Here is a 288358-nt window from a genome sequence, read left to right on the forward strand (position 1 = left end):
GATAATGCAATGAGCATTACGATAAGGCATGGAATTCCCCTTGCTAATCCTCCATCCTGGTGACAGAGCCTCAGCTCTCTCACTACTATAAGGCCACAGCTTGTTTGTCCTCCCTGATTATTACTGTGATTTCTCCATCTGTCTCTTAGATACTCCTCAGCCTGCGGGTACAAGACTGGGCGGGGTCTGGATATACCATCACTAAAACTAGATCCACCTTTAACGTGGGAGTGTTTCCTGATTGAGGTGGGATGTGATAAGAGCTTTAAAGCAGGAAATGAATTACCTCTGATGAAACCAAGGAAGCGACTCGACTACAGAGGCAGGCATGACCTAAAGGAACAGCCGAGCTGCCCTGCCTCCTCTGGTCCAGGGCTCCAGCACTCCTCTGAGATCCAGTTCTCTGCCAATGAGACAGTCCAAAAGTAAAGGCAGGAGAAGCGTGGTTAACGAGAAATGAGGTGGGGAGCTGATCAGGGGTATACTAAAGGATTTCCAAGTGACTCAGAGGGTCTGGTTGGGTTTGGAAACCATGACTGTATTGTGGTGCCCTTCTCAACACAGTTGTGTGACTTTTTTCAACTGAACCCAGCAGCCCCAATAAAACAATACTGAATCAATTAAAAAAAAAAATTGATTCAAGGCCCAAGTTTTGCAGGGCAGGTGTAATGGAAAGACTAGGGGAGGGGCAAGTTAAGGGGAATAGTGAGAGTGATTGAAGCAAAGGTAGGTGAAGCCAGGAGGGGAGAGATGCTGTGGGAGAGAAAGGAAGGGTGTGGGACTCCAAGGAAGTGGGAGTGAAGGAGTGCAAGCTGGGAGAGCATGAGGTCGTTGTCAGATGTTGGAAGAGGGAAACTTTAGACTTCATAATTGAAGCAGTTCTAGATGACGATAAGGTTCAAGGTAGCCCTGAAAGTGGATTGCTGGTGGGTGACTGCTCCATAATTTCTCAGTTGGCTTTCTTAGAGCACCTACATGGTGGGGAAGCCTTTTAGCTTTTTTGATTGAATCAATTATCATCCTCAAGGACAGAGGCAGGATTTATTGCTACCTTTAGAAGGTAGAGAGAAACATGCCTTGCCCTACCTCCTGGTCATAGTCCCAAGACTTTCACTATTTCAATAACATTATAATGATTTCAATAACATTATTGTTAGGGTTTTTATAATTAATTAATTAATTGAGTTAAAATTGCTAAATACTGAAGAGCAAAATACTTGCGCTCCAATAGAGTAAAATTTAAAATACTAAGATTTGCTAGTCATTATTTTGCACAATGTTTGTGTACTTTATTGATATAAAATATACTTACAAAGAAGTTCCAAAAGGTTTATTAGAGAGTGTAGATTAAATATAAATGGAGAAAAACAAAACAGTAAGGACTTTAAGTGTAACTTTGAGTCTGAGAAGATCAAGCTTTTTCATTGTTGTTTGCTTGTCTTACTACCCTAACCTCTTATTTTTAAAGCCACCAGTTAATTTTAAAATGCAAAAAAGAGGGCCCCAATAAAGAGGTTATATGTATTGTTTGCTATACCTACCAAAAAGACGGAATATCTTGCAAAAAAAAATGTTAAAATTATCATAAACCACAATGATAATCATATGTAAACAATATTTTTTTTAACTATCTTTAGCATGAATTTAGAAAAACTGACAGAGGCAAATGATTATTTGAAAGCCTTGTCAAAGTGCAGTTTTCATACCAATAAAACCTAGATAGGTACCTCATGGAAACTATTGGAACATATTCTAGTAGGAGGAAAAACATTTCAGAGCATTTCCAGGTAAAAGAGTTCTTGGCTTCAATTACAGAGCATCTGTTTGGGGTTAGGTGTAGTGAGGCAATAAAGAAGATTGTTTTTCTTATGGAACACATTGATCTGAGGTGTTTTAAGTGTCCCTTGCCTAAAGGCAACAAGTTAAAGAGCCCATTATTTTTTTCTTTATAGCCTTTGATTCTTGAAACTAAGGCCTAGACCACATAGTTTATACTTTGGCCATGGTGGTACTGTCTTGGGTCTACCCTAGTGTTTCAGTGCTCAAAAGAATATAATTAGAGTAATCATATGTGGTATTTCGAGTCTAGGTTTCACTTTTACACTTGAGTTAATCCATGTGCTCTTGGAAGTAGCACCTCCAGCATTTGACCCTGTCCTGCCAATTTTACCTCAAATCCGTACTCTTGAACTCCACTGCTACCACCCCAGCCCAAGGTATTATCCTCTCTTGCTTGGATGCTCCAATAATCTCCTATCTGGTCATATTGATTCCACTACTATCTCTCTAGGAGTAGTTTTTCACACAGCAGCTAGAATGATCTTCAGAAAAAATAAATCATGTAAGTACCAAGGTGACCAACCACCTTGGTTTGCCCGGGGCTGTCGCATTTTTAGCACTGAAGGTCCCACATCCCTCAGCTCCAGACCAACCCAGGTGGTTGTTCATTCTAGGATTCTGCTCAAAGTCTTCCAGCAGCTTCCAAGCGTCCTTGGAATAAAACCCTTTACCACAGTCTGCAAGGCCCTATATGGCCTGTATTTTCCTGTCTCTTCAACTCATCTCATACCAGCCTCCCCTTTGGGTTCGTCACTCCAGGTACACTGATTTTATCTTAATTATGGGAACTTATCATGCTCTTTTCCACCTCAAGAACTTTGCCTTTTATTTCTCTGGCTGGAATTACTTTCTGCCTCCCTTCACTCAGTTAACTTAGGCCACTATTTTAGGTCCCTCTGATACAAGTTCTCAGAACATTCTGTTCCATTCCTCCATAGCACTTACCATAGTTTATATAATTACTCATTGTTAGTTTAATATCTGACCCCAATACTAGGCTGTAAAACACTATAAGTGTAAACACCGTGTATGTCTTATTTATCACTCTGGCTTTAACTCCTAGAATATACCTGGCATATAAAAAGGGCTCAATATATATTCCCTTGAATTCTGCTAATGCCACAGACTTGAGGTTTTTTTTTTTAAAGATTTCTAGTTTAATCATATTCCAAACCATGTGGTCTACTACTGCCATGCTAATCTTCTAGTAGTGGATACCCTCTGAATTTCCAAATATCAGTATATTCCATTTGGTGCTGCTGCTATGCCCTGTATATAATGAGAAAAGGGTACATTTATTGAGAGTGCACTGCACACCAGTACTGTACTAGAAATTGTATATACTTCCTGTAATGTGCTCCTCTCAACCACTGCTGGGGAGGGGTAGATGCTGTCTCTGTTTTACATGCAAGAAGAGAAAGGCTTAGCGATATTGGGTAACTAATCTATTAGGGTCATAAGGCTAATAAGAGATGGAACCAGGATGGTGTCTCATGCCTAAACCCTTGCATTTTTGACTTCCAATTATATGTTTTATTAGCTAGAATTAATACAGTTCTCTCATTTTAAAGTATGGGTTAGAATGACATTCTTTGAGTATCAGGGACTCAGACTCCTCCTGTGTTACTACTTACTCACCCCTAGCATGTGACTTTCACCTTCTGGTCCAAAATACCTACTTGAACTCCAGGTATCCTAAAGCCTATTAAGTTGACGGCAAAGAGGAGGAAGATGTAAAGAAGGCTGTGCCCACCTCCCTTAAGAATACTTTAAAGAATTCACAGCTGACACACTTCTGTTTACATCCCATTGGCCAGAATATAGTCCTACCATCACACCTCACTGCAAAGGAGGCTAGAAAATATAGTCTATGTTTTGATCAGCTATGGACCCAGCTTTTAAAAAAACATCGGGAGGCGGGGCAAGATGGCAGACTGGTGAGCTGTATGTTTTAGTTACTCCTCCAGGAAAGTAGGTAAAAAGCCAGGAACTGCGTGGACTGGACACCACAGAGCAATCTGTCTTTGGGCATACTTCATACAACACTCATGAAAACGTGGAACTGCTGAGATCACCGAAATCTGTAAGTTTTTGCGGCCAGGGGACCCGCGCCCCTCCCTGCCAGGCTCAGTCCCGGGGGAGGAGGGGCTGTCAGCTCCAGGAAGGAGAAGGGAGAATTGCAGTGGCTGCTCTCATCGGAAACTCATTCTACTGATTCAAACTCCAACCATAGATAGACTGAGGCCAGACACCAGAGACTCTGAGAGCAGCCAGCCCAGCAGAGAGGAGACGGGCATAGAAGGAAAACAACACGAGAAGCTCCAAAGTAAAAGCAGAGGATTTTTGGAGTTCTGGTGAACACAGAAAGGGGAAGGGCGGAGATCAGGCCTTGAGGCGCATATGCAAATCCCGAAGCAAGGCTGATCTCTCCGCCCAGGGCACCTTTCCTTAATGGCCCTGGTTGCTTTGTCTATTAGCATTTCAATAACCCATTAGATCTCTGAGGAGGGCCGTTTTTTTTTTTTTTTTTTTAAATCCTTTTTGCTTTTTCTAAAACAATTACTCTAAGAAGCTCAATACAGAAAGCTTCAAAGAATTGAAATTTGGGCACGTCAAGTCAAGAGCAGAAATAAGAGAGCTCTGAGACAAAAGGCAATAATCCAGTGGCTGAGAAAATTCACTAAACAACACAACTTCCCAAGAACAGGGGGGTGTCCGCTCACAGCCACCATCCTGGTGGACAGGAAACACTCCTGCCCATCGCCAGCCCCATAGCCCAGAGCTGCCCCAGACAACCCAGTGTGACGGAAGTGCTTCAAATAACAGGCACACACCACAAAACTGGGCGTGGACATTAGCCTTCCCTGCAACCTCAGCTGAATGTCCCAGAGCTGGGAAGGGGGAGCAGTGTGAATTAACAGAGCCCCATTCAGCCATCATTTGAGCAGACTGGGAGCCTCCCAACACAGCCCAGCAGCCCAGAACTGCCCTGGGGGGACGGCACTCACCTGTGACATAGCACAGTCATCCCTCAACAGAGGACCCGGGGTGCACAGCCTGGAAGAGGGGCCCACTTGCAAGTCTCAGGAGCCATACGCCAATACCAAAGACTTGTGGGTCAGTGGCAGAGACAAACTGTGGCAGGACTGAACTGAAGGATTAGACTATTGCAGTAGCTTTAAAACTCTAGGATCATCAGGGAGATTTGATTGTTAGGGCCACCCCCCCTCCCCGACTGCCCAGAAACACGCCCCACATACAGGGCAGGCAACACCAACTACACACGCAAGCTTGGGACACCAATTGGGCCCCACAAGACTCACTCCCCCACTCACCAAAAAGGCTAAGCAGGGGAGATCTGGCTTGTGGAGAACAGGTGGCTCGTGGACGCCACCTGCTGGTTAGTTAGAGAAAGTGTACTCCACGAAGCTGTAGATCTGATAAATTAGAGATAAGGACTTCAACTGGTCTACAAACCCTAAAAGAACCCTATCAAGGACAGCAAATGCCACGAGGCCAAAAACAACAGAAAATTATAAAGCATATGAAAAAACCAGACGATATGGATAACCCAAGCCCAAGCACCCAAATCAAAAGACCAGAAGAGACACACCTAGAGCAGCTACTCAAAGAACTAAAGATGAACAATGAGACCCTAGTACGGGATATGAAGGAAATCAAGAAGACCCTAGAAGAGCATAAAGAAGACATTGCAAGACTAAATAAAAAAATGGATGATCTTATGGAAATTAAAGAAACTGTTGACCAAATTAAAAAGATTCTGGACACTCATAGTACAAGACTAGAGGAAGTTGAACAACGAATCAGTGACCTGGAAGATGACAGAATGGAAAATGAAAGCATAAAAGAAAGAATGGGGAAAAAAATTGAAAAACTCGAAATGGACCTCAGGGATATGATAGATAATATGAAGCGTCCGAATATAAGACTCATTGGTGTCCCAGAAGGGGAAGAAAAGGGTAAAGGTCTAGGAAGAGTATTCAAAGAAATTGTTGGGGAAAACTTCCCAAATCTTCTAAACAACATAAATACACAAATCATAAATGCTCAGCGAACTCCAAATAGAATAAATCCAAAAAAACCCACTCCGAGACATATACTGATCACACTGTCAAACATAGAAGAGAAGGAGCAAGTTCTGAAAGCAGCAAGAGAAAAGCAATTCACCACATACAAAGGAAACAGCATAAGACTAAGTAGTGACTACTCAGCAGCCACCATGGAGGCGAGAAGGCAATGGCACGATATATTTAAAATTCTGAGAGAGAGGAATTTCCAGCCAAGAATACTTTATCCAGCAAAGCTCTCCTTCAAATTTGAGGGAGAGCTTAAATTTTTCACAGACAAAGAAATGCTGAGAGAATTTGCTAACAAGAGACCTGCCCTACTGGAGATACTAAAGGGAGCCCTACAGACAGAGAAACAAAGACAGGACAGAGAGACTTGGAGAAAGGTTCAGTACTAAAGAGATTCGGTATGGGTACAATAAAGGATATTAATAGAGAGAGGGAAAAATATGGCAAACATAATCCAAAGGATAAGATGGCCGATTCAAGAAATGCCTTCACGGTTTTAACGTTGAATGTAAATGGATTAAACTCCCCAATTAAAAGATATAGATTCGCAGAATGGATCAAAAAAAATGAACCATCAATATGTTGCATACAAGAGACTCATCTTAGACACAGGGACACAAAGAAACTGAAAGTGAAAGGATAGAAAAAAATATTTCATGCAAGCTACAGCCAAAAGAAAGCAGGTGTAGCAATATTAATCTCAGATAAAATAGACTTCAAATGCAGGGATGTTTTGAGAGACAAAGAAGGCCACTACATACTAATAAAAGGGGCAATTCAGCAAGAAGAAATAACAATCGTAAATGTCTATGCACCCAATCAAGGTGCCACAAAATACATGAGAGAAACATTGGCAAAACTAAAGGAAGCAATCGATGTTTCCACAATAATTGTGGGAGACTTCAACACATCACTCTCTCCTATAGATAGATCAACCAGACAGAAGACCAATAAGGAAATTGAAAACCTAAACAATCTGATAAATGAATTAGATTTAACAGACATCTACAGGACATTACATCCCAAATCACCAGGATACACATACTTTTCTAGTGCTCACGGAACTTTCTCCAGAATAGATCATATGCTGGGACATAAAACAAGCCTCAATAAATTTAAAAAGATTGAAATCATTCAAAGCACATTCTCTGACCACAATGGAATACAATTAGAAGTCAATAACCATCAGAGACTTAGAAAATTCACAAATACCTGGAGGTTAAACAACACACTCCTAAACAATCAGTGGGTTAAAGAAGAAATAGCAAGAGAAATTGCTAAATATATAGAGACGAATGAAAATGAGAACACAACATACCAAAACCTATGGGATGCAGCAAAAGCAGTGCTAAGGGGGAAATTTATAGCACTAAACGCATATATTAAAAAGGAAGAAAGAGCCAAAATCAAAGAACTAATGGATCAACTGAAGAAGCTAGAAAATGAACAGCAAACCAATCCTAAACCAAGTAGAAGAAAAGAAATAACAAGGATTAAAGCAGAAATAAATGACATAGAGAACAAAAAAACAATAGAAAGGATAAATATCACCAAAAGTTGGTTCTTTGAGAAGATCAACAAGATTGACAAGCCCCTAGCTAGACTGACAAAATCAAAAAGAGAGAAGACCCATATAAACAAAATAATGAATGAAAAAGGTGACATAACTGCAGATCCTGAAGAAATTAAAAAAATTATAAGAGGATATTATGAACAACTGTATGGCAACAAACTGGATAATGTAGAAGAAATGGACAATTTCCTGGAAACATATGAACAACCTAGACTGACCAGAGAAGAAATAGAAGACCTCAACCAACCCATCACAAGCAAAGAGATCCAATCAGTCATCAAAAATCTTCCCACAAATAAATGCCCAGGGCCAGATGGCTTCACAGGGGAATTCTACCAAACTTTCCAGAAAGAACTGACACCAATCTTACTCAAACTCTTTCAAAACATTGAAAAAAATGGAACACTACCTAACTCATTTTATGAAGCTAACATCAATCTAATACCAAAACCAGGCAAAGATGCTACAAAAAAGGAAAACTACCGGCCAATCTCCCTAATGAATATAGATGCAAAAATCCTCAACAAAATACTTGCAAATCGAATCCAAAGACACATTAAAAAAATCATACACCATGACCAAGTGGGGTTCATTCCAGGCATGCAAGGATGGTTCAACATCAGAAAAACAATCAATGTATTACAACACATTAAAAACTCGAAAGGGAAAAATCAATTGATCATCTCAATAGATGCTGAAAAAGCATTTGACAAAATCCAACATCCCTTTTTGATAAAAACACTTCAAAAGGTAGGAATTGAAGGAAACTTCCTCAACATGATAAAGAGCATATATGAAAAACCCACAGCCAGCATAGTACTCAATGGTGAGAGACTGAAAGCCTTCCCTCTAAGATCAGGAACAAGACAAGGATGCCCGCTGTCACCACTGTTATTCAACATTGTGCTGGAAGTGCTAGCCAGGGCAATCCGGCAAGACAAAGAAATAAAAGGCATCCAAATTGGAAAAGAAGAAGTAAAACTGTCATTGTTTGCAGATGATATGATCTTATATCTAGAAAACCCTGAGAAATCAACGATACACCTACTAGAGCTAATAAACAAATTTAGCAAAGTAGCGGGATACAAGATTAATGCACATAAGTCAGTAATGTTTCTATATGCTAGAAATGAACAAACTGAAGAGACACTCAAGAAAAAGATACCATTTTCAATAGCAACTAAAAAAATCAAGTACCTAGGAATCAACTTAACCAAAGATGTAAAAGACCTATACAAAGAAAACTACATAACTCTACTAAAAGAAATAGAAGGGGACCTTAAAAGATGGAAAAATATTCCATGTTCATGGATAGGAAGGCTAAATGTCATTAAGATGTCAATTCTACCCAAACTCATCTACAGATTCAATGCAATCCCAATCAAAATTCCAACAACCTACTTTGCAGACTTGGAAAAGCTAGTTATCAAATTTATTTGGAAAGGGAAGATGCCTCGAATTGCTAAAGACACTCTAAAAAAGAAAAACGAAGTGGGAGGACTTACACTCCCTGACTTTGAAGCTTATTATAAAGCCACAGTTGCCAAGACAGCATGGTACTGGCACAAAGATAGACATATAGATCAATGGAATCGAATTGAGAATTCAGAGATAGACCCTCAGATCTATGGCCGACTGATCTTTGATAAGGCCCCCAAAGTCACCGAACTGAGCCATAATGGTCTTTTCAACAAATGGGGCTGGGAGAGTTGGATATCCATATCCAAAAGAATGAAAGAGGACCCCTACCTCACCCCCTACACAAAAATTAACTCAAAATGGACCAAAGATCTCAATATAAAAGAAAGTACCATAAAACTCCTAGAAGATAATGTAGGAAAACATCTTCAAGACCTTGTATTAGGAGGCCACTTCCTAGACTTTACACCCAAAGCACAAGCAACAAAAGAGAAAATAGATAAATGGGAACTCCTCAAGCTTAGAAGTTTCTGCACCTCAAAGGAATTTCTCAAAAAGGTAAAGAGGCAGCCAACTCAATGGGAAAAAATTTTTGGAAACCATGTATCTGACAAAAGACTGATATCTTGCATATACAAAGAAATCCTACAACTCAATGACAATAGTACAGACAGCCCAATTATAAAATGGGCAAAAGATATGAAAAGACAGTTCTCTGAAGAGGAAATACAAATGACCAAGAAACACATGAAAAAATGTTCAGCTTCACTAGCTATTAGAGAGATGCAAATTAAGACCACAATGAGATACCATCTAACACCGGTTAGAATGGCTGCCATTAAACAAACAGGAAACTACAAATGCTGGAGGGGATGTGGAGAAATTGGAACTCTTATTCATTGTTGGTGGGACTGTATAATGGTTCAGCCACTCTGGAAGTCAGTCTGGCAGTTCCTTAGAAAACTAGATATAGAGCTACCATTCGATCCAGCGATTGCACTCCTCGGTATATACCCGGAAGATCGGAAAGCAGTGACACGAACAGATATCTGCACGCCAATGTTCATAGCAGCATTATTCACAATTGCCAAGAGATGGAAACAACCCAAATGTCCTTCAACAGATGAGTGGATAAATAAAATGTGGTATATACACACGATGGAATACTACGCGGCAGTAAGAAGGAACGATCTGGTGAAACATATGACAACATGGATGAACCTTGAAGACATAATGCTGAGCGAAATAAGCCAGGCACAAAAAGAGAAATATTATATGCTACCACTAATGTGAACTTTGAAAAATGTAAAACAAATGGTTTATAATGTAGAATGTAGGGGAACTAGCAGTAGAGAGCAATTAAGGAAGGGGGAACAATAATCCAGGAAGAACAGATAAGCTATTTAACGTTCTGGGGATGCCCAGAAATGACTATGGTCTGTTAATTTCTGATGGTTGTAGTAGGAACAAGTTCACTGAAATGTTGCTATATTATGTAACTTTCTTGGGGTAAAGTAGGAACATGTTGGAAGTTAAGCAGTTATCTTAGGTTAGTTGTCTTTTTCTTACTCCCTTGCTATGGTCTCTTTGAAATGCTCTTTTATTGTATGTTTGTTTTCTTTTTAACTTTTTTTTTCATACAGGTGATTTGAAAAAAGAAGGGAAAGTTAAAAAAAAAAAAAAAAAAAAAAAAAAAAGACAAACAAGGGTAAAAAAAAAAAAAAAAAAAGATGTAGAGCCCCCTTGAGGAGCCTGTGGAGAATGCAGGGGTATTCGCCTACCCCACCTCCATGGTTGCTAACATGACCACAGACATAGGGGACTGGTGGTTTGATGGGTTGAGCCCTCTACCATAAGTTTTACCCTTGGGAAGACGGTTGCTGCAAAGGAGAGGCTAGGCCTCCCTGTATTTGTGCCTAAGAGTCTCCTCCTGAATGCCTCTTTGTTGCTCAGATGTGGCCCTCTCTCTCTGGCTAAGCCAACTTGAAAGGTGAAATCACTGCCCTCCCCCCTACGTGGGATCAGACACCCAGGGAAGTGAATCTCCCTGGCAACGTGGAATATGACTCCCAGGGAGGAATGTAGACCTGGCACCGTGGGACGGAGAACATCTTCTTGACCAAAAGGGGGATGTGAAAGGAAATGAAATAAGCTTCAGTGGCAGAGAGATTCCAAAAGGAGCCGAGAGGTCACTCTGGTGGGCACTCTTATGCACACTTTAGACAACCCTTTTTAGGTTCTAAAGAATTGGGGTAGCTGGTGGTGGATACCTGAAACTATCAAACTACAACCCAGAACCCATGAATCTCGAAGACAGTTGTATAAAAATGTAGCTTATGAGGGGTGACAATGGGATTGGGAAAGCCATAAGGACCAAACACCACTTTGTCTAGTTTATGGATGGATGTGTAGAAAAGTAGGGGAGGGAAACAGACAGACAAAGGTACCCAGTGTTCTTTTTTACTTCAATTGCTCTTTTTCACTCTAATTATTATTCTTGTTATTTTTGTGTGTGTGCTAATGAAGGTGTCAGGGATTGATTTAGGTGATGAATGTACAACTATGTAATGGTACTGTAAACAATCGAAAGTACAATTTGTTTTGTATGACTGCGTGGTATGTGAATATATCTCAATAAAATGATGATTTAAAAAAAAAAAAAAAAAAAAAAAAAAAAAAACATCGGGGTGCTCTTACAAGGTAAAAGGAAAGGATAGATATGTGTCTGCCACACACATGCTATGTAGCAAGTTCCACCACTGAATTCCAAAACTATTTACAATTTAGTCTCATCCTACACACCCTTCTTACTTTCCACTCCCTCACCATAAACCTTGCCACAATGGGACCATTCACTTCTCTATCTCCCAGACAAATCAAGTTCATTTTCTGTTTTACTCTCCTTGTTCTCACCCCTTCTTGGGAAGGCCTCCTGTCAGCCTCCTGAAACCCTACCTTCACTTTATTGACCAAATCACATCCCTCCTTCCCCACAGAAAGTCCTCTGACTATTCCAGTCAGTCTACTTTACCCTTCTTTGAACTCCAATTGCAAATATCAAATGTCCCCAGTAGCCTATGGGAATTTCATTATTCTCAAAATGTCCTCATTGCATTTGCTTTCTTTCGCCCAAATAGAATGAGAGAAGCAAAGTTCTGGGCACTTAGCAAACACCTAATAAATATATTGATCAATATATAAAACAGCCTTATTTATCTACTCTAACACTTATCCATACCACTGATTTATTCAGGATGTTTGTCAATGAAAGTTTGTTTTCACGAGACTCCTCCAGTCTCTCTCCCATGTAAGTATATCTTCATACGACAAACATTTACTGAGTACACGCTGAAAGTCCCCGTGCAAGAGGGCTTGCTCTAGGTTATCCATTTATAGCTCTCACTGGATTTCAGTTTTTTAATTGATGTAAGGTTGTTTGGTGTATTGTAGTGAACTACTTTTCAAACTTTAATGGGCATACAAATCACCTGGGGACTTGTTAAAATGCAGGCCCTGGTTCAGGAGGGCTTGGTGGAGCCTGAGCTTCTGCATTTCTAATGAGCTCCCGGGAGGAGTTGATGTTGGCAGACCATACTTTAAATAGCAAGGCTGTAGAGCTCCTCAGCTTATCTGCATCGGATCACCTGAAGATCCTCATTTTAAAGCCAAAAATCCCTGGGTCCCACTCAGACACACTGAATCAGAATCTCTGGGATGGGGCCCACGAATTTGCATTTTAAAAAGATCCCTGGAAGATTCTTTATACACTAAAGAAGAACCTCAGATAATTCTTATGATTAGGCATGCTTAAGAAGCTTTGAAATAGGGTAGGTAGCTTTTTGGAGCAATGCCATTAAATACAGTGAAACAGAGAGTTACTGAAACGGAACTAAAAACTGATATAGGAACTTCAACTACGCAATTAATTTGACATCAATGGTTCTAAACTTTAACTATTCCATGCTTTAAGAGGCAGCATTTTGGCATCACTCTTTTTGCCCATCACTTTGATTAATGCATAGCACTTAGCAGGAGCATATATCTAGAAGACTATAGAATAGAAAACCAAGGATGAGGTATTCTTTATTGACAGTTCTCAGTTTACAATCAGGTTATATTACATGAGAGTGTTTGTAAATTTGCATGTCCCCATAGAAACAACGTCCTGAGAGGAGGTAGAGAGGGGTGACAGGGGGAGGGTGCCTCACTCCCTGCCTTATGTGGCTGTGTTGGGAGGGAGGGTCTGGTCCAGGATCCCCCCATCCCCACTCCAGAGTTTATCAAGGCTATGTGGTTGCCAGCGGCTGACTCCAAATAATTTAGATCTCCACTACAGTTAATGCTTTGAAGGCAAAGTTTAAGAGAAACAAAGGATTTGAAAGTATGTTTTGTAAAATGTTTCTTAAAACATTTCAAGAGAAAACCACATACAAAGAAATTCTCCTTACCCTTCTTCTTACTTCTTTCCATTAATAAGTATCTGCCTACATCAGAGAGTACATTTTAGTATTCAATAAGCTACACATGTATGTGAAAGAAGCACTAGAGAAATGCAAGGTGGCATGATTTTCATTACAACAGAGCCTTAGCCAACAGGCTCAATCCCCAAAATGACAAATTAACCTTAAGCATACAGTTGGAGTAGGAGTAGCATGAGAGGTTCTGCTAAAACCACATATGATTTAAGCTGAGAGGAACCACTGGGAAAGAGGCAAGCTGTGCTGCAGGACGCTTGGATAAGACAGGGAAATTTGACACAGGTAAGGAGGGTAAATAATATGCTTTAGAAGAAACATTAAACACCACTATCAGCCCTGAATGGTTTGTTTAACCTCTGATCATCAGATCATCAGGGAACAGGTATAGCTGGGCAGAGGAAAAGGAAGTTGAACCTCTGCTGTCTCGCTAAGTGGCTGAATGGGGACCCAGGAATTAGGAAACCACATAGGGTCACCAAACATCCTGGCTTGCCAGGACTGAGGGGTTTCCTGGGACAAGGGATTCTCAATTCTAAAACTGTGAAAGTCCTAGGCAAAACCAAGATGAGTTGTTCAACTTAAGACCACTCTAGATCTATTTCTGATAGCCTCTATGTCAAATAAGCCACCCAAACTTTCCAAACATTATTTCCTCCATTCATAGATGGAATTAACCTGTGCTTTTATTCCAGAGGGAGTGGTGGTGGTGGGGAATTCCTCTCTTTGTCAGACATCACTAAATTCCACTATCTCAACACCAGAACAAAAATGTTTCAGTGGTTCTTTAGAATCTATGGGAAAACCCAGAAACATAGGGTACTTCTTGTGAGATAAAAGGTTCGAGAACAAGTTTTGAGGTAATTGTCAATGCTAGGAGATGGAGTTGTAAATGAAAGCTTGAGATGTGAGATTTAATGGGGTCTCCTGGGGCTGGAGGTGAGGACAGAGGAAAGAGGGAAGAAACTAGTTCAAAGCAGCTGGTCAGGGTGCTGTGTTTCCAAAGAGAGGTCAGTGCTGGGAAATTCTGTGGACAGAGTACAGGGACATTGCCAAGATGGAATTCAGGTGACTGTGAGGAGAACAGTTTTTACCAGAAACTAAGGGAAATCCAGGACCTTGAGAAGACCTAGCTCTTTTGAGGGGCTAGAGAAGCTGAAGAAAATGGGTTTGGCTTTAAACTGGAGAATGGAGAGCGGAAGGGCAGAATAACTGAAAGGATCAAGATACTGAAGGACCAGCAGATTAGGACAGGGGAGCTGGAACTTGTAGGCAGTCTGAATGGGGTAACATGAAACTGTGTACCTGAAACTTCTCAAATGTGTGTAGTTTGTACCCCGAGTTCTTCTTGAACTGCAGATAAATAATTGGGCAGTTTATTGTGGGTTATATACTACAACAAACATGGAGAAGGCATGTGTGAAAGACAAGAATTAAGTCAAAATGGCGTGGTTCTTTCTAAAAATGCAGTACAAATTGAGAAAAGGGATTCTAGAGTCCTTGACAAAGAGGTAGGCTTCACCTGGTTTTGAAAGGCTGGTTAGAAAGAAAAAGCAGCCATTCTAGGTGGTGGTGGTGGTGGTGGGGCACCTAAATGAAGCTATGGGAGGGTGCTCAAAGTAGAGGAGGCTGGTTGGGAAATAATGGAAATTGAAGTAGAATACAATGCTTCCCAACCTTTCACTTCATGGAGCTCACTGAAAATGGAAATAATAGTATGGGGTAAATGGAAGTCCAGCAGACCCAGGCTTGTACTTGGATCATATCAAGGCACACCAGTGTGCGTGGCCCTTTGGTCAATAAACTCTAGAAAACAAGGTCTAGGTATAGAAGTCCTGGGGGTAAACTAGGTGGGGCATTCAACCTTGATGTGGAACATGGAAAACAAAAAGAACATGGAAAACAAAGTGAACTTGAAGAGGAAAATGAAATGTGAGAAATGGTGTTTTAAGAAAAAATGCTTCAATCTCATTATAATGGGTTGGGGGTAGGGGATAGATTGTGAATGGAGGAAGATATTTTAATCATAAATCATTAATTGTACAGGGATTCAGCTGAGGTACTCCTAGTCACTGAATATTATTGTAATAATCATCTTTAAAAGGCTGAAATAAATTTTTTAACTTTATCAAAAACTTAAAAAACAAACAATAAAAAACATTTCAAGCGAAACCAAAACGAAGGAATAAGAAGAACAAATAACCTAAAATAACTACATTGCTTCCAATATGTTCCTACTATGAAATAAATTTTACGTGAAGATTAGCAACTTTATTCCTTCTGGTTACAATTCAGATGATGATGATAATGATGTCACCATTCCAGGTACCCTATTTGTTAACTTAAAAAAATATTTAGTTCAGGCATATTCAACAAACATTGAATGAAAAAAATGTGTTTCCTATCACATATAAGGCACTAAGCTACATGCTAGGAAAATAATGAAAAAGACATGTGATATAGAACTTCCCCCAATTTTAGCAGAGATCCTGAAATAAAAAACATCCAGGCTGGTTACAATTTAGTAAGCATTGTTATAAAGGCATATATCCAGAATAAGACGCAATGAATTCTAAAGTGGGGCTGGAAGTGGGGGTGTGGATCCTTTGCTATCTTAGCTGGATCACCAGGGATGAATATGGTCAAATAGACACAGAGAAGGGTCTTCTGGGTGGATGGAAAAGCTGTGCAAAAAAAAAAAAAAAAAAAAAAAGGCTTATGTGTGTGAAGTTGGACAAAGCTTTGTTTCAAGATAGTGAGTATCTTAGTGCAGCTTGTTCAATGGGGCTGGGGTGAGAGGCAGGAAGGGAATAATAAAAGGTAAGGCTAGAAATATTAGGAACTTCTGAAACTTCCTATGTGTCTTAGTGGAGAATAGCTTTTCAAGCAGTCATTCCTAGAGGGCACCATACTCTGTGGTCAATAGCATGGGCTCTGGAGTCAGAGAATTGGACATTGAGTCCCAGTTCCCTCCCTCACTAGCTGAGTGAACCAGGACAAATTGTGTAATCTCTCAATCTGTAAAATATGGGGAAGGATATGGTTCTTATAAGGTTGTCATGAAGATTAAATGAGTTGATACATGTAAAGCACTTAGAACAGGGCCTGAATGTTGAAAATGTTCAATAAGTGTCAGCTATTATTATTTTTAAAAACATAATCAATAACATGTCTTTATTTTGGTGCTTACATTAGGAAAATACTTTGCAATTTTAAATCTGAATTCATCTTATTCATGGGTGCACTACATGATTTCACAGGTTCTGCTAGAAGAGGAACATGGTGAAATAGCCTTCTCCAAAATGTTTTACAATACTCATCCAAAAGAAATGCATTAAGGCTTTGGGTGTTTTAGGATTTCCTTTACAAAATGTTAATACTTCAGGAAGAGGAATACAGTCTTTTAGCCATAAGCACCTCGGCATGGGTTGGTTTGCCACAGGAGACAGGGCTGAGCGTAACGAAATGCAAGGCTGGGTAGATGAGAAAGATGGCTGTTGTCTCTTCAGAGATCTTAGGAGGGGTTCTACTGAGCCCTTTGGCAACTAGGGATCATTTTAACCTTAAGAGGGAAAGGGACATCAGTGGCAGAAGAGAGAGACACAGAAGAAAACAGGATTGTTCACTTCATAATATTGTTTAGGGTCAACCCTGTTAATAAAGAGTTGCTGAAATGGCTTAAAGTCTCAGTCACGTCTTGATTTCACCCCACCTTGCCTAAAAATTTCCAAGATTTTAAGTTCTATTACACTTTATATAAAATGATAACTGATACTAATCTAGAAAAAAAAATCCATATATTTACTTCCCTCTTCGTTTGCAGTTAAAGCCTATAGCAGAATGCATGACTCTCTTAGGATGCTAATTTTCTAGATTGCAACTGTTTCCTAGTAATGGGAGCAGGGGCTGTGCCATGTCATTGTACATTTATAAAATTGCTCATAGGTTTTCCCCCTAGAGAGGAAATAGTTCATTGGAGCTTTAATGTAGAAACCAGCACAGGTAGGTGAAATGTTTTTATAATTGCCACTAGGAAAAAGAGAGGGCCCAGGAGGATTCTTCTACCCAAGGGAGCCCCTCCCTGGTTATAACCTAATTTGTTGTATGTATGCGGACCAGATGGGTGAAATTAAACTTTCTAAGGCATTTGTGGTTAGATTGTTTTCAAATGTCTGGAGACTCCAGGAAATGTGAGAAGTCATATTTCTCTCTCAAAAGACCATCCTTTTGTGGTTCAAATATGGGCTTTTGAAACTGAAACTGTAACGCCTATGGCTCTAGGGTGGGGTTTGTTTGTTTTCTCTTCCCCCTCACTGGGATGTATGTTTTCTCTTTACCTGCACTGGGGTGCATAGAAGGCTCTGAAATTCTTGACTTAATGTTTTATTTTTTTGATAAGCATTGCTCTGAAGTAGGAGGACAGTGGATGGGAAGATACTTAGTCACTGAAGAATGTCCTTGCTTGCTAAACATCTGGTCACACTGAAGAACTGGCCACCCGTCTTTCCACTACAGTCATTCAAAGCATTTATTCATCTGTCTGTTGTGGAGCTTTGATAAGTTAAAAAAAAAAAAAAAAAATCTAAGGAGGCTGCCTAAGTGGGTTGAATAGTGGAAGGGCAAAAAAGTTTTAGTGTAGGCAAGAGGCAGGAATTATACATCAGGTGAAAGAATACAAATTGTATATGTAAGATGACCTCTGAAATATGAGAAATAAATAATAAGCATCATTTGAAATTGTTCCTTGAAGAAATCAGCCCAGGGGTTCTTGTCCATTGAAGGTGCTGAAGTGCCTTGAAACTAAATGTGTTGCTGTGGTCAAGGAACTTAGGAAGGTAAACCCCAAACCCCCTCCACCTTGAGCACAAAAATAGGACATATCTACACCTGGAATGCTACCAGCCATTCTGTTTAGTGCTCCAAAAAAAAAAGTCTAATGAGTTTGGAGTGTGTCAAGAGGAGGAGGCTGAAATAATCAAGGAAATATGAGGAGTTACTGAAATGGCAGAATTCTGCAATGTTAAAAACTAGAACAATGAGAACAGACACGATCTAATAATTTAGAATCATTAATGGTCTAGGAACCATAAAAAGGATGTCCAGTTCATGTGCTCTCAGCATACTTCTAGGTCAGGGTTTCTTAAAGCAAAGTTTGCCTACAACCTGTATCAGAATCACCTGTGATACTTTAAAAGGAAGGTTCCTAGACCCACTGGACCTAAAAGTAAAGAAATCTTCTGGTATGAAGCTCCCAAATATGTTTGGTAGACATTCCAAGTGGTGTTTTTACACATGAAAGAGCCACTGTGGGAGGTGCTGCCGGACCTCTGGCCCTTTTCTGGGCCTAGCTGCCTGGTACTAATTACATCTTATGAAGTGCGGGTGTGTCTAGTCCTTTGGCAGATGCTCTGTGATTTAGGTGTAGGGTGTAAATCCCAGAGTAGGTTATCTTTCTTGGATGTCAGTCAGTATTTACCCAGCACATGGGGAACATTGAAAGGGACAGACCACTAACGTGGCCCAGAACAGAATCCTTAGGGAGTTTACTCTTGATTCTCAAAAGAAATATGTGCCTCATCTATCTTACTTAAGAATATAATGACATATTTCTAACAATCTCCAGTACATATGTGATTTTTCTCATGAGATTTATTTAAAGATCCTATCACCTTGGCACCTAAATTTTCAGAGGGACTACAAGGAACAGAATTGAAATATCTAACTCTCCTATTACTATGCGTCAGTTAAACTTATACGTGAAGTTCCCAGACAGGGCCTGTGTCCTTTTATGCCCTGTACAGTTAAAGTATGTTAGTGAAATATATAAATAAAAAATAATAAATGGAAAGGACTCTAATAAACACTTTCAGCCAGGCTCTGTGCTTTCATTTATTACCTTATGCCATAGTGAATGGAAATAGAAAATATTCTTTCACATTGCGTAAGGTGAATTTTCTTTCCTTCACCTTATAACATCCTGTGAACCAATGAAGAACTGAAGTTAAAAAAGATAAAGTTGAGGGTCCAAAGCAAACACAGTCAGGAACATTTTCAAAGCAGGCAGAACAGATGGCATTCTGGCATAAATACGTTAGTTGACTGGGGACATGTAAAAACTGTCTCCCCCTTCTTCGTTTACAAATATGATTACAGGACATAAGGTTTTATACTTTTTTTTTTAGCTGAACTTTGGGCAGGCCATTTGAGAATGTACAGGTGGGGATGTCATTGGGCTGTTTTCTCTAGTCTCCAAAGGGTGGTCCAGACTTTGAAACAACATGGCTACAGTACTCCAGGAGGGAAGAGGTCGGTCTAGGGGTACCTATGGCCACTATTTTTTGAGCACTTACTCAAGGCCAACCACTTGATTAAGTATTTTTCCCTCCTTGACTAAATTTCAGTCTCTGTGTAGACCACCATTCCCACTGGATTTCTTTGGGGGTGGGAGAGTGGGGGGGAAGGAGGGATGGATGGGGAATAGAATTGTCATTAAGTTCCAGGTGTTTCCCAGAAAGAAAAATTGTGGCGCTTAAAATCAATTGATTTTAAACTCTAGACCTTAATACTCTGGAAAGGTTCTGAAGAAAAGCCATGAGGGCAACTGGATTTCATTAGGAAAGAGAAGAGATTCAGTCTTCAAGGAGATGGCTCCCAGTTTGGGCAGTGGCGGGCCTGTCAAGAGAGCCCCAACAACGAAAAGCGGTTTTGGCTGAAAAGAGGTCTCTCAATTTGGACCAAAGCACCCCTCCTGTGGTGTAAGGGTTCGAGCTCATCCCTAGACCTTCCCGAGCGGTCCTTTCCTCGGTCCAGAGCTCGGCGTAGTCCCGGCCTAGCAGCCAGGCAGCCCCGAGGGCCTTGACCCTTGACCAGCTGGGTTTGGAGCGAGGCGGCAGCGGTGGCCGCCGCGTCTTCCTTAGAGGGCGCTCTGGGGGCGGCTCCGCCGCAGTCTCTGCTCCCGCCGCTTCCTCCCCGCCGCCCCTCCCTGCCAGCCTGGGCGAACGCGGCCAGGCCCTGGGGACCAAGTCTCCGCGCTGCCGAAGACGGGGCGCGAGTCGCGCCGCAGCCGAAGCGGGGCTGGGCCCCGCCGCCGCCTTTCTGCTGGCCATGCATTCTTCTAGCTGCTCCGGCTCCTGCAGCCCGGGCCGGGGCCCGGCCAGCCCGAGGTAACCCCCGGCTCGGCGGGCGCAGGCCCCGGGGCGGCTGCGGAACCCGGCCCGGGGAGGCGCTGGGGGGCGGGGAAGGGGTGTCGTCGTCGCGCGGCCCAGGGAGGAGGTGGCGGCGGCGGAGGTAGCTTGAGGGGCGAGGCGGAGGGGACAAGGGCGCGGTAGGCCTGGGGGAGGAGGCGGGGGCGCGGGGCATCCGCTCGCCTCCCCGGGACCCGCCCCGGTGACAGGTCCGGCCTCTGAGTCCCCGCCGTCCCTCTGTCCGTAGGCAGCCGCGAGGGGAGTAGGGCGCCCGCGCGCGGGCTCGTGCAGCGACTCGCGCCTCCTCGGCCGCCGCCGCGTCCATGACCGCGACCCCTTGGCCGGGGACACCCGCCGCCGCCGCGCAGTACCGCGTCCCGGGCTGCCGGCTCACCGTCCACGCCCGCCGAGGTGAGCCCCGCGCGCGGGCCCTGCCCGCCGCCCCGACCCCTTCCGCGTCCGAGTAAACCGCCGCGAGCTCCACCCGCCCCTTTAGCGCTGTTATGTCCTCTTCCCAGCTTCTTTCATCACCGTTGGCTTCCCTGTTCTCTGGTCGGAGATTGTATTCGCTTCATCCCTGGCGCTTGCCTTCTCCCTCCTTTTGGCTTTTGCTCCCTTCCCCCTTCTGCTGTCCTTTCTCTTTTTCGTCGTATTACTCCCACTTTCTTCCTCTCACCTTTATGTTCTCTCTTTTCCAGCCCCCTCTCCTGTTTTCCTTAAAAAAGGGAAACAAAGCCCCATTTGCTGTAAATGAAAATTTGTAGCGTAACTGTTTTTGCTAAGGCGAGAACCTTTTTAAGGCATGAATCAATGTGCAGGAATGATAATGGTGAGGATAGTGAGGTTCTCAGTATCTGGGAATCTGATCGAGAGGTCCATATTTCAGTCTTTTCACGCTTGTCGTCAGTTTGGAAATACTGAGGGTGCCTGAAGCATGTGGGTTTATTTTTCTTCCTTAAAATCCAAATAGACGACTGCAGTGAGACGCGGGTATGGGGAGGGCCAACGAGCGGTTAGTGTGAATTGTATTACCATTTGCTAAATATATTATGACATACCCTGTGTCTCTGTGAACAGCTCCCTTGACCTTGTACGGCTCCTCCTTCCTCGCTCTCTGTCCCCCTCTGGAATTTCCCAGAGAGATCACTGAGGTACTACACCGGGAAAGCTTAGACCCTCGCCTTTTCTTTATTTTTATGCTGGAGGCAATTTCTTTGCTGGTGACTCTTTTGATGTGTTTAATCCATTTTTCTTTTTAAATAAATTTTCCTTTCACACCAGAAAGCCTGGACGGACTCCAATGTGAGAATGGCTGTGACTTTGGAAGAAGCTCCCTGGCTGGGCTGGATCTTGGTGAAAGCCTTGATGAGGTTTGCCTTCATGGTTGCCAACAACCTGGTGGCTCTTCCATCCTACATCTGCTATGTAATCATACTTCAGCCTCTTCGAGTCCTGGACAGTAAGCGGTTCTGGTACATTGAAGGAATCATGTATAAATGGCTTTTAGGAATGGTGGCTTCTTGGGGATGGTATGCTGGATATACAGGTAAGAATGAGCACTTTTGCCTAATGTATAATGTTATACTTAACTCAGGGCTGTGGTTAAATAGATATTACACTTTGGATTGCAGATGCCTTTATATTTTAATTATTGAAAAAATTAAGAGAAAATTCTGTTAGGAAGCATGATATTTAAAGAAGTATAGTTTTGTAATTGTATATTGCTCAATTCCTTAAATAATGCTCTTAATGTGATTGAGATTCATTTATTAAAATTGTTGTACAAAAGGTTTCTTAAAGAAATAGGAGTTTTAATATAGGACTTGAGGGCTTATAAAAATGAAAGTTAAGATATTTAGCTCATAAACATTAGAAATTTAGAAAAATGAGCCATATTGTGCTAACATGGTTTAATAAGTTTTTCATTTAATGTGGCATTATACTGTGTTAACAACAGCATAAGCCAAGCAAAAATGGTCTTCTTTTCTGTTACGTATGTTTCGTTTACTGTAATCTATATTTTATCTCATATGTCTGTCTTAGAATATTAAATATGGAAAGTTGAGTTTTACGTTAAACTAATTTATCTTTAGAGTGTCTTTAAGTATATTTTTATTTCTGCTTTTAAATTGGGTTTTGGAAAACAGGAGTAACACTGTTTTGAAGCAGACTTTTGTAGAACTAAATGAGAAGTTGTGTTTTTATTTTCTGATTATAAACTTTATGGGCTTTCAGAACTTGTACCTTTACTGTGAAAGTTCTGTATTGTATATTATATTTACTTGACTTTTTTTCTTTTTCCTAAGAATTTGGACAATGAAAAAGGCAATGAGGTTCCTAGCACTTGTCTTAGATGTGGAGAGTTTTATAATAGAGTTTTTTTAACAGGTAGGCTCCTTAGGGATCATGCTGCAGATGCACAGTCAATAGGGTCTGTAGTTCATAGCTTGGAAGAGTGAGGAGGATACTCTCTTGAATAGCACAGCAGTTCCGCATTTTAAATTCTCTGTCTCCCTCTTTCCTGCCCAGGCTGCATCTGCAGATGTTATCCGTACACATGAGAAAAGGACTGACAGCACACAGCTCTTTTGGGGTCTGACAGACTCTTGCTGTGTTTGAGTGCTCTCAGTTGCCCTGCTGAAGCCTTTTCTCCTTCTGGCAATGCCATTTATTATTCTGCAAGAGCCAAAGCTCCTGGGATAGTGTATGCTTTGCTTCCTTGTCACGCGTCTGCTTGAAATCCCAATTCTCTTTGGATATTGTAGGTGAGCTTTTAGTCCTTCGTTAGGACATGGTGGTAGCAGTAGCAGTGGTAGAGATAAGATGAAATTCTGGTCTATGGTGCTGGATTCTTACCTGAATGGCACTATTGTCTTAGAATTGCTTTGCTGGGTATAGTTTGATTTTCACCAAATATCTTGTTATGCGGTACTAGTGTCTTTATTCTGGTATAGTACGCTTGGCTTTGCTTGTTTTAAATGAACTCATAGTATTTTTGGATTCTGCTTCTACAAGTCCAGTTTACTTAAACACAATGAAATTACTGAGATGTTTGTCCTTGTAGATGTGATACATTTATGTACAGATTTTAGCATGATGGGAAGTTGAATTAATTTGGCATTGATCTTGAAATTATAAGAAGTGCGGTGGTTCTGCTTGAAGTTCAGGTTAGTTGTGCTATGTCCACAGCATGGCTGCAATGTATTCTTAAGCATTTTCTTGGGATATTTCTTCCTTGCTGACTATGGAATTGTGTAGTTTCTTTTGCCACCTGCTTGGAATATGGTCTTGGCGTGTTCTGCATGTTTTAGTTTCTTTGAAGCATCTGCTCTTCTTCAGGCTACTGCATTTTGCCAGTTTAATGGGTTTGTTTCATTTAAATATAGAATACTTTAGTGTGTATGTTTTTTTTTTATCTTCATTTTATTGAGATATATTCACATACCACGCAGTCATACAAAACAAATCGTACATTCGCTTGTTCACAGTACCATTACATAGTTGTACATTCATCACCTAAATCAATCCCTGACAACTTCATTAGCACACACACAAAAATAACAAGAATAATAACTAAAGTGAAAAAGAGCAATTGAAGTAAAAAAGAACACTGGGTACCTTTGTCTGTTTGTTTCCTTCTCCTATTTTTCTACTCATCCATCCATAAACTAGACAAAGTGGAGTGTGGTCCTTATGGCTTTCCCAATCCCATTGTCACCCCTCATAAGCTACATTTTTATGCAATTGTCTTCGAGATTCATGGGTTCTGGGTTGTAGTTTGATAGTTTCAGGTATCTACCACCAGCTACCCCAATTCTTTAGAACCTAAAAAGGGTTGTCTAAAGTGTGCGTAAGAGTGCCCACCAGAGTGACCTCTCGGCTCCTTTTGGAATCTCTCCGCCACTGAAGCTTATTTCATTTCCTTTCACATCCCCCTTTTGGTCAAGAAGATGTTCTCCGTCCCACGATGCAGGTCTACATTCCTCTCCGGGAGTCATATTCCACATTGCCAGGGAGATTCACTCCCCTGGGTGTCTGATCCCACGTAGGGGGGAGGGCAGTGATTTCACCTTTCAAGTTGGCTTAGCTAGAGAGAGAGGGCCACATCTGAGCAACAAAGAGGCATTCGGGAGGGGCTCTTAGGCACAGTTATAGGGAGGCCTAGCCTCTCCTTTGCAGCAACCGTCTTCCCAAGGGTAAAACCTATGGTAGAGGGCTCAACCCATCAAACTAGTGTGTATGTTTTAAGTGGTTTTCCTATAGGTACCATACTTGATTTTAGTGGATCTGGTCATGAGTTGAGCATTACAGAACACAAAGAAGCCAAACAAATGTAGGAACGAGTTACGTTGAAAGCTGCAACTGGCTTGAAAAGCAAACATAAATAGGGGTCCATGAGCACATGTAACAATCTAGGGGTGGGTTATGTTACTTTTCTATGGATTATGTGTTTCATTTCTTCCATTGGTGTTAAGAGGACAGTGGGCCTCCTAAGCTGTTTTTTTTTCCCCCTCCCCTTTCCTTTTTCCTAAGTTTCACAGATGGAAAATTGAATGTTGCCTAAGGAATTCTCTGTAGGCCTAGTAGGGTCCTGTTTTAGAATAAAAATTGCCAAAACGTTGTTGAAAAACAACTTCTAAGGAAGCCTAATTACCCTGAGATATTAATTAAGGAGATGATAATGAAATGTTGGTTCAAAATGTCAGTTTTCAAATTGTGACATTCAGTGTAACACAAGTCAATTTCTCAGCTTTGGTGCTCAGGATTTATGTTGATTATCTGAGCTACACTACCCCATATGGTAGTCACTACTTAAATATAAATTAATTAAAATGAAATAAAATTTAAAATTCAGTTCCTTAGTCACACCAACCATTTCCACATGGCTATATGTGGCTAGTGGTGACTATATTGGACAACACCAACATACAGAACATTTATATCATCACAGAAAGTTCTATATTGGACAGAGCTGATAAATACTAAGTATGACTTTCTCCCTTTTCTTAGGAAAGATGCAGTTTATAAAAAGAACATCTTTCCTGTTCCACACAGATTTTTTTTTTAAGACACAATTTGTTAAAGTTTTATAAAACTGTCTCTTAATTTGAGGCAGATTTCACAAATGCGAGTCGTTTAATGGATTAAGAATATTCATGTAAACCAAATATGAACATCCTTCTTGGATGAGGAATGGTGAGGCTAGTGAGCCCACCAGCTTAGATGAAAATTCTTGTACTTGGTTTACATTCTCAGAGTTGACGTTACTGTCTGTGGACAGAAGATGAAACAGGATTTTTTGGTCTTTCTTCGTGTTTCTGACTTTACATCTCATCAGGGGAGCACATTTCTTGAAAGAACTCTGATGGCAACGGGGTTTGTTCATCCCTAGATTGCTACTGGGTAGTGATGATTGTTGTTATCACATTTCCAGCCAAATATTTCATGGTGAGGAAAAGCTGTATACCGCCTTTGACCCAGTATTTCAAAGGCAAACAAGAAGAGGTATTGGTTTAAATAATGACCCCCTTCTGCCTGCTTTATTCAGATCTGGGATAAAACAGTTTTTCCCCCCAATTTAGAGGATGATTGGCAAAATTTAGAGAGGGATTTTTTTTTAATGTGTTTATTTTGATTTTCATTCCCTTATTTTGATAAATTCATTGTTCCCCATCCAAACACACTTAAAGTCTCTGTATATAAAATAGTTTTAAAATATTCATTATAAGTGAAAACTCCAGAATTTCTATATAGGATAAGCATCTTATGGGACACGGTCTGGCTGGAGTACAAGGGGAGTTGCCACCAAGCTTTTTTTTGCTTAGCAAATGCTGTTTTCCTTAGATTGGGATGGCTTTAGGGAAAGCTGATGGAGATTAGGTTTAGCTCCTGCCCCTCCCCCACCACCAAGTAATAGCTGCCACAGCTGTATGTCAGTTTTTGTGGGTTATTTGATAGTTTGATAGTGTGAGGGTTTTGTTTCTGTTTTTGTTTTTGTTTTGGTGTGAAACAAATTCAGTGTGTGAGAAAAATTAATTATTAGGAATTATATATGACCTTGAAATTCAAGGGAAGGTTTTAAAAATGTATTTTCTAGAACAATTGTTTTTCAACCTTTAAGTCATAAATCAATTTACCATGTCAATATGAACATTTTTTTGAAGTGAAATAGAATAGCGTTAAATATAAAAGATCAGAAACGTGTATCTATATAGTGGACAGTGCTAAGAATGTATTTTTTACTACGAGCTCTGCCAACAATATTTGAAAGGCATTGTTCTAGTGGAAAGAGCACTGTAGTTTAGGGGGACTCTGGGAGTCGATTGTCTCGAGCTTTCATGTTTCTACTCGCTGATGAGGAGGAGATCCTTACCTGCTGGGTGCTCACCAGGCTTGGAGCTCTTTAAAGATACAGATGTGGTCTTTATGACCCAGGAGCCCAGCTCCTTGCCTGACATGCTCAGTGTTTCTTGAATGATCCCCCTTTCTTTCCTGGTCCCAGCTGAGGAGACTTAGCTGCCTACTTTCCTGTAAGGTCTCAAAGCAAGATTATTGCAATCCACAAAATACAAACCCTGAAACAAATCATGTTTTTCATGTGTATGTATACATGTATTTCCTACAACACCATATTTATTAATTTAACACACCTATTAATGTGTGAGAACAGGTGCCCTGGAGGCGCTGAAGTGCACGACAATCACTGACTTTAAGGTGCTCACAGCAGTCTTGGTGGGGAGATGAGTACACCAACAGTGAATATATGCTAGTGTGATGCTATACTAGAGCTGTACCAAGGGATTAAAGAGGAGGGGCTCCTGATCTAGCATCAGTGGTGGTTGTGGCAGGGAATAGGAAATTTAGGGAAGGAGGGGCTTCAAACTCCTTTTTCTTTGCCTTTTAGGCAAATATTTCTCTGTGGATTGCTTATCTAGCTCTCATCAGTAATTATAGTAGATTTAAAAGACTTAAATAATATGTCAGTTTGAAATTTGTGTCTTTGTGGTGATTATTAATTATTAGCTAAAATTTATTGAAATATAAACCAAACAGTGTTGTAAGTGCTTCACCTATTTAATCTTCACAACAGTCTTATCAGGTTGGTACAATTATTATTCCTTTGCCCTTTTTTTTGATGTTGAAACTGGAGCACAGAAATTTCAGTTCCCTTAAGTATTAACTGGATGTTGCCACAAGTTTATTTTTGTTTTAAAGAGCCAATCTTGATCTTTTATGTAGTATTTCTAGAGTGTTTCTTAATTTTTACTACCCATATGTCTTTTATTTCTGAGGCATGAATTCTCTTTCTGAAGCTGCAACTCTTGTACACTTGAAATCAATATCATAGTTTGGATGTCTGCAAGAGGGCAAAAAAAAATTGTTGCTTCAATGGAAATACTTGTAGTATACTGTAAATTTCATAAAATCCCACTTCCTTAAGTCTCCACCCTATGGAAAACAACAACTCAACTGGAATTTTAGTTTTTGAGTGCTTGACAGTAAATTGTCATCAGACTGAGGAGTTTTACTGCATGATGTTAGGTTGACAACTGATATCGATATAAGTCTAGAAGGGGAGTTTTCAGTACAGTGTTTTGATTTTTTTTTTTTTGGCTTTTATAAAGGGGGTTTATTTGGTTACACAGTTATAGTCTTAAGGCCATAAAGTGTCCAAGGTAACGCATCAGCAATTGGGTACCTTCAGTGGAGGATGGCCAATGGTGTCCAGAAAACCTCTGTTAGCTGGGAAGGCACGTGGCTGGTGTCTGCTCCAGAGTTCTGGTTTCAAAATGGCTTTCTCCCAGAATGTTCCTCTCTAGGCTGCAGTTCCTCAAAAATGTCACTCTCAGTTGCTCTTGGGGCATTTTTCCTCTCTTAGCTTCTCCAAAGTAAAAGTCTGCTTCCAACGGCCATCTTCAAACTGTCTCTCATCTGTAGCTCCTCTCTTCCTAGCTCCTGTGTGTTCTTTCAAGTGTCCCTCTTGGCTGTAGGTCCTCTTCAAAATGTCACTCTCAGCTGCACTGAGTTCATTCTGTTTTGTCAGCTCATTTATATGGCTCCAGTGATTTAATTTAGACCCATCCTGAATGGGTGGGATAACACCTCCGGGGAAATTATCCGATCAGAGTCATCACCCACGGTTGGGTGGGGCGCATCTCCACAGAAACACTCAAAGAATTACAGTCTAATCAAAGTGTTTTGATTTTTATATGGAAAATATACCATTAAATGTAGATATTACTAACTGCTTTAAACTCAGTCATCTGGAGGTAGTACAAATTTGGTATCCGATCTTACTCAAAGAAGTTTATAATAATTTATTTTAGTTATTTTTAAAAATCTAAAAAAATTCATGCATGCACACATACCCACATACAGTATTACATAAGCATGTGAGGCAGTGTGTGTAGTATTTTGTAGTGGTTAAAATCTCAAGATCTGGAATCAGAAAGACCTGGGTAAAAGAAATCCTGCTTTCTTTTTGTTTACATTTCCCTGGTATATCTTTGCCCATCCTTTTGTATTCAGATTTTTTTAATTTGATCTAGATGCATCTCTAGTATATAGCATGGGGTTAGATTTTGCATTATGAGTCAATTTGAAAGTCTTCTAATATGAGTTGAATGCATTTACGTTTATCGATATGTCAGATTGTCTTGACTGTCATTGATTTTATGTTTTCTGAATATATATGCAGATATTTAAGTCGTTCACTATGTAGTCTGTTATTCTTTGCTTTTGGTTGTTTTTTGATATTTAGGAAGATTTGTGTATTTGTCTTAACTAGTTACTTTATATAATATTTTTAGTTTCCTATTGACAGTAACTATTAGTTCCCGTCTATGAATGATGGCAAAATTCTTTTGAAACCCTTCCTCTCTTACCATTTTACCATTTTCTGATATCATCTCTTTGTCAATGCTGTGCCAGTTACCTTTTTATTCTTTGTGATTTAATGATTAGGAATTTCCTCAAATATTTGCAGCATGTGTGTGGATGGGGACAGGATATATTTCAAGATTGTATGTATTTATGTGTTGCTACAAATCTCCTTCTGCAAACTAGACTGGGTCTAGAAGGCCTCTTGCTGCCAATTCTAGATTTCCCACTTAAGTACATGTAATTTTTACCATTCCTGTCTGATATCTACCATTTCTGGACCCTCCTCATTACATGCTATACCTTCTGTTTTTACACCCCATCTACATCTACAACATAGATTCTGTCTGACGTCAGCCTTGTTTGATCTTAGCACTGCTCTCATGTATTCTGGAGTTTTTAGATATTTCCCCCCACCTAGGCTTGCCGAAAAGGGGGTTTTGTGGTTTTTTCCCCTTTTATCTTATTGTACACACATATTTTCCAGGAAGAGTCCTGCTTACAACTCTTACCATGTTCCTACCAGAAAGTACAACACAAGATTTTTATTCAACCATGTAATTATAATTCAGATAGCTCTATAGCCATTTTACTGTCCTCTAGTTGATTGTTATAAAATGAAGACCAAATTTACCATCTAATAAACTTTCTTTGGGGTCTTTCCAGAAGCAAGAAGGAGCCTACAAAATGTATTTTTTTCCTTTCAGTAGTATCCAGACTATTTTGATTCTTGGATTACTTACCAGTGCAGGAAGTTAAGACATCCATTATATTTCCACTTGGCTCGAGTTAAGAAGACATCACCAAAGTGAATGGAAGAATTGTTACCTATGGCACATCAGTGAGGAATATGATTGAAGTGTGACATTAATACTACTTTTCTCGAATTTTGGTCTGTGGGGCACCTTGAAAACTTTTAAGGATCACCAGTGTTCCCCAAACTTTGCTAAATATTATTAAAACCAATTTCTGTGTTTACCATTCCTGATCTAAAAATCAATGTTTACTGAGTATTTGCCTATGTTTCAAGAGTTTTCAGTTTGCAAACTAGTGGCCATATTCAGTAGCTGATGTGTTTTAACTTGGCCTTAGCAGTATTTTTAAAGTTTTTTTAATTAATTGCCAACATTTCAAAATTAGAGAGATTTCATAAAACATGATAAAAATCAAGATGTCCGGCTACTCTTGAGAAATTAGAAATCTGGCAACGCTGAGTCTTTATTCCTGCTCGACGGCAATTTGCTGGAGCTGAGTACTGACGACCCCTTATAGATGGGGTCTGTGCTCTCCATCCACTCCTTTCTTGTCTTACTTTGGGCTGCTTTGCTTATTTATATTATCTACCTGGACCCTATAGGCCCCTGGATGATGTGTTAATTTAAGAAATTCAAATTGCAATTACTAGTCTGTTTCTGTTAGGCATGTAATAGTTTTACATTTATACACATTAGGAATGTTTATAAACTAATGAATTCTACCATTAGACTAAAAGATGGTTAGTGACCTGAACTGCTGATTTCATGAAGCAGAGGCATGTGGTAGGAACTGAAAAATGAAGTGCCATTAGCAAGTGAGAACTGTGGTCACAAGGTTTTTCCAAGTTTCATGTGTACCGTATTACTAACCAGGTGAAATGTTTCCTGCTGTGTGTGTACTCATTGGTTACTGAATGTCCCAATTCTACTTATGAATATAATTATGTAGTGTCTAGATTATTAAGATGAGTTGCTTCTCTTTGATATTTCAAATTTTAAAATATGAAAAATAAAACAAGCCTAGTTGATTTCTGTTTATTATTTTAAATTATAGTACAATTAAGTATATTTGTATTTTTATTGAGATATAATTCACATACCATAAAATTCACCCTTTTAAAGTATACAATTCAATATTTTTTAGTGTGTTTACAAGATTGTACCATTATCACCACTATCTAATCTAGAAAATTTTTATTACCCCAAAAAGAAAACCCTGAACCCATTAGCAGTCACTCCCTACTCCCCTCTTCCTAACCCCCAAACCACTAATGTGCATTCTGTCTCTATAGATTTGCCTATAATGGACATTTCATATAAATGGAATCATATAGTATGTGACCTTTTGTATCTGGCTTTTACTCAGTAACGAGTGTTCAGGGTTCACCCATGTTGTAGTATGTATCAGTACTCCATTTCTTTTTATGCCAAGTAATATTCCATTTATGGGTAAACCACATTTTGTTTATCTATTGATGAATAGATACCAATATCCATTGATAATTATTGATCAACAAATAAACTCATCAATTTCTATTCATAAACAAATATTGATGGACAAATATTAATGGACTTTTTGGCTATCATGAATAATGCTGCTATGAGATTCATGTACAAGTTTTTGTGTGAACATATGTTTTCAGTTCACTTGGGTATATATATATATATACCTAGGAACGGAATTTCTGGATCATCTTGCAGCTCTATGTTTAACTTTTTGAGGAACAACTAAAACTATTTTGCATAGCTGCTGCATCATTTTACATTTCTACCAGTATGAGGGTTCCAGTTTATCCACATCCTTGCCAATACTTATTTTCTATTTTTTTTAAATTTTTATGCAATTTTATTGAGCTATATTCACATAACATACAATCATTCAAAGTGTGCAAGTAGTTGTTCACAGTATCGTCATATAATTGTGCATTCATCACCACAATCTTTGAACATTTTCATTACTCCAAAAAATAAAATAAAAATTAAAATAAAAAAGAACATTCAAAACATTCCATTCCCCTCCTCCCCCTCATTGTTCATTTACTTTTTTAAATACAGTTTTAAGATATATTCACACACCCTACAGTCATCCACAGTGTACAGTTATTCATAGCACCATCATACATTTGTGTGTTCATCATCAGAATCAATTTTTGAACCTTTTCCTTACTCCAAAATAAAAATAAAAGCAAAAAAAAAAACTCCTAAATCTTTCTATCCCCTCCATCCCACCCTATTCTTCATCCAATTTTTGTCCCCATTTTTCCATTCATCTGTCCATGCACTGGATAAAGGGAGTGCGAGCCACAAGGTTTTCACAATCACACAGTCACACTGTGCAAGCTACGTAGTTATATAATCATCTTCAAGAATCAAGGTCACTGGGTTGCAGTTTAACAGCTTCAGGTATTTCTCTCTAGCCATTTCAATACACTAAAAATGAAAAGGTGATATCTATATAGTGCATAAGAATACCCTCTAGAGTTACCTCTCAACTCCGTTTGAAATCTCTCAGCCACTGGAACCTTATTTTGCTTCATCTCTCCTCTCCATTTTGGTCAAGAAGATCCTCTCAATCCCACAGTGCTGGGTCCAGGCTCATCCCCAGGAGTCGTTTCCCATGTTGCCAGGGGAGTTTACACCCCTGGGTTTCATGTCCCATGTAGAGGGGAGGATAGTGAGTTCACCTGCCAAGTGGGCTTAGAGAGAGAGGCCACATCTATTTTCCATTTTTAAAAATTATAGTTATCCTAGTGGGTATGAAGTGGTATCTCATTGTGGATTTGGTTTGCATTTCCCTGATGATTAATGATGTTGAGCATCTTTTCATGTGCTTTCTTGGCCATTTGTGTATCTTTTTTAGAGAGATGTCTGTTCAGATACTTTGCACATTTTTTAATTGGGTTGTTTGTCTTTTTATTGTTGAGTTGTTAGGATCTGGTATCCAACGAATATATAAAGAGCATTATCTATTTCCTTTGGTTGCTTGTACTTTTACTGTTATATCTAAGATCGTGATTTACCCCCTATGTTTTCTTTTAAGAGTTCTATGGTTTAGATCTTACATTTAAGTCTTTGGTACATTTTGAGTTAATTTTTTTTATATGGTCTGACATAGGGGTCCAAATTCATTCTTTGCAGGTGGATAGCCACTTGTCCCAGTATCAATTGTTGAAAGACTATTTTTTCCCCATTGGCACCCTACTGAAAATCAATTGACCATAGATTTATGGGTTTATTTCTGGGTTCTCAATTCTGTTCCATTATATGTCTTTCCTTATGCCAGTACCACACTGTCTTGATTACTGTAGTTTTGTATTAAATTTTGAGTGTTAAGTATATTTTGTTGTATTTTAATCCTTTAAAAATTCATGATCGTCTTTGCTATGTATTATGACTTTGATAATGAGACTCGTTCACTAATGAAAAATCTTGATTTCAAGCCATTTTGGATATAAAAGTATTTACTGAGTTACAACAGTGTTTCAAGGGTTAATATGTATAACTGGGTTAAATGTCTCCTTTCTTCATGTCGAAGAAATGCTTACTAGTTATGTATTTTATTAGAAGTTGTCCTATAAATATTGTTTTAGACATAATGATATTTCCTGTTTATTCTCCCAAGAAAACAGGGCAGTTGTAGAAGCATCTTGTTGGGTGATTGATCAAATGCTTATTGAGTACCTGCTGCCAGTTAGCAAAGCTATTGATTTGTGAAACACTGTGCTAGATAGTGTGATTTAGAGTAATACCTGCTGAAATGATTTTTGGAATAGTGTTTGTTCTGATAGACAATTTGGGGAATGATTCATTTTGGTATGAACTGTTTACAAAATGCACCTGTAAAACATTTTCTGGAAAATGGAGATCACTGTACACATTTTCCCTGTAGTGATGGTTCTGTTTTTTAAAGTTAATTGAGGTCCCTGCAGAGAATATAACTGGAGGCTGAATTTATTTTGTTGAATAAATAAAAAAAATCAATGGATAAGGAACAATGGTGTTATTTGGAATAAGAGTCCCAGGCTGTTTTTTGTGGATAGGATAGAATTGTATTTTGTATGTGAGAGCCTCAATTGAGCAGGTCATTTTGAAGCTTAAACGATTGTGTTAAGTTGTTTTAAGCCTCATTACAGATATTGTATTTATGCAGATACTATATTTTCAACCAATAATAGATATTGCTAAGTAATTGTGATATTGGAGATAGCATAATGTATTGAAAACAAAACAAAACACAACATTAACTTGAGCTAGTCTGAGTTTGGATCCTGTCACCACCACTTGCTAGTTGTATAACTTTCGGCTAGTTGCTTAACTTCTCTGGTCTCAGTTTCATCATCTGTAAAAATAGAGGCTATAATATTTATCTTCTTGTGAAGTTTAAAGGGAATGGCATGGTGGGTGGCTGATAACATTATTGTTATTATTAATGTTATTATAAATGTTATATTAACAACTGTATTAATCATTTTGGGGAAAGGCATGTATGACTGAATAAGAGCTAATTTATGGCATAGTTTTGGAAATATCTGCTTTTATGTATTTGAGCATATTCAAGCTTGGCAAATAGTATACCTCAGTAGAGTTCTTGCTTTAATCAGTAGGTAAAAGTTATTTAATCATAGTCTAAGTAAAATATTAACTAAGCAAATTGTATCTTTATAAGTTCTGAAATGCTTCAAAGCAACTTAGGTTTAAGTGTCCTCTAATTAGTAATTCAGTCATTTATTCAAATAAAGCATATTTACATTGTGTGCCTACTCTGTACCAGGCATTGTGCTGATGGCTGGGGGGTGCAGGGCCAACAAAACAATATAGCTCCTGTTCTTATGGAGTTTTTTGTTTTAATGTGGGAGACAGATGTTAAACAAGAGTCAAATAAATGTGTAATTACAGTTGTGAAATGTGCTGTGAAGAACTATGGATAGGGGCTATAAAAGTATGTGTTAGAAACAGGAAGATCATTGAAGGGCAAGGAGGATGAGAGATGGGGGTGGGGGTGGGGCATTGACCAACTTAGTTTAGAGCTCCCCTTCTCACATAGCAGGGACAAGGAACCTCCAGGCTACAGGACTCAGCACAGTATTGCTGCAGTTACCACAGTTTTAGCCTGGAAGGTCATCTTTCTTGACTCTTACTGTGAGGCAGAGCATCTGAAGTTTTAATGTGAATGACCAGTTGAAAATGGTATAGCTCCTTTGGAAAACAGTTTGCAGTTTTCTTATAAAGTTATAACACAGACTTACCATGTGACCCAGCCATCCCATTCTCTACCCAAGAGAAAGGAAAATATCTGCACCCACAAAGATTGTATATGAACGTTCCTAGCAGCTTTATCCTATAGCCCCAAACTGGAAACAACCCCAAATGTCCTCAACTGGTACATGAATTAAGCAGACTGTGGTTGATCCATCAATGACCACTACTCAGCAATAGAAAAGACTAAACTCTTGATACACACAGCAACATGAATGAATCTCAAACGCATCATACTAAGTGAAAAGATCCAGACACCAAAAGTTACATTATAATTCCATTTATCATATATTCAAGAAAAGGCAAAACAATGACAGATAGAATATCTGTTGATTGCCAAGGGGCATAAGGGCAGTTTTTGAGGTGATGGAACTATTCTGTATTATAACTATGGTGGTAGTTACATGAGGAATATACATTTGGTCAAAGCTCATCAAATTGTACCCAAAAAATGGTGAATTTCATTGTATGAAAATTATACCTCAGTAAAGATAATTTTTTAAAAACAAAAAACAACAAACAAAAAAAAAAGTATGTGTTAGAGGGCTTGATCTGGAGACTCATGGTGTCAGGGAGGAATGGTCTCCTGGAGAAAGGGTTGTTGAGACTGAGACCTAAGGACATAAGTAAGAGTTGGCCTGGAGAAGCTGGGGGGGAGGAGCAGCACGTAAAAAAGGCAAAAAGAGTGGGGCATGTTTGAGGATAAAGGGAAGGTCAAATTGGCTGCGCGTGGGGTGAGTAAGAGTGATACCAGGGGGTTGGAGGGCAGGTGTTTTGGTTTGCTAAAGCTGATGAAATGCAATATACCAGAAATGGGTTGGCTTTTATAATGGGGATTTATTAGCTTACAATTTACATTTCTTATGCCATAAAAATATCCAACTCAGGGTATCAACAGGATGATATCTGGACTCTGAAGACAGGCTCCTGGCATCCAGGATACCTCTGTCACATGGGAAGGCACATGGCCAGCATCTGCTGGTCCTTCACTCCGGGGTTCCATTGCTTTCAGCTTCTGCCTTCAGTGGCTTCCTCTTTGACCTCCTGTGTGTCCTCTCTTGGCTTCTCCAGGGCTTTTCTCCATGAGCTTCTCTTGATTTTATCTCTTGGCTTCTGTATGTGTTTTATGCTTTCCTAAAGGATTAAGACCCACCTTGGATGAAGTGGGTCACATCTCAGTTGGAATAACCTAATCAAAATGTTCCCACCTGTAATAGGTCTGCGCCAACGGGAATGGATTAAAAGAACATGGCTTTTTCTGGGATACATAACAGCTTCCAAACTACCTGGGAAAGCTGTTCAGGCCAAATCCTTTGAGACCTTGTAGTGCAAATTAAGGATTTTGAAATTTATTCTAAAAGGAAACTATTGAAAAATTTTAAGCAAGTAAATGATGAGGTCGTATTCATATTTGTAATTCTGTGCTCCACCTGCTTTATGGAAATGGACTAGAGAGAAGTGAGATTCTTACCTTATCAGGTACAGATGACAGTTGCTTGCTCTAAGGGTGATAGCAGTGAAGATGATAAACGTGAACAGATTGAAGAGTTATACAGGAAGTAAAATCATCAGGACTCACTGAGGGATTGGACATGGAGGGGACAGTAGAGGGGCAAGTGACAGGGATGACCATGAGGCTTCTGGTATGAGCAGCTAGGTGGATGGAGGAAGCCCATAGAAGGAGCAACGTTGAGAGGAAAGGTAAAAAAAATGTAGTGTAGGAGTTGCAAAACATCCAGGTGGTACTCTGAAATAGACATATGGATATTCAGTCTCGAACTCAAAAGGGAAGCCTGAATTAGAAAGGTAACTTGGGAAATTATCAATGGCATTTAGAACTGTAGAGAAGGATGAGGGACCTGTTGAATATTACTGGGAGTTTAAGTATTCTAATCCTTCAGCTGATTTATTTTTTATTGCATATGATAACACCAGCTTTGTTGGGGTGGTAGAAGTAGAAACTAGATTGCAGTGGATTGGAGATGAATCGTGAAGGGGAGGGGATAAAATGGAGATATGAATATATGACTCCCTAGAAGTTTGGCTATGAAGAACTAAAGGGGATAACTGCAGGAGGGGTATGAGATCAAAGGATGGCTTTTTTTTTTTTTTTAAATAATCAGAAATTGGCTTTATTAGAGCAATTGTAGGTATACAGAAAAATCATGCAGAAAGTACAGAGTTCCCATAAACCCCCCATATGTTCAGTTTTCCCTATTAACAGTTATTTGCATTAGTGTGGCATTTTTATAATTGATGAACAATATTATAGTTTATATTATTAACTTAGGCAATAGTTTACATTAGGGTTCATTCTCTTTGTGTTTACAGTTTTCTGGTTTCTTTTTTTGTAACATTTTTATTGTGGTAACATATATACAATTAAAATTTCCCATTTTATAAACCACTTTCAAAGTATACATTCAGTGGGGTTGATTACATTTAACAATGATGTGCTATGCTGATGAAACCAGTGTTTATTTACTTACAAGGTTAATGAATTTAAGAAACTGTTTTTAGTGAGAATTGAATGAGAGAATGCATCTCAGGGCTTGATACACATAGAAAGCATTTAAATTTCGTCTCTGGTGGCAGAGGCAAGCAGAGTGCTCCAGAGCCTCCATAATCTGGTTGTGGTCCAAAACTCTTTACTAAGGCTGTTTTCCTGCTTCCCCATTGCATTTTCTCTCTTTATGTGCTTTCTCTCCCCCAATCTTTGACTTTCTTTGAAATTAGTTTCTTTGAAAATCTCTACCTACCTATCTAACCCCATGAATCCTTCTTCTACCACTTGAGTTTCCACTATTTCTTTCTTTCTGACTGCTTTGGCATTTCTCTTTGTGTTTCCTAACCATTGGGCTGAGATTTTCTGCAGTGCTTTAGCATTATCTCAAGAGTCATGGAATCCATAGGCATATTAAGTGCCACATCTGTGGATGAATAAATAATGCGTCTAGTAAATATGTGCTACTGTTTTTCGAATACGTGTAGCTGCTGTTTTGATTCATAAGAATCCTTTAAAGGCATTGCTTTTGTTAAAGGTATTTTCAGTCAGTGCTAAAAGAACTATCACAGAGGTCTGCCGTGTATTTTGACATTAAAAAAGAATGTTCATACTGGAAAAGTTGTAGAAATCACTGCTGTACAACATGTACATTTAGAATGCTGCTTCATGTTCTTCACTATTGTTTTATCTTGCTATTTCTGTCTCTTTAACTTGTAAATTGCTTAAGAGCGGGGTTGTGGCTCTTTTTTTTCTCTTTACCTTACTGCACTGGTAGCAAGCTACAGCCCTTGGGCCACATCCAGCACACTACTTGTTTATGAGGGCTCTCCAGGTAAGGTTTTCACAGGATGAGCAATTGCAATTGATTCGATGATAGGGAACACAAACTCTGAACCCCAATTAAGCAAAATTTTTATTCCCCCAATAAGGAATTTTTTCTCATTAGTAGACCTGAATTACGAAAAGTTGGATTTGATTATGATTTCTTTATTTTTACTTTTGTTTATAAAAAAAAAATCTGTAGAATTTGTTCAGAAACAAGTTTTGTTGTATAAGTAACTGCATAACATCTTCCATTTTGTCTCTTGGCCTGCATAGCCCAAAATATTTACTCTCTGGCTCTTATAAGAAAAGTTTTGCCTTGTGTTATGGTAGTAGTTCTCAAACTTAACTGCTCATCTGAATTACCATAGAGAGAGAGGAGAGAGAGGGAGAGAGCAAGCAGAGTTGAGGGGTCGACTGAAACTCTTCTACCCTAGAGATACTTATTTAGTACATCATGGGTAGAGCCTGGGAACCTGTATTTTTACAAGCAATTGAGTTGTTTGGGAGTTACTCCCTTTTAGAGCATTTATAGGGTTGAACCTCAAACGAGAATGAAATGAATATTGAATTAGATGTCAGGGAATAGCTTATTCTCTTCAACATTTACTAGCTTTGGGACCTTATCCAATAACTACTTGTTCTGCAGGTTTTTTAATTTCCAGTTCCTTTATTTGTAGAGTTTTGCTTTACCTTTTATAGCAATCTGATGAAAGTTATGGGTCCTCCCCTGAGAAAAGTGAACCTGTATTAATTTCCTGTGGCTGCCATAACAAATTACCACAAAACCGAGTGGCTTAAAACAATGGAACTTTATTCTGGAGGCCAGCTGCATTCCCTCCAGAGGGTCTAGGGAAGGATCCATTCCTGGGCTTGTGACTACATCACTCCAATATCTGCCTCTAGGGTCACAGTGCCATCTTCTCTTCTCTGTGTCTTTCCTCTTTGTGTCTCTTATAAGGACACTTGACACTGGATTTAGGGCCTACCCCGGTAATCCAGGATAAGCTCCTATTCTCAAGATCCTTAACTTCATCACTTTTTTTTTGGCCATGTAAGGAAGCACTCACAGCTTCATGGGTGACTTAACAAGGGTATCTTTTGGGTAGACATATTTTGATCTTTCACAGCACCTTTGCGGTGCTCACAATTTTACAAACAATTTCAAGGTGTTCAGACTCTACAATTCATGGACCCCAGGGACTCTAGGTTTAGACCCCTTGCTCAGTGAGAAGTACCTATAGTATGGTTCTAGATATGCAGTCTCTTCTCTCATATCGGTGTCATGTTCTTACCTACATCATCCTGTTAATACCAGTCTTGAAATGATGCTGTTTTCCTCTTGTGATCTTAGATTCTTAAATGTATAATTGCCTTTTTGAGTTAATTTCTCTGATTCCTTTAGGAACTATATCCTCTGATAAGGCTTATAAAGTAAAAAAGAAAAAAAAAAATCTTTCTCAAGCCTTTTTACCTCATTTTGCAGCAGGAAACTAACTTCTTTGTAACCATAAATTTATGCAAATCAGAACTGGAAATAACTCCAGTGAGAAGAGAAAGGTAAACAGACTTACCTTGATTAAGTAGCTGGTATGCCAGTTCTTTTAGCAAGTGCTTACACATGGCTTCTTATTTAATACTGAAAACAATCCTGAGAGGGAGGTAATATCAACCCCATTATACAGATGAGGAAATGAAGACTGGTAGAAGTTAAGTAACTTCTCAAGTTGGGTGATAGAGCTAGCAAGGGGCAATGCTGGTCTTTGAATAAAGATCTTTTACTCTAAAGTCCATGTCCTTCTCATTTTGCCATGAAAGCATGCCATGCTTCAATTTCAGTTGAATGGTAAGTTATCTCATTGGACAGGAGCTATCTGTACTTTGGTTTCAAGGGTCAACAGACTTGGATTTTAGTCATATTTATAGCACTTACTTACCATATTACCTTACACAAGTATCTTTTCTGATCCTTAGGTTTAAAATAGAACTAATAGCTGATGTATGCCTTCTAGGGCTGTTACAGAAATTGAGTGAGAGGATGTATACTAATTTTCCTAATATGTAGTATAATCATTTTCTTATTTGATTGTATTCTTTTTAAAGTTTAAAAAAATTATGTTCTTAATACCTTTTTCTTTTACTTTCTTAGATTTGAAACTGAATTTGTTTGCTTAAAACCTTTGGGCATTTGGCTGGTGTGAATGCTTACATTCTGCTTTCTGCTCTTTAATTTTAAGGGCATCCCCAATTTTGTATAGCACTTAGTACATCTATGTTCGTGATAACTTTCTGAGCTGTTCTCGTTCCTAGGTTGGTTTTTAACTTCTTCCCCCATTACCGTCTTTGCCGTGGTTTTGTTTGGTGCCCTGGGACTGTGCTATGCAGACTCTTCCCCTTTTTTCTACTTCCCCCACCCCTAATTTATTCACCTCCTCTTTCATCACTACATAGTCTCTTATATAAGGCTAGTATCTCATCTCTCTTTCTTCACCTCACTAATTACCATCCCCTTCTATCTTTGCTCTTATCTTCCAGGACATAAAGATTCTTAAAAAACAAAAACAAAAAATATTCAACAATCAACTACCCTCCCTCATCCCCACCCTTCCATCCTTTCCCTCCACCCTACATATTATCACTTACTTTTGTTTGCTGCCTAATACTCAGAATTCTGGTTCTCTAAAAACCTGGTCCAAAAATTAACCTCTTCAGTCTTTCGTTACTCCTTTCCTTCATTCTTCCTGTTACAGTATAGATGTGCCCCTTCTCTCAAAAACCAGTCCTTTTGTTTGGATTCTGTATTTGTCCCTACTTGGTCAAGAACCTTTCTCCATTGCCTTATATTCCTTTAAAGAACTGGAGGATATGATAACCTGGGTCCACATTCCCAGATCAGTAGGAGACTGGAGCTAAGTAGTGGCTGCCTTTCTTGGATGGGGCATGTGCTTTCTGTTTAAACACTGTCTCACCACTCCTCACCATCATATAGGAAGCCCACTTCTCTCACTTTTTTCACCTGCTTGGCCTAAATTCTAGTGTCTGACTTTTAAAAGCACCTCTATAATCTGACCTCATTTATAGATACAACTTTAATTTCTCTTCCTTCACAGAACTGTCTATTCCAGACGTTCTCTACACAGGCCTATTCCCCTGTGTCTTTAATATTTCTTCTTTTTATTTTCAGCTGATGTCTTCTTTTGTCATACATATTTTCATGTATATCATATTATTCTCCAGTTTGTCTTTTACTCCCAATAAGTGAGGAAACTTTGAAAGGGCGGGGATCATGTCACATCAATTAAAGTTGATTTAGGTTTTGTATGGAAGTAAGCAGGTCTTTAAAAAACTAAAATCATACAGCTCAGTGAGATATTGGCATGATGATAAGTCCATGAGAGCGGAAAATGATGGGGAAGAATGGATTCACAATTCTAGTTTCTGTTGACTGGAAGGGCAAGCAAAGTTGCCTGTACTATTTTAAATGTTCTCTGTACTTCTTTTCCTCTTGTTCTTCTCTCCCACCCTCTTTCTTCCCTCATCTTCTACTTTTTCTTTCTCTCTTTTTCTTTTTGCTAAGCTCATAGTTGAATTGCAGAAGTTAAGTGCTTCATGATGGAATTCCAGTGTACTTTTATGTCCCTCACAGTAGTGGACCCTGTGGCTTTATGAAGATAAAACCAGAAGAATGAATGAATAGATCACTAAAAGCTTTGGGGGATAGTGAGCAGGAGGTAATGTAAATTAATTATACCTTAGCATCTGTGTGTTTTTCTTTGCAGCTAATTCAGTCAGGCAAGGAGCAGGCATAGAGTTCTGTTTTTTGTATATGATTTAAAATATCAGTGAGTGAGGGGTTTGGAATCAAATGTTTCTAAATTCTTTTCTAGCTATAAATGTATTTAAAATCAATGTATTTATTTATAGTAGCAAAGCAGAGACATTCCTACATTGCTCAGTTATTTCCTGAGATTTTGGTATAATTCTTTACCTTTAAAGGAAGTTAGAATTAACCTTCTTCCAGGTTCAAGGAACCTGAGGCAGATACTAACTACTTAATTCAATTGTTTAGTTAAACTTTTCTCAGTGGAATTGTATGAAAGTATCTTTGAATGAAATTCTGATCATTATTTAATTTAGTATCATGTTGTGTCATTGACCAGCTTACAGGTGAATAAAGGGAACTGTTTAAAAGGTTTGAAAAACAAAACTTTCAGCAAGTTAATGATTTTTGCACAGGGTGAAGTAGTTTTCTTGAGAAATACTATAGAAAGAAACTTAAGACGTAAGATCTTAGCTATTTGCTACTTCAGCTCTTAGTAGTTAATAAAATAAAATTTGAACCTGGTTCTTAAAAATGAACATTTAAGAAATGAGTAAGAAGAATTCAGTCCATTTAGTAAAACCTTCTAATATTACTTTGATTTGGGGAAAAAAAAAAATCCCTGAATTACAGAAGAAATAAGTCAGCTGTTAAAAATTTGGAGAAAACAGAAAAGTCTAAAGAAAGGGGGAAAAAGAACAAAAAAATAAAAACAAAGTAAAAATCACCTATAGTTCTGTCATGCTACTATTAACATTTTGGGATATATCCTTCCAGTCATTTATATGTATTTTTTGTTGTTGTTGTTCACAAATATGTGTTTGTATTCTAAAATGTAAGGACTTGTTTATTTTTATTTTTGAAAGTAAGAGAGTAAAAAAAAAAAAATAGTAATTTTTTTGGTTCACATTACTGTCAATTTTAACACGTGTAGATTTGTGCAAATATCACCACAATCAAGATACAGAACACTTCCATCACCTCAAAAAACTTCCTTGTGCTATCCCTTGGTAATTACAGCCTTTCCCCACCTCTTCACCCTGGAAACCACTGATCTGTTCTCCTTCACAGTAATTTTATCGTTTCAAGAATGTCATATAAATGGAATCATGCTGTATGTAACCTTTTGAGACTGACTTCTTTCACTTGGCATAATGCTTTTATACAAAAAATTTGCTGACCCCCTTTGGCTATAGGGTAAATACCCAGGAGTGGGTTTTCTGGGTCATATGGTAAGTATTATATAACTTTATAAGAAAATGCCAAAATTGTTTTCCAGAATAGCTGTACCATTTTGCATTGCCATCAGCAATGTATTGGTATTGTCAGTATTTTTTATTTTAGTCATTCTAGTAAGTGTGTAGTGGTAGCTCATCATGGTTTTAATTTATATTTCTCTAATGGCTAATGATGTTGAACGTCTTTTCATATGCTCATTTTCCATCCTTATATCCTTTTTGAAGTTTACAAGCCTTTTGTCCATTTTTTAATTGGGTGGTTTGTTATCTTAACACTGAGTTTTATTTTTAATTACCGAAACTTTTATTCAGTAAAAGAGAAAAATCAAATGTGAAAAATTCTATTACAGTCATACTAAGTTAGTATTTTAATTATCTCTATTTGAATGGAAATACTAGGACTAATTGTATTGTACCCCACTCCATGCGAGCTGGTAATGACAAATTGCACAGTATATATCTTATATAAATATGGAAAGAAGATTTACCGTAATATCACCATTTGTCATATGTTCTGTGGCTGAAATACAATTCAATGACATAGCCCAGAAAAATTTTCACACTTAGTAGCCAAAAGGATGGTGGATATATTAAGAATCTGTTAAAAAAAAAAAAAAAAGTGACATTTTAGGTAAAATGGAAGAGGTTTTCATTCCCTAAACAGACCTTATTTTGTCTTTTTTTTAAAAAATCAAAGAATCCTTTAGGCCACCTAGCGATGATTTCCCTTGTATCTTACCATGATCCAAATCTTCTTTAAAAGGATCATAACCTTGTTCCTTTACACAACTCAGTGCCTAGAAAAGCTAGTAAAGTAGAGGACATTCATCCCAGGGAACCCACTTCCAACTTTCATTTTTTTCAGGCACTATATTCTTTGGTTCTGAACCATAGTCAAGTCCACCTCTCTTTTCATTAATTGAGTGACATAATGGTAATTCCCTTTCTCAACGAAAGAACTCACAACCAAGGCAAAGCAGACATTTTTCAGGTAAAGAGCTGCTTCTTCCCAGGTTTCCCTTTGAGCACATTATTCTCAGCTTTCACCAAACTCCCAGTGACTCCCAGGAAGTTGGAAACTGCCTGCTCCAAACAACCCTTTCTTCTTCCCCAGGAGGATGCAATGAGGATACTTGCAGCTAGTCATCACTACTCCTGCCCCGACCCCAGGCCTTGCCCCCAAGGCTCCAGGCTAGTGGTCATAGGGTGGGAAAAGCCACCCTTTACCGTTGAGTTTTCAGTTCTTAGTATATTCTGGGTATAAATGCTTCATTGCTTATGTGATTGTACATATTTTCTCCCAGTCTTTTTATTCTTTTCAAGATGTCTTTTGTCAAGCAAGAGTTTTAAATTTTGTTGAAGTCAAGTTTATGGATATTGTTTCTCTTTTGTGGACCTTGCTTTTGGTGTCATGTCTAAGAACACTTTACCTCATAGCCCTAGGTCATGAAGATTTTCTCCTATATAGGTCACTGCGGAAGTCCAGGCAAGAGTTGTTAGTGGCTTGGAGACCAGAAGTAAAGGAGGAAAGGCATAGATGCATATGGGACGTGGTTTGGAGGTGAAGTCCACAGGGCTTAGAGATGAATTGAATGTGGAGGATTAAGGAAAGGGAGAAATCAAATGTGGTTCTTAGGCTTTGTCTTGAGTTGACCTTGTAAACGATGGTGTCCTTTGCCAAGATGGAGAAAACTGGGGAAAAGAGCCCATTCTGTATTGAGCATATTAAATTTGAGATGCCAACATCTGGGCCTATAGAGAGTGTTGAATTTTTTCTTAGATACCCATGGCCTCTTTTAGACTGGAAAAAGGTATCTTCAGATATAGTCTAGTTTTAATTAGGGTGAGATCAATCAAAAGATTAAAAATATAAGGAGGCTTAGTTACATTGGAATAATGGTGATGATAATAAACAGAACAAATATTTAATGAACTTTTTATGTCAGGCAGTATTCTAAGTGTTTTGTTTGTGTTGCCTCATAATTTTCATGGCCCACTCTAAGACATAGGCAGTACTATTATCTACATATAGTTGAGGAAACTGAGGTATAGAGATGTTAAGAAATCTTCCCAAGGTCATACAGCTAGTAAGTGGTGGATACAGAATTGAAAATCGGATATTAGGTAGGAAAGGGGTGGTAGTATTTGATAGCAAAGTTTACTAAAGGGGATAACATTTTGGCCAAGGGCTGAGGAGATAAACATATAAGATACGTATTGCTTGTCCTCTTTCTAGGTTATAACTGGGTAGACAATGAGGTCCTACTGGTGTGAGAGGAAGGGTGGCAGACATACTTTGCTCATCATTCAAACTTTGTGCTGCTGAGCAGATCTCATGATGTTACTGCTGAAATGTATAAAGATGTCTTAAGAAGAGAATTCCTCCTATGGAAGCCAGGGTAAAGAATTACCTGGCTCCACTCATAACTGAATCAAGGAAGCCAGGAGGCTTTGAGTAGGCTAAGGCAAGAGATTATAGGTAATAGAGTGATTTCTCTCCTCTGTTTTCTCAAACTTACTATAGTAGGGCTTTGTTACATCAGAAATTTTAAAGTTTTAAAGTAGAGAAAGTTTTTCCATGATATAGCTTTGTATGAAACTGTTAAGAGCAGCGATAACTGATTCTATGGGTAGTGACAGTTAAGGGACCACTCTGTAGTTTTGCCGTTGTCAATTTATTGTCTCTGTGCCCCAAATCCACCCTTCTTTGCTCTGTTTTGTGATACTGGAACTGGACCTTGTAAGCATTTCTCCTTTGCCAGCTGTCTTGATATTAGGCTCTATCAGTTCAGAGCACTGGAGGAGACATAGCAGTAGAAAGGGTCTTCCCTTCTTAATTTTGGTGTGCTCTTTATGTTGGTGGGACTGCAAGCAGATCAGCGTGTGGGGGGCTTGGTTGTGCTCATCTCAGCGGTCCTCATGACCAGCTGTGACCCGCAGTCTTCTGCAGGTTTTTCCACTCCTTAGCAAGCAGCCCCTGTAGACCATTTCCAGCTCTGCACACATATGCCAGTAAGATCTTGGCCACCCACTGGGCCATGGCTACAGACCAGCTCTACACTGCCTGTACTCTCCAGCAGATTTCTTGCCACTGGCTGATTCTTGTGATAGCCATGCTGTCTCGAGTGAAGTCAGAATCCTAGTCTTAGGAGGAGGTTTTAAAAACTCTTCTAGGTTTTAAATCTTTCCTTGTTCACTCTCACTCGGGCTCAGGGGTAGTAGCAGCTTTTTGTGTGTGCTATTTCTGTATTATTAGAGTACTCTTTACCCCTTTTAATGTTAACCAGCCTTTTTATTTTAAATTTTCCTTGTTCAAAATATTGCTATGGTTTCTGCCTCCTGATTGGACACTGACTGATACAGCAGAAAACCCAAATAGTGACATAGCTGTTTGAGTAGGCACTTAGGGTGACTTAAATTTTAGCTTGTCGAGAAACCAGCAACAGGGAGAAATAATAATGAAAATACTACGCCCCCTGCCACAACAGATCTGCTCTGCATTTTCTATCTACATTGCTTTTCTAGGTAAGTCCATTCAGGCTTTAAATGCTATCTATGCACCTTTGACCGAATTTATATTTCCAGCTCCATTGTCCCTCCTGAAATCCAGACTTGTATATCTGCCTACCTACTTGACATCTCCACTCTGAGGTCTAATAGACGTCTCAAATTTAATGTGCTGAATACAGAGCAGGATCTTTCCCCCAGTCTTCTCCATCTCAGCAAAGGGCACTGTCATCCACCCAATACAACTTAAGAGAATACTCAAGAGACACCCTTATCCTCTCTTTTATTGATCTTCCACATTCAATTCATATCTAAGTCCTGTGGACTTTACCTCTAAAACATGTCCCATACCCATCTGTGTCTTTCCTTCTTTACTACTGGTCTCCAAGCCACTAACAACTTTTGCCTGGACTTCTGCAGTGACCTCCTAACTAGTATTCTTGCTTCCACTATTGCCACCTGCTTTTCCTGGGCCTAAAGATGGTGCTGAGTTTTTCTTAGATCTCCATTATCTGTTTTAGACTTAGTTAGTTTTTAACTATTGTGCAAAAAAAAACTTGTTGTTTTTTTTTTTTTTTTTTGTGCCCCTTGATACCCGTCCATATTGCTGTCCACCCACCAACATTATTTGAAGTCAAGGACTTGGGACTTGCCTTGGTCCGCCACTACTTCTTACCATAATCACAGGCAACTTCAGGGCCTCTGTGGGCAGCTTTCCAAGTTCCTGTCCTCAGGTTCTTATTGACCTGTAGCATGTCAGCAGGGACACTATGATATAAGATGGATTTGAATCCCAGTTTCCTTACTTTCTGTGTAACTTTGAAAACATTGCTTACCTTTTTGTCTCTTTTTCCTCATTTGTAAAATGGAGATAATAGTATGGGGGTTTTTTTGTAAAGATTAGATAAGAAATAATGCATAATTAACCAATGCCATGGCCAGATAGTAAACATTCCACAAATGCTAGCTATTAATTATTATTTAATCATAGATCTACTTAATAATATATGCTATTGTTAGTTTTTTCAATTAAGCAACTCCTCTAAAAGCTACACCTTTATTTAATAGTCTTGCCCCCTGAAAACTTTAACTTAAATATTAAGTGCCAAAAAAGGGGCACTGACCATGATTTCCTAGTGTGTTCAGTATACTTTAAAAAACAAAACAAAACATCAAAACTTCACTCCAGTGGTTCTTAGTAGTAGTATACATCAGATTTCACCCCCAGGTTGCTTTTTAAAATGTCTGGGACTAACTTCTGGAAGTTTGAATAAAAGGGATGAGAGTGAGTTACTGTAAAGGAGAGGCTAAACCTGCTTATAATTGTGCCTAAGAGCCTCCCCCTGAGTACCTCTTTGTTGCTCAGATGTTGTCCCTCTCTCTAGCTAAGGCCACCTGGCAGTGAACTCACTGCCCTCCCCTCTACTACTGCCTCCCCTCTAAGTGGAACCTGACTCCCAGGGGTGTAATGCTCCCTGGCAACGTGGGATATGACTCCTGGGGATGAATCTGGACCTGACATCGTGGGATTGAGAACATCTTCTTGACCAAAAAGGGTGATGCAGAATGAAAACAAAATAGTTTCAGTGGCTGAGAGATTCTAAACAGAGTTGAGAGGTTCTTCGTTTACAAATATGATTACGGGACATAAGGTTTTATACTTTTTTTTTAGCTGAACTTTGGGCAGGCCATTTGAGAATGTACAGGTGGGGATGTCATTGGGCTTTTCTCTAGTCTCCAAAGGGTGGTCCAGACTTTGAAACAACATGGCTACAGTACTCCAGGAGGGAAGAGGTCTGTCTAGGGGTACCTATGGCCACTATTTTTTGAGCACTTACTCAAGGCCAACCACTTGATTAAGTATTTTTCCCTCCTTGACTAAATTTCAGTCTCTGTGTAGACCACCATTCCCACTGGATTTCTTTGGGGGTGGGAGAGTGGGGCGGAAGGAGGGATGGATGGGGAATAGAATTGTCATTAAGTTCCAGGTGTTTCCCAGAAAGAAAAATTGTGGCGCTTAAAATCAATTGATTTTAAACTCTAGACCTTAATACTCTGGAAAGGTTCTGAAGAAAAGCCATGAGGGCAACTGGATTTCATTAGGAAAGAGAAGAGATTGAGTCTTCAAGGAGATGGCTCCCAGTTTGGGCAGTGGCGGGCCTGTCAAGAGAGCCCCAACAACGAAAAGCGGTTTTGGCTGAAAAGAGGTCTCTCAATTTGGACCAAAGCACCCCTCCTGTGGTGTAAGGGTTCGAGCTCATCCCTAGACCTTCCCGAGCGGTCCTTTCCTCGGTCCAGAGCTCGGCGTAGTCCCGGCCTAGCAGCCAGGCAGCCCCGAGGGCCTTGACCCTTGACCAGCTGGGTTTGGAGCGAGGCGGCAGCGGTGGCCGCCGCGTCTTCCTTAGAGGGCGCTCTGGGGGCGGCTCCGCCGCAGTCCTGCTCCCGCCGCTTCCTCCCCGCCGCCCCTCCCTGCCAGCCTGGGCGAACGCGGCCAGGCCCTGGGGACCAAGTCTCCGCGCTGCCGAAGACGGGGCGCGAGTCGCGCCGCAGCCGAAGCGGGGCTGGGCCCGCCGCCGCCTTTCTGCTGGCCATGCATTCTTCTAGCTGCTCCGGCTCCTGCAGCCCGGGCCGGGGCCCGGCCAGCCCGAGGTAACCCCCGGCTCGGCGGGCGCAGGCCCGGGGCGGCTGCGGAACCCGGCCCGGGGAGGCGCTGGGGGGCGGGGAAGGGGTGTCGTCGTCGCGCGGCCCAGGGAGGAGGTGGCGGCGGCGGAGGTAGCTTGAGGGGCGAGGCGGAGGGGACAAGGGCGCGGTAGGCCTGGGGGAGGAGGCGGGGGCGCGGGGCATCCGCTCGCCTCCCCGGGACCGCCCCGGTGACAGGTCCGGCCTCTGAGTCCCCGCCGTCCTCTGTCCGTAGGCAGCCGCGAGGGGAGTAGGGCGCCCGCGCGCGGGCTCGTGCGGCGACTCGCGCCTCCTCGGCCGCCGCCGCGTCCATGACCGCGACCCCTTGGCCGGGGACCCGCCGCCGCCGCGCAGTACCGCGTCCCGGGCTGCCGGCCCACCGTCCACGCCCGCCGAGGTGAGCCCCGCGCGCGGGCCCTGCCCGCCGCCCCGACCCCTTCCGCGTCCGAGTAAACCGCCGCGAGCTCCACCCGCCCCTTTAGCGCTGTTATGTCTCTTCCCAGCTTCTTTCATCACCGTTGGCTTCCCTGTTCTCTGGTCGGAGATTGTATTCGCTTCATCCCTGGCGCTTGCCTTCTCCCTCCTTTTGGCTTTTGCTCCCTTCCCCCTTCTGCTGTCCTTTCTCTTTTTCGTCGTATTACTCCCACTTTCTTCCTCTCACCTTTATGTTCTCTCTTTCCAGCCCCCTCTCCTGTTTTCCTTAAAAAAGGGAAACAAAGCCCCATTTGCTGTAAATGAAAATTTGTAGCGTAACTGTTTTTGCTAAGGCGAGAACCTTTTTAAGGCATGAATCAATGTGCAGGAATGATAATGGTGAGGATAGTGAGGTTCTCAGTATCTGGGAATCTGATCGAGAGGTCCATGTTTCAGTCTTTTCACGCTTGTCGTCAGTTTGGAAATACTGAGGGTGCCTGAAGCATGTGGGTTTTTTTTCTTCCTTAAAATCCAAATAGACGACTGCAGTGAGACGCGGGTATGGGGAGGGCCAACGAGCGGTTAGTGTGAATTGTATTACCATTTGCTAAATATATTATGACATACCCTGTGTCTCTGTGAACAGCTCCCTTGACCTTGTACGGCTCCTCCTTCCTCGCTCTCTGTCCCCCTCTGGAATTTCCCAGAGAGATCACTGAGGTACTACACCGGGAAAGCTTAGACCCTCGCCTTTTCTTTATTTTTATGCTGGAGGCAATTTCTTTGCTGGTGACTCTTTTGATGTGTTTAATCCATTTTTCTTTTTAAATAAATTTTCCTTTCACACCAGAAAGCCTGGACGGACTCCAATGTGAGAATGGCTGTGACTTTGGAAGAAGCTCCCTGGCTGGGCTGGATCTTGGTGAAAGCCTTGATGAGGTTTGCCTTCATGGTTGCCAACAACCTGGTGGCTCTTCCATCCTACATCTGCTATGTAATCATACTTCAGCCTCTTCGAGTCCTGGACAGTAAGCGGTTCTGGTACATTGAAGGAATCATGTATAAATGGCTTTTAGGAATGGTGGCTTCTTGGGGATGGTATGCTGGATATACAGGTAAGAATGAGCACTTTTGCCTAATGTATAATGTTATACTTAACTCAGGGCTGTGGTTAAATAGATATTACACTTTGGATTGCAGATGCCTTTATATTTTAATTATTGAAAAAATTAAGAGAAAATTCTGTTAGGAAGCATGATATTTAAAGAAGTATAGTTTTGTAATTGTATTGCTCAATTCTTAAATAATGCTCTTAATGTGATTGAGATTCATTTATTAAAATTGTTGTACAAAAGGTTTCTTAAAGAAATAGGAGTTTTAATATAGGACTTGAGGGCTTATAAAAATGAAAGTTAAGATATTTAGCTCATAAACATTAGAAATTTAGAAAAATGAGCCATATTGTGCTAACATGGTTTAATAAGTTTTTCATTTAATGTGGCATTATAGTGTGTTAACAACAGCATAAGCCAAGCAAAAATGGTTCTTTTCTGTTACGTATGTTTCGTTTACTGTAATCTATATTTTATCTCATATGTCTGTCTTAGAATATTAAATATGGAAAGTTGAGTTTTACGTTAAACTTTATCTTTAGAGTGTCTTTAAGTATATTTTTATTTCTCCTTTTAAATTGGGTTTTGGAAAACAGGAGTAACACTGTTTTGAAGCAGACTTTTGTAGAACTAAATGAGAAGTTGTGTTTTTATTTTCTGATTATAAACTTTATGGGCTTTCAGAACTTGTGCCTTTACTTTGAAAGTTCTGTATTGTATATTATATTTACTTGACTTTTTTTCTTTTTCCTAAGAATTTGGACAATGAAAAAGGCAATGAGGTTCCTAGCACTTGTCTTAGATGTGGAGAGTTTTATCATAGAGTTTTTTTAACAGGTAGGCTCCTTAGGGATCATGCTGCAGATGCACAGTCAATAGGGTCTGTAGTTCATAGCTTGGAAGAGTGAGGAGGATACTCTCTTGAATAGCACAGCAGTTCCCATTTTAAATTCTCTGTCTCCCTCTTTCCTGCCCAGGCTGCATCTGCAGATGTTATCCGTACAATGAGAAAAGGACTGACAGCACACAGCTCTTTGGGGTCTGACAGACTCTTGCTGTGTTTGAGTGCTCTCAGTTGCCCTGCTGAAGCCTTTTCTCCTTCTGGCAATGCCATTTATTATTCTGCAAGAGCCGAAGCTCCTGGGATAGTGTATGCTTTGCTTCCTTGTCACGCGTCTGTTGAAATCCCAATTCTCTTTGGATATTGTAGGTGAGCTTTAGTCCTTCGTTAGGACATGGTGGTAGCAGTAGCAGTGGTAGAGATAAGATGAAATTCTGGTCTATGGTGCTGGATTCTTACCTGAATGGCACTATTGTCTTAGAATTGCTTTGCTGGTATAGTTTGATTTTCACCAAATATCTTGTTATGCGGTACTAGTGTCTTTATTCTGGTATAGTACGCTTGGCTTTGCTTGTTTAAATGAACTCATAGTATTTTTGGATTACTGCTTCTACAGTCCAGTTTACTTAAACACAATGAAATTACTGAGATGTTTGTCCTTGTAGATGTGATACATTTATGTACAGATTTTAGCATGATGGGAAGTTGAATTAATTTGGCATTGATCTTGAAATTATAAGAAGTGCGGTGGTTCTGCTTGAAGTTCAAGTTAGTTGTGCTATGTCCACAGCATGGCTGCAATGTATTCTTAAGCATTTTCTTGGGATGTTTCTTCCTTGCTGACTATGGAATTGTGTAGTTTCTTTTGCCACCCTGCTTGGAATATGGTCTTGGCGTGTTCTGCATGTTTTAGTTTCTTTGAAGCATCTGCTCTTCTTCAGGCTACTGCATTTTGCCAGTTTAATGGGTTTGTTTCATTTAAATATAGAATACTTTAGTGTGTATGTTTTTTTTTTAATCTTCATTTTATTGAGATATATTCACATACCACACAGTCATGCAAAACAAATCGTACATTCGCTTGTTCACAGTACCATTACATAGTTGTACATTCATCACCTAAATCAATCCCTGACACCTTCATTAGCACACACACAAAAATAACAAGAATGATAACTAAGTGAAAAAGAGCAATTGAAGTAAAAAAGAACACTGGGTACCTTTGTCTGTTTGTTTCCTTCTCCTATTTTTCTACTCATCCATCCATAAACTAGACAATGTAGAGTGTGGTCCTTTGGCTTTCCCAATCCCATTGTCACCCCTCATAAGCTACATTTTTATACAATTGTCTTCGAGATTCATGGGTTCTGGGTTGTAGTTTGATAGTTTCAGGTATCTACCACCAGCTACCCCAATTCTTTAGAACCTAAAAAGGGTTGTCTAAAGTGTGCGTAAGAGTGCCCACCAGAGTGACCTCTCGGCTCCTTTTGGAATCTCTCCGCCACTGAAGCTTATTTCATTTCCTTTCACATCCCCCTTTTGGTCAAGAAGATGTTCTCCGTCCCACGATGCAGGTCTACGTTCCTCTCGGGAGTCATATTCCACGTTGCCAGGGAGATTCACTCCCCTGGGTATCTGATCCCACGTATGGGGGGAGGGCAGTGATTTCACCTTTCAAGTTGGCTTAGCTAGAGAGAGAGGGCCACATCTGAGCAACAAAGAGGCATTCGGGAGGGGCTCCTTAGGCACAATTATAGGGAGGCCTAGCCTCTCCTTTGCAGGCAACCGTCTTCCAAGGGTAAAACCTATGGTAGAGGGCTCAACCCATCAAACTAGTTGTGTATGTTTTAAGTGGTTTCCTATAGGTACCATACTTGATTTTAGTGGATCTGGTCATGAGTTGAGCATTACAGAACACAAAGAAGCCAAACAAATGTAGGAACGAGTTACGTTGAAAGCTGCAACTGGCTTGAAAAGCAAACATAAATAGGGGTCCATGAGTACATGTAACAATCTAGGGTGGGGTTATGTTACTTTTCTATGGATTATGTGTTTCATTTCTTCCATTGGTGTTAAGAGGACAGTGGGCCTCCTAAGCTGTTTTTTTTCCCCCTCCCCTTTCCTTTTTCCTAAGTTTCACAGATGGAAAATTGAATGTTGCCTAAGGAATTCTCTGTAGGCCTAGTAGGGTCCTGTTTTAGAATAAAAATTGCCAAAACGTTGTTGAAAAACAACTTCTAAGGAAGCCTAATTACCCTGAGATATTAATTAAGGAGATGATAATGAAATGTTGGTTCAAAATGTCAGTTTTCAAATTGTGACATTCAGTGTAAACACAAGTCAATTTCTCAGCTTTGGTGCTCAGGATTTATGTTGATTATCTGAGCTACCACTACCCCATATGGTAGTCACTCTTAAATATAAATTAATTAAAATGAAATAAAATTTAAAATTCAGTTCCTTAGTCACACCAACCATTTCCACATGGCTATATGTGGCTAGTGGTGACTATATTGGACAACACCAACATACAGAACATTTATATCATCACAGAAAGTTCTATATTGGACAGAGCTGATAAATACTAAGTATGACTTTCTCCCTTTTCTTAGGAAAGATGCAGTTTATAAAAAGAACATCTTTCCTGTTCCACACAGATTTTTTTTTTTAAGACACAATTTGTTAAAGTTTTATAAACTGTCTCTTAATTTGAGGCAGATTTCACAAATGCGAGTCGTTTAATGGATTAAGAATATTCATGTAAACCAAATATGAACATCCTTCTTGGATGAGGAATGGTGAGGCTAGTGAGCCCACCAGCTTAGATGAAAATTCTTGTACTTGGTTACATTCTCAGAGTTGACGTTACTGTCTGTGGACAGAAGATGAACAGGATTTTTTGGTCCTTTCTTCGTGTTTCTGACTTTACATCTCATCAGGGGAGCACATTTCTTGAAAGAACTCTGATGGCAATGGGGTTTGTTCATCCCTAGATTGCTACTGGGTAGTGATGATTGTTGTTATCACATTTCCAGCCAAATATTTCATGGTGAGGAAAAGCTGTATACCGCCTTTGACCCAGTATTTCAAAGGCAAACAAGAAGAGGTATTGGTTTAAATAATGACCCCCTTCTGCCATGCTTTATTCAGATCTGGGATAAAACAGTTTTTCCCCCCAATTTAGAGGATGATTGGCAAATTTTAGAGAGGGATTTTTTTTTTAATGTGTTTATTTTGATTTTCATTCCCTTATTTTGATAAATTCAATGTTCCCCATCCAAACACACTTAAAGTCTCTGTATATAAAATAGTTTTAAAATATTCATTATAAGTGAAACTCCAGAATTTCTATATAGGATAAGCGTCTTATGGGACACGGTCTGGCTGGAGTACAAGGGAGTTGCCACCAAGCTTTTTTTGCTTAGCAAATGCTGTTTTCCTTAGATTGGGATGGCTTTAGGGAAAGCTGATGGAGATTAGGTTTAGCTCCTGCCCCTCCCCCACCACAAGTAATAGCTGCCACAGCTGTATGTCAGTTTTTTGTGGGTTATTTGATAGTTTGATAGTGTGAGGGTTTTGTTTTTGTTTTTGTTTTGTTTGGTGTGAAACAAATTCAGTGTGTGAGAAACATTAATTATTAGGAATTATATAGGACCTTGAAATTCAAGGGAAGGTTTTTAAAAATGTATTTTCTAGAACAATTGTTTTTTCAACTTTTAAGTCATAAATCCAATTTACCATGTCAATATGAACATTTTTTTGAAGTTGAATAGAATAGCGTTAAATATAAAAGATCAGAAACGTTGTATCTATATAGTGGACAGTGCTAAGAATGTATTTTTTACTACGAGCTCTGCCAACAATATTTGAAGGCATTGTTCTAGTGGAAAGAGAACTGTAGTTTAGGGGGACTCTGGAGTCGATTGTCTCAAGCTTTCATGTTTCTACTCGCTGAATGAGGAGGAGATCCTTACCTGCGGGGTGCTCACCAGGCTGGAGCTCTTTTAAAGATACAGATGTGGTTCTTTATGACCCAGGAGCCCAGCTCCTTGCCTGACATGCTCAGTGTTTCTTGAATGATCCCCCTTTCTTTCCTGGTCCCAGCTGAGGAGACTTAGCTGCCTACTTTCCTGTAAGGTCTCAAAGCAAGATTATTGCCAATCCACAAAATACAAACCCTGAACAGATCATGTTTTTCATGTGTATGTATACATGTATTTCCTACAACACCGTATTTATTAATTTAACACCTATTAATGTGTGAGAACAGGTGCCCTGGAGGCGCTGAAGTGCACGACAATCACTGACTTTAGGTGCTCACAGCAGTCTTGGTGGGGAGATGAGTACACCAACAGTGAATATATGCTAGTGTGATGCTATACTAGAGCTTGTACCAAGGGATTAAAGAGGAGGGGCTCCTGATCTAGCATCAGTGGTGGTTGTGGCAGGAGACAATAGGAAATTTAGGGAAGGAGGGCTTCAAACTCCTTTTTCTTTGCCTTTTAGGCAAATATTTCTCTGTGGATTGCTTATCTAGCTCTCATCAGTAATTATAGTAGATTTAAAAGACTTAAATAATATGTCAGTTTGAAATTTGTGTCTTTGTGGTGATTATTAATTATTAGCTAAAATTTATTGAAATATAAACCAAACAGTGTTGTAAGTGCTTCACCTATTTAATCTTCACAACAGTCTTATCAGGTTGGTACAATTATTATTCCTTTGCCCTTTTTTTTGATGTTGAAACTGGAGCACAGAAATTTCAGTTGCCTTAAGTATTAACTGGATGTTGCCACAAGTTTATTTTTGTTTTAAAGAGCCAATCTTGATCTTTTATGTAGTATTTCTAGAGTGTTTCTTAATTTTACTACCCATATGTCTTTTATTTCTGAGGCATGATTCTCTTTCTGAAGCTGCAACTCTTGTACACTTGAAATCAATATCATAGTTTGGATGTCTGCAAGAGGGCAAAAAAAATTGTTGCTTCAATGGAAATACTTGTAGTATACTGTAAATTTCATAAAATCCCACTTCCTTAAGTCTCCACCCTATGGAAAACAACAACTCAACTGGAATTTTAGTTTTTGAGTGCTTGACAGTAAATTGTCATCAGACTGAGGAGTTTTACTGCATGATGTTAGGTTGACAACTGATATCGATATAAGTCTAGAAGGGGAGTTTTCAGTACAGTGTTTTGATTTTTTTTTTTTTTTTTGGCTTTTATAAAGGGGGTTTATTTGGTTACACAGTTATAGTCTTAAGGCCATAAAGTGTCCAAGGTAACGCATCAGCAATTGGGTACCTTCAGTGGAGGAATGGCCAATGGTGTCCAGAAAACCTCTGTTATCTGGGAAGACACAGTGGCTGGTGTCTGCTCCAGAGTTCTGGTTTCAAAATGGCTTTCTCCCAGAATGTTCCTCTCTAGGCTGCAGTTCCTCAGAAATGTCACTCTCAGTTGCTCTTGGGGCATTTTTCCTCTCTTAGCTTCTCCAAAGTAAAAGTCTGCTTCCAACGGCCATCTTCAAACTGTCTCTCATCTGTAGCTCCTCTCTTCCTAGCTCCTGTGTGTTCTTTCAAGTGTCCCTCTTGGCTGTAGGTCCTCTTCAAAATGTCACTCTCAGCTGCACTGAGTTCATTCTGTTTTGTCAGCTCATTTATATGGCTCCAGTGATTTAATTTAGACCCATCCTGAATGGGTGGGATAACACCTCCGGGGAAATTATCCGATCAGAGTCATCACCCACAGGTTGGGTGGGCGCATCTCCACAGAAACACTCAAAGAATTACAGTCTAATCAAAGTGTTTTGATTTTTATATGGAAAATATACCATTAAATGTAGATATTACTAACTGCTTTAAACTCAGTCATCTGGAGGTAGTACAAATTTGGTATCCGATCTTACTCAAAGAAGTTTATAATAATTTATTTTAGTTATTTTTAAAAATCTAAAAAAATTCATGCATGCACACATACCCACATACAGTATTACATAAGCATGTGAGGCAGTGTGTGTAGTATTTTGTAGTGGTTAAAATCTCAAGATCTGGAATCAGAAAGACCTGGGTAAAAGAAATCCTGCTTTCTTTTTGTTTACATTTCCCTGGTATATCTTTGCCCATCCTTTTGTATTCAGATTTTTTTAATTTGATCTAGATGCATCTCTAGTATATAGCATGGGGTTAGATTTTGCATTATGAGTCAATTTGAAAGTCTTCTAATATGAGTTGAATGCATTTACGTTTATCGATATGTCAGATTGTCTTGACTGTCATTGATTTTATGTTTTCTGAATATATATGCAATATTTAAGTCGTTCACTATGTAGTCTGTTATTCTTTGCTTTTGGTTGTTTTTTGATATTTAGGAAGATTTGTGTATTTGTCTTAACTAGTTACTTTATATAATATTTTTAGTTTCCTATTGACAGTAACTATTAGTTCCCGTCTATGAATGATGGCAAAATTCTTTGAAACCCTTCCTCTCTTACCATTTTACCATTTTCTGATATCATCTCTTTGTCAATGCTGTGCCAGTTACCTTTTTATTCTTTGTGATTTAATGATTAGGAATTTCCTCAAATATTTGCAGCATGTGTGTGGATGGGGACAGGATATATTTCAAGATTGTATGTATTTATGTGTTGCTACAAATCTCCTTCTGCAAACTAGACTGGGTCTAGAAGGCCTCTTGCTGCCAATTCTAGATTTCCCACTTAAGTACATGTAATTTTTACCATTCCTGTCTGATATCTACCATTTCTGGACCCTCCTCATTACATGCTATACCTTCTGTTTTTACACCCCATCTACATCTACAACATAGATTCTGTCTGACGTCAGCCTTGTTTGATCTTAGCACTGCTCTCATGTATTCTGGAGTTTTTAGATATTTCCCCCCACCTAGGCTTGCCGAAAAGGGGGTTTTGTGGTTTTTTCCCCTTTTATCTTATTGTACACACATATTTTCCAGGAAGAGTCCTGCTTACAACTCTTACCATGTTCCTACCAGAAAGTACAACACAAGATTTTTATTCAACCATGTAATTATAATTCAGATAGCTCTATAGCCATTTTACTGTCCTCTAGTTGATTGTTATAAAATGAAGACCAAATTTACCATCTAATAAACTTTCTTTGGGGTCTTTCCAGAAGCAAGAAGGAGCCTACAAAATGTATTTTTTTCCTTTCAGTAGTATCCAGACTATTTTGATTCTTGGATTACTTACCAGTGCAGGAAGTTAAGACATCCATTATATTTCCACTTGGCTCGAGTTAAGAAGACATCACCAAAGTGAATGGAAGAATTGTTACCTATGACACATCAGTGAGGAATATGATTGAAGTGTGACATTAATACTACTTTTCTCGAATTTTGGTCTGTGGGGCACCTTGAAAACTTTTAAGGATCACCAGTGTTCCCCAAACTTTGCTAAATATTATTAAAACCATTTCTGTGTTTACCATTCCTGATCTAAAAATCAATGTTTACTGAGTATTTGCCTATGTTTCAAGAGTTTTCAGTTTGCAAACTAGTGGCCATATTCAGTAGCTGATGTGTTTTAACTTGGCCTTAGCAGTATTTTTAAAGTTTTTTTAATTAATTGCCAACATTTCAAAATTAGAGAGATTTCATAAACATGATAAAAATCAAGATGTCCGGCTACTCTTGAGAAATTAGAAATCTGGCAACGCTGAGTCTTTATTCCTGCTCGACGGCAATTTGCTGGAGCTGAGTACTGACGACCCCTTATAGATGGGGTCTGTGCTCTCCATCCACTCCTTTCTTGTCTTACTTTGGGCTGCTTTGCTTATTTATATTATCTACCTGGACCCTATAGGCCCCTGGATGATATGTTAATTTAAGAAATTCAAATTGCAATTACTAGTCTGTTTCTGTTAGGCATGTAATAGTTTTACATTATACACATTAGGAATGTTATAAAACTAATGAATTCTACCATTAGACTAAAAGATGGTTAGTGACCTGAACTGCTGATTTCATGAAGCAGAGGACATGTGGTAGGAACTGAAAAATGAAGTGCCATTAGCAAGTGAGAACTGTGGTCACAAGGTTTTTCCAAGTTTCATGTGTACCGTATTACTAACCAGGTGAAATGTTTCCTGCTGTGTGTGTACTCATTGGTTACTGAATGTCCCAATTCTACTTATGAATATAATTATGTAGTGTCTAGATTATTAAGATGAGTTGCTTCTCTTTGATATTTCAAATTTTAAATATGAAAAATAAAACAAGCCTAGTTGATTCTGTTTATTATTTTAAATTATAGTACAATTAAGTATATTTGTATTTTTATTGAGATATAATTCACATACCATAAAATTCACCCTTTTAAAGTATACAATTCAATATTTTTTAGTGTGTTTACAAGATTGTACCATTATCACCACTATCTAATCTAGAAAATTTTTATTACCCCAAAAAGAAAACCCTGAACCCATTAGCAGTCACTCCCTACTCCCCTCTTCCTAACCCCCAAACCACTAATGTGCATTCTGTCTCTATAGATTTGCCTATAATGGACATTTCATATAAATGGAATCATATAGTATGTGACCTTTTGTATCTGGCTTTTACTCAGTAACGAGTGTTCAGGTTCACCCATGTTGTAGTATGTATCAGTACCTCCATTTCTTTTTATGCCAAAGTAATATTCCATTTATGGGATAAACCACATTTTGTTTATCTATTGATGAATAGATACCAATATCCATTGATAATTATTGATCAAACAAATAAACTCATCAATTTCTATTCATAAACAAATATTGATGGACAAATATTAATGGACTTTTTGGCTATCATGAATAATGCTGCTATGAGATTCATGTACAAGTTTTTGTGTGAACATATGTTTTCAGTTCACTTGGGTATATATATATATATACCTAGGAACGGAATTTCTGGATCATCTTGCAGCTCTATGTTTAACTTTTTGAGGAACAACTAAAACTATTTTGCATAGCTGCTGCATCATTTTACATTTCTACCAGTATGAGGGTTCCAGTTTATCCACATCCTTGCCAATACTTATTTTCTATTTTTTTAAATTTTTATGCAATTTTATTGAGCTATATTCACATAACATACAATCATTCAAAGTGTGCAAGTAGTTGTTCACAGTATCGTCATATAATTGTGCATTCATCACCACAATCTTTGAACATTTTCATTACTCCAAAAAATAAAATAAAAATTAAAATAAAAAAGAACATTCAAAACATTCCATTCCCCTCCTCCCCCTCATTGTTCATTTACTTTTTTAAATACAGTTTTAAGATATATTCACACACCCTACAGTCATCCACAGTGTACAGTTATTCATAGCACCATCATACATTTGTGTGTTCATCATCAGAATCAATTTTTGAACCTTTTCCTTACTCCAAAATAAAAATAAAAGCAAAAAAAAAACTCCTAAATCTTTCTATCCCCTCCATCCCACCCTATTCTTCATCCAATTTTTGTCCCCATTTTTCCATTCATCTGTCCATGCACTGGATAAAGGGAGTGCGAGCCACAAGGTTTTCACAATCACACAGTCACACTGTGCAAGCTACGTAGTTATATAATCATCTTCAAGAATCAAGGTCACTGGGTTGCAGTTTAACAGCTTCAGGTATTTCTCTCTAGCCATTTCAATACACTAAAAATGAAAAGGTGATATCTATATAGTGCATAAGAATACCCTCTAGAGTTACCTCTCAACTCCGTTTGAAATCTCTCAGCCACTGGAACCTTATTTTGCTTCATCTCTCCTCTCCATTTTGGTCAAGAAGATCCTCTCAATCCCACAGTGCTGGGTCCAGGCTCATCCCCAGGAGTCGTTTCCCATGTTGCCAGGGGAGTTTACACCCCTGGGTTTCATGTCCCATGTAGAGGGGAGGATAGTGAGTTCACCTGCCAAGTGGGCTTAGAGAGAGAGGCCACATCTATTTTCCATTTTTAAAAATTATAGTTATCCTAGTGGGTATGAAGTGGTATCTCATTGTGGATTTGGTTTGCATTTCCCTGATGATTAATGATGTTGAGCATCTTTTCATGTGCTTTCTTGGCCATTTGTGTATCTTTTTTAGAGAGATGTCTGTTCAGATACTTTGCACATTTTTTAATTGGGTTGTTTGTCTTTTTATTGTTGAGTTGTTAGGATCTGGTATCCAACGAATATATAAAGAGCATTATCTATTTTCCTTTGGTTGCTTGTACTTTTACTGTTATATCTAAGATCGTGATTTACCCCTATGTTTTCTTTTAAGAGTTCTATGGTTTAGATCTTACATTTAAGTCTTTGGTACATTTTGAGTTAATTTTTTTTATATGGTCTGACATAGGGGTCCAAATTCATTCTTTTGCAGGTGGATAGCCACTTGTCCCAGTATCAATTGTTGAAAGACTATTTTTTCCCCATTGGCACCCTACTGAAAATCAATTGACCATAGATTTATGGGTTTATTTCTGGGTTCTCAATTCTGTTCCATTATATGTCTTTCCTTATGCCAGTACCACACTGTCTTGATTACTGTAGTTTTGTATTAAATTTTGAGTGTTAAGTATATTTTGTTGTATTTTAATCCTTTAAAAATTCATGATCGTCTTTGCTATGTATTATGACTTTGATAATGAGACTCGTTCACTAATGAAAAATCTTGATTTCAAGCCATTTTGGATATAAAAGTATTTACTGAGTTACAACAGTGTTTCAAGGGTTAATATGTATAACTGGGTTAAATGTCTCCTTTCTTCATGTCGAAGAAATGCTTACTAGTTATGTATTTTATTAGAAGTTGTCCTATAAATATTGTTTTTAGACATAATGATATTTCCTGTTTATTCTCCCAAGAAAACAGGGCAGTTGTAGAAGCATCTTGTTGGGTGATTGATCAAATGCTTATTGAGTACCTGCTGCCAGTTAGCAAAGCTATTGATTTGTGAAACACTGTGCTAGATAGTGTGATTTAGAGTAATACCTGCTGAAATGATTTTTGGAATAGTGTTTGTTCTGATAGACAATTTGGGGAATGATTCATTTTGGTATGAACTGTTTACAAAATGCACCTGTAAAACATTTTCTGGAAAATGGAGATCACTGTACACATTTTTCCCTGTAGTGATGGTTCTGTTTTTTAAAGTTAATTGAGGTCCCTGCAGAGAATATAACTGGAGGCTGAATTTATTTTGTTGAATAAAATAAAAAAATCAATGGATAAGGAACAATGGTGTTATTTGGAATAAGAGTCCCAGGCTGTTTTTTGTGGATAGGATAGAATTGTATTTTGTATGTGAGAGCCTCAATTGAGCAGTCATTTTGAAGCTTAAACGATTGTGTTAAGTTGTTTTAAGCCTCATTACAGATATTGTATTTATGCAGATACTATATTTTCAACCAATAATAGATATTGCTAAGTAATTGTGATATTGGAGATAGCATAATGTATTGAAAACAAAACAAAACACAACATTAACTTGAGCTAGTCTGAGTTTGGATCCTGTCACCACCACTTGCTAGTTGTATAACTTTCGGCTAGTTGCTTAACTTCTCTGAGTCTCAGTTTCATCATCTGTAAAAATAGAGGCTATAATATTTATCTTCTTGTGAAGTTTAAAGGGAATGGCATGGTGGGTGGCTGATAACATTATTGTTATTATTAATGTTATTATAAATGTTATATTAACAACTGTATTAATCATTTTGGGGAAAGGCATGTATGACTGAATAAGAGCTAATTTATGGCATAGTTTTGGAAATATCTGCTTTTATGTATTTGAGCATATTCAAGCTTGGCAAATAGTATACCTCAGTAGAGTTCTTGCTTTAATCAGTAGGTAAAAGTTATTTAAATCATAGTCTAAGTAAAATATTAACTAAGCAAATTGTATCTTTATAAGTTCTGAAATGCTTCAAAGCAACTTAGGTTTAAGTGTCCTCTAATTAGTAATTCAGTCATTTATTCAAATAAAGCATATTTACATTGTGTGCCTACTCTGTACCAGGCATTGTGCTGATGGCTGGGGGGTGCAGGGCCAACAAAACAATATAGCTCCTGTTCTTATGGAGTTTTTTGTTTTAATGTGGGAGACAGATGTTAAACAAGAGTCAAATAAATGTGTAATTACAGTTGTGAAATGTGCTGTGAAGAACTATGGATAGGGGCTATAAAAGTATGTGTTAGAAACAGGAAGATCATTGAAGGGCAAGGAGGATGAGAGATGGGGGTGGGGGTGGGGCATTGACCAACTTAGTTTAGAGCTCCCCTTCTCACATAGCAGGGACAAGGAACCTCCAGGCTACAGGACTCAGCACAGTATTGCTGCAGTTACCACTGTTTTAGCCTGGAAGGTCATCTTTCTTGACTCTTACTGTGAGGCAGAGCATCTGAAGTTTTTAATGTGAATGACCAGTTGAAATGGTATAGCTACTTTGGAAAACAGTTTGCAGTTTCTTATAAAGTTATAACACAGACTTACCATGTGACCCAGCCATCCCATTCTCTACCCAAGAGAAAGGAAAATATCTGCACCCACAAAGATTGTATATGAACGTTCCTAGCAGCTTTATCCATATAGCCCCAAACTGGAAACAACCCAAATGTCCTCAACTGGTACATGAATTAAGCAGACTGTGGTTGATCCATCAATGACCACTACTCAGCAATAGAAAAGACTAAACTCTTGATACACACAGCAACATGAATGAATCTCAAACGCATCATACTAAGTGAAAGAATCCAGACACCAAAAGTTACATTATAATTCCATTTATCATATATTCAAGAAAAGGCAAAACAATGACAGATAGAATATCTGTGATTGCCAAGGGGCATAAGGGCAGTTTTTGAGGTGATGGAACTATTCTGTATTATAACTATGGTGGTAGTTACATGAGAATATACATTTGTCAAAGCTCATCAAATTGTACCCAAAAAATGGTGAATTTCATTGTATGAAAATTATACCTCAGTAAAGATAATTTTTTAAAAACAAAAAACAAACAAACAAAAAAAAAAGTATGTGTTAGAGGGCTTGATCTGGAGACTCATGGTGTCAGGGAGGAATGGTCTCCTGGAGAAAGGGTTGTTGAGACTGAGACCTAAGGACATAAGTAAGAGTTGGCCTGGAGAAGCTGGGGGGAGGAGCAGCACGTAAAAAGGCAAAAAGAGTGGGGCATGTTTGAGGAATAAAGGGAAGGTCAAATTGGCTGCAGCGTGGGGTGAGTAAGAGTGATACCAGGGGTTGGAGGGCAGGTGTTTTGGTTTGCTAAAGCTGATGAAATGCAATATACCAGAAATGGGTTGGCTTTTATAATGGGGATTTATTAGCTTACAATTTACATTTCTTATGCCATAAAAATATCCAACTCAGGGTATCAACAGGATGATATCTGGACTCTGAAGACAGGCTCCTGGCATCCAGGATACCTCTGTCACATGGGAAGGCACATGGCCAGCATCTGCTGGTCCTTCACTCCGGGGTTCCATTGCTTTCAGCTTCTGCCTTCAGTGGCTTCCTCTTTGACCTCCTGTGTGTCCTCTCTTGGCTTCTCCAGGGCTTTTCTCCATGAGCTTCTCTTGATTTTATCTCTTGGCTTCTGTATGTGTTTTATGCTTTCCTAAAGGATTAAGACCCACCTTGGATGAAGTGGGTCACATCTCAGTTGGAATAACCTAATCAAAATGTTCCCACCTGTAATAGGTCTGCGCCAACGGGAATGGATTAAAAGAACATGGCTTTTTCTGGGATACATAACAGCTTCCAAACTACCATGGTGGGAAAGCTGTTCAGGCCAAATCCTTTGAGACCTTGTAGTGCAAATTAAGGATTTTGAAATTTATTCTAAAAGGAAACTATTGAAAAATTTTAAGCAAGTAAATGATGAGGTCGTATTCATATTTGTAATTCTGTGCTCCACCTGCTTTATGGAAATGGACTAGAGAGAAGTGAGATTCTTACCTTATCAGGTACAGATGACAGTTGCTTGCTCTAAGGGTGATAGCAGTGAAGATGATAAACGTGAACAGATTGAAGAGTTATACAGGAAGTAAAATCATCAGGACTCACTGAGGGATTGGACATGGAGGGGACAGTAGAGGGGCAAGTGACAGGGATGACCATGAGGCTTCTGGTATGAGCAGCTAGGTGGATGGAGGAAGCCCGTAGAAGGAGCAACGTTGAGAGGAAAGGTAAAAAAAATGTAGTGTAGGAGTTGCAAAACATCCAGGTGGTACTCTGAAATAGACATATGGATATTCAGTCTCGAACTCAAAAGGGAAGCCTGAATTAGAAAGGTAACTTGGGAAATTATCAATGGCATTTAGAACTGTAGAGAAGGATGAGGGACCTGTTGAATATTACTGGGAGTTTAAGTATTCTAATCCTTCAGCTGATTTATTTTTTATTGCATATGATAACACCAGCTTTGTTGGGGTGGTAGAAGTAGAAACTAGATTGCAGTGGATTGGAGATGAATCGTGAAGGGGAGGGGATAAAATGGAGATATGAATATATGACTCCCTAGAAGTTTGGCTATGAAGAACTAAAGGGGATAACTGCAGGAGGGGTATGAGATCAAAGGATGGCTTTTTTTTTTTTTTTTAAATAATCAGAAATTGGCTTTATTAGAGCAATTGTAGGTATACAGAAAAATCATGCAGAAAGTACAGAGTTCCCATAAACCCCCCTCACATGTTCAGTTTTCCCTATTAACAGTTATTTTGCATTAGTGTGGCATTTTTATAATTGATGAACAATATTATAGTTATATTATTAACTATAGGCAATAGTTTACATTAGGGTTCATTCTCTTTGTGTTTTACAGTTTTCTGGTTTCTTTTTTTTGTAACATTTTTATTGTGGTAACATATATACAATATAAAATTTCCCATTTTAACCACTTTCAAGTATACAATTCAGTGGTGTTGATTACATTTACAATGATGTGCTATGCCTGATGAAACCAGTGTTATTTACTTACAAGGTTAATGAATTTAAGAAACTGTTTTTAGTGAGAATTGAATGAGAGAATGCATCTCAGGGCTTGATACACATAGAAAGCATTTAAATGTCGTCTCTGGTGGCAGAGGCAAGCAGAGTGCTCCAGAGCCTCCATAATCTGGTTGTGGTCCAAACTCTTTACTAAGGCTGTTTTCCTGCTTCCCCATTGCATTTTCTCGTTTATGTGCTTTCTCTCCCCAAATCTTTGACTTTCTTTGAAATTAGTTTCTTTGAAAATCTCTACCTACCTATCTAACCCCATGAATCCTTCTCTACCACTTGAGTTTCCACTATTTCTTTCTTTCTGAACTGCTTTGGCATTTTCTCTTTGTGTTTCCTAACCATTGGGCTGAGATTTTCTGCAGTGCTTTAGCATTATCTCAAGAAGTCAGGAATCCATATGCATATTAAGTGCCATCTGTGGATGAATAAATAATGCGTCTAGTAAATATGTGCTACTGTTTTTCTAATACGTGTAGCTGCTGTTTTGATTCATAAGAAATCCTTTAAAGGCATTGCTTTTGTTAAAGGTATTTTCAGTCAGTGCTAAAAGAACTATCACAGAGGTCTGCCGTGTATTTTGACATTAAAAAAGAATGTTCATACTTGAAAAGTTTAGAAATCACTGCTGTACAACATGTAACATTTAGAATGCTGCTTCATGTTCTTCACTATTGTTTTATCTTTGCTATTTCTGTCTCTTTAACTTGTAAATTGCTTAAGAGCGGGGTTGTGGCTCTTTATTTTTCTCTTTACCTTACTGCACTGGTAGCAAGCTACAGCCCTTGGGCCACATCCAGCACACTACTTGTTTTATGAGGGCTCTCCAGGTAAGGTTTTCACAGGATGAGCAATTGCAATTGATTCGATGATAGGGAACACAAACTCTGAACCCCAATTAAGCAAAATTTTTATTCCCCCAATAAGGAATTTTTTCTCATTAGTAGACCTGAATTACGAAAAGTTGGATTTGATTATGATTTCTTTATTTTTACTTTTGTTTATAAAAAAAAAATCTGTAGAATTTGTTCAGAAACAAGTTTTGTTGTATAAGTAACTGCATAACATCTTCCATTTTGTCTCTTGGCCTGCATAGCCCAAAATATTTACTCTCTGGCTCTTCATAAGAAAAGTTTTGCCTTGTGTTATGGTAGTAGTTCTCAAACTTAACTGCTCATCTGAATTACCATAGAGAGAGAGAGAGAGAGAGGGAGAGAGCAAGCAGAGTTGAGGGGTCGACTGAAACTCTTCTACCCTAGAGATACTTATTTAGTACATCATGGGTAGAGCCTGGGAACCTGTATTTTTACAAGCAATTGAGTTGTTTGGGAGTTACTCCCTTTTAGAGCATTTATAGGGTTGAACCTCAAACGAGAATGAAATGAATATTGAATTAGATGTCAGGGAATAGCTTATTCTCTTCAACATTTACTAGCTTTGGGACCTTATCCAATAACTACTTGTTCTGCAGGTTTTTTAATTTCCAGTTCCTTTATTTGTAGAGTTTTGCTTTACCTTTTATAGCAATCTGATGAAAGTTATGGGTCCTCCCCTGAGAAAAGTGAACCTGTATTAATTTCCTGTGGCTGCCATAACAAATTACCACAAAACCGAGTGGCTTAAAACAATGGAACTTTATTCTGGAGGCCAGCTGCATTCCCTCCAGAGGGTCTAGGGAAGGATCCATTCCTGGGCTTGTGACTACATCACTCCAATATCTGCCTCTAGGGTCACAGTGCCATCTTCTCTTCTCTGTGTCTTTCCTCTTTGTGTCTCTTATAAGGACACTTGACACTGGATTTAGGGCCTACCCCGGTAATCCAGGATAAGCTCCTATTCTCAAGATCCTTAACTTCATCACTTTTTTTTTGGCCATGTAAGGAAGCACTCACAGCTTCATGGTGACTTAACAAGGGTATCTTTTGGGTAGACATATTTTGATCTTTCACAGCACCTTTGCGGTGCTCACAATTTTACAAACAATTTCAAGGTGTTCAGACTCTACAATTCATGGACCCCAGGGACTCTAGGTTTAGACCCCTTGCTCAGTGAGAAGTACCTATAGTATGGTTCTAGATATGCAGTCTCTTCTCTCATATCGGTGTCATGTTCTTACCTACATCATCCTGTTAATACCAGTCTTGAAATGATGCTGTTTTCCTCTTGTGATCTTAGATTCTTAAATGTATAATTGCCTTTTTGAGTTAATTTCTCTGATTCCTTTAGGAACTATATCCTCTGATAAGGCTTATAAAGTAAAAAAGAAAAAAAAAATCTTTCTCAAGCCTTTTTACCTCATTTTGCAGCAGGAAACTAACTTCTTTGTAACCATAAATTTATGCAAATCAGAACTGGAAATAACTCCAGTGAGAAGAGAAAGGTAAACAGACTTACCTTGATTAAGTAGCTGGTATGCCAGTTCTTTTAGCAAGTGCTTACACATGGCTTCTTATTTAATACTGAAAACAATCCTGAGAGGGAGGTAATATCAACCCCATTATACAGATGAGGAAATGAAGACTGGTAGAAGTTAAGTAACTTCTCAAGTTGGGTGATAGAGCTAGCAAGGGGCAATGCTGGTCTTTGAATAAAGATCTTTTACTCTAAAGTCCATGTCCTTCTCATTTTGCCATGAAAGCATGCCATGCTTCAGTTTCAGTTGAATGGTAAGTTATCTCATTGGACAGGAGCTATCTGTACTTTGGTTTCAAGGGTCAACAGACTTGGATTTTAGTCATATTTATAGCACTTACTTACCATACTACCTTACACAAGTATCTTTTCTGATCCTTAGGTTTAAAATAGAACTAATAGCTGATGTATGCCTTCTAGGGCTGTTACAGAAATTGAGTGAGAGGATGTATACTAATTTTCCTAATATGTAGTATAATCATTTTCTTATTTGATTGTATTCTTTTTAAAGTTTAAAAAAATTATGTTCTTAATACCTTTTTCTTTTACTTTCTTAGATTTGAAACTGAATTTGTTTGCTTAAAACCTTTGGGCATTTGGCTGGTGTGAATGCTTACATTCTGCTTTCTGCTCTTTAATTTTAAGGGGCATCCCCAATTTTGTATAGCACTTAGTACATCTATGTTCGTGATAACTTTCTGAGCTGTTCTCGTTCCTAGGTTGGTTTTTAACTTCTTCCCCCATTACCGTCTTTGCCGTGGTTTTGTTTGGTGCCCTGGGACTGTGCTATGCAGACTCTTCCCCTTTTTTCTACTTCCCCCACCCCTAATTTATTCACCTCCTCTTTCATCACTACATAGTCTCTTATATAAGGCTAGTATCTCATCTCTCTTTCTTCACCTCACTAATTACCATCCCCTTCTATCTTTGCTCTTATCTTCCAGGACATAAAGATTCTTAAAAAACAAAAACAAAAAATATTCAACAATCAACTACCCTCCCTCATCCCCACCCTTCCATCCTTTCCCTCCACCCTACATATTATCACTTACTTTTGTTTGCTGCCTAATACTCAGAATTCTGGTTCTCTAAAAACCTGGTCCAAAAATTAACCTCTTCAGTCTTTCGTTACTTCTTTCCTTCATTCTTCCTGTTACAGTATAGATGTACCCCTTCTCTCAAAAACCAGTCCTTTTGTTTGGATTCTGTATTTGTCCCTACTTGGTCAAGAACCTTTCTCCATTGCCTTATATTCCTTTAAAGAACTGGAGGATATGATAACCTGGGTCCACATTCCCAGATCAGTAGGAGACTGGAGCTAAGTAGTGGCTGCCTTTCTTGGATGGGGCATGTGCTTTCTGTTTAAACACTGTCTCACCACTCCTCACCATCATATAGGAAGCCCACTTCTCTCACTTTTTTCACCTGCTTGGCCTAAATTCTAGTGTCTGACTTTTAAAAGCACCTCTATAATCTGACCTCATTTATAGATACAACTTTAATTTCTCTTCCTTCACAGAACTGTCTATTCCAGACGTTCTCTACACAGGCCTATTCCCCTGTGTCTTTAATATTTCTTCTTTTTATTTTCAGCTGATGTCTTCTTTTGTCATACATATTTTCATGTATATCATATTATTCTCCAGTTTGTCTTTTACTCCCAATAAGTGAGGAAACTTTGAAAGGGCGGGGATCATGTCACATCAATTAAAGTTGATTTAGGTTTTGTATGGAAGTAAGCAGGTCTTTAAAAAACTAAAATCATACAGCTCAGTGAGATATTGGCATGATGATAAGTCCATGAGAGCGGAAAATGATGGGGAAGAATGGATTCACAATTCTAGTTTCTGTTGACTGGAAGGGCAAGCAAAGTTGCCTGTACTATTTTAAATGTTCTCTGTACTTCTTTTTCCTCTTGTTCTTCTCTCCCACCCTCTTTCTTCCCTCATCTTCTACTTTTTCTTTCTCTCTTTTTCTTTTTGCTAAGCTCATAGTTGAATTGCAGAAGTTAAGTGCTTCATGATGGAATTCCAGTGTACTTTTATGTCCCTCACAGTAGTGGACCCTGTGGCTTTATGAAGATAAAACCAGAAGAATGAATGAATAGATCACTAAAAGCTTTGGGGGATAGTGAGCAGGAGGTAATGTAAATTAATTATACCTTAGCATCTGTGTGTTTTTCTTTGCAGCTAATTCAGTCAGGCAAGGAGCAGGCATAGAGTTCTGTTTTTTGTATATGATTTAAAATATCAGTGAGTGAGGGGTTTGGAATCAAATGTTTCTAAATTCTTTTCTAGCTATAAATGTATTTAAAATCAATGTATTTATTTATAGTAGCAAAGCAGAGACATTCCTACATTGCTCAGTTATTTCCTGAGATTTTGGTATAATTCTTTACCTTTAAAGGAAGTTAGAATTAACCTTCTTCCAGGTTCAAGGAACCTGAGGCAGATACTAACTACTTAATTCAATTGTTTAGTTAAACTTTTCTCAGTGGAATTGTATGAAAGTATCTTTGAATGAAATTCTGATCATTATTTAATTTAGTATCATGTTGTGTCATTGACCAGCTTACAGGTAAATAAAGGGAACTGTTTAAAAGGTTTGAAAAACAAAACTTTCAGCAAGTTAAGGATTTTTGCACAGGGTGAAGTAGTTTTCTTGAGAAATACTATAGAAAGAAACTTAAGACGTAAGATCTTAGCTATTTGCTACTTCAGCTCTTAGTAGTTAATAAAATAAAATTTGAACCTGGTTCTCAAAAATGAACATTTAAGAAATGAGTAAGAAGAATTCAGTCCATTTAGTAAAACCTTCTAATATTACTTTGATTTGGGAAAAAAAAAAAAAATCCCTGAATTACAGAAGAAATAAGTCAGCTGTTAAAAATTTGGAGAAAACAGAAAAGTCTAAAGAAAGGGGGAAAAAGAAACAAAAAAATAAAAACAAAGTAAAAAATCACCTATAGTTCTGTCATGCTACTATTAACATTTTGGGATATATCCTTCCAGTCATTTATATGTATTTTTTGTTGTTGTTGTTCACAAATATGTGTTTGTATTCTAAAATGTAAGGACTTGTTTATTTTTATTTTTGAAATTAAGAGAGTAAAAAAAAAAAAAAAAAGTAATTTTTTTGGTTCACATTACTGTCAATTTTAACACGTGTAGATTTGTGCAAATATCACCACAATCAAGATACAGAACACTTCCATCACCTCAAAAAACTTCCTTGTGCTATCCCTTGGTAATTACAGCCTTTCCCCACCTCTTCACCCTGGAAACCACTGATCTGTTCTCCTTCACAGTAATTTTATCGTTTCAAGAATGTCATATAAATGGAATCATGCTGTATGTAACCTTTTGAGACTGACTTCTTTCACTTGGCATAATGCTTTTATACAAAAAATTTGCTGACCCCCCTTGGCTATAGGGTAAATACCCAGGAGTGGGTTTTCTGGGTCATATGGTAAGTATTATATAACTTTATAAGAAAATGCCAAAATTGTTTTCCAGAATAGCTGTACCATTTTGCATTGCCATCAGCAATGTATTGGTATTGTCAGTATTTTTTATTTTAGTCATTCTAGTAAGTGTGTAGTGGTAGCTCATCATGGTTTTAATTTATATTTCTCTAATGGCTAATGATGTTGAATGTCTTTTCATATGCTCATTTTCCATCCTTATATCCTTTTTGAAGTTTACAAGCCTTTTGTCCATTTTTTAATTGGGTGGTTTGTTATCTTAACACTGAGTTTTATTTTTAATTACCGAAACTTTTATTCAGTAAAAGAGAAAAATCAAATGTGAAAAATTCTATTACAGTCATACTAAGTTAGTATTTTAATTATCTCTATTTGAATGGAAATACTAGGACTAATTGTATTGTACCCCACTCCATGCGAGCTGGTAATGACAAATTGCACAGTATATATCTTATATAAATATGGAAAGAAGATTTACCATAATATCACCATTTGTCATATGTTCTGTGGCTGAAATACAATTCAATGACATAGCCCAGAAAAATTTTCACACTTAGTAGCCAAAAGGATGGTGGATATATTAAGAATCTGTTAAAAAAAAAAAAAAAAAGTGACATTTTAGGTAAAATGGAAGAGGTTTTCATTCCCTAAACAGACCTTATTTTGTCTTTTTTTTAAAAAATCAAAGAATCCTTTAGGCCACCTAGCGATGATTTCCCTTGTATCTTACCATGATCCAAATCTTCTTTAAAAGGATCATAACCTTGTTCCTTTACACAACTCAGTGCCTAGAAAAGCTAGTAAAGTAGAGGACATTCATCCCAGGGAACCCACTTCCAACTTTCATTTTTTTCAGGCACTATATTCTTTGGTTCTGAACCATAGTCAAGTCCACCTCTCTTTTCATTAATTGAGTGACATAATGGTAATTCCCTTTCTCAACGAAAGAACTCACAACCAAGGCAAAGCAGACATTTTTCAGGTAAAGAGCTGCTTCTTCCCAGGTTTCCCTTTGAGCACATTATTCTCAGCTTTCACCAAACTCCCAGTGACTCCCAGGAAGTTGGAAACTGCCTGCTCCAAACAACCCTTTCTTCTTCCCCAGGAGGATGCAATGAGGATACTTGCAGCTAGTCATCACTACTCCTGCCCCGACCCCAGGCCTTGCCCCCAAGGCTCCAGGCTAGTGGTCATAGGGTGGGAAAAGCCACCCTTTACTGTTGAGTTTTCAGTTCTTAGTATATTCTGGGTATAAATGCTTCATTGCTTATGTGATTGTACATATTTTCTCCCAGTCTTTTTATTCTTTTCAAGATGTCTTTTGTCAAGCAAGAGTTTTATATTTTGTTGAAGTCAAGTTTATGGATATTGTTTCTCTTTTGTGGACCTTGCTTTTGGTGTCATGTCTAAGAACACTTTACCTCATAGCCCTAGGTCATGAAGATTTTCTCCTATATAGGTCACTGCAGAAGTCCAGGCAAGAGTTGTTAGTGGCTTGGAGACCAGAAGTAAAGGAGGAAAGGCATAGATGCATATGGGACATGGTTTGAAGGTGAAGTCCACAGGGCTTAGAGATGAATTGAATGTGGAGGATTAAGGAAAGGGAGAAATCAAATGTGGTTCTTAGGCTTTGTCTTGAGTTGACCTTGTAAACGATGGTGTCCTTTGCCAAGATGGAGAAAACTGGGGAAAAGAGCCCATTCTGTATTGAGCATATTAAATTTGAGATGCCAACATCTGGGCCTATAGAGAGTGTTGAATTTTTTCTTAGATACCCATGGCCTCTTTTAGACTGGAAAAAGGTATCTTCAGATATAGTCTAGTTTTAATTAGGGTGAGATCAATCAAAAGATTAAAAATATAAGGAGGCTTAGTTACATTGGAATAACGGTGATGATAATAAACAGAACAAATATTTAATGAACTTTTTATGTCAGGCAGTATTCTAAGTGTTTTGTTTGTGTTGCCTCATAATTTTCATGGCCCACTCTAAGACATAGGCAGTACTATTATCTACATATAGTTGAGGAAACTGAGGTATAGAGATGTTAAGAAATGTTCCCAAGGTCATACAGCTAGTAAGTGGTGGATACAGAATTGAAAATCGGATATTAGGTAGGAAAGGGGTGGTAGTATTTGATAGCAAAGTTTACTAAAGGGGATAACATTTTGGCCAAGGGCTGAGGAGATAAACATATAAGATACATATTGCTTGTCCTCTTTCTAGGTTATAACTGGGTAGACAATGAGGTCCTACTGGTGTGAGAGGAAGGGTGGCAGACATACTTTGCTCATCATTCAAACTTTGTGCTGCTGAGCAGATCTCATGATGTTACTGCTGAAATGTATAAAGATGTCTTAAGAAGAGAATTCCTCCTATGGAAGCCAGGGTAAAGAATTACCTGGCTCCACTCATAACTGAATCAAGGAAGCCAGGAGGCTTTGAGTAGGCTAAGGCAAGAGATTATAGGTAATAGAGTGATTTCTCTCCTCTGTTTTCTCAAACTTACTATAGTAGGGCTTTGTTACATCAGAAATTTTAAAGTTTTAAAGTAGAGAAAGTTTTTCCATGATATAGCTTTGTATGAAACTGTTAAGAGCAGCGATAACTGATTCTATGGGTAGTGACAGTTAAGGGACCACTCTGTAGTTTTGCCGGTTGTCAATTTATTGTCTCTGTGCCCCAAATCCACCCTTCTTTGCTCTGTTTTGTGATACTGGAACTGGACCTTGTAAGCATTTCTCCTTTGCCAGCTGTCTTGATATTAGGCTCTATCAGTTCAGAGCACTGGAGGAGACATAGCAGTAGAAAGGGTCTTCCCTTCTTAATTTTGGTGTGCTCTTTATGTTGGTGGGACTGCAAGCAGATCAGCGTGTGGGGGGCTTGGTTGTGCTCATCTCAGCGGTCCTCATGACCAGCTGTGACCCGCAGTCTTCTGCAGGTTTTTCCACTCCTTAGCAAGCAGCCCCTGTAGACCATTTCCAGCTCTGCACACATATGCCAGTAAGATCTTGGCCACCCACTGGGCCATGGCTACAGACCAGCTCTACACTGCCTGTACTCTCCAGCAGATTTCTTTGCCACTGGCTGATTCTTGTGATAGCCATGCTGTCTCGAGTGAAGTCAGAATCCTAGTCTTAGGAGGAGGTTTTAAAAACTCTTCTAGGTTTTTAAATCTTTCCTTGTTCACTCTCACTCGGGCTCAGGGGTAGTAGCAGCTTTTTGTGTGTGCTATTTCTGTATTATTTAGAGTACTCTTTACCCCTTTTAATGTTAACCAGCCTTTTTATTTTAAATTTTCCTTGTTCAAAATATTGCTATGGTTTCTGCCTCCTGATTGGACACTGACTGATACAGCAGAAAACACCAAATAGTGACATAGCTGTTTGAGTAGGCACTTAGGGTGACTTAAATTTTAGCTTGTCGAGAAACCAGCAACAGGGAGAAATAATAATGAAAATACTACGCCCCCTGCCACAACAGATCTGCTCTGCATTTTCTATCTACATTGCTTTTCTAGGTAAGTCCATTCAGGCTTTAAATGCTATCTATGCACCTTTGACCGAATTTATATTTCCAGCTCCATTGTCCCTCCTGAAATCCAGACTTGTATATCTGCCTACCTACTTGACATCTCCACTCTGAGGTCTAATAGACGTCTCAAATTTAATGTGCTGAATACAGAGCAGGATCTTTCCCCCAGTCTTCTCCATCTCAGCAAAGGGCACTGTCATCCACCCAATACAACTTAAGAGAATACTCAAGAGACACCCTTATCCTCTCTTTTATTGATCTTCCACATTCAATTCATATCTAAGTCCTGTGGACTTTACCTCTAAAACATGTCCCATACCCATCTGTGTCTTTCCTTCTTTACTACTGGTCTCCAAGCCACTAACAACTTTTGCCTGGACTTCTGCAGTGACCTCCTAACTAGTATTCTTGCTTCCACTATTGCCACCTGCTTTTCCTGGGCCTAAAGATGGTGCTGAGTTTTTCTTAGATCTCCATTATCTGTTTTAGACTTAGTTAGTTTTTAACTATTGTGCAAAAAAAACTTGTTGTTTTTTTTTTTTTTTTTGTGCCCCTTGATACCCTTCCATATTGCTGCCACCCACCAACATTATTTGAAGTCAAGGACTTTGGGACTTGCCTTGTCCGCACTACTTCTTACCATAATCACAGGCAACTTCAGGGCCTCTGTGGGCAGCTTTTCCAAGTTCCTGTCCTCAAGGTTCTTATTGACCTGTAGCATGTCAGCAGGGACACTATGATATAGTGGATTTGAATCCCAGTTTCCTTACTTTCTGTGTAACTTTGAAAACATTGCTTAACCTTTTTGTCTCTTTTTCCTCATTTGTAAAATGGAGATAATAGTATGGGGTTTTGTAAAGATTAGATAAGAAATAATGCATAATTACCAATGCCTGGCAGATAGTAAACATTCCACAAATGCTAGCTATTAATTATTATTTAATCATAGATCTACTTAATAATATATGCTATTGTTAGTTTTTTCAATTAAGCAACTCCTCTAAAAGCTACACCTTTATTTAATAGTCTTGCCCCCTGAAACTTTAACTTAAATATTAAGTGCCAAAAAAGGGGCACTGACCATGATTTCCTAGTGTGTTCAGTATACTTTAAAAAAACAAAACAAAACATCAAAACTTCAACTCCAGTGGTTCTTAGTAGTAGTATACATCAGATTCACCCCCAGGTTGCTTTTTAAAATGTCTGGGACTAACTTCTGGAAGTTTGAATAAAAGGGATGAGAGTGAGTTACTGTAAAGGAGAGGCTAAACCTGCTTATAATTGTGCCTAAGAGCCTCCCCCTGAGTACCTCTTTGTTGCTCAGATGTGTCCCTCTCTCTAGCTAAGCCAACCTGGCAGGTGAACTCACTGCCCTCCCCTCTACTGCCCTCCCCTCTAAGTGGAACCTGACTCCCAGGGGTGTAAATCTCCCTGGCAACGTGGGATATGACTCCTGGGGATGAATCTGGACCTGACATCGTGGGATTGAGAACATCTTCTTGACCAAAAGGGGGATGCAGAATGAAACAAAATAGTTTCAGTGGCTGAGAGATTCTAAACAGAGTTGAGAGGTCACTCTGATGGGCACTCATACACACTATATAGATAGCCTTTTTTAGGTTTTAAGGTATTGGAGTAGCTAGAAGTAAATACCTGAAACTATCAAACTGCCACCCAGTAGCCCTGACTCTTGAAAATGATTGTATAACAATTTAGCTTACAAGGGGTGACAGTGTGATTGTGAAAGCCTTGTGGATCACATTCACTTTATCCAGTGTTTGGATGGATGAGTAAAAAAATGGGGACAAAAACTAAATGAAAAATAGGGTGGGCGGGGGATGATTTGGGTGTTCTTTTTAACTTTTATTTCTTATTTTTACTTTTTCTGGTATAAGGAAAATGTTCAAAAAATAGATGGGGTGATGAATGCACAACTATATGATGATACTGTGAAGAGTTGATTGTATACCATGGATGATTATATGATATGTGAATATATCTCAATAAAACTGAATTTTTTTTTAAAAAAAGGGATGAAGGTGGGGATGGGGGATGGCACCAAGTATCTCTGTTCTGATCACCTTCACTCTCTCCCTTTTCTTCAAGTTAATCATCACCTTGCTTTCACTGCCTTTCCTCACCAGAGCCTCCCTCATTAAGCAGTACCTTAGGCATTTTCTCAGGACCACCCTTAATTAAATATCCTCACTCCCTTTCTATCTTGCTTCATTGGCTCTGCTAACCCTAACCTAAGATGAATCCAGTCCAGTCTACCTTCAGCCTGGTCTTCTGAAAGCCACATCTCTTTAGCTATGTGACATTCTTTCATGTGATAATTTGGCTCTTTAGTCTTTGTCATTCATATTAGAATATCTGACCCTTACACGTCACAGGAGGCATTTGAGTATTTTAGTTACTAGTGATTCCAAAAGTGACTTCATTGTCAGGTAATTGCAGTTATACATGATCTCTGTGGTACTATCAATTATATCTGATTCATTTTTACACATGTGGTATTAATGGTATTATTAATGTCTCATAAATGAGAAAACTGAGGCACAGAATGTTAAATAATTAGTGACATCAGCTTGCAGGCATAATTCTTTTTGAACTTTGAAAGGCAAGCTATTTTTCTCTGTATTAATTCTGTTTTGTGAATTGGTGTATGGCTTAGCATCACAGTTTTTAAAGAATTTGTGTTGGGGATTGTTTTTATTTTCGTTTTGAGATGTGAGCTGTCCTGACCAATACTAAGCTATAATTTTCATGGGGGGATTTATTAGTATGTTAGAGAGTATGTGAGTGTGTATGTGTGTGTGTTTGTGTAGTAGGTAATAATCTTTGGCTTTGGTTTTTAATAAGAATTTTAAAAATTCAGTTACAACTGGAATTTTTTTCCCAGTTTTTATTCAGTTGTCCTTCCTTCCCTTTGGGAATAGAGGATCTGCCCCAATTCTTTTTTGAGAATTCATTTCACAGAACAGTGTGTTAAAATATTTTTGTTCTTCTAATCAGACGCAGTGTAAGAACTGGCAGACATCTGTAGCTTCTGTTCTTTAACATGCTGCTAATCCTATTCCTTGGTTAAGATAATTAGCTCCCTTATTATATTTACTGGTCCTGGAATAGCAGGTTATGATCAAGATAGTTACTTTATAAATAAAATAAGTGAATTTTTCTCTACAAACATTTATCCTGATTTTGTTACTCATTTAAATTTTCCACAGTGATCTTTGAAGTATGTTGTAGAAGAAGAATACCATAGATACTAGAAATTAAATTTATTGTTGAATAACATTTGGATTATTACAAAATTCAGCATGACTTCATTGCTATCTCAGGGTAATTTGATTAAAAAGGTTTACCCAGCTACCTTCACTTTTTTGATTTAGTATACCATGTGACTCTTGGTAATTGACATTTAGTTTGAAAATTAATTTTGGCTAAGTTCTGATTGAGAGATAAGACATGTACTGGATTAATGCTTAATGTTTGCACCTTCAAAGTATTTAGAAATGGATAATTGGAACCATTTGTAAACATTATATGAGATGTCTATTAAAATATACTCAATGTTTAAAGTACAGTACATATGTGATTTTCCTATACTTGATAAAGAAGAAAACCACAATATTGGAAGGATAGTGTAGAAAGGGGAGAGAAAGGAAAAGTTGGGAAATTCTGAATATGTGATAACAAATACAATATAACATTTCCCATTTTAACCCCTTCCTAGTATACAATTCATGGGTGTTAATTACATTCACGATGCTGTGCTACCTTCACCACCATCCATTACCAAAACTTTTGCATTACCAAACAGAAACTCTGTACCAATTAAGTATTAGCTCCCCTTTCTTCACCCTCACCCCTGGTACTCTGTAATCTAATTTCGGTTTCTATGTCAGTGTATATTTTGATAATTTAAACCAATCATATTTACTAGATTAATTTACTTTACATAAAGCAGACAAGTAAGGTACATTTTATATAAACAACTTATTTTTATTTGCAAGTGTATTAACATTTATGCTTTCCCACTGCATAGGCTTACATATCTAGTATTTTCCATTTATGTGGCAGAGATGACATTACAGGAATTTGAAACATCCTGTTCTGGTTTGCTAATGCTGCTGTTATGCAAAAGACCAGAAATGGATTGGCTTTTATAAAGGGGATTTATTATGTTACAAAATCACAGTTCTAAGGCTATAGAAGAGTCCAAACTAGGGCATCAGCAAGAGGATACCTTCACTGAAGAATGGCCAATGGCGTCTGGAACACCTCTGTCAGCTGGGAAGGCACATGGCTGACATCTGCAGTTCCTTTGCTCCCGGGTTGCATTTCAAAATGGCTTTCTCCAAAATGTCTCTGGGTTCCTCTTAGCTTAGCATCTCCAAACGTCTTTCTTTCTGCATCTCCAAGCATCTCTAAGCATCAGCAAGCATCTCGGTTGGCTCCTAGCTTAGTATATCCTGGGTGTTTTGTCCTCTTTTAGCGTCTCTGGAGCAAACCCTAGGCCAGCATCTCAAAGCTTCAGCAAGCAGCTGAGTCTGCTCCTTTTAAAGGACTCCAGTAAACTAATCAAGACCTATGCTGAGTGGGTGGGGCCATTCCTCCATGGAAATACTCTTATCAAAAGTATCACCTACAGCTGGGTGAGTCACATCTCCATGGAAACAACCTTATCCAAATATCCCGCAAGATTGGATTAGAACATGGCTTTTGGTGGTGTGTGCGCATCATATATCCAAACCAGCACACGTCCATTTATGCAGTTGTGGAGCCTGAAGACTTCCCATATTACCTCTTTTTTTTTTTTTTTTAATCTTCATTTTATTGAGATATATTCACATACCACGCAGTCATACAAAACAAATCGTACTTTCGATTGTTCACAGTACCATTACATAGTTGTACATTCATCACCTAAATCAATCCCTGACACCTTCATTAGCACACACACAAAAATAACAAGAATAATAACTAAAGTGAAAAAGAGCAATTGAAGTAAAAAAGAACACTGGGTACCTTTGTCTGTTGTTGTTTCCTTCCCCTATTTTTCTACTCATCCATCCATAAACTAGACAAAGTGGAGTGTGGTCCTTATGGCTTTCCCAATCACATTGTCACCCCTCATAAGCTACATTTTTATACAATTGTCTTCGAGATTCATGGGTTCTGGGTTGTAGTTTGATAGTTTCAGGCATCCACCACCAGCTACCCCAATTCTTTAGAACCTAAAAAGGGTTGTCTAAAGTGTGCGTAAGAGTGCCCACCAGAGTGACCTCTCGGCTCCTTTTGGAAACTCTCTGCTACTGAAGCTTATTTCATTTCCTTTCACATCCCCCTTTTAGTCAAGAAGATGTTCTCCATCCCACGATGCTGGGTCTACATTCCTCCCCGGGAGTCATATTCCACGTTGCCAGGGAGATTCACTCCCCTGGGTGTCTGATCCCACGTAGGGGGGAGGGCAGTGATTTCACCTTTCAAGTTGGCTTAGCTAGAGAGAGAGGGCCACATCTGAGCAAGAAAGAGGCATTCAGGAGAAGGCTCTTAGGCACAATTATAGGGAGGCCTAGCCTCTCCTTTTTGTTTTCTTGTTTATTTAAAATTGTTTTATAGGCTAACATATGGTGTATCCTAGAGAATGTTCTATGTGCATCTGAGACAAAGGTGTGGTATATTGTTGATGAGTGGAGTGTTCTGAATATATCTGTTATGTCAAGTTGGTTTATAGTGTCATTCAAGTCCTCTGTTTCCTTATTGACCTATTGAGATGCTCTATCAATTATTAAAAGTGGTGTATTCCTGAAACTCAGAGCTAGAGCTCGGCAGCTACGAATGTCAGCATGGCCTCATACAGCAACTGTTAAAAAATGCTGAAAAAGAGTTCAGACTTCAATTAGAATTATAAATGAACAGGATCTGGTAAAGAGTAAGGCAAATCAGGCCAAAGGGTAAAGAACAATACTGACTGTTTTAAAACTTCAATTTCTACATGAGACCAAGGGGAGAGAGGTTTATTTGGGGTAGGATCTATATTTTCTGCACCATACTAAATAATTTAACTTGCATGGTCAGTTTATTCAAATACCACAATTACATGGAACTTTGAATAGGAAGTGAAATCTGATAGGCTGTACAGGTTAGTGTAAAATCCTGATACATCCCAAAGTAATTTTGGCAGAGAATAAAAATATATTTGTAGGGCCCCCCTGAGGAACTGGGGAAAAATGCAGAAATGTGGACTTCCCCACCTGGGTTATTACTGATATTCTCACAAACTTTGAGGACTAACAATTTAGTAGGATGAGCCCTTAATCTTGGGGCTTGCCCTTATGAAGCTTGTTACTGCAAAGGAGAGGCTAAGCCTACTTATACTAAGCCTAAGGTCTCCCCCAGAGAACCTCTTTGTTGCTCACATATGGTCCTTTCTCTCTCTCTAAGCCTATGCAGCAGGTGAACTCACTGCCCCCCCACCACATGGGACATGACTCCCAGGGGTGGAGATCTCCCTGGCAACATGGGACATGACTCCTGGGGATGAGCCCAGACCCAGCATCGTGGGATTGAGAACATCTTCTTGACCAAAAGGGGGAAGCAAAATGAAACCAAATAAAGTTTCAGTGGCTGAGAAATTTCAAATGGAGTCGAGATGTCACTCTGGAGGGCATTCTTATGCGCTATATAGATATCTGTCTTTAGTTTTTTGTGTATTGTAATAGCTAGAAGGAAATATCTGAAACTGTCAAACTGCATCCCAGTAACCTTGATTCTTGAAAGTGATTGCATAACTATGTAGCTTATATGGTATGACTGTGTGATTGTGAAAACGTTGGGGCTCACACTCCCTTTATTTAGTGTATGGACAGATGAGTAGAAAAATAGGAACAAAAAATAAATGAAAAATAGGGTGGGATGGGGGATGGAATGTTTTAGGTGTTCTTTTTTACTTTCATTTTTATTTCTTTTGGAATAAGGAAAATGTTCAAAAATTGATCTGGTGAATGCACAGCTATATGACGGTACTGTGAATAATTGATTGTACACTGTGGATGATTGTAGGGTATGTGAATATACTTCAATAAAACCGTATTTGAAAAAAGTGGTGTATTGAGGTCTCCAACTATTATTATTATTTTTTTTAAACTTTGTTTTTCAAACTTTATTATAGTTTGTAGGTGTATTTTTTAAATTTTATTTTGAAATAAATTCATAGTTACATGAATAGTTGCAAAAACAGTACTAGCCCCATACACAGAATTCCATCTTACCCTGACCCCCCTTCCCCGATAGCTCAATCCACCAACTTTAACATGCTGTCACATCACTATTTCTTTCCCTCCCTCCCTCCCTGTCATCCATCATATATTTCTCTGTCTTCTGAACATATGAGTTAGCTGCACACATCCTTGAACATACACTGTAATTCACGTATGTACTTCCCATGAACAAGAACATTGTTTTATGTAATTCCATTAAGCACAGCTAAGAAGTACAAGAGATTCAACAATGATACAATGCTTACATTCTATATTTCCTTTTCCTTATGTCTCAACTGTGTCCCTCCACCCTCCAATCCCATCCAAGTTCATCCTTAGCATTCAATTGTCATCTAGTTAGACTGTATTTTTTTTTTCCTTTTTTCAATTGTGGAGACATATATACAGCCTAAATCTTCCCATTCCACCCTCTCCCTAGCCTTCCATTAGTGGGATTAATCACATTTAGAATGATATTATGCTCTTTCCCACCATCCATTGCTAGAAATTTCCCTGCACCTCAAACAGCAACCCTACACTCCTTTCTTAACTTCCCATTGCCCCTTCCCCCATTTCTCTTAACCCAAACTCTAATTTCATCTCTATGGTTATATTCTCTGATAATTTCTTTGTGTTTACTGTGGGGCTTAAAATTAACCTCTTAAATCCCTATCAATCTTGTTTTTCTTTGATACCACCTTCACTTCAATAGGACACATAAACTATGTTCCTATACTCCTTCATTTCCCCACCTTTATATAGTTGTCTAAAATTACATATTTTACATTGAGTTCGAAACCACTGATTTGTCCTTAGAGTTTGTGTATTTTTTATCATGTAGGAAGTAAATAGTGGAGTTATAGTTCAAAAATTATTGACTTCTATTTGTATTCCATTGTGTTTGGAGAATGTTCTTTGAGTATATTCAGTTTTGTTTTTTTTGATTTCTTGAGGCTTGTTTCATGTCCCAGCTTATGATCCCTTCTGGAGAAAGATCTGTGATCACTAGAGAAAAATGATGTCCTGGTGATTTGGGATGTAAGGTACTATATATGTCTGTTAAAATTCTCTATATCTCTATCTCCTTTCTGTTGTTTCTCTGTTGGTAGGGCTTCCTTTAGAATCTGAAGTAGGGCAGGTCTTTTATTGGCAAAGTCTCTCAGCATTTGTTTGTCTGTAAAAAATTTAAGCTCTCCCTCAAATTTGAAGGAGAGTTTTGCTGGATAAAGTATTCTTGGCTGGAAATTTTTCTCTCTCAGAATTTTAAATATGTCATGCCACTGCCTTCTTGCCTCCATGGTGGCCTCTGAGTAGTCACTACTTAGTCTTATGCTGTTTCCTTTGTATGAGGTGAATTCCTTTTCTCTTGCTGCTTTCAGAACTTGCTCCTTCTCTTCAGTATTTGAGAGTCTGATCAGAATATGTCTTGGGGTGGGTTTATTTGGATTTATTCTATTTGGAGTTTGCTGGGCATTTATGCTTTGTGTGTTTATATTGTGTAGAAGGTTTGAGAAGTTTTCCCCAACAATTTCTTTGAGTACACTTTCTAGACCTTTACCCTTCTCTTCCCCTTCTGGGACACCAATGAATCTTAAGTTTGGATGTTTTATCTATCGTATCCCTGAGATCCATTGCGATTTTTTCAATTTTTTTCTCCATTCTTTGTTTTGTTCTTTCATTTTCTGTTCTGTGGATTTCTAGGACACTGAGATGTTGTTCAGCTTCCTCTGGTCTTGTATTGTGAATATCCAGAGTCTTTTTAATTTGGCCAACAGTTTCTTTTATTTCCGTAAGATCTTCTATTTTTTTATTTACTCTTGCAGTGTCTTCTTTATGCTCTTCTAGGGTCTTTTTTATAGCACTTATATCCTGGGCCATGGTCCTCTTGATGTCCTTTAAATCTGTTGCCATGTTTTCGTTCTTTGATTGTAGTTCTTTAATTAAATTTGCGAAGTATAACGTTTCTTCCGAAATCTTGAGTTGTGTGTTTGGAGCTGGATTCTCCATATCATCTGGTTTTATCATGTGCATTAAGATTTTCTGTTGTTTTTGGCCTCTTGGCATTTGTTTTGCTTGATAGGGTTCTTTCAAGTTGTATCAAAAAAAAGGGATATCGATCTAATTTTTCAGAGACACAGTTTGGTGACGTACACTTTCTCTAAGTAACCAGCAGATGGTGTCTGTGAGCCACCTATATCCCTCCAGTCAGTTCTCGCGTAGTGAGGTGAAATGATTCTTGTGTGTTCAGTTGGAGAGCTCAGCCTGGGCGCGCCGCTGGAGTCGCCTGCCCTGAATGTGGGGCGTGCGCACGGGTGGCCAGGGAGGAAGGGCAGCTCTCTCTCGGTGTCCCATAAGTCACCGGACTTGGCGTAGCGCCCCTGGGTTCTCCTAGCGGATCCCCTCTCCCAGCCACGATCTTCCCTCAGCCGAGAGAAAATGCCGTGCTACGTCATCAGTGTGTGCCGTCCCTCTAGGGAAGCCCTGGGCCGCTTGGCTGTACCTCGGGGCTCTCAGCTCGTTTCAGAATGCAGAATGTGTGAGGCTGTCTTTACTGCAACGCCTTGTGGGCTGAGAGCAGCTGAGGTTTTCTCCACAGAGAGAGAGCGAGAGACAGACTATTTCCCCCGATTCTTCCAAGGTCAGTTGTCACCAAAAGCCTCTGTCTGCTTGTTGAGGCTTCGCTGTCTGTATTGAGCAGTTATTATTAAAACCTCACTTGGAGCTGGGCTGAGAGAGTGCACGGCGCGGCTTCCGTGAGGGAGGGGCTCCCAGCTCTAGGTTCTCGGCTCTCAGCACGGGTCCGCAATTTTACTTACAGATTTTATGCTGTGATCTCGGGCATTCCTCCCAATTCATGACGGTGGAAGTTGAGTGTACTGTCACGTTTGTCTCCCCGCTACCATTCCAGGTTATTTACTGGTTTTTTGTTCATTTATGAATTGTTCTGGGGGAGACTAAGTCTTCCACTTCTTTCTGTGCTGCCATCTTCCCAGAATCTCCCAACTATTATTTTAGAACTGTCTCTCTCTCTTCAATTCTATGTTTTCTTCATATATTTGGGGACTTGTCATATATATGTTTATAATTGTCATATGTTCTTGATGAATTGACTGTTTTATCAATATATCATATCCTTCTTGTAAAAATATTTGACTTAAAATCTGTTTTGTCTGATATTAATATAGCTGCCTCAGCTCTCTTTAGATTGCTGTTTGCATGGAATATCTTTTTCCATCCATTTCAACCTATTTTTGTCTTGGGTCTAATATGAGTCTCTTGTAAGCAATATATAGCTGGGTCGTGTTTGTTTATGTAATCCATTCTGCCAGTCTCTGTTTTGTATTTGGTGAGTTTAATCCATTTACATTTAGAGTGATTACTGATAATGCAGACTACTTCTGCTATTTTGCCACTTGTGGTCTATATGTCTTTTATCCTTTTTTTCCCTCTATTCCTCCAATTTTGCCTTCTTTTTTTAATGCATATTTTATTGAGTTATATTCACGCACTATTTAATCCATCCAAAGTATACAGTCAGTGGCTCACAGTATCATCACATAGTTATGCAATCATCAGCACAGTCGATCTTAGAACGTTTTCATTACTCCAAAAAGACAAATGACACATAGACATAAAAAGGTAAACCCAAACACTCCATACCCCTTATCCCCACCTATTGTTGACCCCTAGTATTGGTGTGGTACGTTTGTTACTGTTGATGAAAGAATATTAATATATTGCTGTTGATTATAGTCCATAGTTTGCAATAGGTATACATTTTTCCCATATACCACTCTATTATTGACTCTTAGTACAAGTGTCATAAGTTTGTTCTGTTTCATGAAAGAACTTACTTACATTTTTTTTAAATTAAATTCAGTTTTATTGAAATACATTAACACACACCATACAATCATCCATGGTATACAATCCACTGTTTACTTACATTTTAGTGTTAATCATAAACATCATCCACTACAAGATTCTCTGTATTATGCCTTCCCATATTTAAACCTCTAATTTTCCTTCTGGTGACATACATGACTCTAAACAACCCCTTTTAATCACATTCACAGGCGATTCAGCACTGTCACTTCTAATCCCAATAATGTGCTACTGTCACCTCTATCCATTTCCAAACATTTAAGTTCAACCTATTTAGAAGTACTTATTAGGCAACCACTCCCCATTCTCTAGCCTCATTATATTTCTTGGTAACCTATATTCTAAATTTTATGAGTTTATATATTATAATTAGTTCATATTAGTGAAATCATACAATATTTGTCCCTTTGTTTTCACTTAACTTCACTCAGCATTATATCCTCGAGGTTCATCCAGGTTGTCATGTGCTTCAGAATTTTATTCCTTTTTAATGCTGGGTAATATTCCATTGTGTATATATATACACACATTTTGTTTATGTTTTCATCAGTAGATGGACATTTGGATTGTTCCCATCTTTTGTCAATTGTGTATAATGCTGCTATGAACATCGGTGTGCAAGTATCTGTTTGCGTCCCTGTTTTCAGATCTCCTGGGTATAGACTGAGTAGTGGGATTGCTGGGTTGTAGGGCAACTCTATATTAAGTTTTCTGAGGAACCATCAAACCGTCTTCCACAGTGGCTGTACCATTTCACCTTCCCACCAGCAGTGAAAAAGTGTTCCTATTTCTCCACATCCTCCCCAACACTTGTAGTTTCCTTTTTGTTTAATAGCAGCCATTTTAATGGCTGTAAGATGATACCTCATTGTGGCTTTGATTTGCATTTTCCTAATAGCTAGTAAAGATGAGTATCTTTTCATGTGCTTTTTAGCCATTTGTATTTCCTCTTCGGAGAAATATCTGTTCATGTCTTTTGCCCATTTTATAATTGGGTTGTTTGTCTTTTTTATTGTTGAGTTGTAGGATTTCTGTTTATATTCTGGATATCAAACCCTTATCAGATATGTAGTTTCCAAATATTTTCTCCCATTGAGTTGGCTGCCTCCTCACCCTTTCGATGAAGTCCTTTGAATCACAGAAGTATTCCATTTTGAGGAGGTCCTATTTATTTATGTTTACTTTCATTTCTTATGCTTTGGGTGTAAGGTCTAAGAAGCCACCTCCTTTCACTAGTTCTTTTTTTTAAAAAGCAGTTTTATTGAGATATTCGCATACCATACAATCCATCCAACGTGTACAATCACTGGCTTTCAGTACCATCACAAAGCTGTGCATTCATCACCACAGTCAACCTTAGAACATTTTCATTACTCCAAAAAGAAAAATCCCAGCCACCCCAGCAGTCACCCCTCAATCCCTCCAACCCTCCCCAGCCCTATGTATACACCCACCCGACTCTGTCTCTATAAACCTATTTAAAATTACATTTTATATAAATAGTAATCATATAATATGTTGTACTTTGGTTTCTTTCACTTAGCATAATTTTTTTTTCAATTTTGTTATTTTTTAAATAGTTTTATTGAGGTATATTTACATACCCTACAATCATCCAAGTGTACAGTCACCTGTTCGCAGTACCATCATATAGTTGTGCGTTCATCACCAGAATCCACTTTTGAACATTTTCCTTACTCCAAAATCAATCAATAAATAAATAAAAGTTAAAAAGAACACCCAAAACATTCCATCTCCTCCATCCCACCCTATTTTTCATTTAGTTCTTGTCCCCATTTTTCTGCTCATCTGTCCATACACTAGAGAAGTGGAGTGTATCAGTAATTCTTGAAGATGTTTTCCTTTATTTTCTTCTAGGATCTTTGTGGTACTGACTCTTATATTTAAGTCTTTGATCTATTTTGAGTTAATTTTTGTATAAGGTATGAGGGGTAGGGATCTTCTTTCATTCTTTTGGATATGTTTCCTTTTTTTTTTTCTTTTTTTTCTTTTTTTTTTTAGTATACTATTTTGTTTCCCTCTTCATTTCATTTTGTAAAATTTTTTTAGTTATTTTCTTAGTGGTTACCATGAAGATTACACTTAGCATCCTAAATTTGTACCAAAGTAGTTGTAATTGATAAAACTTAGCTTCAATAGCAAACATTAACTCTGCTCCTGTCCTGTTCTATAGCCTGCCATGCTTTATGTTGTCACTGCCTCAAATTGCGTCTTCATACACTGTCTGTCCATTAACGTAGATTTGTAATTACTGTTTTATGCATTTGTCTTTTAAATTATATAGGAAATAAAAAGAGTTACAAATTCAAAATACAATAATATTACCTTTTATATTTACTTATGTACTTACTATTACCAGAGAGCTTTATTTCTTTTCTTGGCTTCAAGTTACCATCTCGAGTTCTTTTGTTTCAACCCAAAGGATTCCTTTTAACATTTTTTTTAGGGCAGATTTACTAGTGACAAATTCCCTAAGCCTATGTTTATCTGAATATGTCTTAGTTTCTCCTTCATTTTTTTAAATTCAATTTTATTGAGATATATTGACATACCATACAATCACCCAAAGTGTACAATCAGTTGTTCACAGTACCATTATATAGTTGTGCATTCATCACAATTAATATTTCAACATTTTCATTACTGCAAAAATAATAAGAATAAAAATTAAAGTAAAAAAGAAGACCCAAAACATTCCATCCCCCCATCCTTCCCTATTATTCATTCACTTTTTGTCCCCGTTTATGTACTCATCTGTCCATACAGTGGATAAAGGGACTGTGAGCCACAAGGTTTTCACAGTCACACAGTCACACAGTGAAAGCTATATAGTTATACAATCATCTTCAAGAATCAAGGCTACTGGGTTGCAGTTTGATAGTTTCAGGTATTTCCTTCTAGCTATTCCATTACACTGAAAACTAAAAAGGGATATCTATATAATGCATGAGAATAACCTCCAGAATGTCCTCTCGACTCCATTTGAAATCTCTTGGCCACTGAAACTGTATTTTGTTTCGTTTCTCTTCCCCCTTTTGGTCAAGAAGGCTTTCTCAATCCCTCGATGCTGGGTCCAGGTTCATCACTGGGAGTCATGTCCCATGTTGCCAGGGAGATTTACACCCCTGGGAGTCATGTCCCACTGTGCCAGTTTGAATGTAGTATGTCCCCCAGAAAAAGCCATATTCTTTGATGCAGTCTTGTGGGGCAGACATAATAGTGGGGATTAAGTTTGGATTAGGTTGTTTGCATGGAGATGTGCCCCACCCAACTGTAGATAACTGATGGGTTATTTCCATGGAGGCGTGGCCCCACCCATTCAGGGTGGACCTTGATCAGTGGAGCCATAGAAACGTGCTGACTCAAAGAGAAGAAACTCAGTGCAGCTGTGAGTGATGTTTTGAAGAGGCGCAAGCTTGCCAGAGAGGAACGTCCTGGGAGAAAGCCAGTTTGAAACCAGAACTTTGGAGCAGACACCAGCCACATGCCTTCCCAGCTAACACAGGTTTTCCAGATGCCATTGGCCATCCTCTGGTGAAGGTACCCGATTACTGATGTGTTACCTTGGACACTTTATGGCCTTAAGACTACGACTGTGTAGCCAAATAAACCCCCTTTTTATAAAAGCCAGTCCATCTCTGGTGTTTTGTGTTCCGCAGCATTAGCAAACTAAAACACCCACGTAGTGGGGAGGGCAGTGAGTTGACCTGCAAAGTTGACTTAGAGAGAAAGAGGCCACATCTGAGCAACAAAAGATGTTCTCTGGGGGTGCCTCTTAGGTTCAATTATAAGTGGGCTTAGCTTCTCCTCTGTAGCAACAAGCCTCATAAGGGCAAGCCCCAAGATTGAGGGCTTGGCCTTCTAAATTGGTAGTCCCCAGTGCTTGTGAGAATATTGGTAATTCCCCAGGTGGGGAAGTTTATTATTTCCACATTTTTCCCCAGATGCTCAAGGAGGCTTTGCAAATACATTTTTATTGTCTGCTCAGATTACTCTGGGATGTATCAGGGTTTCACATTAACCTGTAGTACAAGCCATCCAGATCTCACTCCCTATTCAAAGTTCCATGTAATTATAATGTTTGCATGAACTGACCATAACAAGTTCAATCATAAAGTGTGCTACAGAAAATATAGACTTTGCATCAAACAAACACCTCTTCCTTTGGTCTCGCACAAAAGTTGATATTTCAAAATGCCATTACTGGTATAATCACATAGTTTTACATTCACCACCACAAAACGTATGAGGACATTTCTGTTTCTTCCACAAATAGAGAGGAAGAGGAGAAAAAAGAAAAAAGAAAAAAAAATGACTAAAAGAAAAAATAAAAATAAAAATAAGATACAATAAAAAGTTCAGACAATACTACTAATGCTGAGAGTCCCCTACCTCTACCCTATATCCCCCTCTCATAGACACTCAGCTTTGTATATATTGCCTCTGTTACAGTTAATGGAAGCATACAACAATGTCACTGTTAACTATAGACTCTGGTTTGCATTGATTATATTTTCCCCCCAATACCATCCCATTTTCAACACATTACAAAGTTGGCATTCATTTGTTCTCCCCCATGTGAAAACATTCTCACATTTATACATCTAATCACAATCATTGACCACTCTAGGTTTCACTAAGTCACACATTTCCAGTCATCATCCTCCATCTGTCCTTCCAGTGTCATACCTACCCTTAACCTTCCTCTGTCAACCATACTCACGGTCATCTTTCTTCAGTGTACTTAAATATTGTGCTACCATTACACAGTATTGTGCTATCCGTTTCTGGATTTATACAGTCAGTCCTCTTGAGCAGTCTATTCTCCTTCAGCATCAAATGCCTGATCACTACCCTCTTTTATCTCCTTGTATCTTCATTTCTACACTCTTCTCCAAACCTCTCTCTCCTGTCTTTTCCTATCCGTCTGTAGCACTCCCTTTAGTATTTCTTGTAGAGGAGAGTTCACAACTCTCTGTGTCTGTTTATCTGTTAATATTTTAAACTCTCCCTCATTTTTGAAGGACAGTTTTGCCAGACATAGGTTTCTTGGTTGGCAGTTTTTCTTTTTCAGTATCTTGAATATGTCATACCACTGCCTTCTCACCTCCATGGTTTCTGCTGAGAGATCCGCACTTAGTCTTATCGCGCTTCCGTTGTATGTGATATATTGCTTTTCTCTTTCTGCTTTCAGAATTCTCTTTTTATCTTTGACATTTGAAAATCTGATTAGTAAGTGTCTTGGAGTAGGTCTGTTTGGGTCAGTTCTGTTTGGGGTACGCTGCACTTCTTGGACTTGTAATTTTATGTCTTTCATAAGAGTTGGGAAATTTTCATTTATTAATTCCTCTATTATTATTTCTGCCCCTTTTCCCCCCTCTTCTCCTTCTGGGACACCTATAACATATATTTTGTGCTTCATGTTGTCATTCAGTTCCAAGACCCTACTCATATTTTTCTTTTCTTTTTCCTATCTGTTCTTTTGTGTGTACGATTTCAGATGTTCTGTCTTCTAGTTCACTGATCCTTTCTTCTGCCTCTCTAAGTCTGTTTTATGTCTCCATTGTGTTTTTTTTATTTTGAAATAAATTCAAAGTTATAGGAACAGTTGCAAAAACAATACTAACCCCATACAAAGAATTCCATCATACCCTGACCCCCCTCCCCCGATAGCTCCATCCACCAACCTTAACATGCTGTCACATTGTTATTTCTTTCCCTCCCTCCCTCCCTATCATCCATCATCTATTGCTCCGTCTTCTGAACATATGAGAGCTAGCTGTACACATCCTTGAACATACACTGTAATTCGTGTATACACTTCCCATGAACAAGAACATTCTTTTATGCAATCCCATTAAGCGCAGCTACGAAGTACAAGAGATTCAACAATGATACAAAGCTTACATTCTATATTTGCTTTACCTTATGTCTCAGCTGTGTCCCTTTGGGCCGCCTGTCCTCTATCCTCCAATCCCATCCAAGTTCATCTTTGGCATTCAATCATCATCTATTTAGACTGTCTTTTTTTTATTTTTGTTTTTATTTTTTTCAGTTGTGGAAACATATATACAGCCTAAATCTTCCCATTCCACCCCCTCCCTAGCCTTCCATTAGTGGGATTAATCACATTTAGAATGATGTTATGCTCTTTCCCACCATTCATTGCTAGAAATTTCCCTTCACCTCAAACAGCAACTCCACCCTCATTTCTTAACTCCCCATTGCCCCTTCCCCCATTTCTCTTAACCCAAACTCTACATTTCATCTCTATGGTTATATTCTCTGATAATTTCTTTGTGTTTGCTGTGGGGGTTAAAATTAACCTCTTAAATCCATATCAATCTTGTTTTTCTTTGATACCACCTTCACTTCAACAGGACACATAAACTATGTTCCTATACTCCTCCATTCCCTCCCCCTTTATATAGTTGTCTAAAATTACATATTTTACATTGAGTTCGAAACCACTGATTTGTCATTAGAGTTTGTGTAATTTATATCTCATAGGAAGTAAATAGTGGAGTTATAGTTCAAAAATTATTGACTTCTATTTGTATTCCATTGTGTTTGGAGAATGTTCTTTGAGTATATTCAATTTTTTTTTTTTAATTTCTTGAGGCTTGTTTTATGTCCCAGCTTATGGTCCCTTCTGGAGAAAGATCCGTGACCACTAGAGAAAAATGAGTGTCCTGGTGCTTTGGGATGTAAGGTACTATATATTTCTGTTAAAATTCTCTATATCTCTTTCTCCTTTCTGTTGTTTCTCTATTGGTAGGGCTCCCTTTAAAATCTGAAGTAGAGCAGGTCTTTTATTGGCAAAGTCTCTCAGCATTTGTTTGTCTGTGAAAAATTTAAGCTCTCCCTCGAATTTGAAGGAGAGTTTTGCTGGATAAAGTATTCTTGGTTGGAAATTTTCTCTCTCAGAATTTTAAATATGTCATGCCACTGCCTTCTCGCCTCCATGGTGGCTGCTGGGTAGTCACAACTTAGTCTTATGTTGTTTCCTTTGTATGTGGTGAATTGCTTTTCTCTTGCTGCTTTCAGAACTTGCTCCTTCTCTTCAGTATTTGAGAGTATGATGAGAATATGTCTTGGAGTGGGTTTATTTGGATTTATTCTATTTGGAGTTTGCTGGGCATTTATGCTTTGTGTATTTATATTGTGCAGAAGGTTGGAGACGTTTTCCCCAACAATTTCTTTGAATACTCTTTCTAGACCTTTACCCTTCTCTTCCCCTTCTGGGACACCAATGAGTCTTAAGTTTGGACGTTTTATTTTATCTATCATATCCCTGAGATCCATTTCAATTTTTTCGATTTTTTCCTCCATTCTTTGTTTTGTTCTTTCATTTTCTGTTCTGTGGACTTCTAGGACACTGAGATGTTGTTCAGCTTCCTCTAGTCTTGTATTGTGAATATCCAGAGTCTTTTTAATTTGGCCAACAGTTTCTTTTATTTCCATAAGATCTTCTATTTTTTTATTTACTCTTGCAATGTCTTCTTTATGCTCTTCTAGGGTCTTCTTTATGTCACTTATATCCTTAGCCATGGTCCTCTTGATGTCCTTTAAATCCTTTGCCATGTTCTCATTCCTCGATTGTATTTCTTTGATTAATTCTGCGAGGAACTTTGTTTCTTCTGATAACTTGATTTGTGTGTTTGGAGTTGGATTCTCCGTATCGTCTGGTTTTATCATATGCATTGAGATTTTCTGTTGTTTTTGGCCTCTTGGCCTTTAGCTCTGCTCGACAGGGTTCTTTCAATTTGTAAAAAAATAAATCTATCTAATTTTTCAGAAACAGTTTGGTGACGTACATTTTCTCTAACTAACCAGCAGATGGTGTCTATGAGTCACCTATACCTCTCAAGTCAGTTCTCCACCTTGTCCCCACGGTGTGTGGGGAAATGATTCTTGTGGGGTCCAGCCAGAGAACTCAGCCTGGGTGTGTTGCTGGAGCCGTCCGCCCTGAATGCGGGGCGCTTGTACGGGTGGCCAGGGAGGAAGGACAGCCTCAATATTCAAATCCCCCTGGTTTCCGGAGATTCAAGGCCACCACAAGAGTCCAAGCCTTCATTTCATTTCAGCCCCAGCCCCTCTCTCTCGCTGTCCACAAACCACCGGACTTGGCGTAGTGTCCCTGGCTTCTCCGAGCGGGTCCCCCCGCCCAGCCGCAATCCTCCAGGACCTCTGCCGAGGGAATGCCGTGCTATGTCACCAGTGCGCGCTGTCCCTCAAGGGAAGCCCCGGGCTGCTGGGCTGTGCTGGCTCACTTTCAGCCTGATGCAAGAATGGCCGAACGGGGCATCTCCACACCCCTCTCCTCGCACAGTTCCTCCTTCCCAGCTCTGGGAGAACTGGCGGGGCTCTGGGCTGTGGGCGCAGCCCCGGGCAGGAGTTTATCCAGCCCTCCCGGGAGTGAGCTGCTAGCCGCGGGGTTTCTTTCAGCTTCTGGCTCTCCCCTCTGTTCCCCCAGCCCCAGGGATATCTGCAGCAGGCTATCTTCCAGGCCAAACACCGAGAGGCCGGCCCAGCCTCCTCTTGCTGTGTTTTACTGCATGGTTCCCACAATTGCAGCTGCAGCCGCTCCTGGGTTTTTCCCTTTTATTATTTTTTTTTATTAAAAGAGCCCCTCAGTCTCCAGACGCCAAACCCTGGCCTCCCCAGATCGCTGCACTGCTGCAGGACTTCCAGCCAGCTTACTCACTCGTTTCAGAATGGGGACTCCCAGTTTCACCAAGTATACAGCCCCTGGGAACTAGCAGATCTCGTCCAGCTGGCGCATCGCTGTAACCGGTATTCTGGGTCACTCTCTGGTCCTTATCTAGTGTTTTTCATGTCGGTGTTCCTTCACCCTGTCTCACCTAGCCACCATCTTAGTTTCTCCCCCTCCATTGTGTTTTTCATCTCTTCTATTGTGTCTTTCATTCCCATAAATTCTGCCTTTTGTTTTTTCAAGTTTATGAATTCTTCCTTATGGTCACCCAGTATCTTTTTTATATTCTTCATCTCTTTTGTCACATTTTCTTTCAACTTGTTTATTTGATTTAGAAGATTTGTTTGTATATCTTTAATGAGTTGTTTCAACTCCTGAATCCCAATTGAGGTGTTAGTTTGTTCCTTTGACTGGGCCCTGTCTTCGTTTTTCCTGGTGTGGCTCATGATTTTTTTGCTCTCTAGGCATCTGATTTTCTTAATTAGTTTATTCTGGAGGTTGTTTTCTCTCTTTTTCTAATGTTTTCTTGTTGGTTGTCTTTGATCTCTATCTTTTCTTTGTTTCTTTCACTGCCCACTTGTCAGATTGGCTCTGCCCCTCAGTCTTCCCCCCAAAATCAGGCGCCCACCATGGCCTGCCACAGAGATGGGTGGTAGGATCTGGGCACACCAGCAGATTCACTATGTGTGGTAATACAGATCTGCTGGCCAGCAAGACTTGGGTTTGTTTTAAAGCCCTGCTTTAACAGTTGGGTCTTCCATATTTCTCAGCCAAAGTAGGGCCGGGTTTCCTTATAGGGCGTGTAGCGAGCTCCTGCCATCTTAAGAAAGGGTCTGGAGCATCTTTTTAAAAGTTTTTCAATTCCCTTGCAACTTCTGGACTGTCTAGCATATGGTGCTGTTTGGTAACTTAATTGTCCTCAAAGGCTGCTTTGCCTCCGAGCACAGGCGCATCTACACAGGTGAGCTGAAACTGCTGAAACTGCAGGATTCCTATGCCCTCTCTTTGCCAGCCAAAATCTGGCTCAATGTGGGGCTCTACTTGTGGCAGAATACTCCCTCAGCTGGCCCAGTACTCCAGGCATCCCTCAGGCAAGGAAATGGCCACTGGCTGCTGTTTCCCTCAAGGGTAGGGGAAGGGCTTTCAAACCCAGGGCTGCAAACACAGTCTGTCCACATTTTCTCATTCTCTTTGTCCCTCACTGACCTTGTCCTCCGGGTCTTCAAATGATGAGGATATGTCTCACTTCTGTGAGAGATTTTGTAGTCTGTGTCCATGGTGGGAGGGGTCCCGTCTACTGATTCTTTGGCTTTCCCACATGAGACCAGGTGAGGGGGAGGAGAGAGGACCGGCTGGTCTGGGACAGAAGATTCCTACCTGATATTCTTCTCTTTCTTCAGTTCGTCATTTGCAGTCTATATCCTCTTCCCGAGTTTCAGACAATTCAGAGTTGTCCTTTTTGTCATTGAATCTCTGGCGAGGAGTTTGCAGTAGCTGTTTATGTTGCCATGTTGCTGACATCACCCTCTCCCTCATTTTTGAATGATAGTTTTGCTAGATATAGTACTCTTGGTTGACACTTTTTTTTCCAGCTTTTAAATATATCATCTCACTGCCTTCTGACCTCCTTGGCTTCTTATGAAAAATCAGCTGTTATTCTTTTTTTTTTTCCCAAGAGACAAAAAAAATTCATTTTTATTGAGATATATTCACATACCATGCAGTCATACAAAGCTTAATTCAGTTGTTCACAGTACCATTATATAGTTGTGCATTCATCCCCCAAATTAATTTTTCAACATTTTCATTACCCCATACATAAAAATAATAAGAATAAAAATTAAAGTGGAAAAGAACAATTAAAGTAAAAAAGAGCACTGGGTGCCCCCCCCCCCCATTTTTCTACTCATCCATCCATACATTGGACAAAGGGGAATGGTCCATATGGCTTTCCCAATCACATTGTCACCCCTCATAAGCTACAGTTTTGTACAATTGTCTTTAAGATTCAAGGGTTCTGGGTTGTAGTTTGATAGTTTCAGGTATTTACTGCTATTGGCTGTTATTCTTATCGAGGAATCCTTATATGTGACGAATTGCCTCTTTCTTTGCTATTTTCAAGATTCTGTCTTTGGTTTTCAACAATTTGATTATAGCATATCTCCATGTAGATTTCTATGATTTTATCTTGCTTGGAGATTTTTGAGCCTCTGTAATTTGAAGGTTCATGTCTTCATCAAATTATGGAAGTTTTTTGGCCATTAATTCTTCAAATGTTCTTTTTATCCCTTTCTTTCTTTTCCTTCTTTGACACCCATAGTGAATATTTTGGTGTGCTCAGTGGTTCCATAGGTCCCTTAGATTCTATTCATTTTTCTTTTTGCTCCTCAGCCTGGATAATTTCAATTGCCCTGTCTTCAAGTTTGATTAGTCTTTCTTCTGCCTGCTTAAATGTGCTGTTGAACTTCTCTAGTGAGTTTTCATTTCAGATGTTGTAGGTTTGAGCTCTGGTATTTCTATGTGGTTCCTTTTTACAATTCCTGTCTCTTTACTGATATGCCATACTTGTTCTTGCATCATTCTAATTGCCTTTAGTTCTTTGTCTGTGGTTTCTTTCAGCTCTTTGAGTGTTCTTAAGGCATTTAATTTAAAGACTGTCTAGTAAAGTCAATGTCTAGGCTTGTTCAGGGAGGCTTTCTGTCATTTTTTTTTTCCTATCAGAGGGTTATATTCTGCTGTTTCTTTGTATGCTTTGTATTTTTTGTTGAGAACTGGGCATTTTGAATATTGTAATGTGATAACTGGAAATCAGATTCTTACCCTGCCTCAGAGATTGCTGTTGAGGATTGCAGTTTCCATTTAGATCAGTGATTTTTTCAAACTATTTTGGCAATGACTTGTTATGTGTGGTCACTGAAATGTCTGTTGGGTTATCTCTTTGGTCAGCTATTGACCTGACAGAGACTTTCTTGATTACCTGAATCCAATAAGAAAAGAACAAAAAAGAAAAGCTGTTCTGTTTCTTTGACAGATGTAGTCCGGGAAGCCTCATTGAAGCAATGGGCAGCTTCTATACCAGTCCATCAGTGACCTGCCAGGCAAATCAAATCACACAACCCCAATTTTTGGAGGACAATTTCCTTATTGCTCACCCGGGCACCAGCAAGCCACACCGGGAATGTGTGCTAACTGTACCCATGGCCGCAGGGCTGGAGGATAGGGAATGGTAGCTGCTACATGAAAGGCCAAAATCTACCAGCCTCTTCATCAAGCAGTCCCCTGGATGTGCAACTGTTCAGCTAGACTTTGGAGTTCTGAAACAGTTGATTCTAATAGTTCTTGCTAGCTCAGTAGTTTTAATGGAAGGATCAATTCCTGGAACTTCGTACTCCACTATCTTCTTTGATACTACATTGTCCACATTATCACTTAATAGCCCTGTAGTTATAGAACCAAGTTAGACTTTTCTTGAGAGTTTTAGCTGCTATTCACATTAGAGTAATACTTGAAATATCCATGTTTATTTTATATCCTAACCCTAAACAATGCTTGGCGATGACTTACTCAATGAAGAGTGGATGATTGGGGCATATGTCTGTGTATGTGTCTCTGTTAAAGGCTTGTTAAAAGGGTCATGATATGGGGAGTTTGCATTTAGTATATATATTCTCCTCCATCCTGTTTTTTAAACCCAGCTGGTGGCATCTTTTACACACTATCCAACACATTGATTTTATTACTTGTAGTATGTCATTCCATATATATTATAATTTTTTTAGTTAATCCTCTTCTTTAGTTGTTTTCATCTTTGCTGTTACAAACAATGCTGCAGTGAATAGCTTTGCGTATGTTATTTTGGACCCTAAATGAGTATATCTGTAGGATGAATTCTTAGAAGTAGAATTTCTTGGTAAAAAGGTTTTTTGCATTTTAAAATTTTGATATGTATTGCCAAATTGGCTTCAGAAAGATTGTACTAATTTATACTTCCTTCAGCAATGTATGAGATAGATAATATTTTTAGGTATGTTTCAGTAAAGTTGGCTTGTCATCTGAACTGAATTGGGAACTTGGGAAAGGAAAGGTCACTCTGAAGAATAGTTGGCGCTGCTACATTTTTTAAGTGGCTGGGCTCTCTTGGTGTTCTCTGTCTCTTCCGAAGAATCACCTGACATCATATTTAAAGTTCCCTTACTGTACTCTTCATTCTGCATTCATTTTTAAATAATAAAGTGCTTTTTGCACCTATATTGTAAACTTGTTGAGTATTCATAATGAATATTTCACTTTGCAAGTAGGTGCCACAACTTAATATATGTTCTACTGAGCTGAAACATTGCTTAATACAAAATTTCAGGATTTGAAAATGAATGAATAGATGCCCTGCTTAAATGGGTGTTAATAGAAAGAAAAAAATAAGCAGAACTCTTTTTCTCAAATGAACTCTTATGAGGAGCTCCACTATATTATGAGGAGCTCTTCTATCTTGGAGTGATGGGTGAGGGTAAGAGGAAGGAGGGAGGGTGGAGGAGGTGAAGGCAGGAGGCCCTATTTCGTGCAGCACTGTTACACACAGGTGGTTTGACTTCCTTCCTAGTAGCAGTGAGTAAGATGAAGATGGAGTAAAAATGAATACTAATTTATAATCAATCTCTGGTAATTCAAGTCACACATGAACTCTGGAAGCTGCTTTGTAGTATCCTGATGTTTGAAAACTTAGGCTTAATTTTATTTTTCCTGAGAAGTAAATTTACTATAAAATGTGGATAACTGCATTGAATTATGACTCATTTCCTTAGACTGTATTGTACATATAGGTTTTTGTGCAATGACTTTTCATCAGAAGATTTTTTTTTAATTTAGCATTTTTATTAGTTTTCTAATTTTAAAACCAATACATGCTTATGTATTTTTGTAGTGTTTGCATATTTTATTATAAGGTAGAATTTGAATGAGTCTGGGAACTACCTCCCAGTAATGATCAGTATTAATAGTTTGGAATTCCTTTACCCAGACTTTTTAATGCATAAACTAACGTAAATTTTATTCCTCTTTAAGGAGATGCTATCATATTATATGTAGTGTTTTGTGATTTTCTTTGTTCGCTTGAATAATATGCTAGGTAAGCATATATAGATAGTTGCTGGGTTGGCATGTATAGAGTCCCGCCATTATTTTAATGGCTTTATGCTGTCCCATTATTGCATGATTTTCTTATCCATTTCCCTTTTGGTGAACATTTAAATTGCAGTAAACATCCTTTATACATGTATCTTTGCCTTTGTGGATAAACTCTTTAGAAATAGTATTTCTAAGTCAAAGTTTTGACGTTTTTTACATTTTGATCAATATTTTGAGGCTCTAAAAAATGCTGTCTTATCCTGATTTTTATAGGGAATAAACTTAGTTCGAAACTTTCAGAAGTTTTAACATCATCATTAATGTACACCAGTTTTTCTAATATAAGGTTTATGATAATGTAAAAATCTTTAAAATGACAGCTTTGAAATTTTTTATTCTTACAGTGATGGAATGGGGGGAAGATGTTAAAGTGATTTCAAAGGATGAAGCAGTAATGTTGGTGAATCATCAGGCAACGGGAGATGTGTGCACTCTGATGATGTGCCTGCAGGACAAAGGACTGGTAAGCTATCCTGAAGGCAATTGGTGGATACCCAGAAAAGGAAGGAAACTTTTTCTTCTGTATTATTATGGATAAACTTATTTGTTCCTTTGTATTTTTTTTTTTTCTTTAAAAAGAATCCATTCAAGTGTCCTACTGTGGTTTGAAACATATACTTAGGCTTTAATGTCTATACTTTTCTTAAAAATTTGGAAAATATTAAAAAAAAAAATAAGACATCATTCTAAGTCACTCCAGCTAGGGAATTTAGAGACTTTTTTTAAAAAAAGTTACTGAAATGAAAGCAAAGTTACTATGGGTCAAATTGGGGACTGTCTTGTGGTGAAATGGTAGATTGCCAGTTTGAGAAATACAAACACAAAAAAGTAGTACTGCTTTAGACAGAAGAGAAAAATTGGTTAGTGAATTAGGTGATCTTGGGTTTTTTAGCCAGAGGAATATAAGGTAATTGTTATTTTGGATTTCATTGGCAGAGTGAAGTGAAAGGGAAGATATTAGGACTATTTTATCTGTTGTTACTAAGGCTTTATTTAAACTGTTGACTTTACATTGCTCATTTTGATAACTAAAACATAGCTATAAACTGTATGAATTTTAAAATAAATTCAGTCCTTAGCATTGAAAGAATTATCACTTTAGCAGAAATTAAAGAAGTTATGTTCATAGAACCAAATAAATAAGTAGTATATAAAATTAATGGAGTTAATATTTTGCCTGACAGTAAAGACACAAATCAATAGATGTTAAGTGCTTAATATTCATGGTCAGTGAATATAAAAAGTATAAGACATCATCATTCTTATCAAGAAGTTTATAGTCCAGTAGTGGGTGGAGGGAGAGTGTCACAAACAATACTTAATTGTAAAATGAGAGGTATTCAGTGGAGGGTGAGTTCACCATGGGCCTGATCAAAATAGAAAACTTTGTGGCCGGGGAGTGGACATAAACTTGGCCTTGAAGAATGAGTAGAATTTTGTTAGGCAGAGTGGTGAAGCAGAGGCCATCTTCCTAAGTCAAATGATCTTAGCAAAAACTGAGAGGCAGGAATAAGCCTGCTGTGTTTAGGCTCTAAAAATTTTAATTCAGAAAATGAGGTGAGATGAAAGGAAAATGTTTATTTGATTATTGAGGAACTTGTTTTCCTTGCTTATCTTAAAAGCGGGGACATAGCCTTGCTGAAGTCTGATTCCATACAAAGTCCCTCACCCATTTCCTAGAGTCACTAAAAGATCTCAGGTGATCTCATTATCATTTCTTCCATTGCCTTCCAGTGTTGCAATCCTTTATAATCAGAATCTTAAATTGTTGAAATAAAAGAATAACATTATGTTGATATATTTGCATTTATAATATTTTGTCTGTTCCCTAAATTCATGATGTCAAAATTTTGTAAAAACTAGTTTACAGCAAGAAACTCCAATTAGCTAACACTTTATTTTTGTTGATATAATAATTACATTTATAGTGATTATTCTGAGGGCCTACAATGTCCTAAAGTGGTTTTTAAATCTCAAAGAATGATTAAAATGGTTTGTATGACTGTCTAACTATATTTTAACTCCCATTTGGCATAGATAATAACTGTATTAACAAGAATGTTATGCTATCTACATTCACCAAACATGAACAAAAGAAAGCTTTGTTTGTTTACTTTTGTAAAAAGATTTGCATTTCTTTGTCTAGACTTTTTTTCTATTCAGAATAATTTTGCTTTTATTTGCAGATTAATTAATACTGAACATTTTTATAATGCTCTTATATTATTGAATAATTTGAAATCTAGAATTTATTATCTTGTCATAAAGGGGTAAATGAGAAATATAGGTTGGAAGCATCGTAATCTTTATCTCCTATCTATTAAGTACAGAGCAGTATTAATTTATATTTACAAGTTTGAATGTTATTGTAAACTCCATGGGTACATTCAAAGAAGGAAAGCTAATGCTACATTGTGGGCCAGTTTTTTTAGAAATTAGTGATTGTTTTTTGAATTCAGGAGACTTCTTGGAACACCCTGCCAGCATTTTTCGGTGGGGGTACTGTTGGCATTTTGGTAGGGCGACACTGTTGTTCTGAACTGTCCTTGGCATTGTTGGATATTTTGTAGTCCCAGCCACTACTTCAAATATTAGTAGTATTCCTTAGTCATTGTGACAATCAAAAATGTCCTATAAATTTCCAAACTCACCCAATGGAGAATCATTGACCTTACTAAAAAAAGGACATAAAGAAAAAAAAAAACATGTAAGCTTCTCTAGATGTCTTAAAATGCAGAAAATCTATGCTTCCTGATAAAGAATAATTGATGTAGACCAATTTTGTCTTTTGGAAATACTTAACAAAGTTCTGAGGGATAGGCCTGTTAAACATTGACAGCTGATTCAGGCAACTTGTGTTTACAAGATCCTCTATTTTAAAGAATATGAAAGAAAGGATTGATTGTATTTTCTGAATGAGCTGCTACCTTTTAAATAAGTTTCTGTGAAATGAGGAGTCTTGCTCTTTTATGGCAATTTAATATAAAACTAAGAATTTTTATTTCTGTCTAAAGAACTTTATTAGATGTTTAAACATTTATTATTTTGTACATGACTTCCATAAAATAAGTTAGAGAGAGCAGAATTATCTATACAAATCTCAGAATATACTGTGTTCCATAATATAGCAATATAGCATAGTCTTTATTTAAGAGAATGACAATGCTGTTTCCTCAGCGGGGAAGAACAATTATCCAGTTCATTAACTAGACCCCAGTTTATACTTTTTATTTTGAAATTTGCATGAAATAAAGTCTTCTGCTCTCGTTATGGGTATTAGCTTTTATCAGCAATGGATAATATTTTTGTAGTTAAGGATTGAGGTGCTATGAAAGTTTTTATGCTGGCAGAGTTGACCTTGCATTAACTAATAGATATTCTTCATACTGTAATAAAACTTGTAACTCATTCTCTTAACTGAATTTTTAAATGTTCTTTTTTTTTTGGACTTTAGCCAAATTTATTTAGCCATTAAGGTAAATTAAAACTCATATTTTATAGAGCCTAAGTACTTATTAAACATGGCCCTCATTTGATAACTTTAACAATGTTGTTGTATTGTTTCAAAATAATTTTATAAGTTACATAAGAATTACCAGAAACTTTGTTTAGGGTACAATAAATTTGGAATCGTTCAGTCGAAGTTTAAGAAGTTAGTTCAGCTTCATTTGGTACACTGTGATGCAACTGTGGCATCAAGACTTGTAATTTTTCATGTAGACACTATTAGTAACTGTACTTTATTTGTAGAAATAACATTAGATTTAAGATAGTAAGATTAATTAAGAATATGCTTAGATGATTATATTTAAAACTTGGAGACTTGGCTTGACAATAGTCAGGTTTCATCTATCCAATATTTAATTATTTCTGGCTTTTAAATATTTTAGGTTGTTGCTCAAATGATGTGGTTGATGGATCATATTTTTAAGTATACAAACTTTGGAATTGTTTCTCTAATTCATGGAGACTTCTTTATAAGACAGGTAAGTAGTGAGCATTTTTTCCTCAGTGATAGCTGATTATTTATTATAAAAAGAGGCATAACAAAACCAATCATAATAAGTAGAACCAGTTCTTGTATCTCAGGGAACACTTCCCCTGAATTTTTTGTTACCCAAAACATTTATTTCAATCTGATTTTGAGTTTGCATGAGTATTGAAAGGCCAATAATGCAAATATTCTAATCTCCACCCTTCTCCTATCTGGAGGATGTAATTCAGTTTACTAAACATTTATCAAGTACCTGTCATATATCCTTGTTCTTCTGCTTCTTAGTTATGTGAATTGGGCAAGTTACTTAATCTCTCAAAGTTTCCCCATTTTTCAAATGAGAATAATAACTAGTAACCCCCTCATCATAGTGATGATCCTAAGGCCTCATGAAGAGGCTAAATTATACTAATTACTACTGTGCTTTGAAGGGCTAAAAGTAGAAAATTATGTTCCCTCAAATATTTCCCTTTTATTACATTTTGTTGAATACTTAAAGTCTACATTTAAAAGTATATGGAATCTGCTTATTGTTTGCCAGATTTTCAATTCACCATTTAGTTAATACCTAGTCTAGGCAATTTAGGAAATTAAAAAAAAAAATTTGGTCCCAGTCATATAGTTCCATATTTCATGTATTTTTGTGTATTTGTCTATACGTAATATTCAAATTTTCTTAAGTAGATAAGTTACATAATTTCCTTTTCCTCAAATAGTTTGAAAGTTGTATATGTAACAATGTGGCAACAAGGGCAAATTTACTATAAAAACACACCCTATGAAATTGAGGCTAGAAATAAAATAAAAATCTGAATACCGAAAACAGAAAAGCAAAATACGGTTTAAAGAAACCAAAATTGAATAAAAATAAAATTTGTCATTTGTGTAAAAAAAACAAAACAAAACAGAACATATATGGGAGATTTAAAGATTTTTTCTCTTAAAGAGCAACATTTTCACCCCTGATAGATTTGTAATAAAAATCTATACTGTGGAGGGGGTTAAGGGGAGAAAAATTATTAAAGTGAAAAAAAAAGTCTCTTCCTTCTACCAACCATTTTGACAAGATATTCCCAAGAATAATAAAAATATTTTACATGTAGTCTTGGGAACTTAATATCTAGCTTAATTGTAATTCAATTCAGTAAACTAGCTAAGAAAATGTCTTACTAGTTTTGCATTTGGAATACATTTAATCTAAAGACTGAAAGTATGCTAATTATTTTTGGAAGCATCTGTAATTGGCTGGAAAATATATTTACTTGTGGATTTTGGGCCTTCCTTCAAATTTTCTGGATTCCTCTTTTCAGTCTCCAAGTAATCCACTTTCCTTTCTTTCCCTCACAACTAAGATCCAGTCCATCAGTGCATCCTGTTAGCTTTACCTTCAATTTTTTTTCCTGAATGTAGCCACGTCTCACTACATGTCATTAAACTCCCTCGTCTGGACTACTGCATTTTCTCCTAATTTATCTCCTGTAGTCTTTTTGTCATAGTAGCAGAAGATTTTTTTTAAGTGTCAGTAGGATCATGCCATCTCTGTTCAGAATTTCAGTGACTTCCCATCCTAAATTACTTATCCTGCACAAGGCCCTTCTTATCTAGTCTCCACCTCCCTCTCCAATTTCATATCCTACCTCCATCTTCCTCATTCATTACTCTTCAGTCATTCTGGCCTTTGTACAGGTTTTTCAATATGCCAAACCTCAGGGCTTTTGACCATTTTGTTCTTATCACCTGGGATACCCTCATCTTCACATGGCTTGTTCCCTTACGTTATCAGCGCTTTGCTCAAATGTCACCAATTTAGAGCTGCTTTCCCTGACCTTTTTGACCCTCTCTATCCTTTCACTCTGCTTTTCTTCCTAATACAGATCGCTAATTGAATTTACACTCCTTATTTACTATCTTCTCCACTAGAACATAAAACAAAAAAATGGTGTCTTATTTACTCCTCTTATCTCCCATGTCTAGGACAGAGCCTGCCAAATGGTAGGCACTCAGTAAATAGTCAATGAGTTGATAAATGAATGAATTTTCAGCACAGAGCAGTTTGCTTATCCTTCACAAAAAAAAGATTTAAGACTAATAATTTCTCTATTTTTACCATTGGTCAAAAAGGGAAGTAAGTGGTGAAAATTACTATTCTATGATTGGGTTTTAATTTAGAAGCTGTTATTTCCATTTAATTTTATGGTATTTTAATTTCAGATGTACTTATTGTATTTGTGTATTCCTTCTAGGGAAGATTGCATCGTGACCAGCAGCTACTTCTTTTAAAAAAGCACCTAGAAAATAATTATAGAAGCAGAGATCGAAAATGGATTGTTTTGTTTCCAGAAGGAGGCTTCCTCAGGAAAAGACGAGAAACAAGTCAGGCATTTGCAAAGAAAAATAACTTGCCATTTCTTACACATGTCACCCTGCCAAGGATTGGAGCAACAAAAATTATTTTGAGTGCACTTGTAGCACGACAGGAAAATGGAATTCCAGCAGGAGGAGATGCTAGAGAATTAGGTATGATGATTTTTAGCATTTTCCCCCTTATTGGAATTAAAGGATATCAGGAGTTCTAGAAGATGGCTTCTTTGTTCTTTTTTATATTTATAATTTTTTGTCAAATAAAATACTCAGGGAGAAGATGTAAACATAAATATATTTTAATATTTCTATTTACAAAAGTAGTCCGTGCTTACAATAATTTATTCAAATAATTCAGAAATGCATAAAGGCAAAGGTATCTTTCCCTTGTTTACCTACTCTTACTCCTGGCCATTCTTACTGCTTCAATAAACATTCTTGTAAATATATCTTTACATATTTGTGAAATTATTTCTGTAGTATAGATTCCTGGAAGTGCAATTACTAGGTTGAAAGATAAAGATGTAGACATGACTAATAAACTTGAAAAACTAATCATAGATGTGCAAATTTAAATGGTAATAATATATGTTTATTTTTCACTTATCAAATTGAGGAAGCATTTTTCTTTGTTTGTTTGTTTTTAATACTGATAATGAACTTAATCCAGTTTGGTAGTGTTTGTTAGGAGCCTTAATATTGTTGATTAATGACCCAGTATTTCCCTTGCTAATAATACTTATTGGAAGGAAATAAACTGAAATATAGGCAAAGTTTATCACAGCATTATTTACAATAGCAAAAAAATTGGAAATAGCTTTAGTAGCCAGAAGGTAGAATGGAAAAAAATATATTAATTATCTATACAATGGAATATAACACAGCCATTAAAAGATATTCGTGGAGAGTTTTTACTGACTTTGAAAAATGCATATGCTATAATGTTAATGGGGTGGGGCGAACATGTAGCTGTTGTGAAAAACAGTAAGCAATAGGGCAGTAGGAAATGAGTGAAAGGAAAGATACCAAAATGTTAGTGGATTGCTTCTCTGAGTTGTAACATTATGGGTGATTTTTCCCCATTTCTTAATTCCTAAACTTTTCAGTTTTTTAATAATGAGTATATATTACTTTTATGATCAGGAAAAAGCAAATCACTCTCAGAGAAGCAACTATCTTGGAAATAGCCTGATGAATTGTGAAGTTTGGGAGAAGATATTTGTGTCAACAGCATGAAGATAGTGTTGAGCAAGTTTATCTAATACAGTATTAGTTTGATGATAATAAACAGCTGAAAGAAACTCATAGGCCTGTTTTCTTAGTAGCATTTTGCTATTTCTTTTTTATTTTATTTTTATTGTTGCTATTTCTTTTTATATCCTTTAGTTAAACTAAAAATTGAATTGATTGGCCTTCAGAAATGTATTTTTAAATGGCATTAAGGACCAGATGTAGGAATAATGCCCATGAGATTGCACTGAGTTTTCCTTTCTCTAGTTTTTCCAAGCAGATGCTTTTGGCAGTCAGCACAATTAAACTTTCACTGTATCTTAAAAAGAGAAATTAAATGAGTCTTTTAATATAAAATGAAAGTTCAGAATAGCTTCACTGCTGGAGCCAAACCAAAGCTTTAGGGCTAAGGTTTTCCAAATAGGTTTAGCTGTACCAATGAATGTTGTCTTTTAAGTAGTTCCCCTCAGCCAAAACCCTGTGGTATTCTAAATCTCAAAGGTAGGGGCAGTTGTCATACTGATTGCACAATAGTGAAGAAAAATTTTTTTTTCTTTGGAGAGAAACAATTTCTGGTTATAACCAAAGCAAAATAGTTTATCACTTGTTTTACTTCAAACATTTTTGTTATAGCTATTTAGAAAAATCATAAGAAATTCTAAAAAGTTGTATACCAGAAAACTAGTTTTATATGTTTTTTACCATTTTCTTTTCTATGTCTGGTATTTTGCATTTTATTTTCCTTTAGCATTTATATTAACTATGTAGTGTTTTATTCCATGTAAGTACAAACCATGCCTTTGGGTTTGTTTTTAATATGTGGTCCATAAACATATGGCAAAATTAAACTGTGGCAGATTAACTTTGAAAGGGTTACTACTCTTTGTTTATTGTGCGGTTTAACAAATTTGGGACTGAACTCTGGTCATTTTTTCCTATAGTTTTATTATAAAATTTTCAAACATATGTAAAAGTTGAAAAAAATTTACAGTGAACATCCATGAACTGGCCAATTATAGTTAATATTTTACTATATTTTCTTTATCATATCTCTCTCCATCCATCTGTCTATCCATTAAGCCATTTTGGGTTTTTGGATGCATTTCACAGTAAATATTTAGGGATAAATATACTGATATTTATCCCTAAATATTTCGGCATGATTATCACTGGTAACTTTTTTTTTAATTCAGTTTTATTTAGGTATATTCACATACTGTACAGTCATCCAAAGTGTACAATCAGTTCTTCACAGTACCATCATATAGTTGTGTGTTCTTCACCCCAATCTATTTTTTGAACATTTTCCTTGTACCAGAAAAAGTGAAAATAAGAATAAAAAACAAAAGTAAAGAAGAACACCCAAAACACCCCCCCACCCTATTTTTCATTTAGTTTTTGTCCTCATTTTTCTACTCATCCATCCATACACTGGATAAAGGGAGTGTGATCTACAAGGCTTTCACAATCACACTGCCACTCCTTGTAAGCTGCATTGCTATACAATTGTCTTCAAGAGTCAAGACTACTGGGTTGCAGTTTGATAGTTTCAGGTATTTACTTCTAGCTGTTCCAATGCATTAAAACCTAAAAAGGGAAAAGTGGGGCAAGATGGCAGACTGGTGAGCTGTATGTTTTAGTTACTCCTCCAGGAAAGTAGGTAAAAAGCCAGGAACTGCGTGGACTGGACACCACAGAGCAATCTGTCTTTGGGCATACTTCATACAACACTCATGAAAACGTGGAACTGCTGAGATCAGCGAAATCTGTAAGTTTTTGCGGCCAGGGGACCCGCGCCCCTCCCTGCCAGGCTCAGTCCCGTGGGAGGAGGGGCTGTCAGCTCCAGGAAGGAGAAGGGAGAATTGCAGTGGCTGCTCTTATCGGAAACTCATTCTACTGATTCAAACTCCAACCATAGATAGACTGAGACCAGACACCAGAGACTCTGAGAGCAGCCAGCCCAGCAGAGAGGAGACAGGCATAGAAAAAAAACAACACGAAAAACTTCAAAATAAAAACAGAGGATTTTTGGAGTTCTGGTGAACACAGAAAGGGGAAGGGCGGAGATCAGGCCTTGAGGCGCATATGCAAATCCCGAAGCAAAGCTGATCTCTCTGCCCTGTGCACCTTCCCTTAATGGCCCTGGTTGCTTTGTCTATTAGCATTTCAATAACCCATTAGATCTCTGAGGAGGGCCGTTTTTTTTTTTTTTTTTTTTTTAAATCCTTTTTGCTTTTTCTAAAACAATTACTCTAAGAAGCTCAATACAGAAAGCTTCAAAGAATTGAAATTTGGGCACGTCAAGTCAAGAGCAGAACTAAGAGAGCTCTGAGACAAAAGGCAATAATCCAGTGGCTGAGAAAATTCACTAAACAACACAACTTCCTAAGAAAAGGGGGGTGTCCGCTCACAGCCACCATCCTGGTGGACAGGAAACACTCCTGCCCATCGCCAGCCCCATAGCCCAGAGCTGCCCCAGACAACCCAGTGTGACGGAAGTGCTTCAAATAACAGGCACACACCACAAAACTGGGCGTGGACATTAGCCTTCCCTGCAACCTCAGCTGATTGTCCCAGAGCTGGGAAGGGGGAGCAGTGTGAATTAACAGAGCCCCATTCAGCCATCATTTGAGCAGACTGGGAGCCTCCCAACACAGCCCAGCAGCCCAGAACTGCCCTGGGGGGACGGCACTCACCTGTGACATAGCACAGTCATCCCTCAACAGAGGACCCGGGGTGCACAGCCTGGAAGAGGGGCCCACTTGCAAGTCTCAGGAGCCATACGCCAATACCAAAGACTTGTGGGTCAGTGGCAGAGACAAACTGTGGCAGGACTGAACTGAAGGATTAGACTATTGCAGTAGCTTTAAAACTCTAGGATCATCAGGGAGATTTGATTGTTAGGGCCACCCCCCCTCCCCGACTGCCCAGAAACACGCCCCACATACAGGGCAGGCAACACCAACTACACACGCAAGTTTGGTACACCAATTGGGCCCCACAAGACTCACTCCCCCACTCACCAAAAAGGCTAAGCAGGGGAGATCTGGCTTGTGGAGAACAGGTGGCTCGTGGATGCCACCTGCTGGTTAGTTAGAGAAAGTGTACTCCACGAAGCTGTAGATCTGATAAATTAGAGATAAGGACTTCAACTGGTCTACAAACCCTAAAAGAACCCTATCAAGTTCAGCAAATGCCACGAGGCCAAAAACAACAGAAAATTATAAAGCATATGAAAAAACCAGACGATATGGATAACCCAAGCCCAAGCACCCAAATCAAAAGACCAGAAGAGACACACCTAGAGCAGCTACTCAAAGAACTAAAGATGAACAATGAGACCATAGTACGGGATATGAAGGAAATCAAGAAGACCCTAGAAGAGCATAAAGAAGACATTGCAAGACTAAATAAAAAAATGGATGATCTTATGGAAATTAAAGAAACTGTTGACCAAATTAAAAAGATTCTGGACACTCATAGTACAAGACTAGAGGAAGTTGAACAACGAATCAGTGACCTGGAAGATGACAGAATGGAAAATGAAAGCATAAAAGAAAGAATGGGGAAAAAAATTGAAAAACTCGAAATGGACCTCAGGGATATGATAGATAATATGAAACGTCCGAATATAAGACTCATTGGTGTCCCAGAAGGGGAAGAAAAGGGTAAAGGTCTAGGAAGAGTATTCAAAGAAATTGTTGGGGAAAACTTCCCAAATCTTCTAAACAACATAAATACACAAATCATAAATGCTCAGCGAACTCCAAATAGAATAAATCCAAAAAAACCCACTCCGAGACATATACTGATCACACTGTCAAACACAGAAGAGAAGGAGCAAGTTCTGAAAGCAGCAAGAGAAAAGCAATTCACCACATACAAAGGAAACAGCATAAGACTAAGTAGTGACTACTCAGCAGCCACCATGGAGGCGAGAAGGCAGTGGCACGATATATTTAAAATTCTGAGTGAGAGGAATTTCCAGCCAAGAATACTTTATCCAGCAAAGCTCTCCTTCAAATTTGAGGGAGAGCTTAAATTTTTCACAGACAAAGAAATGCTGAGAGAATTTGCTAACAAGAGACCTGCCCTACTGGAGATACTAAAGGGAGCCCTACAGACAGAGAAACAAAGACAGGACAGAGAGACTTGGAGAAAGGTTCAGTACTAAAGAGATTCGGTATGGGTACAATAAAGGATATTAATAGAGAGAGGGAAAAATATGGCAAACATAATCCAAAGGATAAGATGGCCGATTCAAGAAATGCCTTCACGGTTTTAACGTTGAATGTAAATGGATTAAACTCCCCAATTAAAAGATATAGATTCGCAGAATGGATCAAAAAAAATGAACCATCAATATGTTGCATACAAGAGACTCATCTTAGACACAGGGACACAAAGAAACTGAAAGTGAAAGGATAGAAAAAAATATTTCATGCAAGCTACAGCCAAAAGAAAGCAGGTGTAGCAATATTAATCTCAGATAAAATAGACTTCAAATGCAGGGATGTTTTGAGAGACAAAGAAGGCCACTACATACTAATAAAAGGGGCAATTCAGCAAGAAGAAATAACAATCGTAAATGTCTATGCACCCAATCAAGGTGCCACAAAATACATGAGAGAAACATTGGCAAAACTAAAGGAAGCAATTGATGTTTCCACAATAATTGTGGGAGACTTCAACACATCACTCTCTCCTATAGATAGATCAACCAGACAGAAGACCAATAAGGAAATTGAAAACCTAAACAATCTGATAAATGAATTAGATTTAACAGACATCTACAGGACATTACATCCCAAATCACCAGGATACACATACTTTTCTAGTGCTCACGGAACTTTCTCCAGAATAGATCATATGCTGGGACATAAAACAAGCCTCAATAAATTTAAAAAGATTGAAATTATTCAAAGCACATTCTCTGACCACAATGGAATACAATTAGAAGTCAATAACCATCAGAGACTTAGAAAATTCACAACTACCTGGAGGTTAAACAACACACTCCTAAACAATCAGTGGGTTAAAGAAGAAATAGCAAGAGAAATTGCTAAATATATAGAGACGAATGAAAATGAGAACACAACATACCAAAACCTATGGGATGCAGCAAAAGCAGTGCTAAGGGGGAAATTTATAGCACTAAACGCATATATTAAAAAGGAAGAAAGAGCCAAAATCAAAGAACTAATGGATCAACTGAAGAAGCTAGAAAATGAACAGCAAACCAATCCTAAACCAAGTACAAGAAAAGAAATAACAAGGATTAAAGCAGAAATAAATGACATCGAGAACAAAAAAAACAATAGAAAGGATAAATATCACCAAAAGTTGGTTCTTTGAGAAGATCAACAAGATTGACAAGCCCCTAGCTAGACTGACAAAATCAAAAAGAGAGAAGACCCATATAAACAAAATAATGAATGAAAAAGGTGACATAACTGCAGATCCTGAAGAAATTAAAAAAATTATAAGAGGATATTATGAACAACTGTATGGCAACAAACTGGATAATGTAGAAGAAATGGACAATTTCCTGGAAACATATGAACAACCTAGACTGACCAGAGAAGAAATAGAAGACCTCAACCAACCCATCACAAGCAAAGAGATCCAATCAGTCATCAAAAATCTTCCCACAAATAAATGCCCAGGGCCAGATGGCTTCACAGGGGAATTCTACCAAACTTTCCAGAAAGAACTGACACTAATCTTACTCAAACTCTTTCAAAACATTGAAAAAAATGGAACACTACCTAACTCATTTTATGAAGCTAACATCAATCTAATACCAAAACCAGGCAAAGATGCTACAAAAAAGGAAAACTACCGGCCAATCTCCCTAATGAATATAGATGCAAAAATCCTCAACAAAATACTTGCAAATCGAATCCAAAGACACATTAAAAAAATCATACACCATGACCAAGTGGGGTTCATTCCAGGCATGCAAGGATGGTTCAACATAAGAAAAACAATCAATGTATTACAACACATTAAAAACTCGAAAGGGAAAAATCAATTGATCATCTCAATAGATGCTGAAAAAGCATTTGACAAAATCCAACATCCCTTTTTGATAAAAACACTTCAAAAGGTAGGAATTGAAGGAAACTTCCTCAATATGATAAAGAGCATATATGAAAAACCCACAGCCAGCATAGTACTCAATGGTGAGAGACTGAAAGCCTTCCCTCTAAGATCAGGAACAAGACAAGGATGCCCGCTGTCACCACTGTTATTCAACATTGTGCTGGAAGTGCTAGCCAGGGCAATCCGGCAAGACAAAGAAATAAAAGGCATCCAAATTGGAAAAGAAGAAGTAAAACTGTCATTGTTTGCAGATGATATGATCTTATATCTAGAAAACCCTGAGAAATCAACGATACACCTACTAGAGCTAATAAACAAATTTAGCAAAGTAGCGGGATACAAGATTAATGCACATAAGTCAGTAATGTTTCTATATGCTAGAAATGAACAAACTGAAGAGACACTCAAGAAACAGATACCATTTTCAATAGCAACTAAAAAAATCAAGTACCTAGGAATAAACTTAACCAAAGATGTAAAAGACCTATACAAAGAAAACTACATAACTCTACTAAAAGAAATAGAAGGGGACCTTAAAAGATGGAAAAATATTCCATGTCCATGGATAGGAAGGCTAAATGTCATTAAGATGTCAATTCTACCCAAACTCATCTACAGATTCAATGCAATCCCAATCAAAATTCCAACAACCTACTTTGCAGACTTGGAAAAGCTAGTTATCAAATTTATTTGGAAAGGGAAGATGCCTCGAATTGCTAAAGACACTCTAAAAAAGAAAAACGAAGTGGGAGGACTTACACTCCCTGACTTTGAAGCTTATTATAAAGCCACAGTTGCCAAAACAGCATGGTACTGGCACAAAGATAGACATATAGATCAATGGAATCGAATTGAGAATTCAGAGATAGACCCTCAGATCTATGGCCGACTGATCTTTGATAAGGCCCCTAAAGTCACCGAACTGAGCCATAATGGTCTTTTCAACAAATGGGGCTGGGAGAGTTGGATATCCATATCCAAAAGAATGAAAGAGGACCCCTACCTCACCCCCTACACAAAAATTAACTCAAAATGGACCAAAGATCTCAATATAAAAGAAAGTACCATAAAACTCCTAGAAGATAATGTAGGGAAACATCTTCAAGACCTTGTATTAGGAGGCCACTTCCTAGACTTTACACCCAAAGCACAAGCAACAAAAGAGAAAATAGATAAATGGGAACTCCTCAAGCTTAGAAGTTTCTGCACCTCAAAGGAATTTCTCAAAAAGGTAAAGAGGCAGCCAACTCAATGGGAAAAAATTTTTGGAAACCATGTATCTGACAAAAGACTGATATCTTGCATATACAAAGAAATCCTACAACTCAATGACAATAGTACAGACAGCCCAATTATAAAATGGGCAAAAGATATGAAAAGACAGTTCTCTGAAGAGGAAATACAAATGGCCAAGAAACACATGAAAAAATGTTCAGCTTCACTAGCTATTAGAGAGATGCAAATTAAGACCACAATGAGATACCATCTAACACCGGTTAGAATGGCTGCCATTAAACAAACAGGAAACTACAAATGCTGGAGGGGATGTGGAGAAATTGGAACTCTTATTCATTGTTGGTGGGACTGTATAATGGTTCAGCCACTCTGGAAGTCAGTCTGGCAGTTCCTTAGAAAACTAGATATAGAGCTACCATTCGATCCAGCGATTGCACTTCTCGGTATATACCTGGAAGATCGGAAAGCAGTGACACGAACAGATATCTGCACGCCAATGTTCATAGCAGCATTATTCACAATTGCCAAGAGATGGAAACAACCCAAATGTCCTTCAACAGATGAGTGGATAAATAAAATGTGGTATATACACACGATGGAATACTACGCGGCAGTAAGAAGGAACGATCTGGTGAAACATATGACAACATGGATGAACCTTGAAGACATAATGCTGAGTGAAATAAGCCAGGCACAAAAAGAGAAATATTATATGCTACCACTAATGTGAACTTTCAAAAATGTAAAACAAATGGTTTATAATGTAGAATGTAGGGGAACTAGCAGTAGAGAGCAATTAAGGAAGGGGGAACAATAATCCAAGAAGAACAGATAAGCTATTTAACGTTCTGGGGATGCCCAGAAATGACTATGGTGTTAATTTCTGATGGATGTAGTAGGAACAAGTTCACTGAAATGTTGCTATATTATGTAACTTTCTTGGGGTAAAGTAAGAACATGTTGGAAGTTAAGCAGTTATCTTAGGTTAGTTGTCTTTTTCTTACTCCCTTGCTATGGTCTCTTTGAAATGTTTTTTTATTGTATGTTTGTTTTCTTTTTAACTTTTTTTTTCATACAGTTGATTTGAAAAAAGAAGGGAAAGTTAAAAAAAAAAAAAAAAAAAGAAAAAAGACAAACAAGGAAAAAAAAAAAAAAAGATGTAGTGCCCCCTTGAGGAGCCTGTGGAGAATGCAGGGGTATTCGCCTACCCCACCTCCATGGTTGCTAACATGACCACAGACATAGGGGACTGGTGGTTTGATGGGTTGAGCCCTCTACCATAAGTTTTACCCTTGGGAAGACGGTTGCTGCAAAGGAGAGGCTAGGCCTCCCTGTATTTGTGCCTAAGAGTCTCCTCCTGAATGCCTCTTTGTTGCTCAGATGTGGCCCTCTCTCTCTGGCTAAGCCAACTTGAAAGGTGAAATCACTGCCCTCCCCGCTACGTGGGATCAGACACCCAGGGAAGTGAATCTCCCTGGCAACGTGGAATATGACTCCCGGGGAGGAATGTAGACCCGGCATCGTGGGATGGAGAACATCTTCTTGACCAAAAGGGGGATGTGAAAGGAAATGAAATAAGCTTCAGTGGCAGAGAGATTCCAAAACGAGCCGAGAGATCACTCTGGTGGGCACTCTTACGCACACTTTAGACAACCTTTTTTAGGTTCTAAAGAATTGGGGTAGCTGGTGGTGGATACCTGAAACTATTAAACTACAACCCAGAACCCATGAATCTCGAAGACAGTTGTATAAAAATGTAGCTTATGAGGGGTGACAGTGGGATTGGGAATGCCATAAGGACCAAACTCCACTTTGTCTAGTTTATGGATGGATGTGTAGAAAAGTAGGGGAAGCAAACAAACAGACAAAGGTACCCAGTGTTCTTTTTTACTTCAATTGCTCTTTTTCACTCTAATTATTATTCTTGTTATTTTTGTGTGTGTGCTAATGAAGGTGTCAGGGATTGATTTAGGTGATGAATGTACAACTATGTAATGGTACTGTAAACAATCGAAAGTACAATTTGTTTTGTATGACTGCGTGGTATGTGAATATATCTCAATAAAATGATGATTAAAAAAAAATAAAAAAAAACTAAAAGTAAAAAAAATAAAAAAAATAAAAAAATAAAAAAAAATAAAAAAAAAAAAAAAAAACCTAAAAAGGATTTTCTATATAGTGCATCCCCCTTTTGGTCAAGAAGAAGTTCTCAATCCGACGATGTTGGGTCCAGATTCATCCCCAGGAGTCATATCCCGCGTTGCCAGGGAGATTTACACCCCTGAGCGTCAGATCCCATGTAGCGGGGAGGGCAATCACTAGTGACTTTTAAAAATGTTTCCTTATATAAACTCTGTTCCTTTAGCAATGTTATCTAAAAATTAAAATTTCCTTTTCTTATTTCTTTTACAGATATTTTTTCCTTCAGAATGTTGTTCTAAAATCTTTAAAGTATTTAAACCCAGTTTTTAATTATTTGAACATATAAAATAGTATATTATTGATTCTTAGTGCATTTTGAGCCCTATGCTTGAAAATGGTTTTTTTTTTTTAGGGATCACTGAGCTACTTCAAACAAAGGATAGACAATTACACTTTAGAGTCTGGCTGTCAGCATTCTGTGAGGATTCCCCTCTCAGTTTTTGATCAACTTTGTACCCCATGCTGGGAAAAAAAAAACAGTATGCAAAGGACCAAAGTAAACAGAACTTCCCTATACCCTCTTCCCATGGGTGTAGTTAGTTACCTGTTGTACCTTTCAAAGGACAGGATGCTGTATTGCTCTATTTGAATATACCTCTTGCAAAAATTGGGGGACATTTTTTGTTTTGTTTTGAACAAGAGCTGCAGCTGACAATTCTATGTGTCAATAAAATGCTTAATGTTGTTGCCTTATTCCAATATTTATTAATGTCTCCAAAGTAACACAGATCTTGGTTTTTGTATTATAATATATTTAATGAATGGATTTGTTTTGTTTTATTTTGAAGGTTGTTTTTCACTTTTGTGATCTCATACTTTAGCTTGACTTTTTCATAGGCCACTTTTTCTATGCATGATGAAGTATAAATTAGGCCTGATGTTGCATAATTGTATTGCATACTTGAATGTTGCAGAGCCAGTAAATAATAGCCCTCTGTTATTTGTTAGGTTTTTTTTTTTCTTTTGAGAATCATCCATCCTATAATTTAATAGGAAATGCTTAATTTCATCATCCTGAGTGCAGTTTGTGAATCATCCATTCTGTAACATAATAGGAAATGCTTAATTTCATCCTGAGTGTATCAGATAGAACAGAGGCACCAAAGTTATCTGGTTTTCTTAAAAGTTATATTGGTATGCTTTAAACTTTTCAAGTAATCTATGTTATGTTATTTGCTGCAAATAATGTAAAAATTGATCCAATTTTAAGTCTTTTTTTTTTTTCTTAGACAGCAAATCAAAAGGCCTCCAATGGGTTATAGATACAACCATAGCTTATCCCAAAGCTGAACCCATAGATATTCAAACCTGGATCCTTGGATACAGAAAACCAACAGTCACACATGTACATTACAGGTAGGAATTCTATGTTAGTACTAAGTGTGTATCCATTATAAAGTACTACCTCATGATATGTTAACATTTAATTTTTAATGAGACTGTGGAAATAGTTGGCTCAAAATCATTCTAACCCTGAATTTTTTATATGAAAACATCATTTGAAGTAATTATTTTCACTGAGTGATAAAGTCTCTAAAATGGCATTCTAGAGTCATTGTGGTTATTCAATTACTTGACCCTCTTGAGTAAAAGTAACTAAAGGGCAAACATCAAGGATAAATTTGTACTCACTTGGGTTAAGTAGATATGTATTAATAGTAATATTTATCTTTAAGTCATTAAGCCACATAACATTTTCTAAGTGATTAAATTGATAATTTAAATATGACATACTTTAAAATTTTAATATTTCAATATGGTCACTTACATAAATATTAGAAAAATTATTTATTGAATATCTACTCTGTGCTAGCTTCTTAAGATTTTTTAATGTAGGTTTCTTTTTTCAAAAAGTGTTTTCTATGAATGTTTATGGGTATTTATATCAAAGTATGGTTCTGATAAGGCTTGGATAGATTTGATCACTTTTTTTTTTTTTTTTAAAGAAATTGACTTTTCTTACTGATTAATTTCCAATTCTTAGAGACAACCTTTATATACATGGAACATGAAGCAATGTTAATACTGTGAAGAAATGAATTAAATAAACACACTTCCGACGTGTTGGTTTCCTTCCTTATGGAGGCACTGGGTCAGATCATGGTGCCGGGATCACGGGTGGCCGAGTCCCAGGCGCCGCCTGACCGCTCCCTCCAGGGCGGACAGTCCGGGCCGTTTCCCTGGAGCCGGCTGTGTCCCGGGTCCTGTGTTACGTCTTCCCCGCGGGCCTGTCCTCGCGGCCTCGCTCTTCCCAACTCCATGCCGCCTCACCATTCTCCTTGCCCGAGGCCCCGTGTCTGCTCGTAGGGCACCGATGTCAGCCTTAAGGCGTGGGCGTCACTTCCCGGCCTGTCGCTGCTGGCGGTGAGGATCCCGGCGACGTTCCCCACGGGACGGGCGGCCCCGTGCGTGCCCCTGTGTGGGGGGAGCGGCTGACATTGGGGACTCGAGCAAGTCGGCGCCGACCTCTGGGTTTCCCTGCCGGGAGGGTGTTGTAGGGAGGCAGAGGCCGGCCGGTGTCCCAGGCCTCGTGGGGCCGGCCTCGGGCAATCGGTGCCCCGGGCGGTGAGGCCCGTGGATTTGATCACTTTTAAGCTATTTAGATTTATTCTATTTCCTTGTCAAAAGATCTAAATCCTTGCCAACTAACTTACAAATGTGAGGGACTGTTCCGAAGGATGATCACAAGTGCCACAAAAGCCCCAGTTCAAGAGAAAAACTACCCAAAGTATGTGCCCATCGACAATAGATAAGTAGCATGTTTTCATAAATGAAAACCATCCAAGTTTTACAAATTTAAGACACAGTCGGAAGAATTTGAAACTTAAATATTGCAGCTTGGGTTTTTGAAGTTTGAGGGATGACTGTAAGTTGAGAAGCTAAAATAAGTCACACAGACATTCTAGCATATGACTTATGTGGCTGCATTATACAGTTTATGCATAAGGTAAAGTAATTTTTGATGACTCTTCTCTTACTCAATTCCATATGATTTGTCCATTTTACTTAATTTATTGAGCCCTTACTTTGTATAAGGTGATGTGCTGGGCCCCAGAAGAATTTCTTTAGGAACAGTTATAATTTCATATAAATGAAACACATCTAGCCTTCAATAAGATTTTAAGTTCTAAGCTATAAATGAAGCTAAATTCTAATGCCTCAGCTAGGAATACGTGGCTGTTGGGTATACATATGTATTGGATATATGTAAAGCCTGGTAGAGTATAACCAAAGAGAACTGGGACAAGAAAGAACATTCTATTATATAGGCATTAATGTTATTATACTTGACCCTGCTTTTCTTTTTTAACCAATAGATAGAGGAAATTTTAGTTTAGAGATCCTCAGAATAAAAGGAATGAAATCATAAGGAATCTTTAATTGAAAATTGGAGAAATCATCCTTTTTTAGCAAATTACTTTAACAGGAACAAGTACAAGTGTTTTAAATTCATGGATGGACCTCAAAGAATTTTTTAACTGAATCTCTATGCAAAATTTTGTTTATATTTGCAATTTTCTGCATAGAAGGCTCATAATTTGCACTACTCTCAAAGGGATCTGTGAACTGAAAAAAGATTAGGGACTCCTGGTTTAAAGATCAAAACCAAATATTAGATAGAAGATGGTTAGTTTGATTAAAAAAAAAAACTTCTCTTAATAAAAAAGCTTCTCAGAAATATATTTATTTATAGAAAATTTATTACCAGACATGGAAGTAATGAAAAAAATTCTGATTAGCAGAGATTAAATTATGATCTGGAATATATCTCAAAATATTAAAGTACAAATAATGCCTGAGTATTTATTTATACAAATATACACAAACATACATACATACTCAAGGAGTCTTAGAACAAGTGAAGAGATATACTTTCCTTTTCTTCCCAGAAATTTAATAGATAACAATTGCCTAACCAATCATAGGAAAGGGGAAGAACCTGTGTTCAGATAAGAAAGGTGAGACAAATGAAAGGGGTAAGAGGGAACAGAGGTGTCCAGTTGTTACCTGACTTATGTCAGGATGGTTTTGAGGTTTTGCAAGAAGCTTGTGAGAAAGGAGATGGGCCTTGTCTGTAGCAGCTCCCAGGAAATCTTAGTTGGATTGTTAGAGGCCGTCAGGACATCATGGGGGATAGGGAAGGAAAGATTGGTTTGAGTTCAGACTCTAGTTTTTGGGTAATATTTAAAAATTTAAAACCAGAATCAGATGTTTCCAACTAGAATAAGAGGAATTTAAAATGTCATGTATATACAAAGGTTTATAATATAAATAACTTTTAATGGGAGGTTGGTGACAAAAATTGAATAGAACTGACTGCTTATAGGGGACAATAGGTGCCCAGAGGATAGGGAAAGGTGGTCTGGAAACTATAAAGTTCACTGGAAAACAATTGTTTTTCTTAGAATCAGCTTACTTATCTACACCCATAGGCAGATTTAAAGAACTATTCATGGAAGGTTTTTTTTTTTTTTCATGCTGGTAAATATAATTTATCTAGAACAACTCAATTGATACAACCCTGTTTTGCTTCACATGATATGAAAGGATTTCTTTTCAAGTCCAGCTGACATTTTTTTTTTTTAATAAAGCAGTTGTTCTTGAGAATTTAATTGAAGTGATCATTTAGTGTTATCGTGTAACTGGGCAAGTTAGCTCTGCTACTGGTTTTCTCAGTATAATCTTGGGGAATGACACTGAGAATCAGAAAGTAATTATCCCATTATGTTCAGCATTTATCAGACCCGCTTAGAATATTTCATGTATTTTAATTTCTCCATTTTAAAAGAAATAGATAGTAGAAGGTTTTGAAAAGAGCTAATATAGAACACTAACACTAAAGGCAGTCATTTTACATCAAATCAAAACCAATTTGGAGATATAATAAGTGAAATTTACAATTCTGAGAGAAACGTTACATTGAAAGTGTAAACAGATTGAGAAGCTGTTTAAGAATTCTTAAGTACTGAATTTGTAAGTTTCTATATATTTGAGGTACTTTTCTTATAGTTGAGGTAAATTTCATAGAGGGCCATAACTGTCCTGTCCTCTGCAGCACCGCCTGATGCATGCTGAGAGCACCCGTCATACTGTGCCGGTAATATTAAGTGCTTAAAAAGCATTTGCTCTTTAATTAAATAGGAAAAGGATATCTGGATTACCAGAATGTGTAGCAGAATGTTCCTCTAGATTCTCAGTTTCTATGTCGACTCTTAGGAAAACATCATGAGAATGCAATAGCTTACTTTAAGAGCTCTAAAATAAACTTTACTTTTTTTCCAGCAGTTTTCTACTTGTTAATTCACTCCTTACTTCTTAGGCCTATATTGATTTTTAGGATTGCTGGAAGAGATGAACCCAACATATGCATGTTATTACATACCTTTGAGTGCTGTGAAATACCTTTCTAAAATATCACATAAATGAGAAAATTTAAATCTGAGGTAGAGTTAAATACTAAATTCTATCTTAAAAATAGGTAGTTTTGTGGTTTTTCAAAAGTTGAACTTTTAGGGCAGGTATTTGGAACTTCTTCCTTAGAAACCGTGTGGCAAAGAGTGATTAAGGTGCCCAAGCCACTTTGCTTATTAAACCCAATGCATATGTGCAACTCCTAGTGGCCAGAAGTTGCCCCTGGCTTCAGTGAATGCATTGTTGCAAACACCAAATGCTAAAATAGTGAAAAAGTGTTATAAAAACTAAAAAGCACCTTACAAATATAAAGTACTATTATTAAGGTATATAAATTATTTATGGATTATTGATAAGTCCAGTATTCATAAATCAGCATTCCCATATGTTGGATCTAAGCCACTTATTACTCTAAGAGAAAAGATGTCTTGTCTTGTTCCTTCCTTCCCAGTATTATATATTGTTTAACTAGGAAAACATTTTTATTAGTTTGCATACAACGACATTATTGATCTTTTTCCAAAGTAAAGCTTGATTTAAAAGGGAACTAAAGCTTAACCATGAGAAGCATTTGAGAGGGGAAAAAGCTTTCTTCTTCCCCTCTCCTGTTTTTATTACTATCAAACTAGAAGACAGCTTATTCCTGTTGAATAAGTAACGGTCACAGTATTCTGCTAACAGTGGTTAACAGGCAAACGTAATTAGATTTTAATTACTGGGATGGGATGTGTATAGGGATGAAAGCAAAAGTAGCCCCTGTCAGTATAAATGTCTGCTTCACTCTGAATTGGGGCACTGAGTTAGAGAAAGGATCCTCTTGTGCAGAAGTAGCTTGTTATGTTTTCATTTTTAAAATCTTAAAAAAAGATGTAATCGTGAGTGTAATGGCATAGATTACGAAAAGCAAAGGTGATGCTTTCAGGTCTCATTTAATTGGGACTCTGGGGACTTTGCATACAATTGGGATCTTTCAGCAATAATTTATTTTCAATTTGGGTGGTAGGGAGGATTGAGAAAAGGAATATTTAACTAACCTTTTAAAAAACATATGCTCACTAGGAAGAGTGGACAAATATTATTTTTACATAGCTGCTTCATTTTTTAATAAATAAAAAAATCATTGCTAGTAAAGTTGAAGTTTCCATTGTTCCCCTTCCCAGTTCCATACCCCTTTTCTCCCACCCACAAGGCCACTGCCATCGTAAATTTGGTTTGCATCCTTACTATCTCTGTTCTTCTATTACGTGCACACACACACAATATTTTGTGTTTTTAAAAATTGACATAACTGTATGTTGTATTCCATTTTGCAACATGTATTTTTCTATTCTGTATTAGTTTCTAGATCTTTTTATTTTTACATCTGTAGCTCCATTTCATTCAAACTATTTGTATAGTGTTCCATCATATGATTATTACATATTATTTATTAATTTTCTTGTTGGATTATTTATTGTCTCAGTCTTTTTTGCTGTTACAGTGTTGCAGTGAACATTCTGATACTTTTTTCATTGACCGTGTATGTAAGAGTGAGAGTATAATGTGAGAATAAGAATTTAAAGTAGGGATGTATGTGCCTCTGGCAGTGGAATTGCTAGGTCACAGGATATGTGCATTTTCACCTTTACCTGGATGTAGTGAAATAGTTCTCAAAATGGCTATATCAGATTACAATCCAATTAGCTGTATGTAAGAGATCACCTTTTCTTATATCTTTGTCAGACATCATCTTTGATTTTGGTAAATCTGGTTGGTTTGAAAGGGTAAATCTTTATTTAGGCCTTAAGTTTCACATTTATATAATAATTATGATCTTGCAACCTGTAGTAAAATGCACTGCTATGAAACATGAGATTAGGGTGCAGGTGGCATCTTTATCTAGAAATTGAAGCAATTGCTATTGGAAATCTTAATGGTTTACTCATATATGTCTGTCTTCTCTGTCTAGAACATAAGCTTCATGAGAGCAGGTACTTTGTCTTGTTCATAGTTGTTTTCCTAGAACAATACTTGGCACATATTAGAAATTCAATACTAATTGAATGTATGAATGCTAAAGTTCATGTTGCCTAGACGTTCGCTGTCAGTATAGTAGTGATTAGCCATATGTGGCATTTGAGCGATTAAAAATATGGCTAGTCCAAATTGAGATATGATGTAAGAATAAAATACACACTGGATTTCAAAGACTTAGTATGAAAAAAAAGAATATCTCATTAATTTTATATTGATTACATGTTATTGAAGGTAGTATTTTAGATATTTGGGGTTGAAGGATTAAGCTTCTTTAATGTTATTAGATATTCCCTCTTGTGGACTTTGTAAAATTATCAAATTTATTTTTATTATAAAAGAATGTAATTATGAAAAATATTTGAATAGAGGAAAAATATTTCCCAGCATGCTCACATAAAATTCCTTGTTAATATTTACTTCTAATATTCTTATGTGTATTTTTAGTGTAGCTAGTTGTAATATGCAGAAATGTTATTTGTTTTCTACTTTTTTTGACATAACATTTCAATGAACGTTAAGCCTGTATTATACATATGTTAGATGTCAAGATTATAAATTTTATAAGCATTTTAAGATTTGTTATGAAGTCTTTATGTTTTTAATAGCTTTCTGAAATTCCATTTATTTGGATATATGTGATTACCCATCTCCCTATTGGTGATAGACTTCAGATTTTATTCTTGGTTTTAAATAACACTATGCTGAATATCTTAGTACATATAATTTTTCTCCCATGCTTTAGATTATTTCCTGTATAATACATATATTTACCCTGTTAATTCTGATGTTAGTTTGGAGAGTTTTATTAAAATTACATCTGCATTTATGAGAGTGATTGTCAAAGAAATGAGGAAAAACTTATTTAGGAGGGAAATCACCAACACTTTAAAACAGGGTATAATATTTTAGTAATTTTATTCACATAACTGTATATATTTATGATCAATATGCCATTTTGGTCTTCCTTTCTGTTTTTATCCTTACTCCCTAAAACAATAAAACAGAAAAGTCACAAGTTTTTACTAAGTTTTGGAGGCTATAATTTCAGAAAAAATTATTCCCTCAAAACTTTGTAAAAAAGAAATAAATAACCATATTCTTGTTATCATACCTAAAATTATTAACAATTCATTAATATCATCAAATATCTAGTTAGTTATCAAATTTCCTGGATCGTCTCATAAACGATTTTTTTAACAGTTTGAATTCATTTAGATTGCAATTGGTTGATGTATCTCTTGCCTCTTTTTATCTGTAGATTCCCTCTCTTTTTCTTTTTTCTTTTCCTTGTTGCTTATTTTTTGAGCATATGAGATATTTGCCCCATAGAGTTTTCTACAATTTGGATTTTGCTGATTGTATTCCTGTGTATTCCTCTGTCCCCTATATTTCCTGTAAATCAGTAGATAGATATCAAAGTTTCATTGGTTTGAGGTTTGAATTGTTTGACAATGAATACTTCATAGGTGGTAATATTTACGTCCATCAGGAGACATACAATGTCTAGTTGTCTCTCAGAGATAGTTTTTCAATACTGTAACTAGCTTGAAGTTTTAGTACAAATATATCCAGTGCTTTGAGGAAAAAAATGGTACCTTCTTACTCCATCTCTTTCATACCACTGTAAAAAAAAAAATTCTTTCTAATGGGGGAAAAATAAGGTATTAAACTGAACAATATGTGTGCCAGTTTGTATATATTATGTCCCCCAGAAAAAGGCATATTCTTTAATGCATTCTTGTGGGGGCTGACATATTAGTGTGGATGGGGTTGGAACCTATTGGTTCAGTGTCCATGGAGATGTGACCCACCCAAAAAAACTCTGATTGGGTAATTTCCATGGAGGCATGGCCCCGCCCATTCAGTGTGGGCCTTGTTTAGTTTACTGGAGCACTATATAAGCCAGATAGAAGGAGCTCGTAGCGAGCTGGAGCTGAGACAGACATTTTGAAGATGGCCATTGGAAGCTGATACAGACATTTTGGAGAATGCCGTTGTGAAACAGAACCTGGGAGCAAGCAGACACCAGCCACGTGCCTTCCCAGCTAACAGAGGTTTTCCGGATGCCAGTGGCCTTTCTCCAGTGAAGGTATTCTTTGTTGATGCCTTACCCTGGGCACTTTATGACCTTAAGACTGTAACTATGTAACCAAATAAACCCCCTTTTATAAAAGTCAATCTATTTCTGGTGTTTTGCATCCCAGCAGCATTAGCAAACTAGAACAATATGGAAAACTGAAATTTTTTATAAATTCCAAATAATGTTGTCAAGAATTTCAATTCAGTATTGAGCCCATTTGTGGTGTGTAACACATAAAGAAGTTCAGCTTTGCTTAGATATCCTCATAGTAATGGTATAAAAACGTCTGTACTCTTACATTCATTGAGCCATTAAAATAAATTTTTTATTTTCTGTATCCCAAGCTACAAATGTATTAGAAGTATTTAAGCTTAATTGAAAAAGGAACTGTAAATAATCCACTAGGGTTATTCATAATCTACATAAAAAAATCAAAGAAACTGAATGGACCATCTATTTATAGAGTTCAGCATCTTAATACCAAATCATTACAGAAAAACCAATGGTGTCCTTTATTAAAAATCTTTTATTTTATTGAAGTGTAAGGTTCATATAACATAATATTCACCATTTTAACTGTTTTAAAGTGTACAATTCAGTGACTTCCAGTACATTCCCAAAGTTTTACAACCATCACCACTAATTCCAGAACATTTTCATCACCCCGTTAACTAGTCATGCCGTATTGCCCCTTTCCCCAGCCCCTAGCATGCTTTCTTTGTCTCTGGATTGCCTATTATAGACAGTTCATATAAATAGAATCATACAATACGGGGCTTTTATATCTAGTTTCCTTCACATAACAATGTTTTCAAGGTTCCATGTTATAGCATGTATCAGTACATTATTGCTATTTGTAGCTGAACAATATTCCATTGTATAGATACACCATATTTTGTTTATTCATTATTTGAAGAACATTTGGATTATTTTCACTTTTTGACTATTGTGAAAGATACTTCTATGAACTTTTTTGTATGACTTTATGTTTGAACTCCTGTTTTCAATTTTCTGTAGACTTTGGGTTGGAATTACTTTGTCATGGTATATAATCCTTTTAATATTTTACTGGATTCAATTTCCTGGCATTTTTTTTGAGGATTTTTACATGTATACTCATTAGGATATTGGTCTGTAGTTTTCCTTTCTTGTGCTATCTTTGCTATCAAGGTAATATGGGCCTTATAGAATGAGTTGGAAGTATTTCCTCCTGTATTTTTTTGGCAGGGTTTGAGAAGGATTGCTTTTGCTTTATAATCGTTTGATAGAGTCATCAGTGAAGCTCTGATTCTGGACTTATTTGTTGTTGGAAGTTTTTTGATTACTGATTCAATCTCTTCGTTACAGGCCTATACAGATTTTCTGTTTATTCTTGAGTCAGTTTTGGCAGTTAGTTTGTTGGAATTTATCCATTCCATCTAGGTTATCTAATTTGTTGGCATATGGTCATTCATACTATTCTCTTATAATCCTTTTTATTTCTGTGAGGTTGGTAGTAATAGCCCCACTTTATTGCTGATTTTAGTCATTTGAATTTTCTTTTTTTCATGATCAAATTTTCTTTATATCAATTTTGTTTATATTTTCAAAGAACTAATTTTTGGCTTCATCGATTCTATTGTTTTTTTTTTATGCTCTATTTCACTTATCTTCACTCTAAACTTGATTTCCTTCCTTCTGCTTGGATTTGCTCTTCTTTTCCTGGTTAAGATAGAAGGTTAGGTTATTGATTTGCCATCTTTTTTTAATGTAGGCATAGGTATAAATTTCACTCTGAGCACTGCTTTTGCATCATCCCATACGTTTTGGAATGTTGTGTTTTCATTGATTTACCTTCAAGTGTTTACTAATTTCACTTGTGGTTTCTTCTTTGACCCTTTGGTTAAATATTTGGAAATTTTAAAAACGTACTCTTAACCAGAAGGAAAATTCACAAATATTTGGAAATTTAAAAAACATACTCTTGTGAATTTTCCTTCTGTTGACTTCTAATTTCATTCCGTTGTGGTCAGAGAAGATACTTTGTATAATTTCAGTCTTTTAAAATGTATTGACACGTTTTGTGGCCTAACATATGGTCTATCCAGAAGAATGTTCCCTGTGCACTTGAAAAGAATATGTATTCTGCTGTTGTTGTGGGCAGTGTTCTGTCTGTAAGGTCTAGTTGGGCCTATATGTTTTTCAAGTCTTCTATTTCCTGGTTTATCTTTTGTCCAATTATTCTATCTATCAGAAAGGTGGAGTGTTCAAGTCTCCCAAAATTGTTAAGCTGTTTTTCCCTTCAGTTCTATCACTTCTGTTTCATGTATGTTGGGACCCTGTTGATAGGGTCATATAATGTTTATAATTGTTATGTCTTCTTGATGGATTGACCCTTTTATCAATGTATAATGTCCTTTATCTATTGTAACAGTTTTTGTCTTATGGTCAATCTTGTCCAATGTTAGTATGGCCACTCCAACTCTCTTTTGCTTAGTATTTTTATGGATTATCTTTTTTTCAGTCTTTCACTTTCATCCCATTTGTGTTTTTGGTTAAAGTGAGTCTCTTGAAAATAGCAATAGCTGGAATGAATATATATATCCATTTCTGCTAGTATCTGCCTTTTAATTGGAAGGTTTATTCCATTTACTTTCAATGTAGTTACTGCTAAGGAAGGACTTACTTTGCCATTTGCTATTTGTTTTCTGTCACATAGTTCTGTTGCTCAGTTCCTCCATTGCTGCTTTATTGTTAGACAAAAACTTTGTTCCTGTAAGGCTCCATTCTCCACCCCACCCTGTGTTATTGTTACAGATTGTATCTGTATTAGTTAGGGATCTCTAGGGAAACAGAACCAACAAGAGATATCTGTAAATATAAGATTTCATAAAAGTGTCTCACACAACTGTGGGGATGCACAAGTCCAAATTCTGCAGGGCGGAATATACGGGTCCATATTCTGTAGTGCAGCAAACTGGCAACTCCAATGAAGGTGTTCAATGAACTCCTCTGGAAATGCTTCACTGACTAGCCGATGAGGAAGTGAAGATCCTCTCTCTTTCTCCCTTAAAAGTCTTCACTGATTGGATTAAATCCAGCTGATTGAATTCTCTCATTGTGGAAGACATGCCCTTTGTTGATGTGATCAGTCACAGGTGCAGTCAATTGACTAATGATTTAATAAACCAGCCTCCTGTTTTATTAACCAGCCACAAATGTTCTTGCAGTAATGGTTAGGCCAGTGCGTTCTTGACCAGACACCTGGAAACTATCACCTGGCCAAGTTGACACATAAACCTAACCATCATAACATGTTTATGTTTTCTGTGACATAGATTTATAAATATTTTATGTAGGTGTCTTTTAAATTGTATAGAAAAAAAGCTACTGACCAAATACATTAATACTGACTTTTATATTTACTTATGTAGTTACCTTTCCCAGTGTATTTTATTTTGTTGTTTAGATTTGAGTTACTCTCAAGTATACTTTCATATCAGGCTGAAGTACTTCCTTTAGTATTTCTTGGAGGGCAAGTCTATAGCAATGAACTCCCAGTTTTTATTTATTGGGGAATATCTTAATTTCTCTTCCTTTTTGAAGGATAGTTTTGCTGGATACAGAATTCTTGATTAACAGTTGTTTTCTTTCAGTGCTTTGAATATGCCTTCTGGCCTCCATGGTTTTTTGTGAGAAATCAGCTGATAATCTTATTGAGGATCCCTTGTATGTATTGAGACTCTTCTCTCTTGCAGCTTTCAGAATTTCTCTTTGTCTTTTGGCAGTTCGATTATAATACATCTTGTGGGTCATTGAGCTTCTTGGATGTGTAGATTCATGTTTTTATCAAATTTGGGAAATTTTTAATGATTGTTTCTTTAGATACTCTTTTGGCCCCTTTCTCTCTCTCTTCTCCTTCTGGGTCTCTGATTATACATAATTATTAAGCCTGATACCATCCCACAAGTTTCCTAGGCTCTGTTCATTTTTCTTCATTCTTTTTTCTTTCTCAGATTGGGTAATCTCAATGGATCTATGTGCAAGTTTGTTCTTTCATTTTTCTGTCAGCTTAGATTTATTGATCCTTGCTACTAAATTTTTAATTTCCATTATTGTACCTTCATCTCCAGCATTTCTATTTTGCTCTTTTTTACGATTTTGAAATCTTTGATATTCTCATTTATTATTTCACTAGTTTATTTTAATGCCTTGTCCATGGTTTCCTTTAACTCTTTGAGCATACTTATGACACTGGATTTGAAGTTGTCAAATGCCTGGGGTTTTTCAGGGCTAGTTTCTATTTTGTTCCCCCAACCCCTAACCCCACCACCCCCACCCCTGTATATAGCCTAAACTTTCTCTTTTCTTTGCCTGCCTTTTCATTCTTTGTGAAAACTGGACCTTCTAAATTTTATAATGTGTCAACTCTGAAAATCAGATTCTTCCTACTCCTCAATTTGTTATTGCTGCCAATTGGGGTTGCTGTTGTTTGTTTAGTGACTTTTCTGAACTAATATCTTAAAGTCTATGTTTTGGTTTGCTAAAGCTGCTGAAATGCAATATATCAGAAATGGACTTGCTTTTTTTTTTTTTTTTTTTTTTAATTGGGATTGTTTGGATACCATATACAATCATGCAAAGATCCAAAGTGCACAGTCGTTAGCCCCTGGAACCCTCACACAGCTGTGCATCCATCACCACACTTAATTTTTGTTCAATTTTTAGAAGCTTTTCATTACTCCAGACAAGAATAGAGTGAAAGATGAAAAAAGAAAAAAAGAAAAGGAAACTCGAATCCTCCCATATCTCTAACCAACCCTCCTCAATTGTTGACTGGTAGTGTTGGTATAGTACATTTGTTACCGTTTATGAAAGAACGTTGAAGTACTACTAACTGTAGTATATAGTTTGCAATAGGTATAGATTTCTTCCCTATATGCCCCTCTATTATTAACTTCTAATTGTATTCTCATACATTTGTTCTGGTTCATGGAAGAGATTTCTAATATTTGTACAGTTAATCATGGACATTGCCCACCATAGGATTCAGTTTTATACATTCCCATCTTTTGACCTCCAACTTTCCTTCTGGTGACATATATGACTCTGAGCTTCCCCTTTCCACCTCATTCACATACCATTCGGCACTGTTAGTTATTCTCACATCTTGCTACCAACACCTCTGTTCATTTCCAAACATTTAAGTTCATCCTAGTTGAACATTCTGCTCGTTCTAAGCAACTGCTCCCCATTCCTGAGCATCGTTCTATATCTTGATACCTTATATTTCATGTCTGTGAGTTTACATATTATAATTAGTTCCTATCAGTGACACCCTGCAATATTTGTCCTTATGTGTCTGGCTTATTTCACTCAGTATATTGCCCTTGGGGTTTTGTCATCAACCCATTTTTTTTTTTTTTTTAAGATGGTTTTGTTCACACACCATACATTCCATCCTAAGTGAATAATCGATGGTTCTCTGTATGGTCACATATTTATGTGTTCACCACCTTCACCACTATCTACATAAGGGCACCTACATTTCTTCCACAAGGCAGGAGGGAGAGTGAAAGAAGGTAGAGAGGCAAAAGAAAAAGGGAAAAAAAAATGACAGCTAGGAAGCAGCAAAAGGAAAAATAACCTTAAATCAAAGTAGAGTAAAGAGTCAGACAACACCACCAATGTCAAGTGTCTAACATGCCTCCCCTATCCCCCCTCATCTGCATTTACCTTGGTTTATCGCCTTTGTTACATTAAAGGAAGCATAATACAATGATTCTGTTAGTTACAGTCTCTAGTTTACTTTGATTGCATCCCTCCCCCAATGCCTCCCCATTTTTAACACCTTGCAAGGTTGACATTTGCTTGTTCTCCCTCGTAAAAGAACATATTTGTACTTTTTATCACAGTTGTTGAACACTCTAGATTTCACTAAGTTACACAGTCCCAGTCTTTATCTTTCCTCCTTTCTTGTGGTGTCTCACATGCTCCCCACCTTCCTCTCTCAACCATATTCATAGTTATCTTTATTCGGTGTACTTACCTTGCTGTGCTACCATCTCCCAAAACTGTGCTCCAAACCACGCACTCCTGTCTTCTCCTATCACTCTGTAGTGCTCCCTTTAGTATTTCCTGTAGGGTGGGTGTCTTGTTCACAAAGTCCCTCATTGTCTGTTGGAAAATATTTTGAGCTGTGAAGGACAGCTTTGGTGGATATAGGATTCTTGGTTAGCAGTTTTTCTCTTTCAGTATCTTAAATATATCACACCACTTCCTTCTTGCCTCCATGGTTTCTGCTGAGAGATCCGCACATAGTCTTTTAAGCTTCCTTTGTATGTGATGGATTGCTTTTCTCTTGCTGCTTTCAGGATTCTCTCTTTGTCTTTGACGTTTGATAATCTGATTATTAAGTGTCTTGGCATAGGCCTATTCAAATCTCTTCTGTTTGGAGTACGCTGCGCTTCTTGAATCTGTAATTTTATGTCTTTCATAAAAGATGGGAAATTTTCATTGGTAATTTCCTCTATTATTGCTTCTGCCCCTTTTTCCTTCTCTTCTCCTTCTGGGACACCAGTGATATGTACATTCTTGTACTTTGTTTCATCCTTAAGTTCCTGGAGACGTTGCTCATATTTTTTCATTCTTTTCTCCATCTGCTCCTTTGCATGTAGGCTTTCAGGTGTTTTGTTCTCTAATTCCTGAGTGTTTTCTTCTGCCTCTTGAGATCTGCTGTTGTATGTTTCCACTGTGTCTTTCGTCTCTTGTGTTGTACCTTTCATTTCCATAGATTCTACTAGTTGTTTTTTTGAACTTTTGATTTCTGCCTTATGTATGCCCAGTGTTTTCTTTACAGCCTCTATCTCTTTTGCAAAATCTTCTCTAAGCTTTTTTAATTGATTTAGCATTAGTTTAAATTCCTGTATTTCAGTTGAAATGTACGTATGTTCCTTTGACTGGGCCATAACTTCGTTTTTCTTGGTGTAGGTTGTAGTTTTCTGTTGTTTAGGCATCTGACCTCCTAGGCCACCCCATTTGGGTTTTCCCAGACGAGAACAGGCTCAGGTCACAGAAGGAGGAAATATTCAGTATTCGGTTTCCCTGATGGTTTTTCTTAGAGGACTGACACATCTGTGCTTTTCTGCCCGGCAGGTGTACCTGTCAGCCTGTCACTGGGTGGTGTAAGAGGGTGTGGCCTGTGGCTCTCCTCCCCCAGGCTTTGGGGTCTAGTTCTGGAAAGGCAGGCAGTAGAGCTGGGCCCCTCCCTTTCCTCTTGGGAAGCTATGCCCCCTCTAGAGAGGTCACTGCATATCAATAAGTTCTTTGTTTCTCTGACTCTGCTGATCAAAGTCTTTTGATTTTAAAATGGCTGAGGCTTTCTTTACTGCAGAGCACTGGGGGCTGAAAACGGCTGAGGTTTTCTCCACAGAGAGATCCTCTAGGCTCCCCGATGGACTGGCTTTTAACAATGGGGATTTATTAGCTTACAAGTTGGTTCTAAGGCCATGAAAATGTCCAAATTAAGGCATCAATAGGAGGCTGCTGTTTTTGAAGAAAGGCTGCCGGCCTCTGGGACACTCTGTCACATGGGAAGGCACATGGCTGGCATCTGCCAGTCCTTCTCTCCTAGGTTTTGTTGCTTTCAGCTTCTGGATTCTGTGGCAATCTCTGCTTCCATGGGTCTGTCCTTGTCTCTCAGTTCTCTGGGGCTTTTTCTCATTAAGCTCTCTCTGGCTTTTTCTGTCCTTCATCCTCTCATAAAGGACTCCAGGGAATAAGATCCAGCTTAAATGAGGTGGGTCATATCTCAATTGAAATAACCTATCCAAAAGTTTACACCCACAGGAATGGATTTAAAGAACATGGCCTTTTCTGGGGTACATACAGCATCCAAACCAACACAGTCTGTATTCTTTGTGTGTGGCCACTGAAGTGTCTGGTTAGTTTTGTAGTCAACTAGTGATTTTACAATTTCCATAAACACCTGGAACTCAATAACGACAACAGAACCTCCCAGTCTTTTCCAGTGGGCTGTTTACAACTCTGCCTTAGCCTTTCTTACTACTTATACAGAGCCTAAATATCAGCCAAAGGTGAGGATGTAGGGCCTTCTCTAGTCCTTTCTGAACATATGCCCCACTCTGGGCATACACATGACCTCTTACATCCCTGGAATAAGTGGGAGCTTTTAAGATCCGAATTCTTCAGTTTCTTAATCCTCAGCATTTCCTCCCGGACGTTTTGGTATGTCTATTGTTTGCCCCAACTGTTCTTCCTTGCCCTAGGTGGCAGTGGCTAATACATTTGCCTTTATATGTTTTTGACAAATGCCTCTCATATAGTCACCTCTATCTTGGGAGAGTTCCAGGTTTGGTGAAATAAAGGCAACTTTTTTGTACCAGTCCTTCAGGGAGCCACCACACAGGCCAAAACACCCAGTCAGTTCTTTGAGAAGAAAGTCTGCTCTGCTTCCTCTGGCACCAGGAATCCACACTGGGAATGTGGGTTGCTGTCTTTAGGACTGCTGCTGAGCTTATTTATGACAGCACAACAGGATTTATAACTCTATTGTTCTTTTAGAAAGCAAGCAGAAATAGAATCATATGCCTTTTCCTCTGGAGATTTCCAACATTTTTCTGTATTCTATAGATATGTTTTTGTAGGCAAATATCCATTCATTCAACAAATATTTATCTGATATCTCATGTGAGGCTTTTATTTTCTAAAATGCTGACAGGCATGCTCGTAGAAGCCCTGCCCTATTGAGGGCTGGTTGTATGTTCTGCGTCAGTTGTGAGGCAGACACCCAGGCTCAGGTTCCAGCTTCATAGGGGGAGCTCCTCACTTCCCCATGGGCCTAGAGGCTCTGCAACTGTCAAGCAGGCCCCTGAGCAAAACTAGACTGAAATTGGAATTCTGGCAGCCAGACACGCATGTGAAAAAAAGGAATGAACTAATGGCACCCTTTTATTTTGGCAATAAATAGTTAGAAAATGTAATTTAAAATTTAAAAAAAGGGGGGGATTGTTTCAGATACAAAAAAGACTATAAAGTACCTAGGAATAAAACTTTAAAAATGTATAAGACTTTTATGAAGAGAAATATGAAACTTCATTGAAGAACATAAATGACGTCAATAAGTAGAAAGAGATACTGTGTTCATAGAAAGACAGACTTCAAGTTTATAAAATTGATCTAGTAATCTCCCAAATTGACCTATAAATTTAATGCAATCCCTATCTAAATACAGAAGAGTTTTCCAGGAAACATGAAATTACTGTAAAATTCATTTGAAAGAAGTAAGAAAAATGAACAGTGTGCCAGTTTGGATGTATTATGTCCCCTCAAACACCATTATCTTTGATGCAGTTTTGTGGGGGCAGATGTATTAATGTTGATTAGGTTGGAATCTTTGATTGAGTGTTTCCATGGAGATGTGACTCAGTCAACTGGGCGAGATCTTTGATTGGATAATTTCCGTGGAGCTGTTACCCCACCCATTCAGTGTGGGTCTTTATTAAATTATTGGAGTCCTATAAATAGAGTTCACAGACAGAAGGAGCAGAGCAACTGAGAGTGACATTTTGAAGAGGAGCTGCAGCTAAGAGAGAACAAAACTCCCCAAGAGCAACATTTTGGAGAATGCCATTTTGAAACGCAACCTGGGAGCAAGCAGACGCCAGCCACGTGCCTTCTCAGCTAACAGAGGTTTTCTAGATGCCAATGGCCATCCTTCAGTGAAGGTACCCTATTGTTGATGCCTTACCTTGGACACTTTATGGCCTTAAGACTGTAACTTTGTAACCAAATAAACCCCCTTTATAAAAGCCCATCTGTTTCTGGTGTTTTGCAAAACAGCAGCATTAGCAAACGAGAACAAATAGTTTTGAAGAAGGACTAACAAAACAAAGAAATTCTTCGTACCAGATATGAAGACTTAGTGTAATTAAAACAATGTAGTATGGGGACAGAGCCAGAGCAATGAAAAGATTAGAGAATCCAGATCCAGATTTATTGGAGAAGTTGTATATGATTGAATAGGTATCACATACCAGTGAAGAAAGGATGAACTTTCAGTAAATGGTATTGGGGCCATTGATTCTACATATGGGGAAAATAAAATCAGACCTGTACCATACTGTAAGATAAATTCCAGATGGCTATTATTTCAACATCAGTAATAAGACTCTAAAGTATTGGAGACTCTTAATCTACTTGCAATAAGGCAGGCTTTCCTTATAAGGCACAAAAATCATAAATCATGAAGGAAAAATACAAATTTCCATCAAAATTAGAAACTGAAGTATGCAAAAAAATACCATAAACAAAAGTAAGATGTTTAGAGTGTACATAACAAGGATTAAATTAAGTATGTGTGTATATATATATATACACACATATATATGTATATATATATATATGAAGAGTTTCTACAGATCAGTAATAAAAAAACTAAATAGAAAAATGGACAAAAGATGTAAAAAGACTTCATAGAATTCAAAATATTTGAAAGGGTCAGGGAAATGCAAAACAAAACAATACTATTTTTCTCTCATCACTATCAAGTGTTGGTGAAATTGTAGGGAAAATGACACACAAGTTGGCACAATCAATTTATAAGAGTGGTTTGGCAGTATCTTAAGTTCTCTAAGACACAGCAGTTCTATTTGGAGCTGTATATCCTAGAGAAAGACAGGGACATTAGTGCAGCATTATTTGTAAGAGTAAAAAAATTGGAGTGTGTACTGACTGGCCTCGAGTGCCCCAGCAGTATATACAGAATGGGAGCTCAGAGAGGACACCCCATGTTGGGACCAAGGGCCTTGGCTTTCCCTCCAATTCAGCACTCTTTCCACAAGCCAGGCACATGGCGAAGAACTCAAGGAAATCGGGCGCCCCCAACATACCCAAACTAGGCTGGTGGAAGATTTTTCTACATGAGTGAAGACAATTTTTATGAGTAGATATGTCACAGCATCTTTTTAGGATGTCTGAAGATGAAAAAAAAGTGAAATTACATTGCCTTGAACCAGCTATCCAGAAATTGTTAAGGTAATAATCCCTACAGACATGGAGAGGCTAAGAAAGCACCAGATAAATATTGAGAAGAATCAAAGGTGCAGAATCTGGAACAAGTTGCCTGAAGAGCGTATCAGTGTAAGGCTGGATACAGTTCAGCAACTTCACTCCAATATCTGAGAAATGGAGAAGCTTTGAAAGTCTGAAAGGATAACCTAGGACTTCTGAAGAGAAATGATAGTTCCTGTTAAAGAGGAAGCATCAGCAGCAGCTGCAGAATTTCTCCAACTCCATTTGGAATACCTAGACGAACTTAAGAAACAGTTTAATGATGAAGAAACTTTATTGCAGCCTTCTTTGACCAGATGCATAATTGTTAGTGGAACATTTCTCACTACTGACACTGAAACAAGTCCTCAGAGTTTGACTCAGATATGTGTTGCCTGAAATTCCTTGAGATCAAAATGCTGCAGAATCATGGAAAACCTTATAAGCGGACTTATTTGAACTTAGCCAACTGGTCACTGATTTCTCTCTCCTAGTGAATACTCAGCAGGAGAAGGTTGACAGCATTGAAGACCATGTCAACAATGCTGCTGTGAATGTTGAAGAGGGAATCAAAAACTTGGGGAAGGCTGCAAAATGCAAGCTGGCAGCTCTGCCTGTGGCAGGTGCACTCATCAGAGGAGTGGTGGGGGGTCCCATTGGCCTCCTTGCAGGTTTCAAAGTGTCAGGAATTGCAGCTGCACTTGGTGGTGTGGTGTTGGGCTTTACAGGTGGAAAATTGATACAAAGAAGGAAACAAGAAAATGATGGAGAAGCTCACTTCCAGCCAAAGTGACAAAAAATGCAGCTAAAAATCAAACTTTCAATGTTATTGATGACGTTCGCTGCTGTTGGACTTCAGTCAGCTTTTGGAACCCAACTATCTCGAGGTAGTGGCCGTATATACTTGAGTGGCTTTCAGCTGTGATAAGTGGGCACATTTTGTTGTTTGCTGGGATATTAATGGAGAAGTTAAGAGACTGAGGAGCCAGGGCTGAGGGTGTAGGATGTATCAGGTCAAGTTTAGACTGCCAAGAAGCAAATTTTCTGCCAGGACATGTGAAAACTGAACCCCTATCTCTAACAAGGACTTGGGCTGTGAGGAAATATTGGGTTATGGAAGAGGAATTTCTTTTATAACCCTGACTTGCAGACCCTCAGGCTAAGCATATACATAGGAGATTATTTCAGCCTGTTAAAAGGAGAAGAAAGGGAGTTTAGGAGCCTTTCTTATCAAATAGGGAAATGAGAGGCTAGCAAGGGAAAGTGAACTACATGATGGGGTGCATTTGGTGAGTCCTATTTATTTGGTCCAACTATATTTTCTGGTAAAGGAAATTAGTGTAAGAAAATGGAAAGTGAGAACCAACTTCTCTTCTGGAAAGCTTCATTTGTGACAATGGCTTCTTTTCTGAACTCTTTCTCTGCTTCTCTTCAAATAAAGAACACAGAATCGCCAAAGAGGGGTGTGGGGGTGGAGAAGGTAATAAACTACATATCCATCAGTAGAGGAATGGCTAAAGAAAATGTGTATTCCTCAAAGGAATATATTTAACAGAATTTTATATCTGTCTGTTTGATTTCACTAGGGTATCTAATAATCATCTCTGAAACTGAACTGTGGCATTTTTTAAAAAATATATCCTAAAAAAAAAAAAAAAATATATATATATATATATATATATATATATATATATATATATATCCTTCCCACATTTCATTTGATAACTTCCATTCTTCTGGTTAATCAGATCACAAACCTTGGAGTTATCTTTGGCTTTTCTCTTTCTCTCAAACCCCACATCCACTCAATCAGGAAATCCTTTTGGTTCTATATTCAAATATTCTGGATCTGACCACTTCTTTCTACCCTTTTCCAAGTTGCCATCATCTCTGTCCCATTCTTAGATTATTGTGTAACCTACTAATTGGTCCCCCTGTTTTAACCTTTGTCCCCATGGAGTGTATTCTTAACAACTATCCAGAGTGATGTTTTTAAAATCTAAGTCAGATCATGTCAATCTTAGACTCAGAATCCCATAATGGATTCCCATATAAAAAGCCATAGTCCTTACAATGGTGTCTAATGCTGTTTGACCTGCTTCTTCCCCTTACATCTCTGACATCATCTCCTTCTACTCCCCTTGCTCCACCTCATTTCAACTATTTCTAACTGCCTTTGAACATACCAAGCATGTTCCTACCTGAAGGCTGTTTCCTCCTGCTCAGATTCTTTCCTAGGGTACTTGTATAATTTCCTCACTGCCTTCTAAGTTTTTACTCAAATATCACCATTTCACCCTATTTAAAATTACAGTAGTTCTTCCCGTCCCCCCTCCCCCCCAGCCTGGTAGCATGACAGTAGATCTGAGATGATTTTCTAATATGTTTCTTATATTTGAGAGTTACAAAGGTGAAATCCAAAGCCCATCTGTTCCGGTTTGCTAATGCTGCCATTGTGCAAAACACCAGAAATGGATTAGCTTTTACAAAGGGAGGTTATTTGGTTACACGGTTACAGTCTTAAGGCCATAAAGTGTCCAAGGTAACACATCAACAATCGGGTACCTTCACTGGAGGATGGCCAGTGGTGTCCGGAAAACCTCTGTCAGCAGGGAAGGCACGTGGCTGGCGTCTGCTTGCTCCTAGGTTGTGTTTCAAAATAGCATTCTCTAAAATGTTGCTCTTGGGGCATTTTATCCTCTCTTAGCTGCAGCTGCTCTGAAATGTCACTCTCAGTTGCTCTCAGGTTATTTCAAAATGGCATTCTCCAAAATGCCTCTGTGTCAGCTTCTTAGGCAAAGTCTGGGCTGGTACCTCCAAAGCATTAGCAAAATTTTGCTTTCAACGGCCGTCTTCAAAATGTCTCTGTAAGTTGCAGCTCTGAGGTTCTTCTGTTTGTGAGCCCTTTTATAAGACTCCAGTGAACTAATCAAGGCCCACGTTGAATGGGCAGGGGCCACACCGCCATGGAAACATTCAATCAGAGGTCACACCCTAACCAAAGGTGTCACTCACAGTTGGGTGGGTCACTTCTCCATGGAAACAACCCAATCCAAAGGTTCCAACTTAATCAACACTTAAATATTTGTCTCCACAAGATTGCATCAAAGAACATGGCTTTTTCTGGGGGACCTAATGTATACAAACTGGTATACCATCCCACAGAGGTAAAGTGGTATCATATCTTAGCTATCAGAATTAAGTTTTGAAGACTTTACAACAAGCCAGAAATTATATACTATATTTTATCAAGGTGTACATTTTTTCACTTATTAACGTCTTGAAATCAAGGGCATCTTAAAATCAATATAAGAAAGCACCAATCATTATTTAATTGGATATCTGTCAGGCAGCACTTCAAACAAAAAATTAAAGTCCAAAACCTAATTGCCTTCCTTCAATAAAAACAAAAACAAAAAACAGGCAGGACATTGATTGTCATATACAGGCATACCTCATTTTATTGTGTTTCACAGATACAGCATTTTTAAAATCTGAAGGTTAGTAGCAACCCTGTGTCAAACAAGTCTGTTGGCACCACTTTTCTAACAGCATGTGGTCACTTCATGTCTCTGTGTCACATTTTGGTAATTCTTGCAATATTTCAGACTTTTTCATTATTATATGTTATGATGATCTGTGATCAGTGATCTTTGATGCTACTATTGTAATGGTTTTGGGGCACCACAAACTGCACCCATATAAGATGGTGAACTTAATAAATGTGTGTGTTCTGACTGCTCCACCAACCAGTCGTTCCCCATGTCTCTCCCTCTCCTTGGGCCTTGCTATTCCTTGACACAAAAAAATTTTGAAATTAGGCCAATTAATAACCCTACAGTGGCCTCTAAGTGTTCAAGTGAAGGAGAGTCACACGTCTCTCACTTTAAATCAAAAGCTAGAAATGATTACGCATAGTGAGGAAGGCATGTCAAAAGCCAAGATAAACTGAAAGCTAAATCTCTTGTGCCAAACAGCCAAATTGTGAATGTAAAGGAACAGTTCTTGTAGGAAATGAAAAGGGCTACTGCACTTTTTAAAAGACTGACTCTCTTCTTAAGGGTTAATGCAGCTGGTGACTCTTAAATTGAAGCCAATGCTCATTTAACATTCTGAAAATTCTGGGGCCCTTAAGAATCATGCTAAATCTACTCTGCCTGTGCTTTATAAGTGGAACACAAAGCCTGAATGACAGCACATCTGTTTACAACATGGTTTACTAAATATTTTAAGCCAATTATTGAGACCTGCTGCTCAGAAAATAAAGATCCCTCTCAAAAAATTACTGCCTATTGTCAGTGCACCTGGTAACCCAAGAGCTCTGATGGATGTGTAACAAGAGACTAATGTAGTTTTCATGCCTGCCAACACAACATCCATTCTGCAGCCCATGGATCAAGGAGCAATTTGGCTTTCAAATCTTATTATTTAAGAAATACATTTCATAAGGCTGTAGCTGCTATAGATAGTGATTCCTCTGATTATCTGGGCAAAGTCAATTGAAAACATTCTGGAAATGATTCACCATTCTAGATGCCATTAAGAACATTCATGATTCATGGGAGGAAGTCAAAATATCAACGTGAACAGGACTTTGGAAGAAGTTGATTCCAGCCCTCATTGATGACTTTGAGGGGTTCAAGACGTCAATGTTGCGGTGGTGGAAATCACAAGAGAAGTAGAATTAGAAGTGGAGCCTGAAAATGTGACTGATTTGCTGCCATCTCATGATAAAACTTGAACAGATGAGAAGTTAGTTCTTACAGATTAGCAAACAAAGTGATTTCTTGAGATGGCAACTACTCCTGGTGAAGATGCTGTGAACATTATTGAAATGACAATAAAGGATTTTGAATATTACATAAACTTCATTGATAAAGCAGTAGCAAGGTTTGGGAGGATTGACTCCACTTTTGAAAGAAGTTATAGGGGTAAAATGCTATCAGGCAGTATCACATGCTACAGAGAAACCTTTGATGAAAGGAAGAGTCAATTGAGGTGGCAAACTTCATTATTGTCTTATTTTAAAAAATTGCCACAGCCACCCCCATCTTCAGCAGCCACCACTCTGATCAGTCAGCAGCTATCACCATCGAGGCAAGACCCTCCACCAGCAAAAAGATTACAACTTGCTAAAGGCTCAGATGATTGTTAGCATTTTTTAGCAGTAAAGTATTTCTTAATTAAAGTATGTACATTGGTTTTTTTTTTAGACACAATGCTATTGCATACTTAATCAACTACAATCTAGTGTAAGCATAGCTTTTTTTTTTTTTTTTTTTTTTTTTTTTTTTTTTTTTGAAGCTTAAACATAAAGTTTATTAGACCAAACAAGAACAATTCATGAAATACAGGGAGTTTGCCTCTCCCAGCTGCATTATTCTTAATTTCTCCTTCAAGGGCAACATTGATGTTTTTTTTTTTTTTTTTTTTTTTTTAATGTAATTTTATTGAAATATATTCACATACCATACAGTCATTTAAAGTGTACAATTGTTCACAGTTTCATCATATAGTTGTACATTCAACACCACAATTTTTGAACATTTTCATTACTCCAAAAAATAAAAATGAAAATAAGAATAAAAATAAAAGTAAAAGAGAACACTCAAAACATCCTATATCCTCCCTCATTTACTTTTTTTTTTTTTTTTTTTTTCAACTTTTTAAAAAAATTTTATTCTAATAACATATAAACAACCTAAAATTTCCCCTTTTAGCCACTTTCACATATATAATTCAGTGCTATTAATTACATTCACAATGTGGCACTACCATCACCACCATTCATTACCAAAACTTTACAATCAACCCAAACAGAAATTCTGTACAATTTAAGTATTAACTCCCCATTCTCTGCTCCCAACCCTTCCCTGTAACCTATATTCTAGATTCTGACTCTATGAGTTTTTTTTTTTGTTTTTTTTTTTTTTTTAAATCATCATTTTATTGAGATATATTCACATACCACGCAGTCATACAAAACAAATTGTACTTTCGATTGTTTACAGTACCATTACATAGTTGTACATTCATCACCTAAATCAATCCCTGACACCTTCATTAGCACACACACAAAAATAACAAGAATAATAATTAGAGTGAAAAAGAGCAATTGAAGTAAAAAAGAACACTGGGTACCTTTGTCTGTTTGTTTCCTTCCCCTACTTTTCTACACATCCATCCATAAACTAGACAAAGTGGTGTTTGGTCCTTATGGCTTTCCCAATCCCATTGTCACCCCTCATAAGCTACATTTTTATACAACTGTCTTCGAGATTCATGGGTTCTGGGTTGTAGTTTGATAGTTTCAGGTATCCACCACCAGCTACCCCAATTCTTTAGAACCTAAAAAGGGTTGTCTAAAGTGTGCATAAGAGTGCCCACCAGAGTGACCTCTCGGCTCCTTTTGGAATCTCTCTGCCACTGAAGCTTATTTCATTTCCTTTCACATCCCCCTTTTGGTCAAGAAGATGTTCTCCGTCCCACGGTGCCAGGTCTACATTCCTCCCTGGGAGTCATATTCCACGTTGCCAGGGAGATTCACTTCCCTGGGTGTCTGATCCCACGTAGGGGGGAGGGCAGTGATTTCACCTTTCAAGTTGGCTTAGCCAGAGAGAGAGGGCCACATCTGAGCAACAAAGAGGCATTCAGGAGGAGACTCTTAGGCACAAATACAGGGAGGCCTAGCCTCTCCTTTGCAGCAACCGTCTTCCCAAGGGTAAAATTTATGGTAGAGGGCTCAACCCATCAAACCACCAGTCCCCTATGTCTGTGGTCATGTTAGCAACCATGGAGGTGGGGTAGGCGAATACCCCTGCATTCTCCACAGGCTCCTCAAGGGGGCACTACATCTTTTTTTTTTTTTTTTTTCCCTTGTTTTTCTTTTTTCTTTTTTTTTTTTTTTTTTTTTTTTTTTAACTTTCCCTTCTTTTTTTCCAAATCACCTGTATGAAAAAAAAAGTTCAAAAGAAAACAAACATACAATAAAAGAGCATTTCATTTCAAAGAGACCATAGCAAGGGAGTAAGAAAAAGACAACTAACCTAAGATAACTGCTTAACTTCCAACATGTTCCTACTTTACCCCAAGAAAGTTACATAATATAGCAACATTTCAGTGAACTTGTTCCTACTACAACCATCAGAAATTAACAGACCATAGTCATTTCTGGGCATCCCCAGAACGTTAAATAGCTTATCTGTTCTTCCTGGATTATTGTTCCCCCTTCCTTAATTGCTCTCTACTGCTAGTTCCCCTACATTCTACATTATAAACCATTTGTTTTACATTTTTCAAAGTTCACATTAGTGGTAGCATATAATATTTCTCTTTTTGTGCCTGGCTTATTTCGCTCAGCATTATGTCTTCAAGGTTCATCCATGTTGTCATATGTTTCACCAGATCGTTCCTTCTTACTGCCGCGTAGTATTCCATCGTGTGTATATACCACATTTTATTTATCCACTCATCTGTTGAAGGACATTTGGGTTGTTTCCATCTCTTGGCAATTGTGAATAATGCTGCTATGAACATTGGCGTGCAGATATCTGTTCGTGTCACTGCTTTCCGATCTTCCGGGTATATACCGAGGAGTGCAATCGCTGGATCGAATGGTAGCTCTATATCTAGTTTTCTAAGGAACTGCCAGACTGACTTCCAGAGTGGCTGAACCATTATACAGTCCCACCAACAATGAATAAGAGTTCCAATTTCTCCACATCCCCTCCAGCATTTGTAGTTTCCTGTTTGTTTAATGGCAGCCATTCTAACCGGTGTTAGATGGTATCTCATTGTGGTCTTAATTTGCATCTCTCTAATAGCTAGTGAAGCTGAACATTTTTTCATGTGTTTCTTGGTCATTTGTATTTCCTCTTCAGAGAACTGTCTTTTCATATCTTTTGCCATTTTATAATTGGGCTGTCTGTACTATTGTCATTGAGTTGTAGGATTTCTTTGTATATGCAAGATATCAGTCTTTTGTCAGATACATGGTTTCCAAAAATTTTTTCCCATTGAGTTGGCTGCCTCTTTACCTTTTTGAGAAATTCCTTTGAGGTGCAGAAACTTCTAAGCTTGAGGAGTTCCCATTTATCTATTTTCTCTTTTGTTGCTTGTGCTTTGGGTGTAAAGTCTAGGAAGTGGCCTCCTAATACAAGGTCTTGAAGATGTTTTCCTACATTATCTTCTAGGAGTTTTATGGTACTTTCTTTTATATTGAGATCTTTGGTCCATTTTGAGTTAATTTTTGTGTAGGGGGTGAGGTAGGGGTCCTCTTTCATTCTTTTGGATATGGATATCCAACTCTCCCAGCCCCATTTGTTGAAAAGACCATTATGGCTCAGTTCGGTGACTTTGGGGGCCTTATCAAAGATCAGTCGGCCATAGATCTGAGGGTCTATCTCTGAATTCTCAATTCGATTCCATTGATCTATATGTCTATCTTTGTGCCAGTACCATGCTGTCTTGGCAACTGTGGCTTTATAATAAGCTTCAAAGTCAGGGAGTGTAAGTCCTCCCACTTCGTTTTTCTTTTTTAGAGTGTCTTTAGCAATTCGAGGCATCTTCCCTTTCCAAATAAATTTGATAACTAGCTTTTCCAAGTCTGCAAAGTAGGTTGTTGGAATTTTGATTGGGATTGCATTGAATCTGTAGATGAGTTTGGGTAGAATTGACATCTTAATGACATTTAGCCTTCCTATCCATGAACATGGAATATTTTTCCATCTTTTAAGGTCCCCTTCTATTTCTTTTAGTAGAGTTATGTAGTTTTCTTTGTATAGGTCTTTTACATCTTTGGTTAAGTTGATTCCTAGGTACTTGATTTTTTTAGTTGCTATTGAAAATGGTATCTTTTTCTTGAGTGTCTCTTCAGTTTGTTCATTTCTAGCATATAGAAACATTACTGACTTATGTGCATTAATCTTGTATCCCGCTACTTTGCTAAATTTGTTTATTAGCTCTAGTAGGTGTATCGTTGATTTCTCAGGGTTTTCTAGATATAAGATCATATCATCTGCAAACAATGACAGTTTTACTTCTTCTTTTCCAATTTGGATGCCTTTTATTTCTTTGTCTTGCCGGATTGCCCTGGCTAGCACTTCCAGCACAATGTTGAATAACAGTGGTGACAGTGGGCATCCTTGTCTTGTTCCTGATCTTAGAGGGAAGGCTTTCAGTCTCTCACCATTGAGTACTATGCTGGCTGTGGGTTTTTCATATATGCTCTTTATCATGTTGAGGAAGTTTCCTTCAATTCCTACCTTTTGAAGTGTTTTTATCAAAAAGGGATGTTGGATTTTGTCAAATGCTTTTTCAGCATCTATTGAGATGATCAATTGATTTTTCCCTTTCGAGTTTTTAATGTGTTGTAATACATTGATTGTTTTTCTGATGTTGAACCATCCTTGCATGCCTGGAATGAACCCCACTTGGTCATGGTGTATGATTTTTTAATGTGTCTTTGGATTCGATTTGCAAGTATTTTGTTGAGGATTTTTGCATCTATATTCATTAGGGAGATTGGCCGGTAGTTTTCCTTTTTTGTAGCGTCTTTGCCTGGTTTTGGTATTAGATTGATGTTAGCTTCATAAAATGAGTTAGGTAGTGTTCCATTTTTTTCAATGTTTTGAAAGAGTTTGAGTAAGATTGGTGTCAGTTCTTTCTGGAAAGTTTGGTAGAATTCCCCTGTGAAGCCATCTGGCCCTGGGCATTTATTTGTGGGAAGATTTTGATGACTGATTGGATCTCTTTGCTTGTGATGGGTTGGTTGAGGTCTTCTATTTCTTCTCTGGTCAGTCTAGGTTGTTCATATGTTTCCAGGAAATTGTCCATTTCTTCTACATTATCCAGTTTGTTGCCATACAATTGTTCATAATATCCTCTTATAATTTTTTAATTTCTTCAGGATCTGCAGTTATGTCACCTTTTTCATTCATTATTTTGTTTATATGGGTCTTCTCTCTTTTTGATTTTGTCAGTCTAGCTAGGGGCTTGTCAATCTTGTTGATCTTCTCAAAGAACCAACTTTTGGTGATATTTATCCTTTCTATTGTTTTTTTGTTCTCTATGTCATTTATTTCTGCTTTAATCCTTGTTATTTCTTTTCTTCTACTTGGTTTAGGATTGGTTTGCTGTTCATTTTCTAGCTTCTTCAGTTGATCCATTAGTTCTTTGATTTTGGCTCTTTCTTCCTTTTTAATATATGCGTTTAGTGCTATAAATTTCCCCCTTAGCACTGCTTTTGCTGCATCCCATAGGTTTTGGTATGTTGTGTTCTCATTTTCATTCGTCTCTATATATTTAGCAATTTCTCTTGCTATTTCTTCTTTAACCCACTGATTGTTTAGGAGTGTGTTGTTTAACCTCCAGGTATTTGTGAATTTTCTAAGTCTCTGATGGTTATTGACTTCTAATTGTATTCCATTGTGGTCAGAGAATGTGCTTTGAATAATTTCAATCTTTTTAAATTTATTGAGGCTTGTTTTATGTCCCAGCATATGATCTATTCTGGAGAAAGTTCCGTGAGCACTAGAAAAGTATGTGTATCCTGGTGATTTGGGATGTAATGTCCTGTAGATGTCTGTTAAATCTAATTCATTTATCAGATTGTTTAGGTTTTCAATTTCCTTATTGGTCTTCTGTCTGGTTGATCTATCTATAGGAGAGAGTGATGTGTTGAAGTCTCCCACAATTATTGTGGAAACATCAATTGCTTCCTTTAGTTTTGCCAATGTTTCTCTCATGTATTTTGTGGCACCTTGATTGGGTGCATAGACATTTACGATTGTTATTTCTTCTTGCTGAATTGCCCCTTTTATTAGTATGTAGTGGCCTTCTTTGTCTCTCAAAACATCCCTGCATTTGAAGTTTATTTTATCTGAGATTAATATTGCTACACCTGCTTTCTTTTGGCTGTAGCTTGCATGAAATATTTTTTTCCATCCTTTCACTTTCAATTTCTTTGTGTCCCTGTGTCTAAGATGAGTCTCTTGTATGCAACATATTGATGGTTCATTTTTTTGATCCATTCTGCGAATCTATATCTTTTAATTGGGGAGTTTAATCCATTTACATTCAACGTTAAAACCGTGAAGGCATTTCTTGAATCAGCCATCTTATCCTTTGGATTATGTTTGCCATATTTTTCCCTCTCTCTATTAATATCCTTTATTGTACCCATACCGAATCTCTTTAGTACTGAACCTTTCTCCAAGTCTCTCTGTCCTGTCTTTGTTTCTCTGTCTGTAGGGCTCCCTTTAGTATCTCCAGTAGGGCAGGTCTCTTGTTAGCAAATTCTCTCAGCATTTCTTTGTCTGTGAAAAATTTAAGCTCTCCCTCAAATTTGAAGGAGAGCTTTGCTGGATAAAGTATTCTTGGCTGGAAATTCCTCTCTCTCAGAATTTTAAATATATCGTGCCATTGCCTTCTCGCCTCCATGGTGGCTGCTGAGTAGTCACTACTTAGTCTTATGCTGTTTCCTTTGTATGTGGTGAATTGCTTTTCTCTTGCTGCTTTCAGAACTTGCTCCTTCTCTTCTATGTTGACAGTGTGATCAGTATATGTCTCGGAGTGGGTTTTTTTTGGATTTATTCTATTTGGAGTTCGCTGAGCATTTATGATTTGTGTATTTATGTTGTTTAGAAGATTTGGGAAGTTTTCCCCAACAATTTCTTTGAATACTCTTCCTAGACCTTTACCCTTTTCTTCCCCTTCTGGGACACCAATGAGTCTTATATTCGGACGCTTCATATTATCTATCATATCCCTGAGGTCCATTTCGAGTTTTTCAATTTTTTTCCCCATTCTTTCTTTTATGCTTTCATTTTCCATTCTGTCATCTTCCAGGTCACTGATTCGTTGTTCAACTTCCTCTAGTCTTGTACTATGAGTGTCCAGAATCTTTTTAATTTGGTCAACAGTTTCTTTAATTTCCATAAGATCATCCATTTTTTTATTTAGTCTTGCAATGTCTTCTTTATGCTCTTCTAGGGTCTTCTTGATTTCCTTCATATCCCGTACTAGGGTCTCATTGTTCATCTTTAGTTCTTTGAGTAGCTGCTCTAGGTGTGTCTCTTCTGGTCTTTTGATTTGGGTGCTTGGGCTTGGGTTATCCATATCGTCTGGTTTTTTCATATGCTTTATAATTTTCTGTTGTTTTTGGCCTCGTGGCATTTGCTGTCCTTGATAGGGTTCTTTTAGGGTTTGTAGACCAGTTGAAGTCCTTATCTCTAATTTATCAGATCTACAGCTTCGTGGAGTACACTTTCTCTAACTAACCAGCAGGTGGCGTCCACGAGCCACCTGTTCTCCACAAGCCAGATCTCCCCTGCTTAGCCTTTTTGGTGAGTGGGGGAGTGAGTCTTGTGGGGCCCAATTGGTGTCCCAAGCTTGCGTGTGTAGTTGGTGTTGCCTGCCCTGTATGTGGGGCGTGTTTCTGGGCAGTCGGGGAGGGGGGGTGGCCCTAACAATCAAATCTCCCTGATGATCCTAGAGTTTTAAAGCTACTGCAATAGTCTAATCCTTCAGTTCAGTCCTGCCACAGTTTGTCTCTGCCACTGACCCACAAGTCTTTGGTATTGGCGTATGGCTCCTGAGACTTGCAAGTGGGCCCCTCTTCCAGGCTGTGCACCCCGGGTCCTCTGTTGAGGGATGACTGTGCTATGTCACAGGTGAGTGCCGTCCCTCCAGGGCAGTTCTGGGCTGCTGGGCTGTGTTGGGAGGCTCCCAGTCTGCTCAAATGATGGCTGAATGGGGCTCTGTTAATTCACACTGCTCCCCCTTCCCAGCTCTGGGACATTCAGCTGAGGTTGCAGGGAAGGCTAATGTCCACGCCCAGTTTTGTGGTGTGTGCCTGTTATTTGAAGCACTTCTGTCACACTGGGTTGTCTGGGGCAGCTCTGGGCTATGGGGCTGGCGATGGGCAGGAGTGTTTCCTGTCCACCAGGATGGTGGCTGTGAGCGGACACCCCCCTTTTCTTGGGAAGTTGTGTTGTTTAGTGAATTTTCTCAGCCACTGGATTATTGCCTTTTGTCTCAGAGCTCTCTTATTTCTGCTCTTGACTTGACGTGCCCAAATTTCAATTCTTTGAAGCTTTCTGTATTGAGCTTCTTAGAGTAATTGTTTTAGAAAAAGCAAAAAGGATTTAAAAAAAAAAAAAAAAAAAAAAAAAACGGCCCTCCTCAGAGATCTAATGGGTTATTGAAATGCTAATAGACAAAGCAACCAGGGCCATTAAGGAAAGGTGCCCTGGGCAGAGAGATCAGCCTTGCTTCGGGATTTGCATATGCGCCTCAAGGCCTGATCTCCGCCCTTCCCCTTTCTGTGTTCACCAGAACTCCAAAAATCCTCTGCTTTTACTTTGGAGCTTCTCGTGTTGTTTTCCTTCTATGCCCGTCTCCTCTCTGCTGGGCTGGCTGCTCTCAGAGTCTCTGGTGTCTGGCCTCAGTCTATCTATGGTTGGAGTTTGAATCAGTAGAATGAGTTTCCGATGAGAGCAGCCACTGCAATTCTCCCTTCTCCTTCCTGGAGCTGACAGCCCCTCCTCCCCCGGGACTGAGCCTGGCAGGGAGGGGCGCGGGTCCCCTGGCCGCAAAAACTTACAGATTTCGCTGATCTCAGCAGTTCCACGTTTTCATGAGTGTTGTATGAAGTATGCCCAAAGACAGATTGCTCTGTGGTGTCCAGTCCACGCAGTTCCTGGCTTTTTACCTACTTTCCTGGAGGAGTAACTAAAACATACAGCTCACCAGTCTGCCATCTTGCCCCGCCTCCAAGCATAGCTTTTATATGCACTGGGAAATAAAAAATTTGTGACTCACTTTATTGTATTACTTACTTTTCTGCACTGGTCTGGAACCTAACCTGCAATATTTCCAAGGTATGCCTGTAGTTGGTATCCAGTTGTGACAGCAGTTGCCTCTGGGGAGGGGATCTTCTCACTGTACTGTTTGAATTTTTTTTTTACAATGTGCATGTATTCTTCAAATATATTAATTTTAAAAAGAAATTGGCTTCAAAATTTAGAATTTGGGGGTTAATAATTATTTGAATAATTGCAGCAAAAATGTTTTAATCAGGTAGTTATATAAGAATTTAGTAAGTCCACATTTAAAATGCATACTTTTAATAGACACTAACTAGAGTTTCCCTTGAAAATCAAGGATATTGAAATACGTTATATAGATTTTTATAATCTATTCTTTTATCCGTAATTTAAAACTGAGTTAAATTTGAGTTACATGTCTTGGGTGGTCACTACCTAGACATCCCTGAAGATAAGGAAAGTGATTAAACTAGAAGAAGGGGTAGCAACAGACAAGATGGAATTTAACAAAGGATTATGAATACTGAATCTTTATATAGTTTTCTCTTTCTTAGTTGCTGGGGTATTAGAATAGCTAGAAGGAAAGAACTGAAATGGTGGAACTGTAACACCTAGCATCCTTTGAAATTTGTTCTGTCGCTACTTGTAAAATTGTTATTTGAAAGCTATCACCTTTTTGCATATGTTATATTTCACAATAAGGAAATAACTGAAACTATGGTACTATAACTCATAACAACTTTGGAAATTTCCTATATAACTACTTGTTAAAGCATACTTTGAAAGATATTACCTTTTTTGTATATATGTTATATTTCACAATAAGAAAATAACTGAAACTGTGGAATTGTAACCTATAATATTCTTTGAAATTTGTTCTCTAACTACTTGTTAAATTTCACTTGGAAAGTTGCCACTTCTATGTATGTTATATCCTACAATAAAAATATGATAAAATAAAAAAGAAGTTTAAATTTATATAGTATTTTTTGGTGTAAAGATTAGATTAAAGTTAATATAGTATAAATCAGTCATTTAGCATATTGGGGACCAATTTTCGGTTCAGGTTTCCCCAATAACTATGAGTAACTCTTAAGTGATATATGCTTTGGTACTAATGATATACTGTATGCTTAAGAGTTTGCTACCCTCAACCCCAGCTCAAAACTACTCATCTGGGAGTGAGGTAATAAGATTGTCTTTGAGGATTCTTGAGCTAAACATGACATTTTTTTTTTAGAAGAAATAGTATCCAATCTTTAATTTTTCTTATGCTCTTTTCTTTGTCATTGCTTATAATTATTGCTCATTTCTTTTAATTATGACTTTTGCTGTCAAATGACTCTCTTCTACCTGCTTGATTTTCTTATCTTTTGTTTCTTTTACTTTGTCTCTGTTTTCTAGCTTTTCCCTGGAAAAGACTAGACATTTTAGCCAACAGTCATTATTCAAAGCTTCCACTTGGGAAATGGGAAATTACATATTAAGTTTCCTTGTTAAGTTTTTAGTTCTACATGGCTGATTTTATTAATGTTCACTGCCCACAAGTTCTTCTCCACCCAACCCCAGCAATTTTTTTTCCCTTTGCTTTTAAAAAATAAAACATTTTAGTTTAGCACCATTCAGAATACTGGAGGCATCAGATAAATGTTCTCAATTGAGGTTTGACTATATTGTGGATTGAATTCTGTGTTTCTGTAATGAAGTTGAAAATTTGAAAGAGGTGAGTCATCATTTCAAATAATTTAAAATCCCCATCCTCTAGTCAGAAGATATGCCTAATTTCTTTTCAAATATATTTGAAAAAAGTTATGCATGAACAAAATTTGTTAGTTACCATAAAAAAGTATAAATCTAATTAAGATATTTTCAGTAAATAAAATATGATTAGGAGAACTTTGTAATCTGGTGAGTGACTGGAAATAAACATTGGAAAATACAAATAGCTCTCTACCTGTCTCCTTGTCTCTGGCGGTTCACCGTGTCTTTTTCACTTTTATATCTCTTCAAGGTCTAGCACAGTGACTGCCATTGGTATTTTTTATTTTCTAATTTAGTTTAGGTTTGTTGAAAATATTTTGTCCCCCAAATCCAGAAATTTTAGGGTTTACATTTTAATTAAATAATAGCACTGAGCATAATTCTCACTGATAATCACGGTTTATCTTTAGTTTAAGTAACTAAATTACTTTAGTTACTTAAAGTCATTGACTCTGATGGGGCCAGAGAGGGCTTTTATTTTTCTGAATTTTTTCATTTGATACAGAATCCTATGTGTACTATCTCTGACAGATTGCTTAAATATACACCATCTCCAGGGTCCTGTTTTTAGTCCTCTTTTTTTGCTATGGAGGATGAATTGTAGGAGAGGATATAGAAATGACTCACCTAGAAATGTACCTTTATACTTTTTCTCCCAAGTTCCAAACCCTTATTTAACTTACTTTTCTCTCTGTCTGGATGCCCTGTTGCTTTCTTCATACCTAATATTTTAAAAATTTGAACTTATTTTCCTTTATGAAAACTTGTTCTGGCTTTCCAGTTGGGGTTTATGTTGACACTCTTCTGCCCAGACACCACTCTAACCTTCACCCAGAATAAAAATTTTGGAATTCTGCTGAATCTTCCATATTTTATTCTATTCCCGTCTCTCATGTTTAGCTGCCAATTCCTATGAACTTCTCAATGTTTTGTTTCATTCCTTTTTTATTTTTTTTTTTCCCTAAATGCCACAGGTTAGCTCAGTCTTTATTACCTCTTACCTGGAGTTTATTTGCCTATTAAATGTCCCTTTATTAATATTGGTTCTCTAGTTCAGTCTATCTTATATTTTACTGCTAGATTCATCTTCCTAAAGCATGGTGCCTTCTTTTTCTTTGTTGTTTTCTTGCTTTTTTTGTTGTAGTTATAACAAAATTTGAATTAAGGATTATAGGTTGTAGATTAGATAATAGTATTAAATCAGTGTTAAATTCATGATTTTGCTCATTGCACTGTGGTTATACAAGAGGCTTTTCTGGTTTAGAAAATATGACTGAATTACTTAGGGGGCACATCTAAAACTTACTCTCAAAAATTGAGGAAGAGTTAATATCAGAAAAATATATATTTATATATTAAGAGAGAATGTTAACATAAAGCAAATGCAGGAAATATTAACTTTTGGGGAATCTGGGTGAAGCATGTATGTGAATTCTTTGTACGATTTTTGTATGATCTTTGAGTTTAAAATGATTTCAGAATAAAAAGTTTTAAAATTTCCTTAGCCATATAGAAAGTTTCATAGTGATTCTCTTAAACAAGTATACTAATGTCATGTCTTTGCTAACTGAATAATTTACTTTTGTTCACTCAGCATGCATTTATTAAGCATCTTACTGACTTAAAAGATATAAAACAAAGATATAAATAAATTCAAGGTCTAAACAATGGCATCTCATTGCTTATATCTTCAGGTAGCATAATGATTTTGCTTTAGCTTTGACCCTTGCAATGAGCTGGGCTCAAGATCCCTGACTGTGGAGGGAAGCAGTGGCCAAGGTGCTGAGTATTTGCTGTCTTCTTGTCCACATAAATTTTAAAGTCACTCAAAGTGATTTCCTATTATGATCCTAGCTTTATGGAGTCGTTAAAGATATCTCCCTTGATTTATCCTCTGTATTAAAGTGGGTAAAAGTTTGTTTCTTGAGTTGTTGAATCCATTTTCAGATAACTGAGGTGTTTGCTGTTTGTTTTTTAAGCTTTCTGATGGTTCCAGGGGGAACTATAAAGATTACATTTTAGTATGTTGAGGCTTAGGCATTAGTTGCTTTTCTCAAGACAGTGGCTTAAAGCAAAATTTTTGGGAATTGAATGCTGGAATATATTCTGGTATTTCAATTTAATAGTCTTTTTTTGTCCATATAGCTATTTTTGGTAAAAGTAGTGTCTGGAATTCGAGTTATTCTTGCCACACTAACCCTGGTCTGGTGGAGTCAGTTAATTATGCCCATAGTGTTGGTTGCTACCTACAGATGTTATCTAATAAAGGCAGATTATTAGGCAGATTACATTCAATTTAATTCAGTTCAGCAAGGACTAGGCATTGATTTATACTGTGGATATGCAAAGGTGAGTGAGGCACAGTCTGATAGGAAAACAGACACAGAATAAATGGAATACAGACTAACAGGTATAATCACAGACATAAATAGAAAGGACAGAGTTGGTACTGTAAAGAATTATTAACTATCTAGGAGAAAAGGAGGAGAAGTCAAAAAGAGAAGAGAGAACCAAATCCTTATCTTCAGCAGTAGAAAATTGAATAAATTTTAAATTAGATAATCTGAAAATAGTGGTATTAATATGCTTATAAGCAATCTGGAAGTAAACAGCAAAAGAAACAGGTGAATATAGTGATCTCTGGGCAGTAGGTATCCAAGGTAGGGGAAGAATAGGGCTACTATTTTTCATTATAAACCTTGCAAACTCTTTGACTTTTGAAAACTGTATGCGAGTGTTACTTTGTTAGAAATTTTAAAAATATTTTTAAATCATCCTTACTCCTTTAGGCCAAACACAAGTTATGCCTATTCCATGTATCCCATGCCATAAGTAGACACGCACACTCCTTCATTTAAATTCATATGAACTTCATTTAAACAGTTCTTTAAACACTTTATACAACATTTGCTATATACTGGTTTAGACTATTTATTTACTTTTCTTACCCCTCTCCTAGTTTATTATCTTTTTGAAAGCAGGAACTGTTTATCTTAGAATCTCCTTGAGTGCTTAGTTCCTTACGTGTAGTTGGCGTAATTGAATTGAGGGTTTAGCTGTGATATTTGTTAGCTCACAGTTTGGAGTCTTTGTAGCATAAAGATTCAGACGTTCTAACTTGAATATATGAGGGTGCCAGCTGCTAAATTGTAAAGGATTATTTTACATCCTTTTTGAAAGTGTAATTTCATCTAGTGCTCTTACGTCTGATTCTATGGATTTTGGTAAAGTACTCTGTGTTCAAGAACATATTCTGGATTATTGATTATAAGAATTTTGTATTTCTCAAAAAATGAGCTAGTTTCTTGTTTCGGTAGCTACTTCTTTTTCAAAGCTTATTAATTTTATTTATTTATTTTAAAAATCCTACAAGAACACTTCCTCATTTGATACCAAGAGGACTGTTATTCGATGCATTTGACACTTTCCCATATTAAGGGATTAGTCGTTTGAATATTTTAATCCCATGGTAGCCAAACAATCAGAACAATAGAAGTAGAGCACCCTTGAGGGTCCATTTGGTCTGTACTCCTGGCCGTCTCTCAAGGCAAGAGAATGTCCCAAGTTATTCTGGGCAGATGACAGGGTAGGTTCCCTATCACAACACAATTCCCCAGCCCCCATTTAAAGAGATAGACACTTCGCCAACCTTACCACATTCCTTCAAGCGTTCAGTTGGTAAACCTTAAGCTTCCTCTATTTAACTCAGCCTTTTAATATCAATTTTCTCCTTCAGAGATGTTTTAAATTACATTTCAAGATCTTGTTTAGCCCTGTGGCTCTTGCTAAGTTATCCTTATCCTGACCAGGCCTGATTCTATATTAATAGAAGCTAAATTAATCTTACACAATAAAATACACTCAGCACATATCATCTGACAAGATTCAACAAGTTATCATCTTTCTTAATAGAGTCCTATTCTGTGTAAACCACTGGATTCATGGCCTTAATAGACCAGAGAATGCTTTATGGAGGCTTTATTTGTGCTAGACATCAAAGGATGATGGATAGAATTTAGATATGTAAAGATGGGAATAGCAGCTGAGTGGGCATTTTATCTCTAAGTAACTGAAAAGCCAATTCAGAGTCAGACTTTAACAATAAGAGAACTTATTGGGTCACATAACTGGACATCCAATAGGACAAGTTCTATGATGGGCTTAGTCTAGTGCCTCAGGCTCTATTTCTCTGTTTTTCTCTCTTCTGTATGTTGATTTTATCCTCAGTTTTTAGGGAGGTGGCCCAGCAATTCAAGACCTCATACTTCCATGCAAGACAAAGACGAGAGGAAAAGTAGGTCTTTTTTTACCCCAGTGCCCCCTCTCATATTTTTCTCTAAAACCCCTTTAGAATTTCCACCAGAGTTTCCTTGGTCCTAACTGGATCATGAGCCCATTAGAATACCTGTGCCTAAAAGAGAGGTATGTGATGATAGACTCTGGCTTGAGTTCTTAATGGGAAGGGTGCCAGGATTGCCATATTGGCTTAGTGATAACAGATTTGCACATGTGTTTGGGATGGTGTATTAGGGTTCTCCAGAGAAACAGAACCGACAGGATCTATATATATATATATATACACCAAAAGAGATAAATTTATTTTAGGAATTGACTCATGTGACTGTGGGGATTGGCAAATCCAAAGTCCATAGGGCAGGTGCAAGTTGAAACTGCCCATGAAAATCATGTTGAATTCCCTTGTAGAAGCTGGCTGGCTGAAGAAGAGATAGAAATTCTTCTTTCTGACTGTTGAAATCCTAACTCCTCTCATTGCTGAAAGGCAGTCTCCTTTGTTGATTGTAGAATAATCAGCCATAGATGCAATCAACTGACCAATGATTTAAACTCAAATACAAAATACCCTCACAGTAATAGTCGGGTCAGAGCTTGCTTGACCAAACAACTGGACACCACAACCTGGCCAAGTTGACACATTAAATTAACCCTCCTGATGTATTTATTTGATTTTTGAAAGTAATTCTAGAGGATGTTCTCTTTTGGTGAGATTCTAAAGAGTGGTTGCATACATATAACTTTTATACTAAATTTATACTAAATATTGAGTGTCTACTATACAAAAATAGTATAATTTTAGAGGTCAAAAAGTAATGCAAATATTTCACCAGATCCTTTGGCTGGTAGAGGTGAATAGTTCAAAAAGTGCCACTTATATTGTAAAGCTATGTTAAGACTGTATTAAGTTATCTAAAGGTAAAAACTCAGTAATTTTTAATGACATTCACTTAAAAAATAAAATTTGATTTTTAATTCTTAAAAGATCCCTCCGGTATCAGGATGAAGTTAATTAGCCTTCCTAGAATCCATATATTTAAGGATATTTGTTATGGGAGGAAATGGGGGGAAATGATTAAGCTTACTTGTAGCTCTAGGCACGTCCCTTGTGCCTAGGACTGAGCTAGCTAAGCACTGTGGGGCTTTATCCTGTTCGGGGTCTGCCCTGCATATGCATAGATCAAGAGTTATCCAGAGATTTGGGTAGGGTTCATACAAAGAATGTATGGCTCCTACTCTGTGGCTCACTCCTTTCTGGGATTCCTCACTTTCCAGCTGCCATGGTCACCCAAATCTCTGTCCTCTGATTCCTCAACCAGTTTCTGTATAAGTTTTATCCTCTCTGCCTGATACTAATGGGGAACTATTCTCAGGCAAAAAGCTGTAAAAAATGGGAGAATCACTGATTGTCATTCTCCTCTTCCAAATGTTGGCTTTTCTCCAATATCTGCCTGCCTTTAGTTGCTCTTCAGTGCCTTCCATTAATCACTATTTATCTTTTGTCCAGAAATGTTACCTGTAAAATGATTCCCTCTGCCATTGCAAGAAGCAGAACTCCTTTCTTATTTTATTTTAGAGGATATTAAAGTCATAGGAAAAGTTACAGTTAAATCTAAAATTTTAAGAGGTGAGAGTAGGTTTTGATCTTTAAGCATGCTCCTGTTCACTTCCTAGCTTTTTACTTTTAAAGTAGTACTGTATTATACCCAAGTGATTATAATCATAAGCGCAAAAATCATTTAGCCAGTACTTAGTTACAAGGTAATTTATCTGTATGATTCAGAATATATTTTTATTCATTAAGATTAACATTAAAATGAAAACACAAGATAAAGATAACTCATGGATGGATCCCCAAGAATATGTCTCAAAGCTGGCATATCCCAGTTGAGAAACAATGCTAGTCATCCTCTACACAAGTGTTCTAATTTTGTTATTCTTCATTTTAAAAAATCTTTCTGTGAGGGCATTCTCATAAATTGCTAATGGGGATATAATTTGGTAAGATCGTTATAAAGGCAATTTGGTAATGTCTTGCAAAATCACTAATGCATTTCACCTTTATTCTAGCAATTTCACTTCTGGAAATCCATCCTATAGATATATTTACACACATATGAATGGATATGCATACAATATTATTTATTGCCACAATTGTCTATAATAACAAAAGATTAGAAACAATGTCCATTAATAGGAAATAAGAGGAATTTAATGTTAACCGTGTATCAAGACATTCCAATGAAAATTAGAAAATATCTTTAAAACAATGATAATGAAAATCTGGTCTATCAAAACTTGTGAGATACAGCTTAACCTGTTATTCTGGTTTGCTAATGCTGCTGTTATATGCAAAATACCAGAAATGGATTGGCTTTTATAAAGGGGGTTTATTTGGTTACAAAGTTACAGTTTAAGGCCATAAAGTATTGAAGGTAAGGCATCAACAACAGGTACCTTCACTGGAAAAAGGCCACTGACATCCAGAAAACCTCTGTTAACTGGAAAGGCACGTGGCTGGCATCCACTTGCTCCCACGTTGCGTTTCAAAATGGCATTCTCCAAGTGTTGCTCTTGAGGCATTTTGTCCTCTCTTAGCTGCAGCTCTTCCAGAATGTCACTCTCAGTTGCTCTGAGGTCCCTCTATTTGTGAGCTCTGTATATAGGACTCCAGTGAACTAATCAAGACCCACCCTGGATGGGTGGGGCCACATTTCCATGAAAACATTCAATCAAGAGGTTATACCCTAATCAAAAGTGCCACTCACAGTTGGGTGGGTCACATCTCCATGGAAAAACTTAATCCAATATTCCAACCTAATCAACACTAACATGTCTGCCCTGACAAGATTGCATTGAAGAATATGGAGTTTGGGGGGACATAATACATCCAAACCAGCACACCTGTATTTAGAGGAAAATTTATAACCTTAAAGTGCTTATATTAGAAAAGAAAACTGAAAATCACTGATCTAAATATCTACCTCAAGAAGTTAGAAAAAGAAAAGAAAATTAAATCCAAAGATAGTGGAAGGAAGAAAATACTAAAGATGAAAGCAGAACTTATTGAAATAGAAAACATGCTATGAAAAGAATAACACCAAAAACTGGTGTTTTGAAAACACTGTAAAATTAATCAACTCCTGGCAAGACTGATCATGAAAAAAAGAAGGCTTATATTATCAATATCAGTAATAATAAGGGGAATATCATTACAGATCCTATAGCCATTAAAAAGAAAATGACATTGAAGTATTATTCTTCCAGAGCATAAAAAGAGGGGACACTTCCGAACTTGTTTTATGAGGCCAGTATAACTTTGATACCAAAACCTAAACAAGGAAGTTATATGACAGCAAAAATTACAGGCAGTTCTCTCACATGATTATAAATTTAAGACCAAACCTAGTGACCTGTAAAATATATAATGTATCGCACTATGTACTGAGAGCATATATTTCAGGAAAGTAAGTTTGATTTAACATTCAAAATCAATCAGTATAATCTGTGTTGGTTAGGTTCATGTGTCAATCTGGCCAGGTGATGATACCCAGCTGTCTGGTCAAGCAAGCACTGGCCTAACCATTGCTGTGAAGACATTTGTGGGTGGTTAATAAATCAACAGACTGGTTTATTAAATCATCAGTCAGTTGGCTGCCGCTGTGACTATAACTCAATGAAGGGCGTGTCTTCCACAATGAGAGAATGCAGTTGGCTGGATTTAATTCAATCAATCAGTTGAAGACTTTTAAGCAAGACAGATATAGGACCTTCATTTCTTCTTCGGCTGATCAGCGAAGCGTTTCCTGAGGAGTTCGTTGAAGTTGCCAGCTCATTTCCTGAGGAGTTTGTCGAAGTTGCCAGTTGGTTTCCTGAGTTCATCGAACATCTTCATTGGAGTTGCCAGTTTGCTGACTGCCCTGCAGAATTTGGACTTGTGCATACCCACAGTTGCGTGAGTCACTTTTATAAATCTTACATTCATAGATATCTCTCATTGATTCTGTTTCCCTAGAGAACTAACTAATACATAATTTGTCACATTAAGAGAACAAAATAGAAAACTCTATAAGCATTTCAATAGATGAAAAACAAAGCATTGATATAATGCAGCTCTCATTCATGATAAATGTTTTTAAAAGCTTAGCAAACTAGGAGTAGAAGGGATTTCTTCAGTCTGATTTTTTAAAAAATAAAGAACAAGCAAATACCATACTTAATGGTGAACTATTGAATGTTCGCTTCTGAAAGATCAGGAATGAGAACAAAGATGCTCGTTATCATTACTTCTCTTCAACATCTGAAGGTCCTCATCAAAGCAATATGGCAAGAAAAAGAAAATGTGTAAACATAGCTACAGTAGAAATAAAACTCTCATTATTTGCATTAATTCGTCTCTCTACCTGCAAATTCATATTATAAGATTACTTGATGGGTACAGAGTTTTATTAACTTAAACAGAGCCTAAACCTTATATAAATAGTTGCTTCATCAGTCAGGTACCTACAGAGACTTCTTAGAGAAGGAAAGAGGTTGGGAAAAGCCCCTTCACAGAAATGACTTTTAAAAAAAAATTGTCTCTCTTTCAAATCCACTTCAAGTAAAAATGGTGACTTGAGATAGAGAGTTTGGCCTTTTACAGTCAAGGAACCGAAATGGAGCACCATGAGAAGATATGAGGTTAGCACTGAATGGTTGAACACTAAGAACATTTTTCCATAGAAACGTGTTTGCCAGGTAGTTAAATTCTGTAGGATTTCATGTACACTGCAGTTTTGAAGCAGCCTGTCTTGGCTATCTTAGGATTGGAAATTGTCAAGGCTGCATAGAATCTTGTGTATCCTATATAACTTTTTCCCCCAATAGGAATATGCAATTCAGTTAAAATTGGGGGAAGAGAAAGAGAAAATAACAAAGTCTTGGAACACTATTTATAATTTGGGAGCTTCTTATGGTTCAAAGGATGGAAATTACCCTTTGAAGGTACAGAAAAACAAAACCTTTTTATCCCAGGGATGACTTCTCATTTGAAATTTTATCTCCTTGTTTCCACTCCTCTGATTCTGTCAATATTGATATTAAAAGAATCTTTAGAATCTGTTAGGAATTTATCTTTTTAACATTTGGTTGGTAGCAATTGTTTATACTTTTCCTTTTGTATGACTGGCTTGAGCTAGTTTCATTATTGCACCAATGATACAGGAAGAACCTTATGAAAGTATTGTACTGTATGAAAATAGTCATGTCATTCCCAAATCTTTTAGCAACTGCAGATCTGGTCTACTCACTACAACTGTTGCTGAACCCAAAGAGCTTGAAAGCACAATAATGCTTGCCAGGAGTAATCTGGCATTAACACCACCACCATTGCTACTGACATTTGTATGAGTGTTTGCCATATGCCTGGTAGTACTGAAAGCACTTTACATGTTTAACAACCTTGGAAGGTAACTAACATTGTTAGCTCTGTTTTACAGATGAGAGATGTAAGTCATACAGAGTCTAAAAATTTTCCCAAGGTCACACAGCTGGCAAGTGGTAGAACCAGGATTCAACCCCAGGAAGTATACTCAAGAGCCTGTACTCCTGATCGCTATGTATGCCACACCACCTTCTGGGATTATTTTAATTGTGCCTAAAAAACAGAGACTCTTCAAAGGTCTTAAAAACACTTTGTGGAAGGCAATATCAGCCAGAGAGACCCATTCACTTAGTGAGGCATGTCAGAACCTGAGGTGGAAAGTGCAAAGGGGAAGTTTATAGTTCAAAAAGAGATCTTTCAGTTACTCAGGAGTATAGGTTTTAAAAGGGGCTAAGAAATACTAGCCTATGGGCTGATTTTATGTGGTGTGAGGATTTCCGTTTTCTTTCTCCTTTTAAAACGTGATGTTTTTTTAATGGAATCTTTTCATTGTTAGCTTATTTAGAGTGAGGCAATTCCAATTAGTTCTGATAGTGGATGTTACATAGCAATCTGAAACTTGAAGTTTCTGGACCACAGTATCTCCTACTCTTTTTAAAATATTTGATAAACCAAAACACTTCTATATTACCACTTTAGAGCAATGTAGTATTACATTTGGGGGAGTAGAAAAATGACTAAGAATGGGAAAGTTACTTTCTGGGTAAATAAAACTATATTTTGATTACCTTTCATCTTTTTCAAAATTTTTAAAGCAATTCAGGTAATTTCAGAATCCTTTGTGTTTATTTGACTGGTCTGCACATTGTCTTCTACCAATAAACTATAAAAGCTGATTCTTGTTTTTATGATGGTATGCATTATAATAATTTTGTAATACTTGCTAAGTAAGTGATATGTGTCTTGTCTAAACCTGAAATAGCAAAGTAGGCCCCTTTGTAGAAAGGCAAGTGGTAGACCCTGACCAAAGACAGAAAATTCTTAGACCTTTTAGAAATAATAGGACAGATTCTGGAAAGAGATGTCTGCTTTCATTCTGTCCCCAAACCCCAGTAAAATAACACTAAAGGTTGTTTTATTTTTTAAGGGGTAAATCCACAAGGATAAGGATAATAGTGGGAAAGACAATAGCAACAAAACTTGGGAAGTTGGAAAGCAGATGGAGTGATAAATAATATAACAGAACTCTAAACCAGCTATGGGGAAAGCCAAGAGCCAATCTGATTTTTACACCACAGAACTTCTAAAAGGCTCAAAAATTGGCAGCATCCATACATGTGGAAATGAAGGTGAAAGGGGCGCTCAACTTGGGAAGACTGGTTGAAATCTGTTTAATAAGAAATCAGGTCCCCAGAATCCCTACTCTGCATCCCACTAGATGATTGCTCTTTCTCAACTCTGAAGAGGGCACAATAGAGCTCTCTGGACTCAGGAACACCAGGCAGGGTTGTGGGTGGAGGCCCCATAATGAAACAACATGATTAAATGGATATAAGCATGCTGAGTGCTGAGACTCCGAGCCCTCTTCTCTCACACTGCTGCGAGGAGGCTAGCAATCAGGCCTTCACTTTCCTGGTAGGTAATTAGAGGATCTTTCCCTGGGAGAACGGGCTAGTTCAAGAGGGAAGACCAACTAAATGGCTCAGCTAGATAATCCTCAGTGAAGCTATGGTCAACAAACTCCACTCACACGCTGAGAGCTTTTAATCAACAGGTCAGTCCCACATCAGTAAATATAAGCAAACAATAAAGAATTACCAGATAACTGGTAATCTAATAGGCCTCTGCAAAAAAGATGAAGGCTAAAACAAACATAAAAAGGTGACTCGGAGAATCAGAGACTATGCAGGGTAAGGACAGCTTCAAAAAATTCTCATAGTACATAGGAGTAATTATATCCCCTATTCTCTTACTTTTGTGAATGTCTGAAAATTTCCATCATAATTTTTTTTAAAACTTTTTATTTGGAAATACTTGCAAACTTACAGGACAGTTACAAAAATAAAACCTCAGGAGAACCCCAGCATACCTTTATACCACCGCTTCCCCTGATAACCTGAATCTACCAATTTTAATATTTTGCCACAGTTGCCATGTTATTCTGAATATCCATCCATCTTTCTGTCTGCCAGTCAGTCTGCCTGCCTGTCTGTGTCTATTTATCAACCGTTTTTCTAAACACTTCAGTGTCGGTTGTACACATCATGCTCCTTGAGTACTTAGTACTACCATGTACATTTCCTAAGAACAGGGTATTCACTATGTAACCACTTTAAGTTGCAGTTATCAAGTTCAAGAAATTTAACATTGATATAAAGCTTGCATTCTATAGTCCAGTTTTTTCTTATGTCCCATTAATGTCCTTTTGAGCCTTTTCTCCTCCCTTACTAGATCCTATCCAGGGCTGTGTATTGCATTTAATTGTCATTGTATCTTTAGGTGCTCTTTCTTTTTTTTATTGTGGGAATATATATACAACATAAACTTTCCCCCACTCCTAAGTGTACCATTCAGTGGAATTAATCACATTCACAATATTGCAGTACCCTCACCACCTTCCATTAGTAAACTTTCCCACATCCCCAAACAAAACCCTACACCCATTATCATTATGCATTATCTCCCCAATTTCCCCTGGCAGCCCGTATTGTAATTTCTGTCTCTGTGAGCTTGCATACTCTAATATTTTCATTGTAGTTACCATGAGGCTTAAATTTAACATCCTAAATCTCTAACAATCTTATTTACTTTGATACTAACTTAATTTCAATAGTATACACAAACTAGGTTCCTATACCCCTTACTCCTCCACCCCCCGCCTTTCTGTAGTTCTTGTCAAAACTTGGATGTTTATACATTATGAGTCCAAAACTACTGATTTTTCATTACTTGTTATACTTTTGTCTTTTTGATCCTATAGGAAGTAAAAAGTGTAACTACACACCAAAAATACAATAGTTCCAGCATTTTTATTTACCCATGTCATGCTCCTCACCAGAGATCTTTATTTTTTCATGTGGCTTTGACTTATTGTTTATTGTCCTTTCCTTTCAACCTGCACAACTCTCTTGAGCCTCTCTTGTAGGGCCAGTCTAGTGATGACAAACTCCCTCAGCTTTTGTTTATCTAAGAATGTCTTATTCTCTCCCTCATTTTTGAAAGACAGTATTGCAAGATATGGAATTCTTGGTTGTCAATTTTTTGTTTACAGGACTTTAGATTTATAATCCCACTGCTTTCTTGTCTCCATGGTTTCCAATGAGAAATCAGCATTTAATCTTAGTGAGGCTCCCTTGTATATAACATAATATGTTGCTTCTCTCACAGCTTTCAGAATTCTCTTTATCTTCGGCATTGGGCACTTCGATTATAATATGCCAGTGTGGGTCTGTTTGGGTTTATCCTGTTTGGAGCTCGTTGAGCATCTTGGGTATAATATTCATGACTTTTTGTTAAATTTGGGGAGTTTTGGGCCATTATTTCTTTTGAATATTCTCTCTGCTCCTTTCTTTCTTCTCCTTCTGGGTCTCTTACAATGCATATATAGGTATGCTTGATCATGTCCTGTAGATTCTTCAGACTCTGCTTTTCTTCATTCTTTTTTCTTTCTATTTCTCAGACTGGATGATTTCAATTGTCTTATCTTAAAGTTCACTGATTCTTTCTGCTGCCAGCCCCAATCTCCTATTGAACCCCTTTAGGGAATTAAATTTCTGTTACAGTGGTCTTCTGTTCAGTTTTGTTCCTTTTCATAATTTCCATCTCTCTTGATATTTTCTTTGTATTCATCTATTGTTTTCCTGATATCCTTTAGTTCTTTCTCCATGGTTTCCTTTAGCTCTTTGAGCAAATTTAGGACCATTTTTTAAGTCTTTGCCTGGTATGTCCCAGGTCTGGTCCTCCTCAATGGTGGTTTCTAATGCTTTAATCTTCTCCTTCACCTGGGCATTGCTTCCTGTTTCTTTGTATGTTTTATAACCTTATGTTGAAACGTGGCTATTTTAGTATTTTAATGTGTTATCACTGGAATTAGATAAGGCCTAAAACTGAAAACTGTTATATATCAAGATAATCAAGATAAAGGTGAAAATTGATTTCTTTGGGAAGGGGTGAGAGGCATGGGACTGCTTTTTTTTTTTTTTTTTTTTTGTATAAACAAACTTTTTGTAGACTTTAAAGTCATAAAAAATTTTTTTGAAGAAAATTCCCCACGAAATTGGGAAGGAAGAAAAGAAACTCTTTTGTAAGGTCAGCAAATACCTTATACTCATGTTGGCCCTTCTCTTCTCACTTCAGTGGACATCACTAATCATCACAATCTTATTTCCTGCTGAGTCAGGACATGGTCTCAGAATCTTCAGAATAATGATCCTTATTGACTAGGAATGTCAATAAGGGTGGTTTGTGTTCATGAAACCAGTTGTCCATTTCTGATATAGTTAGTTTAAAGACATCAATTTGAGCACGTTCTTACCTGGTTCACAGACATTCCCTCCAGAAAGAACATTGCTAAGGTACATTATTTGACCCAGTGTTTGACTTCACTAAATGTGTCCTGAAGTAGCTGCATTTTAATACATACTTCATCTGTTCTTAATATTGTTTACTTAAACCCACAAACATGGAAAACATGGTTATTTCTCCGTCAGTATTCTTAGTTATAGGATGATATAATAGTAAGCTATCGATGTCTAGCACTGGATCTCATATATATTAGTAAGTGTTTGAATGAAAAAATGAACTCTGCTGTGTAATCAACAACTTCTTAAAAAGTTTTCGTGAGAAACTGAAGGAATCAACCCTCACAAGCAAACGAAAATGATCCCATAGCTTTCTTCAGCTTTTCACTCAACTAAAGTTGTAGTTCTGAATGATTTTGACTTCTGAATTAAAGTAGTTTGCCTTTTTTTCCCCTAATTCTTAATAGGATCTTTCCAATTAAAGACATACCCCTGGAGACTGACGATGACCTTACTGATTGGCTCTATCAAAGGTTTATTGAAAAAGAGGACCTCTTATCACATTTTTATAAAACAGGTACACAATGTCCTATCATATATATTCTTGAAGTTACTAAAAGTTCCAAAGATGTACTTTAGGTTACATAACCGTTTTTTGAGTCTTCAGATGCCCTAAAGGAATTGAAGCTTTTCTATATTTAAGAATTTCAGCATGAACTTTTTATAAAGATATATTTATGTTCAATTTATTCGGGCTGTTACTTCATTAGTCAGTGGACAAGGAGCAAATGATGGGTATATTATTATACAAATGGCTCTAAGTCAAGGGAGTACACAGGAATACAGTATGAAAGACTACAATTATGCATATACAGTTATGTGTGGTGTTTTATGGATTATCAGATAACAATGTTTTGGCATTGCATTGATTGTTTAAATAATAATATTATATTGCAGTCATTTGAGATAAATTTTAACTGCATTTTTACATGCCTATTCTTTTCTTTACACATAGAGGTAAAGTTCACTTTTTAAGACTTCATGATGCAGCCTTATACTTTCTTCTCCTTGGGAGGAAAAAAGTCTGTCTGCCCCAGATCCCTTCTATTCTTAAAATTCTCAACAATCTATAAAAACTATTATGCAGTGAAAAAGATGTAAGAAGGGGAGGAGGAGAGAGGGAAGAAGAAAAGAAATTAGAAAAGAAGGATACTAACATTGGTAGATTGCCAGACATTACAGTAAGTGCTTTCACAGTTTGCTGTGTTGTTAAGCCTATTTCTTAGAGCCTATAATAGGGAGAAGGAAAACAAAAAACACTCTTCTCCCCACTTAGATTTTTTTGGTACAGAATTAAAGCTGATGTTAAATTACACTGACAAGGCCTGATGTTGAGCAAAGTCTGTTACTATTAATTACCTTTAATGGTTTGGTTTTTGTGTTTGGCATTTATTTTGTTTCACTTTTGCCCTCAATGTGTTTCCTTCTTTCCAGGCCTTAACTTTTTTACTCCAGGGCTATAGAATAGTGTATATTAATATGATTGGAGTTAGGTACTGTATGTTATTAGGATTCATATTAAGACTAATTGACTAAGATGCCCCTCCCCTCTGTGAGCATTTCTTGGTCCTACTATCAAATTCTTTTTAAAGATAGGATAGGATGAACATGTAAGCTAAGAAAGCTTAAGAGGCCAACCGGATCTGTCCTCTCCAACCTCATTCTCTCGTCTTATGATAATTGGCCTAAATTGTAGCAACAAAAATGGAAACCTCTCTTTGAGTTATAGACCTTGAAACTTGAAAGTGCTTTCTATAAATTGCTTGAGAGAAGCAAGTCCCCTCATGAATCAGCTTACCCCAGGGGATTATCAACAAGGACAAAGACTATTTGAAATGCTGAAGAGTGTTATCAAGACGGCCTTAGGTAATATTGTTTTGAAGTAGTCTAGTTTTCCTTTCTAGAAAAGAATTTAAAGACATCTGTTTACTTGTGTTTCTCCTTTTTATTATTAAAATATATTTCATACAACATACTGCTTTTTATAAATAATGCCAGTGCTTGACAACCATTGTTTTATAGCAAAAACATTTAATTTGTAAATCCAGGACTTATTATAAAGTGTACTATTTTGAAATTACTTACAAATAACTATTTAATACACCCTGTGTCTAGGAATATAGTGGGAAACAAGGCAGCTTATATTCCAGATCATGAAAAGTGCCCTGAAGAAAATAAACATGGAAATGAGAGAGAGTGCCTGGGTGGGGTGAGGGGTGGTGTTTTTCCTGGTCTCTGAAGGATGCAGATGATGAGCCAGCCATTCACTGAGATGGTAGGGGAGTGGTCCAGATGGGGAGCAGGCTCAGGCAGGCAATGGGAAGTCATGGAAGATGCTCTTTTTAAAAAACCTCTAGTTAAACTGATACTCAATTTTTATTCCAGGAGACTTACCACCACAGAAAAATTAATTACTATTTCTATCTTATTCTTCAGGAGCTTTTCCATGTCCCAAGGGCCATAAGGAAGCTGTTTCCAGAGTGATGACCCTCAGCAATATGTGGATATTTCTCATACAGTCTTTTGCATTTTTGTCAGGCTATATGTGGTACAACATCATTCAGTATTTTTACCATTGCCTGTTTTAGGAATTGACTTGGACTTGCAAGGTCACCATAGGAGTTCAGACTTTGAAAAATGTGCATTATTTTACATGTGCAAATCAGAATATAGGAAAAAAAAAAGCAAAGGAAATTCAATGGAAGGATTAATGTTTATCCCCCTTTGGGATATTTTAAAACTCTGTGGAAATGAGGATCAGTAATATAATGACCTGCTAATATATTTTAAGAACTTTTCATGTTTTAAAAAGATATATTCTACCACACATTTAAACAAATACCACATTTGGAGAAGTGGATATCGTAAAACCATCCTAGAAGACTGAGAGAAATTCTGTTGCCACCAGTGATACTGATAATTTAGTTCAAGTTCAGAAAGTTGTGTTTATTCCTCCTAGGTAGTAGTCTATATTCCAGCAGCTCATGTGGTTTTACTAGTAACCTTGAGGGGAGCCAATTGGCACCTTCTGAAGAATTGTTTCCCTGTCATTTGCAGTAACAAACTCCAGTCTTTAATAACTAAGTAGGGTACAATATCAGACATTCTCTGTGGGAGGAAGCAGTATCCATTAAACACATTCCGGTGCTAGAATGTGTTCTTTAAAAATCCCACCCAGGCTTGCTCCGTCCAACACTATGTTTACATGCGCTAGTGCTTTCCCTTATATGAGGGGGTCACTTGCTTTTTCTGTTTGTATAGGAGGCATATCATAGATTGATACTTGTCTTTCACAAAATGAATTTTCATAAGATAAGATGCAAATATAGTAAAGGATTATAATATAGCTTGAAAATAAATGTAAGAATGATCAGTGCGTGGGATTCTTGAGAGGCTGTTTGTCTCTTCATGTTTATTGGTGTGCTGATGCTCCCCGTTGCCCCCTGCACTGGGCACCACACCATTGCTGATGTGATGGTTGTATCTATAGCTCAGGCTTTTTAATTTTTTTTTCCATTTGACATACTAGCATAGTAGCACTAAATGCATTTGGGGATGGCTAAAAGAGATAGACGTAAAACATGTAAGTGACCAGTTTAAGAGGAAATAAGTTAGTTTTTGAGAAAAATGAGAGCTAGAGCCAGACAATGGTGTAAAAGGGTGACAGCTTGTCACATGGCACCCCCAGAATCTGTGCAGACAGTGCTCCGTTCCGTCGTCATATCCAGGAGCTGCCTGTGTTGGAGCACGTGTAATCAGAGGCAGGCCAGCATAAAAGGCTTCCCAAGCTCTTCCAATTGCTTTTGAAGAGGATGAAGTTAAGTTTCTATTTCTAGAAAATGTGCCTTTTTTTTTTTTTTTTTCCTATTTGTCATTGTGTTGAGGTAATTTAGCTCATGGGAGAACCAAACCAAAATAAAAAAGTAGTGGCACTGCATCAGTCAATAACCTATACTTCCAGTGTTGAGATAGAATATATTTTTTGGTTTGGGACTGTAGGATCCTAGTAGGTCAGTGGCAGTTTTCTGTGATATGAGTATTATAGATTCCCCTGTTGTCTCTAATCACACAAATAACAATTTTGAGAAGTAGGCTATAAAATAAAAAATAAAGGATAATGTTTTCCATTATCAGGTAAACCAAAAAAACTGAAAAGATGTGAAGTTTCCCCTGGTTATGTGGGAAAGATAAATCAACACCAAATAAAAGCTCATAGTAGCTTCATCTTTTAAGATAACTCTGCATATGTGAAGGAGAATGATGTGTTAACTGAAATACCTCACTGACTATTATACTACTACCAATAAAAATGCAGAAGATGGTATTAATATGCTGATTTGGTAATGTTTATTGTAAGATGCAGTTTTTTTAAAACCTAAAGATTTCATTTGTGCTCACCTACAGTGACAGTGTGTAAGTGAAACCATTTTCAATCTAGAGGTGTGGATGATGGTAGCCAAATAGAAGCTTAAAGATGCTTCTGTTTGAGGCCCAGCAAATACTTCTCAGTTAAGAAGATTAATTGAAATTGTTCATTTGAGAGGTCAGTCATCTGGGGAGTTAGTTACTCACTGTCCCATTTGGCATGCACAAATCTAGCTAATAGACCCTTTCTTCATTGATAAGTAAGCCACAGGGTGCAGTATCCAATTCTCCTATCAAAAATACAAGCATACATACATGCATACGTAAATGTGGTTTAGGGCACTTTGCCATTACTGTGCTCCAAAGGAACACGACGTTATTAAGTATACCGTATACATAAACAAAGTATCCTGTAAGATGCTTTATTTTTCAAGCACAGTATCATTTCAATAGTCTTTACAGTGAAAATACCAATAGATGTGTGAGTTAATTAAAAAAAAAATAGATCTGTGAATTGTAAATAGATGTGTATTTGATTCTTTTTCAACATGTTCTCTCTCTTCTATTTGCAAAGTAATGTTTGTTTGAGAGCATTGATAGTGCTTTCCTTATCAGTAACTGGAGTTCTCCTGTTTGCACTAGGGAATGTAAAGAGGGAATCAGTGTTCTTATATGGCAGTCTGGGGAAGCAGCATGCCACTGTACAGAACTGAATAAAAATTACTAATTTGTACTTTCTTTGTTAAGTGAGATGAAAGGATCTTAAAGGGTATACATTTTGTCAAGGGGAAAGGAAATGAAACTATGCCAGTTTTATACCAGTAGCTTGTAGAATCTCAACACTTCTTGGTCTCAGCTGGTCTGCCTAGATTCCCAGAGCAGAGCGGGTTGAGAACTCAGAACTGGAATCCTGCTATCAACAAGTCCCCATAATGGGAGCATCTGCTTGACCACAGGCAGGTCTAGTGAATACAGAGAGGACCTAACCCAGCAGTTCACTCTTAACTTCAGAAAGAGTTGGTGTTGAAATATATTGTGGAGAAATTGTAAGTCAATGGGAGGTAAAGAAAAATTACAGAATGGAAAATGATGTTCTTGGTGGGCAGGCAATTTAGTTGAGAATCTCAATAGTAGATTAAAAAAAGAGATAGCAGATCTGTCATATTATTATGTAGTTATTTATGATACAACTAACCTTCATTTCCCACAGTAAAGGAACTAGGGATTCCTGGACAGTTAATCCAGTAGTAAATCATAGGTAAGTCAAAAATTTATTTAGGAGTTTGAATTTCTATTCTCATCAAACTTTTTCTTCTTCTAGAGATGCTTGTTCAAAAAAAAATTGAGTTCATTAATTATTCCTGCCTGTGTGTTTATTGCTGAGTTAATGAGTAGTAAAATGATTTGGAAAGACAGAGAGATAGCTATCAGGAAGAGGAGAAAACAAAAGCCTAAATAATCCATGAACTAGAAAATGGATTTCTGAATAATCAACAGTTCGTGGTATTCAAATTATTCTCAACCATTTTATGAAAATGAAATCTTAAATCACCAAATATAAACCTCAGAACATCATTCTAGTGTTAACATTGTTTGAACTGAGGTTAAGAATGCCTCTTCATTTTTTGCTCACGTTACTACTTGTAGATTTGTCTTAGTAACATTTTCTGACAATCACTTCCCTAAAGACTCTTCTCAACTAGGTGGCCATAGTTACAATCATAGAAAGTAGTCTTCAATCATGGATGTTCTTTTGGAAATTGGAATTCTTTTTATGTTTAAGAAAATGTTTTATTTGCACTGAGTAGGAAGAGTTAGTTGTTTTCTTCATTCCTTCTTTGAAGTCATTATACAGAACTTCAACCCAGAGTTACCATTATGAATATGTTCAGCTCTGGTCCATAAAGGATGGGTAAAAATGGCTTGTCTTATTTTTTGCCATGCCTGTGCTGTGAACCCTGCATCTGTTAACATGAAAGGCAAAGTCAAAAGCAGCACTGGGCAGTAGGTATAGTGGTTCAATTTATGAGGGGGTAAGATGAATATGCGTGGGACCAAAACCACCTAAATTGGAATTTTCCAGATCACGAAGGGGTCAGATGTTCTCTAGAGCAGTCACTTGTGGGTGCTTTATTATAATCGTTTTGCACCAATCCCCAACAGTTAGGAACTGGACCCTGGAATAAGCTGAGGGTGCTGAAATGTTGGGGGAGGGTGACTGTAGCCATATGGAAGATAAAATATGGGGTTTTCTGCAGAATTTCCACTTGAGGATTTTTACATTTAATATTTTTTTTTAAAACAAATTAAAAAGCAAAAAAAAAAATTTAGTATATTCTAGTTGCAAAGTATGCACACATATTTTGAATGGCTTCATTTTTATTGTGTAAAACTGTTGAGCTCATGACTGTGATGCACAAAGTCTTTACATGTAAGGAGTCTATGCATTTAACAGTAATTTATTTTATGATTGGGTAATGAAACAGTTATATATTGAACTGCCATCGTTTGTATTAAGTGCTTTCATTTTCTTTACAGTTATTACAAAATTGTATTTATTTTATCTAAATGGATTTTTTGTTTTCCTGATTCTGAAATGTTTACTTTGGCTTGTTGACCTTCTTTGTGTATCTGCATGTTGTAATGTATGGTAAGAATGAATGTTAAAGGCTGTGGCATCTGTAATTAATTTTTGTAAAGGGCTGGTCACATGTGGATCTGGTTGATGAATGCATTTGGAATTATTTTAGTCACCAGATTACCTTTTCAGAAATTTAGATGTAAACACCAAAAGAAGCATTTTATCAACAAAAATTAATAGCTGGTTCTATTTTTTTTAACCTAGAAAAAATAAAGTTGATTTTTTTTCAAGTAAATTGCTTTTAATTCTTAGTAGTGGGAATGGGGTATTTGTGTTTTACTGAAGGTATTCTGGCATTAACAGCTATCTGAAGGCATGTATTTAGAGCACACCATGGCAGTTGGATGCCAAGGGCAAACTGAGAAACCAAATGGAAAAACATCATTCTTCCATCATAGATTTTAAAATATTCTCTCCCTCTTCCCATTCTCCCTGTCCAGTGGTGTGCTGGTAAATGTTTAGCAATCTGCTCTCCTGGAAAAAAATTATGTATTCATAGTTGATTATAAATTTTTCTGATAGCAAGGATATATAACACAATTTACAAATAAAATATGCAATACTTACTTGTCAATTCCATAAAGCAATTGATTCTTGCAGGATATTTTCATTGACTTGCATTGTAGCCAACCTATGGTTGCAATTCAATCATGACTTGAAAAACGGAGCTGCATCCACTAACTCATTTCCCAATAAATTTATTGTCATTTAATCTGTGGGATCTACTGTGCTCTTACTCTTATGCAAGATCTACATTACACTGAAACTACTTTTACTGTCAGCACTAATTATAAGTTTATATAATTTAATTTTTAATAATGGCTGTGTTTAACACCTGGCAAAATTCTAAAATTTAATAATTGGCTCACGAAAACCAGTAGGAGCTATGTCCAGCACATACCACTGTCCTGTCCCTTTTTGTTTGTTTGTTTTTAAACAGTGTTGAATAAACTTAACATAGTTGATCTACTCACTGCTTTCAGGAACTTTGTGTCACTTAATGTCAGTCCTATGGAGCATGCTTCTGATTTTGAAGAAATTTGATAAAAGCAAATTTTTCTTGAAGAGCATGGGAAGTTTTCATATTTCTAAAGTTGGTTTTATGCTTTCATTTCTCAAAGCTAAGAAAACTGTGATATATGCATCTCTAAGATTTTGTTTTGAACATTTAAAACATGTATTGTTTAGGTATTTATTTGTAGACTATAAATTTGATCCCACTGAAAATTTTAAATGTTTTAAAACGTCTTACACAATCTACCAAATAAGTTAAATAGCTACAGTTCAGTCTACCTCTTCTTTTCCCATCTGGATTTAGGCTACTGTTTTAGTTGGAGGTTGTAATTTTTTTTTTCCCCTAGAAGTAGTTTCTGTGAAAGAACAAATTGGTGGGGGAGGCCTAAAAGCAAATTTGAAGCACTCAGAGATCTATTGCTGACCAGCCCTATTCCTCATGAGTTAGGGGATGGGGGGCATTGTTTTAAATTCCCAATTAATATAAAAATGTTTGTTTTTAAAATGTTTCTTCCTGCAGAAAAAAAAGTATTTTTAAAAGGAAAAAAATTCTTTTGGCTAAAAGAAAAAGTCAGCTGTATGAACAGGTATGACCATATCATAACATGCTGATATGATATAAATCAATAAATTTTTACCTCTCAGGACTTGGAAACCTTGTTCTTAACTCAGATTGAGACACATAAGCTAAGTATCAGTAATCCAGATCACACGTAAATACACTCAAATGGAACATGGGAGGCAGATTGGCAAGCCACAGGAAATGAGGCAGACTCCTTTCATAGTCTGAAAAATACTCTTAATTAGGGATGATTAAACCCATTTTACAAGAGGTAATTGGAACAGTGTTTTTTGCTAATAAGCATGGGGCATAACACGAAGCTCATTCCTGAGTTTTCCCTTGGAAGATTTTATTGCCACTGTTTACTTACTTCAGGCAAGAGAAAATATTCAGCCATCCTTGTGATTACAGCAGCTATGAGCCACCTTCCCTAAAATATCAGTGGTTATGCTCTCATTCCTTTGTTTTATTTTTAATGCATAACAACCTGAAAAGGGTCGTCAGTTTTTTCCAGTCCTCATATGTATCAGGACCAGCTACTGGAGAGTTGAGAGCAAAGAAAATAGGTACCTAGAAATGGAGAAATCAGAAGAGTTTGAAGGGCTAGCAAGAGGAACTCAGGATTGTTGGAAGACAGGTTAGAAGGGATGCCAAAGGCTGCCAACAAATAGGTACACACACCCTGGCTACATGAAGACTTTGCAAGGGGTATTCAAACACCTCCTAGTCTTAAGGAAATCTATTTCTATGTGAACTCTGTCCCAAGACTGCCATCCCTGAGGACTCACCTATAGGGATCCCACCTCCCATTTCAGATAACATTGCCCATTTCACACAAGAAAGATATATCTCTCAGCCATTAGGCATCTCCCTCCTGGGTGCCAAACAAAGGCACAATTCAAAATGTTGGTGACACATAAGCCTCTTTTAATCAAGGCATCTATTGCCTACAATAGGGCTTTTTGTCTTTTCCTGATTTATTACGCATTTCAGTAAGGACAAAGGTTGGCATTTGTTCTAGTTTGCTAATGGCTAAATTAGCAAAACACCAGAAATGGATAGGCTTTTATAAAGGGGGTGTACTTGGTTACCAAGTTACAGTCTTAAGGTCATAAAGTATCCAAGGTAAGTCATCAACAATTGGGTGCCTTCACTGAAGGATGGCCAATGGTGTCCAGAAAACCTCTGTTACTGGGAAGGCTCGTGGCTGGTGTCTGCTCAGAGTTCTGGTTTCAAAAAGGCTTTCTCCCAGGACTTTCCTCTCTAGGCTACAGTTCCTCAAAAATGTCACTCTTAGTTGCTCTTCGAGCATTTTTCCTCTCTTAGCTTCTCTGGAGCAAAAGTCTGCTTGCAACGGCCATCTTCAAACTCTCATCTGCAGCTCCTCTCTTCCCAGCTCCTGTGCATTCTTCAAAGTGTCCCTCTTGATGTAGCAAGCTTGCTCCTTCTGTCGGAGCTTATATAGTGCTCCAGTAAACTAATCAAGGCCCATGCTGAATGGGTGGGGCCACACCTCCATGGAAATTATCCAATCAGAGTTATCTCCTACAGTTGGGTGGGACACATCTCCATGGAAGCACTCATAGAATTACAATCTAATCAACACTGATACGTCTGCCCATACAAGATTACATCAAAGATAATGGCATTTTGGGGGACATAATACATTCAAACTGGCAGAGCATTAGAAATTGGACGTTTGGGCCTGTTATTGGAGGTAACTGAATTCTGATATATTTAGCATGGGAAAATGAGAGTAGTGGCAGCTCAGGGCTCCCCAAAGCCCAAAAACAGAAACTACCAAGACTTCTATAGCTTAGGTCCCAATCTGGCATAATGTCACTTTTGCTGCTTTATTCTGTTGGTTAAAGCAAATCCCACAGCCAGTCCAGATTCATTGTGAGGGGAATTACATAGGGTGTGAATACCAGGAAGTATTGGGAACCATCTTTGGAGACCAGCTACCAAGTAAAAAAAATTCCTCAGCTCTTAATTTAAAAAGAAAACTTATTGTGATAACATATACAACATGAGATCTCCCATTTTAGCCACTTTCAAGTGTATAGTTCACTGATACTACATTCCCAATGTTGTACTACTATCACCACCATCCATCCTCAGTCATTTGAAAACAACACTAGAAGGGTCTAGAAGAGCTCTTACACTTCAAGTTTTGCCCATAATTTCCATTAGTTTGTAATTTTTTCAGTTTCCAAATACTTTGAGAGGATTAGAACTGTTCTTCCGTCACTCATTCATATAAACCACATTAATCAAAAGGACACCTCACTAAAACAATAGGACTTTTGTTTGGGAATCATATTTTATTTTGGGCACTGATTGATAAAGAACCCATCGGCTCTTTGAATTTCAGAGTTGGTAGGAAATTTAGAAATTACTTTGTTTTGGAATGGTGGATTTCATCCTGGTGTCACTTTGATCCATTGCTGGTGGCATTAAAGTTAGATGTCTACATAATAGAATCAGGTTTCTTGATTCCATTTAAATGTTTTTCCCAAACAGCAGATTACCTCTCTTCAGGGTTCTTTCTGTTTTTACTAAATAAGAGTTTAACCTCAACGATTAAGTTTACTTGCTAAAGTCAGGATCAATGTGAAAGCTGCTATAATTTCCTTTTCCTCAGTTTTATTTTTTTTTATCTTCATTTTATTGAGATATATTCACATACCATGCAGTCATACACAACAAATCGTACTTTCGATTGTTTACAGTACCATTACATAGTTGTACATTCATCACCTAAATCAATCCCTGACACCTTCATTAGCACACACACAAAAATAACAAGAATAATAATTAGAGTGAAAAAGAGCAATTGAAGTAAAAAAGAACACTGGGTACCTTTGTCTGTTTGTTTCCTTCCCCTATTTTTCTACTCATCCATCCATAAACTAGACAAAGTGGAGTGTGGTCCTTATGGCTTTCCCAATCCCATTGTCACCCCTCATAAGCTACATTTTTATACAATTGTCTTCGAGGTTCATGGGTTCTGGGTTGTAGTTTGATAGTTTCAGGTATCCACCACCAGCTACCCCAATTCTTTAGAACCTAAAAAGGGTTGTCTAAAGTGTGCGTAAGAGTGCCCACCAGAGTGACCTCTCGGCTCCTTTTCGATTCTCTCTGCCACTGAAGCTTATTTCATTTCCTTTCACATCCCTCTTTTGGTCAAGAAGATGTTCTCCGTCCCACGATGCCGGGTCTACATTCCTCCCCGGGAGTCATATTCCACGTTGCCAGGGAGATTCACTCCCCTGGGTGTCTGATCCCACGTAGGGGGGAGGGCAGTGATTTCACCTTTCAAGTTGGCTTAGCCAGAGAGAGAGGGCCACATCTGAGCAACAAAGAGGCATTCGGGAGGAGGCTCTTAGGCACAACAATAGGGAGGCCTAGCCTTTCCTTTGCAGCAACCGTCTTCCCAAGGGTAAAACCTATGGTAGAGGGCTCAACCCATCAAACCACCAGTCCCCTATGTCTGTGGTCATGTTAGCAACCATGAAGGTGGGGTAGGCGAATACCCCTGCATTCTCCACAGGCTCCTCAAGGGGGCACTACATCTTTTTTTTTTCCCCTTGTTTTTCTTTTTTTTTTTTTTAACTTTCCCTTTTTTTTTTTCAATTTTTTTTTATTTTATTATTTTTTTAATCATCATTTTATTGAGATATATTCACATACCACGCAGTCATACAAAACAAATCGTACTTTCGATTGTTTACAGTACCATTACATAGTTGTACATTCATCACCTAAATCAATCCCTGACACCTTCATTAGCACACACACAAAAATAACAAGAATAATAATTAGAGTGAAAAAGAGCAATTGAAGTAAAAAAGAACACTGGGTACCTTTGTCTGTTTGTTTCCTTCCCCTACTTTTCTACACATCCATCCATAAACTAGACAAAGTGGAGTTTGGTCCTTATGGCTTTCCCAATCCCATTGTCACCCCTCATAAGCTACATTTTTATACAACTGTCTTCGAGATTCATGGGTTCTGGGTTGTAGTTTGATAGTTTCAGGTATCCACCACCAGCTACCCCAATTCTTTAGAACCTAAAAAGGGTTGTCTAAAGTGTGCGTAAGAGTGCCCACCAGTGACCTCTCGGCTCCTTTTCGATTCTCTCTGCCACTGAAGCTTATTTCATTTCCTTTCACATCCCCCTTTTGGTCAAGAAGATGTTCTCCGTCCCACGATGCCGGGTCTACATTCCTCCCCGGGAGTCATATTCCACGTTGCCAGGGAGATTCACTCCCCTGGGTGTCTGATCCCACGTAGGGGGGAGGGCAGTGATTTCACCTTTCAAGTTGGCTTAGCCAGAGAGAGAGGGCCACATCTGAGCAACAAAGAGGCATTCAGGAGGAGACTCTTAGGCACAAATACAGGGAGGCCTAGCCTCTCCTTTGCAGCAACCGTCTTCCCAAGAATAAAACTTATGGTAGAGGGCTCAACCCATCAAACCACCAGTCCCCTATGTCTGTGGTCATGTTAGCAACCATGGAGGTGGGGTAGGCGAATACCCCTGCATTCTCCACAGGCTCCTCAAGGGGGCACTACATCTTTATTTTTTTTCCTTGTTTGTCTTTTTTCTTTTTCCTTTTTTCTTTTTTCTTTTTAACTTTCCCTTCTTTTTTAAATCAACTGTATGAAAAAAAAAGGTTAAAAAGAAAACAAACATACAATAAAAGAACATTTCAAAGAGACCATAACAAGGGAGTAAGAAAAAGACAACTAACCTAAGATAACTGCTTAACTTCCAACATGTTCCTACTTTACCCCAAGAAAGTTACATAATATAGCAACATTTCAGTGAACTTGTTCCTACTACATCCATCAGAAATTAACAGACCATAGTCATTTCTGGGCATCCCCACGACGTTAAATAGCTTACCTGTTCTTCTTGGATTATTGTTCCCCCTTCCTTAATTGCTCTCTATTGCTAGTTCCCCTACATTCTACATTATAAACCATTTGTTTTACATTTTTCAAAGTTCACATTAGTGGTAGCATATAATATTTCTCTTTTTGTGCCTGGCTTATTTCACTCAGCATTATGTCTTCAAGGTTCATCCATGTTGTCATATGTTTCACCAGATCGTTCCTTCTTACTGCCGCGTAGTATTCCATCGTGTGTATATACCACATTTTATTTATCCACTCATCTGTTGAAGGACATTTGGGTTGTTTCCATCTCTTGGCAATTGTGAATAATGCTGCTATGGACATTGGCGTGCAGATATCTGTTCGTGTCACTGCTTTCCGATCTTCCGGGTATATACCGAGAAGTGCAATCGCTGGATCGAATGGTAGCTCTATATCTAGTTTTCTAAGGAACTGCCAGACTGACTTCCAGAGTGGCTGAACCATTATACAGTCCCACCAACAATGAATAAGAGTTCCAATTTCTCCACATCCCCTCCAGCATTTGTAGTTTCCTGTTTGTTTCATGGCAGCCATTCTAATCGGTGTTAGATGGTATCTCATTGTGGTCTTAATTTGCATCTCTCTAATAGCTAGTGAAGCTGAACATTTTTTCATGTGTTTCTTGGCCATTTGTATTTCCTCTTCAGAGGACTGTCTTTTCATATCTTTTGCCCATTTTATAATTGGGCTGTCTGTACTATTGTCATTGAGTTGTAGGATTTCTTTATATATGCAAGATATCAGTCTTTTGTCAGATACATGGTTTCCAAAAATTTTTTCCCATTGAGTTGGCTGCCTCTTTACCTTTTTGAGAAATTCCTTTGAGGTGCAGAAACTTCTAAGCTTGAGGAGTTCCCATTTATCTATTTTCTCTTTTGTTGCCTGTGCTTTGGGTGTAAAGTCTAGGAAGTGGCCGCCTAATACAAGGTCTTGAAGATGTTTTCCTACATTATCTTCTAGGAGTTTTATGGTACTTTCTTTTATATTGAGATCTTTGGTCCATTTTGAGTTAATTTTTGTGTAGGGGGTGAGGTAGGGGTCCTCTTTCATTCTTTTGGATATGGATATCCAACTCTCCCAGCCCCATTTGTTGAAAAGACCGTTATGACTCAGTTCAGTGACTTTGGGGGCCTTATCAAAGATCAGTCGGCCATAGATCTGAGGGTCTATCTCTGAATTCTCAATTCGATTCCATTGATCTATATGTCTATCTTTGTGCCAGTACCATGCTGTTTTGGCAACTGTGGCTTTATAATAAGCTTCAAAGTCAGGGAGTGTAAGTCCTCCCACTTCATTTTTCTCTTTTAGAGTGTCTTTAGCAATTCGAGGCATCTTCCCTTTCCAAATAAATTTGATAACTAGCTTTTCCAAGTCTGCAAAGTAGGTTGTTGGAATTTTGATTGCGATTGCATTGAATCTGTAGATGAGTTTGGGTAGAATTGACATCTTAATGACATTTAGTCTTCCTATCCATGAACATGGAATATTTTTCCATCTTTTAAGGTCCCCTTCTATTTCTTTTAGTAGAGTTATGTAGTTTTCTTTGTATAGGTCTTTTACATCTTTGGTTAAGTTTATTCCTAGGTACTTGATTTTTTTAGTTGCTATTGAAAATGGTATCTTTTTCTTGAGTGTCTCTTCAGTTTGTTCATTTCTAGCATATAGAAACATTACTGACTTATGTGCCTTAATCTTGTATCCCGCTACTTTGCTAAATTTGTTTATTAGCTCTAGTAGCTGTATCGTCGATTTCTCAGGGTTTCCCAGATATAAGATCACATCATCTGCAAACAATGACAGTTTTACTTCTTCTTTTCCAATTTGGATGCCTTTTATTTCTTTGTCTTGCCGGATTGCCCTGGCTAGCACTTCCAGCACAATGTTGAATAACAGTGGTGACAGCGGGCATCCTTGTCTTGTTCCTGATCTTAGAGGGAAGGCTTTCAGTCTCTCACCATTGAGTACTATGCTGGCTGTGGGTTTTTCATATATGCTCTTTATCATGTTGAGGAAGTTTCCTTCAATTCCTACCTTTTGAAGTGTTTTTATCAAAAACGGATGTTGGATTTTGTCAAATGCTTTTTCAGCATCTATTGAGATGATCAATTGATTTTTCCCTTTTGACTTGTTAATGTGTTGTAATACATTGATTGATTTTCTTATGTTGAACCATCCTTGCATGCCTGGAATGAACCCCACTTGGTCATGGTGTATGATTTTTTTAATGTGTCTTTGGATTCGATTTGCAAGTATTTTGTTGAGGATTTTTGCATCTATATTCATTAGGGAGATTGGCCGGTAGTTTTCCTTTTTTGTAGCATCTTTGCCTGGTTTTGGTATTAGATTGATGTTAGCTTCATAAAATGAGTTAGGTAGTGTTCCATTTTCTTCAATGTTTTGAAAGAGTTTGAGTAAGATTGGTGTCAGTTCTTTCTGGAAAGTTTGGTAGAATTCCCCTGTGAAGCCATCTGGACCTGGGCATTTATTTGTGGGAAGATTTTTGATGACTGATTGGATATCTTTGTTTGTGATGGGTTGGTTGAGGTCTTCTATTTCTTCTCTGGTCAGTCTAGGTTATTCATATGTTTCCAGGAAATTGTCCATTTCTTCTACATTATCCATTTTGTTGCCATACAGTTGTTCATAAGATCCTCTTATAATTTTTTTAATTTCTTCAGGATCTGCAGTTATGTCACCTTTTTCATTCATTATTTTGTTTATATGGGTCTTCTCTCTTTTCGACTTTGTCAGTCTAGCTAGGGGCTTGTCAATCTTGTTGATCTTCTCAAAGAACCAACTTTTGGTGATATTTATCCTCTCTATTGTTTTTTTGTTCTCTATGTCATTTATTTCTGCTTTAATCCTTGTTATTTCTTTTCTTCTACTTGGTTTAGGATTGTTTTGCTGTTCATTTTCTAGCTTCTTCAGTTGATCCATTAGTTCTTTGATTTTGGCTCTTTCTTCCTTTTTAATATATGCGTTTAGTGCTATAAATTTCCCCCTTAGCACTGCTTTTGCTGCTTCCCATAGGTTTTCGTATGTTGTGTTCTCATTTTCATTCGTCTCTATATATTTAGCAATTTCTCTTGCCATTTCTTCTTTAACCCACTGATTGTTTAGGAGTGTGTTGTTTAACCTCCAGGTATTTGTGAATTTTCTAAGTCTCTGATGGTTATTGACTTCTAATTGTGTTCCATTGTGGTCAGAGAATGTGCTTTGAATAATTTCAATCTTTTTAAATTTATTGAGGCTTGTTTTATGTCCCAGCATATGATCTATTCTGGAGAAAGTTCCATGAGCACTAGAAAAGTATGTGTATCCTGGTGATTTGGGATGTAATGTCCTGTATATGTCTGTTAAATCTAATTCATTTATCAGATTGTTTAGGTTTTCAATTTCCTTATTGGTCTTCTGTCTGGTTGATCTATCTATAGGAGAGAGTGATGTGTTGAAGTCTCCCACAATTATTGTGGAAACATCAATTGCTTCCTTTAGTTTTGCCAGTGTTTCTCTCATGTATTTTGTGGCACCTTGATTGGGTGCATAGACATTTACGATTGTTATTTCTTCTTGCTGAATTGCCCCTTTTATTAGTACGTAGTGGCCTTCTTTGTCTCTCAAAACATCCCTGCATTTGAAGTCTATTTTATCTGAGATTAATATTGCTACACCTGCTTTCTTTTGGCTGTAGCTTGCATGAAATATTTTTTTCCATCCTTTCACTTTCAGTTTCTTTGTGTCCCTGTGTCTAAGATTAGTCTCTTGTATGCAACATACTGATGGTTCATTTTTTTGATCCATTCTGCGAATCTATATCTTTTAATTGGGGAGTTTAATCCATTTACATTCAACGTTATAACCGTGAAGGCATTTCTTCAATCAGCCATCTTATCCTTTGGTTTATGTTTGTCATATTTTTCCCCTCTCTCTATTAATATCCTTTATTGTACCCATACCGAATCTCTTTAGTACTGAACCTTTCTCCAAGTCTCTCTGTCCTTTCTTTGTTTCTCTGTCTGTAGGGCTCCCTTTAGTATCTCCAGTAGGGCAGGTCTCTTTGCTAGCAAATTCTCTCAGCATTTGTTTGTCTGTGAAAAATTTAAGCTCTCCCTCCAATTTGAAGGAGAGCTTTGCTGGATAAAGTATTCTTGGCTGGAAATTTTTCTCACTCAGAATTTTAAATATATCGTGCCACTGCCTTCTCGCCTCCATGGTGGCTGCTGAGTAGTCACTACTTAGTCTTATGCTGTTTCCTTTGTATGTGGTCAATTGCTTTTCTCTTGCTGCTTTCAGAACTTGCTCCTTCTCTTCTGTGTTTGACAGTGTGATCAGTATATGTCTTGGAGTGGGTTTATTTGGATTTATTCTATTTGGAGTTCGCTGAGCATTTATGATTTGTGTATTTATGTTGTTTAGAAGATTTGGGAAGTTTTCCCCAACAATTTCTTTGAATACTCTTCCTAGACCTTTACCCTTTTCTTCCCCTTCTGGGACACCAATGAGTCTTATATTCGGATGTTTCATATTATCTATCATATCCCTGAGGTCCATTTCGATTTTTTCAATTTTTTTCCCCATTCTTTCTTTTATGCTTTCATTTTCCATTCTGTCATCTTCCAGGTCACTGATTCGTTGTTCAACTTCCTCTAGTCTTGTACTATGAGTGTCCAGAATCTTTTAATTTGGTCAACAGTTTCTTTAATTTCCATAAGATCATCCATTTTTTTATTTAGTCTTGCAATGTCTTCTTTATGCTCTTCTAGGGTCTTCTTGATTTCCTTTGTCTCCCGTACTATCGTCTCATTGTTCATCTTTAGTTCTTTGAGTAGCTGCTCTAGGTGCTGTGTCTCTTCTGATCTTTTGATTTGGGTGCTTGGGCTTGGGTTATCCATATCGTCTGGTTTTTTAATATGCTTTATAATTTTCTGTTGTTTTTGGCCTCGTGGGATTTGCTGAACTTGATAGGGTTCTTTTAGGATTTGTAGACCAATTGAAGTCCTTATCTCTAATTTATCAGATCTACAGCTTCGTGGAGTACACTTTCTCTAACTAACCAGCAGGTGGCGTCCACGAGCCACCTGTTCTCCGCAAGCCAGTTCTCCCCTGCTTAGCCTTTTTGGTGAGTGGGGGAGTGAGTCTTGTGGGGTCCAATTGGTGTACCAAGCTTGCGTGTGTAGTTGGTGTTGCCCGCCCTGTATATGGGGCGTGTTTCTGGGCAGTCAGGGAGGGGGGGTGGCCCTAACAATCAAATCTCCCTGGTGATCCTAGAGTTTTAAAGCTGCTGCAATAGTCTAATCCTTCAGTTCAGTCCTGCCACAGTTTGTCTCTGCCACTGACCCACAAGTCCTTGGTATTGGCGTATGGCTCCTGAGACGTGCAAGTGGGCCCCTCTTCCAGGCTGTGCACCCCGGGTCCTCTGTTGAGGGATGACTGTGCTATGTCACAGGTGAGTGCTGTCCCCCCAGGGCAGTTCTGGGCTGCTGGGCTGTGTAGGGAGGCTCCCAGTCTGCTGAAATGATGGCTGAATGGGGCTTTGTTAATTCACACTGCTCCACCTTCCCAACTCTGGGACAATCAGCTGAGGTTGCAGGGAAGGCTAATGTCCACGCCCAGTTTTGTGGTGTGTGCCTGTTATTTGAAGCACTTCCGTCACACTGGGTTGTCTGGGGCAGCTCTGGGCTATGGGGCTGGCGATGGGCAGGAGTGTTTCCTGTCCACCAGGATGATGGCTGTGAGCGGACTCCCCCCTTTTCTTGGGAAGTTGTGGTGTTTAGTGAATTTTCTCAGCCACTGGATTATTGCCTTTTGTCTCAGAGCTCTCTTAGTTCTGCTCTTGACTTGACCTGCCCAAATTGCAAGTCTTTGAAGCTTTCTGTATTGGGCTTCTTAGAGTAATTGTTTTAGAAAAAGAAAAAAGGGTTAAAAAAAAAAAAAAAGGGCCCTCCTCAGAGATCTAATGGGTTATTGAAATGCTAAGAGACAAAGCAACCAGGGCCATTAAGGAAAGGTCCACAGGACAGAGAGATCAGCTTTTCTTCGGGATTTGCATATGCGCCTCAGGGCCTGAGCTCTGCCCTTCCCCTTTCTATGTTCACCAGAACTCCAAAAATCCTCCGCTTTTATTTTGGAGTTTTTCGTGTTGTTTTTTCTCTATGCCTGTCTCCTCTCTGCTGGGCTGGCTGCTCTCAGATTCTCTGGTGTCTGGTCTCAGTCTATCTATGGTTGGAGTTTGGATCAGCAGAATGAGTTTCCGATAAGGGCTGCCACTGCAGTTCTCCCTTCTCCTTCCCGGAGCTGACAGCCCCTCCTCCCACGGGACTGAGCCTGGCAGGGAGGTGCGCGGGTCCCCTGGCCGCAAAAACTTACAGATTTCGCGGATCTCAGCAGTTCCACATTTTCATGAGTGTTGTATGAAGTATGCCCAAAGTCAGATTGCTCTGTGGTGTCCAGTCCACGCAGTTCCTGGCTTTCTACCTACTTTCCTGGAGGAGTAACTAAAACATACAGCTCACCAGTCCGCCATCTTGCCCCGCCTCTCTCCTTTTCCTCAGTTTTAAAGTGAATACTAAAAAGTTGTAAAATCCCAGAAGATAATTTTTTTAAGTGTTCCCTCAGCTGTTGCAGAGATACAATTAAATTGCCATTAAAAATCTGAAATCCATGATTTTTATCTTTTTGGATAGGAACTTGAAATGTATTTTTTAAAAAACGTTTGCCCTGTGGAAGATAGGGAATACCTTATTTCAGATTGAAGGGGGTAGAAATTTCAATGTCATAGTAGTTCATTTCTGAATTCCAGGTATGAAACTAGGCCATGGCTTCCTCTAGTCATGAGGCCATTAAGTTCAAGGTCAGTGTCCAAGTAGGTGCCCACAGAAAGGTAGCAGAACTAGGAGTCAGCCCATAGCTTGAATACCAACCCTGCCCTTTGGCAAGGTTCTTATCCTCTCAACTTCACTCTTCTTGCATATGAAATGGAAACTTGGAAAGAGCTCTTTTCAGGATTAAATGAGACCATGTATATGAAGCACATAGGTCAGTAGCACATTGTACTGACTACTTGATAAGGAAGGTTGTTTTTATCCCACCTCCTTTGGGTTAAGGTTGTTTTTATCCCACCTCCTTTGGGTTTAAGGGTGGATGTAAATTATCCCCACACCTTGCTGTGCTTAAGGTCCAAATGACCTAGGGGTAAAAAATTTATCACTATGTCATAGGCTGTAATACCCACAATCTGTTTTCCAGGGCCCTGAGTCCTTTAGGTCTCCTAAAGTAGCTAAACTCCTAACCCCACTTAATCAGACCATATCCAATAGAGACATTAATTAAATACTCTAGACAGCAGCAAGAAAAAGCTCTGATGTTGGAGAGCCAGTTAGAAAGATGAGGAGACTAGGGCATAAAGAAGAAATAGGACCTGGTAGGCAGAAGACATTACATAGCCTCACTAGGGGCCTATTTTTGCTTCTGAGACATGATAGCACATGGTGAAGACCTTGAACTAATTATTGAAAGAGAGGGAAACAAAATTTCTAGTGTTTGGAAGCTATCCACTGGCCCATGAATCTCTATAATACATCTGAGCCTAAGTATAAGAGCAGCCTGAAATGAAAGCATCCTAAAACTTTAGGGAGCTGAAAGTAATTTTGAATTTTTTTTTTTCCTTTCTAGTTGCAAATAACTGAGGTTTATCTGTTGAGAATTGATATTTTGTCTTCCAGCGGTAAGTGCCAAGTACTTGATAGTTAGGAATTTGGGTACTGGAAGGAAGTGGAGAAATTAGAATCAAATATTACTTACCGTTATTGAGGTAGTAGGCATGAGTGCGAGGCCCAGTTCTGTGGGGAATGGGGATGGGGCAGGAAATAAGTAGGTGATGTTTCAAAACCTCATCTGGCCCTATGAGCCTTTGATTCCCCAGCCTGATTCCCAGCAAGCTGTCTAGCCCACCTCTCACAAAACTTCCTCAAGAGCGTCAATACCAAAATGTGGGAATTTCAAGATGGGGAAGATGAAAAGGGAAGGTGAGATTGTGGAGCACATCTCTTAGAGGAGGTTTGGAAATACTTAGAAGCAGCCATCCAGTGGGAAGCTTGACATGAACAAGAACTCGTGGCTATGCACATCTGTGCCTGCCCAGGCACGATCATATTCAGAGCAGTACCAGGCTGTCTTATAATGAAGAGGATCTGGCTTTGTTTCCTAAAAGGATTGCTAGAAGCGGCAAGGAAATGAATTAATGTGGAATTTACAAAGCAGTTTCTCCTTGAAGGCAGAAAAATGGAAGAGCTGACTTCTCAAAGTCAGCCTTCAGAATCCATCTATGTTAAGATCAGGAATAGTAATTGGAATAGTACTTGGGCTTATGTCTGAGTGATGGAGAAACAGGATGACTAGAGGAGCATGGATTCAGACTCTGGTGTACTCTTTCATTACCCTTTGAAAGAGGAAGGAAAGGAGTGACAGGAGGGCTTCCTCACCAAGCCCACTGGTAGGCACCGGTCTAACCGCAGGGGTAGATTCTAACACAAAGAGAACAGCCTAAGCAGGCTGCCTGTTGGGATTCTCACGACAAAGGTATTGCTTGTTCGGGGAGGGAGTGATGGGTAGGAGTAGCGGTGGTGGGTGCAGAACATCAGTAGAAAGAATCCGAAAACCCAAAGACAAGAAGGAAGTGAAAGGGAAGGTCTGAGCCACTGGGCGGTTACCATATGCCGCGGAAGCAGGGCAGGCCTAGGTCTAACCCGGCAAGTGGGAAACAGTCAAGCGAGTATCCCTAAGGGCGTCCTTCCGCACACTAGACCCGTCAGGTCCGTGGCGCGGGTGTGCGCGCGTGCGTGGCGTGTGTGCGCGTGCGTGGTGTGTGCGCGTGTGCGTAGTGTGTGTGCGCGTGCGTGGTGTGTGCACACCGGCGGGTCGGCGTGGGGAGGCTGATTTCCCATGGGCTGCACCTCCCGCGGGCTCCAGCCTTTCATCTCAACCCTGCGCCCTACGCGGGAAGACAGCAAGCCAAGGACAGCCCTTCCTGTCCCTGCACAGGTCCCGGGGACCTCCACTCTCAGGTAGTTCCTTGCCCTACCCAACCTCTCAGGCTGCTGCTCGCCAGATTGGAGGGTATTGGTGAGGTGCACAGGATTTACCATCAGTGAACCTTATTTCCTCCCATGTGGGCGTGGGAGAGGAGCCACCTGGTCCTCGAAGCTTCAGTTTCTTTCCTTGACCGGCGCTTTTAAAAGGGTGCTCTACCTTCTTCCCTTTTGTGATTGATGTTGGTGACTCTTTGGCTGTTTGAGGTTGTTATGTTTTTGTTTTTAAACTAAAGTGTTTTGTTTCTTTGGGCAATAGGGGAGAGGGGTTGTGTGAGCTTGCTTTATTCGGCTGTTTTTAAACAGAAGTCTAATGCATTTAAATACTGTTCAGTTTATAGAAAGGCTGCTTAGCTCATGCCATTTCTATGATTTTTTCAAAGGCAAGAATATCTGATAAATCTGTCCCTCAGTTTTGAATGTTATTTAGAGATGTTTATTTGGTACAAAATTAATATTCTCTGTAGCAAGCTTTCTAATATAACCTGTGCGGTCAGTTTATTTAAACAACATGGTTGCATGGAACCTAGAAAGGGTAATGAGATCTTGTTACTCTGTACAGGTTAATATGACACCCCAAGGCACCCAGAGTACTTTGAGCAGAAAATAAATAATATTTGCAAAGTCTTCTTGAGGGACTGGGGGGAAATGTGGAAATATTAAATTTCCTCACCTGGGGAATTCCTGATATTCCCAGAAGCATTGGGAAAGCCCAATTTAATAAGTCAAGCCGTCGATCTTGGGGTTTGCCCTTAGGAAATTTATTCTTACACAGGAGAAGCTAAGCCTAATAATAGTTATGCCTAACAGTCACCCCAGAGAACTTCTTTTGTTGCTCAGATGTGGCCTCTTTCTCTCAGCCAACTCTGCAGATAAACTCACTACATGACTCCCAGGTGTGTAAGTCTCCCTGGCAATGAGCAACTAGACTCCCAGGGATAAGCCTGGTCCTGGCATCATGGGATGGAGAATGCCTTCTTGACCAAAAGGGGGAAGAGAAATGAAACAAACTAAAGTTTCAATGGCTGAGAGAACTCAAATAGAGTTGGAAGGTCAATCTGGAGGTTATTCTTATGCATTATATACATAGTCCTTTTTACTTTCCAGTGTATTAGAATAGTTAGAAGGAAATACCTGAATCTGGTGAATCGTAATCCAGTAGACTTGATTCTTGATGATAATTGTGTAACTATATAGCTTTTATCATGTGACCATGTGATAGTGAAAACCTGGTGACTGATACTCCCTTTAACCAGTGTATGGGCATATGAGTAATAAAACAATGAAAAAATTTATGTAAATAGTAGGGGAGAATAAGGGGTATGGTTTGGCTTGGTGTCCTATTTTATTTATTTGTTTTTATTTTAGAGTAATGAAATTGCTCAAAAATTGATTGTGGTGATGAAAGCACAACTATATGATGATACTGTGTGCCACTGATTATATACTTTGGATGAATTATATGGTGTATATCTTAATAAAATTGCCTTTTAAAAAAGAACATCTGATAAAAGGCATTACATTACCTACCGCCTAAGGGAAAAATTAATTAGCATGAAGAATTAGGGGCTGAAAGACTTCCTAAATGTGGCAAGATATCAGTTGCTGATAGAATGAAGGGGAAAGGCTGAGTGGTGAGAGCAAGGGCTACTTATCTGGAAATTATCATTTCCTCCATTTCCACTCCTTTAAAAATGCCTGCTGCAGGGAGCTGGTGAGAAACCAGTGAGATAATCCTTATGAAAGGGTTTGAAGAACTTTAAAACATTCCACAAGAGGGAGGGATAGTTACAATTAGAATTGACAATGAAGCATGCCCTTTCTTATCACTAGAAGAATTCACAAAGAGGCTGGGTGAGCCTGTGCCAGGGGTGCAGGGTAGAAGAATCCAACTCTGGGTGGGCTGGGCCAGCTGGCTCCTAAGGCTTCTTCCCTCCATGAGCCCTTGTCACAGAAACGATGATAGAAGCTCCTACTGTGACTAGAAAGCCTGCATTTTCTGCTGTGCTCAGAGGGAAGAAACAGTGAACTCAGCTTGGTCAGAGGACAGGGTTCATTTTGCTCTCACCACTTACAGAAGCCTCTCCCCGAGCATCATAGTACCTGGAAGGACCAGACACATAATTTGTGAGGCCAAGCATAAAATGCGAATGCAGAGTCCCTTGTTCAAAAATCATTAAGAATTTCAGGACGGCAACATCAGTGCTTTAAAACAAACACAAGTCAAACACTGTGCTGGTTTGAATCTATTATGTCCCCCACAAAGCCATGATCTTTTAACCCAGTCTTATGGGTACAGACTTATGGGTGGGATCTTTTGACTAGGTTGTTTCCATGGAGATGTGACCCTGCCAATTCAAGATGGGTCTTGATTAGTTTACTGGAGTCCTTAAGAGAGCTCAGGGACCAATGCAGACCCAGACGTTTGGAGATGCAGACAGAAAGATGTTTGGAGATGCTGGGCTAAGAGAAGAAGCCCAGAGTTTGCCCTGGAGAAGCTAATAGAGGACCCCCAGACACTTTAGAGAGAAGCACCCTGGGAGAAAAAGCAAGGATACACAGGAACTGAGAGAGAGTAGCTAAGAGAGAAAGAAGGCCAGAGACATTTTGGAGAAAGCCATTTTGAAATCAGAACCTGGAAGCAAAGGAGAAGCAGAGGCCAGCCATGTGCCTTCCCAGCTGACAGAGGTATTCCAGACACCATTGGCCTTTCTTCAGTGAAGGTATCCTCTTGTTGATGTCTTAGTTTGGACACTATTATGGCCTTAGAACTGCAAATTTGTAACCTAAATACATCCCTTTATAAAAACCAACCCATTTCTGGTATTTTGCATAATGGCAGCTTTAGCAAACTGGAACCAAGCAGCCAGCCCTGTCACAAGAACCACTGAGGAGGAAATGAGAAGTAAGAAAGTGCCAGAGTGCCCCTCTCTGCCCTTTCTCCCATGGCATGGCACTAGATGCTTTTACGGAGGTTGAGATAAGAGTAGCAAGCACAAGTGGCAATCCTGTGTGCTAGGCAATGCTCCAGGCACTTCACACATACTAACTCATTTCATCCTCAGAACAACCCTATGAGGTAGGTACTACTATTATCACTATTTTACAAATGTGTAAAATAAGGTGCAGAGTTTAAATGACTTGCTCAAGATCACCCAACTGATGGTGGCAGAACTGGGATTCAGATCTGGGCATTTTGGCCTTGTAATCTGTCATCTTAGTCACTGTGATTTTCTCTTTTTCTAAGAGGTTAAGGGTAGGTTCTTAGAAAAGGGACCAGTTGCAGGGGAATTGCTTGAATATAAATGAATCACCCAAGGCAGTAGCCTCTCCTCCTTGATTGCCTTTAAGAAAAAACACACCAAGCCTACACAGAAGGACAAGGTCTTTTGAGCCTATGCTGCCCAGTCAGGCAGAGGTGGTCATGCACCTTATCCAAGTGAAGGCCGTCTTAGTCTGGGTTCCCTCAAAAGCAAAATCAGAGATGAGATGCTGGTAGTTTATTTGGGAGGTGAGGGAACAGGGAAATGAAAAGGAAAGAGGAAAAGCCAATGGAAGGAGCACTATTGAGGCTCAGCTCTGCCAAGGCCTCCCAGGCCTGTTCCCCTGATGGGTCAGAGGTGGCACATTCACCTGCCACCCCCCATCCCCATTAATTAAGGGCTGCCCCTGAGGCCATTAACTGCCCCACACCTCTGGGGGAGGTTGAATTATGGGAAAGGCTCCCCTGACACTGGAGAAGCCCCAGTGCTGAAAGCAGAAAGACCTGGGGCCTGTGCTTGAGGTGGGATGCTCTCCAAGGTGAGTGTGAGTCCCCATGGATCCAGAACCATCCACCACAATGGCAGCTGAAATCAGGGGGCCAGGAGAATGTGTTGAGGGGTGTGCTGGTTTGGATGTATTATGTCCTCCAAAATGCCATGTTCTTTAATGCAATCTTGTGGGGGCAGACATATTAGTGTTGATTAGGTTGGAACATGTTGATTGAGCGTTTCCATGGAGATGTGAGTCATTCAACTGTGGGTAAGACCTTTGATTGCATAATTTCCATGGAGGTATGGCCCTGCCTGTTCAGCATGGGTCTGAATTAAATCACTGGAGCCATGTAAAAGAGCTGACAAACAGAAGAAACTCAGTGCTGCAACTTAGAGAGACATTTTGAAGACAGCTGTTGAAAGCTGACACTGACATTTTGGAGAACACCATTTTGAAACGCATCCTGGAAACAAGCAGACACCAACCACATGCTTTCCCAGCTAACAGAGGTTTTCCGGTTGCCAGTGGCCTTTCTCCAGTGAAGGTACCCTTTGTTGATGCCTTACCTTGGACATTTTATGGCCTTAAGACTGTAACTTTGTAACCAAATAAACCCCCTTTATAAAAGCATTAGCAAACTGAAACAAGGGGCTCCAAAGACCTCTGCAAAGGGACCACCAGAATTTCCCTAGGGACCACTTCCAAAAGAATATGGGATAAGGGAGGAGGGGATGGAAGAAAGCTGTGGACAAAATGTCATTTGCATTGTTCTGTGGATTTCCCCCCTCCCTTTCCTCTTTGACTACAATTGTCCATTCTTTCAGCTATCCTGGTACTCTGCTCCCTGCCCAGTCACACCACAGAACCAACACCAGGAGCACAGAACAGTGGGGCAGTGGGGGCAAGGAGGGACAGGGGATCAGCCAGCCATTGTTTACTGAGTAGACTGAAAAGGGGGCAAGGGAGGGGAGAAAGGACAGAAGCTTTGTTACTGCCCTGAGCAGAATCTTAACACATCCAAAGTAGGATCCTAGAGACTAGCTGTGGAGCTGCCCTGGGGTTTTAGAAGGAAAGTGTCTGGGGCGGGGGAAGGCTAAACCCTAGAGGCTTCCTAGAGGAAGAGACACAAAGCCCAAGATGGAGGACTCCCTGCTGGCAGAACACTGGAGTGGTCTTGCGGGGGCTCCACCTGGCTGCCAGCCTAGGCTGGCCTGCGCGCTGACCTGGGCTCAGCCTGGGTTGCTCTCTCAGCAGGCCTGCTCTGAGCCTCTTGCCGCATCCTTCCTCCCTGCCCCAAGGTCCTCTTCCCTTGGCCACATTTTCCTGAAACCATTTCCAGGCCCTAGTTGCTCCAATGTTGTTCTGAGAAACTGGCTGGCTAGTGTTGGATTGTTCTGCCCAGAACCCTTGAACCTGAGAGTAGGGGGGACGAGTTTATGATCTGTGAGGGGGAAGAATTGAGGTCTAGGAAATAGGAATTTGGGGTAGGATCCCAGCTCAACTTCTTACTAGCCAGATAGGTCACTTTTCCTCAAGTTCCACCTCTATATACATTAAGTCCTGCCATGTCCACATCCTAGTGTTGTTATACAATCAAATGCAACAGTGTAAACAATGTCTATGAAGGGAATACTCAAACCAATGGAATTTTATGTAAATGTTGCTGCCAGTGCCTGCACGGAGTTAGACCTTGTACCTGTGCTCTCTTACTGGCAGGCACAGTGAACTTTGTTATTTGCAACTTGTTAGCTTGGTAAACTCCTGTTTGTCTGGAATCTGAATTATACACTCAGTTACGAGTTTTTTCACAGGATTGTGGTGCAATGGAAGAGCCACTGGATCTGCGCTTAGAGCTTGAGATTCTCTCTCTAGATCCACCTCTAAGGAGCATGTGGCCTTGGGCAAATTACTTGATTTTCTAGAGCCTCTTGTGACTCATCTGGAAAAGGGTGTCGTCGTACCTGCCTTGTGTGATTCCTGGGTTCTCTTGAGGGTCAAGCTAGATGTAGATTAGTCTACTCCAGGACTTGCCAGATGGGGAGGTACTATGTAAAGCCAAGGGATTATTATTGAAAGAAAAGCTTTTTTGATTTCACAGGAAACACTAGGCCTCGTGTTGACTTGAAGGCAGAGAAAAGATCCTGAAATGTTTTCTGGATCATCCAAGAAAGATTCTTCTTCTCATGAGCCAGGGGTATAGGTAGTTTTGACTAATATTATGATGGTGGTATTTGTGTAAAGGCGGTGTACATCCAAAAGGAGAAACAAGGGATACACGTAAGAGGAATTTGAGTCCCAGAAAAAGAAGGAGAAGAAAATGACAAGAAATATTGGGAGGAATGGCAAGAATCAGAGGAAAGAGCAAGGCAGGGATAAACGGGAGCCTGTGGAGTGGAATGGGACAGTGCAAGACAGGGCAGGGAGTGGAAGAAGGGGCTGCAGAGGAGGCTGAGTAGAGGATGAGGCAACATGGTGTGGCAGGGATGTTGGTTCCCCCTCCTGCCTTGCTGACAGAAGCTCAGCTTTCTCACATGCCAGAGGGGCCGTCTGCCAGCCTGTGAACCATGGGATGAACTGTGATTGGCTTAGACTCATTTTCCTAGGCTGGTGATCAGCTTATCGGTGTGTCCCATTTCTGGCAAATAGAATCTGCATGGTAGTCTACTGGGAACTTCTGGGGGAGATTTTCCTTCTTCTTGATAAAAAGAGAGAGAGATGAGGGGAAGCCTCTTCCCTCCTCCCCATCAACAGCTAACTCCTCCAGTGCCTTGTCCAGTCCCACCTGACATTAAGTACCCAAACTGGATAATTCTGATTCACATTTCTAACCAACTACCCCCATCAACCATCCTTCCAGTCTTGGCTGTTGACATGTGTGATGGTTTAGAGGCTTTATAGACCCCAGAAGATCATGTTCTTAAAGCTAATCCATTCCTAGGGTGGGACCTTTTGATTAGGTTATTTCAGTTGCGGTGTGCCCAAGGTGGGTCTTAATCCTCTTACTGGAGTCCTTTATAAGAGGATGAAATTCAGAGAAAGACACAGAAAAAAGACAGAAGCACGGAGAGAAAGCCATGGAAGCAAGAAGCTGAAAGCAGTGAGGCCTGGAAGAGAAGGGGGAGGCCAGCAGATGCTGCCATGTATCTTCCCATCTGACAGAGGAGTCCAGGTATCGTCTTGACGATGCCTTGGTTTGGAACATTTTTATGGTCTCAGAACTGTAATCTCGTAAGCTAATAAATCCCCACTGTTAAAAGCCAGCCCATTTCTGATATAGTGCATTTTGGCAGCCTTAGCAAACTAAAACAACATGTGAGGCTTGGAGAGCTACAGCCGTCTAGCAACAGAAAAGAAAACCAAGAGTGTTGTAGAGAAGCTGACCCTGAGGATGTCATTGTCAAACTGCTGAATCGACAATCTTACAAGTCCCTGCAGACTTCTTGATGTGTGAAACAAGGAATGCTCTTATGGTTTAAGCCATTTGTAATCTAGTATTCCAGTGGCAAGAGAACCAAGGATAAAATAACACTGTTAATACCTGCCATGGAAGAGAACTTTGCAGATTGCAAAGCACTTTTACATACACTTGTCTTATTTTGTCCTCACAATAGACAAGATAGTGATCTTATCCACTGTTCTAGTTTGCTAATACTGCCGGCATGCAAAACACCAGAAGTGGATTGGCTTTTATAAAAGGGGGTTTATTTGGTTACACAGTTACAGTCTTAAGGCCATAAAGTGTCCATCAACAAAGGGTACCTTCACTGGAGGATGGCCAATGGTGTCCAGAAAACTTTTGTTAGCTGGGAAGGCATGTGGCTGGCGTCTGCTCCAGATTTCTGGTTTCAAAATGGCTTTCTCCCAGGAAGTTCCTCTCTAGGCTGCAGTTCCTCAAAAATGTCACACTTAGTTGCACTTGGGGTATTTCTCCTCTCTTAGCTTCTCTGGAGCATGCGTCTGCTTTCAACGGCTGTCTTCAAACTGTCTCTCATCTGCAGCTCCTGCACTTTCTTCAAAGTGTCCCTCTTGGCTGTAGCAGCTTGCTCCTTCTGTCTGATCTTATATAGTGCTCCAGTAATTTAATTCAGACCCTGAATGGGCGGGCCAACACTTCCGTGGAAATTATCCAATCAGAGTCATCACCCACAGTTGGGTGGGGCTCATCTCCATGGAAACACTCAAAGAATTACAATCTAATTAACACTGATAGGTGTGCTGACACAAGATTACATTAAAGATAATGGCGTTTGGGGGACATAATACATTCAAACTGGCACATCCACTTTTTAAAATAAATGAGGAAACTGAGGCCAGAGAGGATAAATGACCCCCAATCACACAGCTAATTGGTGGTAGATCTGATATCACAGGTCAGGGCTTCTGACTCCTGGCCCAGTACACTTTTCACTTTCCCAAGAGAGATTGAAATTAAAGCTAAAACAGGAGATGCAAATGCTCACAGATAGCTAAAATGAAAGGCCAGGGAGCTCCCTACTTTCACTTCTCAGAGAAAAAGTCTCAGGATTAGGACAATTGATTACAGAGAATCTGATCATCACATATTGTCAACTATTAGGTCAAAGAGAGAACTGGGCCCAGCGTTAGAACCCTCTTCTGGGCACCAGTCAGCCTGGCAGTGGGGAGGTGGACAAATGAAGGAGGTGCCATGTTCCTACAGGGCCCTCAGGGAGCTCCTAGATGGAGAGAGGGAAAGATGAGAAATGTAAAGCAAGGACTGGTAGTCTCTCCAAAGCATAGGCCAACTGACTTCCTGGAGCACACGGATCCAGCAGTGGAGGGACAGTTCATCCAGGATTAGAGAGAGGAGTATCAGGAGCAAGGCATACTCTGTATGAGAAGTTTCCAGAGAAGGTGAGCTTTGAACAAAGGAAGGAGAGAGGACCAGAGAAGCATGGGGAAACAGATTTGAAAACAGTTGACTTGTGTGAGGGGGCAAGGAGGGTAGAGGCCCTGTGGTCTCTGAGAGCAGGAGTCCCAACAGGCATCATCAGGGATTAGGGGCAGAGAGGGGCCTGGGCTTTATTCTTTTAATCAGAAGATATGTATTGAGTGCTTACCAGTATAGTTCAGGCACTGTGCCAGGTGCTGGAGATATACCAGTGACCAACACAGACAAGGTCTCCTGAAGCTTACATACTGGTGGGGAGAAATAAAAAACCAGAAAGCAACCAAATAAAACACTTTTATTTATGATAAGTGCCATGATGAAGATCAAACAGGGAAATGTGCTGGCATGTGATTGGAAGGAGTGTGTGTCAGTGGGGGCGGGGGGAGTAGTTTAGATTGGGAAATCAAGGAAGTTGCTGAGGAGGTGACACTTAAATAAAGGCCTGGATGACAGCAACTAGGCAGCCATGTGAGGGATCAGGCAGAGCATTCCAAGGAGTGGGGACAGCAGGAGCTGGCCCTGGGGTGGGAGAGCTGTGGGCCTGGCTGGGGGACAGACTGTAAGCCTGTGTGGCTGGCAGGTTGCGAGCAACAAGGTCCACATGAGGACTTTGGCTTCTTCTCTGAGTCCCATGGAAGCCACTGTAGGGTTTTTAAGCAGAGCAACAAAACTAGGTGAGTTACGGATTTTCAGAGATGCCTGACTGCTGTGTGCAGAATGATCAAAGGAGACCAAGGTGAAAGCAGAGGCCCAGTCGGGAGGCAACTGCTGTATCCAGGCCTGAGACAGGGTCCCCCTCCAGGATTGTGACAGTTGAGCAGATGCAGGGTATATTTTGCAACAAGAGTCAAATGTGATTTGCTGACGAATTGAACGTAGACAGTGAGAGACAGAGGAACGAAGATGACTCCTAGATTTGGGGGCTGAAACGGCTGGGTAAATGGTGGTGCCATTTGCTAAGATGGAGATAACTGGGACAGGAAAATTATGAACATATTAAGTTTCAGACACTGGAACACAGTTTCCTCTTGAGTAACAGGATCTCCTGCCCAGCCTGAGGCCCATCAACAACTCCAATGCCTTGTTCTGTCTCACATGACATTAAGAACCTGCCCTGGATTATTGTACACATTTCTAACCAGCTCACTTCCCTTATGTAAAAGGTTGTTGCTACTAGGGCTGGACATCCAGAGGAGAGGCCAGAGGCAGCAGCTGGCCTGAAGAGGAGTCAGGATTAGAGAACATGGGGATTTCCTGAACCTAATGGGAACCTGTGATGGCCTTAGATGATGGGGGAGGAGACGGGGGGAGGAGGAAGGCCAGGCTGGCAGCCCGAGGCTCTGGCCATAGCTGTGCTTGCCCAGTAAACCAGGAAGGATGATTTCCTTTTGCTGTAGGCGGCATGACGATGTGGTGAAAACATGGACTCTGGAGTCTGACTAATTGGATTCAAATTCTAACTGCCACTTACTAAGTGTTTTGCCTCAGTTTCCCCACCTGCAGAACAGCACCTAGCTCACTGTGTGCTCCTGAAGTGTTTAGAACAATGGCTGGAACATAAGCAAGCACTCAATGAACACCGTAGAGCTGGATCTGAGTCCATTTAACTTCTGCTTCTGAGTTGAGTGACTTCCAAGCTGCAGGTCACTCCAGTACAGGTGGGAGGTGACTGCGGTTGTGGCAACAATATAAAAGGGACAGATCTGGTCAGCTCTCTGAACTAGGCAAAATCACGGAGCTTGATACAATTCTGCATGATCACTATGCTTATTATAACAACATCCTTTAACCCATAACACTTTATTTTTCACAGTTTTCATCTTACCTTATCTTCACAGGGCCCCTCTGGAGCAAGAAAGGCCAGTCCTATTATTCCCTTTTTAAAACTGGAAAGCCAGTGTCTGGCGAGAATTTGACTGTCCTCTGTTCACACAACTAGTTGGTGGGAATAAATCCCAGATTTAAATTCCTCCACCAGCACTTTTCCCCTACCCAAGTTTTATTCTCTTTACATGTAGTATCATGCATATGAGTGTGCAAGAGAGATCAATGAGCAGAGAGGACAAGCAAGAGGTTTTGTCTTGTCCAGCTTCCCTCTTCTTCTAGAAAACTGTCTTTGGCCTGCTCCTACTATGTGGTTCCATGGAGGCAACTGTGCTCCTACAGCTTCCCTCCCTGGCTCAGGGTTTACCAGTGCCCAGTACCTGATCCACGCTGAGTCCCCGGACACCACCCTAACTGCGCTGGATGGGTCCAGAGGAGGGTGCGTGATTCAAGCTGAGGAAAACAGAGCCTCTTCTTAGCGTGTTAAACCTCAGAGCCTGAGAGAGTGTCTCAATATCACTCTGATGGCAAAGCTTGGAGATGAACCTAGAACTGCTGGTGGCCCTGAGGAACAGGCCCTACCAGAGAGGAGCAGACAGGTGAGCAGAGGGAGGCCTGGTGGCACTGGAGGTCTTGGCTGCACATGTTCCCAAGGCCCTTCCCATGACCTGGTTACTTGAACCAACACACTTCCCTTTTTGCCTAAACAGGCTCTTGCTTGTTTTCTGTCACAGGCAACCACAGCATCTGTAGTATCCTAGCACAAACACAAATATCAGCTCACTTCAGCAATAAAGAGGTCAGTGCACAAAGTTAGAAGTCATGTTCATTTTCTCTATTTAATTTTTGAGACTGAAAAATTATGCTTTAATCAGGGAGTTAACACAAAGGAAGTGTTGATGGACCTCTTTTTTTATTCACTATAAAAGAGCAAAGGTGAAATTCAGATAGCTTCATTTTTAATGGCCACACCCCTCATGGTAGACAGACTTCTAAGGTAGGCTCCACTGATCCCTGCCTCCTGGTACGCACACCCTTGGGTAATACCCTTCCATTGAGTAAGAGCAGACAAATAGAATACAGCAAAAGTGATAGAATGCCACTTCTGCGGTTAAGTTACAGAAGAGTGTGAAGCAGACTCTCCCTCTTGCTGGCTTTGAAGAGGCAGGTTGCCATGTTGGAGAGGTCCACGTGACAAGGAATTAGCAGCAAGGAACTGAATCCCTCAGTCCAATAACCAAAAAGGAACAAATCCTGCCAACAACCATGTAAGGGAACTAGGAAGTGCACCATGGCCCAGTGGAACCTTGATTGTAGCTTTATGAGAGACCCTGAATAGAGGGCCCAGGTAAGCCATGTCCAGATTCCTGACCCATGGAATCCATGAGATAATAAATGTGTGTGTGTGTGTGTGTGTGTGTGTGTGTGTGTGTGTGTGTGTTTTATTAGAGAAGTTGTAGGTTTATAGAAAAACCAGGCAGAAAATACAGAGTTCCCATAAACTGCTCCCCACCCATTATTAACATTTTGCATGGGTATGACACATTTCTTACAAATGATGAAAGAATATTATTATAATTGTTCTAACTATAATTATATAGTTAATATAATTAACTTATATTATTAATAAAATTAAACTATAATTATATGGCTAATATAATTAGTTAATTATATAGTTAAATGTATTATTATATTTGTTCTATTAACTATGGCACATTAGGCTATCATTAGGAGTTCTCTGTATTGTACAGTCCTATTTTTTTTATTTTTATGTCTTTATTCTAGATATATATACACACACATATATACATATATATATCTTAAAATTTCCCCTTTTAACCACATTCAAATATATAATTCAGTGCTCTTAATTATGTCCACAATGTTATGCCACCATCACCACCATCCATTAGCAAAATTTTAGCATCACCCCAGATAGAAACTGTACAATTTTAGCATTAACTCCCCATTCCCTACCATTACCCTGATCCCTGGTAACCTATACTCTAGTTTCTGACTCTATGAATTTGCTCATTCTAATTATTTCATATCAGTGAGATCATAACAATATTTGCTGTTTTGTGTCTGGCTTATTTCATCCAATATGATGTCATCAAGGTTCATCGATGTTGTCACATGCATCAGAATTTCATTCCTTTAGTGACTGAATAATATTTCATTATATGTATATACCACATTTTGTTTATCCATTCATTGGTTGATGGAGACACTTCAGTTGCTTCTGTCTTTTGGCATTGTGAATAATGCTGCTATGATCGCCAGTGTGTAAGTATCAAGACCCTGCTTTCAGTTCTTTTGGGCATGTATCTAATGGAATTGCCAGGTCAAATGGTAATTCTATACTTAACTTTCTGAAGAATTGCCAAACTGTCTTCTACAGCAGATGCACCATTTTACATTCTCACCAACAATAATGAGTGTTCCTATTCTCCACATCTTCTCCAACACTTGTAATTTTCCATTTTTTAAAATATTAGTCATTCTAGTGGGTATGAAATGGTATCTCATTGTGGTTTTGATTTACATTTCCCTAGTAGCTAATATGTTGGGCATTTTTTCACTGTAGGTTATCTTTTTACTTTCATGATGAAGTTCTTTGATGCACAAACATTTTTAGTTTTGAAGGGCCCCCATTTGTGCTGGCTTTAAGCTGTTATGTACTCCAGAAAATGGCATGTTCTTTTAATCCATTCCTGTGGGTGTAGACCTTTTGTGGTTGGGAACTTTTGGTTAGGTTGTTTCAGCTGAGATGTGACCCACCCCATTCAAGGTGGGTCTTTTTTTTTTTTTTTTTTTAATTAAATTTAGTTTTATTGAAATACATTCACACACCATACAATCATCCATGATATACAATCCACTGTCCACAGTATGATAACATAGTTATGCGTTCATCACCACAATCTATCTCTCAACATTTTCCTTACATCAGAAAGAACCAGAACAAGAATAAAAACTAAAAGTGAAAAAAAACTCCCAAATCATCCCCCCATCCCACCCCATTTGTCCTTTAGTTTTTATCCCCATTCCTCCACTCATCCATACACTAGATAAAGGGGGTGTGATCCACAAGGTCTTCACAATCACACTGTCACCCCTTGTAATCTACATTATTATATAATTGTCTTCAGGAGTCCAGACTGCTGGGTTGGAGTTTGGTAGCTTCAGGTATTTACTTCTAGCTATTCCAATACATTAAAGCCTAAGAGGTGTTATCTATATAGTGCATAAGAATGTCCACCAGAGTGACCTCTCGACTCCATTTGGAATCTCTCAGCCACTGAAACTATTTCGTCTCATTTTGCATCCCCCTTTTGGTCAAGAAGATACTCTCAGTCCCACGATGCCGGGTCCACATTCATCCCCAGGAGTCATACTCTGCGTTGCCAGGGAGATTTACATCAAGGTGGGTCTTAATCCTATTTACTGAAGTCCTTTATCAGAGGATAAAGGACAGAAAAAGAGAGTGAAGTTTTAGAGAGAAAAGTCCTGGAGATGCTAAAAGAGACTCACAGAAGCTTGGAGAGGAGACTTCTGGAACCAGGAGCTGAAAGCAATGAAACCCAGGAGCAAAGGACCAGCATATGCTGGCCATGTGCCTTCCTATCTGACAGAGGAACCCCACTGAGATGCCAGCAGGCTTTCTTTGGAGAGGGTGTTTTCCTCTTGATAGCCTTAATTTGGGACATTTTAGCAGTCTAAGAACTGTAAATTGTAAGTAAATAATACCCATTGTAAAAGCCAATCCATTTCAGGTATATTGCCTTCTGCCAGCTTTAGCACGCTGAAACACCAATTATCTAGTTTTTTCTTTTGTTGCTCATGCTTTGGGTGTCAAGTCCAAGAAAACATTGCCTAACACAAGGTCCTAAAGAGCTTCCCTATGTTTTCTTCTAGGAGTTTTATAATTCTGGTTCTTATATTTAGGTCTTTGATCCATTTTGAGTTGATTTTTTATATGTGGTGTGAGGTAGGGGTCCACCTTCATTCTTTTGCATATGGACATCCAGTTTTTCCAATATTCTTTCTAAGTTGAGTGGACTTGCACCTTGTCAAAAATCAGTTGGCCATACTCTCTAGCTAACCCAGTTTGGCAGGTGAACTCACTGCCCTCTCTCCTACTTGGGACCTGACTCCCAGGGGTGTAAGTCTCCCTTGCAACACAGGATGTGACTCCTGAGGATGAATCTGGACCTGACATCATGGGATTGAGAACATCTTCTTGACCAAAAAGGGGATGCAAAATGAAACAAAGTTGCAGTGGCTGAGAGATTCTAAAACGGAGTTGAGAGGTCACTCTGGTGGGCACTCTTATGCACTATATAGATAGTCCTTTTTAGATTTTAAGGTATTGGAATAGCTAGAAGTAAATACTGAAACTATCAAACTCCACCCAGTACCCTTGACTCTTGAAGATGATTGTGTAGCAATGTAGCTTACAAGGGGTGCAATGTGATTGTGGAAAGCCTTGTGGATCACACTTCCTTTATCCAGAGTGTTGGATGGATGAGTAGGAAATAGGGACAAAAACTAAATGAAAAATAGGGTGGGAGGGATGATTTGGGTGTTCTTTTTTATTTTTATTTTTTAGTCTTATTTTATTTTACTTTTCTGGTATAAGGGAAATGTTCAAAAATAGATTGGGGTGATGAATGCACAACTATATGATAGTACTGTGAACAGTTGCTTGTACACCACGGATGACTGTATTATATGTGAATATGTCTCAATAAAACTGAATTTTAAAAAATCAGTTGGCCATAGATGTGAGGGTTTATTTCTAAACTCTAATTTCAATTCAATTGGTTTGTATGTCTATCCTTGTGACAGTACCATGCTGTTTTGATTGCTGTGGCTTCGTAATAAGTTTGAAGTTCAAGAAGTGAGTCTTCTAACTTGGTTTTTCTTCAAGATGGCTTTAGCTATTTGGGGCCCCTTAACTTTATATATAAATGTGATGATTAGTTTTTCTGTTCCTGCAAAGAAGGCTGTTGGAATTTTGATTGGGATTGCATTCACTTTGGGTAGAACTGACATCTTAATGATATTTAGTCTTCTAGTCCATGAACATGGAATGTCCTTTCATTTATTTAGATCATCTTTGATTTCTTTTAGCAGTGTTTTGTAGTTTTCTGTGTACAATCCTTTTACATTTTTGGTTAGATTTTTTCCTAGGTATTTGGTTCTATTATTTGCTATTGTAACTGGAATTAAAAAAAAATTTCTTCTTCAGATTGTTCATTATTAGTGTAGAGAAACACTACTGATTTCGTGTGTGTTGATTTCTACCTCACCACACTACTGAATTCACTTATTAGTTCTAGTAGTTTTGTTGAGTATTTTTCAGGATTTTCTGTATTTAGAATCATGTCATCTGCAAATAGGGAAAGTTTTTGCTTCCTTTCCAATTTGGATGCTCTTTTTTTCTTTTGCTTGATTAATTGCTCAAATTAGAACTTCCAGCACAATGTTGAATAACAGTTGTGACAGTAGGAATCCCTGTCTTGTTTCTGATTTTAGAGGGAAAGTTTCAGTTTTTCACAATTGAGCACAATGTTAGCTGTGGGTTTTTCATATATGCCCTTTATCATGTTGAGGAATTTTCCTTCTATTCCTAGTTTTCTAAGTTTTTTTTTTTTAAGTTAAGAAGGAATGCTGAATTTTTCAAAGACTTTTTCTGCATTGATTGAGATGATCATGTGGTTTTTATCCTTTGTTCTGTTAATGTGATATATTACATTAATTGGTTTTGTTGACCCACCCTTGCATACCTGGCATAAATCCAACTTTATCATGTTGTATAATCCTTTTAATGTGTTCTTGGATTCATTTGCTAATATATTATTAAGGATTTTTACATCTATATTCATAAGAGATATTTATCTGTAATTTACTCTGTGATATCTTTATCTGGCTTGGTATTAGGGCAATGTTGATCTCATAGAATGAATTAGGGAGTGTTCCCTCCTTTTCAGTTTTTTGGAGGAGTTTAAGCAGAATTGGTGTTAGTTCTTCATGGAATGTTTGGTAAAACTCACCAGTGAAATCATCTGGTCCTGGGCTTTTCTTTGTTGGGAGATTTTTGATTACTGATTCAGTCTCTTTACCAGTTATTGGTCTGTTGAGATCTTCTGTTTCTTCTTGAGTCAGTGTATACAGTTTGTGTATTTCTAGGAGTTTGTCCATTTCAGGACAAATTAGGTTATCTAATTTTTGTCGTACAGTTGTTCATAGTATCCTTTTATAATCCTTTTTATTTTGGGGTTGGTAGTAATGTTCCCCTTTCATTTCTGATTTTAGTTACTTGTGTCCTCTCTCTTTTTTTCTTTTTCAATCTAGCTAATGTTTTGTCAATTTTATTGATATTCTCAAAGAACTAACATTTGGTTTTGTTGATTCTGTCTACTATTTTTTTATTCTCAGTTTCACTTATCTCCACCCTAATCTTTGTTATTTCCTTCCTTCTGCTTGCTTTGGGTTTAGTTTGTTCTTCTTTTTCTAGATCCTGCAGTTGGGAAGTTAGGTCCCTGACTTGAGATCACTCTTCTTTTACAATATAAGCATTTAGAGCTGCCAGTTTCCCTTCTGGTCTTGCCTTTGCTGCATCCATTAGTTTTAGTATGTTGTGTTTTCATTTTCATTCCTTTCAAGATATTTCCTTGTTTCCCTTGTGATATCTTCTTTGAGCCATTGGTTGTTCAAGGGTATGTTGTTTAATTTCCACATATTTCTGAATTTTCCAGTTTTTTCTCTGTTATTATTTCTAGTTTCAGTGGGAAGGCACATTGTATGACATCAATGTTTTTAATTTATTGAGACTTGTTTTGTGACCTAACATATGGTCTATTCTGGAGTATGATCCATGTGCACTCAAGAAGAATGTATATTCTGCTGCTATTGGGTGAGACTAGCCCTAACTAGTCTGTTAGCATTAGTTGGTGTAGAATATCATTCAGGTCCTGTATTTCCTTTTCGACCTTCTGACTAAATGTTCTATCCATTATTGAAAATGGTATTAAAGTCTCCTAACATTAATGTAGAACCATCAATTTCTACCTTCAAATCTGTCAACATTTGCTTTATATATTTGGGGGCTCTGTTGTTAGGTGCTATATATTTATAATTGTCACATCTTCTTATTGAATTGATATCAGTATATAATGACCATCTTTGTCCCTCATAACTTTTTTATTTACAGTCTGTTTTACCTGATATTACTATATATGCCCCAGCTCTCTTTTGATTCCTTCTTACATGGTTTATATATTTTCCCATCCTTTCACTTTCAGCCTACTTGTGTCTTTGTTTTAAGGTGAGTCTCTTGTAAACAGCATATAGTTCAGTCATGTTTTCTTATCCATTCTGCGAGTCAGTGCCTTTTCACTAGAGAGTTTAATCCATGTGCATTTAAAGTAACTACTGATTATGTAGGACTTTCTTCTGCCAGTTTGCCTTTGTAAATCTTATACCTTTTTACCCTCAATTATTCTCTTAATGCCTACTTTCATAAATGCTTATTTGATTTTTTGTTATGCACCATTTTGAATCCCTTCTCATATCTTTCTGAATGTATTTGTTATATATTTTCTTTGTGGTTACCATGGGGCTAAAATGTAGCATCCTAAATCTATAACAATCACATTTGATTTGTTTCCAACTTAACTTCAGTGGTATACACATACACCGTTCTTATATCCCTCCAAACCACCACCTTTTTGTTGTACTTCTTACAAAGTATATCTTTATACATTTTATCACTACTTTTTTATTCTTTTGCATTTTAGAATATGTAAGAGATAAAAAGTAGAATTACATGCTAAAAAATACAAACCAATAGTACTGGCATTTATAATTATCCAAATGTTTACCTTTACTGGAGTACTTTATTTCTTTATGCTGCTTTGAACCACTGTCTAGTGGCCCTTCCTTTCTGTCCCTTTAGCATTGCTTGTAGGGCAGGTCTAGTGGTAATGAACTCCCTCAGCTTTTGTTTATCTGGGAATATCTTAATCTTTCCCTCATTTTTCAAAGAATATCTCACTAGATATACAGTTCTTGGTTGGCAGCTGTTTTCCCTCAGCATTTTAAGTATTTCAACACACTGCCTTCTTGCCTCCATGGTTTCTGATGAGAAATTGGCACTTAATCTAATTAGGACTGCCTTGTACATAATATGTTGCTTTTCTCTTGTAGGTTTCAGAACTCTCTCCCTGTCCTTTGCATTCAACAGTATGATCGGTGTGTGACACAGCATTTTTTTTCCTTTGTTTTCTTTGAAAGATGTGGATGTGATGGTGGCAGACTGAACCAAACATTATTTTTGTGGTAGCAAATCAACATTTGCTATTACTTTCTTATTGGGGTTCCTTTGTACATAACTCATTGCTTTTTCCTTGCAGCTTTCAGAACTCTCTCCTTGTCCTTGGCACTGGATGGTTTGATGACTGTGTCTGGGCATGGTTCTCTTTGGGTTTATCCTGTTTGGGATTTGTTGGGATTCTTGAATGTGCATAGTCATATCTTTTGTTAAATTTGGGAAGTCTTCTGCTGTTATTTTTTTTTTAATATTCCTTTTGCCCCTTTCTTCTCTTTCTGGGATCCCCATAATGTGTATGTTAGTACAAATGATGGTGTTCCACAGACCTCTTAGGTTCTGTTCACTTAAAAATTTTTTTTTTCTTTCTGATCCTCAGCCTTAATCATTTCAACTGTTTTCTTCACTGATTCTTTCTTCTGCCAGCTCCAGTCTGCTATTGAAACCCTTTAGGGAGTTTTTCATTTCAATTATTGCACTCTTTTATTTTAACTCTAATATTTCTGTTTGGTTCCTATTGAGATTCTCAAAAAGATTCTCATATTGTTCATATTCAGTTTTTTCTCCTTGTTTTCCTTTATCTCCTTGAGCATATTGAGGTTCGTTTTTATAAAGTCCTTATCTGTTATTTCCAAAGTCTGGTCTTCTCCATTGACAGTTTATGGATTTTTATCTTGTTCCATTGTATGGTCCATCATTTCCTCTTTATTTGTTTTTCTTGTAATCTTTTGTTGCATACTGTATATTTTAAAGTGTTAACTTTGGAATTTAGTCTCTAAGATCTTGCTCATGTTTGTGTCCAGCTAGTCATATGACAGATTTCTGTGAGTACCAGGAGCTAACAAAAAAAAGGAAGAAGCAAACCAAGGTTGGGGGTGGGGGAAACTAGCTCTTTTATCAAGAAGATCAGTGCTAGGTGAATACAAAGTGCAGTTTCCTCTCTGGTTTATATAAGCCTGATTGCAGCTATGGGGCCTGCTTCTTTTTCTTGGCCTGTGCTTGCTTGTGACATTAGGAATTCCACTGTCAACAGGTTACAAGAATACGAATGCTCCCTCTGCTCCCTGTGAAATACACTTTCACCTCTTCCTTGGTACTTTACTGTGTAACCTAATGCAGGTAGTCCTTTGTTCCAGGTCACTTCAACTTAATCGTTTCTCAAGCTGCTTTAACTGTCTGCATGCTTCTTCTCTGCCTCCAGGACAAATTCTGGGAGGGTGAGCCCAGAATCAGTCTTTCAGGCTTCCAGTGGATAGATTGGCACTGGCATACAGTCATTCCAGAGTATACATCAGGGTTACTCTGCTCCCACAATGGGAGAACCCACAATGGGAGGGCAGAATGGCTCCACAGCGCCCTAGGAGGGGTGGGAGAGGGGAAAGCAAGGGCACCACGAGCTTTGCCTACTGCTTTTCTGGCTTTTTCTTGCTTCAGCACTTGCCCAGATACTGAAACCCTTTTACTATTTTCTGGAGTTTTGAGAACGATGGCCCTGCCAATTTTTGCTAGTTGTTCAAAGATTCTTTGGGAGTTAGCACTGTGGATCATCTTACGTGCCATCTTGCTCAACCAGAATTCTAAATATGTGTTGTTGTAAGCCACTAAATTTTATAACTTGTTACAAAGCAATAGATTACTAATGCAACCCTTTTATGTGGAAGTCCCATTTTATAAACAAGCAGTTCCTTTTTAAATCAACAGAATAAACAGATAGAAACGAAGGCAAGGAGTGGCTCCCTAATGCTGCTGTTAGCTGGCCTTGGGCCCTTAGCTGGGGCATGCATATACACAGAGGTCCTTTCCCATAATTCAGCCTTCAGTGATCAGTTCCCAGGTGGACTCCTAGCATACGCTTCACATAATCTAATGTGCAATGTATTGCAAGTTATGATAATAATTATTAAGTACTAAAGTATAGAAATAATTCAGTTTTTAAAAAATGAAATAGATTCAAGGTTATCCCTATAATTTACTCCCAGGGGTAACACTTTGAAAAAGGAATAAGATGTGTTAATGCTGGGCCCATGAACATCATTAGTCCCGTGTGCTACAGAGTAAAGATGCTGGGAATTTCTTTTCCATGGCAGCAATATTCAGTTAAGAGGGTTCAACTTAAAGGGGTCTCCTTGGGAAAACACTTTAAGGCCCATATATCAACACCTGCGATAGGGACCACAGTAAGGGTACAATGTGTGTGTGTGTGAGTGTGTGTGTGAAAGAGAGAGAGATCACATGCCTAGCTTGAGGAATGTTTTTATAGATCTGGATCAGGAATGGGGAAGTTCTAGGGAGAAAACTGAGGACTACTATAATACAAAAAAATAAAGCTCAAACTCACAACTCAGAAAAATACCATCCATTTAAAAAAATTAAAACAGGCAACATAAAGCATTTTGTGTCCCCAGACACACACACACACACTCTGCAGATTTCAGTTCCATATCATGGCTAGACAAGGGAAAGAGCTAGATAGAGAGAGGGAAAAAGAAAAGAGGAGATAAGAGAATCGAGATAAAAGACATTAATATTAGAAGTAGACAAGGAAAACACCTTTGTTTTAGAGTGGTTCACTAAAGCATTAGAATATTTTGTTTTTCAGTTATGGGTATGGTAACATTTGTTTATCTTAACAGCAGGGAGTAGGATTCATTCATTCATGTATCCTCTCACTAGTCAACAAACAATTGTACAGTGTATTGAGCACCATCCCTGCAGCTGGGGTAAAAGATGCAAAGCAGGACTCCTGCTTCTCGGGCATCCACAGACCATATGTACACATAGAACATGGTATAGAGCCAGATGGTAAACAGTTACAATGCAGAGTGATAACTAATATGAGAGGGACATGTACTATGAGAACAGAGAGAACCGATCTAGCCCAGCCTGGGGTGGGGCACGGAAAGCTGCCTTGGTTTAGGTTAGGAGGGCTCACCCTAGTGGTCCCAGCAAGAACAGGTACAGACCTGAACCAAGCAGTGCCACGGGGTGGAAAGGAGTGGCTAATTGGGAGGAGGGGCCAGAAGGAATTGGATTAGGGAGATGACCCCAAGTATATCCCCAGATTTCTGGCTCACAGAACTGGGGAAACGTGGGACCCAATTACCTGAAATAGGGAGGAAAGGAAGAGTACAGGTCTATGGCCAAAAAGATTGTCTTCCAAATATAAAAATCTGATCTTATAAATCCCTGACATAACATTTTTCAAAAACTTTCCATTACTTTTAGGATAACCTTCAAACTCTGTTGTTTAGCACATGTGGCACTCCAAATTCTTCTTCTGTAAGTTTATTTCTTGACACTCACCCAAACTTCATCCTTAGATCCAGCCACACTAAACTACTAGCAATCCCCAAACACATTCCATGGCTTTAGCATTTTTTCACATGTAATGTTCCCTGCCTAGAAAGTTCCCTGTTGTGAACATCTGTTGTTTTTGGGTTCTCAGCATTGCCTCCTTTGGTTACTGCCCATCTCATTCCATGTGCTCCTGATGGAGTTGTCAATCACAGAACCCTGCCACCCAATCCAGGCCTGACAAGTTATAGTTTCCCATCCCCCAGTGATGATGATAGACCCAGGATCAGAACATGATCCAAGCTGGGCCGCCAGAGCTCTCCTCTGGGGTTTTATATGTGAGTGCTGGGAGAGTTGTCTTTTTCTTCCAGAGTCACTAACCTGGTATGGTATAAGCCGGAGCTGCCTGTGACCATGCCCCTCCTGCTCCCTGAAACATAGAGGAAGCTTAACTGATGAGGGGAGATTGAGTCCAACCCAGAGAGAGAAGCAGCAGAGATGACTGCAAGGAGAGCATCAAATCTGAATACCGTGCCTGGGTCTCTGAGGCCAGCTTCACCCACTCATTCCATTATAAGAACCAATTAATTTCATTTTTGCTTAAACTAGTCTGATTTGGTTTCTATCACTTAAAATTGAAACAGACCCATGGCCAAAATCCTAGTTTTTTCTTCCTACCTCCTACATCTCCTCCAAAACTCAGTTCCAGGCCCATTTCCTCCAGAAAGCCTTTGCTGACCAGTTCCTCCTTCCTTCCTTGTTTGAGGCACTTTTTTGGGTTCCCATAACACTCTGGACATGTCTCAATCAAATCCCTTAGCAATCAGACTGGTCGTAGTTGGTTTACATCTCTGTTTACCATAGAATCCTTTGCTCCTTGAAGCATGACCCAAATTGTATTCACCGTATAGCTAGATTCCTAGCACAGGAAGGTGCTAAATAAACTCATGAAGGAATAACAAGTTCAGAGTTGACATGTTGCACTTGCTTTTGGGACATTCACATATCCAATAGGTATGTTGGATATATAAATCACGGGGAAGGGGGGTGAGTTCTGCTTCAGGGTAGCAGGTAGAAGAGAACTGGTCTGTAGTCAGTGGGCCATGAGGAAAGGGGCAGGGTCCTTAATCCCTTTCCAGTGACTTGTCCAGGAAGGGAAGGAGAGAAATGGGGTGGAGAGTGAAAGGACAAAAGGAGGATTTATTTTAAGATTCAAAGACCTGAGTATGCTTATATGTTGAGGGAATGGAGCCAGCGGAGTGAAAGATGAAGATCCAGGAGAACCAAAGCAAAAGACAGGGGAAGGGAATGGGTCCAGACACAGGTGGAAGAAAAAGGGACAAGAATGATCAGCAGTCACTCCAGTTTAGACACTGCCAGAGGCGGGGCAGGGGATGGGGCATCAATGCCAGAGTAGCCTCATTCAGTATCTCCACAGGCTGGTGAGGCTATGCACAACAGACCTGCCATCTTTTCCCTAAGGTTCCCAGAGTATCCGGTATCATTTTTCTCAATTATCCTCCTACCTCCCAGTAAGGGGATGCCTACTGCTGAGCTTAAGAGGTCCATCCAGGTCATTATCCTCCAGCTGGGCCCAGCTCTCCCGCGGTGCTGGCCAGAGTTCAGGACAATCCTTGGTATTGTTCCCTTGTTGTTGTCACCCAACCTGGGAGATTAGGTTGCCCCAGGATAAAGTTCACTGACTTTGTTTGCAGCCATGTGATCCTGTAAAAGGAGGAGCATGGATGTAAATTATTGAGGAAACCTCAGGTTCTCAACAACTCTCTAGTGATTCAGATATGCCAAGAAACCTGAGAGGACTCAGCCCTTGGGGTGCTGCAGCTGGGATTGAGCAGGCATTCACTTTTGCTTGCCAAGCCTGCAGCCCAGTGATTAAAATCCAAAGTCTGGCAGCTCACCAGGGACCCAGGCTGGGTGAGGAGTCCATGTTAAGAGCACTTTGCAGCCAAGATTTCCCAAAAGGCCTGTGGAGGGAGAGTCTGCTGGTAGAAACCCAACTCAGAAACCACCCTGCTGAAGGACCCCTGTGTATGTGAAGACAGGGAGGAAAGCAATGCCTGTGTCCCATCCAGAGGAGGCCAGGAGAGGCATGATCTCTGTCCTAAAAAGGTGTTCAGCCTAATTGAGGAAGGCATGATCCCTGCCCTCAGGGAGCTCCTGGCCAGATGACACACACATAGACAAGTTTTAATTGATAGTGCCTGGAACAAGTTATAGGCAAGGTGTAAGCACTGATGGGTAGGCCAGAACCAACCAGACCAATGTAGGGGAGTGGCCCAGAGGAGGGGATTAACACGGAAGTTGCTTCCTTCCCTGAGGCCTCGCCGCCATCCAGCAAAGAGCTGTGCAAAGAAAGGTCCAAGCTGGCTGGATGCTTGCTGGTTCCCGCTGCAGCACGGTTCTGCACAGGAGTCAATCCTGAAAGGACCTTGCTTACTGTCTTGTTTCCTAGTTGTTAAAACAAATACCACAAAACAAACAAACAAACAACAACGAACTATAAAATGGCCTGGCTTAGCAAAAGGAATTTATTGACTCACAGTTACAGAGGCTAGAAGGTTTGCTTCTTCCCAGGGTTGGTACCTTCTGGCTGGCTGGCAATCTTTAGGGTTCCTTGGCTTTTCCATCACTTGGCAGCGCACGCGGCAGCATCTTCTCCTTTCTCTTCTGGGTCCCATTGACTTCCAGCTTCTGGCTGCTTCCTGTGGCTTTTCTTTCTGTATCCAATTTCCTTTGCTTATAAGGACTTCAGCCGTATGGAATTAAGGCCCACCCTCATTCAGTTTGGGCACAATTTAACCACATCTTCAAAGGTCCTATTTTCAAATAGGTTCACAAGAGGCAGCCTATGTGTTTGCTCAGGGCTCTCACTTTCTGTGCTCTTTAACAATTGTTATCACACTTGGCTGTGTGTCTTGCGTTTTCAGAAATTGCTGAGCCAGTGCGCATGCATGTTCATGTACACTTCACGTGTCTCCCCACACATCGTCATTCTAGTGTACGTTTGTTGCATGTTGTTGTTCCTGTGCATGTGTGAGTAGGTTTGTGTGCCGGGGATCCTCTTTCATAAACACACGAAGAGTTCACTGACCAGCTTTTAATGTCCAGCAGCATGACATCAACAGAGCAGGCTGGAATTTAACTGAATCTCACCACTTTCCTGGGCTTTGCACATAGCTGACACGTGTTGCTGAATGCCCAAAACTTTATCCTCCTCCCTCGTACATCTGTCATGAGTGCTTGAAGAGCTCTTGTATGCTACACCCAAGACTTCCTGAAATGGCTGAGGGCACCTGCTCTTTGGGGTTTCCGTTGGATTGCAGTTCATTTGTTTGTATATTCCTCAGACATTCACTGAGCTGCTGCCAGGCCAGGCCCTGTGTTAAGAGCCAGGGTTACAGAAATGACTGAGACATGGCCCCTGTCTTCATGAAACACATACTCTAGTCAGGGCAAGAGGTCTGTACACAAATAATCATGTCCAAAAGCAGACTCTGATAAGACCATGGGAGAAGAAAGAAAGAAAACACTAAATCCCCAGAGAAGCCTAGGAAGGCTTCATTGGGATGACAATTGACTAGGCCTTGAAGGTTGGGTGGAATTTTGACAAGTGAATGGACAGAACAGGATTCCAAGCAGAGCAATATTGTGATCAGAGCCCTAGAAATGAGAAAGCTCATGGAGTACACATTTAAAACCCTTCTGTGACAGTTAAATTCATGTGTCAACTTGACCAGATTATGGTGTCCAGTTGTTTGGTCAAGCAAGCATTGAACTGATTGTTACTGTGAGGACATTTCCTGGATTTAAATCATGAGTCAGTTGATTACATCTAGAATCCACAGAGGAGGTTTCCTTTAACGATGAGGGAAGTCTCATCCAATCAGCTAAAGGCCTTAAAGGGAGAACAGAGGATTTCAGCAGTCAGAAAGAATTTCCATCTCTACCTCAGCTAGCCGGCTTCTCCTGGGAATTCACTGAAACCTTCACCAGAGGTCCTAACTTGCACCTGCCCTATGGAATTCAGACTTGCTCATCCCCACAGTTGTGTGATCCAATTCCCAATGTAAATCTTTTTATATATATGTATTCTGTCAGTTCTGTTCTCTGGAGAACCCTGACTAATACACCTTCCCTGGGGCCAGTGTATTGCATAACTCCAGGGAATGCAACATGAAGAATGTCCCTTAAAGTTGTTCAATACTGTTTCTCTAGAGAAACAGAACCAATGGGATATGTATGTGTATGTACACATTCCTGATAACCAATCACATATATAATACATACAATAAATCATATATATTATAAAGAATTGGCTCGCATGACTCTGAAGGCTAGAAAGCCCAAATTCCACAGGGCAGGCTGCAAGCTGGAAACTCTGATAAAGGTGCTGTTGAAGTTTAGTCCAAATTTCTCCAAAGAAAGCTGTCTGACTGGAAATTCTAGCAAGATCCAATGTTGAAGTTGAGGCAGAAACTCTTCTTCTGACTTCTGAAACCCTCAGTTCTATCTTTTAGCTATTGCCCAGATTACTGATTATAGATGCAAATCTTATCTATGAAATACCTTCACAGTAAAGCAGGCCAGTGCTTGACCAAAGAACTGGACATCATAGCCTAGTCAAGTTGACACTTGAAGTTAATCATTGCAATCTGTTTTCTTTTTCGGTCTGTGCCCACAGCCTTACTCATGTTTTAATAAACCAATTCTGAAGAGGAGGAAATGAACTGAAGGGTATTCCAAGAATATGGGATAGGAGGAGTCAACCAAACATGCAGCAAGAGAGGGTGAGGAGAGTCCCATGAAAAATCAGCCTGATCCATGAGGATACTTAAATCAGTATGGACTAAAGAGAATGATTCCAAATTCTTTAATTTAATCATTCATTCAACAAATGTTCTTCTGATGCAATCTCTGGAGCTCTCTAGGAAGAGAAGAGAAGGGAGGGGAAGGGAAGAGAAGAGAAGAGAAGAGGTTTCTCATTTGCTCATGATAACTTGGGTTAGTGTTTCTTCATGTATGTTCTAAGAACAGTATTTGAGAGAGATTCTGAGATCAAAGAAGTTCTGGCATGAAATACATTTAAGAAATGTTGGGTTAAAGAAGGCATGCTTTGAGGGAAAGATAAGAAGGAAGGAACAGGCTTAGGCCTTGCCTGCTCTTAGGGCATTTCTGCCTTTAGGGATCTCCTAGCCTGATGGAGGATGTCTTTGTTTTCCAAAGCTGCTATGACACAGTGGATTGGCTTAAACAATAGGAATTTATTGTCTCATGGTTTCAGAGGCTAGAAGGCTTGTTTCCTCCTGGGGTTGGTAGTTTTCTGGCTGGCTGGCAATTGTGGGTTCTTGACTCTTCCATCCCATGGTGATGTCCTCTCTTTTTCTTCTGGGTTCTGTTGAATTTCAGCTTCTGGCTCTTCCCCATAGCTTTCTCTTACTATTTCTGAATTTCTTCCACTTATAGAGGATTTCAATAATCTGGATTAAGACCCAAATTGATTCAGTTGGGCCGCATCTTAACTAAAACTAACATCATCGGGAGATCCTATTTGCAATGGGTTCACACCCATAGGAATGCACATTAAGACAAGACCATGTTTATATTTGGGGTACCTAACTCAAACCACCACAGAGGAATATAGGAAACAATGATTTTCAAGACAGTGGCTATCAGGCAACAAGAAACAGTGATCCCTGAGAAATAGGAAGCAAACAAGGTGAGCCTAAAAATTGTCCCCAGCTTACTGCTGTGAGAGAGTTTTCACACCACAGTGCAGGGAGGGGAAACCCAGATGGACCCAAGTGAGTTTCCTGAGTGGAGGAGAAGGATCTAGGAGTCTGGGGGAGACCAATGCAGCTAGAGTACACAGAACAGAGTATTGAGAAGGAGTTACACAGAGAGAACCCTGGAAGTCCACAGAGGGTCCTCTTCAAGTGTTCAGCACATGTGTGAGGAAACTACCCAAGGCTGGGAAAAGAACCATCCAAAAGGATTAGAGGGAACAGTACTCAGAGCTTACGCAGCACTGGGAATAGTGCCTATTCCCACCGGCCAGACTGGAAAAATTAATAATTTATAGGACACTGGGCAGAGTACTCAGAAAGGTCTTGCTTCCATAGTAGAAATAATTTTTAGCCTTAGGCTACACATGGTTTTCATCCTACCTAACAGATCTTAAAGACCCAAAAGGATAAAAGTGTTATTTGACTGCATTCTAGAACAAAACTCAAGATTAATTATAAGAATACGAAATTATCCAGAACTCAACAAAGTAAAATTAATGTCAGCATCCAATCAAAAATCACCAGGCATACAAATAAAAAGGAAACTACAACTCACAATGAGGAACAAAATCAATCAATTGAAACTGATCCAAAACCTACAATTAAGGTGACCAATTGTCCTGGTTTGCCTGGGGCTGTCCCAGTTTTAGCACAGTAAGTCTTACATCTCAGGAAACCCCTCAATCCTGGGAAACCTAGAGTAATCAGTCACCTTACCTACAGCTAACATCATACTTAATGGTGAAAGACTGCATGCTTTCCCCCTAAGATAAGAAATGAAATAAGAATGCCCACTCTCACCTCTTCTAGTCAACACTGTACTAGAGGTTCCAGCTAATGCATAAGGCAAGAAATAGAAATCCATATTGGAAGGTATTCTGGTTTGCTAACACTGCTGAAACACAGAGACCATACAATGGGGCTTTATTAACTTACAAGCTTACAGTTCTGAGGCCATGAAAATGTCCAAATCAAGGCATCAACAGGCGATGCTTTCAGCCCAAAGTCTGACTACTGGTGATCCTGGACTCCTCTGTCAGATGGCAAGGCACATGGAGGCATCTGCTGGTCTGTCCCTTCTCTTCCCAGCTTTGTTGCTTCCAGCTTCTGGTTCAGTGGCTTCCTCTCTGTTTTTTGTGGCTTTCTCTCTCAGCTTCTGTTTCTTTCTCTCTGAATTTCATCATCTTATAAAGGATTCCAGTAAGAGGATTAACACCCACCCTGAATGAGGTGGGTCACATCTTAAGTTAAGAGCCTACTCACCCAAAGATCCACTTACAATGGGTTCATACCCACAGGAATGGATTAAACTTAAGAACATGATTTTCTGGGGTACATAACAGCTTCAAACTATCACAGACGGGGAGAAGTAAAATTGTATTCTCAGAAAACATGATTGTCCTTAAAAAAAATATGATAAACTACAAAAAAGCTACTGGAATTAATAAGTAAGTTTAGCAAGAATGAGAGATATAGGTAAATATCCACAAATAAATTGTATTTCTGTATGCTAGCAATGAACAATTGGAATTGAAATTAAAATAACAATACCTTTTCAGCAGCATCCAAAAAAAGAAAAAGAGGAAAGAATTAGGGATAAATCTCATACTAGATGTGAAAGGCCTATATATTGAAAATTAGAAAGCATTGCTGGGAGAAATTAAACATCTGAATAAATGGAGACACGTATCTTGTTTATCATTTGGAAGGCTCAGTATTGTTAAGATGTCAGTTCTCCCCAAATAAATTCAATGCAATTTCAAAACAAATTCTAACAGTCTTTTCTGTAGAAATTGACAGGCTGATTAAAAAATTCATGTGGAAATATCAAGAACCAAGAATAGCCAAAACAACTTTGAAAAAGAATAACAAAGTTTGAGGACTAATACTACTTGATTTCAAGATTTATTATAAAACTATATTAATCAGAGGGGCGGGGCAAGATGGCAGACTGGTGAGCTGTATGTTTTAGTTACTCCTCCAGGAAAGTAGGTAGAAAGCCAGAAACTGCGTGGACTGGATACCACAGAGCAATCTGACTTTGGGCATAATTCATACAACACTCATGAAAACGTGGAACTGCTGAGATCCGCGAAATCTGTAAGTTTTTGCGGCCAGGGGACCCGCACCCCTCCCTGCCAGGCTCAGTCCCATGGGAGGAGGGGCTGTCAGCTCCGGGAACGAGAAGGGAGAACTGCACTGGCAGCCCTTATCGGAAACTCATTCTACTGATCCGAACTCCAACCATAGATAGACTGTGACCAGACACCAGAGAATCTGAGAGCAGCCAGCATAGAAAAAAACAACATGAAAAACTCCAAAATAAAAGCGGAGGATTTTTGGAGTTCTGGTGAACATAGAAAGAGGAAGGGCAGAGCTCAGGCCCTGAGGCTCATATGCAAATCCCAAAGAAAAGCTGATCTCTCTGCCCTGTGGACCTTTCCTTAATGGCCCTAATTGCTTTCTCTCTTAGCATTTCAATAGCCCATTAGATCTCTGAGGAGGGCCCTTTTTTTTAATCCTTTTTTCTTTTTCTAAAACAATTACTCTAAGAAGCCCAATACAGAAAGCTTCAAAGACTTACAATTTGGGCAGGTCAAGACAAGAGCAGAACTAAGAGAGCTCTGAGACAAAAGGCAATAATCCAGTGGCTGAGAAAATTCACTAAACACCACAACTTCCCAAGAAAAGGGGGGAGTCCGCTCACAGCCATCATCCTGGTGGACAGGAAACACTCCTGCCCATCGCCAGCCCCATAGCCCAGAGCTGCCCCAGACAACCCAGTGTGACGGAAGCGCTTCAGATAACAGGCACATACCACAAAACTGGGCGTGGACATTAGCCTTCCCTGCAACCTCAGCTGATTGTCCCAGAGTTGGGAAGGTGGAGCAGTGTGAATTAACAAAGCCCCATTAAGCCATCATTTCAGCAGACTGGGACCCTCCCTACACAGCCCAGCAGCCCAGAACTGCCCTGGGGGGACGGCACTCACCTGTGACATAGCACAGTCATCCCTCAACAGAGGACCCGGGGTGCACAGCCTGGAAGAGGGGCCCACTTGCAAGTCTCAGGAGCCATACGCCAATACCAAGGACTTGTGGGTCAGTGGCAGAGACAAACTGTGGCAGGACTGAACTGAAGGATTAGACTATTGCAGCAGCTTTAAAACTCTAGGATCACCAGTGACATTTGATTGTTAGGGCCACCCCCCCCTCCCTGACTGCCCAGAAACACGCCCCATATACAGGGCGGGCAACACCAACTACACACGCAAGCTTGGTACACCAGTTGGACCCCACAAGACTCACTCCCCCACTCACCAAAAAGGCTAAGCAGGGGAGAACTGGCTTGTGGAGAACAGGTGGCTCGTGGACACCACCTGCTGGTTAGTTAGAGAAAGTGTACTCCACGAAGCTGTAGATCTGATAAATTAGAGATAAGGACTTCAATTGGTCTACAAATCCTAAAAGAACCCTATCAAGTTCAGCAAATGCCAAGAGGCCAAAAACAACAGAAAATTATAAAGCATATTAAAAAAACAAACGATATGGATAACCCAAGCCCAAGCACCCAAATCAAAAGATCAGAAGAGACACAGCACCTAGAGCAGCTAATCAAAGAACTAAAGATGAACAATGAGACCATAGTACGGGATACAAAGGATATCAAGAAGACCCTAGAAGAACATAAAGAAGACATTGCAAGACTAAATTAAAAAAATGGATGATCTTATGGAAATTAAAGAAACTGTTGACCAAATTAAAAAGATTCTGGACACTCATAGTACAAGACTAGAGGAAGTTGAACAACGAATCAGTGACCTGGAAGATGACAGAATGGAAAATGAAAGCATAAAAGAAAGAATGGGGAAAAAAATTGAAAAAATCGAAATGGACCTCAGGGATATGATAGATAATATGAAACGTCCGAATATAAGACTCATTGGTGTTCCAGAAGGGGAAGAAAAGGGTAAAGGTCTAGGAAGAGTATTCAAAGAAATTGTTGGGGAAAACTTCCCAAATCTTCTAAATAACATAAATACACAAATCATAAATGCTCAGCGAACTCCAAATAGAATAAATCCAAATAAACCCACTCCGAGACATATTCTGATCACACTGTCAAACACAGAAGAGAAGGAGCAAGTTCTGAAAGCAGCAAGAGAAAAGCAATTGACCACATACAAAGGAAACAGCATAAGACTAAGTAGTGACTACTCAGCAGCCACCATGGAGGCAAGAAGGCAGTGGCACGATATATTTAAAATTCTGAGTGAGAAAAATTTCCAGCCAAGAATACTTTATCCAGCAAAGCTCTCCTTCAAATTGGAGGGAGAGCTTAAATTTTTCACAGACAAACAAATGCTGAGAGAATTTGCTAGCAAGAGACCTACCCTACTGGAGATACTAAAGGGAGCCCTACAGACAGAGAAACAAAGAAAGGACAGAGAGACTTGGAGAAAGGTTCAGTACTAAAGAGATTCGGTATGGGTACAATAAGGAATATTAATAGAGAGAGGGGAAAAATATGACAAACATAAACCAAAGGATAAGATGGCTGATTGAAGAAATGCCTTCATGGTTATAACGTTGAATGTAAATGGATTAAACTCCCCAATTAAAAGATATAGATTCGCAGAATGGATCAAAAAAAATGAACCATCAGTATGTTGCATACAAGAGACTAATCTTAGACACAGGGACACAAAGAAACTGAAAGTGAAAGGATGGAAAAAAATATTTCATGCAAGCTACAGCCAAAAGAAAGCAGGTGTAGCAATATTAATCTCAGATAAAATAGACTTCAAATGCAGGGATGTTTTGAGAGGCAAAGAAGGCCACTACATACTAATAAAAGGGGCAATTCAGCAAGAAGAAATAACAATCGTAAATGTCTATGCACCCAATCAAGGTGCCACAAAATACATGAGAGAAACACTGGCAAAACTAAAGGAAGCAATTGATGTTTCCACAATAATTGTGGGAGACTTCAACACATCACTCTCTCCTATAGATAGATCAACCAGACAGAAGACCAATAAGGAAATTGAAAACCTAAACAATCTGATAAATGAATTAGATTTAACAGACATATACAGGACATTACATCCCAAATCACCAGGATACACATACTTTTCTAGTGCTCACGGAACTTTCTCCAGAATAGATCATATGCTGGGACATAAAACAAGCCTCAATAAATTTAAAAAGATTGAAATTATTCAAAGCACATTCTCTGACCACAATGGAATACAATTAGAAGTCAATAACCATCAGAGACTTAGAAAATTCACAAATACCTGGAGGTTAAACGACACACTCCTAAACAATCAGTGGGTTAAAGAAGAAATGGCAAGAGAAATTGCTAAATATATAGAGACGAATGAAAATGAGAACACAACATACCAAAACCTATGGGATGCAGCAAAAGCAGTGCTAAGGGGGAAATTTATAGCACTAAACGCATATATTAAAAAGGAAGAAAGAGCCAAAATCAAAGAGCTAATGGATCAACTGAAGAAGGTAGAAAATGAACAGCAAACCAATCCTAAACCAAGTAGAAGAAAAGAAATAACAAGGATTAAAGCAGAAATAAATGACATAGAGAACAAAAAAACAATAGAGAAGATAAATATCACCAAAAGTTGGTTCTTTGAGAAGATCAACAAGATTGACAAGCCCCTAGCTAGACTGACAAAATCAAAAAGAGAGAAGACCCATATAAACAAAATAATGAATGAAAAAGGTGACATAACTGCAGATCCTGAAGAAATTAAAAAAATTATAAGAGGATATTATGAACAACTGTATGGCAACAAACTGGATAATGTAGAAGAAATGGACAATTTCCTGGAAACATATGAACAACCTAGACTGACCAGAGAAGAAATAGAAGACCTCAACCAACCCATCACAAGCAAAGAGATCCAATCAGTCATCAAAAATCTTCCCACAAATAAATGCCCAGGGCCAGATGGCTTCACAGGGGAATTCTACCAAACTTTCCAGAAAGAACTGACACCAATCTTACTCAAACTCTTTCAAAACATTGAAGAAAATGGAACACTACCTAACTCATTTTATGAAGCTAACATCAATCTAATACCAAAACCAGGCAAAGATGCTACAAAAAAGGAAAACTACCGGCCAATCTCCCTAATGAATATAGATGCAGAAATCCTCAACAAAATACTTGCAAATCGAATCCAAAGACACATTAAAAAAATCATACACTATGACCAAGTGGGGTTCATTCCAGGCATGCAAGGATGATTCAACATAAGAAAATCAATTAGTGTATTACAACACATTAACAAGTCAAAAGGGAAAAATCAATTGATCATCTCAATAGATGCTGAAAAAGCATTTGACAAAATCCAACATCTGTTTTTGATAAAAACACTTCAAAAGGTAGGATATGAAGGAAACTTCCTCAACATGATAAAGAGCATATATGAAAAACCCACAGCCAGCATAGTACTCAATGGTGAGAGACTGAAAGCCTTCCCTCTAAGATCAGGAACAAGACAAGGATGCCCGCTGTCACCACTGTTATTCAACATTGTGCTGGAAGTGCTAGCCAGGGCAATCCGGCAAGACAAAGAAATAAAAGGCATCCAAATTGGAAAAGAAGAAGTAAAACTGTCATTGTTTGCAGATGATGTGATCTTATATCTGGGAAACCCTGAGAAATCGACGATACAGCTACTAGAGCTAATAAACAAATTTAGCAAAGTAGCGGGATACAAGATTAATGCACATAAGTCAGTAATGTTTCTATATGCTAGAAATGAACAAACTGAAGAGACACTCAAGAAAAAGATACCATTTTCAATAGCAACTAAAAAAATCAAGTACCTAGGAATAAACTTAACCAAAGATGTAAAAGACCTATACAAAGAAAACTACATAACTCTACTAAAAGAAATAGAAGGGGACCTTAAAAGATGGAAAAATATTCCATGTTCATGGATAGGAAGACTAAACGTCATTAAGATGTCAATTCTACCCAAACTCATCTACAGATTCAATGCAATCCCAATCAAAATTCCAACAACCTACTTTGCAGACTTGGAAAAGCTAGTTATCAAATTTATTTGGAAAGGGAAGATGCCTCGAATTGCTAAAGACACTCTAAAAAAGAAAAACGAAGTGGGAGGACTTATACTCCCTGACTTTGAAGCTTATTATAAAGCCACAGTTGCCAAAACAGCATGGTACTGGCACAAAGATAGACATATAGATCAATGGAATCGAATTGAGAATTCAGAGATAGACCCTCAGATCTATGGCCGACTGATCTTTGATAAGGCCCCCAAAGTCACCGAACTGAGCCATAATGGTCTTTTCAACAAATGGGGCTGGGAGAGTTGGATATCCATATCCAAAAGAATGAAAGAGGACCCCTACCTCACCCCCTACACAAAAATTAACTCAAAATGGACCAAAGATCTCAATATAAAAGAAAGTACCATAAAACTCCTAGAAGATAATGTAGGAAAACATCTTCAAGACCTTGTATTAGGTGGCCACTTCCTAGACTTTACACCCAAAGCACAAGCAACAAAAGAAAAAATAGATAAATGGGAACTCCTCAAGCTTAGAAGTTTCTGCACCTCAAAGGAATTTCTCAAAAAGGTAAAGAGGCAGCCAACTCAATGGGAAAAAATTTTTGGAAGCCATGTATCTGACAAAAGACTGATATCTTGCATATATAAAGAAATCCTACAACTCAATGACAATAGTACAGACAGCCCAATTATAAAATGTGCAAAAGATATGAAAAGACAGTTCTCTGAAGAGGAAATACAAATGGCCAAGAAACACATGAAAAAAATGTTCAGCTTCACTAGCTATTAGAGAGATGCAAATTAAGACCACAATGAGATACCATCTAACACCGATTAGAATGGCTGCCATGAAACAAACAGGAAACTACAAATGCTGGAGGGGATGTGGAGAAATTGGAACTCTTATTCATTGTTGGTGGGACTGTATAATGGTTCAGCCACTCTGGAAGTCAGTCTGGCAGTTCCTTAGAAAACTAGATATAGAGTTACCATTCGATCCAGCGATTGCACTTCTCGGTATATACCCGGAAGATCGGAAAGCAGTGACACGAACAGATATCTGCACGCCAATGTTCATAGCAGCATTATTCACAATTGCCAAGAGATGGAAACAACCCAAATGTCCTTCAACAGATGAGTGGATAAATAAAATGTGGTATATACACACGATGGAATACTACGCGGCAGTAAGAAGGAACGATCTGGTGAAACATATGACAACACGGATGAACCTTGAAGACATAATGCTGAGTGAAATAAGCCAGGCACAAAAAGAGAAATATTATATGCTACCACTAATGTGAACTTTGAAAAATGTAAAACAAATGGTTTATAATGTAGAATGTAGGGGAACTAGCAATAGAGAGCAATTAAGGAAGGGGGAACAATAATCCAAGAAGAACAGATAAGCTATTTAACGTTCTGGGGATGCCCAGAAATGACTATGGTCTGTTAATTTCTGATGGATATAGTAGGAACAAGTTCAGAGAAATGTTGCTATATTAGGTAACTTTCTTGGGGTAAAGTAGGAACATGTTGGAAGTTAAGCAGTTATCTTAGGTTAGTTGTCTTTTTCTTACTCCCTTGTTATGGTCTCTTTGAAATGTTCTTTTATTGTATGTTTGTTTTCTTTTTAACTTTTTTTTCATACAGTTGATTTAAAAAAGAAGGGAAAGGTAAAAAAAGAAAAGAAAAACAAGGAAAAAAAGATGTAGTGCCCCCTTGAGGAGCCTGTGGAGAATGCAGGGGTATTCGCCTACCCCACCTCGATGGTTGCTAACATGACCACAGACATAGGGGACTGGTGGTTTGATGGGTTGAGTCTTCTACCATAGGTTTTACCCTTGGGAAGACAGTTGCTGCAAAGGAGAGGCTAGGCCTCCCTATGGTTGTGCCTAAGAGCCTCCTCCCGAATGCCTGTTTGTTGCTCAGATGTGGCCCTCTCTCTCTGGCTAAGCCAACTTGAAAGGTGAAATCACTGCCCTCCCCCCTACGTGGGATCAGACACCCAGGGGAGTGAATCTCCCTGGCGACGTGGAATACGACTCCCGGGGAGGAATGTAGACCTGGCATCGTGGGACGGAGAACATCTTCTTGACCAAAAGAGGGATGTGAAAGGAAATGAAATAAGCTTCAGTAGCAGAGAGATTCCAAAAGGAGCCGAGAGGTCACTCTGGTGGGCACTCTTACGCACACTTTAGACCACCCTTTTTAGGTTCTAAAGAATTGGGGTAGCTGGTGGTGGATACCTGAAACTATCAAACTACAACCCAGAACCCATGAATCTCAAAGACAGTTGTATAAAAATGTAGCTTATGAGGGGTGACAATGGGATTGGGAAAGCCATAAGGACCACACTCCACTTTGTCTAGTTTATGGATGGATGAGTAGAAAAATAGGGGAAGGAAACAAACAGACAAAGGTACCCAGTGTTCTTTTTTACTTCAGTTGCTCTTTTTCACTCTAATTATTATTCTTGTTATTTTTGTGTGTGTGCTAATGAAGGTGTCAGGGATTGATTTAGGTGATGAATGTACAACTATGTAATGGTACTGTGAACAATCGAAAGTACGATTTGTTTTGTATGACTGCGTGGTATGTGAATATATCTCAATAAAATGAAGATTAAAAAAAAACTGTATTAATCAACAAAATGTTGTATTGGCAAAGACAGAGAAAAAGATCAATGAAACAGGAAAGAGAGTCCAGAGGTGTACACATACATGTATGTATAATCAATTTTTGACAGTGGCACAAAGGCAATTCACTAGACAAAAAAAGTTTTTTCAACAATTGGTACTGTAATAATTGGATATCCACATGCCAGAACAAAACAAAACAAAAACACCTTTGATCCATACCTTGATGCAAAAATCACCTCAAAGTGGATCATAGACCTAAATTTAAAACCAAAACTATAAAATATCTAGATGAACACATAGGAGAAAATATTTGCAACTTTCTGTTAAGCAAAGATTTCTAAGACGTGGCACCTAAAGCACAATCCATAAAATAAGAAATTGGACTTCCTAAAAATCAAAACTTCTGCTCTTTTTTAGACACTGCTAAGAGAACAAAAAGACAAGCCACAGACTGCAGTGCATATATCTAATAGAGGATTTGTATGCAGATTGTGTTTTTTAAAAACTCTCAAAACTCAATAATACAGAAAAAAAATTTTTTGTTAAATAGGCAAAAGATTTGAATAGACACTTTACCAAAGAAGACATACAGATGACAATAAATGCATGAAAAGATGCTTAAAATCATTAGTCATTAGGGAGATGGAAATTAAGACCACAATAAGATACTACTCTATACCTATTAGAATGGCTAAAATTAAAGACTTTCAGTACCAAGTCCTGATACAGATGTGTAACAACTGGAACTCTCATATGTTGCCTATGGGAATGCATAATGATACAGTCACTTTGAAAAATAATGAGGTAATTTAAATAGTTAATCATGCACCTATCATATGATACAGCTGTTCCATTCCCACATATTTACCAAGATAAATGAAAACATATGCCCATGCAAAGACTTGAACACAGATGTTCCTGGCAGTTTTATTTGTAATGGCTTCAAACTGGAAACAGCCTAAATATCTATCAGCAGCTGAATGGAAAAGCAAATTGTGGTATAATCCAAACAATAGGATACTACTCAGCTACAAAAAGGAATGAACTATTTATACATGAACAGTGGATTCATCTAAAAATATTTATGCTGACTGAAAGAATCTGGATCAAAAAAAGTACATAATGTATTATTCCATTTATATAAAATTTTATAAAATGAAACAAGTTCATGGTGACAAAAAGCTGATGGTGCTTGCCTAAGATTGGTGGTGGTGGTGGAGTGTGTGTGGAGAGGAGGTAGGGATTGCAAAGAGGCATGAGAAAACTTTTGGGGGAGATATATATATTCATTATCTTGACTGTGGTGATGGTTTCATGGATATATACATATGTCAAAACTAATCAAAGTGTACACTTTAAATACATGCAGTTTGTTATATGTCAGTCATACCTCAATAAAGCTATATATTTAAAAAAAAACACAAATAGATAACTCAGCATCCTCAGAATAAGTGCTGTAGCCACCGTGCTGGATGGAGGGCAGAGGAAAAGGGTGCTGAGGGGCTTGCACAGACTCTCACTCTGGGGCTGCTGTGCAAGTTGCTCTCCACCCCCACTCCCATCCCTACCCGCACCTTGAGGACAGGATGAAAGGACAGCAGGCAGCCCCATCCCTCACCCCGGGGCTTTGTCATCCTCTTCACCTTCAGGAGAATGTCCTGTGCTTGCCTGTGGGTTGGCCGGAGGAGGAAGCTAGAGTGAAATGAGGTCATTAGAGTCCTGGGAGCGAGATCCCAGAACGTTAGTGCAATGTCAGAAAACATTTGGTCCCTGAACAGACATGGTCCAACAGATGCTGAAAAAGCCCTTAGAGGAATATTTGTTTGCTTCATTTGTCTTTGCTGCCCATGTACAGCTGGGTCTTTCCATAGAACTGGGGAATCCTGCTCAGTGCTGTCACTGGTCGTGGAGGGGGTACCAAGAGGAGGGGAGGGTCTGGGACCCTGGGTTCATTATGGTAAGATCCCATTGTAATTGGGGATCATACTTACCAGATTGTCAAGAATGTGATTTATTTCTTTTAATAAATTGCATATGTGATTAGTTTCATAAGATATGAATACATTTTAAAAAATTCCTCCAAGGGCCTGCTTGACTGGGAGTTCAGATGATTTGCAACCATATCCCTGGAAACTGTTGTTGAAGAACTTGGCAGTGGTTTATTCTGTTAAGGAATTTAGAAAGTTCTCCTGTACTCAACATATCTGGTCTGTGCCAAAACAAGTTCAGCTGATCCTTTTGCTTGATGAAAGACTCAGCAACTTCAGTGTGCTGTGTACAAATGATCACAGATTGGAAACGATTTGATTTGTGATAATAAAAATACATCTGATTAATTTGAAAAAAAATTATTAGAGTCCGCATAATTGTGAGGCCTCAGCAGTTCTCCAGGGACCCAGGGTCTAGGTCAACAAGCATTGATGAACTCCTCCCTCTTGTGGGGTGGATTCCCAAGGTCCTGGAATAGATGCCCCCACACCTCCACCATGTCATCCTGTCATCCCTGTCCCCTTTCTCTGAAAATTAGATCACTAATCCACACCTTCTCAACATAAAACAGTAAAATAATAATAATGGCTAACACGATGTACTTACAGGCCAGGTATAGATGTAAGCCCTTTACATATATTACCCACCAAGGCCTCACAACCACCTATGAGGTGGCTACTCTGATTATTCCTAATTAAAGGTGAGGAAACTGAGGCAAACGAGTTGAAATGATTTGCCCAAGTCCACACCCAAGTAGCTGGTCTCCTGCGGTGACCCTCTTAGGCACTGTGCTGTAAAGATTCCCTTTTCGGTTTATTACCAATGAGAATCATCAGTCCACACAAGGCTTGCAGTGGGCCAGAGCACAGATCCAACAGGATGCCAGGGCATGGCCAGCGTGTGGGGTGAGCGCCCCAAGGCCTGGTTGCTGCTGAGTGCCCTGAGACCGGTGGGGCTGCGGAGAGGAGGATCAGGTGTTGTGTGGGTGGGTGTGCGAGGGGCCTAGGTGGGGCCAACAAGAGGAGGGGCACCCTTCTTTTCCTCTGTGGGGGCTCCCAGCGGAGCAAAGGAGCCAGTGAGAGAACTGTCTTCCTCCGAGTGGCATCTGACCCTCTTTAGCTGTGGGCAAGGGATAGGAGAAGAGGGTGGCAGGGACAGGAGAAGTGATAGGAACAGGAAACAGGTGTTTCTGGAAGCTCAGTAGCCAATGGCCAACACACCGCAGACTCTCCCCCATACCTCTTTCTTCCAGAGTCTTAGTCTTGGCTGTGCCCCAAATTGGGGGATAATTTTTTTCCTATAATCACATCACACACACACACACACACACACACACACACACACACACAGCCCTCCTTTGAGATAAGGAGGAGATTACAATTTAAAAAACCGGGGGGGGGGGTTCTTTTCCATAAAATATATTAGGTGGCTTTCAAAATCCCCATGTGGTGGACTGATTTGTGTACCCAGTTTGGACATGTCCTTGGTCTTGGTCTGCGTGCTGGTGGGTGTGCACCTACCGTAAATAAGATCTTGTTGTATCTATCAGACATTTTTGGTGTTCTGCTTCGGCAATCATCTCACTTTGGCTAAGCCGCTTGACTCAACACTGACCTTCGGCATAAACTCCCCCAGGGCCCACCCCACACCTGCGCCACCATCCCACACCCCTCACCCCAAACCATCCCTACTGCCCTTAGACCCCCAGTCCCTTTCCTTTGCATGTGCCTTTGCTTTAAGGAAATCTAACCTCCACCCCGGACCCCAATAAGGGCAGCAGCCCTCGGGTGCCTCTCACCCTGCCTGTGCACTCCCCACCTGCTGGTTGAGCCACCCAAGCTGATGTGCTTCCCATTGACCCCACACGGCACCCCTCTCTCTCTGGGACCCGTGACTACAAACCATCTTTTCTCATGTCTCAGTGTCCCATTGTGTCGCACCTGACCTCCACCCAGACTCAAAGTGAAAACCCACCTTAACCAATTCAAAACAGATCTCTGCACGATGTGACTTCAGTGAGGGTGTGGCCCGACTGAGTCAGCTTGGGCTTCGGGACGGATCCCTGCCCTCCAGCCCTTCTAGCATGTGAAGCCCCTTTGGTGCCCGAGTGGAAGGGGTAGGGGCCCTCCTTTTCACAGGCTTGTTCATTACCTCACCCTCCAGTGCCCTCACCTCCCCCAGCGCCAACACCCTTCCTTGTTTGATCTGCAGAAGGCACTGATGCCTCACGGCCTGCTGATATGAAGGTGATTTGCTTATGTAACCTTATCTGAGGCTGCATTTCCCTGAGCAAGCTGCAGCCCGGATTCCTGACAGCCCTTGGCCTCTAAGCCCTCTGGTCCACTAGGCCTTGAGCCAGCAGCTGCTTGGCTTCCCCAACCCTGCTCCACGGGCAGCCAGTTCAAGGGAACACTTGATTTACACTGAGTTTTGTTTTCTTTTTAATAATCTGCTAATGCTCCAGTGCTTTGGGTAGGTAGATCATTAATCCACACCTTCTCTGATCTTCATCAGCAGATAAGAGAATAATAATTATAATAAAGTAATAGCTAGCTGATGTTTGTCGTGCTTGCACTGGGCCCTGGCACTTGGCATGCATGATGTAATCTTCACAACCTTAGAAGTCCCTGCGAGGAGTTAGGTGCTATTTTTATCCCCTTATCAAAGATAAGAAAGCTGAACCCCAGCGAACGGAAGTCTGGGTCTCAAACCAGAGTCTGTCCCCAAAGCCATGTTTGTACCCTTTCCCTCTGTTTCTCAACTTCAGGGAGCTTCGGCATCCCCTGGGTGGGTGTGTTAGGGCAGAGTGCCTCCCATTCCTGAGGACCTGATTCAGTATGTCTGAGCTGGGGCCTGAATTTGCATTTCTCAAAAGCTCCCAGACATTGCTATGTGGCCGGTCCAGGAAACCACCCTTTGAGTGTCACTGCCCTATGTGACATACATCCTCTTAGTCCCATGGTGTTGTCACCACATGACCTCCACCCAGGAGATCCTGCCACCACGGGGCACCATGTGTCCCCTTCGTCTTGGCCCGATAGTCCTTCAGACCTCCCTCCAAAACAAGCCATAGAGGGGCAGACACAAGCTAGTGTCTCCCTCTGTGCCTAACACGCACAACTTTTCACAACCAGCAATGTGTGACAGCCCAATAGCCTGTTCTCCACATAACTTGAGCAGTCCTTGTCCTCATATGAAAGCACAGCCTCCACAAACAGGGTCAGGGTCAAACTGGGGGAACAGTGCCCTCAGCCACCCTGTTTCTGTCATTTGCAGCATGTACCATCCATTGTCATAATTTTACACTGATTTCAGCATTCTTTGATGAATGCCCTTTTCTCCCACTATAATGAAAGCTCCATGGGGCAAGCATCTTGTCTGTCTCAGTCCCCACCATGAGCCCAGCATCTAGAACAGCAGCTGGGACATGAGATGTGGGCAAGACAAGTGTGTTAAATGAATAAACAAATGGACAGAGAGATGAACAAATGAATAAATGAATGAACAAATGCAGAGAGTCATGGACATGCCATGGAGTGGGCTGGGGGATCTAGGTCTTTGGGCAGTCCAAGGAGCAAGGGATGACAGGAACTTGTCTAGAACCTGGAATATAGCTCACTGGATATAGAGACTGGAAGAAAGACTATTCTAGGAAACGGCTTCCCCTTCTCCCCTCCCAAAGTGTGGCCCTGTGTGTCAGCCACTCAGTGATGTGGACAGGGTATAGCTAGCAGTTGCTCTTCCCGGCATAATTTCTGAACCTTGTTCCTTTTCATTAGTTTCTATTGACATGACATTAGTTAAGTCTATGAGGAAAATATGTTAGAAGCAGTATGAAAAGTTAAGTGCAACAAGTATCTTATGACCTCACTTATTTGAAATAACTAGAATATGCAAATTTATATAATCAGAAATTAGAATACAGGTGACCAAGGGCAAGGGTAGGGGTGGGGAATAGGGAATTTATACTTAAGTTGTACAGAGTTTATTTGGGTTGTTGGAAAAGTTTTGATAATGAATGGTGGTTATGGTAGCACAACATTGTGGATGGAATTAGAATTAAAAACACTGGATTATATATTTGAATGTGGTTAAAGGGGGAAATTTTAGGTTGTATATATGTTACTAGAATAAAAATTAAAAAGAAAAACAAAACTGTAAGACTGTACAACACAAGCAGTGGACCCTAATGTGAACCATGGGCTATAGTTAATAGTACAATTATAAAAGTGGTTTCCTCAATTGTAGCAAATGAACTACACTAATGCAAGGTGTTAATAACGGGGATGTATATGGTAACTCTGTGTTTTATGCATGATTTTTCTGTAAACCTACAACTTTCCTAATAAAAAAAATTAAACATAAAAAAATTAAGTAAGTATGAAAGTAAGACCACGAGAAGATGGGCTGAGAAGGGAGTCAGAGGTGCTTGTCCATTGACCTGTGATGCAGGTAGGGGCTTCTCCTCCTCAGGCCTGGCTGGCAGAGAGCTGAGATGGAATGGCAGCTCTAGACAGTGGACAGAACAACACACCTGGCATTCCTTTGCATGGTGCATGCTCCCTGGGACTGGTGGATAAAGAGCTGAAGGCAAAGGTTGAGGCTACCTGGAGGCACAAGCCCCATTCCCCAGGTGCTGCCAGGCACGGGACACAGCTCCCCTGCCCCAGGAGGCTGCCTCGATGAGCCTTGCCCTCTGCACCCCTTGAAAGACCAAAAGTGGCCGAGGCAACCAGATGTGGCCCAGAGGGTGGCTTGTGCTTGTGTTTTAGACTTCTCTTTCAGGCACCCCTTCCCTGCCACCTCATTGTTGGCCCGGAGGAAAGGAAGGTCATTTCTGGGCATGGACTCTCTTGGGTCAGGCTGGGCTGCTGGGGCTGTGCCCGTGGGTGCCTCCGGGCTTTTACCAGTGCCTTGGGTGCCCTCCTTCCCCCTCCCCCATCGCCCCTTTCCAAGGCACATCACCGCACTGTACTTAAGTTTGTATGGGGGTGGGGAACTGGTTTGAATGAATGTTCTCTCATTCATTTGTTTGTTCATCCATCTGTCCATTTGTTTATTTATTCACTCAGCACATTGTTCTCACTTATGTATTCTAGAAGTTCTCAATCAGGCTCCAGAAACTCAGTTTTAACACTTACCAACAGTGCCTAATGAAGGTAACAGCTAATAATTACATAAAACAAGTTATTTATTGGAGAACTACTTTAGATCCCAGGCACCATTCATAATTTATAGATTTAGCTGGTTTTGGACTTACTAGGACAGGAGCTTGGTAAAGTCATGAAGATAGAAACCCCCGCCCCACACACCTTGCTTAGCTGGGGTTTGTCTGTCTGTGACCCTCTGCTCACCTCACTCTGCCCTGCGAGCTCCTCTCCACCTGGGGCCAGCTCATCCACATCCACACCTGTGGCATCCACTATCATTTACCTGCTGATGACCTCAGATCTCTATGACCTCCTTCCCAGATCTACTACTGCCCATTGGAATCTCCAATTGAAAGGCCACAGGCACTTCAAAAGCCCTGTGTCTAGAACAGGGGTGACCTCCTCCTCTCCGTGGATGATGTCATCCTTGAGCCAGTTGCAATCCAGGAACCTGGGTGTCTGCCTCAACTCCTCCCTCCCGCTTGTTGTCCACATGCCAGTCACCATGTCCCGGGTGTTCTACCTTCCAAATATGCCTAAATCCTATCCTCTCCTTCGTGTGCCCACTGATTATTGCCTTGGTTTAGGGGCCTTCATATACCCTGATCTTACATAACCTCTTATCTGTACACCCTGCCTCCAGGCCAAAAATCTGTCTTCCTCCACAACATCTGATGTGATCTTTGTAAAACGTGTATCTCATCATGCCCCTCCCTGTATCCCCGCTATAACCCTTTAATGGCTCCATGTCACTATCAGGATGAAGCACAACTTCCTTAGTGAAGATTGAGGGCATTTTGAGCCCTGGTTCAGCCTCCTGCTCTAGTAGCATCTTCACAGACAGCCCAAGGTTCCCCTCATTTAACCTTGCAACTCCCCACATGTGCAGCACTCTCTTATACATTTGCAACGCTGTTCCGATGATAATCTTTCCCTACCTCACCTTCATCATCCTGGCTAACTCCTACTTGACCTTCAAAGCCCAACAAAAGGGTCATCTCCTGAGGAAACTTTTCTGATCCTCAACATGGGAATTAAATGCTGTTCTTACATGCTCTGTAAGCACATGTATTTACCTCCATCGAAGCACTTAAGACACTGTGGCCATGATCAATTTTCTTTTTCTTAGCCCAGCTAGACTCTGAGTCTTTGAAAGCTAAAAAAGGTGTCTTGGGAATTTCTGCCTGGTGCATCATAAACAGTCTAGTCAGACTAACTCTGTCATACAGAACAAGAGCTTGGTCCAGAGTGAGGTTTGGGAAAAGTGCTCACATACTCACTTCATCACTAAGGTGGCGTGGCACAGTGGTCATAGCATTAGCTTTGAGAGCTTTATAGTTAGGGTTCTCTAGGGAAACAGAACCAACAGGAGATAATCTAAATATTAGATTTTATAAAAGTGTCTCAGGCAACTGTGAGGCTGCACAAGTCCAAATTCCATAGGGCAGGATGCAGGCATCCAAATTCCACAGGGCAGGATGCACGAGTCCAAATTCCGTAGGCCAGGCAGTGAGCTGGCAACTCCAATGAAGGTCTTCAATGAACTCCCTGGCAGAGGCTGGCTGGCTAAAGAAGTGAAGGTTCTCTCTCTTCTCCCTTACATGTCTTCAACTGGTTGGATTAAATCCAGCTGATTGAATTCTCTCATTGCAGAAGACACACCCTTCGTTGATATGATCAGCCGCAGATGCAATCAATTGACTGAAGATTTAATAAACCAGCCTTCTGGTTTATTAACCAGCCATAAAATCCTTGCAGTAATGGTTAGGCCAGTATTTGCTTGATCAGACAACTGGGCACCATCACCTGGCCAGGTTGACACATGAATCTAACCACCACAACAGCAGACTGACTTGGGTACAAGTCTTCGCTTTACCACCCACTAGCTGTGTGACCCTGGACAAATGTCTTAACCTCCCTGAGCTTCATTTGCCTAATATGTAAGATGAGAATAAGTGACAAGAGGGTAGGATGGGGGAGGCAGTGTTAGAATATGTATTGATGATGTTCTCGCAGTTTCAGCTAAAATCCCATGTAGACTATGCTCCAGAATTTTTGACAAAAACAAATTGAAACCTCACTGTTCTGGGATGCACTGATTTATATACTTCTAGGCCTGTTCCCCAGGGTTCTAGAAGTGTTTGACCCACTCTCAGGGTAATCAGTTATGTGATAAAGAGGTGCTAAATACATTGTGATGATTTAAAAGCCAATGTCAAAGTTATTTCATCACATACTGAGATTTGTTGACTTTCAGTGGGCAAATGCTTGGTGCTTTATGATACAAATAGTGACAGAATTAGTCCATTTCTAGTTTAACAGGAAAAAAGCCCAAAAATTGTACATTAGCAAAATTAGCAAAATTTGATACAGTATAAGCTTACATTAAAAACTGTCTTCTTAAACTAAGTTAAAACCAAACAGGAATAGTGATACTTATAGAGTTATGGGACGATTGAGATGAATGTACAGAGGGTTTGCACAGTGCTGGGAACACAAAGGACATTGGTGGGCAAGAGTCCACAGTCCCCATAGAGTGTTGGGGGCACTGCTGGTACAAGAGGGGGCTGCACTGCCCACAGGGAAAAAGGCAAAATGAGCCCTCCGGAACTCACTCCTCAGAGTAAGTTACAGCTTGTACCATAAGAGTATGTTTGCAGGAATGTGTCGCATGTATGTGCCCTGCTGATATATTTGGTGGACAGGGACACTTGCCAAATGAAATCACTCACAGAATCATGGTTCTGAAAAGCTGGAGCAGAACTCAGAGACTGACTGGACCAACCTTCTCTTGTCACACAGGGAAAGTGAGGTTCGGAGAGGTGAAGAGATGGCCTGAGGCCATACAGCTCAACCATTGGGCAAGTCCGACTTCATCCCCTATCTCCTTGGTCTACATCTGTACCCTGGTGCTCCTGAGGCACCTCTGTCGGCATCTGCCCTGAAGGAAAGGGGCATGTGGGGTCACCCCTCAGTTCTGGGAAGCTCCTACTCTAAAGCTTCTGAGGGCACAGTGGGGGAGGCTGTGTCTGCAAAGGCTTCTGGGAGGAGCTTTCTGGCACTTGAAGAAAAAAACACCACACCCCTCACCTTAGCCGGCTTCTTCTCAAAGTCAAGTCATAGAAAAGGGGAGGAAAATTGGAAGTGAAGAGAGCAAAGGGTGCCAAGCAAAGCCACCCCCAGGCCAGGGCAGGTGGGCCCCAAGGCACGTTCAGGAACATCTCTGTCCACAAAAAAGCAGCACTTCGCTTTACTGTTTCAGTAACGGGGACAACATTCCTATATTTAGACACTGCAATCACAAAGCATCCCAGGGGTTTTGAGTTCTCTAGAGCCCAGTTGCTCATAATCCACCACCACCACCCCCTCACACACACACAGACGATGCTGGCCCAAGTAGGTGAGGGAGGAAATGTGGGGGGTGTGGGTGGGGGGTTCCGAGCTCCCTGGGCTCCTTCAGTACTGGAGGGGAGAGGGCGCCCTCACCTGGAAGCAGGCAGGTTGTCCGACAGAGCATCGCTGGGCAGGGGCAGGAGGCTTCTATGAGTGGTTCCAGTCCCTGCACGTCCCTCAGAATGACCTGGGGAACTTCTCCAACCTGCAGAAGCCTGGTCCCTCACCAGAGACCCTGATTCGGGAGGTCTGGGGTGGGAGATGGCCCTGACTTTTTTTTATTTTTTTTAAAATAAGCTCCCTAGGGCTTCTGATCAACACTTAGGTTGAGAACTGCAAAGTATTGAGCTCAGGTATGAGGTGTCACAAATGACTTCCTGCTAATAATCATTAAGGTGACAACATCTGTGAATGACTTATCTTAAAAAATTTTTTTATTGTGGTAACATATAACATTTCCCATTTTAACAGCTTTCAAGTATACAATTCAGCAGTGGTAACAACATTCACAATGTTATGCCACTATCACCCCATCCATTACCAAAACCTTTCTGTCCCCCTAAACAGAAAAGATTTATCTTTTTAAATATACAAATTAGAGCAGATTTGAGGCCATTCCTCTAACTGTTTTTCTCACTCATATTCTCAGAGAGAAAGGGCCGGAGTGTCAGCTCTGATGGGAACTGCAAACCTGCAGCCCACCTGGACTGTGCAAACCTGCAGCCTGCCCTGGGACTGTCACTGACAACCTGCTCATGGTTGGGATGGTTTCAGATTGTCCTCAGCTTTACTGACTTCCCAAAAGTGTTGGGTGAAGTTCAAATCTAGAGTCTCCCATGGAAGTATGTCTCCAAAGCAGACGTCCACACTTTGTTTCTCAGCAGAGAAAGGTTGGCAATCACTTTAACATGCGTGGAACTCATCCGGGGATTGTGTTAAAGAGCGGATTCTGCTTTGGCAGGTCTGGGACAGCGCCGAGGTTCTGCACTGCAACAAGCTCCCAGGTGATGGCGTTGTTCCTGGTCCAAGGACCACACGGGAGTAGCCAGGGTCTGTCTCACTTATTAACCACTGTGGGAGTGGGCCTTGGGTGGGGTGGGAGGAGGGAAGCATGGTGGTTCTAAAGAAGAGGCTCCCAGCTAAGATGACAAACCATCCTGGTTTGCCTGGGACTGAGGGGTTTGACTCCCAGTGCTAATACTGGGACAGTCCGGGCAAACTGGGACACCCTGTCTACAGCCTGTATCCCAATGCAGTTAGTTTAGGTGAAGTCTTGAAATAGATATCTGAGAAGGGCTCAAGAATGCTTACAAAGTAAAAACCAACATGTTATAAATTAATCTAGTTTAAAAAAAAGTACTTTGAAAACGTGGAGGGAAGGTAGATTAAACTCACGATCATCGTAAAGTAGGTTGATTGGGAAAAGCTCCTTGAGAGGCTGAACTCTTAGTTGGGGTGGGAAGGAAAAGGGATTAGAGAATGAGCTGAAGGCCAGGAGGGCAGCCTGAGAATTTAAAGGAAGGGTCCTATTACTACCCAAGTCAACTTTGGTCAGTGTTGATTTTATCTGAAGCCATCTTATCTGAGTTGTCAGAAGCTACCAGACCATAAAAAGCATGTTCAAATGTGTGTTTGTCTATCTGTATTAAATACCTATGTCTAGTTATAATAGGCCCTCATCTTTCCACTCTAGGGCCTTGGTGGTTGACTTGCTCTGCACCTAAGTTGCCCTGGTCCCCTGCTCTGATGACTTAGGGACCATCACCACAGTGACATGGGGTCTAGTGGCCTCACCCTTACTGCACCTTAGTCTGGATTTGGTCCTATATCTGCCCCACCGTGTGCTGTGTGATTCAGGTAGGAGGGAGCTGTGGTTTACCTGTCCGTGCTTGCCCTCTTTCTCTCATGGGAGAGCTCTAGAAGCCCTTTGGAGACTCACAGGACCCAGCCTTTATTTAATAGTCTGGGAAGGCCTGGCGGCTGCTCCAAAAGAACTCTTCACAACAAAGACTGCAAACATTAATTTTTGGAGCCCAGCAATACTCTGGCCCATGAGTTTGATTCCTAGAACTCAGAGTATGTGGACTTAGAATCCTGATATGTGGTAATAAAACTACACCCGTGGGAGATGGGGTACAGGGAAGCTTATTAATTATGAAATATATTGAAGTAAAGGCAGCTTTATCTCTTTAGCAAGTGGTTAAGATGTAAACTTTGGAGTCAGACAGGCCTGTGTGCAAATCCAGCTCTGGCATTTTCCAGTGATATGCTCTTGGGCAAATTATTTAACCTTTCTGAGCCTTGGTTTCCTCATCTATTAAACAGAAGTAATAATAGTACCTCCTCTTCTGGGCACATGGTCAATGCCCCCAAAACATCTGCTACATCATCACTACTGTTACAGTTTCACGAACTGCTGGAGAAGAGTCCCCGGCAGGAGTCCCACTGGGCATCCTTTAAGGAACCAGGTGTCATTAGCACAATGCCAGTAATTGGAAGCTACAAGATGCTGCCAAACTATCTGAAAAGATGTGTTATATATCCACAATTGGTAGAGTAGAACAAAAAATCCTCAGTTCACAGAGCTTAAAGATAATTCTGACCCTCTCTTTTTGTTGATAAACATTGTATTTTAGAATAGTTTTAGATTTACAGAAAAGGTGCAAAGATAGTACAGAGTTCCCATACAGCCCACACCCAGTTTCCCCTATTGTTAATATCTTCCATTAGTATATGGTACAGTGTCACAACTAATGAACCAATGTTGATTATTAACAAAAGTCCATACCTTACTCAGATTTCGTTAGATTTTTTTCCATTTTAGCAGTTTTTAATGGAAGTTGTTCATGAGATTATTTTATTCCTGCATCTTCTCAATAGTTTCTTCCTTACATTTGCCCTTTCCCTTTCCCACTTGGTGAGATTTGGCTTTACATTTGAGGATCTTTTTGTCGTCTTTGTCCAGTTTTAGCCTAGTGCTGTCCACCTGGCTGGGGTTAATTCCGCCCTGGACAGTGATGCCATTAGCCCTCTCCCGTCACACCCGTTCAATGTAGATGACATATTTCTTCCTGTAAACCTGGGCTACTTTGCCAATTTGCTGACCTTTGTAATGTCTTTTGTCATCTTTTCTGATAGCCATGGATCGAACATTGTATTTCTGTCTCAGCTCCTTGGAAAGAGGGGAAGATGTAATCTTCCTGTGAATGTGGGAAGGTGCATTGAAATGCCTTTTATGGTTCTTACTCTGATTAGAAGTCACAAAGGGATTCAACTTCTTTGGGCTGGAAAATCCTGCACAGTTCTTGGGTCCAAAAAGTCTTCTGATGGACAAGCGAGGTCTGGAATTTTTGTTAACTCTTTACTGAGTATAGTTACTTCAAGACCATTTTTGGGAAACTACACTGCCCAGACTTGACTCCACCTCCACTGGCCTCTTCCCCTCCAGCTCCTGTTTTTAAGTCCCAATGCTCATTTTCCCTCCTCCCCTCCCCAGTCTGGTGGAAATGGGCAGAAACCATGCCAGCCCCCCTCCCCTGACTGCTATTTTGGTCACTGAGAGTCTTGGGGTCTCCTGGGGAGAGAGCCACCGTGGCAGTCCACACATGGTGGCAAATTACACACCTTTCCTGCAAATCCTTGCCCACTTTCCTTAGGTTTTTGTTTTGTTTTGTTTTTTAACCCAAGTCCTTTATCTGTTCCAGGACCCCATCCAGGATACCACATTACATTTAGTCTTCATGTCTCCTTAGGCTCCTCTAGACTTGTTTTTTTTTGTTTTTTGATTTTTTTTTTTTTTATTAAATTCAGTTTTATTGAAATACATTCACACACCATACAATCATCCATGATATACAATCCACTGTCCACAGTATGATAACATAGTTATGCGTTCATCACCACAGTCTATCTCTGAACATTTTCCTTACATCTAGACTTGTTTTTGATGACCTTGGACAGTGCTGAGGAGTGCTGGTGACCCTTTTTTACAAATGAAGAAACATAGGCCTAGCGATATGGCATAGCTGCTTAAAGGAATTATAACGTCCTCTTTCCCATTATCTTTTTTTCTCTGGTGATATACATAGCACACTCTCCCTTCATCATTAGTAGGGAGGTAACATTCTGCTAGGCACTGAAATGACCCCTCACATTAGTGTGTGACTTTGGAGAGGCACTGGGTTTTGCTGGGTGCACTGGATTCCTCAGGCCTCCTAAGTTTCCTGATGTAATGTCCCTCCTCTGGCCCTTCCTGCCTGGTTGTCCACTCTCATCAGCCCCAGCCCAGGCCGGGCCCCTGCAGTCCTGCCGCTGGGCGGCTGATGTCACCCAGGGCTGGCACCTAGGACTGGGGCTGAGGCAGCAGTGAGGAAACCAAGAGAATGAGTGGGAGCCTTTAGCCTGGGTCCCGGGGCCAATGGGCGACACTAAGACCATCGTACTCCCGCCCAAGCCTCATGTTCGTGCAGGGGGTGGTCCTACCCTTCTCTCCCAGGGTGTTCTGTGCCCAGACCCTGCTGGGGCGGGGCTTGCATGGTCCAGTTCTGTTTTTATCTGGCTTCCTTTTTTCTGTGGTGACAGGTCCCACCCACATCTTTTCTGTTTGTTAAAATGACCGAGTGCCCACCTCCCCCCACCCCACACACACAGACAGGCCCTTCCTACAGTGTGCAGCACACTCACTGCACCAAGCCTGGGTGACCCCTCGTTTGTGCCCCCTGCAGGCCCTGGGTCTGACCAGAGCAGGAAGGAGACTTGTGGTTTCTGCAGGGTCACAGTGGTAGGTGGGACGGGATATTCTCAGAAATGAGGGAGCCAGGCCTCCAAGAATCTGTAGGGTGGGTGGGTACATTTTTTGCTTTCTCTTTTTCAGATGACCCCTGAGGCCCTAGGCTTAACCACTCTGAGCCTTGGTTTGCTTTCTTGGGAAACGGGAATAAACTGGCACTCCAATCTTGGTCATGTGGTAAAGAGTAAATGAAAACATCTAGTAATGCAGTGCCTGGCATGGATGAGGGAGTGCTCATTGCTGGTGTCTTTTACCGTCCCTGGCTCTGTGGCAGGTGTAACCACAACAGCCCTAAGCATGTCCTCAGCTCACCAGTTTCTCTAGGATAGCCATCCACTGCTGCCCGGGGTGGAGGCTGTGTGAGGGAGGCTTTGTGACGATGCATTAGCCTGGTGCGACCCTGAATAGTTCCTTGTTTGACAGCCACCGAGACCTCCTCATATTAGGTATTTTTTCTGGGCCACATGGAATTGCTCCGGGAAAACAAGAACACAGAGTATCTTTTAATTTAAGCCATATTTTAAGAGTACTCTGAAAGACTGGTATTTAAAGTAATGAGGAAAAAATACTTTTACAAAATGATCAATGGTTTGTAACACAAATAATCCCCTTCCCCAAATTACTCTGGGTGGTGGATTCTGACTTCATATGTTGGATTTTCTTAAAGCAGGAGTTTAGCCACGATCATTGTGCTTTGGATTCAAGTTATATATTACATATAGGTCATGCTATCCAACAAACAAAGAATTTAGGAAGAATATATGGAAATCAAAAGTTCACTAGAGGTCATATGTGGCAGATCTCTCCCAGAGGAGTTTCCAGATATTTCCTGAAAAAAAGGAGGGAGGTCTCAGCATCGTGTCTCAGAGATCCAAGTGAGGCCAGTTTTGGAACTGGAGGCCTGCGAGGGAAGGATTTAGGTCTGGCGGATCATGAACCAGGAGCTCTCCTCCCCGCAGGTCCTCCTCAGCTGCCTCTCTGCACTGGATGGGTAGCTGAGGAGGGAAAGAGAAGGAAGAGAGCAGCAAGAGAAGGGCAGCAAAAGAAGGTGGCAGGCAGTTGGGAGATACTTATTTGCTCCTGCCCATCCATGAGGAAGTGGGTTTAAAACCACCCAAGGACAGCAGTGCCTGGCTTGTGCTCCCTTGTCTTGTAGAGCTATGCACTTGAATATCCTTGAGTTCAGGTTTGAGAAGCTGCCCAGGGCGGGGTGCCATGTGCCTACTGGTGAACAAGGAGGTGAACCAGACAGGCCAGCTAGGGAAGTGTTTTCCCTCACAAAAACGCTGGCCAGGGCGGCCATGTCAGGTGGTGTAAATGTCCACAGGGAGCTTCAGCATCACCAGCAAGGCTGGGGTGGTGTATTTTCCTCTGGAGCTCCACCCAGTGGGAGTATATACTAAACACTCTACCAGTGATTGCTTCTGGGGCATATATTGCAGGTCAGGCACCACATTCATTACTTCACTGAACCCTCAGTAAAACCCCTTGAGGTAGGTATTTTCCCCATTCTATAGGTGAGGCACTTGAGACCTAGGGGGCACTGGGAGCTGGTCTGTGCCCTTACCCGCTCATGTGTGGCAGGGCTGGGTCCCAGTGACTCAGGAGGGAGCTCAGGACCTCTGCCTCCCCCACACTGCCTCTCACTATGCTTCACTGTGTCCGCCATGACCTTGCCCCTCCTCCTCCCTAGCTCGTCCCAAATACAGCTGGTGAGCTTTCTGGAGCCCAGGAAGTGTGGTGAAGCCTGAAGTCTGGCCAGAGGACAGATGTGGGCCTCATGGCACAGCTGCTAAAACAAAATGTAAGGCAGAAATTGTGCAGTGCTTCTAATTTCTAATCCCCTCCACTCTAAACTAAACTAGGCAAGCCATGCAAACCACTGTCAAACTCTCGGATCCCAGGGTGGATCCCACCTGCCTTCAGTTTGGATGTGCCACTCACCACCTTGAGTAGATCGTTTGAAGTCTTCTTACCTTAGGTTGCTCATCTGTAAATTCCCAGTGGGCTGTTGAGTGATGAAATGAGGTGATGCTTATACAAGGCTGGGAGGGGGCAGGCTGCTGCTTTGGGCTCTCCCTTCTGTCTTTGTCCTGGGACATTCCCTCAATCAAGACACAACAGCACTGAGATTTCTCTCCTTCTGGGTTTAGTGAAAGGATTAGCACTAAAAACACAACCAAAAAGGGTGTGGAGTTTTCCCTCTGAGCTGAATCCAGACTCGAGTTTGCTTGGATGGGAGGCTCCCAGGAACCTTCTTCCTCCAACTGCTTTCTGAATCCTCTTTGTCTTAGCAGATACACACCATTGCAGCCTGCTTGGCCACCTGCCGCCCTCCCTCTGCTCCCCTCATCCCTCAAGGCCTCTGCTGGGTGGGGAGCCTTCACCCCCACCTACGGGGCTGACACGAGGAAGGTGCATGCACTGGTGATGGGGCGACACGTCATGAGCGTGCACATGAAATCAGCTGGAGGCGAGAGTGGGCAGGCCCTCAGGACAGGGTGCTCATTCTCAGGGACACTGGAACAAGGTACAAGCAGGTGCCAGCCCTGGAAGGCTTCCTGGGCATCTACAGCTCTGGCCAGGGTCCCTCACCCTCTGGACTCGCCGCAACCCCTGTGGACTTGCTTCTGCCCTTCTGGACTTGAAATGCTCTCATCAAACTCACCTACACTCTCCAAATTACCAAACACACTGTGTACATTGTTGTCTTTACCTTATTTGTTCTTTCTGCAACATCTGGCACTGGAGACCACTCCCACTTTCTTAAAACCACTTCCTCTGTGGGGACCTGGGTTTAAATTATTTCCATATTTCCTCCTACTTCTCTGGTTGCTTTTCCTTGGTCTCCTTTGCTGACTTTTCTTCCTCTTCCTGCCTAGAATATGCTCCAGGCTCCCTTCCTGGCTCTCTTTTCACTTTGCCACATTCTGGGCACATTCTTCCCCAAACCTGGCTTCTGCCACCACCTGCTCCCAGTGCTCTATCTCCAGCCTGGACCACTCTTGAATCCTCCTGCTTCTTGGCCAGCTCCCCTGCAGGCCTTGGGCTCAATGTGAACTTGCATCATCTCCACCCCCAACCAGCTCCTCCTCCAGCTTTTCTTCCTGCAGAAAGAACATCACCATTTCTTTGGTCGCTAAAGCCAGGAGTGTCCTCCCTCTTCACCCTCTGTCCACTTGTCACCATATCTCCTCTAAACCACCTCCCAGTCATTTCTGTACTCCTTCCCCCCTCTTCATTCCCACAGCCATTGCCTTAGTTCGGTTGGCACCATCTCCCCCTGGATTGCTGCCATTGTCTCCCCCATGGCTTTCCTGTCCCTCCACATTCATTCTCTACACTGTTACCAGCATGGTCTTTCCAGAGCACACATGTGGTCATGTTATTCTGCTCAAACCTTCCACTGGGACCCCAGCACCTGCAGAATATTGCCTCAACACTTGGGTCTTCTGCTCAGCTGTCTAACCACCCTTTGCTCCTTCAGCCCAAGCAGTAGGCCCCTTCATGCTTCTGTGTTTTGGCCCACCTCCTCTCTTCCCATTCTTCTAATACCAACTCATCCTTTAGAGGCAGTGCAGGTGTCACCTCCCCAAGGTAATTTCTCCCAACCTGTGCTCCCTGCCAACCTTACCAGTTTCCTCTACTCTGTGCTCACTTAACATTTTAGGCAAAGCTCTTTCCAAGTAATATTATACTACAAAGAGCTAGCTGATTTACACCTGTCTTCACCTTTCCAGTGGGACCTCTTTGAGGTCAAGGGCTGGGTCTTTCATCTATCACTGTGCCTGTCACTCAATAAATGTTGCTGGTAAAAGTGAAGAATGAAAAAAAGGGAGGTTTAGAGAGCTAATGCAGACATACCATTTAATGAGAACTCTCATCCAGGGTCAGACTAAGGGCTAAACAAACCCATTGAATTTTCAGTGAGAGGTGACAGAAACATAACACTCAAAGCTGGAAGGACATTTTAAGGTCATCTAAATGATCTCCTTCATTTTATAGGGCCCTGTTCTAGTTTGCTAATGCTGCCAAAATGCAAAACACCAGAAATGAATTGGCTTTTATACAGGGGGTTTATTTGGTTACACAGTTACAGTCTTAAGGCCATAAAGTGTCCAAGGTAACGAACGCATCAACAATCGGGTACCTTCACTGGAGGTTGGCCAATGGTGTCTGGAAAACCTCTGTTAGCTGGGAAGCACATGGCTGGTGTCTGCTCCGGAGTTCTGGTTTCAAAATGGCTTTCTCTCAGTTCCTCTCTAGGCCGCAGCTCCTCTTCAAAATGTCACTCACAGTTGCTTGTGGGGTGTTTATCCTCTTTTAGCTTCTCCGGAGCAAGAGTCTGCTTTCAGCGGCCATCTTCAAACTGTCTCATCTGCAGCTACTCTCTTAGCTTTCTGTGCATTCTTCAAAGTGTCCCTCTTGGCTGTAGCAAGCTTGCTCCTTCTGTCTGAGCTCATATAGTGCTCCAGTGAACTAATCAAGGCCCACGCTGAATGGGTGGGGCCACACCTCCATGGAAATTATCCAGTCAGAGTTATCACTCACAGTTGGGTGGGGCACATCTCCACAGAAACACTCAAAGAATTTCAATCGAATCAACACTGATAGGTCTGCCCACACAAGATTACATCAAAGATAATGGCGTTTGGGGGACACAATATATTCAAATTGCCACGGTCTGCTATGACAGATACCACACAATGGGTTGGCTTAAACAGCAAGCATTTATTATCTCATGGTTTTGAAGGCTAGAAATTCAATATCAAGGTCTCCTTGGGCCATGCTTTCTCTTTGAGGTCCATAGTGTTCTGATTTGTATCCTTTCGCTGTTAATTGTGGTAGACTGAATCATGCAGCCCAACAAAAGACACGTTCTTAATCTTAATCCTTGCCCCTGTGGGTATAAACCCATTTGTAAAGAGGAACTTTTGAAGATAAGGTGTGGCCAAATTGAACCAACTTGCCATAATCCTTGGGATTTCTTGGTTTGCATTTCTGTCTCTGTCGCTTGGTCTACTCCTGTGGCTTTCTCTGACTTCTGGTTTCTATGTCTCCTGGCTTTTTCTGTTTTTTAGTGACTGCATATAAATTTCTTCTCTTTATGAGGCCTCCAGTAATAAAGATTAAGTTCACCTTGGTTCAATTTCAGTGTGTAACTAGGGAAGCTCTGAGTTTCTGTTGTCTTCATTACAAAGGCATGATCAATTGAATCATTGCCAAGAGGTTGAATGCAGTCTCCAGCCCCTTTCCTGGAGTTTCAGGCTGATATCCCTGGGCTGTAAGCCCCAACCCTCTGACCACATGGTTGGTCTTTCTGGCTTGGCCGGCCCCACCCTGAGACATCTTGTTAGCATAAACTGTCATGTGTAGTGGTGGTGAGGCCCACCAAGAATAAAAAAGACACTCCTGTCACTATCACAAACACACACACAGTCATACACAGACACACAGGGGAACCTCCTGAATCTTGTAATCTTTAGAGAGCAAGTTGTATGCATCATGCCCCATTACCTTGTATTTTCTGAAAACAAGGTTGTTCTCTTACATAACCATAGTACAAGGGCAAGAGGGCAGTGGGATGACATATTTAGGGTACTGAAAGCAAAAAATTACCATGTAAGAGTCCTATTTCTGGAAAAACTGCCTTTCAAACATGAGGGAGAGATTAAGACATTTCCAGATAAACAAAAGGTGAGGGAATTTGTCACCACCAGACCAGCCCTAGAGGAGATCCTAAAGAGAGTTCTTCAGATTGAAAGGAAAAGACGTTAGGCAATAATCAAAGCTGTATGAAGAAATAAAGATCTCTAGTGAGAGATACACATATGTGTAAATATAAATGCCAGTACTATTGTATTTTTTTGGTTTCTAATACTGCTTTTTACTTCCTACAGGATCTAAAAGGCAAATGCATTAGATGAAATAAGTAATTGGTAGTTTTGGACTCATAATGTATAAACATGTAATTTGTGACAAGAACCACATAAATGTGTGTGGGGAGGGACGGAGTGATATAGAAATATTGTTTGTGTATACAGTTGAAGTTAAGTTGGTGTTCTAGTTTGCTAGGCTGCTGAAAGCAATATACCAAGAAATGGGTGGGCTTTTAACAATGGGAATTTATTAGCTTACAAGCCCCACCCTTTCCAAGTACTTGCACAGCACCCATACTCTCCCCAAACACTGGGGTGAAGGCTCCAACATCTTCAAGCATTGGGGTGATGGCCAGGCTCTCGGCTCCACCCTTGTCAAGCATCCGAGTGTTGGCCAGATTCTCCACAATCCCCCAGGCATCTGAGAAAACTGGTGGTAACACTCTTCCTGATCAACACGGCAGAAAGCCTGCCCTCTCCAAGTACCAGGGCATACTCACCCTTTCCACATATATGGGTGGTTCCACTCTCTTCGCCTGAGAAGATGTCCACTCTCTTGGCCTGAGAAGATGTCTTCACACACACACACACATCTGTCGGTTTTGCATGTAGTACACAAGGGTCCAAACCATCAGACAAAAGAACTTTCCACAAATCCTTTGTGGATAACTGCATTTCCAATCCTGACTTGCACTGAAATGACTGAGTGGTTCCATGTCCAGGTAAACCCTCACATGGAGCACTATTCTCTGGGGACTCATTTTTCTGGAAGCGCAGAATTTTCCAAACCATTAATTTCTTGTTTCTTTGTGCCCAGGAGTTCAGTTCTCAGCCTTTTCGTTTTCCTCTCACATTTTACTATAAGCTCCAAGGAGAAACCAGGCAGCATTTAGTTTGGAAATCTCCTCAGCTAAATGTCCAAGCTCGTCACTTTCAAATTCTGCCTTCCATCCAACATCAGGACTCAATTTTGCCAAATTCTCTGCCACTTGAAAATAAGGGTTACTTTTTTTTTTTCCAGTTTGCAATGACACGGCCATCATTTCTGTCTAAGGCTTCATCGGAAGTACATTTAGCACCCATATTTCTACCAACAGTCTCTTCAGAGCAATCTAGGCTTTTTCACCTAGGCACCTCACAATTCTTCCCACCTCTACTCATTACTCAATTACAAAGCTTTTTTTTTAAAAAAAAACATTTTTGGTATTTGCAATAGCAGCACCCCACTCTTCTGACACCAAAATCTGGGTGGGAATTTATTAACTTACAAGTTTACAGTTTTGAGGTCATGAAAATGTCCAAATCAAGGCATCATCAAGACGATGCTAGTCTTCCTGAAGACTGGCTGCTGGCAATCCTTGGCCCCTCTGCCACATGGCAAGGCACATGGTAGCATCTGCTGGTCTTTCCCTTCTCTTTTGGGTTTTGTTTTCAGCTTCTCACTTCCATGACTTTCTCTGCCTCTCTCTGTATTCATCCATTTACAAAGAAACTCCAATATGAAGGCTGTTCCGGTTTGCTAATGCTATTATGCAAAATACCAGAAATAGATTGGCTTTTTTAAAGGAGATTTATTAGGTTACAAAGTTACAGTTCTAAGGCCATAGACATGTCCAGACCAAGGCATCAACAAGAGGATACCTTCACTGAAGAACGGCCGATGGCATCCGAAACACCTCTGTCAGCTGGGAAGGCACATGGCTGGCATCTGTTGGTCCTCTGCTCCCAGGTTGTGTTTCAAAATGGCTTTCTCCAAAATGTCTCTGGGTGTCTGTCTTTGCTCCTCTCTCTCAGCTCCTATGCATCCTTGCTTCCTTCTCCCAGGGCATTTCTCTTTAAGAGTCTGGGGGCCCTCTCTTTGCTTCTCCAGGGCAAACTCTGAGCTTCATCTCTTAGTTTAGCATCTCCAAATGTCCTTCTGTCTGCATCTCCAAGTGACTCTTCACATCTCTGTCAGCTCCTGTTCCTCTTAAAGGACTCTGATGATCTAATTAAGACCCATCTTGAATGGGTGGGGCCACACTTCCATGGAAATTTCTAATCAAAATGTTTCACCTACAGTTGGGTGAGTCACATCTCCATGGAAACACTCAATCAAAAGTTTCCAACCAACAAGATTGCATTTAATGATCTTGGCTCTTCTGAAGTCCATAACAGTTTCAAACTGGCACAAAGATTAAGACCCACACAGGGCCATGCCTTAACTGAAGTAGCCTCATGAAAACCTACTTACAATAGGTTTATGCTCACAGGAATGGGTTAGCTTTAAGAACATGATTTTCTGGGGTACATACAGTTCCAAACCACCACACTGTCTATCTATCAATTCATTTTCTGAACACTTCAATGTTGATTCCAAGAGAAAGGAAAACTTAGGCTAACACAAAAACTTGTACATGAATGTTTATAGCAGCATTATTTAAAATAGCCAAAAAAGCAGAAACAACCTAAATGTCCATCAACTGATGAATGGATAAACAAAATGTAGTATAACCATACAACAGAATATTATTTGGCAATATAAAGAACTGAAATACTGATACATGCTACAACATGATGAACCTTGCTAAGTGAAAGAAACCACTCACAAAGGACCACATATTGTGTGAGTTCATTTATATGAAATGTCCAGAATAGACAATTCCATAAAAACAGAAAGTAAATTATTGGTTACCCAAGGTTGGGGTAATGAAAATATTCTAAAATTAATTGTGATTATGAATGTACAACTGTGAATATACTAAAAGTCATTGAATTGTCCACTTTAAATGGATGAATAATATAGTATGAAAATTATATCTCAGTAAAGCCATTAAAGAAAAAAAATGCAAAAGGCTCATTAGTTTATCCCCTCACCAAGGAGGAAAACGCTTTACATTGTCCCAACTAGTGGCCATCCAGCCTCTAAAAGCCCATAACCTCACCAGGGAGCTTTGTTCCATTTGAATGGAAAGTTTTTCCTTGGATTGAACAGAAATCTGCCTTCCCATATTTGTACAATTGGGTATGTTTGCCAATATCCCTCTTTAAAATGTGGTAGAGCTCAGAAGTAAGCATTGTTTTCAAAGATAAATTTTTTCTCATCGTATTCTTCCACCAGCCGTTAAATCCACAGCTGCATCAGTCAGTGTCTTTTTCTGTTTATACCAAGCAGTGTACCATTATTATGATGTTTTCCAGAACATCACATTTTTTCTTCTGGAAAATGGTATTTATTGAACACGTACTATGCCAAGCACCTTACTTTAACATCTTTTAGTTTCTGATTGCTATCATCAAAGAAAAAAAATAATTTTTTCTTTGTAGAAATTTTTACTAAACACTTTAAAGAATTTCCATAATCCCTGACTTCAAATTGCTTCAAGTAATTGAGGAGATAAATTTTTAAAATTAAATTTAAAAAAACCACATGTTGTTGGAGATCTTAAATCCTTAATATGCAAATCTTGGATACGGTTTGGATGGGCCTCTGCTGGTGGGACTAGTGCTGCATATGGGCTTCTCGTGTGTAATGCAGTGATGTGCAGCCCTCTAGTGGGTGTTGAATGTAACATGAAAAGGGAGGTAGATGGCAAAGAACTATGGCTTCATTCATTCAATGTACAAATACTAGTTGGGAGCCTACCATGCTCCAGGCACGCTGTAAATGTTGGGGATGTTGCAATGAATGAAGCAAACAACATAATCAATGCCTCCTCTAGCTGCCATCTTGTGTCCCCACATGTGTGTGCCTGGTCTCAGCTGGTCTGCCTGAGACCCCTGATCACCATCCCTAGTTTCCCGTGCAGCCCCATTTCCACTCCGACAAGATGAAAGAAACTATGGTGAACCAGGAGAAACTCATCAAACTGCAGGCACAAGTGCACACTGGTGGGAAAGGAACTGCTCACAGAAAGAAGGTCATTCATAGAACAGTTACAGCAGATGATAAAAAACTTCAGTTCTCTTTAAAGAAATTAGGGTAAACAATATCTCTGGAATTGAAGAGGTTAATATATTTACAAACCAAGGAACAGTGAGCCACTTTAACAACCGTAGAGTTCAGGCATCTCTGGCAGCGAACACTTTTATCATCATAGGCCATGCTGAGACCAAGCAGCTGACAGAAATGCTACCCAACATCTTTTTGTTTTTGTTTTTGTTTGCTTTTTTTGTTTTTATGTATATCTTTTTATTTCTGTTTTTATACCTTTAAAATATTTCAAAGTATTAGATCAATATTCCTGATAATAATATTTGAATATCAGTTTTAGCTGTATTTTGTCCTTAGAGCTTAATTTTTTTAAAATTCAATTTTATTAAGATATATTCATATACCATACAGTCATCCAAAGTGTACAATCATTCACAATATCATCATATAGTTGTGCATTCATCATCCCAATCTATTTCTTGAACATTTTCCTTGTACCAGAAGAAGTAAAAATAAGAATAAAAAATAAAAGTAAAAAAGAACACCCAAATCATCCCCCACTTCCTACCCTATTTTTCATTTAGTTTCTGTCCCCATTTTTCTACTCATCCATTCAGACAATGGATAAAGGGAGTGTGATCTACAAGGTTTTCACAATCACATTGTCACCCCTTGTAAGCTACATTGTTATACAATCATCTTCAAGACTCAAGGCTACTGGATTGGAGTTTGATAGTTTCAGGTATTTACTTCTAGTTAGTCCAATACATTAAAACCTAAGAGGTGTTATCTATACAGTGCATAAGAATGTCCACCAGAGTGACCTCTCGACTCACTTGGAATCTCTCAGCCACTGAAACTTTATTTTGTTTCATTTCACATTCCCCTTTAGGTCAAGAAGATGTTCTCAATCCCACAGTGCTGGGTCCAGATTCATCCCTGGGAGTCATATCCTGTGTTGCCAGGGAGATTTACACCCCTGGGAGTTAGGTCCCACGTAGCGGGGAGGGCAGTGAGTTCATCTGCCAAGGTGGCTCAGTTAGCGAGAGAGAGGGCCACATCTGAGCAACAAAGAGGCACTCAGGGGGAGACTCTTAGGCACAATTATAAGCAGGTTTAGCCTCTCCTTTGCAGTAATGAGCTTCGTAAGGGCAAGTCCCATGATAGAGGGCTTGGCACATCAAACCTCCAGTCCTCACTGCTTAAACCAGCTTGGCACAGTCTGACTAGTTTAACGAGACTGGCTGAAGCTCTGCCCAAACAATCTGTTGATGGAAAAGCACCACTTGCTACTGGAGAGGAGGAGGATGATGAAGTTCCAGATCTTGTGGAGAATTTCAATGAGGCTTCCAAGAATGAGGCAAACTGAATTGAGTCAACTTCTGAAGAAGATAGAACCTGAAGTTACTTGGAGCTGCTGTTTTTATATTATGACTGTTTTTTAAAGTTGTTTTGTTTATGGATCTAATAAAATCTACATCTCTAATATTTTTAAGCTCAAGCCCCTTGAACACTGCACCTCTTTTCAGTTTTTGCTTATACACAGTTTCATTCTTTGCAGCTAATTAAGCTGAAAAAAGATGAGGAATAAAGTTTGAAAACAAACATTAATAAAGTTCTTTGCCTAGTAAAAAAAAATCAATGCATTAGTTAATTAAGATGAAGAAGAGGGTGAGTAGAACAAATTTGATTTGCATCCCGTTAACATTTGAAATGCCCATTAGTCTTCCAAGTAGCTTCCTTTAAGAAATTATTTACTCTCCAGGAACACCTTGTAGAGCACCGGTGCGCAGAAGACATCAGACATGGTGCAAATAAAGAATTCATTTCAACTTTACTTGAGATGTATCCAAATTAACATTAAAACTGACAACATGGGCAAATTTAGTACAAAAAGCAGGAAGACAGTGAACGAGACCCTGGGTATTGGCGGGGGTGGGGTGGGTGGGGGACTGGTAGTTGTAAAGCAGTTGGACTTTGCCCCCCACCCACGGAGCTCCTCATCTCTTAGCTCTCTGCCTAAAAGTAATCTCTTATTTTCTGTCCCGGCGCCATGTTTCTTCTTACCACAATTTGTAATGGTTGAAGTTCTCTGTTTACTTTTGTCAGGACCATCTCCCCCAGCTTCAGGACTCCCTGCTCTAAGGAGGGAGAGACCAGGCCTGTCCTCCTCACTGGGGTGCCCTCAGCAGCTGGCACCTGGGAGGGTGCATTCGTTTCCTGCGGCTGCCATATCAAATTACCACAAACTGGGTGGCTTGACACAACAGAAATTTATCCCTTCCTAGTTCTGGAGGCCGGAAGTCTGAAATCAAGGTGTTGACAGGGCCATATTCCCTCTGAAGGCTCTAGAAAAGAATCTATTCCATGCCTCTCTCCTGGCTTCTGATAGTTGCCAACAATCTGTGACATTCCTTTGCTTGTAGACAAATCACTCTAATTTCCTCCTCTATTGTCAGATGGCTTTCTCCTTTGGTGTCTGTGTCCAAATTTCCCTCTTCTTATAAGGACATCAATCAAATTGGAATTAGGTTCCACCCTAATTCAGTATGACCTCATCTCAATTACATCTGCAAAGACCGTATTTCCAAATAAGGTCATTTACACAGGTTCCAGGTGGATGTGAATTGGGGAGGGCAGGGGGCTTGTGCATTGTTCAATCCAGCACAGAGGTCCTCAATTTATATTTGTTGAAAGATGAGTTTTCAATTTAAGATGGCAGGTAAGATGCATACACATGAGAAGTTAATAATATAGAGTAGTATATGGCAAATTCCAAATGAGTAAGGAACACAGTCAGTTACTCTTAGGAGATCACAGTGGGTTAAAAACAGAAAATTCCAGGGAAGAAATTGAGCGTGAGCTGAGTCTTAAAGAATGGGTAGATTCTGAAGAAAGGAGGAGGGATGGTGTTTGGTGTCAAGTGTCCCTGATTGACTCTCACATGCTCCTCAGTTACCAGTGCCTCTCCCTACTCTGGTATCTAGTGGTCTCTGCAGGGCTTTTCTGCCTCACCCTCCACCGCCACCCCTGACGCTGTATGCTAACTCTGGCTAGTCATTAGGGTTTGTCATGCTATGCCCTGTCACTCTTTTCTTTATCATTGTCATTGTGGTTCCACTGTCTCTCTTTTTTTTTTTTCATGAATACCTAGTACATCAATGCTTATATGTAGCATGTAGTGAGGGTTGAATAAAATTTGTTGAACAAACACATGTGGCTAGGAGCTTCTCTCTACTCCTAGGATGGCCCCTTTCCAGATATTTTGTCTCTGCCGTAGGCCTGGGGGACATTTAAAAACTGGGTAGTTGTGGATTCACTCCAAATCCTTGCAAAATTATTAATAAGCTGCTTTCTCAGATTTTCATTTAATAAAGATCTATTGCATGCCTCCTCTATCACAGGACTTATACAGATTTTAAGGAGCTTGGAGTCAAACTATTGTGAGACCCATGTGAACAAATAATGCTAAATAACAAGTGTTATGTTCAAAGTGGACTGTGAACACTATAGATGGAAGAATTGCCTGTCCTAGTGTGCTGAAGAAGGCTTTCAAAGTAGAGGAAAGGAAGTTGGAATTGAGTCTTGCAAGACAAGTTGCATCCTCTGGACAGACACCGTTGCGGGGTGTGTGTATTAATCAGGGTTTTCCAGAGAAACAGAACCAACAGGAGATCTAGCTAGCTATCTAGCTGTTGTTCTACTCACACACACAAATATTAAGAGATTTATTATAGGAATTGACTCATGCGACCATAGGATTGGCAAGTCTAAATTCCATAGGCCAGGCCATAAGTTGGAAACTCCAATAAAGGTGACATTGAACTCCCCAGGAGAAGCTGGATGGCTGAGGTAGAAATACAAATTCTTCTTTCTGACTTATGAAATCCTCAGTTCTGTTCTAAGACCTCCAACTGATTGGATGAGAAGCTTCCCCTCATTGTTGATGCAATCAGCTGTAGATGCAATCAACTTAACTGTAGATGCTAATCCATCTATGATATACCTTCACAGTAAAACAACTCGACACCATAACCCAGACAAATTGACACATGAAATAAACCATCACAGGGATGTGGATAGGGGAGTGGGGTGGACAGTATTCCAAACAAACGGAATAACAGGTATAGAGGTGACGGTGATGGTGAGCTGAGAAAATTCACTGGATTTGGGGAACTAGAGCAAAGAGTAAGAGCAGAAGAGTGACCAGAGATGAGGTGAAGGGCTGGATTTGGGTCAGGCCAGTCAAGAAGTTTCATGCCCATTTGTAAGAGGCTCTACAATAAATAAATAAGTAAGTAAGTAAGTAAGTAAGTAATAAAATAAATAAATAAATATTATGTCCATTAACTCAGCTACTTGTAGCTCCTTACATAACTGGTGAAAACTAAGTTGGCTCCCATTCCTTTTCAGTAAGATGGTGCCCTCAAATGTTAATTTTAAAAAAATTCTCCTGGCTGGAAATTCCAATTATCATATGTAAATTCAGGGAACATAATATAGTCTTTATTTTTAACACAAAGAGCTTTATAATTCTTATTAATAGAAAATCAGGTCTTTTCAATTTCCCGCTGAAAGATATTTCAAGAAAACTGACTTATTTATGCATTGCCAAATTATTAGCCTTCTTGTGATGCACACATGCCTCTGTCCACCCCTGAATGAAAGCCTTTTGCTCCCCTCTTCCGGGTAAAAATGTCACTGATTGACTTGGCTCTGAGTGAATTGAAAACGTTAATTTCTGTAGATTCCCCCAAAAGGCTAAGTACACAAAACAATCAAACCTGAAGAAGAATAAACGATTGCTAATTAATTATTTATTCGGCATGCCAGATAACCTTTGGCTATCTTTTCTACTAAATTTTTATTTTGTAGGAGCCTTACAGGTAAAACCTGACTGTCACAGCTAAAGAGCCACCATTTTCTCCTGGATGTCCCAAACATAAGGGACTTCCATATTCTACCCTGAAGTTTTGTACACATCCTCACTCTTGTTGAACAAGTCTCTGAATTTTGTGTTCGGATATAGTCTTTCTATGCATCCTAAAGTCGATTGTAAACCTCAAATGATTACTATGGGTATGCACTGTTTTCGCATGAATTCTTCTCTTCCTGGCTGTTGGATATAAGGCAAATGGTTTACCCATTCTATGTTTAGTTTCCTCATCGGAAATAATATTAATTCCTGTTTTATCGGTTTGTGTTGAGGAACGAGTGAGATAATAAATGTAAAGTACTTAGTACAGTCCTGAATCACGGTAAGCTCTCATTCTCGCATTCATTAGAGATACGCTGTAATTTTCAGCTCTGTACTCGGCACCCGCCAAGTCTTCAACATGGCCCCGCCCAGACTCAAGGTTCCGGAATCTGAGAGGAGGGCATTATGTGGAGTTCGGAGTGCAAAGGTCAGCGGGCAGTTGGTTGAGGTTGTGCGCAAGGGAGTCTCAGGAGAGGTCCATGGACCTCGGTTACCTTGGCGACCTCAGCTAGAGGGATAAACGTACCAAGAGCTGCCAACTGCTCCTGCCTTTTCCCCACCTCTCCGTTTGGTTTAGTTCTGCCTTTTCTCCCTAGAGGTTGAAAGCCTACGCCAAATCCGACACCAACGCGGTTGCCTAGCAATACACCTTTCCCAAGATGCCTAGGGTGTTGTGTTCCCCTTAGCCAATCAGAGAGGCGGAGCTACCTCACAGCCGCCCAATAAACTGCGAGACTACGGCCCGCGACGGTTAAACGGGGCTGGAGGCCAGGAAAGTAGGATAGCGGCTTGGAGGGGTCTGTGGGTCTGCGGCCGTGGCTCCGCGGCTGCAGGGCGACTTGCAGGAGGCAGTACGAATCCGGCGGTGGGCCCAGCCATGCCTTCCCGCGTGGAGGACTATGAAATGCTGTACACTATTGGCACGGGCTCCTATGGCCGTTGCCAGAAGATCCGGAGGAGGAGCGACGGCAAGGTGAGAGCGGGTCTCTTCCCTGTCCCCGCCCCTGACGCGGCTTCGCCCTCCCGCGGGTGAGCGCCCTGCGTCGCGGACGGGAAGTGAGAGTCCCGGGGTTGTGGGTCTCGCAGGCCCGGCGCCTAGAAGAGTCAGCAATCTCCCCTAATTGCGGCGTCGCTCAGTGTGTGGGAGTCTGCGACTTTATATATACATATATATATTTTTTCCCTCCCTCTTTTTTCCTCTTTCTCCCATTTCCTTCCTTACTTCTACTTTGACCTGCTAATAGCCTTCCTTTGGTGATAGGTAGGTGACAACTGAACTATTTTAGAGAGCAGCGCTCTCAGACGCGAGAAAAGGGCAGGACCTCCAGAACCTGGGCTTTAAGTCTTGCAATCAGAACTCATGTAAAATACCCACTGTTAGGATTATGGGAGTCGTATTTCCCGACGTGTGTAGGCAAACCTTTTACAGAAAGAAACAATGGAAAAGAAACTTCTGGCTGCCGATTGGACGGATCTTTACCAAGGTCTCTCCCGCGGGGGAAAGCTTGGGCAGTCGGAATGGCCAGGGGCTTTTACCACCTCTGCCCCAGCTTTGACTAAAGTACCTTTTTGGAATCTCCCACTAAACAGCTGAGGGTGGGAGCTTGGGGAGCGCTAATGTGCCGCCTCCCCTCACAGTGGTATCATTTACTGTTTTAAAAATAGAGGAAGATTATGCAAATAAAAGCAGGATTCCTTGAGTGTATGGAACTAAATTAGATGATAGTGACCTTGACTGCAGGACATAATTAAAAGGGAGGTAATATTTTAAATTTCAGAACTTTCATTCTTTGTTTTGAATATAATGAATTTACTGAAACCTTGGAAATTCGTATTTCAGATATTAGTTTGGAAAGAACTTGACTATGGCTCCATGACAGAAGCTGAGAAACAAATGCTTGTTTCTGAAGTGAATTTGCTTCGTGAACTGAAACATCCAAACATCGTCCGTTACTATGATCGAATTATTGACCGGACCAACACAACACTGTACATTGTAATGGAATATTGTGAAGGAGGGGACCTGGCTAGTGTAATTACAAAGGGAACCAAGGAAAGGTAAATGCAATCTTTTAAGTGTAAACTGAAAATGGGTCTAATTTCACTTCTGTTAAGCATCATGTTTTGGCATCTGGGAGAAAGTGCTTTCTTAGCAATATGGAAGAGTTCTTGTATTTGAATGTTGGGTCTACAGGGTTTTAGAAAATAGCTGGTGAATCAGTTTTTCACACACTCATATTAAGCATCAAAATAATAATTTACCTTCCTATTTGTATATTTTTAAAAGCAGGTAATTCACATCATCCTATCCTTATAATGATTTTATTCAGAAGTTTTATGTTTTATAACTGCTTTGGTTTCAGACAATACTTAGATGAAGAGTTTGTTCTTCGAGTGATGGCTCAGTTGACCCTGGCCTTAAAGGAATGTCACAGACGAAGCGACGGTGGTCATACTGTGCTGCATCGGGACCTGAAGCCAGCCAATGTCTTCCTGGATGGCAAGCAAAACGTCAAGCTTGGAGACTTTGGGCTAGCTAGAATATTAAACCATGATACAAGTTTTGCAAAAACATTTGTTGGTACACCTTATTATATGTCTCCTGTAAGTATCTCAGAAGTTGGTTATTTCTTTTAACATCTTAATGCTAAGCATTTAAATACAGGGAAATTTAGGTTGTTTGTTGTTTTTGTTTAGTAATATCCAAATGCCAGTAATTAATACAGTTTCATTTTAAACTGATATTTTTCCAAATGGGCCCACTGGATCATTAAATTCCTTCATATCAGCAATTCAAGTTTTTATTGAAATGTGAGTCCTGGACCACCCTCAACAGACTTACTTGGGATGCTTATTTTGAGCTCTGCTTTTTGACAAGCTTTCTAGATGATTCTCCATGGAGATCAGGATTCAAGAGGCTTGCTTCAGATACATGATTTGACAGTATTAATTTTTTTTTTTTTTACATTTTCCCCTGCAGAATCTACTGACTTTATTTATTTCCTCTATTGCTAGATATTTTGTTTCCAAAATTTTTTAAGTTATAGGGAACACTGGTGTGCTTACCTTTGTCTAAATTATTCTTTTTTTTCTTGATTATTTCTTAGGAGTATAGCTCTCAGAATGAAACTGCTGGGTCAAAGGGAATGAGCAGTTTGTTGCTCTCATTAGATATTGCCTGATAGCTTTTAAAAAGCTTGAATCAATAGCTATACCACCGTTGTGCTAATATCTGAAATCTGAGTTAATAAAGATAGAGATATTTATGCTTACCTTTTCTGTAGTTCACAAACATTTCTAGGATTTTCCAAATCATTTTTAGTCATGTTAACAGATATGATTATAGTATGAAACTGTAAATTAATGATTTTGTTTTTGACTAAGATTAGACAAGGCTAGAACAGTATCATTTTCTCACTGGGTCAAATTCCAAATAGAAAGCCTTTAGCATAAAGGAAAATTATCTAGAAGTGGTTCTTCGAAAATATGAAACCTGCTTAATTCTTTTGTTCCATTTCTCTCTTGCCGTTGTAATTAGATCAGTTCAGCCTTCCCTAAGGCATTGTCAGGAAGTGATATCAGGCTAACCTGAACTTTAAAACACAAAACACTAACCGGCCTCCTGGAAATTTTGATACCTCTGTGCCCTCTTTGAGAATAACAGCTACAGTAGACTATTGTTGTTGTAGGAGGGGAAGAAAGACAAACAATGAAAAAATAGGCAATGAGAATATTAGTTACTGCTGTGGTTTATACAGTGGACTAAGGAAAAAATATATAAATGAATAATTCAACTAGCTGTGTCAATATCCATTTAAATGTGGGCCAGATATATGTTTTGGTTATTCTCAAATTTTCTCTGGCTCTTAAAATGGAGATTCTAGGTTATGAATGCCTTGAAGGGGAGGCGTCTCATTCAGCTTTGAATTGTCAGTGCCTAGGTTGTAAGGGGGTGGTGTGGGTATAGGGAATGGGAAGTTAAGGCTTAAAATGTATGGGGTTCCTATTTGGAATGATGGAAATGTTTTGGTAATGGTGGAGGTGATGATAGCTCAATTTTGTCAATGCAATTAGCAGCACTGAAATATTGAATATGATTAAAAGGGGAAATGTTAGATTGTATATATGGTAACAGAATGGAACTACACTACTCAAACAGTGTAGTGTAACCCCAAGTTAAACCTTAGAATTAATAGTAAAATTATGACTCAAACAGTGTAGTGTAACCCCAAGTTAAACCTTAGAATTAATAGTAAAATTATGAAAATGTGCTATCATCAATTGTAACAAATGTTCCACACTAATGCAAGGTGGTGGTAGGGTGCAGTAAGGGAATCCTGTATTTTGTGCATAATTGTTCTGTAAACCCACAACTTCTCTAATAAAAAAAAAAGTTGGTGAGTGAATATAAGTGAAAAGATACATGACAAAGCATATCAGGAAAAGACCATAGCTTTTTTCCATGATAAATTAGAAGATAAAGCATAAGGAAGGTGCCATCTTTTGTTACTGTGATACAAAATCTGACACGAACTGAATCAGCCCTTTGAATTTGAAATTTTTGTTACAGGTATAAAATGTTTATATCTCATATAATTTTCTCTTTTTTTTTTCTTGAGTGAATAGTAGTAAACTTTGAGGTTCCGTTTTGTCTGTGAGATAATTTGATGTCTTAAAAAAAATTAACTCTTAACTCGAACTTCCTTACCTTTTTCCTCCAAAGGAACAAATGAATCGCATGTCCTACAATGAGAAATCGGATATCTGGTCACTGGGTTGTCTGCTGTATGAATTGTGTGCATTAATGTAAGTAGAATAAAGACACATTAAACTGCCCCCTTTGGCTGGTTTAGCTTTTTGAGCATCCATGCTAATGAAAGCATATTCAATCTGAAAGAATTGTACCTTGGGTTAAAATTGAGGTGCTGAGGTTGCGAAACCTAGCTATAGAGGGAAACTCTGGAAGTGGAAACATAAATACAAACCAGGCGTAGGTTGTACTTTTGATTTGGTTCTTACCTATTTTAATTTTTACGTTTTTTTTTTTTTTTTTTGCTGCTTTTTTTCTCTAGGCCTCCATTTACAGCTTTCAACCAGAAAGAACTAGCTGGAAAGATCAGAGAAGGCAAATTCAGGCGAATTCCTTATCGTTACTCTGATGAATTGAATGATATTATTACAAGGATGTTAAATTTAAAGGTAAAGGTTATCAGATTATATATTGTCTGTTTCTATCTCTCAATTAAGTTTTGGGATATGTATTCTCTTGCAGAGCAATGGAGACTAAAAAACATTGGTTAATTATATTTTCTTAGTTATACTCCGTTAACACAAGGGAAAGCATATGTAAATTTGCCAAATTGCACAACCTTTGCTGGCTTACCTTCTGTGCTTTCTTTACTTCACCTCCCATTCTCTGCCATGCTAACAGATGGTTGACAGCAAGAAAAGATTGCTAAAAGGATCCAGATCCTCGGTTCCCCTTGACCTTGCCTACCTCAGAGGGGCAGGTGGTAAGGAGAGGGAACAGAAAAAGACTTTATTATGCTCTGAGCATAAGGGAAGGGAACGGAAATAAGACTTCATTATGTGCTGAGAGATTAGAGACCAGAGAAAGGGTGATCAAAAAAAAAAAAAAATAATCAGAGGGAAAAAAACTTGAATAAAAAGATGGGTTATTTAGAACATTCTGGCCACATGATGGGGAATTAGATGTTCTGGAGATCAGTCAGGCTGGTGTCAGAGTAGAAGGAGAATCCTGAAGGATCGCCAAGAAAGATTCAGGTAAAGCAAGAAGGTGGGTGAGAGAGCATCCTGCTTAACAGAGTTTAGAGATGCAAAAGCATCACTTTCCCTAAAACAGACCCTCACAGTTCTCCCAAGCACCAGTATAAGGTGTGCCAAAGTACCTCAGGAATTGAGCCTTCTCAGAAAGGTTATAAGGGATAAACAATAATTAAAATCTGCATTACCTTGTGGATCTAGAACCTCATGAGCTGAAGTCACCACTGACTTAAAATTGTCTGGATGTTTCAGACTTGTCCATAAAGGAGTGCTTTCCTTGGCGTTTTAACGTAACTGCTGTCTTAGGATGAGCATTCTGTTACGAAATCTGACTGTAACACTGAGTATTTTCCCCCAGGATTACCATCGACCTTCTGTTGAAGAAATTCTTGAGAACCCTTTGATAGCAGACTTGGTTGCAGAAGAGCAAAGAAAAAATCCTGAGAGAAGAGGGCGACGATTAGGAGAGCCAGAAAAGTTGCAGGATTCCAGCCCAGTCATGAGTGAGCTGAAACTCAAGGAGCTGCAGTTGCAGGAGCGAGAGCGAGCCCTCAAAGCAAGAGAAGAAAGATTGGAGCGTAAGTCTGAAGGGGTGGGGGTTGAGGCAAGGGAGAGCAGCAAGTGGGTTATTTTGATGTGTGTGGATATTTATTTGAACAGAATATGTTATATGTGGATGTTGAAACATTCTTATAAACACTTGAAAAAATATATATATAAACTAAATAGCCAAGCTTGCTGCACCTTTGAGCTTGACTTCTTTATCTGAGGTGAATTGCTAGTCATTATGCTTTGGGCACTAACTGTTTGGCCTTAACACAGTAGCCTTTATATTTTGCTATAGAGTTACTTTTCTTTTTTCCCTCTGTTTTTAAATGTAATACCCTAGAATTATTCAGTTGTAAAGGAAGGTATAGGAATTTGCTCCCTTCCATATTAAAATTCATTACTTCTTCCTTCTGAAAGGACTGCTCCAACACCATTCCAGGTCTAAAATCCTACAGCACGTAGGATTAGATATGTTCAGGCATTCAATAAAAAATTTAGGTACAAGATCCTTTAGGCTTGTAAATAGTACTCTGATGGGTATTAACACTGACTAACTTGATATAGGTAATAACTGGGTGCTCATTAGTTTTTGATGTTGAAAATCTGTCCACCCTGCTAAGACGAGAGCCTCTACCAAGGTTTTAGAATTATTCAAGGTAGCAACAGCAGTCTCTTCATTTTATTATTATTTTTTATTATTTTTTAAATTTTTTGTTGAATTTTATTTTGAAATAAATTCAAACTTACAGGAACAGTTGCAAAAACAATACAAACCCCATACACAGAACTCTAGCATACCCCGACCCCCCTCCCCCAATACCCCAACTTTAACATCCTGTCACACCACCATTTCTTTATTTCCCTCCCTATCATCCATCATCTATTGCTCTGTCTTCTGGACATACAAGAGTAAGCTGCACACATCCTTGAACAAACAACATAATTCACATATACATTTCCCATGAACAAGAACATTCATTTATGCAATCACGTTAAGCTCCGCTAAGAAGTTCAAGAAATTCAACATTGATACAAAGCTTACATTCTATATTTCATTTTTTTCTTATGTCCCAACTGTGTCCCTTTGAGCCTCCTCTCCTCCATCCTCAGATCCCGTCCATGATCATCCTTGGCATTTAATTGTCATTATCTATTTAGACTGTCTTTTTTTTTTTCAATTGTGGAAACATATATACAGCATAAATCTTCCCATTCCAACCCCTCCCAAGCATTCCATTAGTGGGATTAATCACATTCACAATGTTGCAATGCCATCACCTTCCCACCATCCATTACTAGAAATTTCCCCTCACCCCAAACAGAAACTCATTTCTTATTAACTCCCCAATGCCCCTTCCCCCATTTCTCATAACCCATACTCTACTTTTCATCTCTATGATCATATTCTCTGATACTTTCTTTGGGTTTACCGTGGGGCTTAAATTTAACATCTTAAATCTACAACAATCTTGTTTTCTTTGATACCAACTTAACTTCAATAGGACACATAAATTATGTTTCTATACTCCTCCATTCCCCCACCATTATGTAGTTCTTGTCAAAAATTACATATTTTATATTGAGTCCAAAACCACTGATTGATCGTTACACTTTATGTCTTTTAGATCCTGTAGGAAGTAAATAGTGGAGTTACAAATCCAAAATACAGTAGTATTGGTATTTATATTTACCATGTGATCTTTACTGGAAATCCTTATTTCTTCATGTGGTTCCAGTCAATTGTTTAGTGTCCCTTCCTTTCTGCCTACACAATTCCCTTTAGCATTTCTGATAGGACTGATAGGTGATGAAGTCCCTCATCTTTTGGTTATCCGGGAATGTTTTCATCTCCCCCTCATTTTTAACCTCCAGGTGTTTGTGAATTTTCTAAGTCTCTGATGTATTGACTTCTATTTGTATTCCATTGTGGTCAGACAATGTGCTTTGAATAATTTCAATTTTTTAAAATTTATTGAGGCTTCTGTTATGTCCCAGCATATGGTCTCTTCTGGAGAAAGTTCCGTGATCACTAGAGAAGAATGTGTATCCTGGTCATTTGGGATGTAATGTTCTATATATGTCTATGAAATTTCTCTCTATCTCTCTCTCTTTTCTTGCTTCTCTGTTGGTAGGGGTCCCTTTAGTATCTGAAGTAGGACAGGTCTTTTGTTAGCAAAATCTCTCAGCATTTGTTTGTCTGTGAAAAATTTAAGCTCTCCCTCAAATTTGAAGGAGAGTTTTGCTGGATAAAGTATTCTTGGTTGGAAATTTTTCTCTCTCAGAATTTTAAATATGTCATGCCACTGCCTTCTCGCCTCCATGGTGGTCACTGAGTAGTCACTACTTAGTCTTATGTTGTTCCCTTTGTATGTGGTGAATTGCTTTTCTCTTGCTGCTTTCAGAACTTGCTCCTTCTCTTCAGTATTTGACAGTCTGATGAGAATATGTCTTGGAGTGGGTTTATTTGGATTTATTCTATTTGGAGTTTGCTGGGCATTTATGCTTTGTGTATTTATATTGTGTAGAAGGTTTGGGAAGTTTTCCCCAACAATTTCTTTGAATACTCTTTCAAGACCTTTACCCTTCTCTTCCCCTTCTGGGACACCGATGAGTCTTAAATTGGGACATTTTATTTTATCTATCATATGTCTGAGATCCATTTTGATTTTTTCAATTTTTTTCTCCATTCTTTCTTTTGTTCTTTCATTTTCCATTCTGTGTTTCTCAAAGTTGCTTAGTCTTTGTTCAGCTTCCTCTAGTCTTGTACTATGAGTATCCAGACTCTTTTTAATTTGGTCAGCAGTTTCTTTTATTTCCATAAGATCATCTATTTTTTTTATTTACTCTTGCAATTTCTTCTTTATGCTCTTCTAGGGTCTTCATGTCCTTTATATTCTGTGCCATGCTCTTCATGTCCTTTATATCCTGTGCCATGCTTTCGTTGTTTGTCTTTAGTTCTTTGATTAATTGCTGCAAGTACTTTGTCTCCTCTGATCTTTTGATTTGGGTGTTCGGGTTTGGGTTCTCCATATCATCTGGTTTTATCATATGTTTTAAGATTTTCTGCTGTTTTTGGCCTCTTGGCATTTGCTTTACTTGATGGGTTCTTTTGGGATATGAAGGACTATTGAAACACCAATCTCTAATTTGTCAGATCTACAGCTTGGTGGCGTACACTTTCTCTAACTAACCTGCAGATGTTGTCCGCGAGTCACCTATTCCCCTCAAGTCAGTTCTCCCCAACTTTGTCTTTGTGGTGTGTGGGGGTCTGATTCTTGTGGGGTCCAATTGGTGCACCAAGTTTGGGTGTGTTGTTGGTGCTGTCTGCCCTGAATGAGGGGTGCGTGTCTGAGAAGTTAGGGAGGAAGGGCAGCTTTAATAATCAAACCTCCCAGGTGTTCCTGGAGATTTAAGGCTGTTGCAAGAGTCTAAACCTTCATTTCAGTCTTGCCACAGATTGTCTCTGCCGCTGACCCGCAAGTCCTTGGTATTGGCATCTGGTCCCTGGGATTTCTGAGTGGGTCCCTCTTCCCAGCCGTGCCCTTCTTAGGGCCTCTGCTGTGGGACGTCTGTGCTATGTCACAAGTGCGCACCATCCCTCAAGGGAAGTTCTGGGCTGCTGGGCCGTACAGGGGCATTCCCAGCCTGCTATAAGGATGGCTGAATGGGGCGTGTAAATTTCCCCTTTCTCGCACAGCTCTGCCTTCCCAGCTCCGGGACAATTAGCTGTGGGTGCACCAAAGGCTATTGTCCACACCCGATATTGTGGCGTGTGCTCGTGTTTCTGGAAACAATCCCTGTCACACTGGGTCCCTTGGCATCTCTCTGGGCTGTGGTGCCTGCACCGGGCAGGAGCGTTCCCAGCCCGCTGTGAAGATGGCTGCAAGGAGCCTGGTTTTTTCCCCCTTTTGGCTCACCTCTGCCTTCCTTGCTCTGAGACAATTAGCAGCAGGTGTGCTAAAGGCTATCTTCCATGCCAGATACTGAGGGGTTCGCACAGCCCATTCCTGCCACGCTTCACTGTGTGGTTCTCGCTGCCGTATCTGCAGCCACTTTTGGGTTTTTTTAAAAAGAACTAGTCTGCCTCCAAATGCCAACCCACAGTTTCCCACACCACAGCGCGGCCTCCAGACAGTCAGCCGGCTCACTCACTCGTTTCCGAACGCAGACTCCCGGTTTCCCCAAATGTGGATTTAGCAGACCTTGTCCAGCTGGTGCATTGCTGGAACTGGTGTTCTGGGTCACTTTCTGGCTTTTATCTAGTATTTTTCATGGAGGTGTTTTTTTGCCCTGTCTCACCTAGCCGCCATCTTAGGTTCTCCTCTTCATTTTAATATTAAGAGACTAGGGGTGGAGCTGTGACTTGGTTTCCTGACACCCTCATGACTCGCCTGATTTCAGTTCTGCAGCTTTATGCCCAATGCAAACTTGATAATTTTTCTAATTTAAAGTTCCTATAAAACATCCAACACATTTGTTGATGTTTTACTTCCTAATGACAATTAAATATTGTAGAGTACCATGGGATATGCTTACGGTATAAGAACAACATAGCTTCCTGGAAACCTTTTTTTTTTCTTTGACTCTGTTAAAAGAATTCTGTAAAAAGCAAAACAAACATCGGTCTTAAAACTTTCCCCAGTGTTTTATAATTTCATGTAGCAACTGAAATCTGAACACTTTCTGAACTCTGGACCATGAATAAATAATAACTATGTTACTGATTTGAAGAACTAAAACTCCTGAGTTGTGGTTTGCTTCCTTCTATTTGGGTGCTGTCATTTAGCCAGAAGGAGGTTTTATATTGTGAGGCCAGATGATTCTCTGAAAATGAACTGTTGCAGTTTCCAGTGGAGAGCAGATGACTTTAATTTTTAGCTTTCCCAAATGAGTTACTACCACACAATTATGATCAAAGTTTGAAGCTAACATTACAGGCAAACTTTAAGACAACATGCCAAAATGCTGAATTAAAAACTAGCACGATCAAGTTGTCCAGGGTATACAATAAGAAATCCATCACACACTGCTCAGCAGCAGTCTGGCAGGCTAGTCTGAGTGATGAGACAAAGTGGTAGGATTAGCAAATGTAAAACGTTACATACCCAAAGCCACTTGTTAATTTTTTTCTTTCTTTTTCCACTCCCTTTTAAAGAGAAGGAACGTGAGCTTTGTGTTCGTGAGAGACTAGCTGAGGATAAACTGGCAAGAGCAGAAAGTCTATTGAAGAATTACAGCCTTCTAAAGGAACAGAAGCTCTTATCTCTGGCAAGTAATCCAGGTATGAGAATCAATTCAGTAAACAGACACTGGTGACACAAGTGAAGAAATGTGCACAAGTGTTTCTGTCACGAAGGCTTTGGGAGCCCATTTTATTTACAAAGTCTCAAATTTTTAAGATGGATCTCATCAACTTTATGTATTTAAATGGAAATAAGAGTTCTGTTATAGCAATGATTTATTTACTGGCTTCATAGACCTGGGCAATGAGTTGTAATGATGTCCTTTTGATTTTATTTACCTTACTAAATTATGTGTTTCATGTTTAACATTTATTTTTTCAAAATTGGAACATTAAAAAAAATACCCTTGTGCATTTCAGATTTTTCTCTGGGTATATTATCAAAACTATATTTCTGGACTTCATTTTCAAGCAAAAATCCTTGTGTTTTAACACTGCCATATCTCATCCTTCATAGAAAATCTAGCTTAAAAGGTGTGAGGAACCAATTGTAGAATAGGTCATCTGTTTTTGATCTTTGCTAAGACCCATTCAAGTTGAAAAATGTATTTGCTAAAATTTGGATTCTGTGATATCTACATATGCTCTGTGTGTTTCCTTTATTGAGAGCCTCATACACAGTCAGCTTTCTTTTGTCCCTGCCTTTGTGCGTGTGTTATCCCACCATTCTGCTTTTGAGACGTGATTATCAAATATCCCAGTGAACCAAACTAACATTTTCTCCACTCCATAAAAACCCTAAATCTAATTTAATCTACTTGCTCTTTAAGATCCTGGAAAAGGCAAAGTGTTAAATGTATTTTTTTTCTTGTTTTTGTTTGACACAAATTATTTTTGAAAGTTTTTTTGTTGGTTTTAAAAATTGAGTATCTGAATTTTCAGTGAAATTTAGACAGAGTTTGTATGACTCTGTACCATGTAGGACAGTATATATTCAGGTTGTAATTTTCATCTTTAATAAATTGAGAATCTGATCACCTCAGTGAGCATGACAGCACTTTGTAAATGGAACAGACAAAAAAAATTACTTAAGTTAGTTTGATGATTTCCAGTAACTTTACAGTGAGTAAGTTATGGAAATAAATGAAACGAGTGATGGATGTAGATGAATTGAAACAGGAATTATATAAAATTTTTGGCTTCATCTCTGTTAAAATATCTTCTTTTTTCTAAATATTGCTAGCTACCATTTCAGTATTTTTATGATCTTTATTTCAGCTTTTCTTAGAATCTGTGCTGCCACCTATAAAGACAAAATAGACTTAAATCATGGTCATGGAGAGAGAGCTAGGAGAGAATTTTATCTGGGCCAGTGTGATGCATCAAACTCATTACAAAGCATTATTGAAGACCTGTTAGGAACTGCTCTTCTAGTTTATTTGTTTTGTTTTATTTATTTATTTATTTATTGCTCTTCTAGTTTAAGAGTTTATTTACATCTTGCCCAGAAGAGTCTGAGCAAAGAAGAAAATAACTACATAAGGATGATGTGTTTCACATATTTATAGGATTCATAGACGGTACCCAACTGAACTGTTAGGACTCTAGTGTCCCCTGGGCTAGGAGACATTTTAAAGTATTGAGTGCTGACAGTACTGAGGTGTCAGCTCCTTAAGATAAATAAAGCAGTGGTTGCCATTATGAACTTAGGGCATGTGAGAATATCCTCTTCCCATTCTTGTGCTACAAACTTCAGATTGAAGAAAACACCATATGTATATCAAGATCATCCAAGTAAACAGCAGTGTCTTTTTAACTATTCTTAGTCTATTTAATGAAATACTAATTTAAAAACAATTTTTTTTTATTTTTTTCATTTTTTTTTTAATTATAGAAATTCTAGGTTTACAAAAAAAGCCAAGCATAAAATACAGTTCCCATAGACAATCCTATTAATACCACCTTACATTAGTGTGGTACATTCATGAAAGACCATTTTTATAATCTTACATTGTGTACAATAGAGTTCATTGTGTTGTACAGTATTTTTTTTTGAATTTTTATTTTAGTAACATATATACTTTTAACCGCATTCAAATATATAATTCAGTGCTATTAATTACGTTCACAATGTTGTGCTACCATCACCGCTATCTGTTACCAAAACTTTATGCTCAACCCAAACAGAAATGGTATAAAATTTAAGCATTAACTCCCATTCCCTAAAAATACTAATTATTTTTCTAAACATTTTTCTTTCTTATAAAATGATCCCATTAGTAAGATAATGTTGGTTTACAAATACAGGCATACCTCGTTTGATTACAGGTACTCAGATTTCAAATGCGAGCTGAGCCAGTAAATGCATGTGTTTTGATAAATTGAAGTCCTGTTCAAGTAACTCAAAACCCTTTTTCTTTTTGTTTCTAAAGAACTTCTTGACCTTCCCTCCTCGATAATTAAGAAGAGAGTTCATTTCAGTGGGGAAAGTAAAGAGAATGTCCTGAGGAGTGAGGGCCCTGAAAATCAGCTGAACTCCAAATCCAAGTGCAAAGACCTGAAAAAGCGGCTTCACGCTGCTCAGCTGCGCGCTCATGCCTTGGCAGACGCCGAGAGAAACTACCAGCTCAAAAGCAGACAGATCCTGGGCATGCGCTAGCCCAGCAGGGACACAGAGCTGTGTACAGTACTTTCCAGCGCCAGCCTTTAAAGATTGATATTCAACTCCCGTTGCTGTATATACTCAGTTCTATGAGCCACGCCTTTTTGTATAGTAAACACGAAACCTTGGAATTGCTTTTGCTGTTCTTCAGCAACAATTGTACAGAACGTCCACACCTTTAGTTTTTCTTTACCTTTTTTTACTAGTAGCTGAGAACACTTTACAGAAAAAAATGACATGTTCTTGGATTTTAATTCTGTGTGTGAATATTACTGGGAACCTAAGATGTCACATCTTAAATCTTGGGGTGGGGGAAAAGTAACGTTAGAAAAAAATTATTTATCCAGGAGTGGTACTTCCTGACAAGTTTTCAGTGACTGAGTGCTGTGCTTACAATTGTCATGTCGAGATTTAAAATTGAAGTCTGAGGTTTTAAATGTTCTTGAATTTGGAACCTAATTGGATACAATTGGGTCACTAATAACAACATCTTGCTCATAAATATTCCATAGCTCTGTAGTGCAAATGTATCACCTTTTGTGAAAACTCATCACTGTGATGTCTATATTCTTTTTTTTTTCCCCTTTTTACTCTAATAGTATATGAATTGGCTGTCATTTACCCCCCTCTTTCTCACTCAATAAAAGAGTTCTTTAGTTTCCCTATATTTATGTCTCTTTCATTTAGTGACTTCTCAGCTGGAGGGGTCAGTGTATGTGATGCATAGGCATTGGAGGGTAGGGAAGAGAAAGAACATGGATTTGATGCTCAGGTGAGCTGTGTTCTGCTCTCCGGCTGTAATGACACTTTCCACCCCATCTCACTAATGCAGCTAAGTCAGTGGACCTCGACTGGGGCAATTTTGCTTCCTGGAGGACATTGGGCAATGTCTGGAGACATTTTTACTCGTCACGACTGAGGTGGGAGAGTGACATCTAGTGGGTAATGGCCAGAGATGTTGCTAAACATCCTACAGTGCACCAGACAGCCCCCTACAACAAAATGTCAATAGCGCACTCTTAAGAAACCTGGTATTGTGCAGTGCTAGTTTTGAATGCAAATATCAGACCATTTAACTTGTATATGCATCACTGATATTGCACACTTCGTATTTTATGGCTCATCCTGGAAGGTGCCTGCAATTGGTCAGAAGAGACAAACAAACAAGACAGACTCAGGAAAGTTGGAAGGAGAAAGATAGCGTCCCCTGCAAGGGAGTGATTCTGGGCATGGAATACTTGCAAGGGAGTGCTGACCTTCACAGATACCTGGGGACCTTGAGTGCTTGTGGTTCCTCAAATCCCCTTCCCTCCTATACTGCGCCCGAGTCAGGGATGGGTTCTGGAGAAGGAGAGCCAAGTGTCTCCCTTTCCTTCAGGTCCACACTGCCCAAACTCGGGGCAGATAGATGACCCCCAAGGATCTTCAAACACTCCAGGCCCAGGACTTGCCTTGCACTTGGGTCAGGTGTGGGCAAGAGGCCAAGACATGGCCACCCACAAGCCTGGGGGCTGCCAGTGGGGGTGGAGGCAGCTGCCGCCATGCCCCTCCTGAGATGATTTGGGTCGTGCACACCCAATTCCAGCCCTTCCCTTGCCTGGGCACTGGGGAGCACAATGCCAAAAATAGCTCTGGGGAGGGGTAGGAGGCAGGACCAGGCATAAGCTGAGGCAATAAGCCCCCACGCCTGTGCCCTTTTCTCATCATTCTTCACCTATAAGACACAAATTCAAACGTAATTATTAAGAACTTCAAGGCAGCCACCACAGAGCATTAAACCCCAGCACAGGTACTTTCTGAGCATGGGAGTCTATAAACTCCAGGCCCAGGACTTTATCTTCAGGACTCTTCCCACCTTAGAAAATATTGTTTCCATTTAAAAATCTGTGTGGCATGCTGGACGGTTTCTACAGTTTCTCTAGACTCCACCTTCATTCTCATTCAATTAAACATTTATTGAGCACCTCTTATGAGCCAGGCATTATTTCTGGTGTTGAAGATAGAGCAGTGAAGAAACACCAAAGTCCCTTCCCTCGCAGAAATTCTGTTCAAATAGGGGAAGACAATAAACAAATAAAAGATAAGACATATTAGTGATAAGTGCTAAGGAGCAGAATAAAGCAGGAAAGGGGAGTAGGGAAAGGGTGAGGTGCTGCAGGAAGGACGCTGAGGGTAGGAGGTCTGCATTGTGGTGGGGGTGGGGGAGGAAAAAGGAAAACTGGGATTGAGAGCAGTAAGGTGGCTAGGGAGGGAGGAGGGAGAAGGGAGATGGCCTGCCAGCCAGAGAGGAGAAGCCAAGAAAAGCTGGGATTGTGTATAGCTGGGAGAAACAATAGAAACAATAGGCCAGGGCATCAAAGTAGGCCCAGGCTTGGAACAGAGAAGTTTTTATCTGATCATGCATTCCCTCTTTCCTGCCTTCTAAAGCCCACAAAGCCTTGTTTCCCATTCATCCCTAAAGCTGGGAACATCCCCGCTATTTGGGCAATGAAGTTTAGAAGAGAAGACCTCTCTAATGGTGTTTCTCCAGCATCTCTGCTAGACACCTACACCGTACCTACCATTACAGAATCTACCTATTTAAACAAAAAGAAGTTAACCAAGCCCTGCCAGCTCACAGGCATTTATTTGCAAAAGGATCTTTTGCATTTGAGTAAGATTAACCAGCTGTTGTGAGGCATAAAAACCGCAAGGTGGCACTAATGTGCTGTTAAGTCAGAAGTCCCCACACGTAATGCAGCCTCAGCAACTGGTAGTTACTAAGAGATTACATTGGTTAAGTGCCTTATAGCCATTGTTCCATTTAATCCTCAAAACACCCCTGTGAAGCAGGTATTACTGCTAGCACATTTTACACAGGGAAACAGGTCAGATAAGACAGTTGGGACGAGGTGCAGTTGGCTTTTGAACCTTTGACTCCAAGTTGGTGATCTTGACTCTCAGCCTCTACTGCCTGCTGCACAAGACAGCAGAAGGTTAGCTTTGCCCCCAATCTAGTTTCCCACAATGATGGGTTAAGGATGCTTATCTGTGACTTTACTCAAGACATGGGGTGAGATGCCCTCAAAGACTCAAGGTAAGGCTGCCCTCCTAGAGTGAATTTAGGATGAATATAAAAGATGATACAAGGCAGCTGTTTAAAAAAGAATGATGAGAATTTATGTATCAACAAGAAAGAGGGACGATGGATAATTGTGACTTGGTGACTGGGAAAACAGGGATCTGTATTTGACGGATGGATTTTACGGCGAGGAGCAGGATGATGAAACCAGCCCTCAGAGGGACAGGCATGCTGATGGCAGCTGATGGACTGTGTGGCTGTGAGAGGGCCGCCCTCCCCATGACCCAGGCCTGCCCCCCTCCCCCACCACGCCCTCCCCTCCCCCACCCGGGAAGGACAGAGGTCAGGGGCTCACACCTCCTACATCTGGAACGTTGGAATCGACACAGTATTCAGAGAGGCAGCTAGGGGCACCCTTGCACCTCCACGAAGGCACCGCTCCTACTTTTCTGACACCACAGCCATAGCAATGGCTCTGGGGCTCAAGATATTGAGATCCCAGACACCTATGGCTTACCACCACCTGACACGCTACAGACCCTGCAGCCAGTGAGAAACACGCTGGCCATCTTAATGGGTGTTCTGCAATCTTAAACACATTTGCAAGAAATGTTCACAGCAGCTGATTTTATTCATTACATTTAACAAAATAAGTCTTTGTTTAAATTATGAACTGATAACATTGAAAAAAAAATCAATGTGGAAGTATATATTATAAAAATTAAAAAGCAGAAGTTTCCTCCCTCATAACCCAACTATCTCTCTCTCTTTCTTGAAGTAACTGTTCACAAATTGGTGTTACCTTCCAGACCTGTGTGTGTCTATGTGTATGCGTTTGAATGTATGTATTTAAAACACTCACAAATGGGACCTTAGTACACATACTATTCTTTTGCCTTTTCAATAACAATAGTCCTTTCTTGTTGGTACACATAAATTCTCTTCATTCTTTTTTAAATGGCTGCCTTGTTTGATTTTTCCACCCATCCTAAGTTCATTCTAGGAGGGCAGCCTCACCTTGAGGCTTTGAGGGAGCTAAGTTGCCTGAAGTAACCAGCAGTGTGGGAAATACAGCCTCTGACTCAAGAAATTAGGGCCTTGTGGGCGAGGCAGGTACACATCTTTACATATTCCCACAAAGCAGATGACCTGCTCTAGCCCCAGAATCACTGGCCCCAGCTTTGCCACCAAGAACCTGTGGTCAATTAACTGGGGACTAGGAGGCTGTAACAAGAAGAGTCCCAACCCAGCTTTGGCTACCCCACCCCCACAGCATGCTGGGTAAACCCCCATGAGGCCTGCTGGAGAATCCCACAGCTCGAGACACGGATCCAAATCTCCCCTGGGCTCTCTCTCAGCACAATGTTGGGGCCCTTGCCACAGGGACAACGTCTCAGGGGTTCTAGCTGGAGCCCACGTTCTGAACATAGAGAGCCAAGAGCCCCTGACTAACACACCCTGCAGCTGCCCTGTGGTCAGCGTGTTCATTTAATCTCTCTGAGCTTCAGTTTCCTCATTTGTCAAAAGCAGGGATAGTGAAACTTGCGAAGATTAAGTGGGATAAACTGTAGTAAAGAATAGTACCTGCCCATAAATTTATTCCACCTGGTTTCAGGAAAGATTTAAAGTAGCTTATAAGAATAATAATAAGTTATAACAAAAGGCATGTATTAAAAGTAAGAATAAAGAAAACCTAGGACAAATCCAGGAATGAATCTGGTGTTCAGATGATAATTATGTTCCGATCACTTACCAGTCTTCAGATTATTCACCATTGCTAAGTGCCCTTTTGGTTCTAAGCATTCTAGTAGCCAAAGCAAAAAGGGAAAAGTGATTAGTTATCCCCTATCGGCCCATAAAATAAAGGCAGTCCACCTGTCAGGAAACGTCAAACCACTCTGGGCACTAAGGTGAGTGGATTTCTCCTTAGTGCCCTTATAAAGAGGCCACAGTTTGGCAGAAGGAACAGCTGTCCTCGAGGACATCTGCATGGCGCATGTGATCCTGAGGTCCAGGGCTGCTTTCCCACCTCTACCTGCCTCACGGGTGGCAGCACCCGCAAACACAATCAGCAAAAGCTATTGTAACCGGGATCATATGTTTTTAAATATATTAACGTGACTTTCTCTTTCATGGCTCTCTACATTTGCCTCTTCCTCCACCCTCAAGGTGTATGCTTTGGGGAGGTTAGGACATTATATCAGGAACGTTGAGAGAAAGAAGTTGCTGTTCTGCTTGTGACAGCCAATGTACCAATGCAAGATTCTTGCATCTGCAGCATCTGGAGGTTGAGCTTCGGCAAGAGAGAAAAGGATTTCCGAACTTTCCTGAGCTCCCATTAATATATCAAGAGCCGGGCCTGGAGGACCAGATCGTCGAGTCTGACATAAGACAAGGACAGGAGGTGATGTAAGGCAGCGTGGCTCCTCAGACTTCACTGTGCCCATGAATCACCTGGGGGGCTTGTTAAAAATACAAACTCTGATTCCCTAGGTCAGGGTGGGGCTTGAGAAGCTCCTTAGAAGTTCCCTGGTGATACTGATGTTACTTGTCCAGGACCTCACTCTGGTGGCGAAGGTGTAAGGTGTTATCAGTGCAAAAAACAAGAGGACAAGAGGAGAGCCCTCCCCTTCCAGCCCCAGGAATGGTGGGAGAAAGAACTGCAGGGGTTAGGGATGCCTGTGTCCTGGCCTTCCTGCTGCAGGCTGAGGTCCCAGAGTGGGGAGCAAATTTAATAATAGGTTGAGAGGCAAGGAGAAGGCAGAGGGTCTCTTGTGCCTGGATCCCTATTCAGAACTCTGGCACCTGGGAGGGGCTGGGGTAGGGAGAGCATTGTGCATTGTGCCGGGTGGTTGGGGCAGCATGGGAGCAGGAGAGAGTGGCTGGCTGGACACAGCTAAAGGCCTTGGCTCCGTGTGCTCTGCAAGGGACTGGAAGAAGCCCAGCTGCCTGCATGCCTGCATGGGGGCTTCCAAACAGTAGCTAAGAGTCTGGCTCTGGGCATGGTCCACATGGTTCGTGGGCCAAATGGGAGTTCACAGCTATGCCACACAGGGTCGGCAGAGCCTTTGGAATGGAGGAGGCAGCCAGTGGGTTGTCTGTGCCAAGACAATAGGCCAGGGGTTACACTCAACCTGGGTGTCAGCAGCAGATGGCCCAGGTTGGCCAAGGAAGACACACTGGGCCATCCCAGCTCAAGGACCAGACAGTCGATGACCTGGAGCTGGGGACCCATCCCCACAGCCACCCTGAGCAGTGACATGAGGACACAAGCTTTCCTGAGGCCACATTACCAAGGTGGCCAGGGAGTGGTGAAATGGCTCACTGGGGAGTCGAACTTGGAATTCACTGAATATTTACCCAAAAGTCTGTTTCAACCAGTCAACTAATTGGTCTCAAATGTTTCTCTCACAGCCCAACCAGGTGGAGTGTGACAACATTACATTAGTTACAGGAAACAGGAGGCACATCTGTGCTTATCGGAGCCGAGTGTGTGCATTTGTTTTTAACAGGCACAACAACGATCATCTATAGTGTTGCTCAATAATTAGTTCTTCTGCTGGTTAGGAGAGTGCATACCTGGGCAGCTTCTTGGACCGGTCAACGAAGAGGTAGGGACACAGGGCTCAGATCACAAATCTAGGGGAGTCCAGTGGGAGGCATTCTGGGGAGGAGCAATTTGAGCAGAACTCGGAGAGAGGACACCCAAATTGGCAGAAAGGGGGCAGTGCAAGGATATGAGAAGGCTTAAGTGGGGCCGTGGCACGGGAGATGGCCTCATCCATTTGTCCAAGAGTCTTTTACTAAGCCCCTGTTGTATGCCAGGAAATGGGAAGTCAGAAAGACATACTGTGCCTCACATGGCTCACTCTCCAAGGAGAGGATAAAGGCGCCCCTTCCTTCCTGCCCTCCAAAATGTGAGCATTTGTCAGGCAGTGGTTTTGTGAGAGAAGCATTTGAAATATTTCTGCTAATCCCCTGCTGCCCTGCCCTCTGCCCCGGAGATCCTGGAGACACAGATATGGGTGGGTGGAAGATCATCACGGTCCGTCCCTTCCCTCCTTCACATATACCTTCCTAGGGGAAGGGGAGCAGCGAATTGTCTTTTCAAAGAGGTTCCCAGTCATAAGCAATTTTGCCGTTGTCCCCCAAGCCTTCCCCTAGTACCATCTCCCCCTTCCTTTCCCTCTCCCCACGTCCCCTCCTGGTGACACACACATGCAGAGCAGGCTGATACGACTAGAGCCAGCCATTCAAGATGGGGCATGAGGTCAGGTGGCATCAGCTGCTGGGAGCAGATGGAGGGCAACTCAGCCTTTAAAGTCTCTGGTGGGGGATTTGGATTTATTAGTTGCATTGCGCAGAATTTTTTCAGCAGCACATTCACTTTTTCACCAAGTGTCACCCCTCATTTTACAGTGGGGAGCCCGGGGGCAGAGAGGAGGGCCAGCCTGAGGTCCCGCAGAGCCAGGACGCTGCCGTGCACCTGACAGCCAGTCCCTGAACCTAGTCGCTTTGGGCATGGTGTCCCTTAGGTTCCTTGCTGTTCATCTCCAGCATGCAGGGAGGGATTAATGATTAATTTTCATAACAACCCAGAAACTCAGATCTGTGAACCACAAGCCTGTCACTTCTTTTCCAACATCCAGCCACTTAATCATGGTTTTAGCTGGGTCAGCATAACAGTGCCATAACCGCAGAAGTGGAGAGCCCCGAAGGCCTTTATCAGCCATTCTTGGGGGCAAAGGCCTAGTTCATAGGGGGCAATTGGTGGCATGGGAGCTGATAATGCTCGCTAAGAAACTCAGATACCTTCGCTGCATGTCGGAGCTGGGACGCATTATATTTCCTTTGCTGGCATTAATCGTCTCTTACCTTGTGTAATGGAGCTGCAGTTTCCAAACCACTTTCACAAACATGATCTAGTTGATCTCCAAACCACCCTCTAACAGGACTGGGTGGGTATTGTTCTCATGGAGAAAATAACAGATTCAGAAAGGGGAAATGATTCACCCAAGGTCACACAGTTCCCCAAAGTCTGCCGTCAGCCCCATTTCTCACACTGCTTACCTGGGGGAACCCCTAGCTGGCCCACCCTTTTAATGCAGGGGTGTTAATTTAAGGTTCCTCAGATGTGCTTTCAGATAACTGTGTATCCTTGGAAGCGTTGGCAGCATCTGGGGCATTTTTCTGGGAGAGAGTCCATAATTTTTTCATCAGACTCTCTCTAGCCCCAAACAGCAAGAACCAAAGGAAAGAAAGCCATGTGAAGATGGAGGCACATATTGGAATTCTGCTGCCACAAGCAAGAAGTGCCTGGGAATATGGGAATGCCAGGAGCTGGGAAAAGCAAGGAAGGAAACTTACTTGGGGCCTTTGGAGGGAGCAGGACCCTGCTGACACCTTGATTTCAAAATCTAGCCTCCAGAACTCTGACAGAAGAAACTCCTGTTGTTCTAAGCCACCTCGTGTACGTTACTTGTTATGGCAGCCCTAGGAAACGAACACATAACCATCCAATCATGAAAACAGTGTGGTACTAATTAGTACCGAGTTTCTGTTTGGGGAGATGGAAAAGTTTCGGTAATGGATGGTGACAATGGTAGCACAACACTATGAATGTAATTAACACCACTGCACTGTATAGTTGACACTGGTTAAAATGGGAATGTTATGTTGTATTTGTGTTACCACAATAAAAGTTAAAAAACAAACAAAACCAGTGCAATACTGGAACAAGGACAGGCAGCTTAATGGAAAAGAAGCCTAGGAAGAGATCCTGGGTTACAGAAAATGAGTAATACATGATGGATGTGACATTAAAATCAGTGGAGGAAAGATTAGCTGTTCAATAAGCAATGCTGGAATAACATGGGAAACTAAAGCTAGATCCCTACCTCATGTGATGTACCAAGTTAAATTCCGAATCTCAGTTTCTTCATAAGTAAAATGGGGATAAAAATAGTTACTTTCTTAGAGCATAAATGTAGGTGTTCAGTGAGATAATGAATGTAAAGTTCTCAGCACTATGACCAGGTTATAGGACCTACTCAATAAATATTAACTAGCATTATTATTGGTGTTATTAGTCCAGATGATTATAATCTAATCATATGACAACAAAGTTGTGACATTACTAAAAGTTTAGCCAAATACTTACCTGATCTCAAGGTGGGAGAAAGGTTTTTACCAGTAGAAGCAAAGAAAAAAACCAGGAGGGGCAGGATGTGCCAAGAGCCTTAAAATTCCATTTTAAGAATGTTATCTTAAATGTAACTGTGCAAAGATGGTAACTACCATTTTTATATTATGATATACATTATATTTTTATATTATGTTATACATTATATTGTATTATTTGCTGTATATTATACACTATACATATACGATGTATAAAATGTTGGAACATTTTTTATAAGAGCAAAAAGTAGGAACAATCTAAATGTCAAAAAGGAATGTTTAAATAAACTTTTGTTCAACCATATAATGGACTACTATGCAGATATTAGAAATTATCTTACTGAACATTGATTGATTGGTTTGGGGGAAATGTTCAGGTTAAAATGCTAACCAGGACACAACATAGAAAATATAGTATGACATTAGACTACACCAAAATATGCACCAAAGTGGCTATATCTGTGTGGTGGGAATAACTCAAGTTATTTTTCTATATTTTTTTTTTCCAAATTCACTACAAGAACCCACTTATTTTACAATTCTTCCAAATTTCATAGGGCTTTTTAGAGTCTATTTTACAATTTTTAAAAGTTGGGGCGTTTCCAGATAATTGGCTTTTAGAAGTTATTTACTGAGCAGAGATTTTTCATAAGGTACTTCTCCATTCTTTTTCCTCACACTGCAGTACGTTTTGGGTTTCTGTTAATAGGTCCTTACAAGAATATATCCACAAATTTGCTTGAGTAATCTTTCCAATGAAAACAAATGTAAACGTATTTTTTTTATTAAATTCAGTTTTATTGAAATACATTCACACACCATACAATCATCCATGATATACAATCCACTGTCCACAGTATGATAACATAGTTATGCGTTCATCACCACAATCTATCTCTGAACATTTTCCTTACATCAGAAAGAACCAGAACAAGAATAAAAAATAAAAGTGAAAAAAGAACACCCAAATCATCCCCCCATCCCACCCCATTTGTCCTTTAGTTTTTATCCCCATTCCTCCACTCATCCATACACTAGATAAAGGGGGTGTGATCCACAAGGTCTTCACAATCACACTGTCACCCCTTGTAATCTACATTATTATATAATTGTCTTCAGGAGTCCAGACTGCTGGGTTGGAGTTTGGTAGTTTCAGGTATTTACTTCTAGCTATTCCAATACATTAAAGCCTAAGAGGTGTTATCTATATAGTGCCTAAGAATGTCCACCAGAGTGACCTCTCGACTCCATTTGAAATCTCTCAGCCACTGAAACTATTTCATCTTATTTTGCATCCCCCTTTTGGTCAAGAAGATACTCTCAGTCCCACGATGCCGGGTCCACATTCATCCCCGGGAGTCATATTCTGCATTGCCAGGGAGATTTACACCCCTGGAAGTCGGGTCCCACGTAGGGGGGAGGGCAGCGAGTTCACCTGTCCAGACGGCTCAGTTAGAGAGAGAGAGGGCCACATGTGAGCAACAAAGAGGTACTCAAGGGGAGACTCTTAGGCACTATTACATGCAAGTTTAGACTCTCCTTTGTGGTAATGAGCTTCATAAGGGCAAGTCCCATGCTCGAGGGCTCAGCACATCAAACCGCCAGTCCCCATGTTTGTGACAACATCAACACCAGTCCAGGTGAGGGTGTCCAACATATCCGCTGTAAACGTATTTTGGGAGGAATACAAAATGCATACGATTCCTCGGTCAGACGGCCTCGGCTCCGGGGAGGGGGCCATTGGCTGCTGCTCCGCCTGCCTGGGCGGGAGTGGGAGGAGCCCGCTGGCGGCCACGCCCTCAAGGCGCGTTCGTCCTCACGCCCGGGCCTGAGGCGGCCGAGTGAGAGCGCGCAGAGCCACCGCGTTCCCTCAGGAGACGCCTTCCCAGAGGCCTCCCCAGCAGCGATAAGCAAATGGGATGCGGGAAGCTGGCGGGCAGCCGGCTTGGGGTTGGCTGCCAGGCTCGGGGGGCCCGGGCCGGGAGCAGTCCGAGGGCGCCCACCACATCGGCCTGTTGGGACAGAGCCTTCCCAGGCATCCGCTGCTTCCCTCCGCCGTCCTCCCCTCTGGGCAGGATGAGGCGCAGAAAATGGGAACACAGCCTGCCCAGGTGAAACTTGGCTGTATCCGGAGGCAGCTGGGCTGGCGGGAAAACTGTGAGGCTGGCAAAGTCTGCGCAGGAGTGAGGCTGGGCTCACTTCATCTGTCTGCAGAGCCAAGGCCGAGGCCGAGACTGAGGGGGCGTCTCGCCAGGGCAACCTGCGACCCAGGCGGCCGGAGGGACGCCGGAGACAGAGACCCCAGTGCCAAGCCTTGGCATGTCCCACGCTTTGGGGGCCACTGAGTGCACAGATGTTAGCTGGTGCCAAGGAAACAGGCTCACCGAGCAGCAGCAGGTTTCCCACAGAGCACAGCCCTCCTCTCGCCACCGGCTGCAGCCTCATTCTTGTCTTCGGTTTATGTGAGGGCTGGAGCGAAAGAGTGAGGACAGCCTTCCAGCCCCAAGGGAAGGAAGCAACAGCTCCCTGGAGCAGGATGGGGAGGTCACGGGATACCTAGCATTTATTGAGCTTTTACTCTGGGTGAAGCCCTATATTAGATGCTTTATATCCATTTTTTATTCAGATATCACAATTGCCTGATTATCTGCATTTCACAGATGAGAAAACTGAGACTTAGAAATGATCAGTGAAGACAGAGGAAGGTCACACAGCTAGAGACGGATTCACGCCCATCTGTGTGACTCCTAAGCCAGGCTGTCTTCAGTGCCCTGGCCCTGTGTCATTATGGAACCCACCCCCTGATCTCCATCCCCACTGCAAGGCTCCAGGCCCCTTCTCAGGCCCGAGGGCCCCACCCCCCACCCCCTTGTGATCCCCTGCCTTCCTTTCTTGATCAGGTCCCCAGGGACTCTGCAGAGTTTCGCTTCTCTGGTCCTGGGCCTGGATGGGGAGTGGACTGCTGACTTCCCCTCTTCCTGCTTCCAGTACAAGTTCATGGACTCCTTCCCTGAGCTGGTTTTCCTCTGTGGGAACCAGACAGGCAATCATCAAAATAGAAAGCATGAGGTTATAAAGGTTCTAGAACCCAACTGAGCTCTCAAAACACCCTCCCTGGTTGGTAGTCCCTGACTCCCTCTGAGAAGGTAATTGGAAATCCAGGAGGGTCCTGAACTCTGCTTTTATCTCTGAGAGTTAAGCCAATTAAGACCACCCGACAGCTCCTCACCTCCCCATGGCTTCTGCCTCCATCCTCTTCCCTGCCCTCCCTCCCTGCTCTCCTCTAGGCGCTGGAGATGGAGGAGGCAGGAGAAGGTTCTCCCTTTCTCAAGTGGGAAGTTTGCCTCTCTGGATGGATATTCTGTTCCATCCTGCTCCTCTCAAGGAAGCCATAATCGGGACATTTTCTTATTTTCTTCCTTTCTTTCTTCCTTCCTTCCTTCCTTTCTTTCTTTCTTTTTTTTTCTTTTTTCTGCTGTTGTTAAAAAACATTTTTTTAAAGCAGTTGTAGTTTTACCAAAACATCATTCCTCAAGTACAGAGTTCCTATATGCTCCCATACAGTTTTTCTTATTATTAACATTTTGCATTAGTGTGGCACAGTTGTTAAAATTGGGGCATTTTCTTTTAATGCCATCTTCTGACTTAAAGAAAGTAGAGATCAATTCTTGCGGTTTTTAACATTCCTTTCCCCAGACATTCAGAGCAAAATGCCTTAACAGCTCGAGCAGAGGCTTGTCAGCAGGTCCTGGGCTTCAGGGAGTGGCTGCAGCCTGGCTCAGACTCAGGTATGTGGGTCCATGCAAATGCTGGGGGTGTTTGCAAGCCTACGCTCACCTTTGCCATATCAGAAAGCAGACCCCAGGGGCCCAGCTCCTAGGGCTCCAAAGTGGGGGATTGTCTTCTGAAGGAGACTTCATGGAGCCCATGTGATCCTGCCACAGTCCCTACCCCCTGTGGAGATTCACTTTTCCAAGGAAAAAAAAAAGTGGAGGTCTTTTCCAAGGAAGGGAACTCAGCCTGGCTTGCCCTGTTTCCTAGAGTCTTTTATCTCAGTATGAACAACACCCCAACCCTGCTTGACCCTAGAGGTGGAAGCTGTCCCAGGTTCCTCCTCCACAACCGTGTCTTGAAACATAAGCAGAGTCTACTAGTTTAGTTTCCTAAGCTAAATCAAATATTTGAAATAGTATCTTTTTCTCCACCCAGTGAAGGCAGCAAGCATGATGATCAGTACACAGATCTCACCGCACCACCAGATAAGCCACTTGGATCTCACCCACGAGCCGTGTGGACTTGGGCAAGTTGACGGCTCAGAGCTCCGACTTCCTCATCAGCAGAAGTGGGATGGGAATCTCTGCTCACAGAGCTGTTGAGTGAATTAAACAGACAGCACTTCCACGGTTCCTGGAACATAGAAGCACTGCATGAATGTTAGCCACGATTATACTTTGATACCCCAAAGCTTTGGGGGCCTCAGTCATTCACTGAACAATATTTATTGGGGTGGGGAAGCTCCGTGGACCAGTCATGGTACAGGGCACCGGGGATCCAGTGGTGACAAGACCTTGCAAATAACTGGCACGTGGTAGGTGCTCAGTAGATATTCTGTGAGTAAATAGCAAAGTTAGATGTGTGATGTTTATGATGGGGACATGTGAGGAGCAGGGCTCTAACCTAGTCTGGCCCACCTGGGGAAGAGATGCTAAGGTGGAGCCTGGAAGGATAAGAAGGATTCAGCCAAGTCCTTCTCAGAAACTTTGAATGGACATTCTCTGAGAGCTTAGTCAGACTAGGGCGTTATTCTTGGTTTGGAGGGTAAATCATTTCAAAAGGTCAAGGTTCAGGTACAGAGCAGACCCTGGAATTACTTTTCCAGGACTGGTTAACTTCCATTCTCTCCTCAGTAACTTTCAGGGGAATGAAGCCACAGAATAGTCTCCCTCCCTTGCCTGTTCTTCCCCTCCCCACCCCCACCCCCAATCCAGGGGCTCCAGGGCTCTGCTCTTAAATGCTCACTGGCGGGGAGTCAGGACCCCAGTCAGGAACAGTCAGGCATTATCTCACTACATGCTTGCTTTTCACAAAGGCCTCTTGGCACTCACCTGCCAAAATTATTTTTTCCCAATTTGAAGCACAAAATGTTAAATAACTTACCGGAGCTCATATAGTTAGAA

General features: G+C 39.6%; 2 protein-coding genes, 1 long non-coding RNA gene and 5 pseudogenes across 5 annotated transcripts; 5 read left to right on the top strand and 3 right to left on the bottom strand.

Moving 5' to 3' along the window:
• The first annotated feature begins 20336 nt into the window (after positions 1-20336).
• LOC119515605 lies at positions 20337-32023 on the top strand. Of its 2 annotated transcripts, none has more exons than XR_005213104.1 (4): positions 20337-20566; positions 20835-20998; positions 21869-22133; positions 30178-32023. It is a non-coding gene; the product is annotated as an uncharacterized LOC119515605 (long non-coding RNA). The 2 variants fall into 2 exon arrangements; XR_005213097.1 differs by having other exon boundaries at positions 20338-20566; positions 30175-32023.
• Positions 32024-44576: 12553 nt separating this feature from the next.
• Positions 44577-47603, bottom strand: LOC119511514 (annotated as a pseudogene).
• A 2766-nt stretch (positions 47604-50369) lies between these two features.
• On the top strand, positions 50370-176671 carry LPGAT1 (lysophosphatidylglycerol acyltransferase 1). Its single transcript, XM_037824407.1, has 8 exons — positions 50370-50447; positions 51315-51579; positions 102268-102386; positions 105814-105909; positions 108161-108434; positions 120281-120407; positions 169838-169947; positions 171867-176671. Exons 2-8 carry the CDS (start codon positions 51342-51344, stop codon positions 172016-172018), a joined length of 1116 nt encoding a protein of 371 aa, XP_037680335.1. The 5' UTR covers positions 50370-50447; positions 51315-51341; the 3' UTR covers positions 172019-176671.
• On the bottom strand, positions 74024-77576 carry LOC119527252 (annotated as a pseudogene).
• Positions 139293-140909, top strand: LOC119525606 (annotated as a pseudogene).
• A 15204-nt stretch (positions 176672-191875) lies between the features above and the next one.
• On the top strand, positions 191876-274605 carry NEK2 (NIMA related kinase 2). Of its 2 annotated transcripts, none has more exons than XM_037824383.1 (8): positions 191876-192015; positions 261604-261821; positions 262127-262367; positions 264487-264569; positions 264836-264962; positions 265906-266125; positions 271252-271377; positions 273711-274605. In XM_037824383.1, exons 2-8 carry the CDS (start codon positions 261637-261639, stop codon positions 273935-273937), a joined length of 1209 nt encoding a protein of 402 aa, XP_037680311.1. In that variant the 5' UTR covers positions 191876-192015; positions 261604-261636; the 3' UTR covers positions 273938-274605. The 2 variants fall into 2 exon arrangements, with proteins under 2 accessions (XP_037680311.1, XP_037680306.1); XM_037824378.1 differs by lacking the exon at positions 191876-192015 and adding an exon at positions 258701-260736.
• Positions 243062-244641, bottom strand: LOC119511522 (annotated as a pseudogene).
• On the top strand, positions 253626-256475 carry LOC119525619 (annotated as a pseudogene).
• Positions 274606-288358: the final 13753 nt, after the last annotated feature.

The sequence above is a fragment of the Choloepus didactylus genome, chromosome 2 (assembly GCF_015220235.1).
Source record: "Choloepus didactylus isolate mChoDid1 chromosome 2, mChoDid1.pri, whole genome shotgun sequence".
NCBI lineage: Eukaryota > Metazoa > Chordata > Mammalia > Pilosa > Megalonychidae > Choloepus > Choloepus didactylus.

Excerpts from the sequence above, each read along its gene's own strand:
- LPGAT1 (XM_037824407.1), top strand. The coding sequence starts at position 51,342 with ATGGCTGTGACTTTGGAAGAAGCTCCCTGGCTGGGCTGGATCTTGGTG. Across the intron at positions 102,387-105,813 it reads GCCTGCAGGACAAAGGACTG|GTTGTTGCTCAAATGATGTG; the intron begins GTAAGCTATCCT and ends TAAATATTTTAG. Across the intron at positions 120,408-169,837 it reads GTCACACATGTACATTACAG|GATCTTTCCAATTAAAGACA; the intron begins GTAGGAATTCTA and ends AATTCTTAATAG.
- NEK2 (XM_037824378.1), top strand. The coding sequence starts at position 260,641 with ATGCCTTCCCGCGTGGAGGACTATGAAATGCTGTACACTATTGGCACG. Across the intron at positions 261,822-262,126 it reads ACAAAGGGAACCAAGGAAAG|ACAATACTTAGATGAAGAGT; the intron begins GTAAATGCAATC and ends CTTTGGTTTCAG. Across the intron at positions 264,570-264,835 it reads TATGAATTGTGTGCATTAAT|GCCTCCATTTACAGCTTTCA; the intron begins GTAAGTAGAATA and ends TTTTTTCTCTAG.